Here is a 232,500-nt window from a genome sequence, read left to right on the forward strand (position 1 = left end):
TTTATATATAGTTATGTTTATTTAATATAATTTTAAAAAGAAGCAAACACAACGAGGGGTGTCTGTTTTATCTGTTTTTGTGACTAACGTTTCATTAGTATAACCATGGAGTATAAAATTCAATATAAACTCTCGGTATTGCATTGGACTCTATGATCGGCGGAAGTTATCGAGCATCCTTAATCCTTCACCGGAAATAACGCCGTGCATAGAGCCCATTGCCCACAAACCATTGTGCGCGTGGACGAGGATTCGGTTAGAACTACAAACACGAGTAAAAAGTGTAAAAAAAAAAAAAAACTACAGACACGGAGGACGCGTGAGTTCCGCACTGGTCCCGTAGAGAGGTTTAGATAAAGAGCTTTGCCTTTTAGTGATTAATATCAGTATCTAACCTGACGAAAATGAATTTATTCAATGTTGTCCACATTATATTGCAAATGCAGCAGCATTGAGAACTTTTGTGAAGACACGTTTAGCCATACTTTTTAAATACATCATTATATTCAAATTGCAAACACGATGAGTCTCTTCATGAAAGACCCACGACTGGCAGATGAACGTGCTCTCTGAAACGGTAGGAAATCAAATTAGATTGAATGGAGGATTTTAACTGTGACAAGATGATTGACAGGGCAGTTTACGGTGACAGGCATAGACGGTGACAGGATGCACGCAGCACGCGACAGAGCTGTCAGTTAAAGATGACGTGATAGTATGTCTCAAAGCTTACAACAGGGCCAAGATGGCGGCTTGACTAGACGCACGTGTTCTAGCGCTTACAACAAATAGGGTATATTTAACAAAAGTTGATGTGAGAAACAAATCACACTTTATTGAGTGTTATTGAGATTCTTATAAATAAGTTACAGTTATTACTCGTTACAAGGTTTCTTATTAGATAGAGAGTCTAGAAGTTATCATGGACGTGTCAACCCCTCAGGTGATGGATATTGAACTTCAAAGGACGTCGGAAAAAAGACTTATCAGCGAAACTCACTCCTACGCTTGTCAAGAGAAAAAGGGAGTTGAATGTGATTCGACTCCAAATACACCATCAAAAACCTCAAAAAATACACCTCAAAAATGAAGCAAAAGTTGATGCAACGGATGAACTAACGCTAAGTCAGGTACAGCAAAGCATCATTCAAATAATTAGACAGTCATCCGAGGAAATAAAAAACATGGTAAAAGAAAATTCTGCCAGCATCAATCTGTTGAAGGAAGCATTAGAAGTGGTGCACTCTGAAATTTTCGACATTCGGAAGGAGAATGAAGAGTTGAAAAACAAAAACGAGGAGAACCTGAAGCGCATCTCTGAAATGGAGGAGAGAATAAATGATCAGGATCGGTACTGTCGGACAGACATGGGGACTTGTGACTTGGACTCGAGTCGACTCGAGTCACTATTTTTATGACTTGTGACTTGACAAAAAATAAAATACTTGAGACTTGACTCGGACTTGGAAGTTAAAGACTCGGGACTTGACTTGAGACACAATGACTTGAATGACTTGAGTGTTAATCACATCATGTTTTCAGTTTGAATATAAAATATATAAATTATGTAAAAAAAAAATAAAGTTGATCCAGCTGGAGCGCAGGCTGAGAATAGCGCTGTCATGAATGGATCACGAGATCATCAGTCATGCCCTCTCGTAGTACCTTACGCACACCACGTCCACTTACATCAGATATCACATCAACATGTCAGCCGGAGGGATACCGAGGGTCGTCGCTTTCGGCTTCAAGAATTTCTCAAAACAAGATGGCAAAAGAACAGAGCTTTGCAAGACATGCAACGTTAAGATCGCGGACAGCCAGACAACAACCTCCAATTTCGTCCACCATTTGAAGAGCCATTCGGCCCAGTAAGTGCTTGTCAATGTTGTCTGGTTAGCTCGTTCGTAGTTAGCTAGCTAATGTAAGTTAAAGGAGAACTCCGGCGCAAAATGAACCTTTGGTCTAATTACACGTTGTTACCTAGTCAACCGTTATCTGAGATTTGTTTTCATGATTGCCGAATGTAAATAGTTTTATCTCTAAAAACAGTTTAGCCTATAACGCTAGTATAATGCTAGTATATAGGGCATAGAGTAATGACAAAAAAAAATCGCTTGTTATTACCACTAACAAGGCTAGCCCCACACTAACACGGTAGCATAATAAGGGTCCCTACATTCAAACCGAAGCATTGAGAACTTTGTCAGTATCCATACAAATAATAAGATATTTTATACACACAGTCAACTTCGCGAAAACAGGAAGAAGCCATCTTTGAAAAATAGTCTCTACCAGTCGAGCTCGGCTTGCAGACAAGACCCTCTCAAATCTTATATTTTGCAAGTGCAATACCTTGTAAAAGAGGTAATGACTTATGAAAGAGAGAGAGTGTGTGTGTGAGAGAGTGATTGAAAGAGAGAGCGAATGTGTGTATGTGTGTTTGTCGGAGAGGGAGAATGTGTGTGTGTGTGAGAGAGAGAGAAAGTGTGTGTGGGAGAGAGAGAGAGAGGGGGGGAGAAATGTAACAAAGTTTAATATTGTTCGTAAACTGTATTTGAGAGAGAGAGAAAGTGTGTGTGTGTGTGTGTGTGTGAGAGAGAGAGAGAGAGAGAGAAAGTGTGTGTGTGTGCGTGTGGGAGAGAGAGAGAGATGAGAAATGTAACAAAGTTTAATATTGTTCGTAAACTGTGTTTGAGAGAGAGAGGGAGGTGTTCAGAGAGGAGTCCGTAGGAGCTGTTATTTGTTTTATGGACTCAATGTTGAAATTTTAAAACATTTCAAACACTGTTGGCAGAAGTGAAAAATAAATAATTTTATGAAGTTAGAATTTTGTTTGATTCCATGATGTATTTTACTGAAGTTGAGTATTTACAATGCAAATCCAAATTATTCTAATTTTCTGACAAATACTAATCTTGTCTTTTCACTTTATTAAGATCAGATTCTGCTTGTAAAATTACAATAATAAGGTGACTTGACTTGCACTTGACTTGACCTACTACAAGACTTGACTTGACTTGACATAGCCTGTGACTTGACTTGACTTGCCCCCCCCCAAAAAATACTTGGGACTTACTTGAGACTTGAAGGTTAAGACTTGAGACTTACTTGAGACTTGCACATGTGTGACTTGGTCCCATCTCTGCTGTCGGAGATGGAATCTTCGATTGGAGGGGCTGACCGAACGTGCAGAGGATAATGTCAAGACTCGGGTAATGGAAATCTGCAGAGCGGTGGTTGTCGAAGAAGATAGTAACTTTGTTGCAAACAACGTGGACATTGCTCACCGAGTTGGAAGACCCGTTTCAGATGGCGGCAAGGATAAGAGACCAAGGCCGGTGATTATAAGATTCACTTCCAGAACAGCGAGGGACCTCACATGGAAAGGAGCAAAGGGAAATGAAGAACAAGATGTACTTCAAAGAGGACCTCACGATCAAAGACAGGGCTGCGCGGAATTTTCTTTGGCCTTCGATCGACAAAGCACGGAAAAGGGCAAAAGGGCCTTCTTGGGAATCAAGGCAATTGTTGATGGTAAAGAAATTAAAATGTAAGCTAAACCACTGCACCCTTATTATGGGTTCTGATTCTGAATCTTAAATTACTATGAAACAAGAAGTAACTGTTTGCTTTAGGTTATTCTTTAAAATTTGAACGAATTATATAAGGTTTTTATTTTTTTATTAATGCTTATATTCATTCGTAATTTGAAACTTACAACAACAGGAGGTTGCTATTCCTTTTATTTTACTCAAATTTAAGCAAGTGACCAAACTCCATCGCACACCTGCAGGTGATAGGTGCGTCGGATAATAAGACCAGACTAGCTAGTCATTTAAGCAGATAAGGAACTCCCGCACTACTCCTGACGAAGGTCGTGTGACCGAAACGTTGTGTGACCGAAACGTTGTGTGTGAATAAACTTCATTTTAAAAGTGCAAGTAACGATAGTGTGCGGGAGTTCCTTATCTACTCAAATTTAAGCTAAAAGGATCTCAAGAATATTACTGAAATGTGACGGTTACTCATAGTGATGGAGTAAGCTTACCCTTTATACACTCTCAACACTTTCAAGTTTCAACCTTAATTTGCTCATTGTTCACCTAATTGTTCAATTAGGGTTTTTTTTCTGCACTTATTCGAGTTTATGTCAGTAACAATATTTTCTGTTGATGCTAATATTAACGTGACATGCTGAAAAGGAAAGCTCTATTTTTGTTTTGTAAAGGTAAAGAAGCAGATTTTTGTTTTATTCAAGAAACGCATGCCTGCCAAGATGATGCACTTTTTTGGAAGAATCAGTGGGGTTGTGACATTTGTTTTTCTTTTGGTACTTCAAATAGGACAGCAGGTGTCGCTATTTTAAAGGACAGGTTTTCAGAGAAGGTTATAAGTCACAAAACAGATAATTGCTTCTCATTTCTTATTAATAATTTGTGCATCCTCGTTTCCTTTCCTTGCTTCCTTTCCTTGCGTCTCAGCTCCACCCCCTGTATAAAAATTAAAACTAATTAAAATATATTTAAATTGTACTTATTTTGATATACTTAATGTATTTTAAGTGTACCGTATTAAATGTGCTAAATTGAAACAACTTCAAGTATATTAAGTGTACTTTAATATGTATTTAAGTTCAATTTTAAGGTAATAGTAATATATTTTATTATACTAAATTGTGCTAAAATGGAACCATTTTAAGTACATTTAATGTAATATAATAGCACTTATTTAAAGTGTATTTTAATACACTTTAAATAGACTTTAGAAATACAGCATTAGTATATTTTTAGCTTCACATTAATGCGTTCTGAGTATATTTTAAATATAATTTCAGCTTATTAATAATGTATTAGTAGAACACTATTGGACCCACTATTAACATATTAAAAATATATTTTTCCAAAAACCATTTAATATAAAAATAATATATTTTAATGCATTAAAAATACATTTAAACATTTGAATTCAACAAAACCCAATAAAAAAATATTTCTACAAAACACACAAACACTCTTTGAAAGATAAACTTTAATGCACTACATCAGTAAAGCATTATGAAAACTAAACAAAATACATTAACATAAAATGCATTGATTTGCAGAGGTATTAAACAGAACAAAAATAAATAAATAAATAAATAAATAAATAAACTAACTGAAAGGAGTTCACTTTTGAAAAAACTTTTGGTGATAATTTACTCACCCCCATGTCTTCCAAGATGTCCATGTCTTTCTTTCTTCAGTCGAAAAGAAATTAAGGTTTTTGATGAAAACATTCCAGGATTTTCTCCATATAATCACTGGGAACCAAACGGTTCAGGGTCCAATGGCTAACAGTCAATTTGTCGTGAAAGCATGAGAATTGGCTCAATTGCGAGAGTCTTGTGCTGAATGCTTGAGAGTTGGCAGCCCTGACAAATCTTTTTTCGAGTCAATTCATTCATTTCGTTCATTGAATGAACCTAATGACTCGGAAAAAGATTTGTTAATTTTGATGAACGAGTTCAAATAGGAAAATCATGAACATGCATAACAGAACAGAGCAAGGCGACCATTTGAGCTTATAAAACTTAAACTTGTGGTTTTTTTTTTTTTTAAATGACCGATCGTTTCGCTTGATAAGACCCTTATTCATCGTCTGGAATCGTTTAAAGCCCTTTGAACAGTTTGCACAGAAACTGTCTTTTGGACCTTGAACCGTTTGGTCCCCAATGAAGTCCATTATATGGAGAAAATCCTGAAATGTTTTCATCAAAAACCTTAATTTCTTTTCAACTGAAGAAAGAATGACATGGATATCTTGGCATGGGGGTGAGTAAGCTATCAGCTAAAGGTTTTTTTTTTTTTTTTTTTAAAGTGTACTAATCCTTTAAGTCAAACAAAGTGAAATACAATAGCAAAAAGTAAAGTGGCCAAATCTTGAGTAAAAAGAGAAGTTCGTGACTTTTTCAGTCTGCCATAGACTCTTTTGGGGACATCAGAACCACCGAGGGAAATCTGGCAAGAATAAAAAAAAACAAGCATTAGTATAAACTTGTTCATTTATAATTCTAATAAAAAGCTGTCACTTTGTTACTTAATTCAGAACACTTAATGCACAAAAAGTCAGATATAATTATTATAACAAATAGGATTTTTCTTTATCATAAAGAATTTTCTAACCATTTCTGAGGTTTCAGGAAGACACAGCTCAGATGATCTTGGGCTTGAGCTGAATGAACCTCGTTTCATAGACTCCAGGGCCTCTTTGAGAGATGCTAATATCCCTGGAAGCTCTATAAGAAAAAATAAAGTCGCATGTTATACAAAGTTAGGGCAGAAAAAACACTAGTTTGTGTTCTTCATATATAATTTGTATTTTGTTTAAATGGTGAAACATATTTAATGAACCATTACTGTAACTTCCACCCTATTATTAAAGTAATTATTCATTATTAATAAAGACAGAACTTTCTATTGAAAGTTACAAGTTGGTGACAGCTGATAACGCCTTGATTAAATGTAAAAAAGCTGAATACCACTCATAAAATCATATAAATCAGTCCCTCGAGAAAAACACGATTATGTGATTGCATAATTCAATGCATAATCAGGCAAAATACATATTCATTTTTCAAATACGTGTTAATATATAATAGGTCACTTAGTTACTTAGCTGCTACATGACACACTATTGCCTTTTTTTGTTTGTTTTTCACCAACAAAAAGTTACAAATCAAGAGGATCAACTACTACTTACTCGACTTGACCTCATCTACTCACGGTTAGGTTTAATAAAAAAAATGTCTTTGCAATGTGCAAATTCCTTGGCTAGGCTAAATATTAAATATAAAATCTCTCATTTCATTATTTAACATCATTTTAATTTCTCATTGCAAGATATTTAATAATTGGTTTTGTGAAAGCTTATAGTTGGTGATTACAACTTAATTTATTTATCGAATTGACATGAAAACTGACAGCCTACTAATAATTAATTAGATTTTACTATGAATTAAATATCACAGATGTGAAAGTTTTATTAGAGCTTAAAATATATTATAATATTTAAAACACAAGAAGTTACTTAGGGACAATCAAGCCTGTCGTGTAATCACCATTAATAACCTTTTTTCTGCAAACACAGTGTGCAATGTTTTTATAGTTGTATTATGTCACTGTCTAGATCTATAACAATTAAGTTGATAGACGTCAATGGATTGGACGTCAAACTAACTCGCTTTAGTGTCAAATCAACAGAAACGCCAGTAATCCACAGAACATCGTCATCAACTTCTGAAAATATTTTCTAAACCCAAAGTGAGAATAAAGCCAATTATACTAATCACTTAAACTAATAAACTTACCACCAAGAAGTAAGATCTTTTCTGTATCTTGCTCTGTCCATGTCGTAGCGGCGCACCTCTGTGTTGTCCTCTTCACTGCTAAATTGTTCGCGGGAGCTGACGACCTGGTAATCTGCTCGTGTTTTCTCTTAATATTAGATCGGTGCTATTCACATTCAATAGGTCCGAGTCAGTGAAATAACAAAGCAAAATTTGGAAAATACATGATTTCTGTTGAAATATCCGAAGTAGGAAATCTAGGAATACCACAGACAGTCAGTATCCGCTGTCCGCGCCCGCCCAACATGTAAGTTCAAATGGCAGTGTGTGATTGGACAATTGCCGGCAAGCTTGTTTTGAAAAGATTGGCTCTGATTGGTCCAAATGAATGCAACTGGAAATATTAACTAACATCCACAAAAAAAGAAACAACTCTGTTAATATAAACCTAACATGCTTTATAACAAGTTTTTTTTTATTAATTTTGGCTAAACAAATGTAAGAGTCAAGCTTTAAGAAATTTATTTTGTTTTTCTAGTATGTACACCTGATCTTTTATGTTGATGTGTGCAAGTACTGGTATTCACTTGTTTTGTGGAAAAGACTATTTGATTAATTAATGCAGAAGTATAGAAGTGCATTACTTGTTAATTTAAAAAAGTTAAACCTAAAACACATAATATAAAGTGTGAAATACATATGCATTGAGTTAAGTGTTGGTAGTATTACAAAAAGTGTGGTAGTTTTTGGTATATTTCTTAAAAGCTTAACTGAGCACATATTTATAATTAAAGTGCTACTTCTAGTCTTTGTAGAAATATACAATTAATTTCGATACATGTTTAATTGCCTTCATGTTAGGAAGGGAATTAAAGGGACTTGAATTTTTAAACTTGAAGTGAACACAAAAAATACTTTAATTTAGCAACAAGTATGCTTTCTGTAAAGACACTAAAACTTCACTAAAACTATGTTTGTTTTTAGCATATTTCTAAAAGTGTAATTAAGTGTATATTTATTAGCATTGCGTTTCTAGTAAAACATTTTTAAATATAATTAAAATATGTTTGTATTTAGCATATTTCTTAAAAATGTAATTAAATACCAATGTACTTCTAGTACACTTTTTAGAAACATATTTAAAGCATGATTGTCATTAGCATATTTATTAAAAATATAATTAAGCATACATTTATTACCAATGTACTAATAACATACTTTTTTAGAAATACATTAAAAGTATGCTTTTCTATAGTGTATTTCTTAAAAGTGTATTTAAACATATATTTATTACCAATGTACTTCTAATATACTTTTTAGAAATACATTTAAAGTATAATTATCATTAGCATATTTATTAAAAATATAATAAAGCATACATTTATTACCAATATATTACTAATATACTTTTTATAAATACATTAAAAGTATGCTTTTCTATAGTGTATTTCTTAAAAGTGTAATTAAATATATATTTATTACCAATGTACTTCTAGTAGGCCTATACTTTTTAGAAATATACTAAAATGCAATAAAATACATTTTTAGTACACTTTAAATAAGCATGTTGTAAATACAAATGTATTATAAACACACTATTTGTATTTCAAATATATTTTTAATACATTTAATACAACGTCTTTTTCACCTGGGAAGGAAGCGAGGAAAGTAAAGGAGGACAGAGGAATCAAATAAAAGCTTTTTTATATACATTGGAATAATTGATCACTCGAGCGTCACTCCACAGTGTCATCAGCAGCGCTAAAAGGATCTGCCCTTATGTTGTTGAAGTTTGGTTATTTAATAAATTCATAATAAATAATAATAAAGATAGGCTATACTGTTGAAATATCTGAGATGTGTGGTTTATATAAACTGCAAAGGTAAAGTGTAAATTAAAATGATTGTGACCGATGTGAAGGGGGAGGAGAATTGACACGTGCGTCACGTTTAGTCAATATAACAGTTCCGCGTAGGATGCACCTGTGTATCCTCGCTTATGACTCCTCAGGAAGCCTCCTCACTCCTCGATCCTCGACGAGACTTCCGGCAAGATGGTGGACCGGACAGGCTGCACATTGTAAGCTCCTGTTCAATTGCCCTGAAATTTACCTGAAAACCTTTGTTTTAACCGTCGAACAAATTTAAAATAGTAAAGCGGACTAAAAAGTACATACACTGTTGTGTAATATAAGCTGAGCCCTCAAATAACTTTTGACCGAACATGCCGAATGGGAAAGCGGGTGCCAGCCTAACTGCTGCTTCGAGCCTAACAAACATGAGTCACCACGACTACACGCCGATGGAAACCTCGACTAACAACGCTGGTAAGAGGAAAAATTCCCCTGTTATCCCAACGGAAGTCGCGACACCTGCAAAGTTGAAAATGCCCCAAGAGACGAAAGAAATACCACTTACAACCCTGACTCAAGCTATAGAAAAGCTAACCACCAAAATTGAACTTCGGCGAGCAGCTAAGAGAGAACTCTATCATGGTGGCCAACATTGCCAAACTTGTGGAGATGAACATTGCCAAACTTGTGAAGAAAACGAGGAGCTAAAGGAAAGAGTGACAGAGTTAGAGAGATACAAGAGGCGATGGAACCTCAAAATACATGGCCTGAAAGAAAAGGACGATGAGCACACCCGAGACGTTGTCATCAGTATTCTATCCGAAATCGTTCCACAGTGGGCCTCATCGATGGAAATAGTGCTTGATACTGTTCACCGCCTCGGAAGACGAGAAGAAGGTAGACCCCGACAGATCATCATCCAGTGCGTCATGAGACATCACCGTGATGCCATCTGGAAATTGTCCAAAAACTCCAAGGTCTGCAAAAATTTCAGAATCCACTTCAAACAGGACTTTTGTAAAGCTGATAGAGAAGCACGCGTTGCTGCATGGCTGAAGATGGAGCAAGCCAGACCCTCAGGGAAGAACGTCTACTACAGGGGACATGTCGGCTACATCAACGGTAACAGGGTTACTCTAGACTAGATACAATTAAAATTTAAACATGTTGCCCTCTTCATGCTTTCAATTCATTGAGAGCCTCATTCCAGGAGGGGTTTACTAATGTTTACAACTCAGACATTTTGAAGACTGTTCATCTTACTTAAAGGCGCACATATTGCTGTGCAGTTTAAAATTAGAAGAAAATAAACTTAATTCACCTTAATACGTTCCTAAAGAAAAGGGGGAAAGTATTTTAAGTTGTGTTTACATTAGACAATTGAATACCTCCTCTCAAAAAGAGCACTTTAAAGTCAACTTTTTATGACAGTTTTTTTTTTTGTAATTTGCAAATTTAATTTGAGGCGGTTAAAGTTAAGCTGTTATGTATATTCTGATACACTTTACTATTTAAGAATAAGAAGGTTTCAATGTTTCAACACTGGTTAAGTACAGGTATTTACAAGTGTTCACACACAGTATTTATTATTTGCTATGAGGCTTCATATTACGTTCTGTTAAGAACTCTCATTCCTACGTACCTAATCTTTTATCCCTATTTTTGTCTTACTTTTTAATTTATTTTTTCTGTCTTTTCTAAAATCCGCGTTATCCTTTGTATCTCTTAATGCTAGGGGGTTACGAGATTCTACGTATAAAAAGAGAATCAATTTTCTTGTTTTGTAAAAACGAAAAAGCACAGTGCTATCTTCTTCAAGAAACTCACTCTAATAACACAGATGAGAAGTTCTGGTCAAATCAATGGGGCGACAAAATTGTTTTTAGCCATGTGTAGAGAATTGAGGCGAATCAAACACAACTTAATCAAATTATTGTTTCATGGAATTCATCCACATGTGATTCAGCCCTCCAAAGAGACTGGAGGCACATTCCATTGAACACAGGATGGCCAATCTTCCCCCACTCAGAGAAGAATTTTATTGCCCTGCAGATAGCAACAGAATGCCCAGCCCGATCTCATGAAAGTTCGTGTCTATGGCACGAATGTCATTTCTCGTGGCATTTATACGCCAAAAACAGTTTTTGCGTGTATTTGGCACGCGATTTTCGCGTACATATGATACGCACTTTTTTGCTTATAATACGCACGAACTCCCCACCCCCCTCCCCCCTAAACCTAACCCAGGGTTTTTTAGTGCGTACCATATACACGAAAAAAACACTTTTGGCGTATAAATGCCACGAGAAATGACACTCGTGGTATAGATACGCATCTTCATGAGACTGTGTTGGAATGCCACAGGAAGAAACGTGTCAATATGTTAATGTTTTACTAAGACAAATCGGCTCCAACATGGTGGAACGAGAGGCTCACAACGAAGACCCCTTTGATCCCCTGACAAAGATGTTCCACAGAACATCTTTCCTCGTCCCCCACGAGTTGAACCCTCAGTAACCTTAAAGGGCACCTATTATGCCCCTTTTTACAAGATGTAATATTGGTCTCAGGTGTCCCCAGAATGTATTTGTGAAGTTTCAGCTCAAAATACCCCACAGTTAATTTATTATAACCATTTGAAAATGTCATTTTGGGGCCTGCTTAAAAATGAGCTGTTTCAGGGGGTATTCCACCTTAAATGCAAATGAGCTGCATATCCCCGCCCTGCCTTTGGATGAGGGCGTAACTTGATACCTATGGCAGGCAGTCGGTACTGAGAGAGTGAAGAGACGCGCCGTTTTGAATGTCATTCAGCCGTACGTTTGAATCGGAATATATAAATAGCATGAAGAGACTCCGGCAGAATAAACATATGAGAATGGACCAGTACGTCTCGGTATGGTTATTTGCTACTTTTATGTACTTTAGAGTTGTAATAGCGTCCCATTTGAAATGATGGATGTCCAACACACACACACACACACAGACACTAGCGCAAGTTTTTGAAACTACATACACATTCTGTGATAAAGTTTGCTACGTACGAGCGAAATTACATTTATGCAGGGACCTGTGGCATCATGTTTAGCTTGTCATACGGGTGCTTCTGTGGCAAATGTGAGAAGATGGCTAACTTACAGAACACCAACATATATGCAGTTTTTAATACAATATCTTTAAAAATATATATATTTATAAACGTGTGGTTACACACTATACAAACAAGGTTTTAAATTATATACACAGACATCCTACGACGGCAATAACTTTAGACGCATTTGTTGTTGAATTGGCTGACATTGACTGAAAAGACTATTTGCTCAAAAATCATAAAATACACTTACTGTTACTGGAGGTGACGGTGGATCGCAAACAGTAGACAAGAATCCACACTTGAGGATTAACTTTTAAGCCACAACAACAGGATTAACCCACGAGTCCACGACAGAACATTAATTTACGTTTCCAAGAGACATTACCGGCTGTCGTCGTTGAAACAATGAAGGATGGTGTGTACAGATCACCGAGGGCGGGGTCTAGGCCACAGCCACACTGTCAATCAACCCCCTGTCTCCCGTTCTACGTCACAAAGACCTGGATCTCAGAACAGCTCGTTCTGAGGCAGTGCAGATGATTTATTGAGATTGTAAAAAAACTACTGGATGGATTTTTATCATTCTAGGGTGGTTTTGCTCACACACTGCCAACACACATTTATGTTCAAACACCATGTAAAAGTGAATTTTCCATAATAGGTGCCCTTTAAGGTTGAGATCGGAGATCTCCCACATAAAATCAAACTCACTTCAGAATCATTTTCAATGGACTTCTGCTCAAGCATTTAATCCTATGTTTGCTAATTTCCATACAATATATGTGTTTGTTAATGGTTAGATCACATATTAATCATGTAATTGTTGTTAACTATTAACTCTTGTAATTGTTATACAACCATTAGGAGTGTGAATGTGTCGTGCCTCCTATCAAAAGAACCGTATTCTCCTAATTCAAAAGATGGCTTGATTGAAATCTGTGTAAAATGCTTTGTTTTATGATTATAATAAATAATCTTAAAACTGTGTTCTCTTGTTCTCTGCTAAATGCTGGAGACCAGGCAGCTCACAGACCATCCATAATTTATGATAAGCAGAAGTAGATCCACCTCCTAAAATGATGCCATTGTCTCATTGGCCAGAAGTTTCTGGGAGGTTGGACTAAAGTCTAAGTTAAAGATTTGAACAAAGGACCTCATGTTCAGTTTTCTGTTAGATTTTCGCTTGTGTTCAGTTTTCTGTTCGACCTATTTGAGTTTGTTCAGTTCTGTAACCGTTAAGTTTGTGCCTCTCTCTAAAACCAGCAAGAGAGTGTTCTGTTCTTGCTTCTCTCTGAAACAAAGAGCGTGTTCGCACGCTTCTACATCGACTAGACCAAATTCGACCAGCAGACGAATAACCCATCAAGATCAGGGTTACAATTCAGCTCAGTCAAGCCATCTAACTCGTCTTACTTCCATTTCTTTCCTTTATTTTCTTTTTCGTTTATTTTCTAGTCTCGTTTCAAAGTTAAGTTTGCTGCAAAGCTTCGTTTCAAACGGCTCTCCGCAACGCGCTTCGAAGCATAAGGTCTCTCATTTGCCTGCCAACCACACGTGATCGGCAGCTCCAAACATCCCTCCAGGCACTTCAAAGACAACCAGCCACGAGTACCCGGGACACCCCCCTTCTACGAAGCAAACAAAGGGAACTCCCAAAGCCACGCATGAACTTGCAAGTAACCCTTCAGACTCTAACTGAACTGGTGCTTTAATGTAAATTAAATAACCTCTCTAAGAAACGAAGGTTTAAATTAACGCTTGGTGGTCCTTTCAGGTCATGTCTTACATGCATATAGAAAGTTGAAACTTTCTCTCTCACTCTTTCCAACTCACTCTTCCCTCTCCGCGACTGTATTCATGTGTGTGTGATTTTGTTTAGACCTTAGTTTTGTGTTTAGAATAGCTAATAAAGTCTTCCATATATTTGAAAAGATAATTGCCTTCTGTTGTGTTTGCACATTTAATGTCTTGTACTGTTCGACCTAAAGTTACCTTGCTAAGACATAGTGTTTCACTATAGATTGGGTATTTATATCCTTGCAAAGGTTATAATTACGTCCCGTTCAAATGAACTTTAAACGAGTCGTTTGCTCGGTTCCATTGGTGATTCGGTTAAGATTCAGTGTAAATCAATGAATCTCCCCCCTTAAATACATTTTATGTATATTATTAAATGTTGCATTTGCTACACATGGCACAATAGGTCAGCAGGTGTCGCCATACTGTTAAATAATTTTCCTGGGAAGGTAGTAACTACCAAGAAGGATTCTTGGTAGATTCTTATGGTCACTGGATAATTTGTGTCTTTGAAGTCGATAATCACTTTCTGATTTTGGGAAATATATATGGATATAATAACAATAACCAAAACAAAAATGCATTTTCTGAGATAACCGCTGCTGTTAAAGAACTAAGCCAAAGATATCAAACTGAAAATGTCATGTTTGGAGGAGATTTTAATATGGTGATTGATGAGTGACTTGACCTTCAAGATATCAAGGGCACCACCAGTTTTGTAATTTGTTTCGACTAAGAGATGTATGGTGCACACTTAACCCTCATAGTCAAACCTTTACTTGGTTCAAACTGGATGGTTTGGTTAAATCTAGATTAGATTTCTGGCTTCTGTCAGATACTGGATCTAACTTGGAGACCAATTCCACTATTTCCACTGCACCTTTAACAGATCACTCCTTGATTAAACTTATTCTTACTCCTACAAAAGCACGTCAAAGAAAAAAAGGGTATTGGAAGTTCAATTCGAGCCTTCTTAAATGTGAACCTTTCTGTCAAGAAATTATATCAGTAATCATTAATATTAACGAAGACTGTAATTTAACTAATTATAGGGAGAAATGGGAATTTTTAAAATACAGGGCACGTCAAATCTCCATATCACACAGCAAAAAATTAACCAGATCTAGTTAAAAAAAAAAAGGGAAATGGAAATTGTAAAGGAAATAAACCAAATTTGTAACAAACCTTTATTAACAGTAGATGACAAACATAAGCTAATCCTTCTGCAGTCTTCACTGGACAGCATTTACAGGGGTTGGACAATGAAACTGAAACACTGGCCAATGTTGGAGGTTTCACATCTATATGCCTGGTGGCCAATCTTCAGAAGCACGGGTGGATCAGTGATGGTTTGAGCTCCAATATCATGACAATCCTGATTGTATTTGATGGACACGACAATGCCGAGGACTACCAAACCCTTCTGGAGGATCATGAGCACCTGATGCTCAAACCGTGTATCAGCATGATCATGCACCAACACACACAGCAAGACTTGTGACAGAAGGGTTTGATGAAGATGAAAGTGACGTTGAACATGCACAGTCACCAGATCTAAATATTATTGAGGTGTTTTGGAGGAGCGAGTCCACCAGCATCATATAGTGACCTGGACACTGTTCTGGAAGAGGAACGGCTCATAATCCCTCTGGTCACTGTGAAGGACTTTTATCTGTCATTCCGAATTGGTGCTGTATTTGGATGCAAAATGAGGCCCTCACCATACTAACAAATTATTGTGTTGTAAAACCAGGTGTTTCAGTTTCATTGTCCAACCCCTGTACATTAATAAGGCAAAAGGAGCATATATCAGGTCAAGAGTGGATAGAGGAGGGTGAAAGGAGCTCAGCCTATTTCTGTAGACTGGAGAGAAAGAGACAATAACGGAATAGTATAAAAACTCTGTTAATTGATAACCAAGTATGTACAGATCCAAATAAGATCTCTAAGGAAATCTCTCAATTTTACAGTAAATTGTTCTCTTCCTCCTATTCAAGTACAGCTGCTAATGCTTTTTTTCGAGCTCACTAAAGAATGGATCCCTAAAGTGGATGAGTGTTTTAAAGATGTGATGCTGAAATCAGAATGGATGAAGTTGAAAATGCCTTGAAATGTTTATCCTTAGACCAGGATAGATGGTCTAACAAGTAACTTCTATAGACACTTCTCTTATCTTAAAGACCTTTGTTTCAACATGTTAAAAGACATTTCCGAAACTTTAACTCTACCAACTACAATGAAGCAAGGAATCATTACACTCATACCCAAACCTGGTAAAGACCTCAAGCTAATTGACAATCTTTAGGCCCATAACCTTACTTAACAATGACTATAAAATATTAACTCATATCTACAAGGTGTATCTCCAAGGTTTTCTATTGACAAAGGCATTAAACAAGGCTGCCCCATCTCCCCCTGCTCTTCATCGCTGCAGCAGAAATGCTCTCCATTCTGATTAAGCATTCAGATTTCGAAAAATTAACAGTGCTAGACAATCAACTAACCATCAGCCAACTGGCTGATGACACGACTATATTTATGAAAGACAGTAATCAAATTCCTAAGGTTCTTCATATAATTGATTTCTTCTCAAAAGTATCTGGCTTAAAATGAAACCTTAATATATGTGAGGTTTTTCCGATTCACGATTCCACCCTTACATCAGTTCATAATATCCCGGTTAAATCAGCTGTTAAATACCTAGGGATACATATTACCAAGGATAAGAACTTGCTTGATAATCTTAATATTTGGACTAATCTGGATAAATGCAAATCATACTTAAATTCCTGGTCTCAAAGAGATGTCTCTATTATAGGCAGAATTTTTCTCACAAAAATGGAAGGCATTTTACCGATTCATCTACCAAGCCTACTCCTTATCTCTTCTTAAAAACGCAATAAAAGCCATAGACCAAGCTATATTCAATTATATCTGGAATTAGAAAACCCACTATATCAAGAAAGGTACTATAGTTAAAGAATATGAAGAAGGTGGACTTAAGGCTATTGACATTGAGTGCATTAATGGTACTATTAAAATAAACTGGTTAAGGTCTTTTTTAATTCATGAAAAACAATTTTGGTTCCATATTCCCAGTAAAATTTTTATGAAAGTAGGAGGCATTGATTTCCTTCTTCGATGTGATTTTGATCTAAAAAAGCTCCCTGTCAAGTTATCCTCGTTTCATCAACAAGTTTTACTGTACTGGAGAATGATATACAAACACAACTTTACTCCTCACAACACTTATGGAATTGCAAATATGTGTTGCTTAAAAATAAATCCATATTCTTCCCTCTTTGGCTACAAAAAGGAATATGGTCTGTGTTGGACTTATTGGACAGTACAGGTAAAATTATCTCTTTTGAGGACTTTGCTTCCAAATTGAATCTCTTTGACAGAGAACAGTATGCCAAGGTTATCAAGGCGATTCCTCAAACTTTAATTGCGTCTGTATATAATTCATGCCAAAATATCATGAAACCTAATCTCCCTTCGCTCTTGGTGAATGATCACAATTTCACAAACATAAAATTACCAAACCTCATTATAAGGCAAACTGTCATTAAAGAATTATATCCAACTTCTTTCCACAGAAATTCCTTTTTTTTATATTCTCTAAAAAAGAGGCTGAGATTCTCAGTTCTAAATTTATTAAATTTCCCATTGCACCCAAAGCGAAGGAGGTTCATTTTAAGGTTCTAAATGGTATATAGCCCTCAGTGGAATTTTTGAGATGTCGCTTTGGTTTGGATCACAATAATTGCACATTCTGTGATGAGCATATTGAAACCACTGAGCATTTATTTTATGATTGCATTTTTGTTAATGCTTTCTGCAGATATGCATTATTGGTTGTTCATTGTTGGTTGTTAAAGTTTTAAATTTTTCTAGTATAACAAAGGAAAATGTTATGTTTGGTATAATTTTGAAAGACCCCCTACATGACCTGGCAATAAATTGAATTATTATTCTTGGGAAGTTTTTTATACATAAAAACAAATTCTTGAAATCCAGGCCAAATTTCTATATTTTTCATAAGGAGCTGTGTCTTTACTTCTCTTGAAGAATGCTATTAAGTTCTCCAAGTTAGTTGATGAACTTAATCTTACAGAATACCCCTAGCTTTACTCTTTATCTCCCCCCCTTTTTTATTTATTATACTTTGTTTTCTTTTTTTTTCTTTTTTTTTATGTACCTTACTATCTGTCCTGTCTGTTCCTGTGTTAATCATGCACTGGTTTGTACTATGCCACTTTGTTTCCGGGTCATAGGAGGGAGGACGGAGGAGCGAGGAGACGAGGAGGGATATTGAGAAGCAAGCTAAACCAAGCTAAAATTATTATTGTTAATATATATGCCACCAATAAAAAAAACAAAAAACAAATGAGTTAATATTTCAAGATTTTGAATGCCATATTAATATTTACATTCAAAATTCCCCTCAGCTGAAGTCATTTGGAGTGGTGACTTTAATACGGTGTTTGATGGAAGACAAGATCGATTGCCACCTAGAATTGATAATATGGCAAATGAATTAAGCAATGTATGTTTACGATTGAACATAATCTACATTTGGAGGCATACAAATCCACAATCACTTGTATATACGTGGAGTAATAGGGTAGGGACAGATCTAAGCAATCGCGGATTGATTTTTGGCTCAATTCACATAAAAGAGAGAGTTGAATTTGTTACTATTGAACCATCAGTTTTAATAGATCACAAAGGCATATCCATTAAAATTAATGTGGCAATCTCTCAATCAAGAGTTAAATGAGGATATTGGAAGCTAAATAATAGTCTATTGAAACATAAAGATCTTTGTGACCAAATTAAGAATTTAATTATTAAACATTGGCAACAAGCTTCTTTGATTCAAACTTATGGGACATTATGGGAACAGACAAAATTTGAAATAAGGAAATTCACAATAATGAATGGAAAATCTGTTAAAAAAAGAAAAAAGAAAATGAAAACGCAATATTTAATGAAATTATATCCCTTACTTGTAAAAATAACATAAATATGTCAAGCACTGAAATATTAAAGCTTGCTACATTGCAGAATGAGCTGGATAATATTTATGAAGAAAAAGCTAGGGGTGCTTTTGTTCAGAGACAAAAATAGATGGAAGCAGGAGAAAAAAATGCTAAATTTTTTTTTGGTTTAGAAAAAAGAAATAGAGAAATAACTTCTGTAAACAAATTAATAATAAATGGACATACTAATGAAAATCCTAAAGATATTTCTTGTTTTGTTAGTTAATTTTATAGTAAATTGTATAGTCCAAGTCAGATGCAGATTGTTTTCTCAGTAATTTATCAACCAATATTAATAAGATTACGTCAGACTATAAGATTTCATGTGATAAAGAATTGAACATAGAGGAAATTATAAATTTTGTATAAATAGTCTTAAAGAAAATAAATCTCCTGGGAATGATGGCTTGACAGGGGAGTTTTATAAACATTTTTGTAATGACCTTGCACCCTTTTTACTTGCAGTTTTTAAAGAAGCAGTTGATTTAGGAGAAATGCCCGCATCACTAAAACAAGGGGTAATTACACATATACCCAAGCCAAATAAAGATAGATTAGTCTTAGAAAATTGGAGACCAATTAGTTTGTTAAATAATGATACTAAAATTTTTCTTTAATTTTTCCAAAAAGACTTAAGAAACATCTTAATACAATAATTGATGAAGAGCAGTCAGGTTTTTTGAAAGGCTGTTACATTGGAAATAATATTAGACTAATTTTAGATTTAATTGATTATAGACACCTTATCGCAGATGATTCTTTTATATTATTTATTGATTTCTATAAAGTGTTTGATACTGTTGAACACTCATTTATGTTTAACCATCATGTTTTGTGCACAAGTGAGTCTGCAACGTTTCTAGCAAAAACAAGGATTCTTTAGTCTTCACTTTGTGCGATGTCCTGGTGGTTACTACATCTTGATAATGTTGATGGATGACTGAAGGTTCCGTAAGTCTTTTCTCTGCGTTGTGTATTTTTTTTCAGTCTCTACTTTGGTGATAGTTGGCTCGGCAGTGGGTCTCGTTGTTTTCTGGAAGTGGTGTCTTCATACGCAGGGACAGCCATCAAGTGGTATCTGCACAGAGGAAAAAGAAAACAAGAGAGCAGTATTTCTTCAAAGACAAGGATTGTATCCTGCTGAGTAAACACTGAGTCTGCTAGTGTTCCCTCTTTACCTATTCCTTAATTCTTGACACCTAAAGAACATAGTGAGGTGAGGATTGACTAAATGGATTGGGGGAAAACTATGAGGGAGTCTTCGCCCAAGGGGTGACCCCCGACGCATATGGAATTTCGGTTCTTCCCTTGGGTTCCTCACTGGTCCGTGTCCTTTCATGTCCCTGTCAGTGGGCAGAACTTTACTGAACACTTTGCAATGTGACAGAACACTTTTCATTGTGACACATGATTCCAAATTCCTTTTCTTCCTTGACACAACACTGCCGATCAACATCCCTTGATGGGGCACATGCCACTTAGGCTCTAATGGCTTGACCTGTCCTGTGACATGTGTACTTTGATCTGCGTAACCCAATCATGAGTTATTTTCCTTCATCCTCTAACAAAACATCAGTCGTTGTAGACATCATACGTGAGAATGGGAGAGGGTAGTTAAACCAATTTCCCCAATGGGAAAAGGTGACAAAATTGACTTTTGCTTCATTCATTATTGCAACACTGCATTTTGGCATTTACAGTCTAACCTAACACTATTATTGATGAAAGGCCTGTGCTGTAGAATAACATTTAAGGCTGTGAGTTTACTTAAGCAGTCCCCCAAAGGAAAGGCTGAGACAGTCACTTTCCTTTTGTTCCATTAAAACAAACATAAGTCTTTTATCTCTGTTGTAAGTTACTGGGGAAATTAAGCACTCACAGTCCAAATGGTTAACAGGTCAACAAGCTGCCCAAGTTTACTGGCGTGGAGAATGGCTTCAGAGTAGCAAGAAAGCTGAGAAAAAGTTGGCCAAAAAGGTTGACTTCTCTAAAGTTCTTTCTGCTTTTTCTACACTCTCTGCTCCAATGTCCCAGCTGACCACAGTAATAACACCTACCCTCTCTCTTTGGACATTTACGTTTCTGTGGGTTTTCTGTGCTGACCTTAAAAGAGGCTGCTGCAATTTGTACTCTTGCCTTAACATCAAAATCTCTTTCCCAAGCAGTTAACCTGTCCAGGTTACTTCTAAGAGTTCTGTGAGACCAAGTCAGATCCAAAAATGGTAAAACTTTTCTGAAGTCAGCTATAAGGCCACCAGATGCTTTGTCATTGAGTACACTTTCAGAATCATCCACTATTCCACTGTACGTTACAGCTGACTGACAAAACCTCTCAGTATATTCATTCACAGTTTCTTCTTTCTTTTGTACACAGTTGATAATTCTAGACCAATCTATCTTGGGTCCTAGGATATTCTTTAGGATTTTCAAAACACCTTCTCTCAATTAATCTTTTCTGGCATGTTGCAATTCAGCAGTAACAGCAGACTCAAAACTGTTGAATTCAGATTCAGTTAGAAGACTGAATTAACTGTGTGACTTCTGTCAACGACATGTCATAGAGATGCATTTTGCTGATCAAAGCTCTTCTAAATTCAGTGAACTGTGTGCGTGCTGGCGGTAAGCCCTGGGACAGTCGCTCAATCTCTTTAGGTCCAAGCGTTGTAGCAACAGTTTGGATTCGAACAACAGAAGCACTGGAAGGAACACTTTCTGACTGTTCAATTCCCTGTGGTCTTTTTCTAGCAGCACACACCTTCACTGAATTTACATGCTTATCTGTTACTGATGGGATGTCTACATCTCTTTCAAACAATGATTGTAAGTCAGGATAAGTTTCATCTGACTGTTGGTCTTCAGTGTTACATTTGGTTGAGGCCTGGTTATGGCCCACCTTTGTCTTGAAACAGGACAATTGAGTCTGCAATTGTTTGTTCTGTTCATTTAACTTAGCAATACTGTCAGAGTCCTTCGTCTGCACCAGTCTGTCTTTGTCATCTGCACTACACGTCCCAGGATCCTCTTGTCTCCATACCTGAACTCACTCCCTCATCAGCCACCTGTTCCTCGTCTTGTTCATCCGTATCACATGTCTTCACATTGTTATGTTTGATTCTTGCCTGTATTTAGTTTGCTTCAGTTTAGTCGTTGTCGGTCATTGTCAATGTTACATTGTGTGTATCTTCTTCCTTGTACCCGTTTGGAGTTGTTGAGTAAATGTTTTGTATTGGAGCTTTTGGACTCAGCCTGTTCTTCTGCCTGCACCCACACCTAGTGATGGCCAAATGAAGCGTTTTGAAGCATTATTGCTTTCTGATACTATTGTGTCGAAAATGGTTCATTACTCGAAGCTTCATTCAGACAGAAATGGCAGCATCATCTCCTGGTAAAGTAAATGTAATGCAACAAAGCTGACAACCATAAAATGCAAGTAGGCGTGTGTTAACGCCCCGTTTATGACGAGTTTACCGAAGCGATCAAAGCTGAAACAGTGTTAGTTTCATGGAATTAATTTCCACTGTTACGCGGACGACACTCAATTATATATTTCATCACGACCAGATGAAAACACTAACTCATCTAAAATGACAGAGTGTCTCAAAGATATAAAATGCTGGATGACGCGTAATTTCCTGCTATTAAATTCAGATAAAACGGAGGTATTACTTATTGGTCCAAAAAACTACTCACAAAACCTCTCACAATACAACTTTAATATAGACGGATGTCCTGTTACTTTATCCACTACAGTAAAAGACCTGGGTGTTATACTAGACCGCAACTTGTCGTTCGAAAATCATATTTCATATGTTACAAGAACAGCCTTTTTCCACCTTAGAAACATTGCTAAGCTACGTAACATGCTATCTATTTCTGATGCAGAAAAGTTAGTTTATGCATTCATGACCTCGAGACTAGATTACTGTAATGCTTTATTAGCTGGTTGTCCTGCATCCTCAATAAACAAGCTACAGTTAGTACAAAATGCAGCTGCTAGAGTTCTTACTAGGTCAAGAAAATATGATCATATAACACCGATTTTATCATCTCTACACTGGTTACCTATTAAGTTCCGCATCAACTACAAAATACTACTACTGACCTATAAAGCCCTAAATGGTTTAGCTCCTATGTACTTAACGGACCTTCTTTCGCCCTACAATCCACCGCGTTCCTTAAGATCACTAAATTCAAGGCTTCTGGTCATTCCTAGGATATCGAAGTCCAGTAAAGGAGGGAGGGCGTTCTCGCATTTAGCTCCAAAACTCTGGAATAGCCTTCCCGATACGGTCCGAGCCTCTGACTCGCTGACACAGTTTAAAACTAGATTAAAGACGCTTCTCTTTAGTCAAGCATTCACATAATGCTTACCTTTTAGTCGTCTGTTATGCCATACGGAACCGTTTGCCACTGAAACTGCTTAACGCACCAGTGGGGCTCGACAGCCTTTCAGACAAACGGGTCGGCGCGTATGGTTGGGTTGCGGAGAGTTCAGGTTACGGAGAGTTTGTGAGATAGTGGTTTTCTAACACCGACTCCCATATAACGGAAATCATTATGAACATCAGCTATGCTAATTATTTCCCATCTGCCTTTCTGCTGTTATCTCGGGACGCTTGTCCTGAGAAAAATGGCGTTCGTCAGGTCCAGTTTTGTGTCCAGCCTCTCACGGGGATTTCGGATGCCCCAACGCCTGTGATGAGACGACTCAACGCCTGTGAAGAGACGACTCAACGCCTGCGATATGTTATGGCGCCGCTTTATTCATAAACAATATTTATATTTAATATTTATATTTAAACAATATGAATGTAAGCCAGAGGAGAACTGGCCCCCGACTGAGCCTGGGTTCTCCCAAGGTTTTTTTCTCCATCCAATCTGATGGAGTTTTGGTTCCTTGCCCCTGTCGCCTTGCTTTTGGCTTGCTTTGGGCTTGCTCAGTTGGGATTATTTAGTGTTTAGCAATGTTGTTGATCCTGTGTTGTGCTACTTTCATGTTATCAGTGTGAAGCTGCTTTGATACAATCTGTATTGTGAAAAGCGCTATATAAATAAATGTGACTTGACTTGACTTGACTTGTTAGTGCTGTTAAACTCGTTTAGGTGAATTTTACAGATACGGATGAATTTCATGTGTTCATCTTGATAATAAAACAATAAGGATGATGTGTGTGTGTAATTATTTCTTTAGACAAGGACAGAAGATCAGACCAGCTTAAAAAAGTTGGAAACCATCACAGAAATTCTAATGGTTTCAATTAAAATACCAATAAGGAACCATTTTCTTTTACCATTTAAACCATGTTTTCCATGAGTATTGAAACCATGACATTAGCTACTGCTTCTTTCCTATGGGAACCACCAGAACTCTGTAACTTTACTGGTGGGACTGATATTTTTGTATGTTGAAAGGATGTGCTTGTGTAACTGATGGAACTTGAATAATGTAGCAGAGGGTTTTTAAAGTTTCTGTCTTTCTCCATATCATTCACTAGATATGAAAAATATTTGTATGCAGAAATGTCAAAGAACTAATCTTATTCGGGAAAATAAGTTTCCCAAACTTGCGAACGACTTTCTCGATGGCTCCAACACTAAAATAAACTCAATCCACTCTCAATAATAACGCCAATCCAAACACCGAGTATTACTAACCCACGGTGTTGCCATGGTTTGGCTTCACTTTTATGAGAAATACAGCCGCCCGGTTTCAAACTTGTCAACACTGGATCGGGCTGTCAAAGCAGTCAGGCGGTTCACTATGGAGTGAAGCAGTGTGTTTGCTTCAGACGTCATTTTCACGTGACTAGTGACGTAATGATACAAGCTCCGAAGCAGTGGTTCATTACAAGGACCTTTCGAGTTTGAAGCAAGCTTCGGAGCGTCGGTGTCAGACGTGAAATCACTACCCATACCGTGACAGAACGACCGTGACATTAACTGTATCCCTGCGGTACAGTTAATGTGCCTAGAACAGGGAAACAGCTCCCTTGAGGAACATCTCGAATTCTTCCTGGACCTGGTACATCAAACCAGTTTCCCAGATGACTGCCTCTGCACATTTCTACATGTGGGACTGAACATCTCCACTCGAGCGCAGTTGTCTGGGGAACCACCGTTATGTTTGATTCTATATTCACATCGTTATGTTTGATTTTTGACTGTATTTAGTTTGCTAAATAATTGTACTTGTACTTGTAAAATTGTACTTGTAAAAACAACCTGCCACTCCACACGCTTCTCAAAATAGTGAAATAAACAATAAATTTAAGTGAACAATTTAATTTTGTCATTTTAAATGTAGCCTATTATTAGCCCCTCCCCCTGATTCAACGTGCAGCAGAGCGGCGTTCGCGCTCAGTCCGGCTCTCACACACACCAGAGAATGACTGATATAGCCCATTGGCACTGGCTGGTTACTTCCGGGTTCTGGACTGGCTGCAGTAACACGTCTCTGTCCGTGCGGGGGCGCTCGGGGTCGAGTGCAGAATATGGGAGTCAATGGGATTTCACCCCCAGAAATCCACTTTTCTCGGGATGTAATTTTTTGTCAAGTAATTTGAAAGTTGCATTCAAAAGGGAGGTCTAAGATAATACACTCAGCTGAAAATTGCATTTTTAAATTCCCTTATCTGTTCTAAATATCCGTTCAAAAATGTGATGACGTCACACAATAGCAGAATGCTAGCGTGTTCCGGTCAACAACGGCCTAACCTGTAAGAAATCAAAAGGACATAAGTACTCGTTCATTCGACTTTTGGCCTATAATCTATTGAACTTGCGGAATCAACAATAAAATCTATGTTAATTTAACGACAAGCAGGTGAAAGAGACACATTTAGCCGTTTAGCCCCATAGACTCCCATTCATTCTGCTCTCGCCCGCGATCACCTCAAGAAGATGATACACAATGGAGCTAATGGACTATGTGCACGTTAGCATATGCTAGTTCCGGCTGCGAAACCGGTATGGGGTGTCTAGTTTCCGGTAGCCTGATGGACGACGTAGAGAATGTATGTTTCTCCAGATGTCTTGAACATTTGCCGAATATTACAGTCGATTATGTTCATCGACTGGCTAATGATTTTCCTCCAGCTCCCCAGAGCAAGAGAGAAAGGGTTTAAATATTACATTTCTCAGTATTTGCATCATTTTGAAGAGAACGTTAAGTCACAACAACATCCATGCTCAGACTGATCTCATGAAATTGCGTATGTATGACACGTAGGCTATCACGTATTTTTGGCATGCTATCAACACGCATAATCTCTTTTCAGCGTGTTTATGAATACCGTTGACTTAACGTTATTATTGTGTATATATATACACAGTGTATATATATATATATATATATATATATATATATATATATACACTGTATATATATATAGAGAGCATATGACCTACCTCAACCCCAACCTACCCGTCACTTCTTCCATCCTAGGAAACAATAAATATCGCTCCCCAGATGTAGATCTACATTTTGTTTTGTTTCGCTCGGACATTTGACAGCGTGTACATACGCGGTACACGTGGAATCACTCGGACATTAATGTTGCCATGCTACGTGCTCAAGCTATGCGATTTGGTAACTGTTATATCTCTCTATACATTATAAAATGCGAAATCATGCGTTAGAAAGTGCATTTTCCAGAACAGTTTGTGTTGGCCATTGTTTTGTTTATGATGTTGAGAGGCTATGTTGTTGACAACCACTATCTATATAGAATGTCATATAGATCAGTGTTGACAACCACTATACATGTCATACAGGGAGTAAAGGTATCCGACATCTGACATAATGTGAAATATCGTTTACTTTTCACAATGCAGCAGTGCCTGGCTCCACCCAAATATGAGTGAAAACTGTGTTGGTTGACTTGACAATGAACAAACGAACATAGTTTTAGACAAATATATTTAGATAGCTAAGCTTTAGATAGCCGGTCCACTGATGTAGGATGTAAACAACGGCAACCGGAACCGAAGTACCCAACATCCGCCCTCAAGGCGGAAGTTAGCATTTTTCTCGTGCACAGAGTCAATCGGAAGTGCCAAGGCTCTCCGTTAGACGGGCTCTGCACACACACAAACACAGCGAGTCTGCTGTGGGGCGGTGGAGTGGCCCTGCAACCCGACTGGAGAGACTGAGCTGCCCCAGAGCCTCTGAAGGTGAAGTGAGTTTCCTCAGGTGTAGTTTAAAAACACACGTTTAACTTAGTTACATTTGTAAGGAATGTATGCTAAAGACGATTCAGCATCAGCAAAAACAGCGAGTCAATTACGTTAGCCAAAATCATCGGTCAAATCGCTCCCTCGTGATCTTTAAGAGCAGTCTTCCCTTTGATTATCTAATTTCGATTTTAGTAAAGACAAGAACAGCTTAATAAAATATTAAATATTGTTTGTATCCATAACGTTAACTACGGAAGCCCTGAACCGCAACCTAAAAAAAAAAAAATCTGTAAAACAAAAATCTGTAAAAAAAAAAAAAAAATCTAGCATTTCGAGATTAAAGTCGAAATGTTTCGAGATTAAAGTCGAAATGTTTCGAGATTAAAGTCGAAATGTTTCGAGATTAAAGTCGGAATGTTTCGAGATTAAAGTCGGAATGTTTCGAGATTAAAGTCGAAATGTTTCGAGATTAAAGTCGAAATGTTTCGAGATTAAAGTCGAAACATTGTGCATTCATAACAGTGCGCGTCCACTGGCTCAGAGCGCGCGCGCGTGTGTGTGAAGTCGAACTGCAATGGATAAACACAAAATAGTAGCTTTTTACTTTTATCTGGGCTTTCAACAAAATCTACACACGTCACACGTGCTAGTGGCAGTGTTTCTGAGGTGTTTTCGTGCTCGTCTAGTCAACACTATCTGGGTCGAGAACACAACAGGAACTGTTCGGTCTTCCCTCTTTTTAAGTGCATCATTCTGTATCCAATCATTTGGCCGGATCCTGTGATTTCCTAAGATTTAATAACCACTTATGGTTGAGGAGAGATTCTCTGATATGATTGTAAAGCACTTTGAGTGTAGGCATATATGAAAGTGCTATATAAATGCCCTATTCATTCATTCATTCATTCATTCATTCATTCATAAAGCTGGATTTCTCCATCCAGTCTGAAAAGTGTTTTCCGTGTTGGTTTTCCTATAGGCTAAAGTCTATTCCGGCGCATTATATTTTATAACGATAAAGTAAGATAAGTAATTCAGATAAAAGTAAAAAGCTACTATTTTGTGTTTATCCATGGCAGTTCGACTTCACACACACACGCGCGCGCTCTGAGCCAGTGGACGCGCACTGTTATGAATGCACAATGTTTCGACTTTAATCTCGAAACATTTCGACTTTAATCTCGAAACATTTCGACTTTAATCTCGAAACATTTCGACTTTAATCTCGATACATTCCGACTTTAATCTCGAAACATTTCGACTTTAATCTCGAAATGCTAGATTTTTTTTTTTTTTACAGATTTTTTTTTTTTTACAGATTTTTTTTTTTTTTTTACTGACTTTTTTGTTTTTTTAGGTTGCGGTTCAGGGCTTCCGTACAGTAAACACCTCCAGTGCACCACCAGTTATTGTTCCTAATTGTTCACAAAAAAAAAAAAAAAAAATCCAATCAGTTTTTTTAGGAAATCGTTTTTTTATTACAACGATCTTATTTTTTTTTTTACTGCTTTATATGCTCATTTGTTGTTGCTGTTCAGTTCATTGCATTTTATGTTTTTTTTTTCAATATGTAATATAACTGTTCATTTCTGTTAATTTTTGTTCTTTTACAGTTCGTAACTGAAACATTGATTTAAAATTATAGAATTATATTAAAAACAGATAATTGAAATAAATGATCAAATCGAAAGACTCCAACATTTCTCTTTGTAACATCTTGTTCAGGTTTGATTCTAATCATAATGTAACATTATTGAAAAACTTTTGTCAGTACAAAAAATACTTAACTTTGACAAAAAGTTGTTGTTTTTTTGTTATAATTGTGATTTTATAATATTTAGATATGAATCCAACTGGAAAAACTTGTGAAATATATATAGTTTGGTTAGTCAAATAGCGAATAGCTTATAGTGGAGGTCTATGGCCATCTAGTGGTTAAAGTGATATTTTTTCATTTTAAAACTGCATTTTATAAAAAATTGTCAAAAATCTTGCATTAAACCATGTTAAATGATCCATGTTATCTCCATGAATGAAAATTAGAAATCTGGGTCTTTTATAAAGTGAATTTTACATACAATGCCGTTTTTTTTTTTTTTTTTTTAAAGCCCATAAATAATAAATAATAAATATTTATTTATTAATTTATAGAAATTTAAAAGATATCAAAAATCCTCAAAAACTGCACAAATGTTGAGAAAAAACATTAATAAATAGAGTAAAATTACATTTGTAAAAAAAAAAATATATATATTATACTGCTTTGATAAATCAGATAGCTCTCAGATCTGAGAAAATGCATGAAGTGGCCAGGTGTAAACAGCCCCAAAGAGTTGGGGCTGTAACAGCTTGTAGTTCATTCCAAACCGCAACGCAAACTCCACGTGAGACAAAGAAAATACAACTTCTGTCTGTCCAGTGCCAGGTGTCGGAATAAGACGAGAGTCAACATCGGGAAGGCTTTCAACAAATGGTGAGATCTCCGGTCTGCTCTAGGGCTCAAACGGGTCCTATACGAAGTATTACTGTTCATGAACGTGTTTCCATAATAATACAATCATAAGTGGATACAGTAAGCATATAAAACCTTTTAAACCTTTTACATAAAACTTAGAAAAAAGTTTTAAACTACCCCCGTTTCCCCTCACACACACAAGTGTGTAATTAACTAAAATGCCTTTCCTTTCATATTTTAAATGACTTGCAGATTTATAACTTTATTACCTCATTATGACTGTAACAAAAGGTGTGTGCCGCACAGTGTGCGACTGATGCTCCTTTGGTTATGAACAGCTTATGCAAACGTGCGTGTGTGTGTGTTCCATGAGCGCGCACACCTCTGGTTGCAGTTTCCAGGTCCAGAGGGGGCGTAGTTCTGCAAAAACTCAGATACTTGCGTTTTGCACCTTTAATATTGTATACCCCCAGCTCGCTTTTTCTGGTCATCTGTGTTTGGAGATGTAAATTGGTGTAATGCTTGGAGAACAGTGGATAAATTCTACATTAATAACAAAGTAAAAGAAGTCTCTTTTAAAATAATGCATATATCCAGTAAAGCATGTACTGGAACGTTTTAAATTAGATATTGATTACTCTTGTAATTTCTGTAAAGGTGAAAAGGAATTTTTCATTCATTTTTCTATTGCATACGTACCAAACTATTTTGGCTTGATGTGGAGCGTTTAATTATGATACACTTCAATAATCATGGGATTGAGAAAGATAAGGCATACTTTATACAATTGTTAATATTGATGGGAAGTTTCACATTCATAAAATGAAATGGTCTGACTCCAAACTTAACTTTTCTTGCTTGATTTTGAGCTTTATTGTTCTCTTTTGTGCATTGTAAACAGGTATGATATATAATGTAGCACCCCTTTTCTGTTTGTAATATATAATGTATATATATATATATATATTATTTTTTTTCTTGTCCTCTGGCACTGTTCTTTTTCTTTTCCTTTATTTACTTTGTTTTTGTTTCACTTTGAAGGATTATGTCTCTGTATTGTATTGTTCTGTTCGTGGCATTGATAAAAATAATAATAAATAAAAAACATTTGACACATAACTTTGTTTCTGCGTCTTTTAATTGTTTAAATATAAATGTAAATGTAAAAGTCCTGGGGCCTGTTTCAGAAAGGACGTTAAGTGAAAACTCTGAGTAGGTTAACCCTGAAATGAGGGAAACTCTGGGTTTTCTGTTTCAGAATGGGAGATATACTGTATCAAACCTGAGAAAGCAGGATAAGTCAAGCCCGTTTCTGAAAGAGAGGTAACGTTAACTAACTCTGTGAACCTAACCTGGTCGGGGTGACAAATATATGACATTATATAATTCCAAATATAATTCCTTTAAAAAAATCGGACGCTGCTTCATGTGCATTGGGGAATGTGGTTCCAATAGCCTAACCATTAGCACAATTCTTTACACACCCCGGACCTCACAAATTTTCAGACCCTGGTTACGGCCTTGTATATATATATATATTTATATATTCCATGTGTTCTGACTTAGATGAAGCTTGGAAATCTTTATTCTTCTTATTCAAGTGCGTCATGTTCGATTACACGTCATTGCTATTTTTTTTTATTCGTAATGCAGAACATGTGATTTCAACACTTTATTAGAAGAAATTATAGAATAATTAAGTGTGGCTTCAGAAGACAGGTGCAGGATGATCATTTCTGTAAAATAGTGCCACCTGCTGACCACATTCCTGTAGTTTTCTACATTCATTTTTTTTTATAAACAACAGCAAGTTGAGCAAAACAAAGCAAGACTATGACTGAATCGCACTGCATGTTTATTAGTCGTCTTCTCCAATATTAGAAACAGTGCATCATAATGAAAAAACAATATCAAATTTAAACCATGAAAAGAAGACAACGAACAGAAGCTGAAAGAAACACAATCCCTTATTTGCAGTGGTATAAACTTCGCAATAGATATATTCATATTTACATATTAATTTATAATTACATGGGAGAAGAAATTAAATGTACAATGCTACAAAAAGTATTTACAAATCAATAAATACACATACGCACGCACACAAACAAACCAAATGAAAGGCGAAAGTACAAAGGACAATTCATATTGTACAAAAATTACAAAAAAGAACATACAAAACCAGAGTGTGTGAGTCTTTCTTTTGTGTTTTTTCTTAAATAGAAAGAAATGGCACCAGATATGTGTGTTTTTCCGATGGGATCTGAGAGATCTTGGCAAGCGTTTGGTTTTCCTGAACAGGCAGTGCTGATCTCACTGGACTTTAAAGGCGCAGAGATCTTTGGCCCTTTTGGTTTTGTCATCATGAAACACAAGACAAGAACACACATACCAAGACATTAAAACATATAACAAGCACATGCACGCACACACACACACACACACACACTCGTAGTCACGTATAAAGGATTCTAGGAATATGGCAGGCCTGCGTATCCCAGCTGTGTGTATCCAGTCGAGAACCATCACTGAACTACAGGTAAAACAAGACATACTCTCAGTACAATTCATGTTAGTGTATCTTCATGTGTGCAGATTCACATTTCATGTTGTTTCTCTCCTTCTCAGTGCAGTTCATCACGACCGCAAGCCAACGTCTCTAAGCGAAACACCGCTGTCCTCCCCGCTGTCGGATATTAGTTTCGGGACAAGCCACGCATCACACGGCAGAAGTGCAGACACCAAGACAGGATATCTCGAAGAGATACAGCGGTCGATCGTCGCTGAGATGGAGACGGTCAATATAAAAGACTTAATTCTGTTCATCTTGTTCATTGATAAAGAGACACCTTTTCCTTTTTCTCTTTTTTTTACCAACAAAACCACGCCCGGCTCTGAATGAGTAAATGAACATGAGAAATCAAAGCATGAGACACTTCATCGGCCTGAGCGTAACAAGGGAAAACATTCTGACGATGCGTGCGTGTCATGTGATCAGCAGGATGACCACAGCATCATGTGATGGAGAACAGTGGCATTCTGGGACCGTAGTCCACGACTCGCTGCTTTAATGCTCCGGGCCGGGTCAGCTGACAGCCGTGACATCACAGACTAATGTTGGGAGATTCAGAAATGACTGTAAACACAGATTAGCATGAGGTTGTCCTGGTTCCTGTCGCTCCTCGGTTTTGCCGAGCGCACCGCCAGCCACTCAGGGTTCAGACACCGGTTGAAACTCAGAAGATTCCCTTGGCGATCTTCAGCCCCTTCTGCTTCATGCGGGGAAGAGTAGAGCTGGCCACGTGCTTGCTTCGGCTTCCTCGCGGGAAACCTCTCTTCTTTAGGACAAAGTCATAGTTGGCTGTCGAGTTCATGGCATAAAAAACATTGGCGTTGTCGGGAATCTTCAGCTCTGAAACAGAAGTACAGAATAATCAAAGCAGGTTCTGTTTATCAGCTGTTTAATACTGTATTCATAGTTTAAAGGGGTCATGAACTGGCTTTTTAAATTTTATTATATTGTTGTCTGAGGTGAACTTATGACGTTCGGTTTTTGCATTCAAAAACACCCAAATGAATATAAGTAATAGGCTATTTTGTATCCAAGTTTTTAGCCTACCTGAAAAACGCTGGATTTTTATGGGCGTCTCGCACTGAAGACTTGGAAGTAAACGGCCACTGCTGTGAGTGGATAACAGTTTTGCATATTATAATGAGTCCTGTCGATGCACTTGGGGGATATTGTTTTGAAACGTCCAATGTTGTAAAATGGCAACCAGAATGATTCGACCCAAAGTTCGTGTGTTTCACAATTCCGGTCAGATCCAATACAGATGGCACAGCACCGTTCTTTACTCTTAATCGGTCTGCAAATCCAGTCTTGTTTACAGGACAATCGTCAGTGAAATGAAGCAAACAGACGACGATGTTTTACCCTCATCAGCTGGAACGTCATTAAAAATAAAGATCCATGCAGTCCTATTGGAATACAGAGGAAGCTTATGCAGCGACTGTCGTCTTTCACAACCAGGCACTGCACAATATTCTGTATTGCTCGGTAGATCGATCCGGTTTGTCATCACGAGGTAGGCATATGTTATTTAGCTATGCGTGATTGCGTGTAATGCGAGAATAGGTGAGCGGGGCTAAACCGGCCGTGTTATAGTAGGAGTTGATCTTCTCCTGCAGGGGTGGTGTTTTATCCTCTTTGACGTCATGAGGCGCTTTTCCACTGCATAGTACGGTACGGTTCGGTTCGGTACGTCTCACTTGTGGTGCTTTTCCACTGCATGGTACGGTACAGTACGGTTCGCTTCAGGTCGCTTTAAATGGTACCTGGTCTGTTGAGGTTCCAAGCGTTACCGTACCGGTACTAAAATGTGACGTGAAACACTGCAGATCACTGATTGGTCAGACAGAATCGTCACTACCAGCGTCACTACTAGCGTCATTGGATTTGCGACACGAGACACTTTTTTAGCAGTATTTTTGTTTTGCTGCCATCAGCCTCATTTTAAACACATTTTTCCGTCTAGCAGTTAAAAAACGACCACATACCGAGAATCAGGAACACCATCCCCTCGATAGTCTCCATTGTTCCTGTGTTGTGGGTTTGAAAATGTGGCGCTTTTTAGATGATGTCATGGCAGTAGAGGCGCGCGCAAATAACGATCAGTCCCACACACTTTGAAGGGGTACTACTGCGGTGGAAACGAAAAGCGATCCGAACTGTTCCGCGCCTAGTCGAAGCGTACTGAGCCGAACCATACCGTACTATGAAGTGGAAAAGCGCCAATAGTTCCCCACTTTTAAAAACGAGTCGTTTGCTGAGCCTGGTGTGTCAATAAAAGCTTTTATTGGACTAATAAGGACGTTTTCAGTTCTGAAACTTACAGGATATTTTTATAATATGATGACCTCTTAGATGTCAAAAGCTCAAGGAAAATTTCATCACCCTTTTAATGATGACAACACACTCCCTCACTCACTTACTCACTCACTCACACACCCACGCATACACAACCACACACTGTATTTACAGGTGTGTTCTGATGACTGACCCTTCTCCTCACTGATTTTCTGCACCAGCTCGTAATCCTCGGCTCGCTCACGGTCCAGGTTGTGTTTGACCATGGCTTTCCTCACTACAGCAGGAGTCTTATCCTGACTGGTGACCTGATCAAACACACACACAGACAATCATACACTGAGCGCCCATGGGACACAAGTTCACTTTCAGCAAGGATAAATTGACTGCTGGGTCAATCAACTAATAAATAAAACAACACAAAGATCTGAGCAGTGTGTGTGTATAGTACGCATGTCCTGTATCCCATGGTATCCCATCACTGTAATTCATATAGTTTAAGTTTTGTTTACTTTTTTATGATTAACAGTTTTGGTACTGTGTTGATCAATGGTTCTCAAATTGGGTTATTTAAAGCATTATTTATCGTATAAAGGTATTTGTAAAGGTAAAAAATGCACTGGAAAAATATCGTCCCTAAATGGAAAAGGTGTGAGTGCACAAAGGGGGTGCGGCACTCATTATCTCCCAGTCTCACCAGTGTACTACTCATTATCCCCTAGTCTCACCAGTATGCTCCTCATTATCCCCTAGTCTCACCAGTATGCTCCTCATTAACCCCAGTCTCACCAGTATGCTCCTCATTATCCCCCAGCCTCACCAGCGTGCTCCTCATTATCCTCCATTCTCACCAGTATGCTCCTAATTATCCTCGTATCATCAGTTTGCTCCTCATTACTCCCCAGTCTCACCAGTGTGCTCCTCATTATCCCCCAGTCTCACCAGTATGCTCCTCATTATTCCCCAGTCTCACTAGTTTGTGCTCCCAGTCTCATCAGTATGCTCCTCATTATCCTCCAGTCTTAGCAGTATGCTCCTCATTATTCCCCAGTCTCACCAGTATGCTCCTCATTGTTTCCCAGTCTCACCAGTATGCTCCTCATTATCCTCCAGTCTCACCAGTATGCTCCTCATTATTTCCCAGTCTCACCAGTATGCTCCTCATTATCCTCTAGTCTCACCAGTATGCTCCTCATTATCCCCCAGTCTCACCAGTGTGCTCCTCATTATTTCCCCAGTCTCACCAGTATGCTCCTCATTATCCTCCAGTCTCACCAGTGTGCTCCCCCAGTGTCACCAGTATGCTGCTTATTATCCCCCAGTCTCACCAGTATGCTCCTACAGTCTCACCAGTATGTTCCCCCAGTATGCTCCCCCAGTCTCACCAGTGTGCTCCTCATTATCCCCATCTCACTAGTATGCTCCTCATTATCCTCGACTCACCAGTGTGCTCCTTATTACTCCCCAGTCTCACCAGTGTGTTCCTCATTATCCCCCAGTCTCACCAGTATGCTCTTCATTATCCCTCAGTCTCACCAGTGTGCTCCTCATTATCCCCCTCCCACTAGTATGCTCCTCATTATCCCCCAGTCTCAATAGTATGCTCTTCATTATCCCCCAGTCTCACCAGTGTGCTCCTCATTATCCCCGTCTCACCAGTATGCTCCTCATTATCCTCGACTCACCAGTGTGCTCCTCATTACTCCCCAGTCTCACCAGTGTGCTCCTCATTATCCCTAATTATTCCCCAGTCTCATCAGTATGCTCCTCATTATCCTCCAGTCTCACCAGTATGCTCCTCATTATTCCCAAGTCTCACCAGTACGCTCCTCATTATTTCCCAGTCTCACCAGTATGCTCCTCATTATCCTCCAGTCTCACCAGTATGCTCCACATTATCCTCCAGTCTCACCAGTATGCTCCACATTATCCTCCAGTATGCTCCTCATTATCCTCCAGTCTCACCGGTATGCTCCTCATTATTCCCCAGTCTCACCTCTCACCAGTATGCTCCACCCAGTTTCACCAGTATACTCCCCCCAGTCTCACTAGTATGCTCCTTATTATTCCCCAGTCCCACCAGTATGCTCCTCATTATCCTGTAGTCTCACCGGTATGCTCCTCATTATTCCCCAGTCTCACCTCTCACCAGTATGCTCCACCCAGTTTCACCAGTATACTCCCCCCAGTCTCACTAGTATGCTCCTTATTATTCCCCAGTCCCACCAGTATGCTCCTCATTATCCTGTAGTCTCACCAGTATGCTCCTCATTATCCTGTAGTCTCACCGGTATGCTCCTCATTATTCCCCAGTCTCACCTCTCACCAGTATGCTCCACCCAGTTTCACCAGTATACTCCCCCCAGTCCCACCAGTATGCTCCTTATTATTCCCCAGTCTCACCAGTATGCTCCCCCCAGTCTCACCAGTATGCTCCCCCAGTCTCACCAGTATGCTCTTGTACAGGTTTCCGTTGTCCACGTCCATGCTGACCCTGATGATGCAGCAGTCATCCACCTGCTGGTTGTAGAGCGGCAGAGAGAGAGACGAGTAGCTGGACACGCCCGACACAGAGCGCTTGTGTGAGCGGGCGAGCGAGACCGACACCGAAGACGAGGAGGCACTGCTGGAGCCAGAACCAGAACCAGAACCCAGACCCGATGCGTCCAGAGACGACAGAGAAGAGGACTCCCAGAACTGCGGGAGGGAGAGAGGGAGGGAGGGAAGGGGGGAAGGGGAAGCTTCTGATTTAATTAGTGACAGAGTAATTATTCCAGACCAGATAAAATCCAGTCTCAGTGAGTGACCACATCAAGACACATCACACACACACACACACACACTCCAGAAGTCCCGACCACCTGTGACTAAAACAGTTGCACAACGATCATTTAAAGGTCCCCTGACGTGGTTATTTTATTATTTTATAATGTTTCCTGGGTTGCCCTTATAATGTTAGTATGTTTTTCAGATCAAAAATAGTCATAATTTAGTAATAAAAGGCAATTTTCCAAGCCTGATTTTAGCCTCTGATTTGAACACTCCGTCTGCTGTGGGATTAAGTGTAGCCAGCCACTGCTGTGATTGGCTGACATGCCTGCATATGGAATAGCTATGTATTACATGCGAATTACATTTTCTCGAATACTTTTACTACAGCTATTATAGTTTTTTACTATTACAGCTATCGAGATTAACGAATCGTGAGAAGTTTTTAAAGTATTTAGATCTATTCCCATCAAATAAAATGTTGCTGTGATGAGCATTGAGCAAGCAGAGGACAGTCTGTTGATTGCGAGAATGAAGATCTTACCATTGCAACACAGTTTCTGCACTCTCTCTAATGCTTTCACCAATGGATGATGATGTACATACAGTAAGAGCTTCGTTGTGCAGTGTGCGTCATTGATTTCATAACGAGTTGTCCAGATAAACTTGTGCTGTGTGGAAAGATTAATTAATTAATAATTAATTATTAATACTTTGCTCAGAATTTAAATAAGATTATTTTCATCCTACTAAAAGAAACAAAGTTAAATTGATATTTTAGTCACTGGCTTGACTTACTAATGCAAAAATAGTATTGAACGTTTTTGAGAGAAAGATTAACCCAGACAGCAAACTGACATTGAATCAATGTGGAAATGACGTCTCTCATGACATTGAAACAACGTTGATTTTGCTCATCGAATTAATGTTGAACCAACGTCAGACGCGGCATTCTTCAAAGCTAAATGAAAATCGAAAATTGGTTTGCTTTCATAACGTTGAAACAACGCGTTGATTTCAAGTTGATTTTCCGTTAGTTTTGAAAGAATGACGCGTCTGACGTTGGTTCAATGTTAATTCGATGAGCAAAACTATGTCAGATCAACGTTGTTTCAACGTCATATTTCCACGTTGATTCAATGTCAGTTTGCTATCTGGGAACTTACCTGTCTGAACTTGAACAATTATGCTACACATCAGAAATTGTTTCTTGGTAGCTCGATTGATTTTAAGTCGTTCATCGAGTTGAGGAAACGGTCATTGGTGAAATGTTTGGACCATACAAAACTTTGTTGTGTCGAAGTTGTGTCGGCGCATTTCCAGAGAAAGTAAAATTAACCCATTGTTTCTTCAGAGGCTCGGATGAAGGAACTAAAAAATACTTTTGTGTTCAATTTGTACATCCAAAAACTGATCAACTGCCATGCTTCGCTCGTTTGCAAGCCATGATATCTATCGAGGAAAAACTCAAATCTCAAAGCTATTTCTCTAGGAAAAACTCAAATCGCGCTCGCGCATTCATACTTCCTAGCTCATTTTCCATTGGGCGAGCCAAATTCTCTGGGCGGGCAAAGCAGAGAAAGGGGCAGGCAAAACGAGAACCTTTCCTCGTTACGACGTTATAACGAGGAGATTCAAGATCAGCTGCAGAGAAGAGAAAAATAGCCAAAGCTCAGTTTACACCAATCGAAAATTCTAGACACAAGGGGACCAAATATAGGCTAATAATATTAATGTTAAAAAACCTCAGAAAGTGAAAATCTCATGTCAGGGGACCTACAAGATCCTGCCAGACCTGGTAGCGGAGGATCTCGTCAGATTTCATCTGTTCAGTTAACGCACACACCAGTGTCACACTGAACACACTGCTCATGAACACTGCACACTGCACTGCCTCTGATCAGATGATTAGGAGCCAAACACTTTCAACAAATCACAAGCAAGTTGTTGGTTTAAATAACACGTTCCAGTGCTGGGATTGCATGGAAACAACTAGGTCATGCCTTTACGCGTATATCGATGATCACTTTGATAATTTGGGATCTTAAAAGGGTAATCTGGCTTTGTCATTTCTTTAGTCGGGACCCTGATGCACTGAAGAACAATCCTAGCAACTAGAGTGAACTGCAACCAGTTAACCACCACACACACACACAAACACACACACACACACACACACACACAATACACAACGCTGACACAATGAACGACAGTGATGATTAGCTCGGTCAGAATGGATGAGAGAATGACTGGACGGGCGAGAGACGGAGAGAGAGACGAGAGTGATTGAGATGAAAGAGTGAGAGAGTGGGATGGATGGATGGATGGATAGATAGAGAGTGAGATAGAAAGAGAGAGAGTACCGTGGGTATCAGGTCTCCTGTAGGGCCGCACTTCCCTACGGTAGAATTGGAATGTTTAGCGAAGGGCGTTGAGGTCTACAGGAAGAAGTAAAGCTACAGTCACTGACAGTGAGAGAGCACACAACACACTGTGTCTAAGTGCTGTTTTTAATATGCTTTACTCAAACCACTCAGGGAACTAAAGACAGTCTCAAAAACACTCTTTGAAATCGCTGGTGTGTAGGTGGAGCTCATTTGCATAGCAGGCAAAAGTGTAACACATACATTCTGGGAGCGTTGTAATGGTCAGAAATCCGGCGGGCGCATGATGACGAAAATAGTCCCGGCGGCGCAGTGGATCACAGCGGATCGTGACCCATACGGGTCGGCTCCCCATGGTTCGACACGCATGTAATTTGAGTAATTTAACTGCTACATTTAACCATCATAGAGTGAAAGTTTATCATTTGGCAATTTACACATCCAAACTATTTTTAACGCGGAAGAAAAGGCGAAATCGGGACTCACACATTTGTGAGTCTTAAAGTGGCGGCAGACTAATGTTCCTGCTGTTGTGTGTCATTAATGTTAATAAAACAATAAAACACAGCTTTAACAAATATGAAACCATATTTAATTCCTACAGTAAACAAATAGTGTTATTTTACATTTAGGCTTTATTAATTATTAGTTTCTGTTCCTGAATATTGTTAGACTTCTTAGAATACTGTTAATTTGTGTATTTGTTCTTATTTTATTACTGACTGTTCACTTGTTTTAAAAAGAACCTATCATGGATTTTTGAAAATGACTGTTCATGTAGTGTGGAATATAGCTCTAAGGGAATGAAAACATCCTGCAAAGATTTATATCTGAAAGTGCACCGTATATAAAGTTACTGTTTTTCAAAAGTGAGAGTCAACTCTATGAAATGAATTGTTTTTGAAACGAGTTATTAGCTGTTACATCGTGACGTAGATAGGTCATTGGCCGCTCCCAACAACTGCGCGCGCAGACTTGAAGTGACGTCTAGAACACATTCAAATACTTCAGCTGAATCGCATCATGTCGAGAAGACGCTGTGTTCTACATTGCAAAGACAGTTCAGCCACTTGTTTCCATTGTCCAGGTATGAGCATGTGAAGAATCAGTGGTCAGAATTCATATTTGCAATGAGTAATATTTGCAATCCAGTGTACAGTATATGGATCAGGTTCGTCCTCCTCCGAATCACAATCTGTAAGTAATATTAATAATGTTATGTTTTCTGTTGCATGCACAATATAGTTATATTGTGTTGTGTGTGTTGTGTACACTCCGCGCAGCTTCTAAGCGGGGTAAAGTTAGTTTTGTTTTTGATATTCACCAGACATTCATTGAAAAATGGCAATTACCTCCTAAATGACTTAGCCAAATATGACTTCGCTCTATATAATAAGCACTGCCCCTCAAAAGCCGCCACAATGTGAGTTTCGCCGGGAAAGCTTGCTCTTGACGGAAACGCGAGTAATGCTAAAGTTCACACTACAGGATTTTAAGCCCGATTTATGCCCGATTTGCAAATCGTTGAGCGCGCCGACAGGTAGGGTGTTATCGCTTGCAAATCGCGGGGGATTAGCGGACGACGAACGCTTGCCAATCTGTTATTATGAAAGAGCCAACAACGCAGCGAAAATGCTCGCAGAAAAATATCTAGCCTGCTAGATATCCAGAGCCGTCGCGCGACTCAAACTCAGTGATGTCATGAGTACAGCCAATCATAGCAACGCATGGGTTGAGGACACCAGGTAAATCTTAGTTTTTATTTTTTTTTTTTGCATTTTTTTCTCAGAGCAGATCGTCGCGCAAACAGTGTGCAGCACTAGTTTCTGTCTGACGTCCATATTCACGTGTTGTGTTCTCTTCTTCGCTGGGTATTGGCGCCAGTGACGCAAAAAGTGGGTATGCGCTATATGCGGCGCATAGGGGCGCAGCACAATGGGGGGCGCCAAAGCGATGGTAAAAAAAAAAAGAAATTAAAAACTAAAAATATATATATATAGACTATATTGTATTTCTATATGTAGCTGCTGTTGTGCGTTTCTAAATCATTTCTGCATTCCTTCAATGTTATATAAAAATTTAGAGGACTAACAGCCAGGTGTAGCCTAGGCGCCCTCATGGAGAAGGGGGGCGGGTAATATCGCGAGCGGGCGGGGGCGCCGTGAGCGCTGAGCGAGCAGGTACGAGTAGTGAGTTGTCGTCGAAAAAGATGGATAAAACAAAATGCTGTGGGCCGTGTGGGGCTAAAAAAAGAAAAAGAAAGAGAGAAAAGGAGATGGCATGTCAATTGATGCAACAGCAGCTAATAACTGCATGCATTGCTGAAAGCCAACAGGTAGGATTTAAAATGTGACATCCAGGCATGTAGGCTATCTATATCTCGGTGGCCATCGGGACTACCGGGAGATTCCCGTTGGGCCGACGTGCTTTTTCAGCCGATACATCTCATCCTTTTTTTATTTATTTGTCTTAACGGCCCACAAAACTCTTACATCGACGGCCCATTTGTTTGTTGTTTGTTTTTTGCTTAATTTTTTGCTGTGCAGGCTAATGCATTGGTCAAAAAAAGTCAGCTTTAGTTTTTTTTTCTGACACACTGGCCCATGAAACATGTCATTATGCGTTTATATCTTTCAATTATATAAATTAGTTCAAAACTAATTATGAAAGTTTCCTTTATTTTTCAGTGCATTTGTTTTAGGCCTACAATAGCCTTTATGGCTATTACTATCATGGGATTAATATTATAACTATTATTATGTAGCAGTGTAATGTAGACAGACACTAACTAAAAGAGGTTCAAATTTTTCTTTGTTTAATTTGCACCCTGAATATGGGTTGGAGCTTTTAATTTTGAACTCTCAAAGTGCACCAGACTGCTGAATTTAACATTACAGAACACAAAATTTTCTTACAGGGGACCATGCCCCTGAACCCCCCTAGAGAAACAGAGGTCCACCTACCACAGTTTTACCTAAAATCCTGTGAGAAACACTGGTATTGCTGTTCCAATGGAGCTTATAGTTTTCTTATGGGGGTTCATCAAGGTGGAGTAGCTATAGTTTAATTGTATTAATAAACGACAATTTTGCACTTATTTTATCTGTTAGCTCTCATTTGTTCCTACTCATTTATTATTACACGGCATACTTAGATTACATTTATTCATTTTTTTTTTCATTTTTTTTGTTGGCTAAAATTGTTGCTGCATACCACTCTGAAACTGGGTAGTTGCACCCCGATTGGCGCAATATTTATTTATTTATTTATTTATTGCGTGTTTTTTCTTAACAAAACGTGGTTTGTAGACAAGATATAATCGTTGGGTGACAGAGTTGTTGTCAACTCGTTATTTATTTGATTATTTTCAGGATTTAGACCGTAACATAGTACTGAAACAGCTCTCATTGAGTCGCAAATGATTTGCTCTTATCATCCGATCGTGGTTGTATCTCTATGTAGTGCGTTGTCAACTCGTGTAGTGAGTTACCTCCTGTTGTGGATCAATCACGTTGTGTTTTGTGGTGTGAACAAACAGCTAAACAACTTGAACACTCCTGATTTCACTGAGAGCAAGTCATGTAGTGTGAACCGCACAGTTCAGTCTGACGTTTTAAAATCATGTAGTGTGAAAAAGGCTTAAGGGACCATGTGGAAAGTGCACTTTTTCTGACACGTTTGTTCTAACTCTATATACAATTTTCAACACTTGACAAGCTATAATCCTGGTTATGGGCGTTCTGTTGCCGACAGTCTCTGCCTACGGTTTACCAATAACAACTGACTGGGTCATTTGACCAATCGCCGGAGATTCACGTCACTCAAAGGAGGTGTTTGGGAAAAAGTCCTTGAGCAAATCAGTTAAAAATAAATGCATATTATAAGACAAATAATGTGTTTGTTATCCTTGCATGCACGTTAAACTGTTTTTGGGAACTCCTAAAACAAAAATAGGAACATTTCAAATGCTATGATAGGGGCTCTTTAAATGATCCGAAAATTTGTCATTCGTCATTCAAAAACCATGAATTTTGTGATCCGTTGCACACCTCTAACGATGTAAAAACTAAATAACTGAGCATCACCAGATCACACACACACTCCTCAGATCAGTTCGTTAATCAGATCACAACTCTAGCACACACACTCCTCAGATCTCCTCAGCTCTAGCAAACACACACACACACACACACACACATGCACACACCTCAGATCTCACCTCTAGCACACATAAACACACACTCCTCAGATCTCCTCACCTCTATCACACACTTACACACACTTCTCAGTTCTCCTCACCTCTAGCACACACACACACCTCAGATCTACTCACCTCTATCGCGCACACACACTCCTCAGATCTCTTCACCTCTAGCACACACACACGCACACACACACACACACACACACACACACACACACACACACACACACACACACACACATTCAGATCTCCTCACCTCTAGCACACACACACACTACTCAGATCTCCTCACAGGGCCGGAGTGGGCACTCATTTTCAGCCCTGGAGTTTCATGCCTTAGACCGGCCCACTTTAGTTCCTGATGGGGTGTCAAAATTAATCGTTTCTACGGTGCATCGCGATGCAGACGAGGACGATTCGGTATCGGTTCAGGAATAGCCCATAACCGGTTATAATGTACTGACGCTTTTCTGACGTCAGCACCGTGTGTTGCGTGCTCGCGGCAATACAATGGCAGAGGGTGGCGAAACGACAGAGCGTGCATTAAAAAATGTTCCAAGGGGGTGTGCAATATGACGATTTTTAATCGTGGACGATTAAAATGTCTCCACGATCTGCTTTTGAAGAAATATCGTAGTATCGTGTTACAGTGCATTCTATCAGTTCAGTTCTGGCGCCTCCGTCTCATCTGTACAACGCGACGTAGCCTAGACATCACACGTTAATGAATAGGTACGGGACACTGCAATTCACAAAAGTTCATTACTTGCATAAGCCTTGCCAGTTAAACATTTAATCCACGCGCTGATGCGCTGTTCTAACGTGCGCTTTCCTGACCGCATATAGACGAATCCGGCGAAACTACCGGAAGTAAGCGGGCGCCATTACTGAGCTGTTGCTGGGTAGCGTTGCGCCATTGCCTTCTATTGTTTTAGTTGCAACTTGCGTCCACTGGAATAAACAGCTCGATATTTACGACTGACACTAACGTTACAACGTTAGCCCTTGTATAATGTCGAGTGGGTGAACAGTTTCCGTTATAAATTGTTTCAATGGTGGCAGTAAAATTTCAATTTTGAAGAGAAAACATTGTGAATACCCCGGGTCGACTGCCCCTGTCTGGTGCCGTACGGTAAACACAGATTTCCTGGGCGAGTACAAGACGCGGACATTCGCGTATAATAACAATTATTTAATGACATAAGTAAAAAATATAATAAATGTGTGATATAGTGATCAGCAAAATCTCCTCTCTTGTTATTTTTTCTATTCAATTAACATGCTATGGTCATTAAATGGCTTTCCTGAGCTGAATGTAACGTTATGTGACATAATTGTTCTCCTGCTGTTATATTGACCTCTTTCCATGGTTTAAAAACAGTAGTTGGTCGATATTGTGTATACTTTCTAGCTGTAACGTTACCTTACCCATGCCCGTTGCAATGTAAAAATGAGATAAATAATGGACACAAATGAAAAACATGAAATTGTTTATTTGATTTCATTTATTTATTTATTGTTGCCAAATGGACAGATCTTTTTTTAGTTTCCTCGGTAGCAAACGTTAGCCTAGCTTGCTTGCCAAGCTATTTTCATAAATAATCTGTAAGATCGTTTGTACCTTCATCTGTGACTGGAGGCCAATGTCTAACATCATCAACCCAACAAGTCTGCCTGGCTGTAGCTATCATCAAGGGTGCGTTATCACCTTATCTCCGAGGTTTGTTTACATACCGGTGCATATGTCTATGCCGGTGTAACAGCTCAGTAATGGCGTCGCCACAAGATGGCAGCCTACACAAGAACGCTCGTCGGATTCGTCTATACCCACGACAATCACAGGCACTAGAAGCCTGTCAAACAGCGCCAGAATACTGGACTAAGTTATCTTTCGAGTCTTATTATGCTAATACTGTTAAATACACACACCGTTTACATAAACAGGCTACGTCTAAAGTGAAAGCAAACATTTGAGAGAATATCTGGTGTAATATGCGTCTATATTAAAAGCGTCGCGTGCTGGTCTATAAACGACAGGAGTAAATAGTACTGCCGCTTGTCCTTAAAGGGATAGTTCACAAAAACAAAACAAAAAATCTGTCATTAATTACTCACTCTAATATTGTTCCATACCTGTATTCATTTCTTTCTTGTGCTGAACACAAAAGACATTTTTTTTTAATGTGGGTAACCAAACAGTTGCTGGTCCCCATTAACTTCCAGGAGAGAACCTATAAAAAACAGGGGGACCAGCAACTGTTCGGTTACCCACATTATTCAAAATAACTTTTATTTTAAACAGAAGAAAGAAACTTATTCGGGTTTAAAACTGTCACGGATCCATCTGCGTCAGCACCAGATACCTGCACTCCGCCTACTCGTTCCGGTTCCCCTGACTACTAATCATCATCACCTGTCGTCACCACCTGCCATCACTTATCCGGACTATCATCCACTCCATATATACTCACCTCATTCAGTCACTCACTGTCTGGTCTCGTCTCTACCACGATTACAGACTCGCTATCGCTACCTTACGTTCCTGAAACTACTTACCTGCATTGTATCTCCAACCCGTCAATCTCCCGTCTGTTCCTGTCCTTGGTCCCCGTCTGCTGCCAGTCCCCTTCAGTCTCCAAGCTCCGCTGTTCCGGTCAGCTCTCCATTCTCCCGCTCCTGTTCAGATAAGGAAAACATCATCAGACTGTTCATAACCCTCATCAACTTCAACTAGCACGCTACTTACCATCCTGTGACTGTCTTTCAATAAACCTTGTTCATACTCACCCGTCTGTGCCATTCTGTTCTGTGACAGAAGACCAGACCAACCTAAAACATGCTTCAACCTACGCCCGCAACCACCACGGACACGAGTTCCCCATCGACAGCATCTCTTCCCCGGACTAGTGCATCTGTGCTCGCTACTTCCACCGTAGCCTTTTCCTCTGCCGCTGCCTCTGTATGTCCCATGGCCCAACCAGCGCCCTTCTCTGGCGAGGAGGAGGAGTGCAGCGGCTTCCTTCTGCAGTGCGAGCTCTACATGAAAATGATTCCATCCTCGTTCCCCACTGAAGAATCGAAGGTCGCTTTCTTTATCTCCCTTCTCCGGGGTCGGGCTCTTCAATGGGCTCATGCCCTATGGAAAGATCGTGGGCCCGTCACCAGAACCTTCGCCTCATTCTCCAATCACTTCCTGGAAGTGTTCTCACAATCTCTGCACTCGATCTCCGTGCAGGATCAGCTGTTTCGTTTGAAGCAAGGGAGATCGTCAGTGGCTGCATATGCTCTGCAGTTCCGGACCCTCGCCGCTTCGCTGGGATGGAATGAGTCTGCACTCATCACTGCATACCGCCACGGTCTGAATCCCGACATTCGTCTTCAGTTAGCCATCTACGATGACACAGTGGGTATCGAGAGCATTATACAGCGATCCATCCGCATCGACCAACGCCGCACTGCTTGCCAGCTAGATAGCCCTGCACCTCCGCCTCCTCGCCCATCTGCCGCTTACAGTCCTCCAGCACCAGAGCCGATGGAGATCGGGTCTGCTCGCCTACCGATCTCCGAGCGCAATCGCCGTATAACCAACGGACTTTGTCTATATTGCGGAGCTGCTGGACATATGTTATCCACCTGTCCCATTCGTCCACCTCGACCCGCAGTGAGTACTGTTCAGTTACCCCTATCCATATCGAATATGAAATATACATCTGCTACTATCACTTATATGAATCGTTCCCTTCCAGTTCAAGCGCTAATTGACTCCGGATCCGCCGGTAACTTCATCTCACTCACCACTCTCCATCGGCTCCAAACGAAGCAACGTACCATTCCTCACACCCTTCACGTTCAATCCATCGTCGGAAAACCTCTTGGCCGTGGCCGGATTGGACACCGCAGCCCGGATCTAGGGCTAGAGATCGGCTGGCTTCACAAGGAGGCAATTTCCTTTCTGGTGCTGGAGGGCTCGACGGCCGAGATCATCCTGGGACGCCCGTGGTTGGAACTCCATTCACCACATATTCAATGGTCAACCGGTGAGGTCCTACAGTGGGGTGAAGAATGCCATAATCATTGTCTGCCTGCCATTTCCAAGTCCATTATCCGTCCAGTCACTCCGGTTCAGAAAATCTCTCTCTCCGCCACCTCCGTGGAAGATTCCTCTGCTGTGTCCCTCACGGACATTCCTCCACCTTACCGGGCGTTCCAGGAGATCTTTGATAAACAGCTGGACACCCAGGCAGCCAAGGAACTCTCTCGCTCGTCCAACAGCGTTACTGGTGGCCGGGTATGGCCCAGGATATCTCCCGATACGTCAGGGGATGCTCAGTCTGTGCCATGGCCAAGGTTCCCCGTCATCTTCCTGAAGGCAAGCTCACTCCCCTACCAATTCCCACTCGACCCTGGTCCCATCTGGGGGTCGACTTTGTCACCGACCTTCCCCGTTCCCACAATCACACCTGCATTCTTGTGGTAGTCGACCGATTCTCCAAGGCCTGCAAACTCATTCCTCTCCCCGGCCTTCCTACTGCCTTTGAGACCGCTGAAGCACTATTCCAATACGTTTTCAGAAACTTTGGAATTCCCGAGGATGTCGTATCTGACAGAGGTCCACAATTTATCTCCCGTGTGTGGAAGGCCTTCTTCAATCTCCTGGGCGTTTCCGTCAGTCTTACGTCAGGATACCACCCCCAGTCCAACGGCCAGACTGAGCGGAAGATCCAGGAAATCGGGAGATACTTACGGTCATACTGCCACGACCATCAGGACTGCTGGAGCCGCTACCTGCCGTGGGCCGAGTATGCACAAAACTCTCTCCGTCAATCCACCACAGGGCTCACACCCTTCCAGTGCATACTCGGGTACCAACCTCCACTGTTTCCCTGGTCCGGTGAACCATCAGATGTTCCGGCAGTCCACCACTGGTTCCAGACGAGCGAGAGGGTCTGGGACTCAGCCCACACTCACCTCCAGCGGGCTGTCCGCAGACACAAGACCCAGGCGGATGTTCGACGTGCCTCAACTCCCCAATACCATCCGGGTCAACTGGTCTGGCTCTCCACCCGGGACATCCGTCTCCGACAGCCCTGTCGTAAGCTGAGTCCCAGATACATCGGTCCGTTCGCCATACAGAGGCAGATCAACCCCGTCACCTATCGACTCACTCTTCCCGCTCACTACCGCATCGCACCTACATTCCATGTCTCCCTCCTCAAGCCCTATACTAATCCTCTCACTCCTTCCTCCCCAGGGTCTGGTGCTGCGGACGTGCCCCCTCCTCCTGTGGATCCGGAGGATGATAACATCTACCAAGTGCGAGAAATCCTCGACTCCCGGCGACGGGGCGGTCTTCTGGAATACCTCGTCGACTGGGAAGGTTTTGGGGTGGAAGAGAGATGTTGGGTTCAGCGGGAGGATATTCTTGATCCCACCCTACTCCAGGACTTCCATTCGGCCCATCCAGGTCGTCCTGCACCCAGGGGCCGTGGCCGTCCCCGTCGTCGGTCCCGCCCGCCAGCTGGAGCTGGCCGTGGGGGGGGGGGTACTGTCACGGATCCATCTGCGTCAGCACCAGATACCTGCACTCCGCCTACTCGTTCCGGTTCCCCTGACTACTAATCATCATCACCTGTCGTCACCACCTGCCATCACTTATCCGGACTATCATCCACTCCATATATACTCACCTCATTCAGTCACTCACTGTCTGGTCTCGTCTCTACCACGATTACAGACTCGCTATCGCTACCTTACGTTCCTGAAACTACTTACCTGCATTGTATCTCCAACCCGTCAATCTCCCGTCTGTTCCTGTCCTTGGTCCCCGTCTGCTGCCAGTCCCCTTCAGTCTCCAAGCTCCGCTGTTCCGGTCAGCTCTCCATTCTCCCGCTCCTGTTCAGATAAGGAAAACATCATCAGACTGTTCATAACCCTCATCAACTTCAACTAGCACGCTACTTACCATCCTGTGACTGTCTTTCAATAAACCTTGTTCATACTCACCCGTCTGTGCCATTCTGTTCTGTGACAAAAACATCTTGAGAGAGTAAATTAAGACCATTTTTGAGGGAACTATCCCTTTAGTGTTAATAAAAAATAAAAAACACACAAGGAGAAAATCACTCACTGACTGAGAACTTTAATAGTAGCTTTAATAAGAATCAATTTTTTCAGTGAAGTCTATGTAGTGTTTTAATTTTTGTTAATTTAATTACTTTCTTCAATGCTACTGCTAAATACACCTACTGCATCTGAAAAAATAAAGCACTATTTATTTAATTTGAATATTAATTTGTGTAATGTTTATCTTGTCTTATTTTTTTAATATAAAAAAAAGAAAATAATGACAAAGATTTTTATCTTCGCCACTGGCCTAAATGTGTGGCTTTCTTTTTTCTTTTGTTACCTAAGGCTTTGTTTTTAACATAGGGACATTAGTTTGGCTGTAATGAACAGCCACTTGCAAAATATTAAAACCAAATTGAAAAAGAATCGTGATAAAAAATCGTGATCGTGATTTTCCAAAAAAAATCGTGATATGATATTTTTTCCATATCGCCCACCCTGAATTGACAAAATTGTATACATGTGAAGCAAAATTGAAAATTAAGGATGCAGTGCATCGTCAATGCATCGTGATGCATCGAGATAATCGAATTGAATCGAATCGAATCGAAGACTTGATAATCGTAATCGAACCGAACCGTGAGACCAGTGTAGGTTCACACCTCTAGTTCCTGACTGACTATATTACAGTTTTTTTCGATTGCTAAACTACAGTGGAGCACAACTGGAGCTACATGTGCAAAACTCTAACTACAGTCTGCTCAGCAGCAGTTCATGTGGACCAAACTCTAGATCGTTTTTCATTGCTTGAACACAGTTTTCAAAACTCTACACACTTATCCCATGACTTTAACCACAACCTTTAACCTCTACCTTTTTTTCTCATTGCTGTAATTCTGTAAATTACTACAGACTATTGAAGCAAACTGCTAATTTTCAATTGTTATGTTTTACAGTTTTTTTCGATTGCTAAACCACAGTGGAGCACAACTGGAGCTACATGTGCAAAACTCTAACTCCAGTCTGCACAGCAGCAGTTCATGTTGACCAAACTCTAGATCGTTTTTCATTGCTTGAACACAGTTTTCAAAACTCTACACACTTATCCCATGACTTTAACCACAACCTGCACAACACTGTGGATTTACAGCACTTTGTTCAAATGCTAACACACTGCTGTCAAAACTGTAAACCACTCATTCAAAACAGAATAAATTTCAGCCTTGTGCATTTCACACACTGCTGATGTTCAAACTATTTCAGCTGAAAGGCTGAAAACTTGTGGCCTAATGCTTGAGAGACCCAGATAGCAAACTGACATTGAATCAACGTGGAAACATGACATCGAAACAACGTTGATCTGACATTGTTTTGCTCATTGAATTACAGTAACGTTGAACCAACGTCAGACGTGTCATTCTTTCAAAACTAACGGAAAATCAACTTGAAATCAACATTGTTTCAACGTTACGAAAGCAAACCAATTTTCGATTTTCATTTAGCTTTGAAGAATGCCGCGTCTGACGTTGGTTCAACGTTACTGTAATTCAATGAGCAAAATCAACGTTGTTTCGATGTCATGAGAGACGTCGTTTCCACGTTGATTCAATGTCAGTTTGCTGTCTGGGGAGGGAGGGTTACAGTATCACAGTATGTACTTTTAGTTTCTACCTTTTTTTCTCATTACTGTAATTCTGTAAATTACTACAGACTATTGAAGCAAACTGCTAATTTTTAATTGTTATGTTCTAAAAATGTAAATATATCAAATGAAAGAATGTCACTGTTTTCTTTGAAGAAAATATTACTTTGTATCAAGTGTGACATTTTTGAAACCGTAAAGATGAAAAGTTTGGATTTTCTGCATTGGTGTTTGATTCTACTGTTTTTCCTCTCAGTGTGTTCTGAGTGACAGTGTGTGTTATCTCAGTGAGGGTTGTGCATAGTGTTGTGCACACTGAGCCTGTTTTGAGCTGTGTGTTAAGAGTTGTGCTCAGGTGACTGTTGGTAATGCAGACTGTGGTTAGAGTTTTGCACATTTAGCTCCAGTTGTGCTCATTGTCGTTTAGCAATCGAAAAAAACTGTAAAAATGTAAATATATCAAATGAAAGATTGTCACTCTTTTCTTTGAAGAAAATATTACTTTGTATGAAGTCTGAAATTGTTGAAACTGTAAAGATGAAAAGTTTGGATTTTCTGCATTGGTGTTTGATGCTAGTGTTTTTCCTCTCAGTGTGTTCTGAGTGACAGTGTGTGTTATCTCAGTGAGGGTTGTGCATAGTGTTGTGCACACTGAGCCTGTTTTGAGCCGTGTGTTAAGAGTTGTGCTCAGGTGACTGTTGGTAATGCAGACTGTAGTTAGAGTTTTGCACATTTAGCTCCAGTCGTGCTCACTGTCGTTTAGCAATCGAAAAAAAAACTGTAAAATAATGTAATTAAAACTTTAGTATATAAGCAATAGTGCACTGTTCTGTACAGCCTTGTAATTCATTGTATTTTTCAAAAATATAATTTTCTATTCAGCGCAATAGCCGTACACAGAGTTTTATAATTACAGAGATCCCAAAAGTGATCTTGTTAGGGGGTTCGGGGGCACATTATTTGTCCACTGTCAAAGAACATATGTATATCTGTGTTAAATAGGAATCCATTGTAATAAAGTTTTTCTCATTCTGGGCACAGTATGAAATAGGCTATTGCTCTTCCTGCTCTCCTCTCTTATCTCCATCTCCTTCTCTCGTTCTTCTTCTCTCAGTCTCTTTATCTTTACCTGTAAATCTCCCCTTCCCGAAGCTGAGCTTTGATTGATAGTCTTTGCAAACTGATTATTTATGTCAGTCGTTTAAAACTTCTACCGTAAAACAGCTGTTTAGTTTAGCCACTTGCATCTTATTATCTTGTGAAGTGCCGCGTTGGGATTCGTGGCTCGCACTTCTGTGAAAATAAATCCTGCTTTGATCGGTCATTTCAAACAATTTGCCATTGCCGACGAGCGATGTTTGAGTGTTGATGATGAGGTTGGTTATTGTTGCGATATGTTGGGTACGCCCCTGACTCGTATAAAAGCGCTACTATTGTCCATGTTTCGTATCTCTTATTTTTTGTTCGCACATCTCAAGCAACTTTTCTTTTTTTGGGGGGGAGGGGGGGGGGGTTGCAACAGTGGGGCTGCACTGTAACTGGAGCCTATAGGGAAAGAAAGCATTCAACCCAGTGCCGTGACAACACCAGCCCTCCTGGCCAATAACACACTCCTCAGATCTCCTCACCTCTATCGCACACACACACACACACATGCACACTCAGATCTCGTCACCTCTAGCGCACACACACACACTCACTCCTCAGATCTCCTCACCTCTAACACGTACACACACACACACTCAGATATCCTCACCTCTAGCACACACACACACACACACACAAACACACATATCTCCTCACCTTCTTCTCCAGAGCGTCGGGAGACTCCGAGATGAAGCTGATGTTGAGCTCCTCCACATCAGAACTGCTGGATCCGGCAGATGTCACGCTGAGGGAGTCTCCGCCGTCACACACAGAGCCGCTCACACACACAGGGAAGCGCAGCTGGTCGAAGGACTTCGAGTGTGAGCTGCCAGAGCTGCTGCCGCCGGCCTCGCCCGACCCTGCCGGCTGACGGCTGCAGAGAGAGAGGACACATGGCTTCAGTACGCAAGGAAGAACTCCATAAGTCTCATTTCTGAGTGAGCTTGTTGCAATGCATTCTGGGAATGATACATGTAATGCTACCTTATATTATGACCTAACACTGCAGTGCAGAGAGAGAGCAGGAACTGAACATGTGAATGCGCAAGCGGCTTTTGATTAAAGCATACATGAATACATCAATGTAAATGTCTTCACAAAAGAGCCTCATTAACACTTACACACACACACACACACACACACACACACACACACACACACACACACACACACACACACAGGTAACAGAGCAGTGATGTGTGTGTGCCACTCAGCACTCACTCACACACACACACAAACAGGTAAAACTTACTCGCTCCATCTCTTCATGATTCCCGAGCTCTTCTTGGCTCTCAGTGTGTTTGAGGCGGATTCCGAGAGCGGCTCTATCTCACACGACTGACTGTAACTGCAGGAGACAGAACAGACATCAAGACTGTGTGTGTGTGTGTGTGAGTGTGTAAGTGAGTGAGTGTGTGTGTCTGTGTATGAGTGAGTGTGTGAGTCTGTGTGTGTGTGTGTGTGTGTGTGTGTGTGTGTGTCTGCCCCCTTTAAAAAATATTCACAAATTAATATGGGAAAAAAATGTAGATTTTACTGGTTTTCTAAGGCCAAAAACATGGATATTTATGATATTTTTCCCGCAGTGCTGTAGGCTATAGGTGAGCTATTATAACCGCGTCTGAAAAAATAACAAGCTAAAAACATAATCTCCGGATGCACTTTTAGAGAGAACTGCACCTTTCATACGGATTAGCCTACATAATCAGAAGGTATTAGCTTACGGTTCTTTTTAAAGTGGACATTAAAAGCTGTTGGACATTAAGGCTATTGGTTCAGTTCTCGCGCTCCAGTTCACGAAGATCATAAAGCGCGCCTGATTGTTTTATGTTAGGCTATTTTACAAAAGCACAACGTTTTCTTGTTATTGTGACATTACGCAAATAAAAGTAGTTGCGAATAATGTATTATTATTTTCTGTATAACCAGAAATGATAGAGTATTTTAAGTTGATTCCACTGTTGATGGGAAAATGAAAGTGTTCACGGCGCGCCCGCGCCTGTCTGCCATCCAGTGCTCCGCACACACTCTTGGATATTGGACAAAATTGAGTGTTTGTTTGTGATAATCTTAGCGCTATTATTATTGTCCAACCTGTACTATGAATGAGATGTGATGAATTGCTTTGTTCCTTTTTTGGATAAAAGCGTCTTCTACTTATGTAGCCTAATAAATGTTATAATAGGCTAATGATGATAATTATTATTATTATTTGCGGACACGGACCTAAAACACATTCAGGGCCCTATTTTAACGATCTGAAACGCAAGTGTCAAAGCGCAAAGCGTAAGTAACTTTGTGGCCCATCCTGGCGCTGTTGCTATTTTTGAGCGCATTTTCATTTCGCAATTTCAATTTGCGCAAATTGAAGGGTAATGGAAACACAGCTTGTGTGTGTGTGTGAGTGAGTGAGTGAGAGTGTGGAGTTAGTGAGGAAGTGTGTGAGTGTGTGTGTGTGTGTGTGTTATTCACCTCTCTGCTTCTGAGAGTTTCTCTACACTGGAGAGCCATGTCCCGAATCCTGCTACTCGCTGGAAGTTATAATTGTTACACGCGAGCTGTAACAGCTTAATCTGAGCAATGACCTCGAACTCCTGCGGAGAGAGACAGAGCGATCAGCACACACACACACAAACACACACTCTGTGTCTCACTCACACATACACACACACACAGACACACACACACACACACACACACACAGAGAGAGAGACACTAGAGATGCGCAGTTGGCAGTTGAACCAATCAAATGAAAAAAAACCTACATCAAAAATATAAATCGGAAAAGTACATCCGTATCCTTTCTAGAACAGGCAAGAGCTTTCTAGTCTCGCATCAACCTAGACCTGATGGTGTGCGTTAACGACAATGGCTTAACTCCGTTCAGTGCCGCTGCAGCACTATAGGCTAACGCCTCCGCTCAGTGCTGCTCAGGGGCGTAGCAATCATTTCAAAAGTGAGGGCGACAGAATGTCAAGCATTATACCTTTTTTTTTTACAATTGCATACTGCATTTATATTGAATGGTAACACTTTACAATAAGGTTTCATTAGTTATCTATCTATCTATCTATCTATCTATCTATCTATCTATCTATCTATCTATCTATCTATCTATCTATCTATCTGTCTGTCTGTCTGTCTGTTTTACTTAACCAAAACTGTCTTTCATATTGAAAACATTTAAACTTCATGATTTTATGAACTTTCTTTTTTTTGAGTGTCATCCTCTTTCTGACCTGACAACCCTATGCTCCCTGTTTCTTGATCAATCTTGACAACACAGAAGAAGAAAAAAAAACATTAAATTAGTGCAATAATATTATTGAGCCCTATAAATTAAGACCTAAATCAGAACATTAATGCATACATGAAGTGGTAACACTTTACAATAAGGTTTCATTATCTATCTATCTATCTATCTATCTATCTATCTATCTATCTATCTATCTATCTATCTATCTATCTATCTATCTATCTATCTATCTATCTATCTATCTATCTATCTATCTATCTATCTATCTATCTATCTATCTATCTATCTATCTATCTATCTATCTTATCTATCTGTCTGTCTGTCTGTCTGTCTGTCTGTCTGTCTTACTTTAACCAAAACTGTCATTCATATTGAAAACATTCAAACTTCATGCTTTTAAAACTTCTTCAAACTTTCTGGTTATAACTTATATATTATATGGTAAACATCATGTACACATGTTAAGTACAACACTGCATGATTCAAGCAAATAAGTTAGATAATGGCAGAAAATTTGGCAAAGTTATTCATCAATGACAATGAGCAACCAAATTCGGATACCACATTACAACTTACAGTTCTTGACTTTTTTGCGAAAAAAAGTGTGAAGTGTTTTTCGCCGTTTTGAATTACTTTCGACCTTCGACGATGGATTCAGTGCGGGTGCGAGCACGGGCGTGTGGTGATGCACGAGCGCGAGTGACTGCGCGAGTGACTGATTACCATGGCAACGTGAAAGTCACGTGTAGATACAGTAGATAGGCGATCTTTTCTCTTTGAATTTTAAATCTGTATCTATAAATACACATTGGCTCGCGAAAACCTCAACATGTCGTGAACACTTCCCCTATGAAAAAGTGCGGGGGACAAATTTACATTTTATAAAATGTGGGGGGGACACGTCCCCCGCGTCCCCCGCGTAATCTACGCCCTTGGTGCTGCTGCAACGATATAGGCTAACGCCTCCGCTCAGTGCTGCTGCAGCGCTATGGGCTAACGCCTCTGCTCAGTGCCGCTGCAATGCTATAGGCTAACACTAATGCCTCCACTCAGTGTCGCTGCAACGCTATAGGCTAACACCTCCGCTCAGTGCCGTTGCAACGCTATAGGCTAAAGCTAACACCTCTGCTCCCCACCGCTGCAGCGCTGTAGGCTAATGCCTCCGCTCTGTGCCACACACTCAGCAGACGGCGGCGGGCACGTCTCTGGAGATTATTGGTGCGGATGTTTGAGGAGTTTAGTGATTCAGTTGTGGATGAAATAACAGCCCATCTGCACATCTCTAACACACACACACAAGTCAGAACATCATCAGAAGGAGTTCATGCTTCAGACGCACCTTCCTCCTCTTCTCAAAGTTGATCAGGCCTCCCTAAGACACACAGACACAAGCCGTTATTAAGAACTGAGAGTCATATTAAGAACACTCTCGCACTGTACTCCCTATTTTAATGCACCTTAGACATTGCACATAACACACACAAAAAACAAAACAAAAAAAAGGAAAAGGAAAAGATAGGGACTGATGAGATGTGGGGGAAGGTTATCTTATATTATATTATCTTTTATTATATACCATGATATATTATATTATCTAATTATATCATATTTTATTTTATGCAGGATGGCAATTGTTACATAGGAGGAAGGATGGAAATAAAAATCTACCAACACAATATGGGCAGTATGGTGGTAGTGGGGAGTGGGATGGTGATTGTAATGACAATGGTAATAAATAATAAATGTTTACTTTGTTTACGCATACATACACATACCCACACTCACACCCGCTCACATTCACACTTAGATCAAACACTTAAATCACTCTGGTCACTGCTGGAATTATGGATTTAGATTGCTCACTACTGCACTATGTTGGTTTGTTTGTATGTATGTCTGACTGTTAAATAAAAAAAAAAAACTGAGAGTCATCTAACAATCCTTTGTTTCATTTAAACAGCAGATGAGAGAAATGAGAGGAAGTCAGATGTGGGTGTGTGTGTGAGTGAGTGTGTGTATGTGTGTCTGAGAGTGAGATAGAGTGTGTGTCTGAGAGAGAGAGAGAGAGAGAGAGGGAGAGAGAGCGAGAGAGAGAGAGAGAGAGAGAGAGAGAGACTCACGTCCAGATAGTCTTTCATGGCTGTGTCCATCATCACCAGATCTGTGAGGAACGTTCCCAGATAAGGAATCGTCCCCTGCATTACAGTCTGGAGAACACAACCAGTCGTGAGTTCAGCCGTACAACACACACACACATCTCACTGAGTTTAGACGTATAACACACACACACACATCTCATTTAGATATGAATGTTTATGATGTGTGAATATGTCACCAGATCTCTCTGCGGCTGCTGTCGCTTCTGGGCTCGTTTCGGGTTTATCTCCAGAGTGGCGAATTTAGACGTTCCTTCCTGACAAACACACACAGCAGACAAACGTTCTCTGAGGTTACGAAGATACACACGCACACAACATACACTCTCACTCACACTCACAAACACTGTACACACATAAACACTATATACACACTACCACACACACACAAACCCACACACACACTCACTCACACACTCTCCCACACACTCTCACACAACACACACAGGTGTGGTATACCTTGATCAACAGTTCTCTGCTCAGCGAGTGGTTGTTCTCATCAGAGAATATCTCCGACAGCTCCTGGAAGATGCGGATGTTTTCCCGAGAAACTTCATCCCATGTTTTCTTGAGGCGGTGAACCGGATTACACTGGAGCGCGGAGAGGATCGCTCGAAGAGACGAGAAGTTCTTCAGAATCCGACATTCCTGAGCAGAGAAACTCATCAACAGTGGACCATCAACCAGACATGCGTTAGTCGTGTGACGCGTTAGTCATGCGGCATGTCAGTTGTGTGACGTGTTAGTCGTGTGAAGCGTTAGTCATGTGACGTGTTAGTCATGTGATGCGTGAGTCGTGTGACGTGTTAGTCATCTTACATGTTAGTCATGTGACATGTTAGTCATGTAACACGTTTGTCGTGTGAAGCACTAGTCAAGTGACATGTCAGTCGTGTGATGCGTTAGTTGTGTAACGTGTTAATCGTGTGACGTGTTAGTCATGTGACACATTAGTTGTGTGAAGCGTTAGTCTTGTGACGTGTTAGTCGTGTGATGCATTAGCCATGTGACACGTTAGTCGTTTGATGTTAATCATGTGACGTGTTAGTCTTGCGACGTGTTAGTCGTGACGTGTCAGTCATGTGATGTGTTATTCATGTGATGTGTTAGTCATGCGGCGTGTTAATCATGTGACGTGTTAGTCATGTGATGTTAATCATGTGACGTGTTAGTCATGCGACGAGTTAGTCGTGTGGCATGTTAATGTGACGTGTTAGTCATGTGACGCGTTAGTCGTGACGTGTCAGTCATGCGACGTGTTAGTCATGTGACGTGTTAATCATATGTGCTAATCATATCATGATGTGTCAGTCATGTGATGTGTTAGTCGTGATGTGTCAGTCATGCGATTTGTGAAGTGTCAGTCATGTGACGCGTGTGTCATGTGATCAGACTGACTCTGGCCACTTGTATCCAGTGCTCCAGGATTCGGGCCCTCTGCCCGCTCTTCAGCGTTCGCTCGCTCAGACACGTGGAGATAACGCAGTTGGTGACGCGGTTGAACTGGCTGACCGTGGCTCTGATGGTCGGTGCCAGATGTTCCTTCCCTTTTTTATCTCTCTGAGACCAGATGCTTCCCAAACAGTGATACGGCACCACACGCTTAAACAGCTCCTGGACAACACACACACACACACACACCAGTTCAGTGTAAACACATCTTTCTCTCTCTGAGAATGAGACAGATATCTTCCAGTGAGTGTGTGAGTGTTAGTGTGTGAGTAAGTAAGTAAGTGTGTGTGTGTGTGTGTGTGTGTGTGTGTGAGCGAGTAATTGTGTGTGTGTGTGTGTGTGTGTGAGCGTGAGTATGAGTGTGTGTGTTGCTCACTGCGTCCATCAGGGTGAACTGCTCTGCCACTACAATCGGGTCAAAGCTCAGGAAATCGGGTCGATCTTCATGGAATCCGTTTTCCTCCAGCAGAGAGAAGGCACAGCAGGCCTGATCCAACACTGCAGACACACACACACTTCACTACCAGAAGATGACACTAATGTCAGCAGACAATCAAAAGCTTCATCTGACCCATTGGAAATGAGTTAGATGATTATATGATTAACTAACGACATCACTGGACACACACGTCTATTCTAGATCAGCTCAGGACTGAGTGGAGAATGAAGGAATGAGAGGAGATGAAGGAGTGAGTGGAGATGAAGCAATGAGTAGAATGAGTGGAGATGAAGGAATGAGTTTCCTACTTCTAAATTGACCCTTCGCTAAGCCACGCCCGAAAACCGCCACTGGCCAATCATGTCTTAGCAACCGTAACTATGCGCGGGAGGTCTGGCAAGCTTTCGAACGAGGGAACATGCTGAAGCATTGTGCGTATGGATTGTGCAAATCTGATACCGGTATACTAAAAGTTTGGACGGGGGAGAGGAATTGTTTTCCTTCCAGAAAATCTAAAAGCCAAGGGAGAAATGATTGGCGTGATCTAGCGTCTATGTGCGAGACCCATTCTGGTAAATGTCGACATGCTTAACAAAAACACCTATTCTATTGCTTGGAAATATTGACGGTTCTTTGATCATAATGATACAACGTAAAATAAGATGATTAAAGAGATAAGACAAAGGCTCCCTGACATACTTTAAAATATATTTCAGCAATTTGTTAATCGACGTCCTACTACGTTACCCCTTAACTTAACCCAATCCGATCGCGGCTCTCCCGGTATTAGTGTTTTTCCACAAGATTTATTGATAAGCTGTTTGATTTATAATTATTACGATTATTTTCACATACGCTGCTGTGTATGAACAGCTGTTCCTCAATTTGTGTTTCCCATTTGAACGGTCAGCGTATGAGGCGCTGCTGCTTGCGCTGGGACTATAACGTTAGGCTTTAACTTAAAGTTTTAAGAAATTATTCTCTAATCAGTTGCATATGATGTCGTGAATATATCCCTCGAATGCATACTGTAGTCCCTTTTGTCTTGCTCTCTCAGATATTTCACTTGTTCGCCGAAAATTACTAATTATCTCATTGGGAATGTCTGACACCGGGTGCATCCACACTATAATAGATGGGCCAGCCGTGAAAGCTTGACAGGTGTAGCAACAGTAACTAGGGAGGGCGGGGCTTAGCGAAGGGTCAATTCTAATTATTGGACAAAAAACTTCCACACGTAATAACCTAGAATACTGTCTAACATTTGATGGCTGCTCTGTTAAGTCTTTGTCGTCGGTTAGGAACCTGGGTGTGCTCTTTGATACCAATCTCTCATTTGAAAATCATGTGTCTAAAATCTCTAAAACCGCTTTTTCCATCTAAAAAATATATCTAAATTACACCATATGCTCTTATTGACAAATGCGGAACAATTAGTTAATGCATTCATGACATCAAGACTAGATTATTGTAATGCTCTACAGGGTGGTTGCCCTGCATGCTTAATAAACATACTACAGCTGGTTTAAAACGCAGCAGGTCGAGTTCTTACCAGAACCAGGAACTATGATCATATTAGCCCGGTTCTGCCAACCCTGCATTGGCCCTGCACAATCCTGGATATTAAACATTGTATAAATGTTAAAATATTCCTGATTACTTACAAAGCACTAAATCGTTTAGCTCCCCAGTACTTGAGCAAGCTCTTATCGTATTATAGTCCTTCAAGCCTATTGCGATCTCGAAATTCCGGCCAGTTGATAATACCTAGAATATCAAAATCAACTGCAGGGGGTAGATCCTTTTCCTATTTAGCACCAAAACTCTGGGACAATCTTCCAAACATTGTCTGGGAAGCAGACACACTCTGTCAGTTCAAATCTAGACTAAAAACACATCTCTTTGGCCTAGCATACTAGACATTTGGCAACAAACTATAGACTTCCTTAATTCAAAATTAAGGTCATTGCACACTGAGTAAACAATTTTCGTATGCGTTTTTTCGTATTCGTCAGCCTAAAAATTGGTCACGCACAGAAACCTTGCACACTGACTCCGATGCGTATTTATTAAACCTTACGGGAAAAAACGCAAAAATACAAAATAGATTCGTCAAGCAGTGAGGATGATTTTGTTGTCCTCTCTCTTATTAAAAAGAGAAGAAAGAGAAAATATTACGTAGACAGCGAATCGATTCGATTCACGATTCATAGGTTTTCGATTCGATTCATGAACGATTTGTGCAAATTCAGAACGATTCGATTCGATGCAATTAACATCCAAATTCGATGCGATTCGATTAATTCGATTCGATTCTTAATTTTTTATATGCATTATAGTATTATTTCAATGCTTCACCCAATGGGTCTTTGTCTGGGTTTGAATTAGCCTACACAGCGGCCTTCGGGGGTCAGATAGTGGGGATTTTGTCCATTGTTAATGTTAGTTCATGTTTGTTTTTAATTTTAATGAATATATTATTATAAAAAAAAATTCAATGGCCTACAAATTAGCATTTGCAAGTAGCAAATATTTTGAAAAAGGCTTTTAAAGTATTGCATTAAATGACTACATGCACAAATTAATGGAGACGTTTTCATTAGTTTCATTTTGCGTCCTCTCAGTGCACTCGTTATCATCTTTTCACTGGATTTTGCTCGCGCTCGGTCCCATAGCTCTCATGCTTTCATAACGTTAACTACAGATTTTTGAGCAGTCCATGTTTGAGCTCGATCTCCAGCTGAGCTCTCTGTCGAGAAAGCAATAGTTTTGAGGCAAGCCGCTCAAGCCATTGATAAAGCTGCCATGCCATTGCGTGGGCACTATGAAATAAAACGCTTTTATTCATTTATTACATGGACTCTCCGTACACGCAAGGTGGTCTCTCGCTCGCTTTCCCTCTCTGCCGAGTGCGTGCAGCCGTGTGTGAATGCGCGATACGCGGTTTGGAGCACAACCTCTGTCTCGTATGCACGCTCGCTCTAGATTCCGGGAGATTTTAACTAATTTGCAGTTATACAAGCTGATCACGACATGAGTAGCTCAACAGGTAGAAAGATAAACTCATCTTTCAGGCATTTGAGCGACCGGGGTGTGAAATCAGGGGTGTGTGAGCGTGTGAAACCAATCAAATGCGGATGTCGTATGACGGCCAATGCGTGAGGCAGCTTGTACCAGGAACACTTTAAGGTTGTGTTTATATATTTTAAACCACTGAATCGCGATAAATCGTGATTAATTCGATTCTTAGCCTTTTAAATCGATTATTCACGTAAATAAACGATTCACGATTCAAAATACATGTTTCAGGATCGATGCATATGCATCGCCAGGATTTATAAGCCTTATACTTAGCCTAAATGATTCCAATTTACGCAAGGAATACAGAAGCCCCGATATGGTGTGGGTAGATATAAAGTAGAAAGATATATAAAGAGAGACAATTACCCCTCAAAAAAGTCGGTAAGAAGCTTTCTCTTCCCTACTTTGAGTGGAGGTTTATCTTTCTCCATTTTTTAAAAGTTAAAATTAGCTTCAACGGAGCGGCGCCAATCAAACAGTCCTGTCAGTCAACGATGTCATGCGCACAGCACTCTTTAGATGTGGGGCGGGCCGCGGGCGTTACAAAGCGACATGGCAACTAGCCAACTTAAAAAAAATATTTTGTAAATAATCAATTCACGAAATTTACTGTATCCATTGCATGCATTTAATCAGATTTGTTATTATTATTTTTCACTAAAATAAAAATATATGAGGGACCCCCCTAATTCTATTTTTCACTTCTTATGGGGGGTCCCTAATACCTTATGGGGGGTCCCGGATCCCCCCAGCCCCCCCTCAATTCGAGCACTGATCCTAAGCCTCCCGGAAGTTCCGGGAGTCTCCCGCATGTTGATAGCGTCTCCCTGATGCCCGCAAATTAGTTAAAATCTCCTGGAATCTAGAGCGAGATAGAACATACTGCGCGCATAACATACATTGCGCGTGGCGTGTGCAATGTGCATGGCAGAGAGGGAGAGAGCGATAGAGAGACCTTGCGAGTGCCGCGCGAAAGCTAGCTAGTCCCGCGCAAACTCTCTCCCTTTGCAGACTGATCTCATGAAATGGCTCAAAAATACGTATAGATAACACGCCACTTGAACTGAAAGTGGCGTGTACGTTGACGCAAAAGTCATGATGTCATGTTGCCCTTTGGAACACCGCTGCACAAATCAGTCCAACACAGCGCTGTCAATGTCTGAGAACCAGCTTTAAAAAAGTTATTAGCCAGCATGTAAGGAGCCTATCTAATAAGGTGAGATAAGTTATTATTAGAATACTGGTGGATTTTTGAGGTTACCACGCTGTATAGCTGGTTTATGGACGGTTTATGGACGCGATCTAAATGTTTATTATTAGTAATGTTAGATGTCCCTCTAGTGGACAGAACATGTAACAACAACCACAGGCTATAGTGGCATTGGCGATCCATAAGAATGTGTAATGTCGTAAATATTAATAATAGGATGAATTTGAGCATTTGATATTCGAATATTATTCGAATATGACATAAAATATGGAATGGAATTCGAATAGTATTATAGAGGAAGATTGACAGCCCTACTGCGCATATGTGCAAAGATGTGCGGAACGAGTTGAAGGAATGAGTGGAGATGAAGGACTAGGTGTAAATGAAGGAATGAGTGGAGATTAAGGAATGAGTGGAGATGAAGGACTGATTGGTGATGAAGGAATGAGTGGACATGAAAGAATGAGAAGAGATAAAGGAGTGAGTGGAGATGAAGGACTGAGTAGAGATGAAGGAATGAGTAGAGATGAAGGAATGAGTGGAGATGAAGGACTGAGAGGAGATGAAAGAATGAGTGGAGATGAAGGACTGAGTGGAGATGAAGAACTGAGTAGAGATGAAGGACTGAGTGGAGATGAAGGACTGAAGGACTGAGTGGAGATGAAGGACTAAGTGGAGATGAAGAACTAAGTGGAAATGAAAAACTGGGTGAAAATGAAGGAATGAGTGGAGATGAAGGACTGAGTGGAAATAGAGGAATGAGTGGAGATGAAGGAATGAGAGGAGCTGAAGGACTGAGAGGAGATGAAGGAATGAGCAGAGATGAAGGACTGAGTGGAGATGAAGAACTGAGTAGAGATGAAGGACTGAGTGGAGATGAAGAACTAAGTGGAAATTAAAGACTGGGTGAAAATGAAGGAATGAGTGGAGATGAAGGAATGAGTGAAGATGAAGGAATGAGTGGAGATGAAGGACTGAGTGGAGATGAAGGACTGAGTGGAGATGAGGACTGAGTGGAGATAGAGGAATGAGTGGAGATGAAGGAATGAGAGGAGATGAAGGACTGAGAGGAGATGAAGAACTGAGTAGAGATGAAGGACTGAGTGGAGATGAAGGAATGAGTGGACATGAAAGAATGAGAGGAGATAAAGGAGTAGTGTTGTCACGATACCAAAATTATTGTTTCGATACTGATACCAAGTCAAGTATTGCGATTTCGACACTTTTTCGATACTTTTCCTGAAAAGGAAAGTATTTCTTACAAGGTGTTTCATATGCACCTCCGTTGCATAGGTCTGTGCTCTTTAATGCTGTAATAACCTAATATAAATAAATCACTGACATGCACATGCTCTGGTTATAATCATATAGCCGATAGATCAGGGGTCTCAAACTCAAATTAACTGGGGGCCGCTGGAGATAGAGTCTGGGTCAGGCCGGGCCGCATCAAGTATTCCAAAAAAAAAAATTTGTATTTAAGTATTCCAAAAATGGAGCACAACTGATCCAATCTTCTCAATCTTTATTATTAACGTTTCTTTTGAACTGTTCCTGAACTGTTTGAACATGATTGGTTCTTCATGAGCTGTCCTTCTGACAGTTGAAGTTCATTTTACAAACTTTCTGTCTTTTTCTTATACACAACATCTTCGTGATGATAGTCAAATTTGCTTTTTATTTTCTTTATACAACACAATTTTTTTTTTCCGAAAGGCACATTTCCTTTTATTATACTTAGAAAAACAATTACTGCTTTTGAAATACAAATAATTATTTCTACACATGTATAGTGTCTCTTTTTTACTAAAATTACTGACTTTGCACATATCAAAGCAAACCTTCTTATCAACCTGTTGGACCAAGTACATTACATGAACTAGTTCAAAGTTCAGTTCACAAATTTTAAAATGAACTAGTTAGTTCTTTTTTTCCATATGTTGCTGCGAGCTTCTTTTTTATTATTATGGTATTATTATTGCCACAGCCCATATACAACCACATATAACAATAATTTTGTCGACGGGCAAAGTTTGCACAGACATGTAAGATTTTCCCATCCTCACCGACCTCATAAAAGCCTTTTAAATGATCTTACGACGCCTCCTCGCTCCTCGGTTCACAGACACTACTAGAATGAACGAGTTCACTGTAACGTTCATCAGGCAGTAATACAGTAGGCTACGTTCAGTTCACGTTCGCCCAAAATATGAAAGAGATCATGAACTACATCTTTCATTGAACGCGTTCAGACATAACGCATATTACAAGCTCAAAATGATTATTCTCACATTGTTTTAGAGCAGGGGTATCCAACACGTCGCTCGCGAGCTATCATTAGCTGTGGCCTGATTTGGTGGTGGTAGCTCGGCTTGTTCACATATCGCGCTCACATATTTTGCACGCTCAAGTACGTTTCAGATGTAGGCGCGCATCAAGCGCCCAGCGCGCTCATAATTGAAGCGGCGCGCTCATTTTTTCCAGGCGCAGTATATTTGTACTTCGTGGTTGTCTATGACAACTGACAACAAACCCACCGTAAGCTGTCACGAGACTATATATGGTAGCCCATAAGGGATAAAAAAATTAATAATAAAAAAACGCGGCAAACGCAACGGCGGGCCGCACTAACATTAAACTTTAATATCAAGTAGGGGGCCACAAAATATCACGAAAATATCACAAAATATACCGCGAGTTTGAGACCTCTGCGATAGATCATTTTGCTGATGTTTTGTATCCTTTATTTTAGCACCTTGCAAATTATTTATGCTATCTATGAAAGTTGGGGGAAAGTTGTACACCTAATACAAAAATAAATGAAACATCTCTAGTTAACTAGCAGATAACCACCTTAGGACCCAAGCAATCCGACTGGTTCAAAGCTAGTTTAATGGGTAATCGCTTTAGTGCCTGGTTACAAATTAGAGAAAATCACTTTATTATAAGACGTTTGAAGTACATTATAACGAGTCATTAATGACTCATCTCTTCACCACACCGGCCCTCGCGGCCTCGAAACACCACCGGCCCACCGGGAAAAGATCCAACTCTACTGATTGCCACTCCGCTAATGACAGGCGGCCACTGTATCACGTGTGCTCGCGCATGCAGCCGTCTCGCGGTAGTGTTTCTCTTATGACAGCTGCAGCTTCTTTGCTGCGTGCGTAAGGAGAAACAGACGTTCATAGGGAGAGACTGGAAGCGTGCGTGGCACACACCAACATGAAATACGTCTCTTACAAATCTGGGTTGCGGTCATTCATAAAAGTATCGATACTAATAAATTTAGGTATCGTGAGGTTTTTAATTTCTGAGTATTGCAATACTTTTAAAGTATCGGTGCACCGTGCAACACTCTAAAGGAGTGAGTGGAGATGAAAGACTGAGTAGAGATGAAGGAATGAGTGGAGATGAAGGAATGAGAGGAGCTGAAGGACTGAGAGGAGATGAAGGAATGAGTGGAGATGAAGGACTGAGTGGAGATGAAGGACCGAGTGGAGATGAAGTACTAAGTGGAAATGAAAGACTGGGTGAAAATGAAGGAATGAGTGGAGATGAAAGAATGGAGATGAAGGAAGATGAAAGAATGAGTGGAGATGAAGGAAGAATGAGTGGAGATGAAGGAATGAGTGGAGATGAAGGACTGAGTAGAGATGAAGGACTGAGTGGAGATGAAGAACTGAGTGGAAATGAAGAACTGAGTGGAAATGAAAGACTGGGTGGAGATGAAGGAATGAGTGGAAATGAAGGACTGAGTGGAGATGAAGGACTGAGTGCAGATGAAGGACTGAGTGGAGATGAAGGTATGAGTGGAGATGAAGGAATGAGAGGAGCTGGAGGACTGAGAGGAGATGAAGCAATGAGCGGAGATGAAGGACTGTGCAGATGAAGGACTGAGTGGAGATGAAAGACTGAGTGGAGATGAAGTACTGATTGGTGATGGAGGAATGAGTGGACATGAAGGAATGAAAGGAGATGAAGGACTGAGTGGAGATGAAGGAATGAGAGGAGATGAAGGAATGATTGGGGACGAACCCTCCTGGTGTGATTCCTGCGTGAGTCTGCGGTGGAACTGGCTCAAGAGATTACAGGCCCGGCGCTCCAGGTCGGATCCTGGGAAGTTGAGCTGCAAGTAGTGGATCAGGCGCCTCAGACAGGAGTAATCCGGGGGCTTCCAGAAGTCCTCAGAGTACTGATCCAACCAGGCGCCCAGGATGGAGGAGATGGTGCTGCACACACACACACACACAAATGTAATGTTCAACCGGAAAGGCTTTAAAGCATAATTAATTAACTTTTGTGAATTGCAGTGTCCCGTGAGTGTAACTCTACCTCTTCAGAACATGTGATATGAATGCATGTATCGATACTAGAGGTTGGAATATTGATACAGTATTTGTGGGGGGGTGCTAAATTTTTTTGTGATTTTAAAATGCAAATGACACATTTCTGAGCGTGAAAATCAGCATACATATCTTAAGTCTTTGCCTGCCAACCAGGAAGTTTGTATCTTACACATGCACTGTATCATAAGAAGTCAGGGCAGAGCACCCAGCTAACGACAAGCCTAGCTAGTGGTACAGGGATATTCCACCATTTGGGGGAATGCACGCATAAGTTCCGCATTTGACGCAAGGATGCTCAACAGTTTCCGGTTGGGAAGTTTAAAGCAGAGGAAAATGGGATTATTGCAGAGTCTTCAAAATTTACTGTCCTCCCGTCTTTGAAACGAAACTTTCATACGTTAAGATGTAATTTTATATATAGTTATGTTTATTTAATATAATTTTAAAATGAAGCATAAACACAACAAGGGGTGTCTGTTTTATCTGTTTTTGTGACTAACGTTTCTTTAGTTGAGCCATGGAGTATAAAATTCAATATTTATTCTCAGTATTGGATTGTACTCTACGATCGGCGGAAGTTATCGAGCATCCATAAACTTTCACCGGAATTACCGCCGTGCATAGAGCCCATTAAAGGATTAGTTCACTTTTGAAAAAACTTTTGCTGATAATTTACTCACCCCCATGTCATCCAAGATGTCCATGTCTTTCTTTCCTCAGTCGAAAAGAAATTTAGGTTTTTGATGAAAACATTCCAGGATTTTTCTCCATATAATGGACTTCAATGGGAACCGGATGGTTCAAGGTCCAAAAGACGGTTAATAACAGTTTCAGATGCAGCTTCAAATGTCTTTAAACGATATCAGACGATGAATAAGGGTCTTATCATGAGAAACGATCGGTTATTTCAAAGCTTATTCCAAAAATGTAACTTTTCTAAGGACAAATGCTAGCCTAGCTCTATTCTGTGAGGCGCGTTTGTAACGTCACGTAATACGTAATTACGTTCAAAAGGTCACGGGCGACGTAGCCGGAAGTACAGAATCAAAATCGTCCGACATCGTTGTTTTACCTTTTAATTCCTTTTTTGTAAACGGCGTTTGAGTTAGTTTTCACGTTCAACCTATGCGTTCAACTTGTAAACACTCTGACTCTGTACTTCTGGCTACGTCGCCCGTGACCTTTTGAACGTAATTACGTACTACGTGACGTTGCAAACACGCCTCACAGAATGGAGAAAGGCTAGCATTTGTCCTTAGAAAAGTTACATTTTTGGAATAAGCATTGAAATAACCGATCGTTTCGCATGATAAGACCCTTATTCATCGTCTGGTGTCGTTTAAAGACATTTGAAGCTGCATCTGAAACTGTTATTAACACTATCTTTTGGACCTGAACCATCCGCTTCCCATTGAAGTCCATTATATGGAGAAAAATCCTGGAATGTTTTCATCAAAAACCTAAATTTCTTTTCGACTGAGGAAAGAAAGACATGGACATCTTGGATGACATGGGGGTGAGTAAATTATCAGCAAAAGTTTTTTCAAAAGTGAACTAATCCTTTAAGCTCATTTTCCACCTCCCCTCAAGTAAAACAATTGTTCTTATACCATTTAGGAAACCATTCAGCCGATCTCCAGGTCTGGTGGTTACCACTTTTACCATAGCTTAACGTAATTCATAGTATGACGACAACACTAGGGATGGAACTGTACACAGATTTCGATTTCGGTACAATGGAGTGAAAAGCAAAACAGAAATATAGAATGCATTTTTATAAATGTCTTAAGCCTTGTATGTTTTAAATACCTTTTATGGTAACACATTATAATAATTACACGCTAATAATAATTAGTTAAGTATGAGTAAACCATTAATTCATCATCCATAAAGCATTAATAGACATTAATAAGCAGTTTATAAATAGAGCTATAAATGCTTTCTTCTTGATTTAAAAGCATATCTATAATTTTTTTAATAATTGTATTTTCATCCTTTATTAATGATCAATTTATCATTTCTAAATGAAGAATTGCATTTTTTATGAACCAGTTATTTGAGAGTTGTTGGTGGTTCGTAAGATTACTTAGAGCGTGTAAGTAAATGATTAATAAACTATTTAAATGTACATTCATACATCTTATTACTCAGAAATATGATGGTTACTTAGTGTATTAAATGCTTTATTAACATGTATTAATGCTGTAATTCAGGGTTAATTTGGGTAGTTATAAAGCATTTAGTAGTGGTCAGTTAAAGGTTCTCTGAGCGATCCTGGGTGTTGACCTTCAGAATATTTTCAAACAAATTTAACTATTGGTAATATCTATAGGCCTCCCTCTGCTCCATCTGACTCGATGATGTGTATTCTGTCAACGATTAACTCTCTTGAGAAGCACAATGAATTGATTATTCTGGGGGACTTTAACAGGAACTGGTTGGATCGTTCCTCTGTTAATGATAAAAATTTACTTGGCAGTTTAAATCTCTGTCAGTTAATTAACGTACCTACTAGAGTTGACCAGCGCTCTTCATCTCTGTTGGACTGGATACTCGTTACTAACCCTGAAAGGATAATTACTTCTGTTGTATTGTCTGACTGTTTAAGTGACCATTCGATTATTTACTGTGTCTGGAAAATTAAAATTCCAAGTGCTCCACCTAAATACATAACGCTGAGGCAGTGTAAAAATTTGAATATTGACAATTTTATTCAAGATCTAGTAGACATAAACTGGAATAGGTTTCAATTAATTCCTTTTTCTGAGGATGCAACACATTTTTTTCATTCTGAAGTTACGAACATAATAAATAAACACGCCCCTTTGAAAACTGTTAGAGTTAAAGGCAGACATTTACCTTGGATTAGTTCTAATCTTGTTAAACTCTTTAAGCAAAGAGATAAAGCATGGGCTAATTACCGGATATCTAGAGATCCTATCGATTGGGAAAAATATAGACATCTGAGGAACCTATCTAAATTGGAAACAAGGAATGCAAAAGCTAATTATTTCAAAGATCGCCTTTCTCAAAACTTTCATAACCCTAAACAGTTTTGGAATCAGCTGAGTAATCTGTTAAATAAAACCAAAAAAAGCTTGATTAAAAATATTAAATTTAATAGTGAAATTATTTCTGATCCTTTACTTATTTCTCAAGCTTTTAATCAACATTTTTCCTCTATATGTGATTCTCAGTGGTCTGACTCCTATACTGCTGCACCATTAAACTCAATTTCTGTTAATAGATCATTTTATTTTAAGAGGATTACGCCTGTCGAAGTCTACTATGTTATTTGTGATCTAAAAACAAATAGTAGTGCTGGTCCTGATGATTTAGAAGCTAAATTTGTTAAATATGCCACACATGTTCTAATGTATCCTCTAGCAGACTTATTTAATTTGTCATTAACTACTTGTTCTATTCCGTCTATATGGAAATGTGCAAAAGTTACTCCACTGTTCAAAGGTGGAGATTCATCTGATGTCAATAATTATCGGCCAATTTCTATTATTTGTGCTATTGCCAAAATTTTTGAAAAGTTAATATTTAATCAACTATCATCATTTATTAATTCATCTCACATTTTATCTCCATTTCAGTCAGGCTTTAGACCTAATTTTTCCACTACAACCGCTCTGTTAAAATTTACTAATGATGTGTTCTCGTCCATTGACAAAGGCCAAGCAATAGGTGCCATATTCATAGATTTTTCCAAGGCCTTTGATATGGTTAATCATTATCTTCTTCTTGATAAGTTGTATTCCATTGGTTTAACTAGAGAGGCTCTTCTCTGGTTTAATGCTTATCTTCATAACAGACGTCAATGTGTTGTTTTTCAAGGTTTTCAGTCAGATTATGTTATTGTTGAAAAAGGTGTTCCACAAGGTTCCTCTCTTGGACCACTACTTTTTTCTATTTTTATTAATGATTTACCTCAGATTAGTTTGAACTGCTCGGTGCACCTTTATGCTGATGACACGGTAATTTATACCTCTAACTCTGACCTATCACAAATTCAGAACTCTTTACATCTTGACTTTAATTTGGTTCAAGAATGGTGCCATAACAATATGCTTACACTAAATAAGAGGAAATCCTGCTGTATGATGTTTGGGTCGCGTCGCAGTCATTCGAACAATTCTGATTTGAATATTATCTGTGATGATGGCTTATCTCTAGAGAAAGTTAGTGCATTTAAATATCTCGGCCTCTGGATTGACACAGAACTCTCTTTCAAGCCCCATATAGATCTTATCATTGCCTGCGTTTACTTTATTGCTCAATTAATTGCTTTACATTTCAAGAAAGGAAAAGAATTGTTTCTCAGCTAATATTTCCTCTTATTGATTATGCTGATATTGTTTACTGACCCTCCCTCCTCCGCATCTTATCTCCTCCCCCTCCCTTCCGTCCTTCCTGAAATAATTGTGAACGTGCATTTCTAGCTAATTATATCCTTGTGCGGGTTTGGCGAACATAAGCGTCAATTAAGAAGAAAAAAAACAATTTAACGTTACCCACCTGTCCAGCAAAAACAGAGCAACCTGAATGTCGGACTGGAAGCCCTTCTGCCGCCGGAGTTCTCGCCATCGTTAAAAAGCTTTGCTACCGATGTAAATTCGGAACTTCGCACGTTCTGTATCCGACTCCTTCTTCTTTTTAATTTGTTCTTCAGAACGACGTCTCTTTGGTCGTGTTTCGGCCATTTTTCAAACTTCCCTCTTATGCTTCTCTCTCCTTCACACACACACCCCCTTCAAGTGCACGCGCACTAACCCCCCAGATCCACCCTCAAATACTTCTTGCCAGTGATTGGCTGGAACACTGTTTGTTAGGTTTCGTGGTCCGGGTGAGACATGATTGTTTTTGTTGCCGTTTTTGGAGCCTGTGGTGTCTACAAAGGCCGCGGTTTTTTTTTTTTTTTTTTTTTTCGTTTTTAGGGGACAGGCAGCTAGCCGATAGTGAGGAGACGTTTGATGTATGTGACAAAAAATGTTTTGGCCCCACATCGCTTAGAGAACCTTTAACTATGTTCGTGAGCTCATCTAAAGTGAGGACTATTCATGCTTTGTAAAGCATTTTTAAAGGCTGTTAAATATTTATATGTTCTGTATCACTGCGTTGTGTTTGTTACATTTTACTGTTTAGAAGATTGACGAGTCTTTAAATCGCCTTTATAAATGCTTTACAAAGCATAAATAGTCCTCACTTTAGATTAGCTCACAAAAAGTTAACTGACCACTACCAAATGCTTTATAAGTACCTGTATTTACTACATTTACTTACACTTTCTAAATGATCTTATGAATGACTGACAACTCTTAAACAACTGGTTTCTAAATAATGCTACACTTCATTAAGATTTATTAATTTTATTAATATTATTATTATTATTAATATTATTAATTGATCATTAACAAAGTATGAAAATACAATTATTAAACGCATTATAGATATGCTTATAAATCAAGAAAAAGCATTTATAGCTATATTTATAAACTGCGTATTAAAGAGCACCTATCATGGATTTTTGAAAATGACTGTTCATGTTGTGTGGAATATAGCTCTAAGGGAATAAAAAAATTCTGCAAAGATTTATATCTGAAAGTGCACCGTATATAAAGTTATTGTCTTTCAAAAATGAGAGTCGACTCTGAGTCTATGAAATGAATTGTTTTTGAAACGAGTCATTAGGTATTGTTGGAGTTTACCCCCACAATGTTCAGTTATTAGACTTCTGTGCTAGTTACAGTTTGTCCATAACGAACACCATGTTCAAGCATAAGGGTGTCCACCAGTGCACGTGGCACCAGATTCCCTAGGTCGTAGGTCGATGATCGACTTTGTGGTCGTTTCATCTGACCTGCGGCCGTATGTTATATTGTGTTGTGTGTGTTGTGTACACTCCACGCAGCTTCTAAGCGGGGTAAAGTTAATTTTGTTTTTGATATTCACCAGACATTCATTGAAAAATGGCAATTACCTCCTAAACGACTTAGCCAAATATGACTTCGCTCTATATAATAAGCACTGCCCCCCAAAAGCCACCGTAATGTGAGTTTCGCCGGGAAAGCTCGCTCTTGACGGAGACGCGAGTAAGGGGCCGTGTGGAAAGTGCACTTTTTCTGACACGTTTGTTCAAACACTATATACAATTTTCAACACTTGACAAGCTATAATCCTGGTTATGGGAGTTCCGTTGCACCCCAAGCTTTACACCACTCCATCCCATGCTTAACTCCACTCCATCCCACGCTTTACACCACTCCATCCCATGCTTAACTCCACTCCATCCCATGCTTTACACCACTGCATCCAAAGCTTTACACCACTGCATAGGCTTGGGCGGTATTACGGTAATATCGTATACCGCAGGATCTAAAAATAGCAACGGTATCAGTTTCAATATCGTCATACCGTCAGAAAAAAAAAACAATGCACTTAAATAGGAGACAAGGAATCCTTGTCTCCTATATAAATGCAATGTTTTAAATACAATTTATTTAATGGCTAAAATGCTTAAATATGGTTCTCATGACGTGACAGTGTGGTGACGAGAGAGTGGGGGAGAGAGGGCAAAGATTGAAAGTTGCGCACCGAGTGACTTGGTCTCGAAGAAGAACACGACTTCTGCAGTTTGGCAGGGATGGGCATTTCAAGCAAAAATAATATTTAAATATTGCCTGGTATTATTCGATTATTATTTGAAAATTGTGCCCCACCACCACATGCACGCACACATATATAGTCTATCGGGCCGGACCGTGTAACGCTTAAATATAAGCTAGGTTTGAAAAAAAACGTATTCCTTTCATATTTTTTTAATAATATGATGTTTTTCTATGTATGTTGATTTTATGAAAAGAGAACTTCATGAGATGAATAAGATAAGATCATAAAATGCGCAATATCGGAAAACATTTGGAATGGGTCAGTCAGACATGATTATGACCACTTATTACGTTTTGTTTTGTAGAAATCCTTTCTTTAAAACGAATTTCGTTTTGAATAAATTGCATCTTCATTTTAATTTTTTTTTTCATCAACGAATTGCCTGGATTAATTAATGAAAAGCAAATATAGTGATCAGGACACGCGCCGGCGCGTGACTGGAGCGCGACTCATACATGAACTGAACCTCGCATATAAGAAACAAGATCTGAGAAGTGTACATATAGCCTATAGTAAGCTTGAAATGTTTACTTTTAAACAAAACAAACAATCTAAAATAAATTGGCTGCTCTCTGCTTATGTTTAGGCTAATTCATATGAAGTGTGCATTACTCTTTATTCGCGTTCACTACCGCGAAGATGCTAGTTTGCATCGTCAATGCAATCTTTATCTTTGCAGCAACTGACATAGAAAACACGTTGGGTTAGTCAGACATGATTATGACCACTTATTACGTTTTGTTTTGTACAAAGCCTTTCTTTAAAACGAATTTCATTTTGAATAAATTGCATCTATTTATTTTTTTCATCAACGAATTGCCTGGATTAATAAATAAAAAGCAAAGATAGTAATCAGGACACACGCCGACGCGTGACTGGAGCGCGATTCATACATGAACTGAAACTCGGCATATAAGATACATGTCTTAATGATCTGAGAAGTGTATATATATATAGTAAGCTTGAAATGTCTATACTTTTAAACAAAACAATTACAAACTAAAAGAAATGGGCTGCTCTCTGCTATAGGCTTATTCATATGAAGTGTGCATTAGGCTACTCTTTATTCGTGTTCACTATACCGTGAAGATGCCAGTTTGCATCGTCAATGCAATCTTTATCTTTGCAGCAACTGACATAGAAAACACTAGTTTATTAATAAATAAATTTATCTTGGCTCCACTCGGCTCGCGTCGCCGAGTGGACAGAGCTCGTGGCGCGTGATCTTCAGAAATGCGCTCCCCTCTCTAGAGGAAATATCACCCCTCTGTTCATTCTCTGGTGTGAGGCAATGTGCATCTCCTGTTTTCTAATAGTTGATTGACAGCTTTTAGATGCACTATTGGAACCGACACTCTTTGGTTGAACGTGTCATCATGTGTGATGCCATCTGAGCCTTATCTCGTAATTTTTAATTAGTCAAAATGGTAAAATAGGGAGGAGGTAAAATAGGGAGGAGGTTTGACAGTGAAAATTTGGATACCGCCCATGCCTACCACTGCATCCCACGCTTTACTCCACTGCACTCCACGCTTAACTCCACTGAATCTCACGCTTTACACCACTGCATCCCGCACTTTACACAACTGCATCCCGCACTTTACGCCACTGCATCCCACACTTTACACCACTGCATCCCATGCTTAACTCCACTGGATCCCACACTTTACACCAGTGCATCCCACGCTTTACACCACTGCATCCAAAGCTTTACACCACTGCATCCCACGCTTTACTCCACTGCACTCCACGCTTAACTCCACTGAATCTCACGCTTTACACCACTGCATCCGGCACTTTACACAACTGCATCCCGCACTTTACACCACTGCATCCCACACTTTACACCACTGCATCCCACGCTTAACTCCACTGGATCCCACACTTTACACCAGTGCATCCCACGCTTTACACCACTGCATCCCACGCTTTACACCACTGCACCCCACGCTTTACTCCACTGCACCCCACACTTTAACACTGCATCCCAAGCTTTACACCACTGCACCCCACACTTTACTCAACTGAATCTCACGCTTTACACCACTGCATCCCAAGCTTTACACCACTACATCCCACGCTTAACTCCACTGCATTCGCCACTGCATTCAACACTTTACACCACTGCATCCCATGCTTAACTCCACTGGATCCTACACTTTACACCACTGCATCCCACGTTTTAAGCCACTGCATCCCACATTTTACACCACTGCATCAACACTTTACATCACTGCATTGCTGCTTTGCAAGCAACCTGTTCTTCAAGATAATCGTAAATTTAAAAATTTCAAAGCATCTTTTAACTATTTGACTGCTGAAATATTGCCATACACTTTGTAAATGGAATCACGTTGCCCTATAATTGTTATGTGCTTGCAACTAAGTTATATAGCTAAGCAAGTTTGTGGGTCCAAATGGAAAACGCGAATGCTGCCACGTCTATAAAACTGCTTGTATTTAGGGAGCTGCAAATAGCTAAAGTTGTAGGCTTTCTGTTCAGTATGCATTAGGGCTGTCATTGAATATTCTAAATTCGAATATATATTAATTTCGAAGGTGAAAATGAATATTCGAATGTGGAAAAAAACACCCGCGGTAGCAGACTAACGTTACCACAGCACAGCTCGCTCGAAACGCTCAATGTTGGTTCTATATACTGTGAAACTTCAATTAATGTATTTGTTTCAATCACTAAATGAAGCCTACTATATTTGGGACAAGAGTCGCAACCTTAAATTGCTTGCACAAAACTCTGTATCAGCACTCAACATTTGTTTGTTGTTGTTCATTTAAACCAACGCGCAGAGAGCGTGAAGGTGAGAGAGAGAAAGAGTGCCTGCGAGTCCGGGTGAGCCAGCGTGAGCTCTGTGGTCTTGGCCATTAGTTGATTTACTTGGTTTTTTTTATAGTAAAACGTTGTTAAATATGTTTAAACTCAAATAAACTACCTTTATGTCTCTTTGTATTAATTTGTCCTGTTACTGACGTAATGCATTGACAAAATGCACAACGAGATGTTCAAATATGTTTTGGAATGTATGCATGGGGAGATGTGGGATCCAGTGTTCATAACGAACACTGGATCCCACATCTCCCCATCTCTGATGTTAACTCCACTGGATCCCACACTTTACACCACTGCATCCCACGCTTAAGTCCACTGGATCCGACACTTTACACCACTGCATCCCACGCTTAAATTCCCTATGATCCCATGCTTAACTCCACTCCATCCCACACTTTACACCCAGGGTTCTCAACTCCAGTCCTCGCGACCCACTGCTCTGCATATTGTGTATGTCTCCTTATTTAACACAACTGATTCAGATCCTCAGCTTGTTAGGATAGCCGTAGAGTCTATCTTAACGAGCTGAGGATCTGAATCAGGTGTGTTAAGTAAGGGAGACATACACAATATGCAGAGCAGTGGGTCGCGAGGACTGGAGTTGAGAACCCCTGCTTTACACCATCCCACACTTTACACCACTGCATCCCACGCTTAACTCCACTCCATCCCACACTTTACACCACTGCATCCCATGCTTTACACCACTGCACCCCACGCTTTACACCACTGCATCCCACGCTTAACTCCACTCCATCCCACACTTTACACCACTGCATCCCACGCCCACGCTTTACACCACTGCATCACAAGCTTTACACCACAGCATCCCACGCTTTACACCAATGCATCCCACACTTTACAGCACTGCACCCCACACTTTACACCACTGCACCCCACACTTTACTCCACTGCACCCCACACTTTACTCCACTGCACCCCGCTGCATCCCACACTTTACACCACTGCACCCCACGCTTTACACCACCGCATCCCACGCTTTACACCACTGCATCCCACGCTTTACACCACTGCACCCCACGCTTTACACCACCGCATCCCACGCTTTACTCCACTGCACCCCACGCTTTACACCACTGCATCCCACGCTTAACTCCACTCCATCCCACACTTTACACCACTGCATCCCACGCCCATGCTTTACACCACTGCATCCCAAGCTTTACACCACTGCATCCCACGCTTTACACCACTGCACCCCACACTTTACACCACTGCACCCGACACTTTACACCATGCACCCCACACTTTACTCCACTGCATCCCACATTTTACTCCACTGCACCGCGCTGCATCCCACGCTTTACACCACTGCATCCCACGCTTTACACCAATGCATCCCACGCTTTACACAACTGGATCCATCATTATTTTATTAACATTGCAAAGAAGCAACAGGAAAATAAATGTGTGCCTGAACTAGGAGCATACTTGTAGAAATTAATAATATAACTCTGACGATCGGCAGCTGTAGTGCCCTCGAGAGGCATTGGAGGGCACTCTCTCCTTGTGTTATGTTTTCACCTTGGACTCATGTTTTATTATGTTCAGCTGTGTTTCATTATTGGTTAATGAATTCCTTATTTAAACCTGTGTTTCCCCTGTGTCCTTTGCAAAGTCTTGTTACCCTGTAAGCGTGCATTTCTGAGTGTTATTCCCTGTTCTGTTAATCCGTGTTTCCCTGGATTCTCAACCTTTGCCTGTATCCTGGACTGTTCACGAACCTGTGCTGCCTGCCTCGACCTACGCCTGTTTACACCACAAGTTATTGGATTGCCCTTGTTAATTTGTGTGCCTGGTTTATTCCTGTTTATGTTAAAGGTATAATAAAGTTCTGCGCATGGATCCGACCGCCTCTGTCTGTACGTTACGATAATGAACGATACAGCCGAGTGTTTTTCCTCCTCTGACTGGAAACGTGTCATAAGGCTTCTCATATTTGTCGTGTTTCCGAAATATTTTAGTTTTATTCTACAAAGCTTACAACTAGTGTGGCTCTTGTCCAAGCTTCTTTTTCCCTTCGACTTCAGAAGCCAAAATATTTCCACAAGTCAGCTTTTAACAAGGAGGGAGTTTGGATTAGACACTTAGCCATCGCATCTCTGTTATGTGCACGCCACAGACGGTCCGCGCACTGCACTTCCGCGCTTCAGAGTTCCGTCTTTCGCTTTCCGTCAATATTACGTTATTATAAATATATATATATATATATATTTTTTTTTTTTGAAAATCAATTTTTGACATTTGTGAATCAATTCAGAATCGTCCACATCCGCATCGCGATGCATCTAAGAATCGATTTTTTTCCCCCAACCCTACTTTACACCACTGCATCCCACGCTTTACACCACTGCATCTTGCAAGAGTGAAATTTGCTCACTGTGAGCCTCAGCCTGCTCTGACCCCACTCTGGGATTTTACATAGCTGAGTTTCTATTATTCCAAATTGCTCCCACTTTGTTTTAATACCACTAACAGTTGAACGTGGAATATTTAGTAGTGTGGAAATTTCATGAATGGACTTATTGCACAGATGGCAACTTGAATTCACTGAGCTCCTGAGAGCGACCCATTCTTTCACAGATGTGTGTACAAGCATCTTCATGCCTAGTGAAGAGACGACCAGGGCCTGTGAAGAGACGACTCAACGCCTGCGATATGTTATGGCGCTGTTTTATACATAAACAATATTTTTATTTTAATATTTATATATAAACAATATGAATGTAAGCCAGAGGAGAACTGGCCCCCGACTGAGCCTGGGTTCTCCCAAGGTTTTTTCTCCATCCAATCTGATGGAGTTTTGGTTCCTTGCCATTGTCGCCTTGCTTTTGGCTTGCTCAGTTGGGGTTATTTAGTGTTTAGCAATGTTGTTGATCTGTGTTGTACTACTTTCATGTTATCACTGTGAAGCTGCTTTGATACAATCTGTATTGTGAAAAGCGCTATATAAATAAATGTGACTTGACTTGACTAGTGCTTGATTTATACAACTGTGGGTATGGAAGTGAGTGGAACGCCTGAATTCAATGATTTGTAGGAGTGTCCCAATACTTTTGGAAATATAGTGTGTTTTACACACAGATTCTGGAAGTGCACAAATAAATCGGTGTGTGTTTCAAACATGAGTCACATACTTCCTGAGCTCCGTTCGCTCGTCTGCGGTCATTCTGCGCGATTCTGCGCCCGGCTGCAGTTTAGCGTATCTGTGAGAACACACACACATACATCAAATCAAAATTTTTAAATATCATCCATTATTAACCAAATTCAATTTCAGTATTAAAACAGCTCTACAGACAATAGAGGCATTATTCAGATCAGTTCAGTTCATGGTCTGTTCTTAGTGCAGCTAAATGTTTGTGTGATTGTGTGTGTGTTTAAGTGTGTCTGTGAGTGAGTGAGTGAGTGAGTGAGTGAGTGAGTGAGTGAGTGTGTGTGTGTGTGTGTGAGAGAGTGAGTATGAGTGAGTGTGTGTGAGAGTGTGTGTGAGAGTGGGTGAGTGAGTGAGTGAGTGAGTGTATGTGTGCGTGTGTGTGTGTGTACCCTACCTGTTGAGCAGCAGGTCCAGCACTTGTTTAGTAGTAGCGAAGGTCCTGTAAGTGCAGAGGAAGATGGTGACGTATGTGGAGTCGTTCCCTCTGAAGGCCGTCACCATGTTCTCCACCAGTCGCTCCAGCGTCCCGGCTCTGATGATGCGCAGCTTACAGGTCTCGTACAGACCCAGACCTGAGTCCGAGTCCAGACCCGTCCAGCGCTGGCTCCTGCTCGACGACTGGTACAACTGGACCTTCCTCAGCGTGATGCTGAACACGGCACCGTCCTCCACCTCCTCACCGATCTCCTGACTCGCATTCTACACACACACGAAGAAGACATCAGTTCACACGACACGACAGGCATTCATCAGGCATTCATCTGCTGCTGTGAGTTCATGAGTGTTAAAGGGATACTCCACCCTAAAATGAAAATTCTGTCAGTATTTACTCACCCTCATGTTGTTCCAATCCCGTAAGACCTTCGTTCATCTTCGGAACACAAATTAAGATATTTAAGATATTAAGATCACTCCTGCATACAGTCCATAGGCTTCTTGAGGGACTGGCTCTTGCTGTCCTCGAAAAGTCATTAAAGACATCGTTAAAATAGTCCAAGTGACTACAGGGGCTCAATCTTAAGTTTATCAAACGACTAGAACACTTTTGTGCGCAAAAAAACAACAAAAATAACGACTTTATTTCAACTATTCGTTTTTTTCTCCCTCTGCGCGAGTCAGGTTACTAGTTTAATAGCGTAAGCTTCTGTTATTGTACGTCACACGCATCACACACACATGACCAGCGTCGGCCAATAGTGAGCCTACGTGTGACGTAGCTCTACGCAATCACACTACGTTAACTGACTTACAGGCTCATGGAGAAGGAAGTGAATAGTTGAAATAAAGTCGTTATTTTTGTTGTTTTTTTGCGCACAAAAGTGTTCTCATCATTTGATAAACTTAAGATTGAGCCCCTGTAGTCACTTGGACTATTTTAACGATGTCTTTAATGACTTTTCGGGGACAGCAAGAGCCAGTCCCTCAAGAAGCCTATGGACTGTATGCAGGAGCGATCTTAATATCTTAAATATCTTAATTTGTGTTCCGAAGATGAACGAAGGTCTTACGGGGTTGGAACAACATGAGGGTGAGTAAATACTGACAGAATTTTCATTTTTGGGTGAACTAACCCTTTAAAGGGATACTCCACCCAAAAATGACAATTCTGTCATCATTTACTCATCCTCAAGTGAAGAATGATTGGAACCAAACAGTTGTTTGGCACCATTGACTTCCATAATAGAAAAAAAAATACTATGAAAGTCAATAGTGCCAAAGTTCCAATCGTTCTACAAAATATCTTCCTTTGTGTTCAGCAGAAGACAGAAACTCATACAGGTTTGCAACAACTTGAGGGTGAGTAAATAATGACATAATTTTCTTTTTTGGTATGGAGTATCCCTTTAAAGTTGACATATTACACCCGTCCACAAGATGTAATATAAATCTATGGCGTCCATGTGTCTGTGAAATTTCAGCCCAAAATACCAGATCATTTATTAAAGGTCGTCAAATTTGCCCTTTTGTGTGTGAGCAAAACATGCAGTTTTTGTGTGTGTCCCTTTAAATGCAAAACTCCGTCTCCGTTCAGAAGAGGGCGGAGCCTTTACACAAGCTTCAGAGACTCCACAACACAGGTCAATCTCACTGATCCTTCAGAGGACGGAGCCTATAGACCATTTCACAAGATGTAAACAACACTGGTCCAGAAGCACTTCCTGTTTCAGTTTGTAACTGTTTTCTTTATTTCACATGTAAATAAAACATCTTAAAGATGTTTGTTTAACTTTTTGATTCAGTTTTAAATGTTCTGTTGGTTGTATTTTATCCCAGCTTTTATGTAGTGTTAAAAAACTGAAACAGGAAGTGCTTTTGGACCAGTGTTGTTTACATCTTGTGAAATGGTCTATACATGAGCTTCAGAGACTCCACAACACAGGCCAATCTCACTGATCCAGATTCAGGAGTAACCAGCAGCGAGTGTGCAGCCTTACGGAGAGACTCAGGGAGAGCTTCACTTTTACACGTTTCAGAATGTTAGCGGAGACATTTCTGTAACTGTTCTGTAAACAATTCTGTAAATGTAGCTGTTGTGGCGTTACACTGATCACTTCATCGTCATGTTGAGTTGAACTCTTCCACAAGTGTCCACAGTTCCTGAGGTGTTTATAAGAGAGTAGTGACATGTTCTGGTCGATAGTGTTCAAGTGTCATCCATGCTCAACCACAGAACAGTTTCAGGCTTTGTTGGATCTTCTCCATTGCGCTAGAACTGGTCTCTGTTGGCGCTCGCTTGTGGTGTGTGCAGATTAAGGGCCGGAATATTATTTTAAGATTCTCTTCATATGGCAGAAGAAATGAAATCTGCACAAACAAAATTACCAGGTTTTACCTTCTAATGCACAAGCTTCGAGAGAGAGAGAGAGAGAGAGAGAGAGAGAGAGAGAGAGAGAGAGAGAGAAGGTGTGTCTTGTTTCAGGAAGCATCAGTGACTCACATCGATCAATAACTGAAACATAAAACAAGTTGCACAATCACCATCTGTGCGTGTGTGTGTGTGTGTGTGTGTGTGTGTGTGTGTGTGAAACTAGGGATGAGCAAAACCACAGTCCTGAACAACTACTCAAACATGACACACACACTCAGTGTTCCTGACAAATAAAGGAGAGAAACTAGAAGAGAGAAATATTCATCCCTCTGACCTCTTTGAATATGATCTATAAATCAGTCTTCAGGGAACATTCGGGATTCGGGTTTCGGCAAATAAAGCTCAGGCATTACCCAGAGTGCTTTGCACAGAGAGCCGTCCGTGCTTTACAAGTTTCCAGATCAGACTAACAGGAGTCAGTCGACGGAACTGAGTCCATAAGAGTCGTGTGGATAAAAGCTTCGGCATCAACTGTACAAATGTAGAGGTAATAATCAATATTAAACAGGACTGGAGAACGCTGGATATTTAGCCACGCAGGCACACACACGATAATCTGACAAAGATAAAACACATATTTTTGTAATAACAACCCATGCCAGTTTAATACTTAATAATAATTAGTAACAACTTTTACTGACACAATCATAAAGTTACTGTAACTTAGTGACCTTTAAATAATATAACATATTCAAATATATGTATAGTAACATGTTATAATCACATTACATTTGGTGCTGATCATGAATAAGGAATTAAACTGCATAACAATGAAAGTGTTATACATGTGGTTGCACTGATTTATCATGGTGGACAACTGATGACGAAGTGTTTATTAAGTGGCATCATCCTTATTTTTTATTTCATATTTTTCTGCAGATTATGATATTCAAAATAATATTGCTTATAATAATACAGTCTATTATTAGTAGTATTTTTATAAGTAATATTATTTTGAATATTTCTAGTGTAATAATAGCCTAATACAGTCTGTTATCATAACTGCTGCTCCACACAAGTTATTGTTTGTACCTGCAGCTGAGGTGTGTCCGGGTCCAGCGGAGTGAATCGGTTCAGAACCGCAGGATTCGGTTCGTCGTGAATCTCGAGTCTCACCGACTCCCGGATGCTCCGGATCCGCCAAACACTGGCGTCAAACATGACGAACTCACATCCCGCAACACACACCATCGGTACCAGGAAACCCAACCGAACTACAGCCTCACGCGGCCACCACTGACTGAGTGAGGGATAGGAGTGAGTGCGAGAGAGAGTTCGGGCCCCGCCTCTTCTCCGCTCGGATCATGACATCATTCTAACATCAGAACCACAGAATGTCAATCAACACGAGACAGAAGGAGATGGGTCCAGGAGGCTAAAATTGGGCGGAGCTTTGGGCGACCAATATATCAAACACAATAATAATATTTAACACAGATCGCTGATTTCATTCATATTTTTTGTTCGAATCCGTGGAATTATTATATTTGAATGCAATGTACTTTCTATCAGCGCCCGTTGAGCGGCTGAGCGCCCCCTCCTGGATAGCTAGAATAGTTAACGAGAGAAAAAATCTAATTCTGTAAGTCATATTAATTTCTTATTTCTTAAGAAACGTTCTCATTATAATGACTTAGTTTCTTATTATATTGAGAAAGTTTCTCATAATAATGACTCAGTATCTCATTATATTGAGAAAGTTTTTCATAATAATGACTGAGTATCATAATAATGAGAAACTTTGTCGTAATAATGACCTAACTTCTCGCACTTCTACGCATGTGCAGTGTTACTGTCTATGGTGCAGAGCAGTGGAGCAGAAGGGAGTGGCACGCTAGCGACATCCGCTGGTCAAAGCCATGTAAATGCATCACAGAAACGGATCACACAAACATGGCACGCTCTGCAAAACAGTTGTTTTCATTCAAGTCATTGTGGTCTACTACGGAGTGCAATCTGTAATATCATTAAATAACATAAATAAAAAATAAAAATGTCCATGCACGAAAAGGTGAAAGTGGATACAGAACCAGGATGGTTACCATGGTAACGAAGGACGCCTGCTTGTGCACACCCACACTAGACTTCACCTTGGGGTTCTAAGCATGCGTCAAAACCGCCGCCATCTTGGAACAGGGGTCTTGTCATAGGAAGTAGCTAGGTAACGCTGCTATCTCTGCCTTTACTTCGAATTCATTGATGGTGGCCGACTTTTGTGCAGCGTATGATGTTCACGGATGAAATCTGAACTAGGAAGAATGTTTAAAAAAAAAAATCTTTCTGGAATCAATGATAAAAAAATCGCATTCATGATGATTTATGGTGATTTTATTCCTGTTAGACCTGTGTCTACTACATTGACACTGATGCATTAGAGTGGAGGGGCTCCGCTGTTTCAAGATGGCGGCTCTATTGACGCATTTGTTCCAATGAACTGCCTTAGCCAAGGCGAGGTCTAGTGTATATGTCTATGGAGCACACCTACGAAAACTGTGTTATACTTATATGAACTTACAAAATCTTATTAAAGTTGGAATTTTCAGTGAAAAGTACAGGTAGATGGAACACCTGCTAGGCATTGCTGCCGGTCGCACCTCCTCCGATGCCCACAGGTCACCTGCAGGGTCATCAGTCAGGAACCACCATTCACCAACGTTTCACTCCTTTAATCCTGGAATGTTTCCTGGTGGTGGAGCAGTGACAGGGACGTCTCCCTGTCACCCCCTGCAGCTGATAGATATTACCCTCTGCGGCTGTTATCAGTGTTTGTAGGGCCCTATTATTTTTATTTTTATGCCTTTTATTATTATGCCTTATTTTTTCCCAAATTCCGTTTTATTTTTTTCCCAAATTCCGTTTTTTTCCATTTTCATTTTTGCAAATTCCGTTTTTTCCATTTTAATTTTTGGGAATTCAGTTTTTTTTACCCATTACTGTTATTTTAGATATAAAAAGAGTGTGCTTTTAATGTTAAATGTACACAAATAAAATAGGCATTTACTCTTAAAATGGCATTAACTCTTACTTTTTAGCACAAATACTGCATGATGCAACATAACACTGCACTCTTCAAGTAACAACAAAATATGGTTATATGTCCTGTAAAATAAATTAAAGTCTCTCTCTCTCTCTCTCTCTCTCTCTCTCTCTCTCTCTCTCTCTCGGACACACTCTGTCTGTCGCACGTGCACTGTAAAGCACTCTCTCGGACCTCATTTACACCTGGTATTAAAATGCGATCTTTATCCAGATAAGTTATCCGGATAATAAAAAACGCATGTTAATGCAAGGTGTAAATACGTTGTGATTGGATTGTGATCGGATCTGCCTGACCACATCTGGAGGTAGTCTGGCTCGCATAGTGTTTGGATCTTGTGTAAACGCAATCAGGTTGTTAAAACCACATATGTATATTTTACTCCTCCCAAAAATGCTAAAAAATAAACGAGTGAGAGCATGTTATATAGGCTATATGTCATGTTATAGTCAGATATGACGGCGCTACTGCGAGACGCATCACCGCAGATGAGCAGCTGAGCGTCTATTCATCAAGCCAACGTGCAAACATCGCAAATAAAAGTGAAAGTAAGTCACATGATCTTACCAGGGCTGTTGCCACTCTCTTATCCCCCTATTTCCACCGGAAAAAGAACTGGTTCGGAACTGGTGCTGGTTCAAAGTTGGTTCGGAGTTGGTTCAACTTGCGAACCCGTTCAGAACCTGTTTGTTTTTCCGCTGAATAGAGCGCCCAGGGAACGACGTTGTTACGTCACTGTGCACGTCGCTAGAAATGCGTCGCTTGCAAGTACATGATTGCTTTGGGATTATCTCTAATTCGTGTACCAAGAAAACTTTAAAAACAATTGAAATATGTAAGTCTTTTTTAATCTTTTCGTTTGAGATCTTTTCTGATAAGTTATCCTGTCTTGTGTCATTTTTCTTTCCATTTATTTGTTCTATATCGTGACTGTTTTCTTCTTTGCTTATGTTTAAAAAATAAATAAATAAAAATGCTTGCGTGTTTCTGCAGTTTCTCCTGGCTTTGCGATGGTCAGAAAATATGTTTAGAACACATCTAAACCCGCCCCAGCCCCCGACGTAAACATGACGTGCTAAAAGAACAGTTCTAGTCCAGCAAAGAGTTGGTGCTGCTTTGGAACCAGTTTTTCCGGCCGCGAACCGGTTCTTTGGCTGTCAAAACAAAGAACTGGTTCGCGCGCCGGCACCGGCTCCGAACCGGCTCTCAAAATGCTTTGGTGGAAAAGGGGCTTTATTGATGTCTTTAATTTTGAAATTAGCTGATGATAAATAAAATACAGCTCATATCTGTTGCTTTTGGTGGCGTGCAATCCATTAAATCTGCATACGCAGATTTACGCGGGAGTTGAAGATTGGATTTATATCCGTTTTGCAAAAACACATTTATGTGGCCAGGTGTAAATGGAATCGGTAAGATCAGAACACTTATTATCCGGATAAATTATCTGGATACAGATCTCATTTTAATACCAGGTGTAAATGGGATCTCGGACACACTCTCTCTCGTGCAATGTCACTTCGCTTTTGTCCAGTCCGGCCCAGTCCAGAAAGATGTGTACGGAGGGGATGGGGGTGTACGTGCGTGTGTGTGTGTGTGTGTGTGTGTGTGCGTCGAGTTTCTTAACTTTTTCGCCGACGAAAGCAGAGCCGTGGAGAATAACAGGAGGGGTTGAGTCGCCCAGATTTGCTTCCCCGTCTGCATTTTCCCCAGACATACGTTATTCTCCCACACAAAAAACGAATTTCATTCCAAATATGTAAAATTCGGCGAAATTCCGCGTTAACACTAGATTCCGCCATTAATTGGCCAATTCCGCGATTCCGTCCGCGAAATTATAGGGCCCTATGTTAGTTGTTCTTTCGCCAGCTCTTGTCTTTCCTCCTCAGCCAAAGCCAAAAGCTCCCTTTCTCTGCCTCCTCTAGCCGCTAGCTCTTTGTTTGCCTTCTTTAGGTTTCCTCCGGTCACTCCTATGTCCCTCAGATAGCGTGTGGTTGACAGTCCCACGTAGCCTGGGCATCCAACCTCCACTGGATAGATAGAGGTCTTCCAGCCATCCTCCAGGCACTCAGCAGTCAACAGGCTCCGTGATTTTGATGGCTTGATCCTCATTCGTGCCCAAAACATCAACTCGTCCATCCGTTTCAGCAATCTTGATGTGCATGCTGCAGTCTGAAGGAGGCTGGTGACGTCGTCCATGTACGTCCTCAGACGGGGTAGTCTCTGCTCAGATGGTAATTTGATCCACCCAAACATTTGTCTTGCTCCAATGAGGATTACCTTAAAGGCTGACACGAACAAGATGGCACAACCCGGCGATTCCTATTTCTAACTGTTGCCACCCGGTTGTAAAATCTTGGAGGGCAAAACACATTTGCAGATCATTGAAGTAGGATGCAACCATGTTCTTTATGCAGGATGGCATATAGAAGAACTCCATGGCGTAGGTTATCAGCTGGTGTGGGACTGATCCATACGCGTTAGCAAGGTCAAGCCAGACGACATGCAGGTGTGTCTTCTCCTGTTTGGCCTTCTGGATCTGGATCATTGTAGAGTTGGTGTCAATGTACCTATTCTCAAGAAGGTAACTGGTTATCCTTCTGGCCAACACTGAGAAGAAGATTTTCCTTCTACGTTTAACAGAGCGATGTTTCTGAACTGGCTAATGTCTTTGGAGTTCACTTCCTTGGGGATGAAGACCGCTACAGCTCTTTGCCACTCGAATTGAATAACGTTGCTTTTTCCAGGCAGTTCTCATGAAGTACCATGGCATATCTAGTACCTTGGGGTAGTTCTTATAGAGCTTGTAGGGGATTCCATTGGCGCCTGACCTTACCATCTCCACGACTTGCCTGACTTCACTGAGCTTGGGGGGCATAATGTTAAACACAGCAGTCTGAGGTGCAGGCTTAGGCACGTACCCTTGGGTTCCTAATGGCACATTCCTTACTGGATCGCTGTAGTGTTCTTTGACGTGCTGTTCCAGTTTTTCCCTGGTGGTTTTGAGTTTCCCACTCTTCTTTTCCTCCAGCAGCTGTCTGGCAGGCTTAAAGGGGTCTTTGAAGAAGCTGGCTTGTTCTTTCTGTTTCCGTTTGCTGCGCTTGTGTATACGTTCTGCCCTGCAAAGCCTGGGCAGTCTTTGCCTCACCTCCTCCCACAAGGCTTTCAGACCCTTTTTTTCTACCAGCGTTGCCTTCCTCCAGTTTTTCCGTAGTTGTCGGCGCCTTCGCACTAGCAGGTCAATCTCCTTTTCCCTCCTTCCCTTCTCTCTTTGGGTGGTCCTCTGGTTGGAGGTAGCTTCGCCAAAACCTGTTCTCACAGGCCTGATATAGGACATCCCCAATCTGTTTGAGCTTGGATTCCACCGCTCCTTGCAGAGATCCTTCCAGTATCTTGGCCAGGTCAGTGTCCAGAGTTCACCATGCCCCTGTCTCGCATGATTTTGGCCATTTGACCTTCTAGTTGGTTTCTTTGTCTCTGCTTTTGGCTCTGTCCTGTGTGAGTTGGTGGCAACTGGGTCTTGGTACTCCATGTGGGGGCTCTCCCTCCACCAGTGGGCCTTCTTCCACTGTGACATCTTTGCCTTTTGCAACATTGGGTCCATCGGCTCTGTGGTTTTCGACCTGGCTTTTGGTCCCTCTTGGCTCACCTGCTAAGGCAGTGCAAAGTTGCTTTTGGCCCTTCTGCCCACACTTTCACATCCCCTCGTGGATTCGCAACCTTTTCCCATCCGCATTCACACTTCCGGAGGATCTTCTTTTCCTTTTCTGAAGTTCTAGTATTCATCTCGTTGTCTGTTTTCATTGCTACATTAAAAATGATGAAGTCTTAGCCTACTTACAAGTTGTGGCCCAACAACTGCTTTCTCTTGTTTTAAAGTCGGAACTGCTTTGTGTTTTAGTAACAGTTTCTTGTTGAATCCGGCATTGAGATTCTGGAAGCTGTCTCTCGTAAAATGCTCAGCAAAGAGAGCTAGATTACGATCGTCATTTTCAGGAACATAATCAAACATAAATTGTATCCATTGTTGACGAAGTACAGCGTCCGTGGGAAGCCCGAACACAGAAGACCTGACAGCTGGGTGAACATAACACACTCGACATGCCGCAGAAATATGCGCATGCCTTTTTTGCATATTCCGGAGGGAGGGTTGATGCAAATGTTTGGGTTAGTGACATCTAAAACCCAGCAGTAGTCCCAATCGAATCGTTTTTGTAGGCAATATACTTCCTGATTTTTAAAAGACGATATCTCTGCTTACACTGAACTTTCAGCGCTGCAACTTTGCAGATACTGTTCATGCACCAACAGCAACATTACACACTATTTAAAATGAAAAAAGTGAAATCGCAGTCAACCCCCCCCCCCCCCTTTAACGGATGCTCTGAAGTAAAGTTTTCAGACTCAGCAACGATTGTATTTAATTGTACAGTACAATCATAACACAGTACAGACATTATCTTCATATCATAATGTCATTAAACATAACAATATTGCTGGCCATACATTGATGACATACACTCACATCCGGCGCCGCACACTTGTTACATTCCCTTTAGCATATCCAGTGGATGCATAACGCAAACCCAGTCAAACGTGTGACTGCAGTATCTTATGCGCCTTATAATCCGGTGCGCCCTATATATGAAAAATGTTCTAAAATAGACCTTATTCGATCTGCGTCATCAGTGTTTGCGGCGGCCATTTTGTTGACATCATTTGTTGAAACCACGGAAACTGTCAGTCTGTCAATGGACAAGCGAGGTAGCGTCGGGGATTATCCATGATATTATCACTGTTTTTTTTTAAACAGCGTGATGGTGTTGTGTAATACACGGCTGTTCTAACAACAGCAATAAGAACATCAGAGTTAGTTTTTATGCGATAAGATACCGACTGTCAGAAAACGTGAAGGGTAGGAGACAGGGTTGAGACAGTGCAGGAGAGGCTAGCTAGGATAAATTGGCTAAACTTTCAGCCAACTCCCCAAAGAAGAGTCTGTTCCTATCATTTTACCACAGGTTTCACACATAATCCGTGTGCAATACGTGTGCGTAGGCACGTGTGCAATACGTGTGCGCAAGCAGGACGCAAGTGCTTTAAATATGCTGCATTTGCACTGCATAACCGATCCGCGGCTGTACCCCGAACACCCCGGTACTCACTATTTTTATTTTAACACATACTCATTATTTCAACAACGTAAGCCAATTATTTCATGCATTACTTCTATATATTAAAGGGCATATTGCAGGTTAGAGGACCCAACGAGTCAATGCATAGAAAAACAATGTAGGAACTAGATTTTCTTTAAAATATACGTATAAACACGCCACAGAAGCTTCTGCAGTCGTTTTTGTGAGAAAATTTTACTTCCGCGTCTGAAAATGGGCGTGGCGGGCGTGACGCAATGAGCGGGAGAGCGGTCGATTCACACAACAGGAAAACAATGGATCGCATGACATTTCGGACGCTGAGGAAATACTCGTATGACGGATCAAGCCATAAAGTTATGAGCCTGCTATGCTAAAGAGATCAGGGACAGGCCAGGATAATGTCAGACAGAATGGTCAGAGAAAAATTGAGCTGTGATGTGAGGAGAACCAGTGGAGAACAGGACAGGTGCCTTTTAGGTGAGAGACGTAAGTTACTTATAGTATACACGTTCGCTAACGATATACACTGTGCTCACAATATTGTACAGATTATTATGATCCTATAACAGGCCAGCAGACATTAGTATGTTTAGGGTAGATTTATATACTATTAAATGTATAAAAACTTTACTTGAGTATATTTCTATACTAAAAGCATAGGCTATACTCGGGTAAATTTTTAATACATATTTTTCACCTTGGTTATAACATAAACAGAACATTAAAGGTTTGAGTATTTAAACAACCAATTTTGTTTTTCAATTACAAGTTTTATTTAGGGCATGACATGACTAAGTTACCTATATAACACTATTTGATGCCATTGGTAGTATACGACGATCAATATTCTTGCTTCGGCATACCATGTTGAACTCCATCATATTGCCGAGATGCTAATCATTTGATCTGAAGTGAACGCTACACACGACCGTGTTTTCCGAGCCGAGAGGAGAAATCCCGTCTCTTCACCTGCTCAAACCGCACCAGGAACGAAAGATAGGCTATATAGCACAGTCACTTTTATTGTAATGGAAACTTGTGGACTCGATCTTGAAGTCCTGACAGGCTGGAGTTTTTGCAATCTCCACAAACACAATATTTACCATGACGATGATAAATTAAAATGCAAAAACTAACGAAAGCACACTGACTGACGAGCGCTCTCACTGAACACCAGCCTGCTCTCACTGAGCCGAGGCTGCGGCTCCCTGCAATGACGTCAAATGACGCGACGTTGAAAAAAAAGCCGTTTTTACTAGCAGTCCAAGAAACGCTCACTTTATCTTCTAAATTAGTGCCCTTATGTTGTTTTAAAACATTTTAAATCCTGCATTAACTTTTCATATGGTATTTTCATACAAGGTTATCTATAAATTTCGATTTTTTTTTTACCTGCAATATGCTCTTTAAGTTGCTCAAGCAAGTGGTCAAATATGTGACCATGTACTTAAAATCACAAACATTTTAAATGAAAACTTAAAATCGACAAAAACAACCGACTCTCATGCCTTTTCTTTTGCACTTACTGTACATCCTAATACAACACATCTTGCATGTCACAAAGCACTTGTTTTTCCACCTCCACGAATGAGACGAGCGTCGTTCATGTTGCCTTGTTGAGGTAAATTGTAGTTTGTACGTAATACGGATACTGTATGATCGAGATCGTTATGAATATCGTAGGTTACGGCTGGCAATAAGGACGGATCTTTACTTAATGCTGTTATTTAATTTTGATGTGGGTCCACACACCAATCAAGCTTATCTTCTCTTGATACCGATGAGATGAAGCTCCCCCTCAACTCAAATCTGCGTGCTGCTAAGGGCAGCAGGACAGATGTCATGTCAACAATATGGCCGCGGTTAGCTACTTCCGGTATTTGCGAATAAGGTCTATAGGTCATTCATTAAAGGTGCGCCTTATAATCCGGTGCGCCTTATAGTGCGGAAAATACGGTATTTGAAATCCATGGATCACACTTATGTGTTGCTGCTTGTTTATACACACAAATACAAATGAATATTACAAATGAATAAAAGAAGTATAGTAACTAATATAGAAGACCGTCTCATATACTGATAATTTATTAATGTGATTCCCTGCGGAATGTGTCGTGTTTTCTGTGATGCATTTACATGGCTCTGACCAGCGGATGTCGCTAGCGTGGAGATTATGACTTACAGAATTATATTTTTTACTCAACTGTGACAGAAACGGGCTTCCATAATACAGTGACTACCCCGAAGTGATAAAATAAAACAAAATCCTGTATCAAATTTACAGACAGAGAAGTAGTTTGTTCAGGCATGGTTTTGTAGGGATTTACAAACCTGCACACATATATTAAAATGCACTTAACTATAGAATCAATTCTTAATGCGCATGTGAACTGAGAGAATGGAGATACAGAGAGGAGTTTACTGTATAAACATCTTCTGAGAGAATAGAAATACAGAGTCGAGTTTACTGTATAAACACCTTCTGAGAGAATATAGTTACAGAGATGAGTTCACTTTATAAACACCTGAGAGAACAGAAATACTGAGACAAGTTTACTGTATAAACACCTTCTGAGAGAATACAGTGTAAAAACTCTCTCAAACTTGTCATAAGACACTTCCGTCAGACATCTGGAGTGAGTTAAAGAGCAAACTGAGTCCAGAGACGATGTAACTGCCAGTAACCCCCCCCCACACACACACACACACACGCATTCTTTCTCTCACATGTGCACACACACACACTCACTCTCTCTCTCTCTCTCTCAAACACACACTCATTTTCTCTCTGTCTCTCACACTCACACGCTCTCTATCACATGGGCACACACACACACACACACACACACACACACTTTCTCTCTCACACATGCACACACATACACTCTCTCTCTCATGTGCACGCAAACACACACACACTCATTCTCTCTCTGACATGTGCACACACACACACACACACACACTCACTCTCTCTCTCTCTCACACACACACTCACTCATTTTCTCTCTCTGTCTCTCTCACACTCACACGCTCTCTATCACATGCGCACACACAAACACTCTTTCTTTTATTGTGATTGGGAAATCTAAGGGGTTCTGATTGTCTTTAATTTTTTCTTTCAGGATTTCTAATTTGGTTTTTAATTCATTTCGAGCAGGATTTGTTTCAGTTGTTTTGTACAGATTTTGAAAGTGTGTCCTCCAAATGTCCCCGTTTTGAATGGCCAATTCTTCCTGTTGTGGTCTATAGAGCGAGTTCCAGTTGTTCCAGAAGTTACTGGTGTATATTGAATCTTCTATTACTTGAAATAATTTTTCTGTGTGTTGTTCCTTCTTGACTCTAAGAGTTTGTTTGTACAGTCTAAGGGCTTTGTGATACTGATGGCGGAGTTCTTCATTGTCAGTTCATCGTTCATTGAGTTTTTGATTTGAAAGATTGCGTACAGTTGTTCGGATATTTTTGCACTCGCTGTCAAACCACATTTCTTTGGTGTTTTTTGGTTTCCTTTTTGATGATTTATTTTTCAAATTGCATTTGGATGCTGATTGGTGGAATATTTTGGAAATGTCACTAAGTGCCAGATTTATGCCTAATTTATTCTGTGAATTATGTGTTCATTGTGAATTTGTCTAATAATAAGTGCCATCATTTTACTTTCTAGTGCATTTTGATCATTTTCTGTGCTGTTCTTTGTCCACTTGTAGGGTGGTTGCAGCTTCAGTAAGTGGGAGGGCTGTCGGTGTGATTCATTGGGACGAGTTTGTCTTATATATAGTGTAATTTTACTGTGGTCTGACAGAGGTGTTTGAGGACTGACTGTGAATGCTCTGAGATGTACTGGGTCAATGTCTGTAATGAAGTAGTCTACAGTACTGTTGCCCAAGAAAAAGTTAAAGGTGTAGGACCCAAAAGAGTCTCCCCGTATACGACCGTTCACTATATACATGCCCAGTGATTGACACAGCTCTAGTAAGATTTTCCCACTTTTGTTTGTTAATTTGTCATAATTGTGTCTTAGGTGGTATGAGGGCAGATGGAGGCTGGTGTTTGTGATATATTTGTTTCCCTTAACAAAGTCTGGTTCATTTCCAGTTCTGGCATTTAGATCGCCACATATTAACACACTCGCTTTAGTCTGGTAATGGCTGATCTCCTCCTGCAGGATGGAGAAGGTTTCTTCATTATAATAGGGGGATTCAGCTGGGGGAATGTATATAGCACAGAAGAAAATATGACGGTCTGTGGAGACAATGTCTTTTTGGATTTTTAACCAAATTCTATTTTTTTCCGATTTGCATTTCTGTGATTGAGGTTATGAGGTGTGCTCTATACCATATCAGCATTCCCCCTGACTCTCTGCCCTGAGTCACCCCTTTTAGTTTTGTGGATGGTAAAACTATTTCTCTAAATCCAATTGGGCAGTCAGTGGACAAATCTCTAACATTCCATGTTTCCTGTAGGATTATTATATCAGAATCCATAATTTATTTTTTAAAGTCTGAATGTTGGCTCTTGATACCAAAAACGGAGGACCTCAGTCCTTGAATGTTCCAACATGTGACTTTCAGGGAATATGAGCTCATTAAATAATCACATTAGTTATTTCAAAACAAGACAGATATCAGTATATGGAATTGGTAAATCAAGAAGAATATTACATAAAAATATTATGAAATTAATTTAAATGTGTCAAATAGATATTCAAAGATATCATATTCATATTATATATATATATATATATATACACACACACACATATACATACATATACATACATACACAAACACATACTGTACATATATATATATATACATATACATACACACACACACACACACACACATATACATATATATATATATATATATATATATATAACATACACACATACATACACATATATATATATACATACACATATACATTCTCTCTCTCTCACACATGCGCACACACACACACGCACACACTCTTTCTCTCACATGCGCACAAATACACACGTGCACACACACTCTCTCACATGCGTGTGCACACACACACACACACACAAACACTCTCTCTCTCTCACACACACACACATGCACACGCACACACACACACACACACACACACACACACACACACACACTCTCTCTCTCTCTCTGTCTCTTACATGTGCACACACACAGTTTGATTTATTTACAGCCATAGTGTAACCGTTGGATGTTTAAGGGTGATGGATTTACACACAAAAAACATGCTGATATAATCAGTCTGATGTTAAGAGGGTCAAATGATGTGATGTGTGTCTGATGACATCACAGGAACACACACGGGACGTCACTGACAGCCAATCAGACTAGAGAAATCATCTGCAGATATCACTGATGATATCAGTCTGATTATATTTGAGTTCAATATTAAAGATTTTATATATCATATATACTCTGCATGTTCTCAGTGTGTGAAGCAGGTGTAGGTGGACAGGTCATGTGACAGGAAGTCTCACACACACTTCACTGTCCCACAGGAGGACACAGACGTGACACGACCCCCTGATCTGTGTCAGTGCTGTATTATGCAGAATGCAGCAGAACAGCTGTGATCTCTCACACACACAGGAGGTAAACAGGTATACAGTCATCCCTACTCAAAACATCCTCACGAATATAATACAGTAAACCCTGTCGAACACCAGCGGGAGAACAGAGTTCAACCCAGAGTCAGACCTAAAGAAATAAACTTGCAGGATAGTCTTATGCTGGGCTTACACCAAAAGACTTTGAAAAGATTTAGAAAAGACTTTATAAGATTATCAGCTCACATCTAAAGACTTTGGGGCGGTTTCCCGGACAGAGATTAAGCCTAGTCCTAGAATAAAATGGCCCTTTAAACCTGATTAACAAAAATCTGCTTTCTATGTCATGGCTTTAAATAGTCCTAGATTTAGGCCCCGTCCACACTACTGTGTTTTCGTTTAAAAACGGAGAATTAAAACGAAAACAATCTTCGTCCACACTAGCGTTTTACCTGCGTATTAGAATTTATCTCCGTCCACACTAAAACGACTGAAAACGTGGATCACGTGACCATTCACCAAACACTGGGCATGCGCGCGCCGGTGTAAACAGTGGTTGGCGAATCAGGGAAAGATACGTCATGACTGATGACACCCAATCATAGAGCCGAGCGTGAGCCTCTGCGTCATCGTTTGTAAACTCCTCCGTTTTGTCTCGTCCACACTACAACACCCTCCGAAGATTCAAAACGCAAAACGCAGCTGCAGCGTTTCTAAACTTCTCCGTTTTAGGTCTTCGTTTTTCCCGTTTTAGTGTGGACGGGAGGTGCAAACGTAGCAAAAGGTCTCCGTTTTTAAACGAAAACGCAGTAGTGTGGACGGGGCCTTAGTTTAGTCCAGAGTTTAATAAGCCGATTTCCTGGAGGAAGACTACAGTTACTCCAGGACTAAATTGAGTCGTAAATTAAACCTACCAGGAGGCAGGTTTAACTTCAGATTAACTTTGTGTTTCAAAGAAGACACCTGCATTACTAGGATACACACATACAGTACATATATCAATATATTATTTAAACATTTACTTATGTTTTATTTGTATCGGTTTTCTTGTTAAAATGTGATTAGTTCATGTTAAACTAACTTGAAATGGACACTTCACTTTGACTTCACTTGATGTTTTAATTTTGAAATATGTTTCAATCTATTAACCCAGTCATACATGACATTCACTTCCCATCATGCTTTGCACAGGGCTGAAATGTAAATTTTGAAATAAAGTGATGTTTTATGCAATTATTTTAGTAAGATAAGAAAACGGAGAGAATGTTTAATGTTCTATTATTATGTTGTTATTTAAACGTTTATGTTATGTTAGTATTTTGGGGGGTTACCATTTTGGGGTTAAGTGTTGAGCCTGTGCTTGGAGCGAGGACCTGCTACAAAAAATTCAAGCTGTATAATTAATAAAGCAACCACTATGGTACTACTCTAGTTGAAAGTATTGCTTCTAGACCGTCAACACAAAACACCACGTGTAAATTAATGTTTAAGTAAATTTATGTAAATCACAGGAATAAACAAGAAGCATTAATTATAGTTTGAATAATTCATTTTAAATGAAAACCATTCATTGTTAAAGAACACCATTGATTCTAGTTGTACATCGTTGATTTTATGTGTATGTATTTTGTTATATATATATATATATATATATATACACATACATACAAACAGATTTCCCGACATTTCTTCTCTTTTATTCCATAGCTGGTGTGTGCAGATTATTTATCTTGCATAAAAATTAATTACTCTTGTTAGTAAATGTTTTTTGATTGCAGTCTTTTTCTGATGCCATTGTTTTGTTTGGATTTGCTTCTCAGTTCCATGCAATTTTAAGCTTTTCTTGGTTCATTCCATGTTTTATAGGCAACCTCTGTCATGCTAATTCAGATTAGCACAGTTGGTTTTAATTTAATCTGATTTATTTTAGTTCAGGACTCCATAGTTTAAGTGTAACTAATCTGTACTTAATCTGTGTTACAAAAAGCCATTTTTTAAGACACGATGAACTATTCTAGATTAAGGCCAACACCAGGCTTAATTTAAACCCTTTCCGGGAAACCGCCCCAAATTTGGGTTCAGAGTTTTTAGTCTCAGACCAAAGATTTTACAAACACTGAATCTTGTAGTGACACTATTTATAAGACTACAACTAGATTATTTTAGCTTCCCAACAAATTCCTCCCATCATTCCGCGGTTGCGTGAATGTGAAAGCAACACGGATTAGGGCGCGCACTTCTTCAGGAAGTAAAGTATCCTGCGCATGTGTCCTTATTGTGATGAATTCAGTATTAAACACTTGTAAATAAAACACTTGTAAGGGATGATAGTGTTGATGATTTACCTTGGATAAGAGCGAGAGTGAGCCTGAAGTACGGTGGCCGAGAGAGCTCACCGCGCTGCAACCTGATGAAGACGAATGCAAATTCAAAAAAACATGTGCAACTACAAAAACGCATTCAAATACAAACATACATCCGCAAATTAAGAAAAACATCTTCATCAGTTCCACAACACACCTGTGCTCCAAGTACTCACAACACAACCAAATACAGAAACGCGCTGCAAACGTTCACAACACCACCAAATACAGAAACGCGCTGCAAATAACACGGTCCACAACGGAAATGTTTCCGGGGAACCAAATAAGTGACAGACCCGACTAGAACCACAGGACGTGCTTAGAGCAAAATAAACCTTTATTGACAAGAAGTCAAAGCATATTTTTTTTTAATAAATAAACTATACAAATAAACTATACTATTAAAGTAATATTGTATATATAAATAATATTATAATATTATATATTTTTTTTTAGTTCGTCTATACTCCTTGGAGTCCTTGCTTACTCAAAATTCTACTTTATTTAATTTCTTTTGACTTTTCCCCCGCAAAACACCGAGATTCAAATTATTATGACATACAACTTGTGTACAATATACAACATGTGTTAACAATATGTTCAATGTCATCACAATACAAATGAGAAAAGAACAATGATCTGAAAACTAAACTAAATAAATAAAAAAAGATCTAGAAGAACATGAAGGCAAGATATTAATCTATACATCAGTTACACTATACAAATAGTTTCATTTTATGTTTAAATTTTTATAAGAAGTTTCCTAAAAATGTTAGGTAATGTATGGCACTGACATACAGATATATAAAACGGATATTTTAACAGATTTTTATAAAGTAAAAATAAAAAATGAATAATTTATTTGCAACCGTTATGTTAATCATTATATTTCTGTCGTCATAGCTATACAGCTGATGGACAGTGCTGCGTTGTTACGTTGTCTGTTGTTGCTTCCTTCATCAAGTGCCAAACGGCTACATAAATGACACACAGGTGTCATGCTCACGCCAAATTCCCACTTGAAGAGCTTTGCCGTCTGCCCTTTGAAGGGAGTAGGGCATAGGGAAACTCACGAGCAATAAGCAAGTCCCAGTCGGGTCCTTCACTTATTTGGTTCCCTGGAAACATTTCCGTTGTGGACCGTGTTATTTGCAGCGCGTTTCTGTCGCCTCGGAAGAGTCCGTTTGCAAGCAACAGAAGTACACCTTATGTGACACGCACAGTAAACCTATTTTGCATACACTCAAATGCGCATAATAGCAGCAAATGAATAGAAAAAAAAAAATATATATATATATATATATATATATATATATATATATATATAGGCTATAGGCCCTATACCGTATTTTCCACACTATAAGGCGCACTTAAAAGCCTTTAATTTTCTCAAAAAACGCCTTATATCAAGCGCCTTGGATAAATTGGTTAACAACGCTCCGCGTTATTAAATTCGCCCGTGAACTCGCGCTCGTGTCCATCTTATGCCCGCTTTGTCACACGGCCAGTTCAACCTCGTATAAATCAGGTTAGCTATGTGTGTCTCCCGCTCACGAGCGCTCACTCTTAACAGACACACTGTTCCTGGCGCTGCTCGCGCGTCACAAAATGTCCATCAAGCGCTCCCCGTTCACAGTAACCGAGTCGTCTCATTCAAAACAGACAGCTGTTGCTGTCAGAGAGCCGCCGCACATTGAATGAATGCTCATAGAGTCAGCATGCAAATGTAAGTTACATGCCCGCCCGAGCGCGCTCACACTAAAGGCCTCATTATGCTTCTGCGTCAACTCCACGGCGTAGCTACGTTGTCACTGCTACGGCGTTGTGGCCGTTTTATGCTTCTGCGTGAGGTTTTGGTGCATCGCGGTGCATTTCGCCGCCAGAACGCTAGGGGGGTTCGCGAATCTCTTTGGTTCCGTGCGCCGCGAGCGGAAGAGAGAGAATGTTGTTTTTGCAGCTGCCAGCTAATCGACGTTGAAGACGACACAGTGTTGATTCTGTTGGGATAAAGTTTTGTGTCGTCTTGTTATTCAACGTCGATTAGCTCCAGCTGGCAGCTGAAACAACATTATCTCTCTTTTGCTCGCGGCGCATGGAACCAAAGAGATTCGCGAACCCCCCTAGCGTTCTGGCGGCGAAATGCACCGCAAAGCACCACAACCTCACGCAGAAGTATAAAATGGCTACGACGCCGTAGTAGTGACGACGTAGCTACGCCGTGGAGTTGACACAGAAGCATAATGAGGCCTTAAGTATTAATAGACTACATGTCCCACAATGCCCCGCATTGCACAGATCCGCAAGCCACACCTACTAATCCGGGACAGCGCAAACAGAGAATTCACTCTTCCGTCTACAAGGCTAACATTAGCTGTCACCGGTGTAAGAGGACGGCGCTCTGCGCGAGGCCGGTGGCGTGAGTTATAACAGAGACTGATAATGAAAGACACCTTCTCTCACGGAGAAGCAAAAGCATAAAACGGGGAGCGACGACGGCAGATCGAGAGAGAAACAGGCCTGATTTTATGTTGTGTTTTGTTTCTGTTGTGTGTAACATTACAGCAGTCGTCAATGAAGGGCTGCTGGCTTATACTTTCGTTTTGTTTTTGATCATTTTACTATTAAAATGTTTAAATGTTTGCCGGTTCCTGCCTCCTTCTTCCCAAAACAACAAACCTGTTAAAGTTACATTGGCAAACTCATTAGTGAATTACTCCTCGTTTGTATTTCTTTCTATATGGTGAATTACTGCATGTTACCTGGATGTTTAGTCAGGCGAAACATCACAACACAAATGTCCGTGTGCTCGTTTGATTCAGAGATTTCCTCCAGGAGAAACTGCTATCGTTGAAATTCTCTGCAGCAGACGGGCTTTGTCCATAGGCCGTAGCACGCAGCGAGAGTACAGGCAACCGCAATCTGCCCAGCGCCAGAGTCAGTGCGGGGTCCTCGACCGCGACAGGCCGCCGCCTCGGCGTCTCCTGTTCCTCCATCAGCCTCAGCTGCTCTAAACTATACTGCGACTCGTAAAGATAGCCACAAACATCGGATTCGAGCAGCAGAATTTCAAAATCCTCTTCTTCCATATCATGTTTAGTTTCTTCCGTCATTGTCATAACTCACTATCTCCACAGCGCTTGTTAGCTTAGCTTCCAAACAAGATGGCGGATATTGATTTCAGTTTTTGCAAGTGAAGTCCCACCCACTGATCTGTAATAGGTCTATAGGGTGAGTGGGTCCAACACCCTGGAATAATAATGAGCTAATCTTTGTAGTTCTAAAGATTTTAATGAAATATGACTTCCTGCTTATCGTGACGCAAAATGACGATTTTTACGTCACCATAAGCAGGAAGTAAAACACTTAAATCATTATTTCTCCCATCTCAGGGGAAAATAAGGGAATAAACCATGACCATTTGAAAATATGACTGGGTTTCTAAAGATACAAAGCTTAATGCAAATGGGTGAAGTGACCCTTTAACAATGACTGGAGAAAATCAGATTTTATCTTAATGTGTAAGGTCACTCACTGTCCAGGAACGCGATTGTTATTTTCAAAAGTTAATTTTAACGGACAGAACCAGATTGGCCGACCCGTCAACGCTCACTCAATGCATGGACTATCTGACAGGATTAATGTTACGTTACCTCGGTTGAGTGGCCTGACTTCTACAGATAGAGAAACCGATCGTAAAGAGAAACTGAGGGCATATAAATGGTAATGGTAAATGGACTGCATTTATATAGCGCTTTCATAGACCTAATGGCCACCAAAGCGCTTTACATTTGCCTCACATTCACCCATTCATACATTCATTCATACACAGACGGCGGTGTCAGCCATGCAAGGCGCCAGCCAGCTCGTCGGGAGCAGCTGGGGTTAGGTGTCTTGCTCAAGGACACCTCCACACTTGGTCAGGTGGAACCGAGGATTGAACCACCAACTACGGTTTGTAGACAACCCACATGAATCACTGAGCCACTGCCGCCCCTCGATATAAATCTTTAGATGCCTATAACTATGTGCTGAATGGTCATGTACAAGACTTGTGTGTACGATCCGCAGTTCTGCCTAGCCAGCGCAGACAATACGACAATGTAAACAGTAGGGCTGTTGGAACGAATTCCGAAATTCGAATATAATTCGAATATTTAAAAAACCAATACTATTCGAATGCTGAAGTTACTATTCGAATATTGCTTTTATATATATTTAAAATATATATCTATATATACAATCTTTCTTGCGGCTTACACGCATTTGAAAATGAAATGCTTTTGTTTCGTCTAATAAACAATAAAGTTTTTGAATCGTAACACAATTGTGCACGTTATCCAAGCTGTTAGGCTATCATCAGGGTTTCCCATACAGACATCCGGGAAGATCCGGGAGTCTCCCGCATATTGATAGCGTCTCCCTGATGCCCGCAAATTAGTTAAAATCTCCTGGAATCTAGAGCGAGAAAGAACTGTGGCGCGTGCATGGCAGAGAGGGTGAGAACGAGACCTTGCGAGTGCCGTGCGAAAGCCAGACTGATCTCACGAAATGGCTCAAAATGCGTATAGATAACATGCCACTTGACGTGAAAGTGGCGTGTATGTTGACGCAAAAGTCTTGATGTTGCTCTTTGGAACACCGCTGCACAAATCAGTCCAACACAACGCTGTCAATGTCGGAGAACCAGCTTTAAAAAAGTTATTAGCCAGCATGCAAGGAGCCTATCTAATAAGGTGAGCTAAGTTATTATTAGATTACATCGATTCTTGCACCAAACAACACAACAAGATGACATTTAATAATAATACAAGTAATTTAAGCTCCTTATTATGTAGCCGAATCTGTGCTGGTTTCCATTGGCCGCCTCCAGTTTTCACTTTGTTTTGCCTCCAGCTAGCGCCGTGACGTAACTGTGACGTTGGCGCAAAAGGGGTCTATACTGAGACTAGGGGTAGAGCCAAACCCGAATACGATATTCGGAAAGGCACAAATAATGTTTTTTTTTAAGAATACTTATTTCAAACAAATACTTGTATTCGGGAACTTTATATCAAAAAGTTTCCTCGAGACTGCAGTGTGTGAGTGACGTTCAGGAAGAGGTGACTGACACAGGCTGCTCCACATAGCAACAGAGAGGGCTCATGGGCTGTGCTGCAGCAACTGTACATCCAAATGGTGCGGGTGCCTCTGCGACCAATGAGCTAGCCCAAGAAGGTCATTAAACGTCAGAACCCGACAAGGGGGCATGGCCTTACTCAGAATACAAATACAAATACTTTCCCTGTAATATATATATATTTAACTTAAAGGGATACTCCACTTTTTTTTTTGGAAATAGGCTCATTTTACAACTCCCTCAGAGTTAAACAGTTGAGTTTTACTGTTTTCGAATTCAGCTGATTTTCTGATATTTAGAAGAATATCAGTAACCAGACCGTTTCTGGTCTCACTGACTTCCATAGTAGGAAAAAATATATACTATGGTAGTCAGTGAGACCAGAAACTGTCTGGTTACAGATATTCTTCGGAATATCAGAAAATCGGCTGAATTGATTCGAAAACGGTAAAACTCAACTGTTTAACTCTGGAGGAACTGTAAAATGAGCCTATTTAAAAAAAAGTGGAGTATCCCTATAAATAATTAACAAATTAAGATGACAAAAAGAAAATACTGAATCCGTTTGAACTAAGCTTTCAAAAAACGGCAATTTTTTTCCTTTAGACTAAGATTTTTCATTAAAGTCCCTGTAAAGGCAATTCTACAAAAAAGTTCTGAACACATTATAAATGTTACATATGTATTGCTAAAACATAACAAAGACTGTGAACTGTGAAGTACTGAAATGTGGAGTTAGACCGTTAAACAGTTTTTCATCATTGCAATTTTATGGATTGTTTGGGCGGGGCTAAAACAGGGCTCGATGACGCACTGGAGCCCATGAGCTACTGGACACACCCCTATTTGATGATGCACAGAGTCTGATATCTCCCCTAACACACAATAACACTCCCCGAGCACATTCGCAATCACCGCTCAATCGCGAGTGACTGTCAGTACAATTCAAGTTACTACAGCTGAGCCTAGAGTTTTCTAGCTAGCTATGCCTTCGACACAGACATGCATAGGCTACCTTGATGCGATCATGTACAAAACAGATCGGTATCTTCATTTAAATTCCCTAAAAACGATCACATCAAGAAGAGGTTTTTAGAGAGCTGAGGATCACCGCCAACACCCGCCTCTGTAGTGATCATTTTACACTTGATAGTTTAAACTTTCCTCAGAGACAACTGGGATTCACTGATAATCCACTGTTCCTGGTGAACGGGGCCGAAACGACTATCTCCCGCCTCAGTGTTCATCCTCTCATCGTGAAAGCAATTTCACCTAATATCACCGTCGACAGCTTTCCCGTGGGCGACAGCTTTCCCACTAGTGGGCGTGGTTTCAGCACAGCCAGCGGACACGCCCCCAGCGTTTGAGTGCTCTCAACTGCTCATTTTTTCAAGATTTTGATAGCTTATTTTATGTACTTGCCGGCTTTTTTATCATTCAAATTTGGCTGGGTGGCTAATAACACATTTTTCTGTGGTGAAACTCAGAACACATACTTAATTTTGACTTTACATAGACTTTAAATAAAAATAGCAGCCCAACATCAATCCACACTGAGATGTTTTTATCTTGAAAACTGTGCGCCTAGATTTGGAATAACAAAGACACAATAACAAAGGTTATCCAGAGATTACAATAGAACTTTGTTGTGATTCTGTAAATGTAAATTTTCTATTGTGGGCAAACAATAATTTTTTTTTTTTTTAAATCTCTGAAGGAGTAATCACCAGGACCTGACGGTTTCTCCCCAGAATTTTATAAATTATTCTGGCCTGAGCTTTCTAATATTTTTATGCCTGCTTTACGAGCTGCGTTAGATCAAGGTATAATACCTGAAACATGGAAAACTGCAAATATCTGCCTAATACTAAAGAAGGACAAAGACCCACAAGATTGTACATCATATAGGCCAATAAGTCTCCTCAATACAGACTCAAAAATACTGGCTAAAGTTCTGGCATGTAGGTTGGAGAGCATAATACCTAAGATTGTTAAAGGAACACTCCGACTTTTTGGCACTTTAGCCTATTCACCTTACCCATACATCCATACACCTTACCCATACAGTCCATACATACCTTTTTCATCTCCGTGCGTGCTATAAGTCTGTTTGACGCACCCACCGCTAGCCAAGCTTAGCACAAAGACTGGATGTGAATGGTTGCAGCTTTCATACTAATCCAAATGAGTGGCAAAATAACGCAAACGTTTTCCTATTTACATGTTGTGATTTGTATAGTCACAGAGTGTACAAATAACAAAGTCAAATGAGACACAGACATCTTTTAACCATATAAAACCTGGGAACTATTCTCTGAAGGCGAAGCACTGCTACTTTGACGGAGTGATAACCGCATCACCTGAGACACGCCGTGGTGAGGAGAGTTCGCTCAGAGTTTGGGTAACAGAGTCAGCAATTTATAAATAGTAAAAGCGTAGTTTACTGTCATGGGTTTTCGCTCTATTGTAAATAGCTGCAACAGTAAACAGGGGAGGTAATACCATGTTTCACAGAATTCCAACTAAAAACGCTGACTGGATGAAGAAATGGCTAACTTACTTACTCTGGATATTGATCCAAACACACCTAAATTGATTATCAAGGGACATTATGTTTGCTCGGTACATTTCAATGAGGACGACTATTTTGAAAAAATGGAATTTGCCACACGGACCATAATGTGCTGCAAGCACATTATGGTCCCATCGATAGCCAAGTATCCCATCGATAGCACAGGACAAGTGGATCACCTGCGGCTGAGGTAAGTGTTCCGTTATGTTTTTAGATGACCTACTGTAACAGTGCCATTAGCCAGATCTAATGTAACGTTAGTGACACTATTATATGATTAGGGTATGAATATGTTTTTATCTTGATGCGGCGCGGACGCGCTTGGAAAAAAACGAGCGCATTCACCGCATTGAACTTGCACCCTGCGCGCGGCGCGCCTAGTAGCCTAAATTTAAAATAACCATGGAAATAACGAACTTGAGCGTGCAAAAGGGTACGATAGGCTGTGAGTTCATTGTGCAAAAACAATTTGTGCTATTACTTTCCCCTTATTCTATCCTATAGGCTAGTAATGCAATTATACTGTAGGCTATATTATATACTGTTGAATACATTTGGTTCAGCTAATAAATTGCATTTAAAATATATTGATTCCTGTAATAATAATTATTTATTCATGTTCTGTGATATTTATAAATCGGGGTGCGTTTTTGGTTGGAAATCAATGAAACATGGTACTGTACCTGGTCTCCCCTGTTTATTGTCACTCACAGCTCATACAATAAAGCAAACACCCATGATAAACTATGCTTTTCTATCTAACGTTAGTAATTGCTGACTCTTTACTCCAACACTGAGCAAACTCTCTGCTCCTCGTCACGGTGCGTCTCAGGTGATGGTTATCAAGTAGCAGTGCTTCGCCTTCAGAAAATATAGTATTTATACGGTTAAAAGATGTCTGTGTCTCATATGGCCTTGATATTTGTACACTCTGTGACTATACAAACCACAACATGTAGGAAAACGTTTGCGTTATTTTGCCACTCATTTGGATTAGTATGAAAGCTGCAACCATTCACATCCAGTCTTTGTGCTGAGCTAGGCTAGCGGTGGGTGCGTCAAACAGACTTATAGCACGCACGGAGATGAAAAAGGTATGTATGGACTTATTTAACTCTGGGGGGTAAGGTGAATAGGCTAAAGTCCCAAAAAGTCGGAGTGTTCCTTTAAACCAGATCAGACGGTGTTTGTGAAATCGCGTTACGGCACTGATAATATACGCAGACTGTTAAATATTATTAACTTTGTTCAAAAGGAAAGGCAGCCTTCACCCTTCGCTTTATTCCAATCCTAAGGCTGCAATCGATGCGAACAGTCTCACATCAGCTCCATTCTGTATAGGGAGAGGCACAAGACAGGGTTGCCCCCTTTCACCCTTGCTCTTCGCTCTAGTCATTGAACCCCTAGCAGAACTTATTAGACAGAGCAAACATTTCCATGGCATTACAGGGAGATGCAAAAACGAGAATAAATGTAATTAAAATGAATATCCTTCCCAAGCTTTTATATTTATTTCAATCTATTCCTAGTTATTTAAAAAGTTCATTTTTCAAAGACTTCAATAAGCACCTTTCAAAGTTTATTTGGAACAATAAAATGCCTCGGATCAAATTGTCCAAACTTATGAAGCCAAAGGACAAAGGTGGAATTGCTTTGCCAAATCTTCAGTTATATTTTTGGGCAGCCCAGATTAAAAATATGATTAGTTGGTGTAGTGAGAGGACCAATTCTATCTGGTATAATATAGAAGCAGCAACTTTCTCTCCACTACCAATTAGATTTCTACCATTTGTTAAGAACTATACAAAGCTTAAAAATATTTCGCTATATGAAAAAACGGCGCTATACTACGCACATGGCACCCGTTATCGTTAATATAACACGCGCTGTGAGGGCTAAGTTTAGGTGTGGGGTAGGGTGTGCGTGTCAAATTCACGCTAAAGGATTTAAAACTTCTTGGGTTTACGTGTTATATTAACGATAAAGGGTGCCATGTGTGTAGTATAGCGCCGTTTTTGCATATAGCGTTCTATATGACGTTAAAGGATGAGAACGGGCTGGAATGACTGGACTGTTGTATGTGAGAATGTGTACCCTAAATGCACCTCCCTTGGGATCCATGAGCTCAATTTCAAATTCTTTAATAGAATATATCTTACGCCGATGCGTATTAAGAAGATGTTTACCAACGCTACAGGCTTGTGTTTCAAGTGCAATAAGGATAAAGGTACATTCATGCATTGTTTTTGGCACTGTGACATAATTTTGTCATACTGGAAGAAAGTACATAGTGTAATGGAAGACCTTCTTGGACTACATTTCGATATGACGCCAGCTTTGTATCTATTAAATCTCAATGTGAACATTCTGTTTAAAAAAGATGCAGTAACACTATTTGTGGTACTGGTATACTTTGCTAAAAAATGCATTTTGTTAATTTGGTCTGCATCGCAGGCTCCATCCTTCAAAATGTGGATATTACAAATCGCTGCATGGTTACCACTTGAAAAGCTCACTTACGATAAACATAAAAAATCTAATAGATTTTGGTCCATATGGTCCTCCCTTTGGGATTATATAAAGGAACTCCCTTAACTTCCAATCTAAAGGATGCTAAGTCAATGTGACCTTGTTTATGTGTGGTAGTTATTTAAATTTTTGTCAATTATTACTGTCTTTTATGTTGTGAATACCTTGTAATACAGTACAAATAGAACTTTGTTGTGATTCTGTAAATGTAAATTTTCTATTGTGGGCAAACAAAAAAAAAATAAAAAAATAAATCTCTGAAGGAGTAACAGATGCTTTACCTAAAATAAAGACATGGTCAAATTAATTTGTATAAATGAAGCAGTTTAACCCATGTCTCCTAAAGAGACACAATTGCTTTACATGATTAACAGATTCAACTTTTAATTTATAGATAGATTTGGGTGAATAGACTTCCATTGGAGGAGGGACAGCAATCTCTCAGATTTCATTAAAATATCTCTAAGTGAAGATGAAGGAAAGTGTTACGGGTTTGGAACGACATGTGGAAGAGTAAATGATGACACGAATCCGTCATGAGAGAGTGTCAAACTTCAGCTGAGATCACGATCACACAAAGATGATTCAGCTCTTGAAACTAACATTAAATGACCTAATGGACACTGTGAACGAGAGTTGGTGAGGTAGCATTAGAACACACACACACACACACACACACACACTGCACAGCTGTGGTGGACACACACGGGTCCCTGTGGAGTCAAACCCTTCCTGAGTCGGATTTCACTCGGTGACTGACACAAACACACACACACGCACACACGGCTCTCTGAATCATGAGCTCGAAAGATGAACACAATAACCCTGCTGTTTCCTGTTCACACACTCACACACACCTTCACCACGCATTCAGAACGGATCTGTCCAGCTGTCCAGAGAAACACACTCACTGTCACTCACTCTTACACACAGAAACAGACACACACACACACACTCACATGCATGCTGCGTCCCAATTCGCATACTATATCCGTCCTAAATAGTATTCGAAAATAGAATTAGTACGTCCCAAATCGTATTATGTTGAAATGAGTGTTTTAAAGATACCCGGATGGTCTACTATATCCGGTCAGAATCCGAAGTGTATTGTAATCGATGCACACTCTAACGGCTGATATTGCCCACAAACCATTGTGTGGTGGACGAGGATTAGAACTACAAATACGAGTAAAAAGTGTTAAAAAACTACAGACACAGAGTCCCGCGGTTATGTTGAGATGTAGATAAAAAGCTTTGAGTGATTAATTATCAGTATCTAACCTGACGAAAATGAATTTACTCAATGTTGTCCACATTATATTGCATATGCAGCAGCATTGTGAACTTTTGTAAAGACGTTTAGCCATTACTTTTTAAATGCATCATTATATTCAAATTGCAAACACGAGGAGAGTCTCTGCATGAAAGACCCATGACTGGCAGATGAACGTGCTCCGAAATGGTAGGAAATCAAATTAGATTGAATGGAGGATTTTAACTGTGACAAGATGATTGGCAGGGCAGTTTACGGTGACAGGATGCACGCAGCACGCGACAGAGCCGTCCGTTAAAGATGACGTGATAGTATGTCCCAAAGCTTGCCTACTCTTTTGCTAAACACTCAAAAGTATGTACTTTTTCTTCATAAAAAGAGTACATACTTTTAAGGCGTAGTATAAATAAGCGAATTGGGACACAGCAACTCTCTCTCTCTCTCTCTCTCTCTCTCTCTCTCTCTCACACACACACACACACACACACACCCTCTCTCTTTCTCACACACACACACACACACACACACACACTCTCCCTCACACACACTCACACACACACACACTCTCTCTCTCTCACCAATCTTCATCTGCATCAACATCAGGAGCAACATTACAAGAGTTTTTCTTTTTCTGCAAGTCTTAAAAACATCATTCACGCATGATGAGACTTTCAAATAGAGTTGAATCAACAGAGCTGTGTTTCAAAGCACCCCATACACCCTTGTTCACTATTCCCTTCACTAGTCCACAAACAGAAGTGAATGAAAACAAGTGAGTGAATTCGGACATTAGTGCGCCGCGAGAGTTGCTGCTTTTGCTGTTTAATAATCATTTTAAACTTAGCAAACTGCTAAAGAAAAGATCCATCTAAACTATGGAAACTAGCATTTAAACCTTAATTACACTGTAATAATCAATTAAAAAGGACTTTCTACATGATATCACGCTGTACTAATTGGACCAGCCATTTCGAAAAGGGATTTTTAAACGACCCTTGCAGTGCATTATGGGTGTTCTCACTGTGACCTAAGCTGCGTCCCAATTCGCATACTATCCGTCCTAAATAGTATGCGAAAATAGAATTAGTACATCCCAAATCGTAGTATGTTGAAATGAGTGTTTCAAAGATACCCGGATGGTCTACAATTTCCGGTCAGAATGCGAAGTGTAGATCGATGCACACTCTAACGGCTGATATTGCCCACAAATCATTGCGTGTTGGACGAGGATTTGGTTAGAACTACAAACAAGAGTAAAAAGTGTTAAAAAACTACAGACACGGAGGACGCGCGAGTCCCGCGGTTGTGTAGAGAGGTTTAAATAAAGAGCTTTGAGTGATTAATTATCAGTATCTAACCTGACGAAAATGAATTTATTCAATGTTGTCCACATTATATTGCATATGCAGCAGCACTGTGAACTTTTGTAAAGACATGTTTAGCCATTACTTTTTAAATGCATCATTATATTCAAATTGCAAATAGGAGGAGAGTCTCCGCATGAAAGACCCACGACTGGCATGAACGTGCTCTCCGAAACGGTAGGAAATCAAATAGATAGAATGGAGGATTTTAACTGTGTCTATGAACTTTGACAAGATGATTGACAGAGCAGTTTACGGTGACAGAAGGCACTCAGCACGCGACAGAGCTGTCCGTTAAAGATGACATGATAGTATGTCCCAAAATTTGCCTACTCTTTTGCTACGCACTCAAACGTATGTAGTTTTTCTTCACAAAAAGAGTACATACTTTTAGGGCGTAGTTTAAGTAAGCGAATTGGGACGCAGCATTACACTCGCAAACCTCCCTAAGCACTCCCTGAAGTGCGCTTCTCTTCGTCAAGTGAACGAGAGAAGTGTATCAGGACAGACCCTTGATTCTGATCTGTAGACCACAATGCACCATGATTGTGACATCACAACAGACCTACACAACTGTAGTGTACGACATTGGACATATTTTTACATTTAACCACATTTAATAGTTGTAGCTAGCTACCTTAAGCTGACTGCTATGCTATTGTACTGTTTTTATCTTTGTTTGTGTAATCTTATAAATTTTCTTCAACAGCCCATTCATATAGAATTGTGCATAGAACAAATACATAAGGAAAAGATAAATCAGGGCTATTCAAGCACACTGCAAGGGCAGGGCCGGATTAACCATTAGGGCAACTGGGCACTTGCCCAGGGGCCCACGACATCTAAGGGGGCCTGGACACCAGTGGCAATCGGGAGAGTCGGGAGTTTCCCAGGTGGGCCGGTAGTGTTTCGAGGCCGTGAGGGATGGTTTGATAAAATGAAACGTATGTCTGCACTAAGTGCCTGTCTTTAATGAAAAAAGACGTCGTTTACGTCACATGTGAAGTGGTGTCGTAGCGCGCAAAGCGCGTGAATCAGCTTTTGATGTGCTCCGCCTTTTGCCAAAGTCTCTTCTCCCTTTTCCCAACACATGTGAGATGTAAAATGTAGAACCTAACATAGGTCTAGAGACCTATGTTAGGTTCTGCGTTACATTTTGCCAACGAACTAAAATCGAAACCATGATATGGATTTTTGCCTCAACAGCACAAGACTTTAAGAATATGCATCCTGTTAGTGCTGGGTGGATTAAAGAAAACTGTGCACTTTGCTTACGCGATCATCATAGTGTTTTCTCCTAAATACAAGCTCAAGGATTTATTTCTTGCAAGTGAAGAAATAAGGACAAAGTATTTTAATTTTCCTATATTATAGTGTAATGTAGACTAAAATATAGGCTCCTTTTGAAATATTCATTTTCATTTATATAGTACATTTATAAGCTTTATGGATTTTACCTCATAGGAATAATTATATAAATATTTTTTACATTATTATAATAATTGTTTGGGATCCTAAAACACCATTGATAGGCTAATGTAATGTAGACTGAGACTCAACTAAAAAGATGTTTGAGCCCTCTTTATATTGTCCTGGTACAAATCAATGCGTTTTCTTTGTTCAACGAGCAGTTCATGGGTTGAAGCTCTTAATTTTGATCTCTCAAAGAGCACGAGATTGATGCATTTAACCTTAAAATATACAACATTTTCTGCAGCATAGTTCAACAAAGTTAATTTTAAGTCAGTAAAACTGTAAATGTCATATTAAAATGCGCTTGGACAAAATATACATTTGGCCTGCGTAAGAGGGGGCCTCTGAACTCTTAATCCAGCCCTGTGCAATAGTTTCGCTAGTTGTGAACAGCGTAGGCTAGGCACTAAGCAGTGACGTTCACAGTCTGAGGGTGATTATGAAGTGAGCCATTTGGGACAAGGCCTTAAATGCAGCCCAGTTGTACACTCGTTATTGCAGTGAATTGTGGGATTGAATGAGTGCACTCAGAAATGTCCACTACAAATTTAGGGTATAGGGAATAGGGGCGATTTGAGCCTGAGAAAAATTAATCAATCAAATGACATCACTTCCTCCATTGACTCTTTTTGTATCGTTTTCTCTCGGTATGAACAGCGCTCACAAAACCTTTATGGGACAAAACATCACATGAACATAAAATAAATAAAGCTTCTAAAGACATTTTTTCGCAATGATTCCACAGAAGAACCTTTCGGTGATCCGTTCACAAAAGAGCCGTTTTCTTAGTGTGAAGAAGAACATTTAATAACCTAAAGAAGCTTCAGCGATGGGAATATCCCTGGGTAAGGTTCTTCATGGAATCATAAATCCCAATAAAGCGGCTTTATGTTTCAGTTACCTGTGTCTCCAGCATCATCATCATCATCTTCATCACCTCTCATTCATGGCTCATTCACTGAACACACTCCGCGTGTCCGAACCGAACCAGCGCGAATGTCCGTCTCTGCGAGTCTTTTTCTCTGATTATGGTTACAAAGGCGATCAGATCAGATCAATAATCCGCGGCAGAGCATCAACAATCATCCAGAAAAACAATCATAACAGCAAACGCGTCATGATGTGAATAAAATCAAGGAGACGGAAATAAATCCATAATCGCGAATAAAATCATAATATTAAATCAGATTCAAAATGGAGGCGATGCTGAGGATCAATCTGATTTCACATGAGATTTATGTTTTTGTTTAGCATATAGGCATCCATCGCCAGTTGAGCTGATCTCAGCGTCTCGTTCATAAACATCAGACCCGGATCGGGTTCACGAGTCCATTTAAATCCACAGGAGAGAGAAACGGGTCGCAGGATCCGGATCGGGCCCGAATCCCACAGAAGCCGCTAGGATCGGAACCAGAACCGGAACCCGCTGAAGATCCGAACCCGAATCCTTGTTTACTCATGCACGAATCCCGTGTTGTTATTCGCTCGTGTCCTTGACACACATCCAGCTCTCGCGCACATTCTGATGTGGGTTTGTGGGTCTGCGGCGTGCACGCGCACAGAGGGCGTGTGTGTGCTCGCGGAAGATGAACGAACACACACACACACACACTCGATCAGATGTACATCATGCAGGACAGCAGGTGTGTTTTATCTGCATCAGTGCGAATCAGCATCACGGTACTACGGGTAATGAAGCATCCGCGGCTGGAGGAGTTTCCATGGAAACAGAGATGCTCGACTGACATCACTGTACAGTACACGGTATCCTGTATACTTACACCAATAAAGGTTTACAGATGCGTTATTATATCACATTCCTTCATTACCAAAGTTATTATACTTAGCAGAATCTATAAAGAACATTTTCGAGTCTTGAAATAAAAAAAAGGATATATCAGTTAGTTGCCAAGGCAACATTTCTCATGATCAGTTTAATTTGATGTGATAAAATAAACTAATATAACATTTATATAAAAAAAAACTATATAGACTTATTAAACAAAACAAAATTACTAAAATGTAAAAAAAAAAAAAAAATATGTATTTTTTTTAAACTATGATACTAAAATAACACTGCTCACTGAGAGAGAGAGAGAGAGAGAGAGAGAGAGAGAGAGAGAAGGAGACAAAACTTATCTTGCTGCCCAATATATTCAAACATGCCACAACCTGTGAGTGAGTGAGTGATCGACACACACACACACACACACACAAATATATCCAAATATTGTGTTAAATGTTTGTGTATGTGTGTGTATATATATACAGTATATATATGTATGTGTATGTGCATATATATATACTGTATATATATAGTATTTGTATATTTTGTATATGCTTTGGCAACATTGTTTGAAAAACTTTCATGCCAATAAAGCCCCTTTGAATTGAATTGAGAGACAGTCAGACACACACACACACACACACACACACACACACACAGTCGGACACACACAGACAGACAGACAGACACACACACACACACACAGAGAGAGAGAGAGAGAGAGACAGTCAGACACACACAGACAGACGGACGGACACACACAGACAGTTGCTGATATAAACACAGACTCACATACACGGACAGGCGGCAGAGACACACACACAGACTGTTGCTGATATAAAGGGCATTGGCACTGATTAGCAGAGATCAAGCGAGCGATGTTGGCGAGTTCTGGTGACATGTACACTGGTGTGTGACGGATGTGAACGCACCTTCATGGGAATGCACCTTCATGGGAACGTTCTAGATTTTAATAAGATGGACATTTTGAGATTTAATTTTTTTATTCTGCATCTGCAAGCACTGTAAAAACATTGATATACAATGGCAAGAACTACAGGTGCCTTCATACAAAAACATCTTCACATGCAAAAGAAAACAATCCTCTTCAAATGTACACAATGGAGGAGCGGTTACAGAGAGACACGTGTGGCCAGACATTCCCCGAAGAAGAAGAGCATCGATTTCCCAGACAGATTAAAATACAAAAACAACGTGACATTTAAAAAAGGTGAATTGCAACACGTTTTTAAAAAAAACATAATAAACTTTGATCGGAAGTTCCCTCAAACAAACACGCTCAGCGCTCAGTCAGTATTAGTGTGACGAAACTAATGCAGATATTAGTGGAAGATTGACTGGTTACGCATCTGAAGAGAGTCATGATGGGATACTGACGCCATCGCATCTGAGAAGAGGCATGATGGGATACTAACGCAATCACATCTGAAAGACGAGCTCATGCTTGAGTGTGTGAAGGAAGCCGGATGAACACACAGACACACTCCTCGGGATCAGGGAAATCCTGCAGGAGGCTTTCATTCGCTCACGGATGAACCAGAGAATCTGCAGTCAGGATTTTGTTCATTTGTGAAAGATACGTGATCAAGTATTAAACAAAACAAAACAAACAAACAAACAAGAGGCCGTAAACAATCACTGATATAAACACAGCCGTATAAAGTCCATCAAACTGTGAAGATCTTTTGTTCTCTTCAGTATTTATACTGTAGTAATTACGATCAATGTTCTGGAGTGTTTCTGGAGTCCCGTCTGCAGTGTGTGTGTCAGTGTGTGGGTCTTTATAAGCGTTCAACAGTAAACACAGTCACTTACACACACACAAACACACCCTCTCACACTCGTCTACCTGAGAGACGGTAAGACCAAACGCTCAATCACACAAAGGCAAACGATGGATCCCACCCGGGTCGGATGGGCGGCACTGCTGTCAGTCATCAGACTGGGGGCGGAGCCTGGGGGTGTGGCCTGAGTGGGTGGAGTCTGTGGGCATGGCTACAAGCCTTCCTGCAGTTCTTTAGCTTTAATGAGGATGGCGTGAACATCAGAAATGGGATAATCCTGAAAAAAGCAGATAGAGTGGAGGTTAGAGGGTGCCTGTGTGCGTGAGAGAGAGAAAGAGAGTGTGTGTGTGTGTGTGTGTGCGTGTGAGAGAGACAGAAAGAGAGTGCGTCACGGCTGTACTTTGTATTGTCTTTTCTGCCGTGTGTGTGTGTTTGTGTGTCTGTGTTAGTGTTGGAAAAGTTTTATTTTCTTCGTCTTACGTGGAGTTTGCGTTGGGGTTTGGAATGAACTACAAGCCGGTCTCTTTGAATCCATCTTCAACTTTTGTCAAAAGTTGACTAAAGTTTTTTCGCTTTAGTTGTCTTCACTGATACGGAGAATGGCGGCGAATACACACACCTGCCAGACATCGCCAGGTGAGCGTGAACGCGCATGACGTCTCAAATTCCGTCCCGAATCCCTCTTATTTAACTTACTGTACAGGATTATAGATGCAATCAGAGTGATCAGAGAAGGGCTCATTCAGCCCATCAGGCAATTGTTTAAGCATCTATGGGTTAGAAAAACGGATATTTTTAACGTGAAATGTTGCGCAATGCACCTTTAAACCATTTATTTCTAATGGTTTTGTGTCACTGCACAAAGTGTTGATAAAGTTGCAGTGAAAATTCTCTGAGACAGAGTCATCCGAGTCGTTTATTTTGGAGTCTATGTTGCCCTTCTCAACTGAGCCGCACACTGGTAGGTCGCTTTTGATTCGCGGAATTGGGCTTTATATATTATCCGTACCCTTGCATAAAGTTAATTTGACCCGTGACAGTTCATGGAGTGCTGGATCTTGGTACATGCCCTATTTTACCTGTTGATGGTGTCTCATTGATCCTTGGCAATAACTTAGCAGGCGGACGTATGTGGGTTAATAAATCGCCCTCTAGTTGTGACTGATGCACCGTCTTGTACGGGTAATCAGGATGAGTGCACAACAGTATCCAGAAGTTTTTGTGGTGTGTGCGGTAACTTGTTCTGGTGCTCTGCCAAGGGTTGAAGAGAAAATTAGCGAGACTGAATCGGGCTTCATTCTGAGTGATTATCCCATTGTGGTTTCTCAGGAGGAGTTGTCAACTGAGCAGCAGAAGGATGAAACATTGAAACCACAATTTGAACAAGTTATCGATAGCACTGAAATTTGGGACAGAGCACAAGGCTATTTTATTGAAAAAGGGTTTTATGAGAAAGTGCTCCCCACATGCTGTTGATTTTATGGGAGATTCTGTCATCCAGGTAGTGATACCAGTGAAGTTTCGCTCGTTAGTGTTGAAAATGGCCCACGATCAGCTCGCCGGTCATGCTGGTGTTCAGAAAACGTATGATAGAATTCTTCGGTATTTCTACTGGCCGCGTATTAAAAAGGATGTTGCCAGTTTTATTAAGACCTGTCATTCATGCCAGCTTACCAGTAAACCAAACCAGTTGTTAAAGCCAGCACCTTTGAGTCCAATTTCGGTAGGGTTGGGTATCGGTTGGGTTTTATCCGATACCAGTACCTACTCGGTATTTTTTAAACGGTTCCGGTTCCTAAACGGTTCTTGAAACTGTACTTAAGAAAACGAAACCGCACACACTTTGTCAAAAAAAAATACCCCTTTATTTACAGGGCCAAACTGGACACAATATTAACTTACAATATAAATACTTGTAAAATATGGTAATAATAAATAAACCAATATAAAAAAAGTTCAAATTTGCATAATATCAAATAAAACAATATTATATTAAACAATGTAATTACACTGGAGATTAATAGAGATTACTACCAGGGTAATATAATATCGACATGGCTACAGGTTTCCATTTTTTGTCTGCTTTAACTAGTCATGTAGGATGTGTTCGGATGTACAAATTGAACACAAAAGTATTTTTTAGTTCCTTCATCCGAGCCTCTGAAGAAACAATGGGTTAATTTTACTTTCTCTGGAAATGCACCGACACAACTTCCCAAAGTTTTGTATGGTCCAAACATTTCACCGACGACTGTTTCCTCAACTCGATGAACGTCTGAAAATCGATAGAGCTACCAAGCAACAATTTCTGATGTGTAGCCTAATTGTTCAAGTTCAGACAGGTAAGTTAATCTTTCTCTCAAAATCGTTCAATACTGTTTATGCATTAGTAAGTCAAGCCAGTGACTAAAATATCAACTTCACATCATTTCTTTTAGTAGGATGAAAATAATCGTATTTAAATTCTGAACAAATTATACAGAAAGCGATCAAGAACAATCTTTCGGAAGAAGCATGTAGAACTTCTTCCTCTCTCATCGGAAAATCCTACATGGTGGCTGGACAAGCAGGCATGACCATTCACACTATAGCCATCCTTCAGGCCTACCAGGCCGATGTCTTTAAGGAGATGGATGAGGGTAGTGGTGTGACTCCTGAGGCTGTGAAAGAGCTTCGCATGGCCACGGATTTGGCTTTGAGGGCCACCAAACATACCACACGTGCGGTAGGCCGCTCTATGGCAGGCGCGGTTGCTGCGGAACGGCACTTATGGCTTAACCTCACTGAAATCCGCGATAAGGAGAAGGTTTTCCTCCTTGACGCCCTATCTCACAGTCGGGGTTATTTGGAGAGGCGGTCAACACAGTGGTTGAGAAATTCCGTGCCTCCAAGTCTCAATCGGCCGCGCTTAAACATGTCATGCCCAGGAGAGTTAGGGAATCCTCCGTTCCCTCCCCTGCCCAAAGACCTAGAGAACGTAATTCTCATACAGCAGAGTTCTCTTCCAGGAGAAGTGACCCAGCGCATCCCCCACCTTCTACAGTTTGGGGAGCCCGCGGTCGCCCGTTCCCGTCAACGACCTCACAAGCGTCTGCAGCTGAAGCGATCCGACAAACCGTCCGCCCCAGCTGCCTCGTCCCGCTCCTGATGCTTTGGTCAGAAAAAAGAGAGCTCGTCCACATACACGAGGTTGGGACAGACCGCGCAAGCATTTCTGTCCACCTCCAACCAGCTCTACTTTCCTTACCCTGTCTCCTTCGCCACCCAGGGTGTTTCGAAGAGCAGGCCCTATACCGACACACTCTTTAACTGCCGGTCGCTTCCTCAGAAACACTCTTCTTTGTCCTCTGGAGCAGACATTGCGTGTCAGGACGGCAAGTGCTCTCCTACACAGACAACCTCTCAACTCTACGATCTTCAACACGACAGCCTCACTCAGGTATGTCGTCTGCATTGCAACACCCCTCTTCCTCTTTCACATTTCTTTCCAGAATGGGAACGCTTACAAGGGGTATCGCCATGGATTCTTCGCACAGTTCGGTTCGGCTACACTCTTGCAGCACACAGTTTTCTTGGGGGTGCACATGGATTCTGTTCTTATGCAGGCCCGCTTTAGCCTGGCATCCCAGACCTACATCAATATGTTAGGTCTGGAAACTCTTCATTGACAGGGCTCAATCCGAGGGGCGGGATAAACGGTTGTCTTTCAAATTCTCTCTGCACGCAATTGCATAGCACTAAAGCAAATCAGGGCAACAAAGACAGTGACGTACTCAGCGGAGCAAGTTGATAAACTTTTACCGTATCCAGTCCAGCTGTCAACATTGAACATTGAAAATAAGGGAGATTTCCCGGAATCCATCCCCAAAATAAGGGATTTTTTTTACACGACCCACAAACTTTAAAAATAAAACATTAATCATTAAAAGTCTAAGAGTTTATAACTAGCCAACATATGTATGAGAGAGAAAGAGGCAGTGTGTCATTAAAAAAAATAATATCATAGAGAATGTTTAAATACTAATATCAGCTTACGAGGGAAACGGAGCCGGAGTAGTGGTGCTTCGGGGTGGTGGAGATGATTCGGGAGAGGTCCGTGCAAAGCCTTTATACTCGACTTGACAGCACGAGCGCGGCAAATATGACAAGTTGATAATTTCGCCACAGCTTTTTTGTAACAGCGCGCGCGGCGCCGGCCGCATCCGAGGATGAATGACTTCAAACCGAATATGTCCGAGCTTGCTCTGACCGTCGCAACTCTGTCATCATTATGTTAAGCCCGCCCTCCGACTCTATACACGATGTGATTGGCCCTACCAGAGTTGGGGTTTTCCAGCTCAAACGTCTATGGAGAGTTGCTAGACCACACTTTGCTGCTAAAATAATTTTTGCTGCCGCTAGGGTGCGTCTAGATTTCTAGGCTAGGCCCGCTTGGCTCCTGCACGGATTTCCAGTTTGACGACATGTTTGGCCCGTTTCTCGCTAGGCCATCGTGTTTCTGTGGGCACTTGCCGCAGGCTACAGGGCTTAATGGCCACAGCCTCCCCTGTGCTACTCCTGGGTCTGCTGCTCCACATGAGGCCTTTCCTGTGGTGGATGAAGCTCTCAGGGATCCGACCCACTGGGCCAGCCCTTCGCCTGTTGAGGGTGTCGCGCAGTTGCTTTCGTGCCCTGTCAATTTGGCAGGACCCCCTTTTTCTACGGAATGGGTTCAGTATGGGTACGGAATTCCATCGCCAGATGATTACGACGGATGCCTCTCTAACTGGCTGGGGAGCAGTTTTCGAGGGCAGACCAGCGTGTGGGGTCTGGATGGGCGAGACCCTCGCTTGGCACATAAACTGCTTGGAGCTGAGAGCCGTCTTCCTGGGTTTACATCATTTTCTCCCTTTCTGAAGGGGCACGATGTCATTGTCAGAACGGACAACATGGCGGTTGTTTCCCATGTAAACCGGCAAGGGGGTTCTCGATCTCGCACCCTGGACAGGCATGCGCGTCTTCTTCTCTTATGGTCTCAGAGCAGGTTCCTTTCTATGAAAGCGGTTCATGTACCAGGGATTCTGAACCTCGCAGCAGATTTCCTATCGAGGCAGATACTCCAATCGGGGGAATGGATGTTGAACCGTCAGACAGTGGCCCTGATCTGGGAGGTGTTCGGGAAAGCGGAAGTGGACCTCTTTGCCTCGAAGGAGTCATCCCAATGCCCGCTCTGGTTCTCCCTGAATCCTCCAGCTCTGTTGGGGATAGATGCATTCGCCCACCCTTGGCCAATGCAGAAACTCTACGCCTTCCCGCCCATCAAAATGATCCAGGCGGTCCTGGCCAGAGTGAGGGAGAGCGGAGTCCGCCTCCTTCTAGTAGCCCCGTTTTGGCCGTCTCAGCCATGATTTTCGGAGTTGATTCCTCTGCTGGAATCGTCCCCCTGGAGGATTCCAGTCAGAGAGGATTTGCTTTCCCAATTTCAGGGCAGGATTTGGCATCCTCGCCCAGACATGTGGAAGCTGTACATTTGGCCGATCAGAGGCCGTCGGCATTAGGCTTTGATCTCCCAACTAACGTTCAGGAGACCATCGCTAGTGCTAGAGCCCTTTCTACAAGGAGACTGTATTCTTCCAAATGGAAAGTTTTCGTGACATGGTGCTTGGCACATGATAGGAACCCAGTTAACTGCCCTGTCGCTTCAGTATTGGAAATCCTGCAGGAGAAGTTTACCTCCGGGGAGGATGGCGCGCAGTGTTGTGCAAGTTACTTCCAAACTGTAATACATTAGGTATTACTTGTTACTGTTATTTAAAAGTAATTCATTACCTTACAATATTACTGTCTCAGAATTGTAATGCGTTACATTACTCATGTATTACTTTTGAGTTACTTTCACCAAAATAACTAAGTAGAACAACTTTGGGGCTGTAACGATATGCAATATGAAACCAAAATCGCGATTCGCCACACGACTCAGATCCACGAACAGAATCGTGACACACCTCTTCCAACTACCAGCGTTATTCTCCTTACCGTCCATATCCAATGCTGCTTTATCTTTAAATTAGGCTATTAGTATTATTTGAAGTTAACATTATAAAATACGTAGACCTACACCACAAAACTAGTTAAGGAGCATTATGGACTTGACATTTGCAGTCAAAACTTAAAATAAAAATTCTCAGAAAATACATGTATTGAAACGTATAGGCTACTTCCTCAAAGGACTCCAGACATTAGACAAATATCAGTCTATGTTTTATTTTTAATATTAGGGAAAAGACACACATTCATGCGTGACAAAAAAAAAATAGGAGGTAAAATATATTTTTTGTAATTCTGTTAATTAGGCCTACACTGCGCAAATCGGATGAGGAAGGGTTGGCTCTCCAGTCTCCATAGAACTTAAAATATTCATTTTATTTTAGTTTTCGTGTTCGCATTTATGAGGAAAAAACAATGTTACAGACGCGACCGCTCTGAACTGGCACTAAAAGACTGCTTTAAAACTTTCACATAGTCTGTTGCCTTTAAGAAGTAAAGGCAGACAATACACTGTAATACAACTGTAATACAAGCCTCACTGAACATGTAATGAGTAAAATATTACTGAAAATTGATTAGTAATGCCTTACACTACTGCGTTACAGCAAAAAGTAATATGTTACTGTAATGTATTACTTTTGTAATGCGTTACTCCCAACACTGATGGCGCGTGCCCGTATATGATGTATGCGATGTGGGGAGAGTCCTCACAAAGTGTGTATGTGTGTGTGTGTGTGTGAGAGAGAGTGAGAGAGAGTGTGTGTTTGTTACCTGCAGTAATCTCATGTTGGTTGTAAAGTCTCCAGCCAGTAACTGATCTCGAATCAGTCTGCAAAAACACAAAGAGTTAAAGCACAGATGAAAAAACAGCCAATGTGAACTAACTGAGGACGTGTTATACAGTCCAGAGCGTTTCACAGTCATAAACGGGAATCAGCATCAATGATCAAACTCAAATATGAGACAAATTCTGTTTTAGCTGTAAAGCAATCCAAAATCTCACAGTGTGCGAGTCGGTACTACATCTAAACTTGCTGTTAAACAGTATGTTGTATTTGGCATGTGATTGGCTAAGGACAAAAAAGCAGGAAAATATACCAAGCCATGCCAAGCCATTTATTTTGACAAAAATATTAATTTCTTCTGTACAGGTGTACGTGTTTTACACACTAGAAGGACGGGGAGGGGGTGGGGATATTTTTGTAAGCCAGCTTATTCGTGTAGTTTTATCCTCGGGGCGCTGAGAAAGAGTGCCCTCGCTATCTAACCAATGAAGCTCTGATATCCTATTAAAACGTCACTAAATTTGCTCAATTCAACCAATCAGTGACGCGCAGTGTTAACCAATCAACCAATCAGGGACGCCTCAGCGCCCATCGGAGAATAACATGGAGTTTTGAGTTACTTGGTGTGGTCACGTAGCAGCAGCGGCATACGAGAAAGACACCGTTCAATCTCTTCTTCAAACTCCGTTTGAAAAAACCACATGGGGGGGATGGTCAATGTTTCGAAACCGCAAAGGCTAGTCTGATAAAACATATCGTAGCCTATATTTGCAGTAAGTGTAGCTAAAACACACCCATCAAGGAACAGCTGTAGTGGCGTAGATCGTAGAGCGTGTGGTTCGGGAAAAGAGCTTTGATGCAGTCAGACTCGAGTTCGAATCCGCCTTTTGCCGAACATATGAGATGTAAAATGTATACTATCAATAATCTTAATTTTCTCTTAATTCTCTTAATTTGCTCTTAATTTCAAAGATCACGAGACTGATGCATTTAATTTTCTACATGGCAGTTCAATTAACATTGCATTTTTAGACCATTGGTATTAAGTGGCAAAGAGCAAAGGCCTAAAATGCCCCAGAATGCAGGAAAACACATCTACGAAATTCAAAATTTGATGGGGGAGAACCCCCAGACACCCGAGCGAAACCAATCAAATGCGGATGTCTCACGGCCAATGCGTGAGGCAGCTTGTACCAGGAACACTTTAAGGTTGTGTTTATATATTTTAAACCACTGAATCGCTATAGAATCGCGATTAATTCGATTCTTAGCCTTTTAAATCGATTATTCACGTAAATAAACGAATCATGATTCAAAATACATGTTTCAGGATCGATGGGGGTGGGGTTGGGGCGGAGAGATATATAATATAAATAAATATAAGTAAATAATATTAACATATTTTATATTTAATAAATATTATATATTAAATAATATTATGTATATTATTAAATAAATATTAAAAAATTATTGTTTTAATTATGGAAATCTCCATAATCTCCAGAACTTCCGGGAGACTTGGGATGTCTGCTGTCTAAGTCCTGATGCAGAGCAACCCGGTACACTATAACAACAGCCACGGGTATCTCAAGCCATTTGCCAGTAAGGTAAACGTTTCTATGGTAACAGCAAGCTAGACCAATCAGCAGACGTTGCTACTACGCTTAGGATTGTGGGTAGTGTATTTTTTTTCCATAAGATCACAGATCACTTAAGATCACTTTTTTTTTTAAACAAGGTTGATTTCATACAAAATTATAGCTTCAACAGGAGCAAAAACCTTCGTTTCACAACCTCATAGCTCGTGGTCAGTCTACCTCGGATGGTTTAGACATTAGGGCTGATAATCTAAAGCCTTATCGAGAAATACTGTTGACCGGAAGTTCTATATCCCAACTCCGCGTTCCTGGAAGCAGGAAGTGTGACATAGGCCTATACCGATGCCAGAATTTTTATTGGTATCGGCGGCATTTACGATACTAGTATCAGAATTGGAACAACTCTAGTCTGAAGCCTGTGTGTGTGTGTGTGTGTGTGTGTGTGTGTGTGTGTGTGTGTGTGTGTGTGTGTGTGAGTGTGAATGATCTTACGTGAGCATGGCGCAGCATACAGGGATGATGAACTCAAACCGATCCTGATCCGAAAAGAGCGAATCCCAGATCCGGATAACATCTGGAAGCAGGAACTCCTGAGAGAGCAGCAGCGTCAGCCAGCGGAAGGTGAAATACTGAGGCTTGATATTCTGCTCTTGCTGTCAGACAGACAGACAGATAGACAGACAGACAGATGAGAGACAGACAGATGGACAGACAGACAGACAGGCAGACAGATGGAGTGACAGACAGACAAATGAAAGCAAACAGACAAAGACAGACAGACAGAGAGACATACAGATGGAGAGACAGACAGATGGTTATTATAACAGTCAAAACAATATCAATATCTGTGTTTCCATTCAAAGTTGCAAATGTGCAAAAGTGGAATTTGGCATTAAAGATTTGTGAATAAATGTCGAAGAGAACAAAACATGACATTTTGCTCTAGTTTATCAGGAAATAACAGCAAATATTTCTTAAATATATACATGCATGTGTGTGTATTTATATATACAAAATAATTATACACAGTACACACTGATATACTATATAAACACAAACTTTCATTTTGGATGCGATTAATCATTTCATTGCCCAATAACGCAGTTCTGTTTTGTCATATAAATTTGGAAAGTGATTTTTAGTTCAGTAGACTGTGTGTTTATGCCATGATAACTCTAAATAATAATCATCAGAACAGGGTTAAAAAGTGTGAGATGCTCAGATGGAAAACCCTTTTAAGTAATTACATGTAATTTCACCAAAACATTAAGGCTGAAAAGTAAAGTTGTCACCAGTCTCATGTAGAGCTCGGTGTCTTTCTCCTTGAGTTTGGAGAACACGCTCTCCATCTTGAAGGTGATGCCGCACTGCGAGTCATCCAGGCTCTTGATGAAGTTATCTCTGTTCTCAGACATCAGGTTTGTGAAGCAGAAGAATGTGTCGGCCTCTGCGTGTTCTGAGACGTAAGAGCACAGACACTCTAATCTAGGACTAATACACACAATCCACTGCAAAACATGGTTTCTTACTTAGGATGTGTGTCTTGTTTCCAGTCCAAATATCTAAACGTTTTTAAATCAAGAAGCATTTACTAAAGAACTAAACTGACATAGTTTTTCTATCTTCTATTTAGTTCTTCTAAAGACATTCTATCTTGTTTTCTGATAAACAAAAAAAGTAAATTAAGTAAGTTTTTGCTTAAAGGTGGGGTTAGTCGTTTTTGAAATATGCAGTTTGGATGTTAGTCGGACCGACACAACAAATGTGCAGCCAATCAGCATTAGGGGGGGACTGACGGTAGAGGAGAGTGAACGAGCAAGAGGGAGATCTGAACTGAAGAAAGACTGCAGAAATAGAGATGACACAATACAAAAGAGAAAAAAGCTCAGAAGAAATCACTGGAAAATAAAAGGTTATGTCTGGGCAAGAGCTTTAGGATAAAGTAAATATTAGAAAATATTAGAAAATGTAAATATTAGAAACCTGTGTAAATATTAGAAACACTTTCCAGCGCTGGTGGAACACTGAGGAACACGCGAGTAACACTGAGGAAGACACAAGTAACACTGAGGAACACGCGAGTAACACTGAGGAAGACACAAGTAACACTGAGGAACACGCGAGTAACACTGAGGAAGACACAAGTAACACTGAGGAACACGCGAGTAACACTGAGGAAGACACAAGTAACACTGAGGAACACGCGAGTAACACTGAGGAAGACACAAGTAACACTGAGGAACACGCGAGTAACACTGAGGAACACTGAGGAACACGCAAGTAACACTGAGGAACACACACGAGTAACGCTGAGGAACACGTGAGTAACACTGAGGAACACGCAAGTAATGCTGAGGAACACTGAGAAACACACGAGTAATGCTGAGGAACGCTCGAAAAACACTGAGGAACACTGAGGAACGCTGAGGAACACTGAGGAACGCTGAGGAACATTGAGGAACACTGAGGAACACGCAAGTAACGCTGAAGAAAGCTGAGGAACGCGCGAGTAACACAGAGGAACGGTGAGGAACACTGAGAAACGCGTGAGTAACGCTGAGGAACACTAAGGAATGCGCGAGAAACGCTGAGGAACGCGCGAGTAACACTGGGTAATGCTGAGTAACGCTAAAGAGCGCTGAGGAACGCGCGAGTAACGCTGAGGAACACTGAGGAACGCACGAGTAACGCTGAGGAACGCGCAAGTAACGCTGAGGAACACTGAGAAACACTGAGGAACTCTGAGGAACACCCGAGTAGCACTGAGGAACACGCAAGTAATGCTGAGGAACACTGAGAAACCCCCGAGGAACACTGAGGAATACGCGAGTAACGCTGAGGAACACGCGAGTAACACTGAAGAACACGCGAGTAACGCTGAGGAACGCAGAGAAACGCAGAGAAACGCTAAGGGAACACTGAGGAACATGCGAGTAACACTGAGGAACACGCGAGGAATGCTGAGGAAAGCCAAGGAACGCACGAGTAATGCTGAGGAATGGTGAGGAACAGTGAGGAACACTGAGAAACACGCGAGTAACGCTGAGGAACGCTGAGGAACATACAAGTAACGCTGAGGAACACTGAGGAACGCGTAAGTAACGCTGAGGAACGCGCGAGGAATGCTGAGGAAAGGGCGAGTAACGCTAAGGAACACTGAGGAATGCTGAGGAACGCTGAGGAACACGCGAGTAACCCTGAGGACCACTGAGGTAGAGTTCTCAACGGGCCTGAAAATTACAACCCGACCCGGACCCGATGTAACCCTACACATCAACATGAGTTATCTGCTCGAACCCATAGACTGTAAAAAATAGCTCGAACCCTGCCTGACGCAACCCTCCTCAAATTTTTGTCCCGCCAAAGCCCTTTTTGATCGGTGAGTGACGTAGAATAGAATGACTGCTGCACTTGACAGCCGCAAGCACGCTTCAAACAACACGAGTGCTGTTTTTCTCTCTCTCCCTTGCACATACTACTCAAAATCAATTGACACGATATTAAAACGTCGGAAGACCGCATTTTCACGTGGAGTATTTGGAGAGTTTTTTTCTCCTGAATTACCGCGGTGTGTGATTTGTGCTAAAAAAAACTCATTGCCTTATCGTCTCTAAAAAGCATTCCGCCCATTCAGCTGACATAAACCACATTTCAATAAAGGAAAAAACCTATCCAGTGATTAAATGTTTTCATTGACACAAATCTTGTGCGATGTCCTAAACTGCCGAAATAATCACACAAGCGTACCGTGGCTAGACGTCCGATACGCAAACGAATGACTGATTTTAACCATCCACTTTAATGAATGGTTAAAACTACTGACCTGTCCAACACTGAACTCATGAGACCTCTGAATCGGTGAATAAAAAAAGTGAACACTTAATTAGATTAGTTAACAGTTTATATTTAACATATTAACATTGTTAATTTCAATATTTATATAGTCTGTATAGGCCCACTATATGTGTTGTAACCATTAAATAAGCGCATTTAGTTTAGTCTTTGTTAAAATATTATAATGTTTATATATATATATATATATATATATGCTGATATGCTGATTATGAAAATTGAACAGCATGAGTAAGATGAGCAATATTTTGGAAGATATGATGGGTCAGACATGATGGGTCAGACATGATTTTGACCACTAAATTAAGTTTTGTTTTGTAAAAAGCCTTTTCTTAAAGTGAATTTCGTTTTGTATAAATTGTATCTTAATTTTAATCAATTTTTGAACATCAGCTATGCTAATTATTTCCCATCTGCCTTTCTGCTGTTATCTCAGGACACTTGTCCCGAGAAAAATGGCGTTCGTTAGGTCCAGTTTTGTCTCCAGCCTCTCATGGGGATTTCGGATGCCCCAACGCCTGTGATGAGAAGACCAACGCCTGTGAAGAGACGACTCAACGCCTGCGATATGTTATGGCGCCGTTTTATACATAAACAATATTTATATTTAATATTTATATATAAACAATATGAATGTAAGCCAGAGGAGAACTGGCCCCCGACTGAGCCTGGGTTCTCCCAAGGTTTTTTCTCCATCCAATCTGATGGAGTTTTGCTTCCTTGCCACTGTCGCCTTGCTTTTGGCTTGCTTTTGGCTTGCTCAGTTGGGGTTATTTAGTGTTTAGCAATATTATTGATCTGTGTTGTACTACTTTCATGTTATCACTGTAAAGCTGCTTTGATACAATCTGTATTGTGAAAAGCGCTATATAAATAAATGTGACTTGACTTGACTTGACTTTTTCATAAACCAACTCCCTGGATATAATAAATAAGAAGCAAATATTGCAGACAATATGATCATGATATGGAGGCGCGGGCACGATTGCATTGCACGTGAACTGGAGCACATTCTGTCAATGATCTAGCATCCCCTCAGCACCTGCGTTAAAAGTTATCTGGCGCCACCCCCGAGCGATTGTGAATTCACCTGCGGTGAGCTAACTTTTCACCATCTCTATCTTCTTCTCCATGCTAAAGGCGTGCACGCAGCAGCATCAGGTCTGCCTTCGCGATGCACGTTGCACGCAGCAGCCAGACTTTCTTTACAGTGAACAGCAGCGATGAATAATAAATGTTTTTTTTTTCACTTTACAATTCAAAAGATTAAGCCCGAGATCCGACCCGAGTCATTTACTTATATTTTCTCGACTCGAACCCGGCCTTAACCTGCAGGTCCCATCGGGCCGACCCGTTAAGAACTTTACACTGAGGAACGCTGAGTAACGCAGAGGAACACTGGGTAACGCTGAGGAAAGCAGAGGAGCACGCGAGTAACGCTGAGTAATGACGAGTAACACGCGAGTAACGCTGAGTAACGGTCGTTAACGGTGAGGAACAGTGAGGAACAGTGAGGAACACTAAGGAACGCTGGGGAACGCTGGGGAACACTGGGGACTGCTGGGGAATGCAGGGGAACACAGGGGAACACTGGGGAACACTGGGGAACACTGGGGAATGCTGGGGGACACTGGGGAACACTGGGGAATGCTGGGGGACACTGGGGAACACTGGGGAATGCTGGGGAACGCTAGGGGACACTCAGGAACGCTGGGGGACGCTAAGGGACACTCAGGAACGCTGGGGGACGGTGGGGGACACTGGGGAACACTAGGGGATGCTGGGGAACGCTGGGGGACGGTGGGGAACGCTGGGGAACACTGAAGGACACTGGGGGACACTGGGGAACTCTTGTTTTAAGCAAAAACTCGATTTACTTATTTTATATCAGAAAACAAGATAGATTTTCTTGTCATTTTACTTCTCTAGCAAATGCTTCTTGATTTAAGAATGTTTAGATGTTTTGACTGGAAACAAGACGAACATATTAAGTAAGAAAAGCATTTTTGCTGTTTAGAAAGCAGTGAGAGGGTTACCCTTCCACTGGCTGTTGGGGTCGGTGGCGAAGGTGTAGTAGATTGGTCCCACAATCTCGTTCATGCCCTGCACGTACGCTATTCCCGGGTTCAGTTTGGCGTAGATGAAGAGGATCCGCTCCACTACTTCCCAGTGCGCCTCGCATCCATTGGGAAGCACCTCGTACTCGTTGGAGGGATACAGGTTTAGGGCCTTCCCTGGAGAACTGACCTAGAGGGAGAGCAGAGATCAGAACACACACACACACACAGACAAACACGACCGGCGACCGACACACACACACACACAGAGACACACTTATAACTCACTCTTACAACACGTCAACACTTATAACTCACAGTCAAACTCACATTAGTGACGCCCCAGTGGTTCCGGCCCACTGTCTGGGACTTACTTATTTTTTTTATTATTTTTTTTTTTTACATTTTTATTAATTTAGCTGACGCTTTTATCCAAAGCGACTTACAATTGCTATATATGTTAGAGGTCACACGCCTCTGGAACAACTAGAGGTTAAGTGTCTTGCTCAGGGACACATTGGTGTCCAGTGGATAGTCCAGTGGATTCGAACCCGGGTCTCTACCCGCCCAACCACACACACTTGAGCGTGGTCTGCTTCACACACAAACACACACACACACACACTCACGTTAGTAACGCAGCTGTGGTTCCGGCCCACCGTCCGGGACTTGAGCATGGTCTGTTCACAATCACTCACACACACACTTACATTAGTGACGCCGCTGCGGTTCCGGCCTACTGTCTGGGACTTGAGCGTGGTTTGCTCCACACGCCGCCGCAACGTCTCATACTCATTCTGAGGATCCAGTATCAGCTGACAGGGAAACTCTGTGGGACGCTGGAAGAACGCCATGTCTGGGTACAAGCGCCTGACACACAATCACAGGCATATTAATATTCATCACAACTCTTGTGACAGCACACACACACAGTCTCACTCACATAATCACACACTCACACGCATACTCACACTCACATAATCGCGCACACACAAACACACTCAGACATTCAGACTCAAAGACACTCACAGACACTCAGATACACTCACTGACACTCACACACACAGACTCAAAGACACTCACTGACACTCACACAAGATTTTTTTTTCAAGATTCAAATAGCTTTATTGGCATGGGGAAAGAAATCGTTACATTGCCAAAGCATTCATAACAGTATAGAATACAAATAAGTAAATAATTATAAAAAATTAAAAAATTAAAATTAAAATAAAGTTTTTTTAACGTGGAAATAAAAATGTTAAATCTTCTAATATTTACACAATGTCTCTATGCGTGTAGTTTGTTGCTCTGCCCTGCTGGAGGCTCTTTCTTCGTGACAGGACCTCAAGTATGGCAGCCAGATTTGAACTCGCTCGGCTTTCTCTAAGCAGGAGTGGGAGTTTATCCATTAGATTTCTGATGGAAGTCTTTCTGGTAGGTTGTGAAAAGGGGATAGAAAGTGTCTTTTAATGTTTTAAAGTGTCTTTTAATATTTGGGGCAGGATGTCAAAAAGGCAAGCTCTGTCTCCACTTGGTTCTCTGTGCAGTGAGGGCACAGTCGCTCTTTCTTCGGCAGCCAAGCCTGCTTGCCTCAGACTGTGTTCACTGACTCTGTACATGCTCAGGACTTTCCTCAGTTTAGGGTCGCTCACTGTGCTCAGGTATCCTGCCAATTCATATATGTTCTGTTTAGGGCCAAATAGCATTCGAGTTTACTCTGGTTGGCTGTTGCGTCTGTCCAATGTTTAAGGTATTTTTCTTTTTGTGTTTTAGTTATTTGGTCTTGTATGGCCATGTTTTTACTGTCAGTTTGTGACGTGAGCTCTAAGACCAATTGGGCCAAAAGGGCATTCTTCTCTGGCCTCAGCTCTTGGTAGGTCAGGGCTTTGTGATGGAGGGTCTGTTCATCGCTATTTATTCAGTGGGCATGGTAATGGCTCTTTTTTGAATAGTCATTACAAGGGGGTATAATCCTAATTCTGCTCTACAGGCCTTTTTGGGGGGTTTGCGCTGAACTCGTAAGCAATATTTTGCACAGCTCGGTCTGCAGAGTCTCTAATGGGTGTTTGTCCCATTTAGTGAACTCTTGGTCTGTGAGTGGACCACAGACAGTCCACTACCGTTCAGTTCACACCCGTACAGCGTGATGGGCTTTTACTGTTTTGATTATTTTTAGCCAAATTCTGATTGGGATGTCAATTTGGATATTTCTCTTGATAGAATAAAAAGCTCTTCGTGCCTTGTCTCTCAAGTTGTTAACAGCTTTTTTAAAATTTCCTGTATTGCTAATATTTATGCCAAGGTAAGTGTAGTCCTGCAGAGTTCGAAGACCATGTTGTCCAATTTTAAACAAATTGATGTTGGTCTTGGCGCTGGGTCTTTTTTTGAAAATCATTATTTTAGTCTTTTTGGGGTTTTAACAGCCAGGACCCATGACTGATAGAAGTTGTGCAGAAGGTCTAGATGCTGCTGTAGACCCTCTTTAGAGAGAGACAGCAGCACCAGATCATCAGCAAACAGAAGGCATCTGACTTCAGTGTCCAGTAGAGTAAGACCAGGTGCTGTAGAATGATCCATAGCCCTCACTAGCTCATTTATCTAGATGTTGAACAGCGTGGGTCTTAAGCTGCAGCCCTGTCTCACTCGACGACTCTGAGGAAGTCTGTTTGTTAGCAATTTTACCTGCATGATGTCATGTTTTTCCTCCAATGCCACATTTAATTTATTGAAGAAAAAGACATTCATGCAAAATGGAGTCAAAAGCTTTTATGAAGTCAACAAACAGCATGAGAAAATTGTACTTTTGTTTTTCGTTATTTAGTTTATCAACTAAGGTATGGAGAGTGTATATATGGGTCTGATGTGCGATATTTTAGTTGGAAGCCAATTTGACACTTGCTCAGGACATTTCTGTCTCTGAGAAAATGGGCTAGTCTGCTGTTTAGGATGTTGCAGAAGAGTTTACCTAGGTTGCTGTGTATACCACAATAGTAATTAGGGTCAAATCTGTCTGTTTTTATAGATTGGGGAAGTAATACCTTTATTCCAAATGTTGGGGAATGTACCTAAAATCAGGATGATATTGAAGAGCTTGAGAATGGCTAATTTGAATTTGTGGTCTGTGTATTTAATCATTTAATTTAGTAAGCCATCAACACCACAGGCTTTTTGCAATTTCAAGTTTGGGATTTTGTCTAATAGTTTGGTTAGTGTCATTGGAGTGTCTAATGGGTTCTGGTAGTCTCTGATGGTTGATTCTAAAACCGTTAGTTTGTCATACACGGTATTTTGTTCCTGATTTTTGTTTACATTTTTAAAGAGGTTGGAGAAGTGGTTAAAGTGGTTAATTTCTCCAATCTCCTTTCCATATTCATTCCCCAGTCATTACATACACTTACACTGCACTGTTGTGTCGTTTCGTCCGTGTTGTTTGTCTGTGTGGACGTAGTCAGTTTTCCGGCGGGGAAATCTGAACCGAACGAGCAAGCGGTGGCCGTTTATGACGTCATGGCTGGGCCGCGTCAGCGCATCAAAACCTGAAGTCGACAAAACCATTGTCTAGTGTGGATAGGTGTTCATGTGTTTATTTAAATAAAGAAAGTGTGTGTTATTATGTGCATATAGGTATATATATATGCATATATAAAGGGAATTAATTAGTATGGATTATTATGGATAATCAAATAGATGTATTGGTGTGTAGTGATTGTTAGATGTTATAGGAATTGGTATGGGGCAGGGTGGGCCAAAAAGGGCGGGATTTGGCCTATTTAAACCAAAGCCAAACCTGAAGTCTGGACTTGTTAACCAAGTCGGATTCGAGAGTGCAACTGGGGTGCCTCAAGCAAACAAAAACCTTTGTGTACAGTAGATACGTTTTATTTAAAAGAGTTTTCATCTTTATTTTGTTATTATTGTACTTTTTAGAGATCTTCCCTTTTCTTTTGTGCACACCTGTATATACTGTATATACTTCACTGTGGACGGTCTTCTTATTGGCACTGGAAATAAATTCCACTTGCACGAAGTGCTTCTGCGAGTGCACCATCCTTTTACATGCAAAACGGACACACATTTTTTCCTGAAGACAAGCTGGTGGGCTCGTCTTCATCACAGTTGCAGTAAATGACTTATTAATTTCTAACCATGTGTAGAATTTAACTGTTTTAGTTACTTTGATGGCATGGCCAAGATTTGATCTGTACCAAATAAGCATGCCTCCTGAGTCTCTTCCTTGTGTCACTCCAGGCAGTTTAATGGATGGGCTGATGAGTTCTCTGTAGCCTTTGGGGCAGCCGGATGGGTCCATCTCCTCTGCTCCATGTCTCTTGTAGGATGATGATGTCTGAGTTTTTGATTTCTGAGTTGAAATCTGTAGTAACATTTATATATGTGGTTTCAAGAACCAGATGCATTTACACTTGTCCAGTTTTCAGTCCCTCCAGAAAAACGCGAATATGCGATCGCTGAATTCAATGCAAAATCAGCCAAAGTCCGCATATTTATGCGAGGGTCGCATTTTTTCAAATACGCCGCACTTTCGCCGCATAAATTGCCGATTTCCGTGCAAAATATGCGGGGTTTGCATAATTTCATAATCCTCGCATTTTCGTTGCAAAAAAGTCACATGTATCTTAGCAGACAGTTGAAAAATGTTGCGTTTGCTACACACAAGAGCAGCCATTTCCTCCTGTTTCCATGGGAACGTTATGAAGTGACGCAATTACGCGACGCCAGACAGAATCACGGAGGCGATTGACATATATATATATATATATATATATATATATACAGTATAATAACTGTCCGTCACACGTTCTACCGTCACATCGTTACTTAATAAACAACATAAGATAAAAGAAGTATCATCAAACAGAAATTACCCGCACACATGGGGTGTTCGAGGCGCACATATAACACTGCAGAGAGTTCAACAGGGAGCGCGCAGCTCTTAAAGGGGCCACACCTTATTTACACGCGTTACAGTCTGAAATAAAACAAGATGAGAAATTAAATATTCCCAGCACTTTCTATGATGTAGTATGCTTGCTTATCAAAGGAAGTAATAAGAAATGACTCTTACATTAGCCTAGTGAGAACAAAGTGTTGGGGCAATCACTTTTTTTCTCTTTTTCATCAAACCGCAATTTTTGCAAGTTCCCTCAATTTTTGCAAATTCCTGCAATTTCATCGCATAAAATTGCATAAATTTACGGTATGATGCTGGCAACCACAGCTGCCAGTAGTTTACCGCGTAATCAATCAATTTTTGCCCGCAACAATCACAAAAAAACTCTGCGTTTTTCTGGAAGGACTGAATACTATTATGGTAAATGTTATATATAAATCGCAAATTTTTTCACAAATTTTTGGAAATTACCACCACAAAATCAGTCATTTTGATCGCAAAAATCACACAAAAAAATCGTGAAATCCTGGAGGGACTGAGTTTCGTCTGGAATGCGGCCCAGACCACCTCCTGAAGTGGTTTGAGCGATCGGATTCAAATCCGTCTCGAATGCGTTTCGGGGGGCATTTACACCTGGTCTTTTCAGGATCGGATAGCTATCCGATCACAGAAAACGCATGAAGTGGCCAGGTGTAAACGGCCCCTTAGATGATGTTGAGCATCTGATGGATGTCTCTTAGCTCTATTGATGTGGCTTGCACTGGTGTTGTTGTGGATGTTTTGCTCACTATCTGAGCGTAGATGTGTCTGCCCGGGGCCTGTGGGGTATGAGGAGGGCAGGGGTTGGCAGGAGGGGCTTTGGCCTGGCCTGATGTGCTGAATTTTATGTTGTAATGGCTGGAAGAAGATGCTCAAGTGCTGGTTTGGATGGTCTCAGCATGTGAGAGTGCTGTTGTCTTGACGGAAGTCTTCTGGATGTTCTCTCTGGGGGTACACTGTGCTTTCTTACAGGTCTGGGTGGAGGTTGATGGCCCTGTTGCTCCTGGGGGTGCTGTTGAGATACAGACTCAGGGTCACATCTTTTAGAGTCGTTCTTTAGGGCATTCACTCGCTGGATAGTGTCAGGGTGGAAGTCTTTTCAGGGCAGCAGTGTGGAGATGGCAATTTTAGCATTTGGGAAGAAAGGTGGTTGAGGCCATTTCAATCACTGTTTGTAGTGATATAGCCACCCTCTCCTGTTGGGCTCTCAGATTTTTTGTGCTGGTGTGGATTATTACATGGCTTAGGGATCCCAGTTTGTCAACACTTAGCCATTGGAGTGCGCTCTGAGTGATCAGACACCACAGTTTGGCCACTCTGTGTTTGGATAAAAGCTTATTTTCTTTGATAAATTTCCTGTTTTAATAGATTAAAATAGCGACTTCCGGTCCTAGTGTTCTTTCTGTCGATGTGGAGGGTGTAGACAGACACACACTAATTATTCATTATATACAAAGGTTTATGAAACTCCTCAACTAACATCCCAAATGAAATGAACACCATGACTAAAAAAGTGTCATGTTACAGGGCTGATAAGGAGATTTTACATGCTAGAGACAGAGACAATGGGAAGACTAAAGAAAAATCTTTAATAAAGACTTTGCTGCATTAATCATAGACTAACTAATCTATAAATGAACATGCAAAATAGCATTGTGTAAATTATTTACTGTCTCTTGCGTATTATGTATATACTATGGTATGTATATATAATATACACTGCTTTTGGTGATACTGGGGAACCCTTTTCCCCTCCACGGGGGGGCCCTAGGGCCCAGCATGCCTTGCTTCCAACCAGATACGGCCTCATGGAGGAGAGAGAAGACTCTCACAAAGAACCAAGGACAATCTCAGGAGTTTGGAACCAGGACGAACAACGACTCCAATCACCCACTCTTCTGACTTCCTCATTTCGCCCTAGGCCTTGACCAAAATAGCAATGCGGTCATGAAGAAATATAACTTTCAAATAACTTCCACTTGCCACTGCCGGAACCCTCAACGACCTCAATTTTCAACAACTTCAAGAATTGTTCCCACTACAAATGCAAGTATTCAATAAAATGTGAAAATGAAATGCTGTTGGATCTTCTCATAGTTAGATGGATCTTCTCCATCGTTATATACCGTAATTCCATCTCTCACTCCTTTTTCTAACACATGTATATAAACTCAGCAAAAAAAGAAACGTCCTCTGACTTTCAACTGTTTTTTCTTTCAGTAAACTTAATGTGTGTAAATATTTGTATGAACACTAAAAGAGTCAACACCATAAGACAAACTAAAAATGTTTCACAGACATGTGACTAACAGAAAGAGAATAATCTGTCTCTGAATGAAGGGAGGCTCAAAATCAAAAGTACCAGTCAGTATCTGGTGTGGCCACCAGCTGCTTGAAATACTGCAGTGCATCTCCTCCTCATGGACTGGACCAGATTTGTCAGTTCTTGCTGTGAGATGTTACCCCACTCTTCTACCAAGGCACCTGCAAGTTCCTGGACATTTCTGGGGGGAATGGCCCTAGCCCTCACCCTGCGATCCAACAGGTCCCAGACGTGCTCAATGGGATTGAGATCCGGGCTCTTCGCTGGCCATGGCAGAACACTGACATTGCTGTCATGCAGAAACTCACGCACAGAACGAGCAGTATGGCTGGTGGCATTGTCCTGCTGGAGGATCATGTCCGGATGAGCATGCATAAAGGGTACCACATGAGGGAGGAGGATATCTTCTCTGTACCGCAAGGCATTGAGATTGCCTGCAATGACAACAAGCTCAGTCCGATGGTGATGTGATATACCGCCCCAGACCATGACGGACCCCCCACCTCCAAATCGATCCCGCTCCAGAGTACAGGCCTCGGTGTAACGCTCATTCCTTCGACGATAAACACAAATCAGTCCATCACCCCTGGTGAGACAAAACCGTGACTCATCAGTGAAGAGCACTTTTTGCCATTCCTGTCTGGTCCAGCGAAGGTGCGTTTGTGCCCATAGGCAGCGTTGTTGCTGGTGATGTCTGGTAAGGACCTGCCTTACAACAGGCCTACAAGCCCTCAGTCCAGCCTCTCTCAGCCTATTGTGGACAGTCTGAGCACTGATGAAGGGATTGTGTGTTCCTGGCGTGACTCGGGCAGTTGTTGTGGCCATCCTGTACCTGTCACGCAGGTGTGATATTTGGATATACCGATCCTGTGCAGGTGTTGTTACACGTGGCCTTCCACTGCGAGGATGATCAGCTGTCCTTCCTGTCTCCCTGTAGCGCTGTCATAGGCGTCTCACAGTACGGACATGGCAATTAATTGCCCTGGCCAAATCAGCAGTCCTCATGCCTCCCTGCAGCATGCCTAATGCACGTTCACGCAGATGAGCAGGGACCCTGGGCATCTTTCTTTGGGTGTTTTTCACAGTCGGTAGACAAGTCTCTTTAGTGTCCTGCGTTTTTAGAACCGTGACCTTAAGTGCCTACTCTCTGTAAGCTGTTAAGGTCTTAATGACCATTCCACAGGTGCATGCTAATTAATTGATTATGGTCAATTGAACATGCATGGAAAACATTGTTTAAACCCTTTACAATTAAGATCTGTAAAGTTATTTGGATTTTTATAACATTATTGTTGAAATACACAGTCCTGAAAAAGGGACGTTTCTTTTTTTGCTGAGTTTATGTATTTATGTATGTTTGTTTCGTTTATTCATGTTTATGATTTAGTCAATAAAACTTTTGCACTTTATGTATTTGGTTCTGATTAACAGCTTGAAGACAACGTTTATTTTATGATCTTCATCTTGCTACATGCTCAAAGTGCTGTACATGCTAAGAAATAATTATTCTTCTGTGGCCATGGAAGATACCCTTTTCTTTGAATAAATTAATAATCAAAATATTTTGTTGGAAAAACTGATTAATTGATAATATTAATTTAGCCATGTCAAGTTTACCCAATTAACTGACCCAAAAAAATTTATAATTAATCATAACAAGTTCCTTACAAGAGGTCTTGATGGGAGATTGATGTGACTTGACTTGACTTGACTCCCACGAAATGAGGGCCTGATGGGAGAGGAAGATTCTGGCTGTGCTGAATCTTTGTTGTGATCAGGGTGAAGAGTGTCCTTCTCCACCGGTTCGCTGTGCTGTGCTCCTCTGTCCTGCCTCAGTTCACTTTTTTACATCCTTTGCCAATTTACACCAATTTACATTGCTATTAGTTGTGCCTTGTGTAACTCAGTCTGCTGTAAGGACCGTGTTTCCAGTGTCGCCATCTGAGCCCTTAACCCCTCTCTCTCCTGCTGGAGCTCCGTCATCTCAGTCTGCAGTGTAGACAGGTCTCTCCTGAGGCTGAATCTCCACAGGGCCTATCTCTGTGCTTGGCTGTGGGGCTGTTGCTGATCTGGTGTGTTGTCTGAACTGTTTGCAGGGAGAAGATCATCTCCTTGAGCTGGACCATTTCTCCCTCTAGCTCTGTGGATCTCTTCCTCATGTCAGTGCAATAGCAGTGTGGATGGTCTGTCCTGTGCTCGAAGGGTCTCTGTGTTCTGTCTGATTTAGATCACTTGATGGAGTTTTTCGGTTCCTTGCCACCATTGCTTTTGTCTTGCTCAGTTGGGGATATTAAAATTAATTAACCAATCAGTAATACCCTTGATCAGCTCTACCAAACATGGATGTTTTTCCACTAAGAAAAATGAACATTGTTATTATGTTTTGATTGAAACTGTGAAGCTGCTTTGATGCAATCTATATTGTGAAAAGCGCTATATAAATATACTTGGATTGATCCTCGACAGTGTGGAAGACTGACTCCTCAGGAGGGATAGGCTGGTCGCTTGTAGTAGTCTCTTTCTGTGCTCTGTCTTTGATGCAGAGTAATTCTTCTTCCAGCACTATACCCGTTGTTTGTAGATATTTACGGTCGTGGTTGTTGTGTCTTCCTCGTTTCTTATTTTTAGCTGGAAACCACCGCAGAATGCCTTTTCTTTCAGCAGAGGGGTAGTGTGTAATGATGGCCTTGTGCCATGCATAGGGATTGTTGGTATAGCAAAATCAGGTTACTTATGCTGTCATCTTTATGTAGGTCTGCAAAAAGTGTTTCTGGGTTGTTTGTCAGTCTTTTGATTTTGAGCAGGCAAAAATATGACTTTCACTGATTTCGTGAAAAAATTTTTTTTTTAAAAATAATATATATATATATATATATATATATATATATATATATATCAAGTTTCAGTTGTCCAAAATGTCTCTGTGCTGTTCTTCAAAGGAAAAACTCTGAGAGGTATGAAATGGCCCTTTCTGTTCAAAATGTCTTAACCTCTCTTCTTTCTTGTAAGTTTTGTTCTCAGTTGTTATGTTGTTTATGTTCCTTGATGTCATCCTTTTCGTTGTAAATGTCCTCCTCTGTAGAGGGTAATTATGTGATGATCTTCTCTTGAACTTTCCTCAGATTCAGGTGTCAAAAAATAAATAAAAATGTCCTAATTCATCAAAAACTTTGTCTAGATGTTGATTTATGTTAAATCTTCTACTTTTCTCTCATTTTGTGGTAAAATTATTCTTAATTTTTCATTTATCTGGAGCTCAACTGAAGTGTGACCATTTCTCATGGAATTCTCTCACACTTACATACAGACAGCACTTAAAATAATTCCAACATTTACGTTAATCTGAATCAACACATGGACGTAAAACTTAGAAATGAACTTTTAAAAAAAAAAAAAAAATATTGTTCATTAATATTAATCTGAATCAGCAAATGTGGAAGTAAAGCGTGAAATGCTTGAACATTTGCACTTGAGGCGCTTTAATATGGAGATGAATCTGATTCGAAGATTCATTTAATCAAATCTGTTATTTAATGAAATGCCTTCATCAAAAACACACTCTCTCTCTCTCTCTCTCTCGCTCGCTCGCTCGCTCGCTCTCTCTCTCTCTCTCTCTCTCTCTCTCTCTCTCTCTCACACGCACACTCATACTGACACACACACAGGAAGTGATGAAGCACCTGACATCTTTATCGATCTGCAGCAGAACCTCATTGTCTTTGAAGTAGGTGTTCCAACGGCTGTCGGGGTTCGGGTTCAGCGGCTGGAGACGAGAGACGAGAGCGTCACATACACCAGCAGTCACAAACACACACACGTAGGGCTGGGTATCGTAAACAAAATGTTCGATACCGATATGGATAACTTGACTTCGAATACGGTTCCTGAACGATACCTTTTTCGATACCAATATTATGTAACCCAGTTTTATCAATATAATATTACCTACATTTTTATTTTATTTTTCAGTTATTGACTTTTTCAGACTCATATTTTGAGTATGTAAAAAAGCACCAATGCTAAAGTTTTCTATGTTTCCTAATCATTTAACAACATGTTTTCTTTACTTCAATGAGCTCATTTTTTCTGCCTTATCTTAATGCATTGTTTAACAATGAAACTGAATGAAAATTAATTTAAATGCATTACACTCGAACACGCTTCAAAATATTCAAATAAGATGAGAAGACTTCCGGTATTGAGTGAACGCACGTTAATCTGCTCCTCTATTCTGTTGACTAATACCTTCTTAAAAATTGGTTTGGAAAGGGTACAAAACCTCCATTTTTATAGATAAACTAAGGGTAATGCCGTTGTCCCAGAAGCAAGTCGGTCAGGGGCGGAATAAAACCCTTCAAGTTAAATTATCAGACTTTACGAGAGCTAACGTTAACTTTAGCAAGAAAGCCACGGCTAACCTCGAAGCCATGGACTCCGATGAAGCTAGCTCGACTCCTGAGGAAAAATCGTTGGACAAAAGTAATGATACGGTGGAGGGAGGATCCGGACATATGGCACCAGGTTTTCCACCAGGTTTGATGGCATATTGTCCGCGATTGAAAGTGTCAGGAAAGATATTATGACTGTGCAGAGCGTGTCACCGAGGCAGAAACAAGGATTTCGACAACGTCACCTTGCTCCAAACAAAAGTTTGTGTCTTAGAAAATAAAAACAAGGACATGGAGGAAAAACTTTTGGACCTGGAGATGAGATCAAGGTGCTCCAATTTGAGGCTGGTCAATTTGCCTGAGGGAGCGGAGGGGGACGACGCGTGTGCTTTTTTGGAGAGCTGGCTACCGGACACACTGGAACTGCAGTTGGGGCACACCAAACTAACAGTGGAGAGGGCTCATAGAATCAGACCAGGAACACACAATAACCCCGAACGCTGATAATGAAGTTTTTGGACTTCAGGGATAAAGAACTGGTGACGAAAGCAGTCTAGACAAAAAGAGAGGTGCGTTACAAGAACCATACAGTGAGATTTTACCAAGACGTGGCGGCAGGTGTTCACAAGAAGCAAAAGCAGTTTGACGAGGGGAGACGGCAGCTCCGTTTAATGGGTCTCCGATATGGCATTATCCCTCCTGCCCGACTGCTGGTGACTTATAAAGAACGGCCTCACATCTTTAACAACCATGTCGAGGCGGAGGACTTCATCAAACGGATCAGGTCAGAAGGGGGACCGGACTGATTTATGAGTAAACGACTTGGAATGTCGCGGTTTACAAAGTAGAAGGTATCAGAGGACATGAAATGAATGGCTTATGACTGAGCCGAATTAACACAAACTACAAGGTTAAATATCTTTGTGTAGTATGCTTAAGGCCTTTTCTCAGAGTTTATAGTTACTGTTAAGTTTTGTTTCTCTCCTTTCTCTGTGCACCTTAAGTCTAAGTGCTTTAAGTATTTGCTTTTTATTTAATTTTCTCCTCTTTATAAACAATATTAAGAGGTAAAATGTACCTCTTATTCAATTTTAAGGTAATTGCGATTATACTACACAATTTTTTTGGGTTTGGATTCTCTTAGAACAATATGGTGCCTTCACAGAGTTAAATTTGATTTAGTTCATGGTAAAAGGAGGTTTATGAAAGAAATTTGTAATGTTTAATTATGGTAGCATGGAGCGTAATATTAATGTTATTAGCCGTTTATCTTTTGTTAGCCCAGTGATACTGTCTTAACCTCAGGTTAACAGTTAACAGCTATCTGGAAGTCTTAAGATTATAAGGGGAGGGTTTCAGGCTAATTGTCCTGAATATAATATGGGTGTTGGGCTGAGTATAGTGTTCATCAGTAATATTATTTATTTAAGTTTTTTGTTTGGTTCATTTTTTCATTTTTACAAGCATCTTAAAGGTTTGGAGAGTACAACTATACAAACTATGCAAAATGTCTAGTGAGATAAAAATTAAAATTACATCATGGAACTGCAGGGGGTTACGAAAACCGGCAAAGGATAGGAACTCTGGAGCTGTAGATTCTCACAGTCGTAGCAGGCTAACTATATATCACTTTATGAAAGAATTGAATCTAATAGATATCTGGAGGGAAGAAAATCCTGATGATTTAAAGTTTTCGTGTTACTCTGGTACACACAAGTCCTCAAGAATTGATTTCTTCTTGATATCTGCAGAGTTAAAGCACAAATTCAAGAAATGTACTTATGATGCTAGCCTAATTTCAGATCATGCTCCTAATTCATTGATATATCAAGACTCAAAGCTAGTTAAAGATGCTAGGATTTGGCGTTGCAAACAAAAGTGGCTGACTGACCCCGGCTTTGTCTCTTTTTTGGATGAACAAATCAGGTTCTATTTTGAAACTAATACAACAGAAACTTCAACAAGCACAAACGAATATTCATGAAAATGAATATTATCAAACAAAGTCAACAGAATCTCATCAAAAGCTATTGCTACTTAGAGCACAATGTAACGAATAATCGGCATCAAGAGCGGTGGCCAGTCTGTTGCGACTTAAACAATCTTTCTACGATCAGGGTGAAAAGCCTGGGAAAGTTCTTGCTTTGCGTCTTAAGCAGCTACAGAGCGAAAAAGTTATTATCTCACTGCTGAGTGATCAGAGAGAACCCATTGTAGATCCAACAGAGATTAATGAAACCGTCAAGACATTTTATGAGGGTCTTTATAGTTCCGAAATGATTAATGACAATTCTGAACTTCTAGCATTTTTAAATAGTATAAATATCCCCAAGATACCAGAAATTCTTAAGGCAAATTTGGGAAAAGAAATTTCTTTAGCAATTGACAGCATTAAAGCAGGGAAAACTCCCGGACCTGATGGTCTCCCAATTGAAATCTATAAAAAATAAACTGTTAACTCCAATTTTTTAAATGTTTACAGAGTCCTTCGGAAATGGTACCTTGCCGTCATCGTTAAGAGGAGCATTAATTACTCTGCTTCCGAAGGCAGGTAAACTGACTAACAAATGTGAAAACTGGAAACTTTAGCAAAAAGAATCGAAGACATAATAACTACAATAATTGGCAAGGACCAGAACGGGTTTATTCGTGGCAGACGAGGCTTCCATAATGTCAGAAGGATCTTAAATATTCTTTATCATCAAGGAGGCCCCAGATACTGCTTTGCTGTCACTCGATGCTGAAAAAGCATGACAGAGTGGAATGGTCTTATTTGTTTGAGGTTTTGGCTCGCTTTGGTTTGGGGGAGACGTTTTGTAATTGGATAAGATTACTTTACAAGGAACCATATGCACAATTTTTAACTAACAGTAATATTTCAAAAATTATACAAATAAAGAGAGGGTGTAGACAAGGGGTCCCTTTGTCTCCATTGCTGTTCATTATGGCAATTGAACCCCTTGCAATTGCAGTGAGATCACATGATACCATTTCAGGAATAACTATAGGACGACGCATCGTTTAACTTTATATGCAGACGACATAATTGTTTTTCTCAAAAAAATACTAAGAAATCCATCCCGGCTTTGCTAGATTTGATTTGGAAGTTTGGCAAGATCTCAGGTTATAAGATTAATAAGTCTAAAACATCCATTATGCTATTAAATCAAGTAGACAGGGAAAATCCAACTAATGTAGTATCACAATTTAAGGTTGTCAATTGCTTCTCTTATTTAGGCATTGAAATTTTCCCATTGCTTAACAATATCATAGAAAGTAATTATAGACCAGTTATGCAAGGGATCTCAACTTCTTTAGATAGACGGGCTGCTTTACCGATGTCGTTAATGGGGTAGATAAATACTCTCAAAATGAATGTACTTCCTAAACTGTTGTATTTGTTTCAAAATTTGCCTTTGCCTCCACCAAGCAATTTATTTTCTCAGCTGTAGACACTTTTCATTAAGTTTCTATGGAACAACAGACGCTCCAGGCAGCGCCTTTCATTGTTGTACTTGCCTTATGATATAGGTGGGCTTAAATGCCCAAATCCACTATGGTACTACTGGGCAGCGCAACTAAGAACAATGATGTTTTACTATTCTGAGGAGAATGTGCCACTTTGGAGAGAAATGGAAGGCGATACATTGAAGTTGCCCTTGCCCATTTACCTGTACTCGGCTAAGTTTAAGAAACTTAAAAATATCACCAAGAACCCTATGGTTAAAAATGAGACTTCCTTAGATTTAGATTGCATGCGTCGTGGAAATCTAAGGAAGTCTCGTTTCAGGCCAACAACGAAGAAAAGGAATAGTCGAATAAACTCGTTATTTTTGTTTGTTTTTTCGCACAAAAAGTATTCTCGTCGCTTGATAAACATATAGTTGAGCCACGGTAGTCACTTGGGATATTTAAACATATTCTTCATTGACTTTCTGGGCCGTCAAGAGGCAGTCCCTTAGGCAGCCAATGTGGTAGTTATACAGCTCTCAAATTTAATCAAAAATATCTTCATTTGTGTTCCGAAGACGAACGAAGGTCTTACGGGGTTGGTACAGCATGGGGGTGAGTAATTAATGACTTAATTTTCATTTTTGGGTGAACTAACCCTTTAACAAATTTAACAAAGACATACCGGATGTTTGCATAAAATGTGACAAGGAGAAGGGCACGATCTTCCATTGTTTGTGGCAATGTTCTCAAATTAAAGAATTTTGGGGAGAAGTGAAAGTGTATTGAGGAAATTTTAGAGATAAAATTACATTTAGCACCCAAAATATTTCTATTGAGTATATATACAGCTAACTGTACCATAAGAAAGAAGCATAGAATATTTTTAGATGTAGGTTTGTTGCTGGCCAAAAGAGTTACTTTTGGCCACTTCCTGGAAAGAGGTTACTTTCCCGGAAAGAGGTTACTAGAGGTTAAGTAGTAATTGCTACTTCCTGGAGAGAGGTGGCTAGACCAAGGATAGGTAAATGGCTTTCAGAATTATTAGCAACGTTGCCCTTAGAAAAGATCACGTATGCAATTAGAGGAAAGTTACCAATTTTTGATAGCATCTGGGGCCACTTTAGTAACTTTCTTGCTAATAAAGACCTATCATGTGTGGTGGAAATGTATGGGGATGATCCATAAGTAACCTGCAGTTCACTTGGAAAATGTTTACTAATTCGTGTGTAGCGCATATTGGTGAGAACTGTGCATGGTAGGTTTTGTACTTATTCTCTCCATTAAATTATTTATTTATTTTTATGTAGCATTTGTTTATTATTTTATTGTATAATTTTGTTGCCTTTGTTTTTAGTTATTCATTTATTTGTTATTGGGGTTATCAGATCATGTTTCGGATAGTCTGATGGACAAAGTTCTGTGGGTTGTGGGGCAAGAGTTTTATGTTTTTGAGTTTATGTAATGTTATTATGTTTGGAAATAAAGATATTGTTGGAAAGAAATGCATTACACTGACACCTCTGATAACAGATCACTCTAAATTGTAATTTAGAAACATGCATTTTCTGTAAAGCTGCTTTGAAACAATATGTATTATGAAAAATGCTATACAAAAAAAAGTGAATAAAATTAAATATAGGCTACTGAGGGGCAGGATATATGCCTCGCGCTCAGCACACGTGAAGCTTGCCGCAAAGCACTGGCAACAGAAGCCTAATGATTATGGATGTGTCGGGAAACAACAGCAAGGATATATTTTTAATCGTTTATTAATGAACAAGTGTTTAATAAGTCTGCTGACAGCAAATATGATTATGGTGATGCTGACTCGTCATTCCTGCAGCAGTGAATGCGCGCGCCTAACATTCTATGGATCAGGTAATCAAACTATTAATTTCTAATTGTTTTGTTTTAAACTAGAAATATTTTGACCGTCTATAGGCCTATTTCTCATGTCTATGAGGCAAGTATCCCATATGCTGAGTGTCGGTTCATCTCCAGTTCTTGCAGTCGAAGACAGACTTTGTACTCTCAAGTGTCTGTGCGCTTATCAGATTTACCGTGTTACTGGTCTTGGCGGCAATTTTCCTGTCAAAAATATTGCATCGCGTGCTTCTGGTATCGAGTCTGGCTCACGTGCGAAGAGCTACGTCTCTGAGCAGCCGTGTCAACTAGTGTTTTCCGCCACAGCCTATCTGCGTGCTTATTGTTTCACTGACGTTGACGAGATTAACCACTTAAGGCGCTTTTCCACTGCATAGTACGGTACGGTTCGGTTCGGTACGTCTCACTTGTGGTGCTTTTCCACTGCATGGTACGGTACAGTACGGTTCGCTTCAGGTCGCTTTAAATGGTACCTGGTCTGTTGAGGTTCCAAGCGTACCGTACCGGTACTAAAATGTGACGTGAAACACTGCAGATCACTGATTGGTCAGACAGAATCGTCACTACCAGCGTCACTACTAGCGTCATTGGATTTGCGACACGAGACACGAGACACTTTTTTAAGAGTATTTTTGTTTTGCTGCCATCAGCCTCATTTTAAACACATTTTTCCGTCTAGCAGTTAAAAACAACCAGATACCGAGAATCAGGAACACCATCCCCTCGATAGTCTCCATTGTTCCTGTGTTGTGGGTTTGAAAATGTGGCGCTTTTAAGATGATGTCATGGCAGTAGAGGGGTGCGCAAATAAGGATCAGTCCCACACACTTTGAAGGGGTACTACTGCAGTGGAAACGAAAAGCAATCCGAACTGTTCCGCGCCGAGTCGAAGCGTACTGAGCCGAACCGTACCGTACTATGCAGTGGAACAGCGCCATTAGGTACTGAAATTTGATACCACCAAACAAGACATGTTTCCATACTCGGTAGTACCGAGGCAATTCGGTCGGTACCTAAAAAGTAATGAACTTGGTACCCAGCCCTACACACACACACCCTTCCTGTCCTGGAAAGAGCTCACACTCACGTGATCCTCCAGCGTCACGTCCTCTCGAGACACGCCCAGGTTTGCCTTAGCGATTCCTGGCTGGATGATCATCTCTCTCAGAAACTGGGCGTACAGATCCCTAACCAATCAGAGTCAAGCTCATTAGCATCATGTGTCTGTACTTCTTATGGGACTTTAAAGGGGACATATCATGAAAATCAGACTTTCTCCGTGTGCAAGTGCTATAATCGGATGCCCACTGCTTCTACCAACCCAGAAAATGTGAAAAATGAAACCTGGTAATTTTGTTTTGGGGAGTCTTTCTCTGCAAGCATGTTATAAAATAAGCCGATCTGATTTTGCTCGCCTTTTGACGTATGAAGAAGATCTTATTATATAATATTACTGGCCCTTAATTTGCATGTTTACACCCACGGAGATGCCATGGTTTTATAAGCGACAACAGTGATCAGTTCCGCGTACACACAAAAAGGGGTCAATTTGACAAGCTAATAAAATATATCTGAAATTTTAAAGCTGAAATTTCACAGACACATTATGGGGACACCGTAGATTTGTATTACTTCTTGTGAAAAGGAGCATAATATGTCACCTTTAAAGCCTAAACAAGCACAACAACAACAAACTCAGTGTGTATAACCATATTCTGGGGGCAAATATGTGCTGAACCTGACTAAACCTCCCAAAACCTGCTGTCTGAAGAAGTCCTTATCTGTAAAAACAGTGTAAAATGCAGTGAGTGTGTGTGTAACCTCTGCTTCTGCAGGAAAGAGTCCCATACAGCCTGATCTGACGGCAGATAGTTCAGCAGAATCTGCGGAACGAGGGAGGAAATCTCTATCATTCATTGATTCAGTCACATGATAATGAGTGAAACTCGAGGAAACGCCAGACTGACCTTCCAGCAGAGAGAGCGAATGCCTCCTTCACACGGGATACCTGAGAGAGAGAGAGAGAGAGAGAGAGAGAGAGAGAGAGAGAGAGAGAGAGAGAGAGAGAGAGAGAGTGTGTAACCGTGTGGAGAAAGACACCCCGACTCACCACACACACATACACACACGTACCGCTGAAGCACAGCTGGCGTAACGCCTTCATGTCCAGCTTCTGCTCGCTCAGTGAAACCTTGAACTCCTGGATCCTGAGGAACAGCAGAGACATGTCACATGACCTGATCACATGATCACTCAAGCTCACAAAAGAAAACATTCATTCAAGTCAAGTCAGCTTTATTTATATAGCACTTTTTACAATATTGATAGTTTCATTGCAGCTTTACAGAGATAACAGGAAAATAATGCAACAAAGTTTATTTCTAGAAGAAAATAGCATCACAGTCCAGCTTAAAGTTATTCATTCAGTTATTCATTTCAACTGTGGATGATTAAGATCTCATCTGATTTGGATACGGCTGACTATATCATGTGTTGTGGTTGTGTCTAGGCACAGGTCCACCATCTGATCTGGATAAGGCCCGGATCTGGCTGATTCCGTTATTTGTTGTGGCAGTGTCTAGGCGCAGGTCCACCAATCTGATCTGGATAAGGCCCGGATCTGGCTGATTCCGTTATTTGTTGTGGTCGCGTCTAGGCACAGGTTCAACATCTGATCTGGATACGGCCCGGATCCGGCTGACTACATCATATATTGTGGTCGTTTCTAGGCGCAGGTCCTCATTCTGATCTGGATACAGCCCGGATCCGGATGACTACATCATGTGTTGTGTGGTTGTCTAGGCCCAGGTTCACCATCTGATCTGGATACGGCCCGGATCCGGCTGACTACATCATGCGTTGTGATCGTGTCTAGGCGCAGGTCCTCCACAACAGCCGAGGAATCAACACACCAGCCAAGGAATCAACACCAGCGGAAGAATCAACACCAGCGGAGGAATCAACACCAGCGGAGGAATCAACACCAGCGGAAGAATCAACACCAGCGGAAGAATCAACACCAGCGGAGGAATCAACACCAGCGGAGGAATCAACACCAGCGGAGGAATCAACACCAGCGGAGGAATCAACACCAGCGGAGGAATCAACACCAGCGGAGGAATCAACACCAGCGGAGGAATCAACACCAGCGGAGGAATCAACACACCAGCCAAGGAATCAACACCAGCGGAGGAATCAACACCAGCGGAGGAATCAACACCAGCGGAGGAATCAACACCAGCGGAGGAATCAACACCAGCGGAGGAATCAACACCAGCGGAAGAATCAACACCAGCGGAGGAATCAACACCAGCGGAGGAATCAACACCAGCTGAAGAATCAACACCAGCGGAAGAATCAACACCAGCGGAAGAATCAACACCAGCGGAAGAATCAACACCAGCGGAGGAATCAACACCAGCGGAGGAATCAACACCAGCGGAGGAATCAACACCAGCGGAGGAATCAACACCAGCGGAGGAATCAACACCAGCGGAGGAATCAACACACCAGCCAAGGAATCAACACCAGCGGAGGAATCAACACCAGCGGAGGAATCAACACCAGCGGAGGAATCAACACCAGCGGAGGAATCAACACCAGCGGAAGAATCAACACCAGCGGAAGAATCAACAACACACCAGCCGAGGAATCAACACACCAGCCAAGGAATCAACACCAGCGGAGGAATCAACACCAACGGAAGAATCAACACCAGCGGAGGAATTAACACCAGCGGAGGAATCAACACCAGCGAAGGAATCAACACCAGCGGAGGAATCAACACCAGCGAAGGAATCAACACCAGCGGAAGAATCAACACCAGCGGAAGAATCAACAACACACCAGCCGAGGAATCAACACACCAGCCGAGGAATCAACACACCAGCCATGTCTCTACTACAATTCATTTTTTAAACATTTAAAAGGGGCGGTCATTAAAAACTAGTTTTCATGATTTAGTCAAAGACATTAAATATTGAAGAACAGGTTGAGTAAGAATATGATGCTTATGTTAAATAGTGCGTACTGCGTATGTGTATCATAACGCTCCTCTCCAGAGGTTATGTTTACTGAAAGACTTTAAGGTAAACGTGACATTATTATTACAATTCTTGAGATTTAAAAATCAATATGAAAAAGAGAATTAATCAAAAGCGAGACATTGTTACTTTGCTTACAGCTAATCTGGGTGAGTTTAAATTTATGAAAACATGTTATTGATTAAATAATAACACAAACATTAATGATTTCTGCTTTCAAACTGTTTATCTTGTGAATATGGCTTTAAAACTAAAACTGGACAGACTTTATACAACCACACACATAAACACAACACATACATACAGAGTATGTGTATGTATCTCTCTCTCTCTCTCTCTCTCTCTCTCTCTCTCTCTCACACACACACACACACACACACACACACACAGACACACACACACACACACACACACAGACAGACACACACAGACACACAGACACACACACACACACACACACAGACACACACACACACACACACACACACACACACACACACACACACACACACACACACACACTCACACAAACTTTAGCGATGTCATCACGCTTGCCCCGCGTGTCTGATATAAACGCGGTCTATCGCGCGTGTCGATGAAGTAAAGTGTCTGTGTGTGAGTGTGAAGGCGCGTTTAATTGCGTGTTTGTTTTGTTTCTCACCTGTTTCTGTAGGAGCTCGACATGTTGGACTGGTTCAGTCGCGCGCTCCAGGAAAACAGTCCCCCGGAAACACGGGCCGCGCGCGCGTTAGTTCCGTTACAACACAAATATAACAACACATTACGGGTGCTTCTCATTTCTTATTTGTGCATCCTCGTTTCCTTTCCTTGCGTTTCAGCTGCACCCCCTGTAGGACGCGAGGGAAGGAAGCGAGGAAAGGAAAGGAGGACAGAGGAATCGAATAAAAGCTTTTTTATATACATTGGAATACTTGATCACTCGAGTGTCACTCCAGTGTCATCAGCAGCGCTAAAAGGATCTGCCCTTATGTTGTTGAAGTTTGGTTATTTAATAAATTCATAATAAATAATAATAAAGATAGGCTATACTGTTGAAATATCTGAGATGTGTGGTTTATATAAACTGCAAAGGTAAAGTTTAAATTAAAATTATTGTGACCGATGTGAAGGGGGAGGAGAATTGACACGTGCGTCACGTTTAGTCAATTTAACAGTTTAACCCGTCCACACTACTGCGTTTTCGTTTAAAAACGGAGACCTTTTGCTACGTTTGCACCTCCCGTCCACACTAAAACGGGAAAAACGAAGACCTGAAACAGAGAAGTTTAGGCCCCGTCCACACTACTGCGTTTTCGTTTAAAAACGGAGAATTAAAACGAATACGATCTCCGTCCACACCAGCGTTTTGTCTGCGTATTAGAATTGATCTCCGTCCACATTAAAACGACTGAAAACGCGGATCACGTGACCATTCACCAACACTGGGCATGCGCGCGCCGGTGTAAACAGTGGTTGGCGAATCAGGGAAGGACACGTCATGACTGATGACACCCAATCATAGAGCCGGGCGTGAGCCTCTGCGTCATCGTTTGTAAACTCCTCTGTTTTGTCTCGTCCACACTAAAACGCCCTCCGGAGTTTCAAAACGCAAAACGCAGCTGCAGCGTTTCTAAACTTCTCCGTTTTAGGTCTTCGTTTTTCCCGTTTTAGTCTGGACGGGAGGTGCAAACGTAGCAAAAGGTCTCCGTTTTTAAACGAAAACGCAGTAGTGTGGACGGGGCCTTAGAAACGCTGCAGCTGCGTTTTGCGTTTTGAATCTCCGGAGGGCGTTTTAGTGTGGACGAGACAAAACAATAGGTTACTTTCGTAACCCCGGTTCTCTGATAGCATTAAGTGAGGTGTCTCACTATGGGATACGCCCCTTCCGCGTATTCCTCAGAAGCCCTATTACATTACGCCAGCCCTAATTGGCTGGCAGACATGACGCTGTGTCTGGGAGTGGCTACCCCACCCCTCCGTATAAGAGGAGCAACACAGCGTCATTACGACATTCAAAACAAGCACACCTCTTCCTCGCTTCACACAGCAAGGAGGGTGACCTGGTGAGACACCTCACTTAATGCTATCAGAGAACCGGGGTTACGAAAGTAACCTATTGTTCTCTTTCAAGCATACGTTTCGGTGTCTCACTATGGGATATCCTAACTCCCGTATTGCCAGATAGCCTGCTTCGAAGTCCCCTGCCAACCAAACACCGCCTTCAGGCTGAACGAGTCATGAGTCAACTCCAACACTCAGTACCGCATGTGCTAAACTCTGTGCTGTAACATCCAGTTTATAAAACCTAGCAAATGTATGCGGCGAGGACCAACTCGCCGCTTCGCAAATATCCTGTATCGTGACTCCTTTAAAAAGGGCCCACGAAGTTGATATTCCCCTTGTTGAGTGTGCGCGTAAACCAGCTGGGGGCACCTGACCCTTACTGGAATATGCCAGTGAAATCGCCTCCACTATCCAGTGCGACAACCGCTGCTTTGTAATCGGCTTCCCCGTACGTGGTTTTAACCAAGATACAAACAGCTGATCACACTCCCGGAACCCTTTGGTCCTTTCAATGTAAATGCGTAAGGCACGCACTGGGCACAGCTCATTTAGCTTTTGCTGTTCTGACGAGGCAAAAGGTGGTGGATAGAAAGCTCTTAACTCCAAAGGAGTAATAGAATTAACTATTTTGGGCATGAAAGCAGGATTAGGTCTCAAAATCACCCCTGCATCCCCGGGCATGAACTGTGTACATGCTGAATGCACCGAAAGTGTGTGAATCTCACTTACGCGCTTCGCGGAAGCCAAGGCTAACAGCAGCGCTGTTTTAAACGACAATATTTTCAAATCAATCTTGTCCAGTGGTTCAAATGGGGGCATCGAAAGAGCATCAAGTACCAGTGCTAAATCCCATGAAGGGGAAAGCGGTTTTGAAACTGGTAAAGCACGACGCGCGCCCTTCATGAACCTGCATACTAAAGGATGCTGCCCAACAGTTTTATTAACAAAACCTATGTGACAAGCAGAGATAGCGGCCAAATACACTTTAATGGTGGAAAATGCTTTCCCTTGATCTATCAAATCCTGTCGGAATGATAGAACAACTGCCACTGAACACTGAAAAGGGATCTCGTGCTTAGTCGCGCACCAGCGCTCAAACACGCCCCATTTGCATTCATAGAGAGACCTAGTCGACGAAGCTCTAGCATTCTGTATGGTTCTGATAACACCGTCAGACAGACCGGTTGTACTCAAATTGAACCACTCACTGGCCAGGCCCATAGTGCCAATCGTTCTGGGTGTGGATGAAGAATCTCCCCCCCTGCTTGTGACAGTAGATCTCTGCGTAACGGGAGAGACCATGGGTCTTCGTACAGCATATGAATGATCTCCGCTAGCCAATATTTCCCTGGCCACCTCGGAGCTATTAATATGAGCTTCAATCCCTCCTCTCTCACTCTGTGGAGTGTTGGGGATATTAATGCTATCGGTGGGAACGCATAGAGGAGAGTGCGAGGCCAATCGTGTGCCAGCGCATCTATCCCCAGGGGCGCGCTCTGGTCTTTCAGGGAAAAAAACAGAGGACACTGAGCATTGTCGTGCGACGCGAACAGATCCACTGTCGCCCTGCCGTATATTTCCCAGATTTGTTCGATCACTTCCTTGTTCAATTTCCACTCCCCGTACAGTGGATTGCCCCTGGACAGCAGATCCGCGCCCCGGTTCATGACACCCTGGACGTGCGTTGCTCTCAGGGATGAAAGGTTGGCATTGCTCCACAAAATCAGTTTGCGTGCCAGCATATGTAAAGGAAGTGATCTGAGGCCTCCCTGTCGATTTATATATGCCACAACTGTAGTGTTGTCTGTCCTCACGAGAACATGATGCCCTTTCAGAAAAGGGAGAAAATGCTTCACTGTCAGAAACACGGCCAGCATTTCCAGATAGTTTATGTGGAGATTGATCAGATGATGACCCCATCTTCCATTCACTATCCTGTCCTCGTAAATGCCCCCCCAACCGTACAACGACGCGTCCGTCGTTATGAATTTTCTGGCTTGAACCACGCCCATGGGTACCCCTTGAACCAGAAAGGTTGGGTGTCTCCATCGACGCAGTGCACGGACTGCCTCTGACGTCACTCTTACTCTCTTTCGGCAGTGCCTTAATGGGTCCAGCCTCAGAGACGCTACCCAGCGCTGAAATTCTCTCATGAATAGTCTGCCTAAGGGAATGACTATTAGGGCTGAGGCCATCAGTCCCAATAATCTGAGGCATGTGCGGAAAGAGACATTCTTCCCTCTCTGAAATTCGGTCAGGCATCGGTTGAATTTTACCACCCTGTCCTCTGACAGTCGCGCTTTGAAGATCACCGAGTCCAGTGACAGCCCCAAATATGTTATGGACTGTGCGGGAATCAGAACACTCTTTTCGGTGTTCAGTTTTAAACCCAGTTTCTGTATGTGATCCAGAAGCATGGTCGTGTGATATCTCACTTCTTGTTCTGACTGAGCTGTCACCAACCAGTCGTCTATGTAAGTAGCGAGACGGATGCCCTTTTCCCTGAGGGGGGTCAGGGCCGCTTCTGTACATTTTATGAATACTCTTGGGCTCAGAGACATGCCAAATGGTTGGACCAGGAATTCGTAGGTCACTCCGAGGAAGGCAAACCTCAGGAATTTCCTGTGGGGTGGGTATATTTTTATGTGAAAATACGCGTCTTTCAGGTCGATCGATGTAAACCAATCGCCTGGGCGCACCAGTTTTAGGAGTGTAGAATGAGTGAGCATTCTGAACTTGTACTTCCTTAAGTATTTGTTCAGCGCACGTAGATCCAATATGGGACGAAGGGCACGAGTCCCTTTCTTTGGGACTAGGAAGTATCTCGAGTAAAACCCACTGTGGCTTTGCTCGGGTGGTACCACTCTTATCGCCTTTTTGTTCAACAGTGAATGAATTTCGTCCTGAAGAACATGTTTTAGCTCTTCCCGCACATGAGAATGAATTATTCCTTTGAATTGCGGGGGGGGGGGGGGGGGGGGGGGGGAGTGGCAAACTGCAGTCTGTACCCGAATTGTATTGTCTTTAATACCCAATGGGACTTTGTGCACTCTCGCCAATTGTTTATTTGCAGCGTTCTGGTGCCATCTTGTGGCTGAAACATGAATGAGTTCGCGGTCTGTACTGCGCATGCGTGGGCACTTTGCGCTTGGACAGAGTCTGAGTGGTTCATAGTGTGTTCTGTTAACATGTTTTGCAACATTTTTTGGGGCATTGTGTTTTGCAACATTTCTTGGGGGTACAGTGAAAACTTTATTGAGTTTTGAACATGAAAAGTGCTTGTGACTAGTGGGTTGGTGTGCACCACTGCACCGTTTCTTTTCCTTTTCACCGCTCTGCTTCCCCTGGCCCAACCGGGCGCCGTTTTCCCCACAGAACATCTGTGAACCGTAGAACTCATGTGTCGAAGAACGCTGAACATGAGAGGGTCGGGAGCTAGCAAACTGGGGGGCTGATGACTCCGTTCCCTGGTGAAGACCCTGTCAAACAGTCTTCTTCTTCCTCCTCGCTCCCTGAGGGTGGGGATGAGGTTGAGGAGCTGACTGGACCGTTTGAGCTGCCGCAGGCGGATAGTTCTTCCTAGGCCATGCAGACCTCTGTTCCTGCGCTCCACTCTGACCCGCTGCATTCACGTTAGGTCTCTGCCGTTTCGGAATGCGAAAGTTGGGGGGTGGGCGGGCCGTGACCTGTGCGAAGGTCTGTCGGGGTGGCGGAGGTGGTGCAATCCGCGTCTTCCTCGGCATACAGAGCTGCAAAGCCTCATCATCCCTCTTTTTCTCCTCGCATCTCTTCTGCATCAGTGTCAGACCTGAGCCGAAAATGCCATCCGCGACTACCGGTGCGTCTAGGATGGCTTCTTTTTCCCTGTCAGAGAGATTAGCGAGATTAAGCCATCGTGCTCTCTCCTGGATAACCATTGTGGCCATGGCTTTCCCGGCGGCTTGAACCGCGCATCTCTGAAGACGCAGAGAGAGATCCGTTACAACACAGATCTCCTCCCAGTGTGTCTGACCTGGCATGGTAGTCACTTCGTCCTGCAGCTCCGCTTGGTATGCGGTCAGCAGAGAGATCGCGTTCATAGCCCTTACAGACAGCGCGACTGCTTTGTAAGCGCGTTCCGTCATGCTCGACTGGAAACGATCAGCTTTAGATGGCAGCGTCGGGTTTGCAGCCGCCGTGCGTTTAGGTTGCAAGTGAGCGGCAACTAAAGGCTCCATGGGGGGCATACGGAGAAGGCCCTCCTTTTCCATCCCCTCCACATCTAGAACGGAGCCACCCTGCACGGGCATCTTGCTCGTGAACGGCTTATCCTTCCACGTAACCGCGACCTCCTCCAGGAGCTTCGGGAAAACAGGAAGGAGCTGTTGTGCTGCTCGTTTGGCACTCGGCAGTCTCTTACCCTCATAGCGAGACTTTGCAGTCTCCGCTACCACGGTCGGCCACTGAATATTAAGTTTCCCTGCAGCGCATTTGCACACGTCCTGCAGATCGACACTGAGAAGCGGGGAGGATGGTGTACCGTCCGCCTCTTCCGTGGATCCCGCCGCAGCGAGGATTTGCTCTGGGTGCGCAGGCCGAGGGAGGAATGAAGAATCTTCGAAGTCTTCCTCTTCGTCAGAGAGAAGAAAGTCCGATTGTCCCTCTTCCTTGAATTCGACCGCGTCTTCCTCCTCATCCGTGCTGAGCAGACTGGAGAGAGGCATGCACGCGTCGAGCTGCTCACTCCAGGATAGAGCCGCCGTGGTGGGCGGTTCTACAGGGATGGATACCTGCGGAGTGTTAGCTGGTGCAGGGCTAGGTGTCATGAGGGGATCCTGGCCCGACAGGCTAGCTTGGCGTGCTAGCCTGCGACGAAGGCTCTTCGTGGTGAAGCGTGCGCAGTGTTCACACTTGCCGGGACTCTCGATCGCCAATTGAGCGTGTTTCAGCCCGAGACATGCAGAGCAGACCTGGTGTGTGTCCTTGCATGAAATCTTGTTCCCGCATGAACAGAACCGCACGGAATCTCCCTCACTAGCCTGGATAGTCTGCATTGCTGCAGCCATCGTAGAATCGAACAAACCTCCTTGCAATCGGCTGGGATGCAAATCGAAGGAGCCAGACGAAAACGGCGTGGTGGCCAGTAGTTCGTCCAAGAGTTCGTAGAAAAGGCTTCAAGGCTTCTGGTGTGAAGCGAGAAGAGGTTTTTGAAAGTCGTAATGACGCTGTGTTGCTCCTCTTATACGGAGGGGTGGGGTAGCCACTCCCAGACACAGCGTCATGTCTGCCAGCCAATTAGGGCTGGCGTAATGTAATAGGGCTTCTGAGGAATACGCGGAAGGGGCGTATCCCATAGTGAGACACCGAAACGTATGCTTGAAAGAGAACGGAGGAGTTTACAAACGATGACGCAGAGGCTCACGCTCGGCTCTATGATTGGGTGTCATCAGTCATGACGTATCTTTCCCTGATTCGCCAACCACTGTTTACACCAGCGCGCGCATGCCCAGTGTTGGTGAATGGTCACGTGATCCACGTTTTCAGTCGTTTTAGTGTGGACGGAGATAAATTCTAATACGCAGGTAAAACGCTAGAGTGGACGGAGATCGTTTTCGTTTTAATTCTCCGTTTTTAAACGAAAACGCAGTAGTGTGGACGGGGCCTCAGGAAGCCTACTCACTCCTCGATCCTCGACTCCTCACGGTTATTTTCTACTGGAACAGTTTTTTTAGTAGTGTAAATTGGACTCAAGTTTGGTCATTACCTCAAAAATTCCTCCTTACAAATAAAGTTAAAGAAATCTCTTATAAATTAATTCACAGAGTTTATCCTACAAAAGTATTTCTACAAAAATTTAAAATTAATATTGACTTAAAATGTTCTTTCTGTGAATGCTCCACTGAAACGACCTCTCATTTGTTTTGGTCTTGCCATTATACCCAGCTTTTTTGGAACAATGTAGAGATTTTCATTGCTAATAATATTTTAAAAACATTTAAATTGTCTTACAAATGTGATTGTGGCTATTATATAGAGGATCACTCCTTAAAGGATGTCGGTTTTATTATAAATTTTATTTTATTTTTATGTAAATTTCACATTCATAAATGCAAGTTTACAAATAGCAGACCTCTTTTTATGGTACTTGAAAAAGAGATCAAAATGTATGTAGATGTGATGTCAAAATCTAAAAATAGTAAAGCAATTAAAGTGATTAATATATGCTCATCCTTGAACATTTTCACATAATATAATATAATTTAACATATATAATAGTTTCACAAATGTAATTAATGATGCTGATATATAAAGTATACTCTATGTATTTATATTGCATTAGAATACGCTTTGGAATTGATAAATGTATAATGTATATCTGTTGGTAAACTGATATTTATGTACCCTCTCATTCTTTTTATTTTTTATTTTAATTATTATTATTATTTATTTTTTTTCTGTTCTTGTTGAGGCATGTGAAATATGTTGTATGAGAAATTACAATGTACATGCTACTTGATGTTCACAATAAAGCATTAAAAAAAAAATAAAAAAAATTAGAGAATTGAGATGTCCTTCAAGATGGCTGAGCTCGATCGGTTTCCGGGTCAAAGGAGGGAGGATGGAGGAGCGAGGAGACGAGGAGGGATATTGAGAAGCACCCTACATCACAATACATCACAATACAAAACATCACAACACATCATAACATAAAACATCCCAAATCAGCGTCACATTTCACGATTGTGAGCCGTGACAAGAAACACTCAAACTACCGTGAGTGACTGATTGAGATGCTTCTCTCCTGGAATTTAATCTAAACACAATTTCTCTCCAAAAAGTGTTTTATCTGGAATAATAAGTCCATTCTGTATTAATCTGAATCTTGTTTCTCATGAATTGGTTTTGTAATTATATAGTTTTGTTAGCCAACTGTATAACCATGAAGGACTTTCTGACCGATTCTGAATTTCTTTCTAATGTAATATTCCAGTGACCCTTTAGATGTTGCTGTGGTTATGATGCTGTTCCTCTGGTCTAAGAGTGCTTCTTACACAAACACCTGCCCTCTGCGATCTCCAGACTTGCCAGAGTACGTCATAGGCCGCATCTGTCTTTCTCTTTCCTATATTAAAATTAATTATCATTACAGGCTTTGTTTCAAAGGGATATTGTCTCAGACCTGCTGTCATATCATTCTGGAACGGTTGTGCTGATAATCTGTGTGGAATCAAATCCGGAAGCTTCCTCATAAATATTTAATTACAAACAAAATCAAAGAAATTTCCCTAAAACTGATTTATAAATATTACCCATGGTCAGATTTCTGTTCCTTTATTAAAGGGATACTTCACTTTTTTTTTAAATAGGCTCATTTTACAACTCCCACTTCCAAGTCAATGAGACCAGAAACTCTCTGGTCACTGATATTTTTCTAAATATCAGAAAATCGGCTGAATGGATTTGAAAACGGTAAAACCCAACTGTTTAACTCTGTGGGAGTTGAAAAATGAGCCTATTTCCAAAAAAAGTGGAGTATCCCTTTAAAGCTCATATCATGCCTTTCAACTAGCTATGATTTAAAAATGTGTAATTTGTTTTTTTTCCTTTTATGACAAATCTTATCATAAGGAATATTACTTAATTAATCTGCTTCTTCTAGCTAAATTTAGTATTCATAAATGTAAATTTGGAGGAAACAAGCCTTTGTTCAGCAAGCCAGAAATTCAACAATACCTAAAAACAATATTGGGTTTAAAAATAAGAAAGCTGCAAAGTGCGTATCCATATAAACATGCTCACATTCTGTTTAACTTTTAAGTTTGTCATTGCTTTGTTTGTCTTTTTATGTTTGTTTCTTTAGTTTACTCACTGTACTAAATTTATTTCAATAATGACTCTAATTATAATTCTTGAAAAAAAACTACTGATGATTGATGGCATTGTTTTTTAAATGATAGTTTATTAATTTTTAGTGTGGCCATTTTTATTTATGAATGAAAAACGCATATATCTGTCGTATAGATTATCCCACATTACATGTGGCATATTACAATAACCCATTATCCCCATTACAATAACGTTTTTAATAATAAAAATATTAAAAAAATAAAAAAATATTTAAAATATAAAAAAATATATATATATTTAAAATTAGGAATTCGTTCTCCCTTATTTAAAATAAGGGATAATGTAGACTAGATAAAAAAAATACATTAAATCAGCCCTGAATTTGATTTATATTTAAATAAAAATATAAACGGGCATGTGTTTCATGTCGGGATATCCAGAGATGGAGTTATTATAATAACAGGAGAGAGTTTAGACTGGACCTTTTTATTAAAATACATTTATTTATTTATTAACATTTTGCAAGTAATAACAATTAACATTCATTAAATTGACATAAATCCTAATGGCATTTGAACTTAATAATGAGTAGAACAATTAACTTTGTACGAGGGACATAGAGTATTGACATTTTAACAGAAAATACAAAATAAATAAGCAAATAAAATAACTAAAACGAAAGGCAAAGAAATAAATTACACTACTTTCGTTTAGTAGGGGGATAGAACGATCTAATTTAAACATGTTAACTCTGTTCACAGGCGACTCTATAATATTATTTAATATTTGGAATGATTCTAGAGTGGACTTCATTAACCCACTTCTGTTCTCATGAGGTTCATCGGCTCCAGTCCCCGATCGATCACCCAACCGGAAGTGATCGCGTCACGTGCACAGGTGACCCGGATGTGGCGCAGTTGTGTTGACATCAGAGCGGCAGAGATCATATTAGATCATGTTCATATTTCTGTGTTTCTTGTGAATCGAAGGGGCGCGTCAGTCGGTGTACCGGCGTCAGGTAAGAGACACACACAAGCGCCGCGCGCGACAGACGCTGTCAATCACTGAGCGACGATATTAAACTCTTGCTCTTTATGAGCTGCTAACGGCTAGCCCGCACGCTAACACTCTTCGTCAGATAACGTTAAACACGGACACAAACATCGACAATCCACAGTGTATGTGTCAATGTCAATCAGTTATTAAACTAATTCAGTTCAATGTTGATTCAATTCGATTTGATTCAGTTCAATGTCAATGCTGCAAAACGAATCAGTTATCAAACTAATTCAGTTCAATGTTGATTAAATTCAGTTGGATGATGTGTGTGTGTGTGTGTGTGTGTGTGTGTGTGTGTGTGTGTGTGTGTGTGTGTGTGTGTGTGTGCGTCAATGTTACAATATTCATCAGTTATGAAACTAGTTAAATTCAGTTCAATGTTGATTCAATTCAATAACGGTGTAAATGCTGTATCATGCAGTTCACATTGTGTGTTTGTCAATGTCACAATATTCATCAGTTATGAAACTAATTAAATACAGTTCAATGTTGATTCAATTCAGTTCAATAACAGTGTCAATGCTGCAAAGCCAATCAATTATGATGCTAATTCAGTTCAATGTTGATTAAATTCAGTTGGATTCTGTGTGTGTGTGTGTGTGTGTGTGTGTCAATGCTGCAAAACGAATCAATCATGAAACTACTTTGCTTCAGCTGATGTGCTGCAGTGCTGATCTACAGTCAGTGGAGAACATTAGTTGTGATGGTGTGAGTGCAGTCAGATCATTGATGTCGTTGTGTTGTAAACCAGAGTGTGTTCTGCTCGCTCAGGTGGAGTGTGTTCTGGTCCTTCTCCATGTGCGGCGCTGAGACCCGGGCCTCAGTCCTGCAGTTCTGAGCGAGTGTCGCCATGGCGACGGCGGCGGGTGACGACCCGGAGAGCCTGATGACCTTGGTCACCGTGTTCTGCCTGAAAAACCTGCGCAGAACCTTGTGCTACAGTGAGCAGAACCGGCTACGGCTGCGGCCCGATGTGTTCCTGCCCAGCGAGATCTGCGACCGGCTGGTGCACGCGTGAGTGTGTGTCAGAGTGTGTGTGTGTGTGTCAAACAAACATTGTAAAGCACCATTAAATTTTCGTGCACAATATTCCAAGACTTCTAAAGTCATCGATTGCATAATGTCAGGAAAAAAATTATATTTAAGTCATAACTCATAAGTCAAAACTCATCTCTCCTCTATGGAATGCCAAAGCTGACTTAATTAAAAATAAATAAATACTAGGGCTGAACGATTTTGGAAAATAATCTAATGGCGATTTTTTTAACCAATATTGCGATTGCGATTTAATATGCGATTTAAAAAAAAAAAGTAATTTACCTTCTGTATTAGTCGACAAAGATAAGCAATAAATCATTGTACAGTAGGGATGGGAATCTTTAGATAGCTCATGATCCGATCTACTTTTTTTCTTATTAATTAATCTTAATAACTCTTAAAATATGTATTTAATTACATGTGTAAAAACACATACTTTAAAAAATAAATATTAAAAAAAAACATTTAATTAAACCAATTACATGTTAAGAATTTTAAATAGGCTATATAAAATAATATAGCTTCAAAATATAAAAGCTAGTAAATAAAGAGAAACAAAAAAAAACATTACAAGCAATAAACAATTAGTGGTCTCAGTATTTAAAAGTAGGCTGTCTGAATGTTTATCATTCAAGAGCTGGAGTGATTTCCCCTCAGTTTAGATATGATAAGCTGCATTCACACTAATGCATATATCTCTTTTGAAATTGTAAATGTGGTTTGTCCTGTTGGTTTAAGATATAACTGACCGTGTTTACATTAATTTCGCGTCATAAAAGCATTTTGACATGCAAGTTCATTTACCAATGAGTCGCTCACGGCCGCATGCACGAGCGCTCTTCACAAAGCACGCGTTATTATTTTAAAATGAAAGCAGCCTTCTCAGTGATTTTCATGGTTTTAATATACAAGCCAACTGCATTCCAAAAGACATAAATAATGCCTCTGTGAAGCATTTGTAAGGAAAATTCCCGCGGGAGAGAACGCGCACTGCAAGTGTAACGTTATAACATCAAGCAAAGCGGCAAAACCTGTTCAATGAAGCCCGCGAATGTCCTTGTAATTCGGTTCAATCCCGAACTTTATGAAATAACGTTACTATGTTTTGGAAGGTTCGAGCGGTGTCGTGTGTGTGAGTGAGGAAGAGAGAGAGCGAGAAAATAGAAGCAAGCAGATTCAGAACACGGTTCGTTTCTGAAGCACGCGCAGCGTCATCACGCATCTGTTTTTAAAAACTATAAGCTCATACTCGATTCTGAAATTCTCTGAATCGATCCAGGATTGTTGAGGAGAGGAGAGAATAAATAACACAATAAACTGTTCTTTTCTGAACGCCAGACCGCGTAGCGTGGCAAGCTGATGCTTTATCTTGCAGACTGCTTTACTCTCGCGTGTCACGTGACCAATGTAATCGCAGCTCTTGCATATCGCGATTTTATCGCAAATGCAATTAATCGTTCAGCCCTAATAAATACATAAATAAATGTTCAAAGAAATGTAAAAAAGCAAAAATACATAAATAAATATACAAAGAAATGTAAAAAAGTGCAAATAAATGAGTATTTATACTTTTATTTCCATATTTATGTATAATTGTATTTTTTCACACATTTATTTATTTATACATTTATTCATTTATTTATTTCAACTTTTATTTATTTCAGTATTTATGTTTTTATGTCTACATTTCTTTATTTTCACATTTCTTTATTTCTATATTTATTTATTTCCACATTTCATCATTTCCACATTTATTTATTCCAACATTTCTTTCTCTGTATGTTAATGTGTGTTAACGTGTTTTAACTCAGACCTCATCAATTGAGCTCAGAGTGGCAGTTCTGAAGCTTTGAGGCCACAGTGACACCTTGTGGTGTGTGACCAAACGAACCGCAAGAGCTGTGCAGACAATATCACATTTTAAGTCATGTATTTCACCCTAACTGTATGTAGGGTAAACTATATATGGTTAACACACATAGCACACATGAACAGAAACTGTACTTCACGGGTCTGATAGCAGATACTTGGACATGAAAGCGCATGAAAGTATCCACTAATAATAACAATGTAGGCCTAAACGTGGTGGATAGGGCTGATAGCTTTCGTTTATTGTCGATGAGACTCGCACTCCAGCGCACAGTTCACTGACTCCCACGCAAGCGTATTGATCAATGAGTTCGAAACACGACTCAATACGCGGTTTACATCCGCGTTTCCTAATTTCGTATGCATAACAGGTGACAATTCAAATGTTTAAAACGCAACCCATATTTAGATGCTGCTCTTAGACACTGATTAATTACAAGACATACATTTTGAATTATTCTAAAATCAAACGCCAGCCACGCTTCTCACGCCATGCATTCTGTATTAAGATTTTGACTTTTAATGAATTTTCTTTTGTTAATTTGATTTTACTGATAACAGCCATAGTGCCTTATTATTATTATAACTGAGTAGTTTATCGATTAATATTAAGAACTTGACATATATGATGATGTACAGCCTAGCCTACCTATTTAATAAGGTTTGGGTAGATATAAAATCAATTTACAGGGGGAAATATCACCACAACCACGGGCAAGACTGGTGCTGTTTGAATGGGCAGGATGCTTCTGTGCTCCAATGCATGGCGTGAGATGCATGGTTCACTGCGTTTAAATGAGCCACTTTTGTTTGATTTAAGAATAATTCAAAATTGATGACTTGTGATTAATCAATATCTATCTAAGAGCAGCATCTAAATATGGGTTGCGTTTTAAGCATTTGAATTGTCACCTGTTATGCATATGAAATTAGGAAACGCGAATGTAACCGCGGACGTTTCAAACTCATTGATCAATGTGCTTGCGTGGGAGTCAGTGAAATGTGCGCTGGTTTCTCTCCGTGTTCTGTGCTGGTGTGCGAGTCTCATCGTCAGTAATCACAAGCCAAAAGCAAGCTTTCAGCTATCATATTCATGTGTCAACCTATATAGCCTACCCTACATACAGTTAGGGTGATATACACAACTTAAAATGTGATATTGCTCACACAGCTCTTGCGTTTCATTTGGTCACGTTCCACAAGGTGTCACTGTGGCCTCAAAGCTTCAGGGACTGCCACTCTGAGATCGATTGCTCATGTCTAGATGAGTTAAAACACGCCCCCCTCATTAGTATATGGACAAAGAAATGTTGGAATAAATAAATGTGGAAATAAATAAATGTGGAAATGAATTAATGTGGAAATAAATAAATGTAGACATAAAAACATAAATATATAAATGAATGTAGAAATAAATAAAAGTGGAAATAAATAAATGTGTAAATATAATACAAATAAAAATGTGTAATAAATGTGTAAATTTAAAAAAAATAAAAATACAATTATACATAAATAAGGAAATAAAAGTATAAATACTCATTTATTTGTACTTTTTTACATTTATTTATATATTTATTTCTGTATTTATTTATGTATTTTTGCTTTTTTACATTTATCCGTATATTTTATTTATGCTTTTATTTATTTTTAATTTAGTCAGCTTTGGCATTCCATACACTCCTCATTCAGCGTGACACAGTCGCACACGTTCGGTACGACAGTCACACAACAACACTCTCTTCAAAATCAATGTTCCCACTTTTATACTGTTTTTGTAGATAAAGGTCAATAGTTTGCATAAAATGACTTTATCTTGCTGGAGATTATGGCGCTTTCTTAACCGTATCCCTTTCTCCCGGCTGTATGTTGGATGACAGCTCTGGGGTAGAGAGCACATGCGCACTGTAACTGAAAGTTACAACTGTTAAAAGAAAAGGCTCAATAAACTGTTGCATAGGTATAATTTACCAAGCATCGAATATCTTTTCGCTTTGTGCCTAAACTTTTAAATGTGAAGCGCTGTGACTTTGCGTTGATTCAAGTGCATTATTTTGCGCACTTTTGCTCATAACCGCTTTTCCGCTCTAAATTGGAGCCTTTCATATTATAATACTTAGGCAGGTTTAAACACCGGGGGCAAGGGGGCGTTAGCCTGACTACGTCAGACTTCCTACTTCCGCTAATTTCATTTCGCTCCTGTAGTCAGTCTGAGATAGCGGCCTATCTTTCAGTTTTCCACCGGCCTGAAAACAGCCGGCCAATCAACGAACAGAGGGCGGGCTGAGAGCCGTGACATAGACGCTAAGCGCCGAGATTACATTGTAGGTTAGAGAAATCGAAAACCGAAACAACCGCGCAGAAATGGGAAACAAGACACGGGATGCAATTCGCTCTGTTATGGAGAACATTCCGGGGTTTTTTAAACTGAAGCAAAAGTCGTTTACAGCCATGTTCACAAAAACCAGCATGCTTGGCCATTATGAAGCTTGCACAACGCGCATACACTTTTGATTCTCTCATCACAGATGCAGCCGTTTTTATTTTTGCAAATCATTATAACAAGGAAAGATAGAATAGATAGAACAGAGGATTTTAACTGTGACGAGATGATCGGCAGGGCAGTTTACGGTGACAGGATGCATGCAGCACGCGACAGAGCTGGCCGTTAAAGATGACGTGATGGTATGTCCCAAAGCTTGCCTACTCTTTTGCTACACACTCAAAAGTATGTACTTTTTCTTCACAAAAAGAGTACATACTTTTAGGGCGTAGTATAAGTAAGCGAATTGGGACGCAGCATCTGTCTACGAAGCAAAGTGAAGTAGCAGAGTCTGGTATTACCAGGCTAAGGGGGCGTGGCCATTGGAATATAATTGCCGCCACAGCGTGAAAAAAATCCTAGAGGAAACACTGTGAAAAAGAAACAAAGCCCTGAAACAAAGCTCACTGCAAACTTCATTTTCAAAATGATTAAAAAAGGAACTCCTGTTGTTATACAGTATTTATTTATCTTTGCATTTCAACAGCTGAGCATTTAATTATGAACCAGGTGAATAAACCCATTTATTATTTATTCATTTGATTTTGCACCTGTTCACTGAAATAGCCGTTTTCAATAAAATTAGGCTACGGAAAAAAACGGGATATATATCGTATATAGATATTCAGCCTAAAAATATGTCGAGATATGACTTGCATATCGGTGCATATCGCCCAGCCGTGTGTGTGTGTGTGTGAGAGGTGTTCTGAGGCTGACTCTGATGCTTTGATTGACAGCTACATGGATCTGGTGCACACAGACAGTGAGTTTGAACCACAGGACGGGTTCTTCCAGCTCTTCAGTGACCCGCGCAGCACCAGAATCACACGCCTGCACCTGAGGGACGACTTCATCCGGGACCGGGACCTGGAGGCCCTCGCCAAACAGGTGAGGAACCAACCCCGGGCTGATGAGTGCATGTGGGCGAGGCACTCTCATGTGAAGCCGGGGCTGAGCCTGAGCAGGGGCGGAGTTTAAGAAGCCAGACATGACGTTCTAATGAAACATTACGAGGTCAAAACAGAAGCATGCTTGAATAAAGCACAATACATTGCATTTAGACCATAGGTAGTGTTGGGCAACAGGTGAGAAAACAGCCCAGGGGCTCCTTTTTAGAACTGTGTCCTCACTGAAAGTGTATGTGTGTACATCTGCATCTATATCTGCATTTGCATATTCATTATGGGTGTTACGATACCCTCATGTCACGATTCAATACATATCACGATACTGAACTGAACGATAAGATATTATTGCGATAATCCAAGACAATTTCTTATTGTCGACAATTTCAACTAATAGTTTCAGCCCTCGTAGTGTGCAGTAGAGTATAGAACAGTGTACAGTAGAGTACAGTAGTGTGCAGTGGTGTACAGTAGAGGGGGAGTACAGTAGTGTGCAGTACAGTACAAAAGAGGGGGAGTACAGTAGTGCGCGGTCGAGTACAGTGGAGGGGAAGTATGGTAGAGTACAGTTGTGTGTAGTAGAGTACAGTGGAGGGGAAGTATGGTAGAGTACAGTAGTGTGCAGTAGAGTACAGTAGAGGGGTAGTATGGTAGAGTACAGTAGTGCATGGTAGAGTACAGTAGAGGGGAAGTATGGTAGAGTGCAGTAGAGTAGTGTAGAGGGGAGTACAGTAGTGTGCAGTAGAGTACAGTAGAGGGGAGTACAGTAGTGTGCAGTAGATTACAGTAGAGGGGGAGTACAGTAGTGTACAGTAGACGGGGAGTACGGTAGAGTACAATAGATGGGTAGTATGGTAGAGTACAGTAGTGTGCAGTAGAGTACAGTAGAGGGGAGCACAGTAGTGTGCAGTAGATTACAGTAGAGGGGGAGTACAGTAGTGTACAGTAGACGGGGAGTACGGTAGAGTACAGTAGATGGGTAGTATGGTAGAGTACAGTAGTGTGCAGTAGAGTACAGTAGAGGGGTAGTATGGTAGAGTACAGTAGTGCACAGTAGAGTACAGTAGAGGGGGAGTACAGTAGTGTGCAGTAGAGTACAGTAGAAGGGAAGTATGGTGGAGTACAATAGTGTGTAGTAGAGTACAGTAGAAGGGGAGTATGGTAGAGTACAGTAGTGTGCAGTAGTGTACAGTAGACGGGGAGTATGGTAGAGTACAGTAGTGTGCAGTAGTGTACAGTAGACGGGGAGTATGGTAGAGTACAGTAGTGTGCAGTAGTGTACAGTAGACGGGGAGTATGGTAGAGTACAGTAGTGTGCAGTAGTGTACAGTAGACGGGGAGTATGGTAGAGTACAGTAGTGTGCAGTAGTGTACAGTAGACGGGGAGTATGGTAGAGTACAGTAGTGTGCAGTAGAGTACAGTAGAGGGGAAGTATGGTAGAGTACTGTAGAGGGGAAGTATGGTAGAGTACATTAGTGTGCAGTAGAGTACAGTAAAGGGGATGTATGGTAGAGTACAGTAGAGGGGGAGTACAGTAGTGTGCAGTAGAGTATGGTAGAGTACAGTAGTGTGTAGTAGAGTACAGTAGAGGGGTAGTATGGTAGAGTACAGTAGAGGGGGAGTACAGCAGAGTGCAGTAGTGTATAGTAGACGGGGAATACGGTAGAGTACAGTAGTATGCAGTAGAGTACAGTATAGGGGAGTACAGTAGTGTGCAGTAGAGGGGAGTACAATAGTGTGCAGTAGAGTACAGTAGAGGTGTAGTACGGTAGAGTCAATAAATGTGAAAAAGTAACTTGGATATTTTGTTGTAAATTGACAAAGTAATGTGTTACTATACTAGTTACTTGAAAAAGTAATCTGATTAAGTTACTTGTAATGAGTTACAGACAACACTGGTTATGACATTCAAAGGTCAAGACAGCTTATAAATTGAGACATGCATGGATAAATCATTCACAATAAAGTGCATTTAAATAGACTTTAAATGCTTTTCTCAAGTGTGTCACAATACTTTCACTCTCAGCCTTTGTACTTTCATTATGGTTGTGTAATAAGCCTGGTCAGGTGAGATGATCACCTGACCGACATGCTTTAACTTTCAGCTTTTCCTGCAGCGTGTTAATGATGCTGAACACGTTTCAGTTCAGAGCAGCTGAAAACATAATCCATGCGCCTCTAGAATATAATACTCATGTACTCGGAGCTTAGAATAGTGATTTTTCCAAACAAACTGTGTTCTCTAGTGCCTTAAAATATCTTGAATGTAACGCGACACCCTTGCCTCATTTAGTATGCGTGGTTATATGAATATGCAAATGAGCCCCGTCTCCACTCACTCAGCTCAGAGATCCACTCGCTGACGATCACACGTTGATCTGATTTCAGTATTATTTTGTTGAAAATTTTTTTAGGCATTATTTTTGTCAACATTTTTTCACAGACGAAAACGAGACGATTATGAAAGAAATTCAGTTTAATTCAGTTCAATCAATAGTTAAGTTGCCTATCGCGTTTGCTGGCTTATAACGTTTTTAAGCTTATAAATTGCCTATAGTGTAGGACTAATGTATAATTTCATTTGTGTTTTTTAATTGTAATGTAAACATTACAAAATGTCAGATGACATCAATAAAGTTAAATGTACGTCGCATTATTTCATAACATTGGCCGTTATGATTTCATTAGACATGATTATTACAATTTATCATAATAGTTAGCAAATTGTGCTGTGCTCAGTTACACTATTTACAACCTCTAGGCTTATATATGTCCTAATGATAATGTGAGATATTGACTATATCCTCATGATAATCGCAGGAATCAACATCAACAGCGTCAAGATTTAATTGACTCATAATCAACACAATTTGAAGTAAAGTTACAGTCGTGAAGTGCACTGTTAGTCAGCTAAAGTTTGTATAAGCAAAGTAACTTACGCACGCCATAGGAAATTCGAACCAGACACAGGACTAATGTTACGTGATAAATACACATCACAACACCTGAGTTCAGCTGGCAAACTAGCTCTTGTGGCAAGCTCGGCAATAAAACAACTAAAAAAACGAAACTAAGAGAAATGACTGTTTGTTAGGAAGTCTGCTTACAGCTCTGGTAATTGAAAGCTTGCTAGACATACGTGGGATTTATTGAACTGGTCTAATTATCAACAATGGATGAATGATCAGCACCATAAAAAATGAAATACTACAAGCCAGCACAGAAACATACAACGTAGAACGCAAACAAGTTTACAAATAAGAGATTTACTTACAAGTCCATCAACAAGATCGCCAGGTCAGCATTGCTGTTGCATCCAGTGCTGCTTTTAAGCTTGTGCCAACGAGTGAAATATGTTGTTGTTGATGTGTGTGACGTCATTGCCGTAAACCATTTCGTGATTCTCGCAACATTTGTCAGGGGCGCCGATCTCAAACTTGCATTGCTGGTTTTTCCGGCGGCGTACCCCCCAAGCTTTACTACCACCATGATTCGCCCTACTATGACTTTGTTTACCACCGAAACGACTTTGAAGGAAGCTGTTATATTAAGGAACAAATCTTGCTTAGTGTGCCTTTTAAAGGCCCCTTGAAATTAAAATGTATGTTTTTTTGTATCTCTTAGTATGAATATCTTAGGATTAAGGTTATGAATAAACCGGTGTGTTCCAAACCAATGACAGAATTCGCAATTAGTAGATTTAGGAGACCTAAGCCAAGTTCACACTACAGGATTTTATGCTCGCCAACAGGTCAGGGTGTTATCGCGTGCAAATCGCGGGGGATTAGCAGACGATGAACGCTTGTCAATCTATTAGTATGAAAGAGCCAATAACGCATCAAAGACGCCTTGCAGACGCCTCGCTGAGCCCAGAAAAATATCTAGCATGCTAGATATCCAGAGCTGCCGCGCGACTCAACCTCAGTGATGTCATGAGCTCCAGCCAATCAGAGCAAGGCATGGGTTGAAGTCAGTTTCTCAGAGCAAATCATCGCAAACAGTTGGAAGCACTAGTTTCTGTCTGACGTCCATATTCGCGTGTTGTGTTCTTCTCTTCTTCACTGGGTATGGACGCACATGCTGTATCGCGTCATTTCCGGTTCATCTTATCGCGTGATTTTTCGTGACAAAACGTGGTTTGTAGACAAGATAGAATCGTTGGGTGACAGAGTTGTTGTCAGCTCATGTAGTGCGTTACCTCCTGTTGTGGATCACGTTGTGTTGTGTGGTGTGAACAGCTCAACAACTTGATTTCACTGAGAGCAAGTCATGTAGTGTGAACCGCACAGTTCAGCCCGACGTTTTAAAATCATGTAGTGTGAGCAACGCATTAGTCTCTCACTTCCTGGTCACGGATCATGACGTTCTTTTATGATGTCACCGCATACTTCAGCTTCCTTACCACATCTTCTGTCCAATCAAATGCTCTCTAGAGTGTAAAGCTCCGCCTCCTATGCTATAAACACCACCTGACTGAAGCGAGCGATTAGAATTTATTCTCTCCTCTTCTATTGAACCCAGCATATCACCAGCGCCCGGACTTGCTTCCATGGTGCTGTCAGTCTGTGAGGAAAACAAACTCTATTGGCTATTTGAAAAGGGGGAGGGGCCTTTCTGCGCATTCCAAGGCAGTTCAGCGGGGCTTTAAAGGGTTAGTTCACCCAAAAATGAAAATTAAGTTATTAAAGGTGCATTGCGCAACATTTCATGTTAAAAATTAGGGCTGGGCGATAAAACGATAACGATAATTATCGCGATATAATTTTCCTCGATAAAACGATATCAAGAGGTCGATAAATGTTCGATAATGTTTATGCGTCAAAAGCGGAACGAAACTCATTTAAACCGCGCGCGCCACACGGAGCATTTATCCGCTCGGGTCAAAGTCCAAATGGCAGCGCACTGAGTGCAGCGCGAGCTCACGCAGACGCGCCTCTGATCGTTTTGCTCACGAGATCCAGTGAGAAGCACTTGAGTTCAGCACAAAGAACACAAATGTCAAGTTTAAACCAGTTTAAAGGCAGATGAAACACCGCTGACAAAAAGGAGAAACACTGCGTGCAACGATACAGTCAGAATCTGAATTGATACTGAATCCATTTAGCTTACCATGGATTTACTGTAAGGTTAGCCTGGTAATATTAACTGCACTATGAAATGTGGGATATACATATTGTATAATATTATTAATGTAGACAATGTATTATGACTTATGGAATATAAGTACAGTATTTAATAATGTATTTAACTGTTAGGCTATTGTTTTTCATTAAAAAAAATACAGAAACCATAAAGTTATGCCATGATAGTGAGGAGCTAAGTTATAGCCTATAACTGGTTTTATCTGTGGTTATCATGATCTAAAAATGCATGATACTGGATGACCAATGGTTAATTTGAATACAACTCAAACAGTCAGAATATTACTTTTTACCAAATAAAAATGTGGTTGTTGCATAGGAAAAAACAACAACAACAAAAAAAACACAGTTGTTACTGTTTTTGTTAATGAACATAAATGTAAAGAGTAGTTTAAAAACACAATTAACACTCTGGTTTATACAACTTTCACTTAGTTACAAAAATCTGCCTTTAAACTTAAAAAAATAAATATTTGACATATATTGTGATAATTTTTTTGGGCAATATCGCCCAGCCCTATTAAAAATAGCCGTTTTCTAACCCATACATGTTTAAACAATCGCCTGATGGGCTGAATGAGCCCTTCTCTGATCACTGAGATCGCCTCTATAATCCTGTACAGTAAAATAAATAAGAGCGATTCGGGCTCGAATCTGAGACTGGCCGTGACGTCATGCGCCTTCACACTCGCCTGGCTATGTGCCTATGTCTTGCAGGTTAGTGTATTCCCGCCATTCTCCGTATCAGAGAAGACAACTCGAGCGACACAACTTTAGTCAACTTTCCACAAAAGTAGAAGATGGATTCAAAGGAGCTGTTTACACCTGGTCACTTCATGCGTTTTCTGTGATCGGATAGCTATTCGATCGTGAAAAGACCAGGTTGCCCTCCGAAACGCATTCGAGACGGATTTGAATCCGATCGCTCAAATCACTTGAGGACGTGGTCTGGGCCGTATTCCAGACAAAATTGCACAAGTGTAAATGCATCTGGTTGTTGAAAGCAGGCTATAGTTTATGTCATGTTATTTTAGTCATATATGACAATGCGCATCACCTCAGATGAGCAGCTGAGCGCCTATTCATCAAGCCAGCGCGCTGCAATCTATTGCAAATCAAAGTGAAAGTAAGTCGCAGACTCTTAACACTACCACCTACATTAAAAGTAAAGAAATGAAATGATCTTACCAGGCCTGTTGCCGCTCTCTCTTATTGCTGTCTTTGCTGATTTTGAAATTAGCCGATGATTAATAAAATCTGTTGCTTTCGGTGACGTGCACTTCATGAATTCTGTAGCCTATATAGCGCGGGAATTGAAGATCAGATTATATCTCTTTTGCAAAAACACATTTATGTGACCAGGTGTAATGGAATCGTTTTGATAAATCAGATAGCTCACCGATCTGAGAGAACGCATGAACCGGCTTGTAGTTAATTCCAAACCCCAACGCAAACTTCACTTAAAGGGCACCTATTATGGAAAATTCACTTTTACATGGTGTTTGAACATAAATGTGTGTTGGCAGTGTGTGAGCAAAACCACCCTAGAATGATAAAAATCCACCCAGTGGTTTTTTTTTCAATCTCAATAAATCATATGCACTGTCTCAGAACGAGCTGTTCTGAGATTCAGCTCTTTGTGACGTAGAAGTGAGAAAGGGGTTTGATTGACAGTGTGGCTGTGGCCTAGATCCCGCCCTCGGTGATCTGTACATCCTCCATTGTTTCAACGACAGCCGGTAATGTCTCATGGAAACATAAGTGTTCTTTCGTGGACTCGTGGGTTAATCCTGTTGTTGTGACTTAAAAATTAATCCTCAAGTGTGGATCGTCATCTACTGTTCATCCACCGTCACCTCTAGTAAGTGTATTTTATGATTTTTGAGCAAATAGTAATTTCAGTCTGTCAGCCAATTCAACAACAAATTATGCGTCTAAAGTTGTTGTCGTCACAGGATGTCTGTGTATATAATTTAAACATTGTTTGTATAGTGTGTAACCACACTTTATAAATATATATTTAAAGATATTGTATTAAAAACTGCATATATGTTGTTGTTCTGTAAGTTAGCCATTTTCTCACATTTGCCACAGAAGCACCTGTATGACAAGCTAAACATGACGCCACAGGTCCCTCGCATAAATGTAATTTCGCTTGTACGTAGCAAACTTTATCACAGAATGTGTATGTAGTTTCAAAAAAATGCGCCAGCATTAGTGTTTGTGTGTGTCTGTGTGTGTGTTGCACATCCATACTTGCAAAAAGACGCGATTACAACAACACTATAAGTACATAAATGTATCAAATAACCATACCGAGACGTACTGGTCCATTCTCATGTGTTTATTCTGCCGGAGTCTCTTCGTACTATTTATATATTGTGATTCAAACGTACGCTGAATGACATTCAAAACTGCGCATCTCTCACTCTCCCCTTCTGCTTGCTGCTTACCGACTGCCATAGGTATCAAGTTACGCCCTCATCCAAAGGCAGGGCGGGGATATGCAGCTCATTTGCATTAAGGTGGCAGACACCCATAACAGCTCATTTTTAATCAGGGCCCAAAATGACATTTTCAAATGGTTATAATAAGTTAACTGTGGGGTATTTTGAGCTGAAACTTTACAAATACATTCTGGGGACACCCGAGACCAATATTACATCTTGTAAAAAGGGGCATAATAGGTGCCCTTTAAGACAAAGAAAATACAACTTCTGTCTGTCCAGTGCCAGGCTTCGGAGTAAGACGAGAGTCGACATCGGGAAGCTTTCAACAAACGGAGAGATCTCCGGTCTGCTCTAGGGCTCAAACGGGTCCTATACAAAGTAAAGTAATAACTTATATTGTTCATGAACGTGTTTCCATAATTATACAATCATACGTGGATACAGTAAGCACATAAAACAGTTCAATATGGAGATAGATGGAAACAAAAACTGAAGTTTTCTACTACCCCTGTTTTCACCTCACACACACATAAGTGTGTATACTCGAATGCCTTTCCTTTCATATATTTTAAATGACCTGCAGATTTATAACTGTATTACCTCATTAGGACTGTAACAAAAGATGTGTGCCGCACAGTGCGGCTGATGCTCCTTTGGTTATGAACAGCTTGTGCAAACGTGCGTGTATGTGTGTGTGAGCGCGCGCGCAGTTTCGCTTGTCGCCAGAGGGGGCGTAGTTCTGCAAAAACTCAGATACTTGCGTTTTGCGCCTTTAATTACTCACCCCCATGCTGTACCAACCCCGTAAGACCTTCGTTCATCTTCGGAACACAAATGAAGATATTTTTGATTAAATCTGAGAGCTGTATCACTACCACATAGGCTCCTAAGGGAATGACACTTGACGGCCCAGAAAATCAATGAAGAAAATTTCATTAAGAAAAGTTTAAATATTCCATGTGACTACAGTGTAGTCAACTATAAGTTAATCAAGCGACGAGAATACTTTTTGTGCGAAAAACCCAACAAAAATAATGACTTTATTCGACTATTCCTTTTCTTCCTTGTTGGCCTGAAACGAGACTTAAAGAGATTTCCACGACGCATGCGCATTTGTTTTTTCGCACAAAAAGTATTCTTGTCGCTTGATAAACTTATAGTTGAGCCACTGTAGTCACATGGAATATTTAAACATTTTCTTCATTGACTTTCTGGGCCGTCAAGAGCCAGTCCCTTAGGCAGCCAATGTGGTAGTGAGACAGCTCTCAAATTTAATAAAAAATATCTTCATTTGTGCTCCGAAGACGAACGAAGGTCTTACGCGGTTGGTACAGCATGGGGGTGAGTAATTAATGACCTAATTTTCATTTTTGGGTGAACTAACCCTTTAAACAAATTCCCCACATCTGTTCAGATTTAGACTATCTCCAGATCCACAGGCTTTAGCTCTGTGTCCGACACTGCCGCTGATGTGTATGTTTGACACTGCCGCTGATGTGTGTGTAGGATCTGATGGAGCTGCACCTGAACTCCTGCACGCGTGTGACGGCCCGAGGCCTGCGGACGCTCCTCCGCTTCAGGCACTCTCTTCTGTCACTCAGCCTCTTCGGCTCGTCCAGCCTCTTCTTCAGGCTGGCGTGTGACGATGAGGAGGAGGACGCGGATGACGACGTGCGCGTGCACACGCTGGACCGCAGCTTCAGCTTCCAGGGCTTCAGTCGCCTGCGCGTGCTGAACGTGGGCGGCCTGACGCCGGAGCTAGACGTGGAGTCGCTGCTGACGCCCCTGCCCTCGCTGAGCTCGCTCGACCTGTCTGGCGTACACATTCCTCGCCCCGCCTTCCTCACACAGTGGAAGCTGCGGCTGGCGTCCCTCGTGCTGTACAACGTGGAGTTGACAGAGGAGCTCATACACACTGTGCTGCAGATGAGCAAACTCAGGTGAGGACACACACACACACGTCATTCGGGTTTTAACGGGTCCCATTCCAATTGTAAAAATTATAGTAAAAATCCAAAATATTAAATAAATAACATTATCAAACTTAAAAATAGTACATTCGATTTAATTTTCAAAAAAAAGAAACATCTGTAATTTGTGACCAGCTCGTGAAGTAGAGCACCAGAGGTTAGAGTTATTGAACACGATCGTGTGAATGAAATAGAGCCAGACCGATATATCGGCAGGCCGATATTAGGCATTTTCCAAACTATCGGTATCGACAGTTATAATGGCCGATAAATAAATATTTCAAAAATAAAATAAAAACGGACGAAACACGCTTCAACCATGTCATAAGTGTAGTAGTTGTAGTTCCAGTGTAGTTTGTCCACCAGAGGGCACTCTACACTGTTCATGTTGGCAAGACTTGTGGAGTTAAGGCCAATTTATACTTCTGCGTCGAGGGTACGCCGTTCTGAACGGCGTTGGCTACGCACGTAGGCGACGCCTTTGTGAGCATTTATACTTCTGCGTTCAGGTCTTGGTTGCTCTGCAGTACTGCTCCGAAACGCTAGTTGGCAGCGGAGGGTTTTGATGTTCCACTGTTTACATTCCCCGAGGTGTGGCTAGGTTATTACAAGCCTGAAAGAGAGTGGATCATGTTGGACTTGGAGCTTATTGAGTTGGAAAAACAGTTAATTTTAGTGAAATTACTAAAACTGAAAGGCAGAAATGAGAGAAGACGTCGGAGGAGATGGTACGTGTGGAAATGCGTGAGAAGGCACGTGCGAAAATGTGTAGGAGGAAATGCGATGCTACCAAGCCGACCAATCACAGATCTTGCGGTCCGCGTCGTCGCGACGTGTAGTTACATTTTTGAGGAGGTGCGCGTCAGGCTACTGCGAAGGGTACGTGGTATGGGACACGCGTCCCATACCACGTACCCTTTGCAGTAGCCTGACGCACACCTCCTGCGTATGCTAAGCCGTACCTACCTACCTCTGCGTATGCTACGCCGTACCTACTGCGCGCACCCTACGCAGAAGTATAAATTGGCCTTTAGTCACGATACATACATTGCTTGAATTAAAAGAACATCCCCATCAGTTCTCTTTACTTAAATAAGCATGACAGAATTTGTGATCGGGATATCGGATTTGAAGACCAAAAAATATTTTTATCGGTATCGGCCTTCAAAATCCTTTATCGGTCGGGCTCTACTGTAAACGTTTGACGGCCAATCAGCGAGATGTTTCCTCAGACACCTGGATATCTCCCGGGAGAACCAGAGATCCTCCAAGTTTAAGATGACGAGGAAGATCTTGAGCAGCCTCGTTCAGGGTCTGGTGGACCTGGTGTCCCTGGACATCTCCGGACACATCATGCTGGACAACGTCACGGTGCCGGCACTAGAGGACGCGCTGGGCCGCCCGAGGTGAGCACTGCTACTTCACCACTACATTCATGCATTAGCAGAATGCTAATCCACATTAAGGGCCAATCCCAATTCTACCCCTTACCCCTTCACTTTCCCCTTCCCCTCCGTTTTGCGTGTCCACGTGAAGGGGTAGGGCTGTCCCAATTCTCTTTTGGTTGGAGGGGGAGGGCTAGGGTGAAGGGCCAGATAGCCCTTCAAACGAAGATTTTTCGGGAGCACACTTCAAACGAAGGGGTATGAGAAGTGTCACTGCTAACCCAGGCTGGCTGCTCAAGCGACAAAGGAGACCCATAAATTTAAGTATTTGTGGCTTTAATAAGTATTGCAACGACAGATAATGATTTGCTTTATGTTACATTCAATATTGTGTTCATATTTACGGTCAGTTTCTTCACAGAAACGTTTGTAAAAAAAAAAAAAAAAATCGCTAAAATTACTGTAGTTTGCTAACGATAGTCCCACAACATATTTTCGTCGTCTCCGTTGTTTCTTGCGAACTTCACAAGATAAATGCAAGAAAATAGCAGTAACCCACGCGACTGAGATAACTGCAGCTGTCGACGGGATCTTGGAAGTTGTGATAAACATCGGCGCATCTCCTGTGACGTAGGCGCTAGCGACGACTTATGATGACGTTTAACGGAGGCGTAGTGGTGTCCCATTTCTTAGGGGAATATTTTCACCCCTACGTATTGCCACTCTGTTTCAAGGGTCAAGGGGAAGGCGAAGGGGTAGGGCTAGGGGAAAGTGAAGGGGTAAGGGGTAGAATTGGGATTGACCCCTTCGCCTTCCCCTTGACCCTTGAAACAGAGTGGCAATACGTAGGGGTGAAAATATTCCCCTAAGAAATGGGACACCACTACGCCTCCGTTAAACGTCATCATAAGTCGTCGCTAGCGCCTACGTCACAGGAGATGCGCCGATGTTTATCACAACTTCCAAGATCCCGTCGACAGCTGCAGTTATCTCAGTCGCGTGGGTTACAGCTATTTTCTTGCATCTTGTGAAGTTCGCAGGAAACAACGGAGACGACGAAAATATGTTGCGGGACTATCGTTAGCAAACTACAGTAATTTTAGCGATTTTTTTTTTTTTTTTTTACAAACGTTTCTGTGAAGAAACTGACCGTAATTATGAACACAATATTGAATGTAACATAAAGCAAATCATTATTTGTCGTTATAATACTTATTAAAGCCACAAATACTTAAATTTATGGGTCTCCTTTGTCGCTTGGGCAGCCAGCCTGGGTTAGCAGTGACACTTCTCATACCCCTTCGTTTGAAGTGTGCTCCCGAAAAATCTTCGTTTGAAGGGCTATCTGGCCCTTCCCCCTAGCCCTCCCCCTCCAACCAAAAGAGAATTGGGACAGCCCTACCCCTTCACGTGGACGCGCAAAACGGAGGGGAAGGGGAAAGTGAAGGGGTAAGGGGTAGAATTGGGATTGGCCCTAAGTAGCTTTATCCACAGCAACATTGATATCAGAGTGTGTTTGTGTATGTGTTTGTAGCATCGAGCCGAGCAAGAGCAGCATTTACCCGTTTCAGGAGCTGAAGAGGCCGTTGCAGTTCTTGGGCCTTTACAACACCACACTCTGCACCGTCACACACATACCAGCGTATAAGGTGCCACACACACAAACTCACTCACATACACACACACACTTTCAGTCACAGACACACAATCACCCTCTCACACACACATGCGGTGACTGTTTCTTTTGTCCGGTGCTCTAATTAATTTCCGTGCATGTGTGTCTAGGTCACCGGCTCCAAGAACGAGGATCAGATTCTGAACGCTATAGAGGCGTACACTGAACAACGTCCTGAACTTGCCCATCGAGCCATAAACCAGCTGTTCGATATCGCCAGAATCCAGCACTGCAGTCAACTACTGCGAGCACTACAGGTCACACACATTCTCACACACACACACTCTGCAGTCAACTACTGCGAGCACTACAGGTCACACACATTCTCACACACACACACTCTGCAGTCAACTACTGCGAGCACTACAGGTCACACACATTCTCACACACACACACACTCTGCAGTCAACTACTGCAAGCACTACAGGTCACACACATTTTCATACACACACACACACACACACACACACTGCAGTCAACTACTGCAAGCACTACAGGTCACACAAACTTTCACAAACACACACACACTCTGCAGTCAACTACTACGAGCACTACAGGTCACACACATTTTCACACACACACACACACACACACGCACACACACTGCAGTCAACTACTGCAAGCACTACAGGTCACACAAACTCACACACACTCTGCAGTCAACTACTACGAGCACTACAGGTCACACACATTTTCACACACACACACACACACACACACACACACTGCAGTCAACTACTACGAGCACTACAGGTCACACACACACTGCGGTCAACTACTGTGAGCACTACAGGTCACACACACACTGCAGTCAACTAATGCGAGCACTACAGGTCACACACACACACACACACACACACTGCAGTCAACTACTGTGAGCACTACAGGTCACACACACACACACACTGCAGTCAACTACTGCGAGCACTACAGGTCACACACACACACACACACTGCAGTCAACTACTGCAAACACTACAGGTCACACACACACTGCAGTCAACTACTACGAGCACTACAGGTCACACACACACTGCGGTCAACTACTGTGAGCACTACAGGTCACACACACACTGCAGTCAACTACTGCGAGCACTACAGTTCACACACACACACACACACACTGCAGTCAACTACTGCAAGCACTACAGTTCACACACACACACACACACACACACTGCAGTCAACTACTGCGAGCACTACAGGTCACACACACACCCACACACTGCAGTCAACTACTGCAAGCACTACAGTTCACACACACACACACACACACACACACACACTGCAGTCAACTACTACGAGCACTTCAGGTCACACACACACTGCAGTCAACTACTGCGAGCACTACAGTTCACACACACACACACTGCAGTCAACTACTGCGAGCACTACAGTTCACACACACACACACACACTGCAGTCAACTACTGCGAGCACTACAGTTCACACACACACACACACACACTGCAGTCAACTACTGCGAGCACTACAGTTCACACACACACACACACACACACACACACTGCGGTCAACTACTGCGAGCACTACAGTTCTCACACACACACACACACACACACACTGCAGTCAACTACTGCGAGCACTACAGTTCACACACACACACACTGCAGTCAACTACTGCGAGCACTACAGGTCACACACACACACACACACACACACACTGCAGTCAACTACTGAGAGCACTACAGTTCACACACACACACACACACACACTGCAGTCAACTACTACGAGCACTACAGGTCACACACACACTGTGGTCAACTACTGTGAGCACTAAAGGTCACACACACACTGCAGTCAACTACTGCGAGCACTACAGTTCACACACACACACACACACTGCAGTCAACTACTGCAAGCACTACAGTTCACACACACACACACACACACTGCAGTCAACTACTGCGAGCACTACAGTTCACACACACACACACACACACACAATGCAGTCAACTACTGTGAGCACTACAGTTCACACACACACACACACACACACACACACTGCAGTCAACTACTGCGAGCACTACAGGTCACACACACACACACACTGCAGTCAACTACTGCGAGCACTACACGTCATACATACTCACACACACACTGCAGTCAAATATTGCGAGCACTACAAGTCACACACACACACACACACACACACTGCAGTCAACTACTGCAAACACTACAGGTTACGTACATACAAACACACGCACACCTACACATACACACACGCGCATGCACTCTCACACACACTCACACTGACACACACACCCCTACATATACACGCACACTCTCTCTCTCTCTCTCTCACACACACACACACACACACACACACACTACACATACACAACCCCTGCACACATACACATACACACACACACACACATGGGCGCACATACTCTCACACACACACACACACACACACACACAGCTCAATAGAGTCATTATTCATATTGATTCAGTTCATTAATGAGTGTTCTGATCTAATAGTGTCAATGCGGTCTCATTTCTGTATTACTGTAAGGCGTGTCAAGTGCAGTTAGACTGATTTCCGCAGTCCACACGTGTGTCATGTGATCTGTGTGACGTGTATGGTGTGTGTGTTCCAGCTGGTGATCACAGCGCTGAAGACTCATAAGTACGATAAGAGCATCCAGGTGACGGGCAGCGCGGCTCTGTTCTACCTCACCAACACAGAGTACCGCAGCGACCAGAGTGTGTGTCTGCGCAGACAGGTCATACAGGTCGTGCTCAACGGCATGGAGCAGTACCAGGAGGTCACGGTAAAGGGCAACACACACCAGCTCTCAGGAGGCACAGGTATTCTGATGGGTTGTTTCTGTAAAACTGACAAGATGTGTTTCTGTGTGTGTGTGTGTGTGTGTGCGCGCACATGTGTGCAGGTCCAGAGGAACTGCTGCCTGACTCTGTGTAACTTCAGTATCCCGGAGGAGCTGGAGTTCCAGTACGAGCGAGTGAATCTGCTCCTGCTGAAGATCCTGGAGCCGCTGCGTCAGGACGAGTCCATCCAGCGCATCGCCGTGCACCTGTGCAACGCCCTCGTGTGCCAGGTCGACAACGACCACAAGGAGGCCGTGGGCAAGATGGGCTTCGTCAAGGTACCGACACATGATCCAGCGTTGAGACTCGTACACAGATTTAAGCTTTATTCTCCTGTAAACACTTGGCCGGTGATGTTTGCTCTTTCAGCTTCTGTGCAGCTCATCTACTTCAGCTTTCCTTAGAGGGTCACAATGTATCACAGTACAAATAATAATGCGATCGGGGGATATTTGTGTCTTGATACTGTAATCTCAAATCTTGTTACCAGTAAAATTGGACGACATTATTTTAAATAGATTTAGTCAGAGACAGAGATCCAGCATATTCATCTACAATAATTCAGTTTTCAACCTCAGAATCATGAAGCACCAAGTACAAGCATTCATTTACACACACACTGCAAATCCAAATATAGCATTTTAATCAAAAGTAGATTTTTTGTTCTTTTATCATGTGTCCTGGAGTATCGCAGCACGCGTCACAGCAGCTTTCACACGCGTCACTGCAGCTTTCGCACGAGTCACAGCAGCTTTCGCATGCTTCACTGCAGCTTTCGCACGCATCACTGCAGCTTTCGCTCGCGTCACTGCAGCATTTGCACACGTCACTGCAGCTTTCGCACACTTCACTGCAGCTTTCGCATGCATCACTGCAGCTTTCGCGCTCGTCACTGCAGCTTTCAAAGGTACCATATTGCTGACACGTAGCTTTCACACGCGTCACTGCAGCTTTCACACGCATCACTGCAGCTTTCACACGCGTCACTGAAGCTTTTACACGCGTCACTGTAGCTTTCACACGTGTCACTGTAGCTTTCACACGAGTCACTGCAGCTTTCGCACGAGTCACTGCAGCTTTCGCGCACTTCACTGCAGCTTTCGCACGCGTCACAGCAGCTTTCCCACGAGTCACAGCAGCTTTTGCACGCGTCACTGCAGCTTTCGCACACGGCACTGTAGCTTTCGCACGCGTCACTGCAGCTTTCGCACGCGTCACTGCAGCTTTCGCACACGTCACTGCAGCTTTCCCACGCGGCACTGTAGCTTTCGCACGCGTCACTGCAGCTTTCACACGCGTCACTGCAGCTTTCACACGCGGCACTGTAGCTTTCACACGTGTCACTGCAGCTTTCACACATGTCACTGTAGCTTTCGCACTCGTCACAGCAGCTTTCGCACTCGTCACAGCAGCTTTCGCACTCGTCACAGCAGCTTTCGCACGAATCACTGCAGCTTAACGCAGGCGTCACTGCAGCTTTCGCACACGTCACAGCAGCTTTCGCACTTGTCACAGCAGCTTTCACACGCATCACTGCAGCTTAACGCAGGCGTCACTGCAGCTTTCGCACACGTCACAGCAGCTTTCGCACTTGTCACAGCCGCTTTCGCACACGTCACTGCAGCTTTCGCACGCGTCACTGCAGCTTTCGCACGCGTCACAACAGCTTTCGCACACGTCACAGCAGCTTTCGCAGGAATCACAGCAGCTTTTGCACGAGTCACAGCAGCTTTCGCACACGTCACAGCAGCTTTCGCACACGTCACAGCAGCTTTCGCACGAGTCACAGCAGCTTTCGCACACGTCACAGCAGCTTTCGCACACGTCACAGCAGCTTTCGCACACGAGTCACTGTTCCTTTCGCACACGAGTCACTGTAGCTTTCACACCCGTCACTGCAGCTTTCACACGAGTCACTGCAGCTTTCACACGAGTCACAGCAGCTTTCGCACACGTCACAGCAGCTTTCGCACGCGTCACTGCAGCTTTGACACACGGTTATTTACATTCACCAGTTCTAATGCATAAAACCCATTAATCTAACACGGCTGCCATATGGGAACTGCTGTGATGTGTTTTCAGTTTCATAGATTCATAGAAACGTGAATTCAATTCACATTTTAATGTGATTGTCTGTGTGTGTGTGTTGTGTATGTGTGTTGCAGACGATGCTGAATCTGATTCAGAAGAAGCTACAGGACAGAATGGTGCGTCTCACTGTCACTCATAAACTACTGTAGTTTTGGTTTATATTTTTATACAGTCAAACCGAAATACATTCAGACTCCTTCAACATTTCTCACATCATCAGTTTATTTGCTATAGTTTAGAAATATGTGCAGAACTCAGAGTTCTCAGATCAGTGGATATTTCACTGGTTTTGTCCATCCTTCTGTTAGACTCTCACACATGAATTATGCTGAATATCTATCAGCTGTTAAATTTAACTACACAATTAGATAATACCAGTTTAGCACAACCAGTGACCAAGCAATGCTTCATGTTGTTCAGTCTGTCTGTAAAAAGAGCATTAGCAATTATAGAAAACACACTTCAGCAAAACATGATCAGCTCAAAGTGGAGGAATCATTTAAATGATGAATATTATTATTCTAAATTTTTCTCGTAGTCACGGTATGAAGAATGTGTGTGTGTTCAGTGTGATCAGGTGATGGAGTTCTCCTGGAGTGCCCTGTGGAACATCACTGACGAGACGCCGGATAATTGCCAGATGTTTCTGGAGTGTAACGGCATGAAGCTGTTTCTGGACTGCCTGAAGGTGTGTGTATGTGTGTGTGTGTTAGTGCTCTCTCTGTCCCTGTGGCGTGTGCACAGTGTGTGTTAAAGTGCGTTGTTTGTGTGTGTGTGTTAGTGCAGTGTGTGTGTGTGAGGTGTGTGTTAGAGAGATAATTATGATCCTATAACAAGCCAGCAGACATTAGTACGTTTAGGGTAGATTTATATACTATTAAATGTATAAAAACTTTACTTGAGTAGATTTCTATTTTACTAAAAGCATACTCAGGTAAATTTTTAATACATATTTTTCACCTGGGTTATAACATAAACAGAAAATTAAAGATTTGAGTATTTAAACAACCAATTTTGTTTTTAAATTACAAGTTGCCTCTATTTAGGGCATGACATGACTAAGTTACCTATATCACACTATTTGATGCCATTGGTATAGTATACGACAATCAATATTCTTGCTTCGGCATACCATGTTGAACTCCATCATATCGCGGGGATGATGATCATTTGATCTGAAGTGAACTCAACTCACGACCGCGTTTTCCGAAGCCGATGCGGAAGAGAAATACCGTCTCTTCACCTGCACAAACCACACCAGGAAAGAAAGATAGGCTATAGCACCATCCCTTTTCTTGTAATGGAAAGCACACTGACTGATGAACGCTCTCACTGTATACCAGCCTACTCTCCACTGAGCCGAGGCTGAGGCTCCCTGATATGACATAAAATGACACGATGTTGAAAAAAAAGCCGTTTTTACTAGCAGTCCATCTAATAAATTAGTGCCCTTATGTTGTTTTAAAACATTTTAAATCCTGCATTAACTTTTCATATGGTATTTTCATACAAGGTTATCTATAAATTTGGATTTTTCTTTACCTGCAATATGCTCTCTAAGTTTGGTTCCATTTTGAAGAAGATTGGCAGATTATTGTTGAAGTAAAAAAAAAGTTGAAAAAGTAAAACCAGAAAAGTTATAGAGGTTTAGGTTTCTGAAAATGATTTATTTCAATAATGTTTTATATAATGTTTTTTATGAAACATGTTGAAATGTAAAACTGATGGGAAAATCCAAACGCAGTGTCAAATGTAAACAAGTCGCGTTCCAAATGTGAGGTTGATATTTTAAATAATGAGCGTTCTTGTTTGGTACCTTTGTGTGTGTGTTTGAGTGTGTGTTTGTGTTTGGGTGAGTGTGTTTAAGTGTGTGTGTGTGTGAGCGCAGGACCAGATTCCCTGTTAGATGCAGCGAAACTCACCGTGACAGCACTGGGTTTGCAGTTCCTTTCAAATCTTACAAGCACACACACACAAACACACACACACACACACACACAAACACACACACACAAACACACACACACAAACACAAACACACACACACACACACGCCAACACACACACAGTTATCACTGCATAGTTTATCCTCTATAATATACACAAGCAGGAAAGAGAGCCTGTTAAAGATTGCATCATTTTATAGTTTAATGGCGGTGGGATTAAAAATTGCAATGGGGATGGTTTTGTCTTTAAGGTCCTGAGAGGAACTATTTTGTATTACTAGTGCAAAATAGATTTATTAAAGGAAACTGGGGTGGAATAATAACATTCCAATATAAATACACGTACCAACATTCAAGCAGTGGGCATTAAGACAGGTCAAAGTAGATCAAACAGATCAAAGTAGCGAAACTGAAAGAGACACAGATGTCCATCAGTTCACACAGGGTTAATCGTGTATGATTCCAAACACACCCTGATAACCTTTGTTGTCACATGACCGTGTCAAATGACCGTTTGCATCGGCTATTGTTTGATTTCTGATCTCCTGCAGGAGTTTCCAGATAAACAGGAGCTGCACCGAAACATGCTGGGGCTTCTGGGTAATGTGGCCGAAGTGAGAGCGCTGAGACCACAGCTCCTGACCAAGCAGTTCATCAGCGTTTTCAGGTGCGGCTCACGCTCATTGCAGTGTATGATGGGACGGGGTCAGAGGTCGTGTGTTTCTGACCTGTGTGTGTGTGTGTGTGTGTCTCAGTGAGCTGCTGGACAGTAAGGCGGATGGCATCGAGGTGTCCTACAACGCCTGTGGGGTTCTGTCCCACATTATGTTCGACGGGCCCGAGGTCTGGTCCATGGAGGAGCCCCAGAGGTCAGAGGTCATGGACAAAATGTGGGCGGCCATTCAGAGCTGGGACGTTAGCTCGCGACGCAACATCAACTACAGGTGTGTGTAACCTCACGCTAATCAAATGCTAGTGATGATGACTGAGTTATGACTCTTTTAAACTCACATGCTGTATTTGCTGAAAAAATAAGTCACCACCGGTCAAAATTGCATTCTTGAGAATCTCTGATAAATTGTGTTGGTGAACAAGTCATATTTTATTATTACATATAAATTAATGTGAAATATCGGTAAATAAAACTCTACAACTCTATAATACTCTACTTCACTCTACAACAAATCCTCGTCAATCCTTCGGCTCATTCTGACATGCAATGCTTTTTTCTGTTTTCAAAGGTAGCGAATCCGTTCCCTCTCGGCTCAATCTGACCCCCTTAGGAATGAGTGAACGCAAGGAATGCTTCAGTTCACACAGAAAAACCTAAACATGCTCAAAGTTCAAACTAAAATTATACAACTTTACCAAAATATGATTGTATACTGTGTGTGTGAATGCACACTGAAGCCTCGCGGGAGCTGCCATCTTGTAGCTGAACTTCACTTGCGTTAACATTTCCATTGACTCCCATTCATTTTGGCGTCACTTTGACAGCGAATAACTTTTACATCTGAGGCATTTAAAGACCCCATTTGTCCATTATTTATTTCTCAAGAAACATGACAATGTATAAAATGCTCCATTACCTTGTAGCTTATGTTATGGCCCCGTAGAAGCGGTTTTTGTGAAAGTAGGCTAACGATTGGGTCATACCCACGCGACTCTCTGTCGCACAGTAGAGAGATTACCGTATGGACAGGAGGAGAAGCTTGCGCGCAATCGGGGAAACGTGGAGGCAAAATGACAAAATAATGAATCAGAATACATAGCAAAAGTTTCTCCTGCTCCTGCTCATGGACAGCTCCTACTCACACTCTCCGCCTCTGCATGTTTCGGAAGGGAATGATTCAGGTTTCTCATGCTACAGCACTAGAAGAAAGACGGGTTGCTCTCGTCACATCTACGTCGTCAATCTCTGTTTGAGTCTGCGCGTCAGGGACGTAAGTGCTAAAAACTTGTCTCAATGGAATTCCAATGAGATGGCTCTGTCCACTTCTTATACTGTCTATGGCTATAAGCCCATCTAGAGTCGTGAACTATCATTCATGTGTTATTCTTATTATTCCACAAGAGGTCGACAGAGACTCCCAGTGTAAGATATTTAGTGCTGTATTATAAGATTGAATGTTAGGAATGTGCTTGAATTAATATTTATTTATTATTAATTAATCAAATCTAGTGATTTAAAGGTAAATAAAATATAAAATAACAAAAAATCTCCCCCAAAAAATTGCATTAAACAAATAGACAAAATATTATGAAAGTGAAATAAAATAAGATTTCTGGACTCAAAAAAAAGTATAATTTTAGGGTTTTGGGTCATTTTGACCCGCGAGGGAAAGAAGTGTTGCAGAACGCGAGGGAAGGATGAGGGTTACATGTAACGGTATTCAGAACAGTACAGAAATGAAAAATATAGTCATAAAACATATAATGTATAAACTTGAGCTCGTGCTTCAGCATCAAGTGCACACGTGTGTCTTTACGTGCTTGGCGTTAACCGCATTATATAACGTGCCAATGATGTTTCAGATCATGTGACTGATATCAGAAAATGACTTAAAAGTGCAGTGTGTAATATTTAGGAATGACAGAAATGCAATATCATGCACATAACTGTGTTCATTGTATAAAGACCTTAATGAAGCGTTATGAATGAGGCATTTCTCTACACACCGCAGGTCCGCTTACATCCACATTTCTTCGGTGGCCCTGATTCGACAAATGCGCTTCGCCACTGTGTTGGCACAGTGATGAACAAGTCACAATAATATTCACAATAACATATTGTTTTACTGAATAATCAAGTACACATAATTTCCTAATAGATCTTTGTAAAGAATCCTCAGTGCTTAACTGGCTAATATCTGTGGTTTCAGATGAAGACATCACTTTGGGTGCGATGCACAACCTCACCACTAGATGCTGCTAAACTTACACACTGTTAGCAGACGCTAGTCACTGACGCTTGTGTGTGTGCGTTTATGTGTGCAGGTCGTTCGAGCCGATCCTGCGTCTCCTCCCTCAGAGCAGCGCTCCAGTCAGCCAGCACTGGGCCACATGGGCACTTTATAACCTGGTGTCAGTTTACCGTGAGTATTCTCATTAGGATCACTGTGATGTGCCCGTGAGTGTCAGTGAGTGTCAGTGAGTGCCCGTGAGTGTCAGAGAGTGTCTGTGAGTGTCAGTGAGTGCCCGTTTGTGTCCGTGTGTGTCAGTGAGTGCCCGTTTGTGTCCGTGTGTGTCCGTGAGTGTCAGTGAGTGTCAGTGAGTGTCAGAGAGTGTCCGTGAGTGTCGGTGAGTACCCGTGAGTGTCGGTGAGTGCCCGTTTGCGCCCGTGTGTGTCAGTGAGTGTCATTGAGTGCCTGTGAGTCCCTGTGAGTGCCCGTGAGTGTCAGTGAGTGCCCGTTTGTGTCCGTGTGTGTCAGCGAGTGTCAGTGAGTGCCCGTGAGTGTCAGAGAGTGTCTGTGAGTCCCTGTGAGTGCCCGTGAGTGTCAGTGAGTGCCCGTTTGTGTCCGTGTGTGTCAGCGAGTGTCAGTGAGTGTCAGTGAGTGCCCGTGAGTGTCATAGAGTGTCTGTGAGTGTCCGTGAGTGTCAGTGAGTTCCCGGATTGTGTCAGCGAGTGCCCGTGAGTGTCAGAGAGTGTCTGTGAGTGTCTGTGAGTGCCCGTGAGTGTCGTGAGTGTCTGTGAGTGTCTGTGAGTGTCAGTGAGTGTCATTGAGTGCCTGTGAGTGCCAGTGAGTGTCATTGAGTGCCTGTGAGTGCCAGTGAGTGAGTCTCAGAGAGTGTCAGTGAGTGAGTGTCAGTCATAGACTGTAAAAAATATGGACAAAGCGTCTGTGACGTCACCCATAGACTTTATGAGGAACAGTTTTGAGGCTGTTTTGCGCCATATTAGAAAGTCTTGAGAAATACAAAATACAAATGTTACGAAAGGATACAGAGGTGGTATGATGTGTTCTCAGATCATGGCCGAGACGTCAAATTCCACTCGGCGCAGCCCGTTATCAGCTGTCAATCAAAGTTAACCGCCCTTATTTGTCAGACATTTTATATCTAAATACGATCTAAACTAACGAGTTAGAAAAAAAATCCACCCCCCTCACAGTTGTCAGGCACTCAGAACCTATTGAAAAATACAATAAATGTCCATGGGACCAACCTGTAAAAGCATGAATTTGTGAAAACAGAACATATTAACATGGAATCTATGGATATTTGCTCCCTTTTGGGACCTCCCTCTAGCGGATTTTAGATGTATTGCAGTTTTTCGCACTTCATTCGGGCAGGCTTCATTTTTCAGATTAGAATATTGCCGCTTGGTGTCTGTGAGTGTCTGTGTGTGTCTGTGTGTGTCAGTGAGTGTCTGTGTGTGTCTTTGAGTGTCAGAGAGTGTCCGTGAGTGTCAGTGAGTGTCAGTGAGGCGCTGCACACTGAGGCTGATGCGCATTACAGAATCTGTGGTGATCCTCTCTCTGTCCTGCAGCGGGAAAATACTGTCCTCTACTGATGAAGGAGGGAGGAGTGATCCTGCTGAAGACCGTCCTGGACCTGGAGTCCTCTCACCCGGAGACAAAGGACATGGCACGGTACGCACACACACACACACACACACACACTGATTCATGATTCAATTAATGATTCGCCCCTTAACCAATAATAATTGCTATAATACTTTTGGTTTTAACCCTGTAAAACCATACATATGAAAAGATAATCAGACACATAACAAGTGTCATTAAGTCTCATGATGTGGGTGTGTCTGATTCCATGTTTTTTTTGTTTGCAGGAAAGTGATGGATCAGTGTGAGAACTTTAAGGAGGATCCCATGGACACCAGCAGGTAAAGATGATGAACATGATGAAGATGAAGATCCAGAAAAGGACGTCACACTGCTCTCCTGCAACACACGTCTGTCACATCACACTACAGTGAGGTCATGAGTGTGTGTTTGTGTGTGTGTGTGTGTGTGTATCGGGCTTGTTTCTGTGTTGCACATGGACTGCAGTCATTCTAGGGGTGTTTCTTTCTGTTTTTGTGTGCCCGAGTGTGTGTGTGTGTGTGTGTGTCTGTGCGCGCGCCTGTGTGTGTGGAGGACGCTCTTCTCGTGTCCTCATAAGGCATCTTCAGAGAGTTTCTCCTGAGTATAAGCTTCTTTGTGATCATCGATCCGAACGCTGGAGGTTGGAAAGGAAGTTCTCTGGGATTGTTCACGCTGGATGTTTTATATTAAAGTCTCCTGGTTGGAAATCTCACATGCGTTCTCAGAATACGTTCACACACATATGACATTAAAGTCTTTTTGGGGAGGTCATCTGTTTATTTCTGTTTTTTGTTTTTCTTGTTGTATTTTTAATCATATTCACTTTTTATTTGCGATGTCATCATGAGGCTGATTGCTGCGAGTAAGTCGAGTCGGCGCTGGTTCCCGGAGCAGCGAGGCTCTATCAGACCTGCTTTTATCTGTGCTGTTCAATTGTTTTTCTACACGGTTCTGAACTGCAATAAAACTATGATGTGCTGAACTAAGAATTCCACACAACACTGGGTGTAAAGAGAGCTTCATAATAATAATAGTTGTCAAACACTCGGTTACAGTCGTCTGGCTGCTGTCGTTATTTCTTACAGATGATGGTAATGAGGATGATGAGGATGATGACTGTCACTATATTATATCGACTCATCGAGTGTGTGTTTAGAACAGTGATGATGATGTGTGTGTCTTTACAGCAGTTTCAGCTGTTCTAATATTTAAATATATGTGTTTCATCTACTGTCGAAAAATCATTTTTGTAAAAGAGGCCTGATATTCATTTTTACAGAGTTAAACAATATCTGTTTGGATTTCTTAAACTCCTTCAATATAAAATCATCAAATACAGAATTATTTACAAACTTATTTCAAAGGTTTAAAATCTTTAGGGGAAAATGTTGGACAATGTTTTTTTTTTTCTTCTCCCTGATGATTTGTATAAATACATCTGTTTAAAAACAAAATGTGTTTCATGATTCATGTGTCAGAACCAGATTACTGGATCCGGATCCGAATCAGACCGACTCAGGTGATTAATATGCGGTATATATGCACAAAAATCCTTTAGATGTCTTTAATAGGGGCACTTTTCAACATTGAGTAAAAGAACTATCAGAATAGAACCTGTATTTCACAACCATGACTGCATAGATAGAATGCATTGAACCTGGCAGGTCAAAAACACTTTATTTTTATGCACTTTATTCCTATATTTTATCTTTGCAGTTTCAATGTAGCCTATAACATGGTTTAGTTTGTACGTTCAGGGATTTATTTAGGTACATGTAGCCGTAATATTATGACTTATCGTGAACGACTGAGAGAATGCGGGCTATTAGAAAAAAAAAAAATATTTGGTAAATCATATGACAAGAGATTATAACATACTAAATCATCGAAGTCGAAAGGATGATATCATCGACTTCAACTTTATATTATAGACTAAACTATTATATAATATAGCTATTATAACTCATCATAATTTCGACTTTTCATTGCATAATTATGACGCATTTACACGTTCTTTTAAATTACGTCAATAAATGTATGTAAATCTTGAATTATAGATTACAAAAGCAAGCGTGAATTTATTTTCTTATGTGGGAACAGATGGAGACACGTTAGTCCCGGCCGGTCGCGCGCACGGAGACTGACAGGAAAAGGCGTAAACTTCAGAGGTAAGAGTAAGACGGTTTTTTTTTTTTTTTTTTTTTTTTTTACAGTCTGGGTAAGACGTTTTAACTTTACTGAGTGTTTTACTAGTATACATTAATAACTGGATATGAGTGTTTGATGGGGTTGAGGTACAGGTCCCAGATAGCACACGTCTGCAACTTATGTCTGTTAAAGATCACTTGTTGGAGCATCTGCTGTTTACTAACATCGGATAGACATCTTTGTCAGTTTAATATTCTAAATCATTAAATCTTTAAGATATCTTCTAAAAGTCTATTTGACATCTAACACATCCTAAAGACGTATTGATTAATCGCAAACACTCAAAAAGACTTCCAGATGTAAGTACACACACATCAAATAGACATATGTAGGCCTACGTAGTTGCTATCATAGTCCAGTCATTTTAAACCAAAATGGGGGTCTGAACAAATTGACTCTTTTTTTTTATTTATTTATTTTTTTTTATTGCAAATTAAAGAAAAAATACAATAACAACAAACAGAGGAGAAAAAAATACAAAAACCATAATAGAGGGGTTACAGACATCAAAATAGATTGCATTAAGTTATACAAAATAACATATTACAATTTGTAAAAATAACCAAATTAAAGGTTCTTTACCACAGACTCCAAAATATTATGTGTTCTAGAAACCTTAGAGTTTAATGGTTTTGACAAATTTTTAAATGAAGAAAAAAGGGACTTTAAATCAGATGAGAACATTCTAAAATCCGGCTTACAATGAATGGTTCTGGCTTTGTGAAGATGAAACTTGCCCAGAAGACACAGCAGAAATACAGTATAATTAAAATTAATATAATTAGAACAAAAATCTGATAAAAAAATTATAGAATCAGAAATTTGTACCAATTTCTTGCAACAGTAAAAAACTAACAGGGTAACATCTGACCAGAAAGATTTAGAAAATGGGCATTGATAAAATAAATGAAGAATAGATTCTTCTTCAATATTGCAAAAGGAGCATAAAGAAGATACATTTTCAGAAAACTTGCTCAAGAATAGATTACAAGGGTAATATCTATGAATAATTTTGAAATGGAGTTCTTTTATTTTATTAGGAATAAAAAGTTTATGAGAAAAGGCCCATAAATAATTCAAATTAGAGTTGGGATAACAGATACTCCATTTAGAACGAGCTTTAGGAAGAGTTTTTGAAGATGAAGAAAGAGCATTCCTAATAAAGAAGTTGTTGCATTTTTTATCTAATATATTAACACCATTAAAAGCAAGTGTTGGAATAAAGTTGTTTACACAGTTGTAATTTAAATGCGCTTTAAACAAGGTTCTTACACTTACAGGAATGCTCTTAGTCACCTTATTAAAATCTCTTACAGAAATCGTAACACTTTTTAGGGACATAAAATCATAAATGGAAAGAAGGTCTCCTCGAGCACTAAACAAATCGGAAACAAAAATAATATTTTGATCCACCCATTCTTTGAAAAAAAGAGACTTGTTACCACACAGTACATTTTCATTATTCCAAATAATACACGTGTGCGGGGAGAAGTTATGTTTGAAAGCAATCTTCCAGGATTCAAGAGCTTGTTTATGAAAATTTGAGAGTTTAATAGGTAATTTGCTACACTTAAAATTACAAGATAATAAGAATTTAAGGTCACCACATTTTTTAAAGATTAAATTAGGGATCCAAAACCAGGGTAAATCATTGTTAGAAATACAATACTTAATCCAGTTAATTTTGAATGTCTGGTTAATAGTTTGAAAATCTAAAGCGTTAAGACCACCCTCCTTGTAACTTCTTATCAAAGATTTTCTTTGAATGCATTCCGTTTTATTTTTCCAAATGAAACGGAATAGCAGAGAATCAATAGATTTAATCGTTTTTTTATCAACATATAGGGAAAGAGCAGGGTAAACTAGGCGAGATATGCCCTCAGCCTTAGACAGCAGGACTCTCCCATAAATTGTCAAGTCTCTCTGCAGCCAGCAACATAGAATTTTTTTGGTTTTATCTATCCTTGGTTGAAAATTGTTGTGAAGACGTTCTGAACCTGATTTGCAAATATCGACCCCGAGGTATTTTACCTGCTGTTTAACTTTAATACCATCAACAGAAACTTTATCTGAATCATGCATATACAAAATTTCACTTTTCGTAGGATTTACCACCAATCCAGAAGCTTTGGAGAAAAGATTAAAAATGCTTAGGGCGCCAGAGACTTGTGAATCATTTTTAAGAAAGAGACAAGTATCATCAGCTAACTGACTAATTATTAAAGTGTTCTCTCCAATATTTATACCCTCAATATTTGAGTGTTTTATATACAAACTTAGAAGCTCAGCAGCCAATAGAAATAGAAAAGGAGATATGGGACATCCCTGGCGAATACCTCGACCCACTGAAAATCGGGGAGAAGTGCCGGAAGCTAAGGAGACACAACTGTTAATACCATTATAAAGAGTACAAATTGACTCTGTGCACGAGAAAAATGCTAACTTCCGCCTTGAGGGCGGATATTGGGTACTTCGGTTCCGGTTGCCGTTGTTTACATCCTACATCAGTGGACCGGCTATCTAAAGCTTAGCTATCTAAATATATTTGTCTAAAACTATGTTCGTTTGTTCATTGTCAAGTCAACCAACACAGTTTTCACTCATATTTGGGTGGAGCCAGGCGCTGCTGCATTGTGAAAAGTAAACGATATTTCACATTTTGTCACCGCACCCAAGCAGTCGCTTTACAGAGTGGAGCGTTGCGTATCCATGACAACTACTGTAGAAGGAAGTTTTTAGGCTACTAATTATTTATTATATTATAGCTACCCTTTAACTAGGAGAAGCCCCTGGGTTTAGAACCTATTTTGAAAGGGAGACCTGTTTAGAAATATGTGTGAACAGCCTAATATGTGTTAAACAGCCTAACTTGATAATGAACGAACCAACGTCGGATACCTTTACTCCCTGTATGACATGTATAGTGGTTGTCAACACTGATCTATATGACATTCTATAGATAGTGGTTGTCAACAACATAGCCTCTGAACATCATAAACAAAACAATGGCCAACACAAACTGTTCTGGAAAATGCACTTTCTAACGCATGATTTCGCATTTTATAATGTATAGAGAGATATAACAGTTACCAAATCGCATAGCTTGAGCACGTAGGTAGCATGGCAACATTAATGTCCGAGTGATTCCACTTGTACCGCGTATGTACACGCTGTCAAATGTCCGAGCGAAACAAAACAAAATGTAGATCTACATCTGGGGAGCGATATTTATTTTTTCCTAGGATGGTAGGAGTGACGGGTAGGTTGGGGTTGAGGTAGGTCATATGCTATATATATAGGCTATATATACACTGTGTATAATATATATATATATATATATATATATATATATATATATATATATATATATATATATATAAGTAGTTATATAGGCTCCCATGTGTCAAAATGATTTATGGCTTTTTTGATTGACAGGGGGCGGGGCTGACCTTTGACCTTCCGGATGCCATCTTTGAAGTAGTCATAAACCTTTGACCTTTGACATACCATGTCTGGGATATCGATTAACCTTTGACCTAACGATCAATCAAATGGACAGGTGGTGTTGACCCGTTGACCTTTCTAATCCAAAAAACATGTGTGTGTGAACATCTGTGGTTTTGACCGGATGACCTTTTTTAATCCAAAAAACATGTGTGTGAACATGTGTGGTTTTGACCACTTAGTGACCCCAGGAAGCGATCGATCAAAATGGACAGGTTTGACCATGGTTGACCAGTTGTCTGGTTTTATCATTGATGTAGCCCCCTCCCATACCAGAAAAGTCGTCTATAAAATGGGTGGTCTCTGTTCTACAGAATTCCCCATCCCATCCTGCTGTTGCATTGATGGAATAATTTTCTAATAATGACCGTATCACAATATGATCTGTAAAATAAAAGCGGCTTACTTGAGTGCTGATGACCCCCCTCTGATTCTCTCACCGTCCTTCGGCCCTGTGACAGTCGGGCTGTGAGATGGCTGAACATTCCTTCACCCAGAGAAAAAAATCTTACACAAGCTAAAAAATGAAACCGTGTTTTATAGATTATAAGGAAAAAAACATTTAGATTTAAATGTGAAAAAGCATCTTACTTTATCAGTCATTTTCATCAAGATGTGAAAAACCTCTCTCCCTCTCATCAACAGAAGCATCCGTGAGCGTGTGTTTTTTCTGTGTGTGTGTGTGTGTGTATCTGTGTGTCTGTAACAGCATTACATTCCTGCATCCTGTGCTGAAACAGAAAAAGTTCTAACTTTTTCTCACTAACTAAAGTTAAAACCATGGTTCATTTAAAAAGAATATCAATAAAATGCTTTATCATTCATTGTAAAATAAAACAACATGTTTTATAGATTATAAGTTGACTAACAGTCTATCAAAAATAAAACCATCTTACTTTTTACAGCTGGTCGACAAAGTACTTCCTAAGATGCCCATACAATACATGGATGGTTTACAAAAGATGTAAAAGATGAGTTTAAAGTTGTGAAGATCTCCCTGTGATTCTCTCTCCCCCATGCATGGCCGGAGTGGTGTGTGTGTGTGTGTGTGTGTGTGTGTGTGTGTGTGTGTGTCTCTGTGTAATAAATGGCAATAAATTACTTTAGACCTCTCTGAATCCTCTAAGTCAGAGGGACCCTCTCACACTTATTTTCTATGTGTGTTTGTGTGTGTGTGTGTGTGTGTTACATTATACCCCTTCAAGTGAGGACGTTATATTTCACACTAAACATTAAGCTCTATATAAATGAAAATAGTTATACATTTACATCTAGTAATTTTACAAAATTATTATTATTTAACACTAACTAGAGTTGAAAAACATTGATCTTCAAAAGTATATAAATGAAATGGTAATAAATGTGCAATTATTAATTTACAAATATAACATTTCACACTAACTGAGTTGAAGTTGAACAACATTGTTCATTTAAAAGTATATCAATTAAATGCTTTTATCGTTCATTTCAAAAATAAGACTAAGATCTTAAGACTAAGATCTCCCACAAGTGATCCTCTCTCCCCCTCGCTTTACAGGCATGCATTGTGTGTGTGTCGGTTCAGCGGAGACATTCCATATGTTTGATTAGTGTTAATCTTACTTCATAGTATAATCATTAAAAGTTTAAATGATATCTTTTAAAAATACCAGATGTTTTAAAATAAATTAAATTAATTCATAAAACAAATATGCTACATCAGCGGTCTATGGAAAAACTTGACTATATTTTTATTTATCAGGGTGCATGTAAAAATTCGATCTCTCACAAGTCATCTCACACATTGTGTGAAATGTTCAATAATTCCTTAAGTAGTATCTCTGCGAAAATCACCACATAGGTCTATCTTTAGTGCGAGAGCACCAATGAAGACATTTTAGAAACTGTGATGCCAAAGGCCGGCTACTCATTAGCTTCAGGATAGTGACAGAGCAGATGAGTCTCTGTGCATCGCCGAGTCAAAGTTTTGTTCGTACTAGAATTATTTCGAATCATAATCGTAAAAGTTTCAAGCTTTTAAAATGAAAATATTGTTTAAATTAAATCTTTATAGTATTAATTCATTCATATCTTCTATTTCTTTTAAAGATTACTCTAATGATTTAGTTTAATGCCGACCTAAAAGTATTTTTATTAATATAGCCATAACAATTTTTGTACTGTAACTGCATATTCTATACCATACACCTAAAACTCTACCGTCAGAGAAAACTGGATTTTTACATTTTCAATAAATAATTGAATATAATTTATAATAAAGCTGTTTTGCACTCACAAAGCATAAAATCTCTATTTTTAAATCAAATGATTATAAATTAAATGATATATAACTCTATAATGAATAATAACACATATGTTACTAAAATGTATTTGTGCAAATTAAACATAGTTTTATCTAAAGAATATATCAATTACATGTATAATTACAAAAAACTCATTCTATGCAAACTAGATCTAGGCAATGATAAAGACTATGCAAAAAGCAAATAGTTTAAGCTGTCATAAACAAAGACCTCTCATATCCGTTAGTGATAGGGTGAGATGAAGGTTCAGACCCTCACAGAGACGGAGGAGTTACGGGCCAGATGAGCCACTGGGCCACAATTATGTCATGTTATTCTAAATTTTTATTCTAAATTCACTTAAAAGCATAATCTTAAAAGTTTCAATTAGATCTTTTAAAATTAAAAGACTGTTTAAAGTTTTTATTAAAGTCCTATCATCTGTTTATCTTACAAGACTTCTGTATGATATAAATGGGTTTCCATAAATTTAACCAAAGGTATTATTTATACTAAAATGTAAGAAAAATTAATTATTTCTACTTATTTCTACTAAATATTTCAAACATTATTTTTGTCCATGCCACATGAAACAAGTTGTCAAAGTTTGTTTTTGTTGTTTTAAAAGAAATCACACGACTCTACGTTGCACTTATTTAGATTAAGCTGTATCATTTAGAAAATCACCACACATTTTCAGAGACGCAGTGTTGTCCATGATGTTCCATAAGTAAAGTTGGTCTTGACCGAATATTTAATTTACTCATCTTAATGCAAAGCATGATCTTACTTTTTCTACGGTAGCTATGACCATTTGTACGTATAAGATATATCATTTTTTACTTTTCTTGTATCTCCCAAACTATCCTTATTCATTGTGGAAAAAGACACAAGTGAAACCCTTCACTGAGAATATACTATCGGTTATCTACACAAAATATATGTAGAATTTTCAAATGTCAGCTTTTTGGTGTTGACGACATGAACAGACTTTGTGGAGAGCCGATGATTCTATAGCAGAAACATGCCCTTTGACCTCCTCCATTTTGGAGGCTTTTTGTTAAAGACCCTACAGCTTCGTCCTTAAAAGGCATGCCGTGTAGGAATTTCACCCATCTAGCGGTGAAATTTTATTTGCCATTCAAACGCATAGTACTCTCTAGCGCCACGCTTTTTTAAATGCGTGTTGTGATTACGGTGACCGTTATGTGCCAAGAAGCTAGGACATGTCGTCCAATAGCACTTTTTCGAGTTTAACTATACACATTCTACCGTTACGCCGTCTATATAATGAATTACACAACCACGGAATAAAAAAGCTTGTAATTTAGACCATTGTCGATAAGAAAGCAGGACTTCTACGTTCTGTTCAAAGTCTTTCTCCTTTATTACCTCTATCCACCTGGGAAAAGCTGTCCCGACATTCACCCTTGTTTTTAAATTTGCCGGTCACCCTTCCTTTTAGATTCAATTTTTAAGCATTATCATGGCGATGAGGATTGCATTATGAAGTATCATGCAGCAGAGCAGCCTTTCAAGGGCCTCTCACTGACCTCCTTGCGTCCGTTTCAGTCAGCCGGCTCTCAATGAAAACGCGTTGCGGTGGACTAGTGCTTTTTGTCCCTCTCCGTTATTATAGTTTTTCAAGATGGGGGAACGACACGGCAGCCTCTGTGACTCACCCGTCAGATCATTGTCAGAGCTAAGTTTACACCACTGAGATCATATTTATAGACATTGATTTTAGCTAATGAAATGCGTTTTAAAAAAATATTTAATTCCCCTTAAAAAGGTAAAGTTTAATGACACTAGCTTGCAACGTTCCCCAAAAAATCAAATACTCTTTACGATTTGTATTACACTTTTAAAGGATAATCTTACTTTAAAGTTTTAACAAAAATGTAAAAGCACATATTTGCTGTTTTCTGACACAAGACCTTTTGTGAATAGTATTAAGATGGAGTAAATTATTGTAGTGTCTTGTTCTGTTTGTATGGTGTTATCGCCTATATGTTTGAGAAACTGCCTAAACTTTGTTCTCTCGAACTTAATTTACCGACGGGTACAAATAAAACAACCAACCAACCAACCAACCAAGACCATTAACCGGTTCTTTTTTCTTTTATAAATTGACTTTCTACAAATATCAGCCTGATAAAAATGGACTTAGTACACGATGATACAAGATAGTGTTGTGTTTAAAACCATGATAACATTTTCTTTGTTTTGACAAACCTACAGAAATGCCTTTTGATTACTAAGTGTCAGGCATAGTGCAAACAGACAATGTTTGAGAGCCCTAATATTGGCGTAATCTCTGCGAGGTCTCAACCACAATCGCAAAACTTTGTGGTGGGTGATACGGTCATAGCTTTACTAAAATAAAATTTTATCAAAATGTAATATATTATGGTTTGTTATCGACTAATACCTTTTATTTTTAACTAACGCTTCAATATCCCACATAATTTTGTTCAAAATTGTTTTCTGACCCAAAATAATCAGATAAGGGAATGTTCACAAGCTACAGTTAGATATTCTCCTCCATAGTGTGGTTGTGTGTAAATAGTAGCGCTTAAATGTTTGGCTGTATTTTTTCACATCGTAGCGATGCAAAGTACCATACTCTAGCCTATGGTCTCACTTTAAAAACATAATCTTTATACAGTAATTGAACGGGCCCAAATCACCAAGAAACCAGGGTTGAAAAGCACCGTTTATAATAAATATACAAAAATTCACAAATGATGACTATTCAGATAGCTAGCAGATGTCTTTGTATGTTGGACAGTGTGTCTGTTTTAGGCGAAAACATTTCTTTGAGAACCGTCAACATTCATTCAACATTAATTTAAGTGTTTGCACTCTGTTTGACTAAACTTTCCCTCTATCTACGATGCTGAATCGCACAGACTATTGTAAACTACTGTTAATATAAGCAAGTATTACTTACTTAAGTTACTTATAAGTAAGTTTTAACGTGAAAAGTAAGCCCATGCTGTTTTACACTTAAACTATTACATCTGACTATTGCACTGAGAGAGGCCCATTCATTAAGTTTGGTAATTCTAGAGATCAGCCCGCTTCCATTTAAAACAAATACGCTTGTGATCATTTTTTATGTTTGTAATTGATTATGCCGTTTACATCTTGCTCCTCTGTACAGTTTGCAAAAACATGAGATATTTCGTTTAGAACATCTTTCAGCTAAGTCTACGAAACATTGACATGAAAGCTGAGTATTGCGGCTTTTCTGTTACCTACAAAATATTAAACTCGTCTAGCTATTGTCCATTGCACTGCACAGTCATGCGCAGTTATTTTGTGTATGCGGCTAAACAACGGTTAAGCCGGTTAAACAATGTGAAAGGCGGGAGGATTCATTTTTTATTCCGTCTACACCGATACTTGGACACAAGAGTTTTAGGCATGGGTTCTTCTTTTTATGAAAAGTAAGCAGTTTTTGGCCTCATCACCAAAATGTCTTAACTAGGGCTGTGCAAAAGTTAATTGCGATTAATCGCATCCAAAATAAAAGTCTATTTTACATAATATATTTGAGTGTGCTGTATATAATTATTTTGTATATATAAATACCTATGCATGCATGTATATATTTAAGAATTATTTGCGCTTAAATTCTGTATATGTATATAAATACATAATCTATATTATATAAATATAAATATTTTATATAGGAATAACACATTTTCTTAAACATATACATGCATGTGTGTGTATTTATATATACAAAATAATTATATACAGCACACACAAATATACTATGTAAACACAGACTTTTATTTTGGATGCGATTAATCGCAATTAACTTTTGCACAGCCCTAGTCTTAACGTATCATAAATATCACTTGCTAGATAAATTGTATCTAACTATCAACAGTTATACGTGAAACACGCTCAGTCGCATTAGAGTCGGATTCTTGATTATATTGAACATTGAACCGCTAGTGTTCTACAATTGTTTACCACCATTTCATTTCATCTGGTTGTTACACTATCACCCCATGGATATCCGTCTCCTACCGTGAGCTATAATGTTAGTGAACTCCAGTGGTGGAGGAAGTACTGAATCTCAGTACTTAAGTAAAAGTACAAATAACCAGATAAATATTTACTTTAGTAAAAGTAGAAGTAACACAATGACAACCATACTTAAGTAAAAAGTAAAAAGTACCTGATTTTAAATGTACTTTAAGTATTAAAAGTAAAAGTACTTGCATAACAATTGATTCTCTTAATGTCTATTTTCTAATGATTAATAAAACATTTCATTCTAGCTCATTCAACTTAATACTCCTATTATGATGTTCAATAATGATGGAAAAAAATTGTTGTCACCATTTCTGAAACAAGCTAGCAATTAGGCAATACACATCATGCTTATCCTTACTATATGTTAATAACTATGTTTGGCAGTAAACGCGATTAATTTATGGTGTTATTCTGAACCTCATGGCTTGCCGTAATCCTAACCAAACGTATATTACACACGGTGCGTTTCCTATGCACGTAAAAACAAATTTTTCGCGTATAAATTGCACGATAAACACACTGCGTGCGAGACGCATTTAGTGTGACCGGGTTGATGTATCTATGGCAACCAAACGTCACTGATGAGACAAACGTGCAACGAACGGACGGTCAGATTACGGTTTGGCAGGGGAAAAACTGATCAGAAAATGTAACAGGTTGTAGAAATGTAGTGGAGTAGAAAGTATAATAATTGCTGCAAAATGTAACGAAGTAAAAGTAAAAAGTATGCACTATTTATTCTACTTAAGTAAAGTAAAGATACATGAAAAATGTACTTAAGTAAAGTAACAAAGTATTTGTACTTCGTTACATTCCACCACTGGTGAACTCTAGGTCTTCTCTTTTCATATACAACACTATTCACATGAATTGGCTTGATTTAATAAAATGATGGTTTAAACCATCCTAGTTTTTAAATAGCGCATAAATGTTAACCCTAAAATACCGCACAAGGATCTCTGAAATATGTGTAGATCATCTATGTAGATCTATGTTTTTTAAAAATTCAGCAAAACAAACAATGAAGACATCTTTTTGTCGGTTACCCTCAAAATCCAGGCATACAACAAAATAAAGTACATTTACAAAATTACAAAAGTTTTACGCGATATTGATGTCACGTTTTTAATTTCAACTAATTTTAATTTTAACGGAACTTCTCAATAGGGGGTAAAAGTTAACTGAAAGCAAGATAAAATATGTCCTAGCTTCTTTCTAAAATATAAAATATTTATATATTTTGGTGTAATTCATAGAATTCTCTCTGGCGGCATATGCATAACGTCTCCATGACTTCTGATTCCATGAGGCTTTAATCCTATATAGTCGTTTACGACATCATGACGACGACACCCCTATACAACCCCCTCCAGCGGGAGTGAGGGCGGACCACAATCGCAGGGCTGATAAACTCTACAGAGAGCTCAGCCTCAGTCATACACAACCCCAGTTTTCCTAACTGAAGGGGCCCTAGCTCTAATAGTCGTGGACTGGTGTGCCGCTGCTACATCTCATCGATCAAAAGTCGAAGGAGCATTGTCTGTTGTAATACAGACTCTCAAAGTCCGCTTCAACCTTCCTGTTTTTTCTGACGTGAACCACGCTTTTTTTCACGCTTCTGACCCAAAAAGTTTGTCAACGTACAAGGGCGATTGTGCTGTAAGGACTTTCATCATCAAATAGGGGACCGAAAAATCCAACAACTTCAGAAATGGCGACGCAAAAGCTGACTGAGAGCGACTCCCCGTCGAGTTCTGTCGTAACGGGGGGACTGCGTCATCCGGCGTGTGAGTGCGGCACGGGAAAAGACTGTTGTTTAAGAGCTATACAAGACTCTATGTTTAAAGATTATTTTAGAGGCCCGATGGTTAGCTTGATGCACAGGATGATCGAAGCTGCCTGTGATGGCAACAACGATTGCACGAGGGATACCAAACGTGTGAAAATCTCAAAAAAGAAATGGATGACATAAGAGGGTTGGTTCAAACTTGGACAGATGTTACGCCCATGTTTGTAAACGGCAAAGAACCGGTCGGCGTAATCCTCAGAAAAGTTCTGGATGTGATGCATGAATCTTGTGAGGAATTTGAATTTGTCGAACTACTCTGTATGTGTACGTTTGTAACAGATCTCTGTGTGTCACTGTTGTCAAAAAATGTCAAAACAGATGTGAATGACATAGTTCAAAGTGTGGTGAACTATGCCCTAGAGAAAAACCTGATTGCGTGCCGCAACTTTTTATTGTCGCTCGATCACCTGTAAATGTCGTTATTGTTTTACTTCACTATGTTGAAATAAAAAATATTTTGTGGTCATGTCGGAGCTCATAAGCTCATAACTTGGTTTCCCTATCGTAGTCACTTCGAGTTACGTCAGAAGTGACGGAGATTGGGGGTTTCGCATAGAAAGCCAATCCTCTTCGAGTATTAAAACACGAGCCAATGGCATGCAATGCCTTGGGGCTGCGGAAATTTGCATAGCGTACTCCGCCCTACTCCGTGAGTATAAAAGGAGGAAGTGAACGCAACCGCAGTATGTTTTCGCTTCGGAGCCAAGAGAACCTCTTCACTCCTCAAAGCTGAATCAAGACTCTTCGAGACGAGCGTCCTCTTCAGTGTTGGTGTGACGGCGGTACCCAGCGAGATTCTGCATTGCCTGCGATCTGTGCAGTGGTTTGCCAGACTTTGCGCTTCTCCCTGGTAGCCTCAGCGCTGAAAGAGTGAATTTCTCTCCTCTCTGTAAAAGAGCTGCACGCGGCACGTCTTTTTAAAGATGGCTCGCCCGTGCCCTTCTGGATGTGGTAGATTTCTGTCGTCATCTGATGGTCACGAACGCTGCTTTGTTTGCTTGGGCATTCAGCATGCAGCAGCAGCGTTCGTGGATGACTCATGTTCCTTCTGTGGGACCATGACCATCTCCACACTGAGGTCGCGGCTCAATGATCTCACTAGAGTGAGAGCCCCGGTCCCCCCTACTCGATCGGCTTCCTTCACGAGAGGGGGCCCGTCGACCCGGGGACCGGGCGATCTAACGGTGACGGTGTGGGATAAAGCCCCGACAATTCCTCGGGCCACACCTCCCGCCTCAGTGCGTGAGCCAGCGGGCGCTAGTTCGACTCGGTCGGTTGTCTCTTCGGCGGCACCGGCTGCTTCGAGCAGCGCCCCAGATGATGATGCGATGTCTATCACAGCATCACTAGGCGGGCTTGATTCCTCGGGAGAGGAAGATCCGGCTGCGTTGCCTCCTTCGGGAGTCCCAGCGTTGTCCGCGTCAGATCCCGAGATGACGGCCATGCTGTCTCGAGCCGCTGGGAGTATCGGGCTAGAATGGAAACCTCCATCCTGCCCCGACCTCTCACGGATGGATAATTGGTTTTTGGACAAGGCTGCCGCTGCAAAGCCACGGCCGACTCCAATACCTTTTTTCCCCGAGCTGCATGCGGAGTTATCGCGCTCTTGGGGGGCTCCTTTGTCCACTCGAGAGCGCGATCTCTCCCCCGCCTTTCCCCCCCTCGACGGCGGGGCCGCCCGTGGGTACACTGGGATGCCCCCGGTGGAGCGCTCTGTTGCGATGCAGCTGTGTCCACAGAGCGCCTCCACCCGTGGTCCTCCTAAGCACCCATCCAAAGCCTGTGGGTTCTCGTCTGCTATGGCGGCGCGATCCTACAGAGCGGCGGGACAGGCGGCCTCCGCTCTGCATGCTATGACCACTTTGCAGGTCTTCCAAGCGAAGTTGCTCAGAGACATGCACGAGGGCGGGACTGACACGACGGCATTCAAAGAACTGCGGTCCGCCACTGACCTTGCTCTCCGGGCAACGAAAGTGGCTGCTCGCGCCGTTGGTCAGGTGATGGCCACTAGCGTGGTTCAGGAGCGTCATCTGTGGCTCAACCTGTCGGATACGCGGAGCGCTGAGCGGACTCGTCTGCTCGACGCTCCGCTGTCCCAGGTTGGCCTTTTCGGCGGTGCGGTCGAGGACTTCGCCCATCAGTTCTCCACCGCCCAGAAGCAGACGGAGGCCATCAAACACATCCTGCCCCGACGACCAGCTGCTGCCTCCACCCAGTCGTCGGCACAGGCGCCTCCCCCTGCTCGCCGCCGAGGACGCCCCCCTGCGGCTCCCCTCCCTCCCGCCCGGCCCCAGCAGCAGCCTTCACCCGGGCCCCGGCGTCGAGGAGGCCGCAGGCCGGCGTCACAGCCCCCTCAGGCCGCTCGCCCCGCTAAACGCCAGGCCAAGCGAAGATCCTGACACGGGCCGCTCGGTGACGATCTCGAGTCTTTCACAGGAGGCGGTAGCAGGCCCCCTCCTTCCCCCGGTGGAGGGCCGGGGGAGAATCTTTTGTTCTCAGCTCCCCGCTGCTCACCCACGGGTGGGCAGCACCCTGAACTGGTTAAAGAAAGACTTGACATCCTCACTGAGCTCACAGACTGGAGTGAGTGCCCCCGATGCCCCAGGGTGTCGGCCCACTCACTCCTCTCTGTCTCGGAGGGCGCGGAAGGGTGCGTGTGTCGTCCCCGGGCTACACCAATCCCTTCCCCCTCTCTCGCCAGACCCCCGGCAGAACGGACCCCCGTGGAACGCTCCGCTTTCCCTGGTCCCTTCTGTCGGGGAGCGGGCTTCGACGCATCCGAGCGGGGTAACCCCTGCACGCGTGCCAGTCGACCCGCCACGCTGCCCCTCCGGGGGGACGTCTGTGGTTCACATGACCCCGTTGGCTCACTTCCTGGAAGCCTGGCTAGCGCTTCCCGGGGTATCCCGCTGGGTCATCAGAACGATCAGATTCGGCTACGCGATTCAGTTCGCACGGTCTCCTCCCCGCTTCAGGGGAGTTCGCTCCACGATAGTCGGTGGCAATGCCCCAGTCCTGAGAGCGGAGATTGCGACCCTGCTGGCGAAGGGTGCAATCGAGACGGTCCCTCCAGCCGAGGTGAGGTCCGGGTTTTACAGCCCCTACTTCATTGTCCCCAAGAAGACCGGTGGGTTACGACCGATCCTGGACCTGCGCATTTTGAACCGTTCTCTCCATCGACTACCGTTCAAAATGCTCACGGCCAAGCGCATTTTCGAATGTGTTCGGTATCAGGATTGGTTTGCAGCGATCGACCTGAAGGACGCGTACTTCCATGTGTCCATCTTACCTCGACACAGACCGTTTCTTCGGTTTGCCTTCGAGGGCCAGGCATATCAGTACGCCGTTCTCCCATTCGGGTTAGCTCTGTCCCCTCGCGTCTTCGCGAAGATCGTCGAGGCAGCCCTTGTTCCCCTTCGCGAACACGGGGTTCGCATCCTGAATTATCTCGACGACTGGCTGATACTAGCACACTCTCGAGCTCAGCTTTGCGAACACAGAGACTTGGTGCTCCGGCACCTAGCCCGTCTGGGCCTTCGGGTCAACCGAGAAAAGAGCAAACTTTGCCCCGTGCAGAGGATCTCTTTTCTCGGCGTGGAGATAGACTCGGTCGCCATGTCCGCGCAGCTCACGATCGAGCGCGCGCACTCACTGCTGACTTGTCTTCGTCAGTTCGAGGGCAAGAGTGCGGTTCCACTGAAACTTTTTCAGAGGCTCCTGGGGCATATGGCATCCGCGGCCGCGGCAACGCCGCTCGGTTTGCTTCATATGAGACCGCTTCAGCTGTGGCTTCGCGATCGAGTCCCGAGGTGGGCATGGCATCGCGGCTCGCTCCGAGTCCCAGTGACTCCGACATGCCGGCGAACCTTCTTCCCGTGGTCGAACCTCAGCTTTTTACGGACGGGCGTCCCTATTCAGCGAGTTTCCAGGCATCTCATCGTCTCCACGGATGCATCTACCACGGGTTGGGGTGCCATGTGCAATGGGCATGCAGCCGCCGGCTCCTGGACGGGGGCCCAGCGCCTCATGCACATCAATTGCCTCGAGCTGCTGGCAGTACGGCTCGCCCTGCACCGCTTCAGAGCGTTGCTCAAGGGCCAGCATGTGCTTGTCCGCTCAGACAACACTACGGCTGTAGCGTACATCAACCACCAGGGGGGTCTACGCTCGCGTCGGTTGTCGCAGCTCGCCCGCCACCTCTTGATATGGAGTCAGAAGCACCTGAGGTCCCTTCGTGCAGTTCACATTCCTGGAGACCGGAACTGGGCAGCCGACGAGCTGTCTCGGGTCCGCCCTATCTCCGGCGAGTGGCGACTCCATCCCCAGTCGGTCCAGCTGATCTGGAAAGAGTTCGGGGAGGCACAGATAGATCTGTTCGCCTCCCGGGACTCAGCCCACTGCGCCCAGTTTTATTCTCTGACCTGGGGCACTCTCGGTTCGGATGCGCTGGCGCACAGCTGGCCACGGGGCCCACGCAAGTATGCGTTTCCCCCAGTGAGCCTCCTTGCACGGGTGTTGTGCAAGATCAAGGAGGACGAGGAGCAGGTCTTGCTGGTAGCCCCCTACTGGCCCACCAAGACGTGGTTCTCCGATCTCATGCTCCTCGCGGCAGCACCTCCTTGGCCTATTCCTCTGAGACAAGACCTACTCTCTCAGAGACGGGGCACTCTGTGGCACCCTCGTCCCGATCTCTGGAGGCTGCACGTGTGGCTCCTGGACGGGACGAGGCAGGTTTGAGTTCGCTGCCACCTGCGGTGGCGGCAACCATCACTTCCGCAAGAGCGTTGTCCACGAGACACCTTTATGCGTTGAAGTGGAACCTCTTCGTCAATTGGTGCTCTTCTCGCGGAGAAGACCCCCGGAGATGTTCGATCAGTGTCGTGCTTTCCTTCCTGCAAGAGGGGTTGGAGCGCAGGCTGTCGCCCTCCACCCTTAAGGTTTACGTCGCGGCCATTGCCGCTTCTCATGAAGCAGTGGAAGGTAAGTCCTTAGGGAAGCACGACCTGGTCATCAGGTTCCTGAGGGGAGCGAGGAGGCTGCATCCGCCTCGTCCTCCCCTCGTACCCTCTTGGGACCTCTCGGTAGTTTTAAGTGCTCTGCAGAGGCATCCCTTTGAGCCTTTGCAATCAGTAGAGTTAAAGTTTCTGTCCATGAAGACAGCACTCCTGGTTGCATTGGCCTCCATCAAGAGGGTGGGGGACCTGCACGCATTCTCCGTTGACGAAGCGTGCCTGGAGTTCGGGCCGGCTTACTCTCACGTGATCCTGAGGCCCCGGCCTGGATATGTGCCCAAGGTTCCCACCACTCCCTTCCGGGACCAGGTGGTGAACCTGCAAGCGCTGCCCCCGGAGGAGGCAGACCCAGCCTTGGCACTGCTCTGTCCGGTACGTGCTCTCCGCACCTATGTCGACAGAACGCAGTGTTTCAGGACCTCAGACCAGCTCTTTGTCTGTCATGGAGGGAGCCAGAAGGGAAGGGCTCTCTCAAAGCAACGGCTGTCCCACTGGATAGTGGATGCCATTGCTTTGTCTTACCAGCAGCAAGGCCTTCCGTGCCCCCTTGGTGTGACGGCCCATTCCACTCGGAGTGTAGCCTCCTCTTGGGCTTTAGCGCACGGCGCCTCGCTAACAGACATCTGCAGAGCTGCAGGCTGGGCGACACCCAACACCTTCGCCAGATTCTATAATCTGCGAATTGAGCCGGTATCCTCTCACGTACTCGTTTCGGCCAGTTCTGGATCCGCTCAGGTGTCTTCGCTTGCTCGCCACTCCACTCCCCGGACTGGATAAGTGCGATATTTCCTCAGTTCTTCCATTGAAGTCTTGAGTCCTCCAGCACCGACGATGCGGGCACCACTGCGTGGCTCTGGATGCTAGCTAGGTGCCTCCATGCGCACGGTTCCCCATGGTAACCGTCTCATGTGTATTATCCACTGTAAGCCTCTCTGAGCATGTGTCTTCCCTTGGCAAGCCATCTGCCACCCCTGGAGTTTAAATCAGTAGCCACCTGCGGTTGGTACTCCAGTGTTCCATATGTGTCCCTAGGTGGCCATATGTGTATTCTTAAGTCCTCCCTTCGGTAGGCAGCTGGTAGCATGTCCCCTTCGGGATATGTTTCCCAGTGTACCTTGGTAATCCTGTGTCAAAGTCGGATCCCCAAAAAAAAAAAAAAAAAAAAAAGAGGTAAGGCTCGGGGGTTCAGTCTTTCGCAGGGCACTGGAAGACAGCTTGAAGATGGCGTGATGGCACAGACCCCCAATCTCCGTCACTTCTGACGTAACTCGAAGTGACTACGATAGGGAACGTCTCGGTTACGTATGTAACCCTCGTTCCCTGAGTAAGGGAACGGAGACGTTACGTCTCCCTGCCACTTCTGCTGTATCGCTGGGTAGAGGCCGAGTTCAGTCTTGGCTCCTCAGCGAAGACATACTGCGGTTGCGTTCACTTCCTCCTTTTATACTCACGGAGTAGGGCGGAGTACGCTATGCAAATTTCCGCAGCCCCAAGGCATTGCATGCCATTGGCTCGTGTTTTAATACTCGAAGAGGATTGGCTTTCTATGCGAAACCCCCAATCTCCGTCACTTCTGACGTAACGTCTCCGTTCCCTTACTCAGGGAACGAGGGTTACATACGTAACCGAGACGTTCTATAGGATTCATAGTAAACATGCATAGTATAAATCAGATACTAAGTCAAATGGATATAATAAAACAGACACTAAGCACATTGAATAAAATGATATTTATTCAACAAACTAAAATCTAAGTAAATTGAATAAAATGATATTTATACAACAAACTAAATCTAAGTAAATTGAATATAAGTTAAAAAAAAAAATAAATAAACAGAAAAATGGGTAGTAATAATGATGTCAGTGGTAATCTAACCAGAAAAGAAAGTCACGGCAGGTCATCATGTCACGATCTAGGATGTAATTAACATACATTACAACAATTTTGTCAACGTTTTCAATAGCTTCTGCAATTTTGATTACATCATCATCATCATCAGAGTCATATTCTTTAGATTTCTTTACCAGTTCTGTACAGACATCGGCCACATAAGTACAAGTACACAACATATCGGTGACCCCTAGCAGGCGTTGTGGTTCACAGATCATATCTAGAACCTCTTTTATCAAATCACCGGGTGGATTGTCACCGTTAACACATTTGTCCGTCAAATCACCCCATGAATTAGACAGTCCTCTAATAAGAGCCATATTTTTCTTGAGATTTGCCTGACGCACAGTGTCATAACACGGAGTATCGGGGTGGGATGCGTCCATAATCATCTTATTCATTAGATCGGTCATCTGGATTCTGTAATGGTCTTTAAACATGAATTCCATACAGGACTTTAGGCTACAGGCTGCACCCATGTTGGAACTGGCTTGGTCACTCGCCATTGACGATCGGAAGACCTTGCCAAAGGTCGACGACGTCGCAGATGATTTCCTTGCGGGGTTGTCCACACGATGCGGATGATTTTAGGTGTGTCGTACGATTCCAAGTCTTTGCGGGGATTGGAGAGGTAAGTCAGGTTGCGAGTTTCAAGGTTTTTCGCTGGGTGGTGGTGGTGATGAAGGTTTAGTGCATCCGCAGTCGCACTCGATGAACGGACCCAAGTCTAAGCGACGGTTGATAGTTTTAGCTCGACCCTGTTGTTTTCGAGGTCTGTTAGGTCTGTTAGCCGGAGCACAATCGTTTTCAAAGCATGGTGCCAAGGCTACGCGACGTCTGGTAGTTTTGACCGGAGCCCAGTCTTTGTGATGGTCCGATGGACCGTGGGTATCATCAAGAATGCCGCAGCTGCTCACATGATCGGGTTCTGTACCGTTGACTTCAGCCATGGTTTATAAATGGCGCTTGAGAGGGGTCTGGTTGCCGGAATTTATCTGTAGAAGAGGGGGAGGAGTCGGTCTTTTATTTCTTCCACGGCTTGTAAAGACGTTTGCGAGGGTCTGACAGCAGAGTTTTGGATGACTGTAGTGAATGGGGCAGATGGTCTGGTAAAGGAGCTACTGCGCGCGCATCTCTCGGGGTGGAACAGCTGCACTTTGACTTTGTTGTATCCGTCATGCATGTCACACCATTTAAACATTTTGGTGATGAGGCCAAAAACTGCTTACTTTTCATAAAAAGAAGAACCCATGCCTAAAACTCTTGTGTCCAAGTATCGGTGTAGACGGAATAAAAAATGAATCCTCCCGCCTTTCACATTGTTTAACCGGCTTAACCGTTGTTTAGCCGCATACACAAAATAACTGCGCATGACTGTGCAGTGCAATGGACAATAGCTAGACGAGTTTAATATTTTGTAGGTAACAGAAAAGCCGCAATACTCAGCTTTCATGTCAATGTTTCGTAGACTTAGCTGAAAGATGTTCTAAACGAAATATCTCATGTTTTTGCAAACTGTACAGAGGAGCAAGATGTAAACGGCATAATCAATTACAAACATAAAAAATGATCACAAGCGTATTTGTTTTAAATGGAAGCGGGCTGATCTCTAGAATTACCAAACTTAATGAATGGGCCTCTCTCAGTGCAATAGTCAGATGTAATAGTTTAAGTGTAAAACAGCATGGGCTTACTTTTCACGTTAAAACTTACTTATAAGTAACTTAAGTAAGTAATACTTGCTTATATTAACAGTAGTTTACAATAGTCTGTGCGATTCAGCATCGTAGATAGAGGGAAAGTTTAGTCAAACAGAGTGCAAACACTTAAATTAATGTTGAATGAATGTTGACGGTTCTCAAAGAAATGTTTTCGCCTAAAACAGACACACTGTCCAACATACAAAGACATCTGCTAGCTATCTGAATAGTCATCATTTGTGAATTTTTGTATATTTATTATAAACGGTGCTTTTCAACCCTGGTTTCTTGGTGATTTGGGCCCGTTCAATTACTGTATAAAGATTATGTTTTTAAAGTGAGACCATAGGCTAGAGTATGGTACTTTGCATCGCTACGATGTGAAAAAATACAGCCAAACATTTAAGCGCTACTATTTACACACAACCACACTATGGAGGAGAATATCTAACTGTAGCTTGTGAACATTCCCTTATCTGATTATTTTGGGTCAGAAAACAATTTTGAACAAAATTATGTGGGATATTGAAGCGTTAGTTAAAAATAAAAGGTATTAGTCGATAACAAACCATAATATATTACATTTTGATAAAATTTTATTTTAGTAAAGCTATGACCGTATCACCCACCACAAAGTTTTGCGATTGTGGTTGAGACCTCGCAGAGATTACGCCAATATTAGGGCTCTCAAACATTGTCTGTTTGCACTATGCCTGACACTTAGTAATCAAAAGGCATTTCTGTAGGTTTGTCAAAACAAAGAAAATGTTATCATGGTTTTAAACACAACACTATCTTGTATCATCGTGTACTAAGTCCATTTTTATCAGGCTGATATTTGTAGAAAGTCAATTTATAAAAGAAAAAAGAACCGGTTAATGGTCTTGGTTGGTTGGTTGGTTGGTTGTTTTATTTGTACCCGTCGGTAAATTAAGTTCGAGAGAACAAAGTTTAGGCAGTTTCTCAAACATATAGGCGATAACACCATACAAACAGAACAAGACACTACAATAATTTACTCCATCTTAATACTATTCACAAAAGGTCTTGTGTCAGAAAACAGCAAATATGTGCTTTTACATTTTTGTTAAAACTTTAAAGTAAGATTATCCTTTAAAAGTGTAATACAAATCGTAAAGAGTATTTGATTTTTTGGGGAACGTTGCAAGCTAGTGTCATTAAACTTTACCTTTTTAAGGGGAATTAAATATTTTTTTAAAACGCATTTCATTAGCTAAAATCAATGTCTATAAATATGATCTCAGTGGTGTAAACTTAGCTCTGACAATGATCTGACGGGTGAGTCACAGAGGCTGCCGTGTCGTTCCCCCATCTTGAAAAACTATAATAACGGAGAGGGACAAAAAGCACTAGTCCACCGCAACGCGTTTTCATTGAGAGCCGGCTGACTGAAACGGACGCAAGGAGGTCAGTGAGAGGCCCTTGAAAGGCTGCTCTGCTGCATGATACTTCATAATGCAATCCTCATCGCCATGATAATGCTTAAAAATTGAATCTAAAAGGAAGGGTGACCGGCAAATTTAAAAACAAGGGTGAATGTCGGGACAGCTTTTCCCAGGTGGATAGAGGTAATAAAGGAGAAAGACTTTGAACAGAACGTAGAAGTCCTGCTTTCTTATCGACAATGGTCTAAATTACAAGCTTTTTTATTCCGTGGTTGTGTAATTCATTATATAGACGGCGTAACGGTAGAATGTGTATAGTTAAACTCGAAAAAGTGCTATTGGACGACATGTCCTAGCTTCTTGGCACATAACGGTCACCGTAATCACAACACGCATTTAAAAAAGCGTGGCGCTAGAGAGTACTATGCGTTTGAATGGCAAATAAAATTTCACCGCTAGATGGGTGAAATTCCTACACGGCATGCCTTTTAAGGACGAAGCTGTAGGGTCTTTAACAAAAAGCCTCCAAAATGGAGGAGGTCAAAGGGCATGTTTCTGCTATAGAATCATCGGCTCTCCACAAAGTCTGTTCATGTCGTCAACACCAAAAAGCTGACATTTGAAAATTCTACATATATTTTGTGTAGATAACCGATAGTATATTCTCAGTGAAGGGTTTCACTTGTGTCTTTTTCCACAATGAATAAGGATAGTTTGGGAGATACAAGAAAAGTAAAAAATGATATATCTTATACGTACAAATGGTCATAGCTACCGTAGAAAAAGTAAGATCATGCTTTGCATTAAGATGAGTAAATTAAATATTCGGTCAAGACCAACTTTACTTATGGAACATCATGGACAACACTGCGTCTCTGAAAATGTGTGGTGATTTTCTAAATGATACAGCTTAATCTAAATAAGTGCAACGTAGAGTCGTGTGATTTCTTTTAAAACAACAAAAACAAACTTTGACAACTTGTTTCATGTGGCATGGACAAAAATAATGTTTGAAATATTTAGTAGAAATAAGTAGAAATAATTAATTTTTCTTACATTTTAGTATAAATAATACCTTTGGTTAAATTTATGGAAACCCATTTATATCATACAGAAGTCTTGTAAGATAAACAGATGATAGGACTTTAATAAAAACTTTAAACAGTCTTTTAATTTTAAAAGATCTAATTGAAACTTTTAAGATTATGCTTTTAAGTGAATTTAGAATAAAAATTTAGAATAACATGACATAATTGTGGCCCAGTGGCTCATCTGGCCCGTAACTCCTCCGTCTCTGTGAGGGTCTGAACCTTCATCTCACCCTATCACTAACGGATATGAGAGGTCTTTGTTTATGACAGCTTAAACTATTTGCTTTTTGCATAGTCTTTATCATTGCCTAGATCTAGTTTGCATAGAATGAGTTTTTTGTAATTATACATGTAATTGATATATTCTTTAGATAAAACTATGTTTAATTTGCACAAATACATTTTAGTAACATATGTGTTATTATTCATTATAGAGTTATATATCATTTAATTTATAATCATTTGATTTAAAAATAGAGATTTTATGCTTTGTGAGTGCAAAACAGCTTTATTATAAATTATATTCAATTATTTATTGAAAATGTAAAAATCCAGTTTTCTCTGACGGTAGAGTTTTAGGTGTATGGTATAGAATATGCAGTTACAGTACAAAAATTGTTATGGCTATATTAATAAAAATACTTTTAGGTCGGCATTAAACTAAATCATTAGAGTAATCTTTAAAAGAAATAGAAGATATGAATGAATTAATACTATAAAGATTTAATTTAAACAATATTTTCATTTTAAAAGCTTGAAACTTTTACGATTATGATTCGAAATAATTCTAGTACGAACAAAACTTTGACTCGGCGATGCACAGAGACTCATCTGCTCTGTCACTATCCTGAAGCTAATGAGTAGCCGGCCTTTGGCATCACAGTTTCTAAAATGTCTTCATTGGTGCTCTCGCACTAAAGATAGACCTATGTGGTGATTTTCGCAGAGATACTACTTAAGGAATTATTGAACATTTCACACAATGTGTGAGATGACTTGTGAGAGATCGAATTTTTACATGCACCCTGATAAATAAAAATATAGTCAAGTTTTTCCATAGACCGCTGATGTAGCATATTTGTTTTATGAATTAATTTAATTTATTTTAAAACATCTGGTATTTTTAAAAGATATCATTTAAACTTTTAATGATTATACTATGAAGTAAGATTAACACTAATCAAACATATGGAATGTCTCCGCTGAACCGACACACACACAATGCATGCCTGTAAAGCGAGGGGGAGAGAGGATCACTTGTGGGAGATCTTAGTCTTAAGATCTTAGTCTTATTTTTGAAATGAACGATAAAAGCATTTAATTGATATACTTTTAAATGAACAATGTTGTTCAACTTCAACTCAGTTAGTGTGAAATGTTATATTTGTAAATTAATAATTGCACATTTATTACCATTTCATTTATATACTTTTGAAGATCAATGTTTTTCAACTCTAGTTAGTGTTAAATAATAATAATTTTGTAAAATTACTAGATGTAAATGTATAACTATTTTCATTTATATAGAGCTTAATGTTTAGTGTGAAATATAACGTCCTCACTTGAAGGGGTATAATGTAACACACACACACACACACACAAACACACATAGAAAATAAGTGTGAGAGGGTCCCTCTGACTTAGAGGATTCAGAGAGGTCTAAAGTAATTTATTGCCATTTATTACACAGAGACACACACACACACACACACACACACACCACTCCGGCCATGCATGGGGGAGAGAGAATCACAGGGAGATCTTCACAACTTTAAACTCATCTTTTACATCTTTTGTAAACCATCCATGTATTGTATGGGCATCTTAGGAAGTACTTTGTCGACCAGCTGTAAAAAGTAAGATGGTTTTATTTTTGATAGACTGTTAGTCAACTTATAATCTATAAAACATGTTGTTTTATTTTACAATGAATGATAAAGCATTTTATTGATATTCTTTTTAAATGAACCATGGTTTTAACTTTAGTTAGTGAGAAAAAGTTAGAACTTTTTCTGTTTCAGCACAGGATGCAGGAATGTAATGCTGTTACAGACACACAGATACACACACACACACACACAGAAAAAACACACGCTCACGGATGCTTCTGTTGATGAGAGGGAGAGAGGTTTTTCACATCTTGATGAAAATGACTGATAAAGTAAGATGCTTTTTCACATTTAAATCTAAATGTTTTTTTCCTTATAATCTATAAAACACGGTTTCATTTTTTAGCTTGTGTAAGATTTTTTTCTCTGGGTGAAGGAATGTTCAGCCATCTCACAGCCCGACTGTCACAGGGCCGAAGGACGGTGAGAGAATCAGAGGGGGGTCATCAGCACTCAAGTAAGCCGCTTTTATTTTACAGATCATATTGTGATACGGTCATTATTAGAAAATTATTCCATCAATGCAACAGCAGGATGGGATGGGGAATTCTGTAGAACAGAGACCACCCATTTTATAGACGACTTTTCTGGTATGGGAGGGGGCTACATCAATGATAAAACCAGACAACTGGTCAACCATGGTCAAACCTGTCCATTTTGATCGATCGCTTCCTGGGGTCACTAAGTGGTCAAAACCACACATGTTCACACACATGTTTTTTGGATTAAAAAAGGTCATCCGGTCAAAACCACAGATGTTCACACACACATGTTTTTTGGATTAGAAAGGTCAACGGGTCAACACCACCTGTCCATTTGATTGATCGTTAGGTCAAAGGTTAATCGATATCCCAGACATGGTATGTCAAAGGTCAAAGGTTTATGACTACTTCAAAGATGGCATCCGGAAGGTCAAAGGTCAGCCCCGCCCCCTGTCAATCAAAAAAGCCATAAATCATTTTGACACATGGGAGCCTATATAACTACTTATATATATATATACATACAATAATAACGTTAAGTAAACGGTATTAATAAAAACGCTGAAAAGAGATTATGCGTGTTGATAGCATGCCAAAAATACGTGATACGTGTCATACGCAATTTCATGAGATCAGTCTGAGCATGGATGTTGTTGTGACTTCGTTCCCTTCAAAATGATGCAAATACTGAGAAATGTAATATTTAAACCCCTTCTCTCTTGCTCTGGGGAGCTGGAGGAAAATCATTAGCCAGTCGATTAACATAATCGACTGTAATATTCGGCAAATGTTCAAGACATCTGGGGCCTCATGTATAAAACTTTACGTAGATTTCATCCTTAAAGTGTGCGTACGCACATAAGGCAGAATTTGCGTACGCATAAAAGTTTTCAGATTTATAAAACCGTTCGTACGCCAGAACCTGCGCAGAATTCACTTTATAAATCCCAGTCAGCGGGAGAATGCGCGCACATGCGTCTCCTCCCCGAAATAACCATATATGGAGATTACAACGCCTAGTTTAAATATGCATATCCTTATCTGCATATCATTTGCATATGATTATTCATCCACGTGATACCAAGTTTAACGGTACAAGACGTTAGGAAAATATGAAATGCGGATGTGCCGTCACATTATTACAAACATTTTTTTAGTAGCCTATATCCTTGCCTTGTTTTTGAATGAATAAATCAAATAGTGTTTTTAATAAAGTTTTTCTCAATCTTTTCCACTGGCCAAATAGTATTTTTAATTGATTTATATTTTAATGGAAAGAGATAGACATGGTTGTGCATTATTTGCACGAAACAGTTTTCTCAGACAATCTCTAGTTAAAACATTAAAACACAGCATGCCAGAAGAAAAGTGTTCAAAAGCAATGCATCCACAACAAATAGGTCTATTTCTATTTATTGAATATATATATATATATATATATATATATATATATATATATATATATATATATATATATATATATACTGTATATATTGTAACTTCTCAGTAATGATTTCATGTAGTTTAAGAGTTTAACTCCATTAATGAGAATGGCATATTTAATCTAAATGTTTATATCAGAAGTAAAACAAAGTTTAAACCATTCTCTTATTTATTTAAACTATTATTGAGAACATGCACTCTATTTATGATTTGGACTCATAATGAAGATTTACGGTTTTACTCCATCTGCCGTTAGATTATAGGCTATATGTGCGTCAGTTTCACCAAACGGCCCAACGCGCGCCGCGTGCTGGCACGGTCATTTAAGAAGGGATGGATGTTTGCTTCAAGTGATGATAGGTTTGTGAAATTACATTTGTATTATCTTTCTGTAGATGTATAATTTTCTTTAGATTCTCTGTCTAATAGTGAGCAAAAAGACATTTGACTCCAGCTCACCATCGGTGTCGCCAAAACCCATACTCTTCTAAAAGAGTGCGTACGCACGGTCAAGAGCATCCTTACGGTGCGCACTTATTTACGCCAAGTTTATTTTTTATAAATCCCGATGTGCGCGTGGAAAAATGCGTACGCATATTTCTATGCCCATTTTGTGCGTACGCAACGTTTATACATGAGGCCCCTGGAGAGTATCCTCTACGTCGTCCATCAGGCTACCGGAAACTAGACACCCCATATCTGTTTCGCAGCCGGAACTAGCATATGCTAACGTGCACATAGTCCATTGCAATTTGCAACAGAAGCAAACTCAACTGGTTGTGTATCCTCAATATGTCCTGGGTAAGGAAAAAAAAAAGCTCCAAAGAATCCCATTAGGGAAAAGTTTAGAAAAAGACCCAAATATATCCCATTCATTCGCCGATTCATTCTTTTTCTCAAGCGAAACGGTAAAAAATTTAACCTTATCATCACGAAAATCACTGCGTTGATTACAACATCAAGTTTTTGGCAATTGTTTGTTAACATGGACAAATGGTGCATAATCTAATTACATATGTGCTAATTTGCATACCCAAACAGATCTAAACTTTGGGTATAGCAGGTGAAAATGTCTTGTAGAATTTTGTTGACAGTAAACTATTTAATATTAAGGTCTGAATAGAACCCATTTAGGCTACCCATGAACATGCAGCAAGAATTACTTTAGAAACCAGCCTTTATTAATTATTATGGCAGAGATGGGGTTTGGGGCTGGGTCAGTGGGACTGTTTTTGGGGGATGAGTATGAGGGAAGAACAGGAGACAAAAGGTAGGTGAAATAAAAAGTGTCTGGATCAAAAAATCTAATTACGTACACAATGCACTCAATGCCCAAACCCCATCTCGCAATAAATTTAATAAAGACTGGTTTCTAAAGTACTTCTTCCTGTATTAATGTTCATGAGTAGCCTAAATGGGTTCAGACCTTAACATTAAGTGTTTTACTGTTAGGCTATATGTCAACAAGATTCAAAAAACATTTTAACCTGCTAAACCCAATGTTTAGATCTGTTTAGGTAATTATGCAAATTAGCTAATACGTAATTATATTATACACCGTTTGTCCATGTTAACAAACAATTTTGAAAAACTTGTAATACATTTTTTGTTTGTCTTGATGTAAGTAATCAACTCAGTGATTTCTGATATTTCCATGATGATATCCAAAGGTTAAAATTTTACCCTATTCATGTGAGAAAAAGAATGAATTTGCGAATGAATGGGATATATTTGGGTCTTTTTCAAAATGTTCCCCTGATGGGATTCTTTGGGACTTTTTTTTCCTTACTCATATTGAGGATACAAAATCAGTTGAGTTTGCTTCTGTTGCAATTTGTTCAACCTTTTTTCATAAAATGACTGGGCTATCAAGCTGTCACAGTCTGCTTCAGATGAAATTTCATAGAAGGAAACTTTTTGATTGTTGGTTGATGTACAATTTTAGATTGTAGGCTATAACGAAAACACGATGATGTTGAAACTTTAACGAGACAACAGTGTCTTTTAGATACTTAAACAATGTAATTCTGACATGAAACAGAGCACATACACCAAGTTAACAGTATACTTTATTCATCGTATTCACATGTCAAGTGTTTAAATGAAATTACACTCTTGTAACGTTACATGCTGAAGCCTGAGCGGGAAAATTAACTGCAGAGGTGAATATTATAACCAGTAATTTAAGCACAAGTTATTGTAAGATAAAATGTTTTTAAATAATTTTTTTTCAACACTGATTCAGGTGATTTGTAGACTCTCACAAACTTTTGTCTCATTAGGCTTATATAGTCACATATACACTGTACATTTATGTTTTTCCGTTCTAGACTCTTAAGTGACATATTCATGTTTACCAGGTCATGTGCGGTCAAGTCACATTATGTCTGATTAAGATGGCGGCATACTTAATCTTAATCAATTACACAAAAATACAGCAAGATTCTTAAAATCTAGTTTTAGAAAATGAAGTACAAAGAAATGTGCATCATGTGTGCTTTGCTTTTTTATGTTTTTAATTAACTTATGAAGCCACTGCAAACTTTATCATTACGAATTATATTGATATATTATAATGCCATCATATTCTGTGCAGGCAATTAGCTTACTGCGCTGTAAATAGAAAAGCTAGATAATATCACTGCTAAATACCTTTAAGTGTTGTGGTGTTCCACCATGTTTCTCACTGGCACGCCCACAACTCGTAGAGGTCAGGGCTTAAAAAAAATCCAGAGCTTCCCACGACATTGTGATGGCGAATGTGCAACACTTAAATACGATCTTTAAGAGATGACTTGAATGCACCAATAGAGACACATGATAACCATCTGCTCAGTTTCTGTTCTTTTCTGTTGGACTGATCGTCATCGAGCCAGCAAATCAGCGACCCTTTAAAGTCAGTCAGACTTTCTCAAGGAAGCTGGAGCTTCTGCATTGTCCTCATGTGGATGATCCCGTCGCTGTGAGGGATTACTGGATGATCCGGCATTTTCAGAGCTCGTGTTCTCCTTCTCCGTTTCCCCCTCGGTGGTTTCCTTCTCGTCCTCAGACTCAACGGGCATCAGCGGGGTCAGATCCAGGAAGGGTTTGTAGTGAGGAATAATGGGTTTGACTGTGGTTTGCACTTGGATTTGACTGTTATCGCTTACAGGATTCTGTTTAAGTCTTGATTCATCCGTCCGGGTTGAAGTTGATTTTACAGCATCTCTGACAATCGTCGGCAAGCTTTCCTCCCATGCTGGACAATCCTCACTTAATTCAACCGGTAAAAACTCTTCTGAAAAGTCGTCGTCGTCTTCAGCAAACAGTTGATTCTGTGGTTCTATACGTGATGGTGTCGATGCTTGCTCTTTGAACGTGACCCGAGGCGTCCTCATGACTTCAGTCTCCTCTTCTCTCTCCAGCCGCTCCACAGGTTCGCAGGGAGACGAAGATGCGCTGTTCCTAAAGAAATCTGTGATTTCTTCTGCTGGATCGTCTCCTGGATTTTCCACCTCTGCTCTGTGGCATTCCACGAATCCAGTGAGTTTGAAAGGATCATGCCGTTCTTCGGCGCGCCTGAAGTCGTTCTCTGCGGCGTGAGTCTCAACCTTGAGCACAAACTTCTCCAGATAGCCTCTGTCCTCCCAGTCGGACTCTTGACTGTGGAAGGATTTCTCTGAGGTCACGCTCTCGACCTCGTCGTCCAGCTTCTTACGGGTCCCGATGGCGTCCGCATACAGATCTGAGTACAGGAACGGCAAGGCTTTCGGCTCCTCCAGCAGATTAAGGTCAATGATTTTCTGAGGCCCTTCAGGAAGGTATATGGGCGTGAGGACTGACTCCTCACTCCCAAACAAGGCACTCCCGCTTTCCTTCAGAGAGGACTGGGAAAACTCCCTTCCCTTTTCCCCAGCACTCGCGGCACCATCGTGTGGCTCGCCACCTCCGCCATAAAACACATCGTCCAAGTGTTCGTCAGAAATATCTAGCATACTCGCGGATAAGGAGACACCGGGATCTGGTTCCACTTCTGGACGAGGTGCGTCTTCAATCTTTTCCTCAATTTGCTCCGGTGATTCTTCAACAGGCGCGGCTCCTGATGGCGCTTGATCATAGAGGAGCGCAAACTTCTCAAAGTAGTCTTCGGCCGTCGCTCCTCTTCGGGGCTCTTGGACATGTGGGAACGAGACTAGCGGCTCTGGGATCACCGCATTGATCTTCTCGGTCTCGGGAGGAACATCAAGGTCTGGCTCATCTGGGATCTCTGGGGATTTCATAGCTGGCGTCTCCTCAAGGTAGAACAGGTTATCTTCCAAACCTTTGCTCTCCTCTTCGTCCACCGTGGACACTTTATGTGGAGCGATGATGTTCAGTATCTCGGATCCTTCGGAGACTAAACTGAACAGACGGTCTTCTTTCAGATCCGCCGTTCTTTGCTCTTCAGCTCCCGAGTTAGGAACAGACACTTCCACCATTGCCGGTCTCTCCGCTTCCGCAAGGATCTCGCGAGTGACTTGCTGGCGAGTCCTTGTTTTGTCAGATTTTTGCTTTTTCTTTCTCCTGCTCATCAGTTCTTTGTCCATAATGAACACAATCCTGCCGGCCGTTCCAGAGGCGTCGAGGGAGTACGAGGGTTCGGAGGCGTTGAACTCGGAGGCCCATGGTGTGGAGCATCGGCTCGATGCGGTCTCCCAGGAGATCCCGCTGTCCTCGCTCTGGACCGTCACCATGGAGAAGCATGGGTCCATCATCAGGCAATGGAGTTTGGGCTTCACGGCACCATCCTGGACGACCTCTCTCAGGCTGAGGGGATTCACACCAAACACATCAGTCTGATATTATTTAGCAAAAGTTATGGTACAGTCAAACCAAAGATGATTCAGACACCACTTTACTAGTGTGTGCAGGACACTAGTTCATTTATGTGAGTGAGGAGAGCAAAATAAAGTAAACTGTGACATATTAAACCTAAATATTCTTAATACAGTGATTACAATTTTAACATCTGTACATCTGGCTGTCTAGTTTTTACTTATAGATAAAATAATATTCTTTACTTCTAACTATTGCACACTGACTGCATTACTGCTCATGTAAAATAAGCATACACATAATTTAATCATAACTTAATAGTAACTTAATTATAATTTCTGCTATAACTTTATTATATTGTATTTGTTGTATTTATTGAATTCTTATTTTCTACTGAGCACAGAAGTACAGTACATCACAAAAACATTTCACTGCGCATCTTGTATGAGTATGTGACAAATAAAAACCTTTGAACCTTGAACCAATAAAATATGGGAGCAAAAATGATTTAGCCACTTTGAGCTGATCATGTTTTGCTGAAGTGTGTTTTCTGTAATTGCTAATGCTCTTTTTACACATAGACTGAACAACAAGAAGCATTGCTTGGTCACTGGTTGAGCTAAACTGGTATTATCTAATTGTTTAGTTAAATTTAACAGCTGACAATTATTCAACATAATTCAGGTGTGAGAGTCTAACAAGGATGGACAAAACCAGTGAAATATCCACTTATTTATGTTTTAATAAAACTCATGTTTTATTACCATTTTCAAAACTATAGCGGATAAACTGATAATGTGAAAAATGTTGAAGGATTCTGAATAAACTTGGGTTTGACTGTAAATCACATGTACTGTATGCTGTAGGGCTCGATTCAAAACGATTCTTAAAGGCGACAAATCAATTTTTTCCATATTTATTTTCTATCCCCTAAAAGCCAGGGTTAGTTTTCCTCCACTGTTCATAGGCTTGTATTTTACAGCTAATGCTGGAAGATTTTTTGTTTGTTTGATCTTAAACATAAAATAACCTGATTATGTTTTACCAAGGCATGCGACTATTCTGACTCGTCCAATTTCCAGCATCAATTTTTCATCTTCAAAAAGCATCAAAAACCTGTTTATCCATTGTATGCATTTGAAATATAGAGTTGGGTTCTGTGTTAACGTACCCAAGTTCACCTAAAATAAAAAAAAGTTTAATATACAGGTTTGTGGCTCTTGATTTCTTTTTATCCTTTAACCACTTGTAAACTTGTGTTCACTGTTATTTTTTTATATAAATGTAGTTTTTGTAATCTATTTTCATTGATTTGAATCCGGAATCGAATTTAGAATCGAAATTGAATCGAATTGCACCACTGCATGTACATCCACCCCGGGTGAGCTGTGCTTTTCTCACCTGTTTCTCAAGTCCTCCTCCGCGGTGTTCCACGGTTCTGGCTCTAGTTCCGGTTCCGCCAGTGCCGTCATCTCGTTCTCCGGATCCACTATTTCCATTGTTTCCCTTTTCTCTGCATCTGCTTTAGTCAGAGACGCTCGGTGCATGGCTGTCTCCGCATGTCCTCTCAGCTGAGGAACTTCTCTAGCTCAGCATGATCTGTAAATAGCCTGAGGCGTCCCGTTCTCGGCTCCAAGTGCAGCGAGCTCTTCTGCTCTCAAGCCACCTGAAAAGGGGGACATTTCTATTGTGTTGGAAGGTGTATCAGCCATGCTGGTGAGGGATGTGCGGCTTTCACTGCCGGCACTTCATGAAACACACACACACTGCCGGCACTTCATTTGTTTTTTTTGTTTTTTTTTTGCCTCGACTTGCCAAAGCTAAAAATACTTCACGGGTATGTGAGCTTCTTGAGACGCTGAGGGTCACGGAGAGTTAAAGAAAACACATGCCTTGTCCTAACACACTCACACACTTGCATGACTGACGTAAAGACTGCAAGTGTGAGTAGAACTTGATTACTCGATCGGACACACTTATAGTGGTCCAAACAATGTAAGTGTTTGCAAGTGAAGTTCTCTTCTTCATATCATTGTGTCAGTAATGGCATGTTCATTTGTGGAAGATGCAGTGAACATAGCCAAAGTTAGGGCACAGTAACAATAGCGTTAACAACACCCAGTGAACATCTGTGATTGGTGAGCAGAAAGCGTGTAATATGGAGTGTCACACGTCTACTGCAAGGCTGAGGACGGCCTTCACTCTGCCCCATTCCAGTAGATGCATGTGTATGTCTTGGCAATGAAATACATTCTTTCAATGAATATAGGCTATCAGGCATGGCCCTGTGTGCCGTCCGAGTCCTCCGGGGTAAGTTGAGACAGGTCCCAGATTCTGCTCAAACCTTGTCTATATCACGAATGTGTCCCAAAACCTAGGCCTGTAAAATATTTCTGTTCAAATCCCATGTCTTCATATTTTCAGGCCTTGAAATTTCTTCAGTTTTACTGCCTGAAAATCACATTATCTGGGATGCAATATTTGTACAATGAAAAGTATTATTCATAGGCATTATCTGTTTAGTGATACATTTTGAAAAATAAAACTTGCTTAAATATCTGATCCTTCTGCTTTTACGAAACACAATTTTGGCTGTTTATAGCATTATCTCTTTTAATGTGATAAAAACACTAAATAACAATTTTTGTCTATGTATTGGTATGTAATTTACAGTGGTAAAAGGTGCTGGAAAAAGCTTTAAATGGACCTTGAAAAGTGCAAGAATTTGACCTAGGAAAAGGTGTACGAACTAACAGAGAGCATTTCAGAGACTGGGTGCAACTGAACACAAGGCACGGTCACCCATAGTACGAAGCCTTGTCCTCAAAGGCTGAAGGAGATTGTCCAGAGCCTGTCCAGAGCGGAGATGGCATGATGCGGAAAGGGGGGTGATGAGTTGTTTGATATATGGTGGAGCAAGTGTCATGGAGGCACTGATGGGACAGAAGAAAAACTTTGAATTCAAAAAACTTTGAATTGATTTAAGGATGGGTTGATATGGTGGTACTTCCACACGCCCATCAGAATCCTAGCCGCACAGTTCTAGATGTACTGCAGTTGCTTGATCTTCTTGCTTGGGATCCTGATTAGGAGTGCATTGCAATAGTCCAGCCTGGAGGAAACAAAGGCATGGACAAGTTTTTCGGCATCGGGGAAAGTGAGCATTGGGCGAAGTTTTGCCATGTTCCTAAGATGAAAGAAAGAGGTTTTACAAAGATGTTTAATATGGGCCTCAAAGTTCAAAATGATGGTCCATTTTAACACCAAGGTTTGTGATTGAGGGTGAGAGGAGGTGGATATCATGACCAGAGAAGGTGATGCGGGTCTGGTCTGGTGTGGAGTGCCAAAAAGAATGGCTTCCATTTTTAAAGAGCCTCTATCATAGCATTTGAAATGTTCCTATTTTTGTTTTGGGAGTTCCCAAAAACAGTTTAACGTGCATGCAAGGATAAAAAACACTTAATTTGTCTTAAAATATGCATTTATTTTTACCTGATTTGCTCAAGGACTCCCAAATGATTCGTTCGACGATTCATTTTCCCACACATATCCTTTGGGCGATTGGTCAAATGACCCAGTCAGTTGTTATTGGTAAACCGTAGGCAGAGACTGTCGGCAACGGAACGCCCATAACCAGGATTATAGCTTGTCAAGTGTTGAAAATTGTATATAGTGTTTGAACACACGTCTCCGTCAAGAGCAAGTTTTCCCAGCGAAACTCACATTGTGGCGGCTTTTGAGGGGCAGTGCTTATTATATAGAGCAAAGTCATGTTTGGCTAAGTCGTTTAGGAGGTAATTGCCATTTTTCAATGA

The 232,500-nt window shown here is 41.1% G+C and overlaps 5 protein-coding genes and 1 pseudogene across 7 annotated transcripts; 1 reads left to right on the forward strand and 5 right to left on the reverse strand.

Moving 5' to 3' along the window:
- Positions 1-31,584: 31,584 nt before the first annotated feature.
- ralgdsb (ral guanine nucleotide dissociation stimulator b) lies at positions 31,585-116,435 on the reverse strand. 3 transcript variants are annotated; one of them, XM_039650218.2, is made up of 17 exons: positions 115,673-116,435; positions 81,860-82,164; positions 81,446-81,514; positions 68,454-68,647; positions 60,065-60,186; positions 59,635-59,850; positions 58,696-58,884; positions 58,416-58,493; positions 58,201-58,287; positions 57,420-57,452; positions 55,297-55,418; positions 54,077-54,172; positions 53,482-53,698; positions 39,746-39,820; positions 37,062-37,310; positions 34,807-34,921; positions 31,585-33,158 (listed from the first exon to the last, which is right to left on the reverse strand). In XM_039650218.2, the coding sequence occupies exons 1-17, from the start codon at positions 115,703-115,705 to the stop codon at positions 32,983-32,985; spliced, it is 2,376 nt and encodes a 791-aa protein (XP_039506152.1). In that variant the 5' UTR covers positions 115,706-116,435; the 3' UTR covers positions 31,585-32,982. The 3 variants fall into 3 exon arrangements, with proteins under 3 accessions (XP_039506152.1, XP_039506150.1, XP_039506151.1); XM_039650216.2 differs by lacking the exon at positions 115,673-116,435 and adding an exon at positions 85,367-85,600; XM_039650217.2 differs by lacking the exons at positions 39,746-39,820; positions 115,673-116,435 and adding an exon at positions 85,367-85,600.
- Positions 116,436-117,542: 1,107 nt separating this feature from the next.
- Positions 117,543-154,537, reverse strand: tbc1d13 (TBC1 domain family, member 13). Its single transcript, XM_039650220.2, has 12 exons — positions 154,382-154,537; positions 151,811-151,884; positions 151,645-151,685; positions 151,499-151,560; positions 150,765-150,864; positions 143,633-143,715; positions 133,392-133,551; positions 132,661-132,871; positions 128,065-128,228; positions 127,265-127,425; positions 125,161-125,218; positions 117,543-118,639 (listed from the first exon to the last, which is right to left on the reverse strand). Exons 1-12 carry the CDS (start codon positions 154,516-154,518, stop codon positions 118,574-118,576), a joined length of 1,317 nt encoding a protein of 438 aa, XP_039506154.2. The 5' UTR covers positions 154,519-154,537; the 3' UTR covers positions 117,543-118,573.
- LOC148970730 (uncharacterized) lies at positions 134,585-142,775 on the reverse strand (annotated as a pseudogene).
- A 2,299-nt stretch (positions 154,538-156,836) lies between the features above and the next one.
- On the reverse strand, positions 156,837-160,829 carry LOC148970731 (uncharacterized). Its single transcript, XM_089123993.1, has 2 exons — positions 159,273-160,829; positions 156,837-158,705 (listed from the first exon to the last, which is right to left on the reverse strand). Exons 1-2 carry the CDS (start codon positions 160,827-160,829, stop codon positions 156,975-156,977), a joined length of 3,288 nt encoding a protein of 1,095 aa, XP_088980119.1. The 3' UTR covers positions 156,837-156,974.
- A 3,642-nt stretch (positions 160,830-164,471) lies between these two features.
- Positions 164,472-196,130, forward strand: zer1 (zyg-11 related, cell cycle regulator). Its single transcript, XM_039650234.2, has 16 exons — positions 164,472-164,629; positions 165,442-165,684; positions 170,854-171,004; positions 180,120-180,553; positions 181,816-181,989; positions 183,503-183,617; positions 183,754-183,900; positions 186,266-186,439; positions 186,560-186,775; positions 188,663-188,704; positions 189,157-189,276; positions 191,086-191,201; positions 191,290-191,478; positions 193,532-193,629; positions 195,024-195,126; positions 195,327-196,130. Exons 2-16 carry the CDS (start codon positions 165,521-165,523, stop codon positions 195,382-195,384), a joined length of 2,301 nt encoding a protein of 766 aa, XP_039506168.1. The 5' UTR covers positions 164,472-164,629; positions 165,442-165,520; the 3' UTR covers positions 195,385-196,130.
- A 30,347-nt stretch (positions 196,131-226,477) lies between these two features.
- Positions 226,478-230,463, reverse strand: LOC120461886 (uncharacterized). Its single transcript, XM_039650211.2, has 2 exons — positions 230,087-230,463; positions 226,478-228,676 (listed from the first exon to the last, which is right to left on the reverse strand). Exons 1-2 carry the CDS (start codon positions 230,230-230,232, stop codon positions 226,789-226,791), a joined length of 2,034 nt encoding a protein of 677 aa, XP_039506145.2. The 5' UTR covers positions 230,233-230,463; the 3' UTR covers positions 226,478-226,788.
- Between the last annotated feature and the right edge of the window lie 2,037 nt (positions 230,464-232,500).

Source organism: Pimephales promelas, chromosome 19 (genome assembly GCF_988280905.1).
Source record: "Pimephales promelas chromosome 19, fPimPro1.hap1.1, whole genome shotgun sequence".
Taxonomy (NCBI): domain Eukaryota; kingdom Metazoa; phylum Chordata; class Actinopteri; order Cypriniformes; family Leuciscidae; genus Pimephales; species Pimephales promelas.

Bases quoted from the DNA above. Each gene is read 5' to 3' on its own strand.
- LOC120461886 (XM_039650211.2), bottom strand. From the start codon at position 230,232: ATGCACCGAGCGTCTCTGACTAAAGCAGATGCAGAGAAAAGGGAAACA. The intron at 228,677-230,086 runs GTGAGAAAAGCA...GAATCCCCTCAG, and splicing joins GAGGAGGACTTGAGAAACAG to CCTGAGAGAGGTCGTCCAGG.
- tbc1d13 (XM_039650220.2), bottom strand. From the start codon at position 154,518: ATGAGAAGCACCCGTAATGTGTTGTTATATTTGTGTTGTAACGGAACT. The intron at 151,561-151,644 runs GTCAGTCTGGCG...CTCGTTCCGCAG, and splicing joins TTCGCTCTCTCTGCTGGAAG to ATTCTGCTGAACTATCTGCC. The intron at 128,229-132,660 runs GTAACCCTCTCA...CTTACGTCTCAG, and splicing joins CCCCAACAGCCAGTGGAAGG to AACACGCAGAGGCCGACACA.
- zer1 (XM_039650234.2), top strand. From the start codon at position 165,521: ATGGCGACGGCGGCGGGTGACGACCCGGAGAGCCTGATGACCTTGGTC. The intron at 183,618-183,753 runs GTGCCACACACA...ATGTGTGTCTAG, and splicing joins CACACATACCAGCGTATAAG to GTCACCGGCTCCAAGAACGA. The intron at 191,479-193,531 runs GTGTGTGTAACC...TTATGTGTGCAG, and splicing joins CGACGCAACATCAACTACAG to GTCGTTCGAGCCGATCCTGC.
- ralgdsb (XM_039650216.2), bottom strand. From the start codon at position 85,525: ATGGTGTGTGTTGCGGGATGTGAGTTCGTCATGTTTGACGCCAGTGTT. The intron at 59,851-60,064 runs GTGAGCAACACA...TGTGTTGTCCAG, and splicing joins AGTTCACCCTGATGGACGCA to GAGCTGTTTAAGCGTGTGGT. The intron at 57,453-58,200 runs GTGAGTCTCTCT...TGTGTGTCTTAG, and splicing joins CCATGAAAGACTATCTGGAC to GGAGGCCTGATCAACTTTGA.
- LOC148970731 (XM_089123993.1), bottom strand. From the start codon at position 160,829: ATGGCTGCAGCAATGCAGACTATCCAGGCTAGTGAGGGAGATTCCGTG. The intron at 158,706-159,272 runs GTTTGACAGGGT...GTGCGGGAAGAG, and splicing joins CGAGGAGGAAGAAGAAGACT to CTAAAACATGTTCTTCAGGA.